The following is a 240,275-nucleotide window of genomic DNA, read 5'->3' as shown; positions in this document are numbered from 1 at the left end:
CTAGAGGTGTGGCTCCTTTAAGAGACGGCTTTCTGGCTTGATGCTAGCAGCAAAAACAGGAGGCTCTTTTAAGAGGTCCTACTACCAAACACTTACATGGTGTTTATGAGCAGCTGGCAGCATGCTACTGGGTGGCAGCATGGACCTAGAAACTTCTTAGAGTTGGGGTAGTAAACATAGCTCCCAGATCTGATGGTAAACATACCTCCACCATGAGACTAGACTCTCAGGGGACCGAGGAGGAGGAGCCAACACCAACATGCCATGAACTAAGTTACACAGTAGTTCTTTTTTGCTCATGTAGAAAGAAAAAGCTACAGATGCACAGTAAGGACAGATTCAAACAAAAAGAGTCTTTAAATGTATCACAGTGTATTTAAAAATATGCAGAAGCTTGGGAGAGAGAGAAAAAAGAATATATACAGTCTCAGATTTTAACATATAGTTTTAAAATAAAATAAAGTCCTTTAAAAAGGAATAAGATAATAAAGAATAATCCATGTAAAGATGGAAAATACATAGAAAGTCTGGATACTTACTGTATGTTATTGTGTTGTCTTTGAACTGTTTGACTACTAATGAGCACATGATAACTGCTATAACTGCTAAGAGACATTTGATTATAAATCTGCTGGGTTAAACCAGCCTATATATTTAAAAAATATCCTGACTTCAAAATTTAAGTCCAAACATATGTTACTTTAGGAAAGAAGTTCTTCTTTTATTTCCACAGGAAATGAGAAGTACTGAATTCATTCTGGGTTAAGAAAAATCAGGTTTGATTGAGGAAGACCCCCTGAAAAAATTGATGAGAACAAATGGCCCAGATGATCCAGTGTTTCAGAGCACCTCTGTTACAGTTTTGTCTAAGTTCTGTATCCGGAACAGCTTTAAGGCTGAGATGATACATTTTCACAGAATACTCTAGTCAGGACTTGACCATAATCCTAAATTTTCTCAGGCCCCACTGCCCCTGAGATTACTAGCACCCCCAATCAATAGGAAGTAATCTAGAGAACTATGCCCCTATTCCCAAAAATAAATTATGAATGTTTGTTATCACTTAGGGGGGTTGCTTACAAGTTGTTATGGATAATGGTCAGGAAAAATGTTAAACAAAAGTGATTAGATTCAGGGATCTTGTTCTGAAAAGAAAAAGGGGGGATATAGAAATGATAGGATAAAATAGTAGATTATTGAATCTACTTTAATCCAAAAAACAACTATTAATCTGACATTTTATATTATTATGGATTTTGGTTTATTGATAAAAATTTAAAGTTAATTTTGTTATACTGTATATATATTTCTACTCTTATAGAATATTATGTTTATGCAGTTCATTTAAAAATATAATATATAATTAAGAAATACAGATTAATAGTCATCTATAAAAACAAACTTATAGTCATGTTAGTTAGGTTCTCAGGATCATACAGAGATATATTTCAGATAGATAGGCAATCTTCAAACATTTCAAAGACCTACAAAATATGGCATTTAAAATGTTTTAAGAACTTGATCTTTTTTCAACAGTGAGATATGTCTACTCCTGGCAGTGCCAATTACTTCAAAGAGGATGATGAGCAATGAAGAAACTCCATATGGTGTTTGTTTTCTTTATGACAAAAGCTAGCCATGTGGGCAAAAAAATTGCCCTTGCCTCAGTTGCTGATAGTTACTGTCCAAACTGGACCAGTAGGACACAACAAAGGTGACTGCTGAACTTTGCCAAGACAAGGTAGGACAGTCTTTCCAAGTTCCCTGCTTCACAGGGAAGTTTGTCAGATATGCTAGGCCTGTAGACCAGAGTTGGATACAGAGGAACTTTGGGTGACTGTCTAGCCAATGAGATGTTCCTGTTATTAGGTAACATCTCTCACCCTTCTGGGGTCTCTGGTGGAGTTGAAGACTATAATTTAAATGGTTAAATTATAATTTTCTTTAGTTATTATAGAAAATAGATACAAACTTTAGACTCACCAAGATAAGATAGATAATTAAGTATTTTCTCTAATTTTGCCAAATGAAAATGGATTGGATATTATTACTGTAATTCTTACTTAATAACTATTTTTATTGTATATAGTTTTACTATATTAAGGTTAAACCCTTTTTTAATTAAAAAGGGGGAAATGCTGTGGAACAATCCTTTTCTACACTATGAATATATATTACTCTCATTGGTTAATGAAAAGCTGATAGACTGGTAGCTGGGCAGGAAGTTAGGTGGGAAAGCCACACTGAGAATGATGGGAAGAAGGAGGGCGGAGTCAGGACAGACATCAACCAGGTGCCAAACAAGCAGGGCATGTAGAAAATAAGGTAACAAGCCATGAGCCATGTGGCAAGGCATAAATAGAAATATGGGTTAATTTAAGTGTAAGGGTTAGCTAGTAACAAGCTTGAGCTATCATCCAATCATTTATATTTATATTCAGCCTCTGAGTCAGTTTTTTAGGACCAAGCAGTAGGAATAGGAAACGTCCATTTACATTTTTCTATACACAGTGGTCAGGAACTTTGAGGAGAAAGTGCTTGGAAAAGACTGAGAGTCTTGTGGAAATCAGATGTAGACACAGCAACTCTTATCCTATTCATCAGTTACTTTAAAGGATTGTGCCACATGTTCCCTCTAGCCACAGGAAGGTTGAGAAATATAGTTTAGCTCTACATCCAAGAAGAAAGGATTGAGGGAACAGGCCAACAGAAAGTGGAAACTTTGTGTGCAGACCAGCTATAGTGGACAGAGGCTGCTAGTTTCTGTAGATGATCAGGAAATTTGTTTCAGGTTAGAGCATTCAGGAAATTCTGAGCTGTATGCCCCTTTTTGGAGAATCAGAATGTGACAATAAAGATTCTAGTAAAGCCTGCAGCTAAGAGACAAAGCATTTCCTTCTGACTTTGAAAAGATGGGTTTGCAGATGATGATCCTGTGGGTCACACCCGGCAAACACTGAGCAGGCCTGAGAGTGCCTCGGGCTCAGGCAAAAATATGTTAGGACAGGAGCTTAAGTCTATTTTTTGAAAAAAGAAAAGCAAGTTATTGATGGAAAGGGAGAGATTCCCAGCACTGTAAGGGAAAGGAGATGAAGAACCAAGGCTGAAGAAGTCGGGAAGAACAGCAACCAGCTGATAGAGCAGTCATCTTTACTGGGAGGTACAGAGGAATGGACCACCCCCTTTCTGTAAGGAAGTGTAAGAGCGGAAGAAATATAGGGATTTGTAATGCCCCCCTTGGCTCACTGGGCAGGGCTCCTGAAAAGACAGTTTCTAGAACAACACTGTGTAGGATCTCTCCAAGTACTAAATGTCTAAACTCCTTTCTATTCTTATAGGAAATGGATGGAATTCTCCTGAATAGGTTTCAAAAATTAGCACACAATTAGATTTGTAAATTAGTAAATCCCGATCTCCCAAACCTGATCAAAACAGCGGTAACAGAAAAGGCAGGCCATCTTGCTCACTGATTGAACTGCAGTCAGCATCCCACTTGCTCACACTGGCTTTGCTCCCCCCACCCTCCACGCTGATTAAGCCTCCCAGCAGGTGGCAGTGCCAGTGATTGGAGCGTTCTGGGAGGCTTGCAGTTTGCATAATGCCTTTTGCTCATTCTCTCCTCAATTCTCATTCCAGCCAGAGGCTGCTGTTTCTCAGGACAATTCAGCACCCAGGGAGCTGATCACAGAAACCTCATCCTCTAGTTTTACATTTCTGTACTTCCTCCTTCATAAGCCTCTCGTTATTATTTTTCCTCTCCAGCGTTAGACGCTAATTTCAGTATTTCCCCTAACAATAGAGTTGAAAGAAGGTAGGGAGGAAGGAATAAAGAAAGGAACTTTGAGACACTGTCTTAGATTCTCTTTCCTTATTAAAAGGTTGAATTGACGTCTTAAATTTATGTGCTGGAATCCTAACTTCTGTACCTTAGAACGTGGTCTTATTTGAGATGGGGTGCACAAGGGCACTCAAGCAGACATGGAGTCCTCTGCTCTGCTTATATGGCTAATGAATGTCGGTATAGAAGGGGGAAGTTGGAGAAAGGCACACACACACACACACACACACACACACACACACACACACGAACATGAAGATGGCCCCTCTACAAACCAAAGAGAAGCTTGGGACATAATCCTCTCTTCTTGGCTCTCAGGAGCCAGTTCTGTTGACATCTTGATCTTGAACCTATAACTTCCGAACCGTGAAACAGCAGCTCCTATTGTTAAAGCCCCCACATCTGGACAGCAGCTTTGAGTAAACAATGAACTGCCAATTTTCTCTGAGGGATGTGATGCAAGCTGCTAGAAAACCCTCTCAGGTGTATTATCTTATTCACAGAGTGTTTTCAACAGCAGGGTAAAAGCTACCAAACTCAAGTTCATTCTACCTATAATAATTCCTTTATATTAAAAAAAGATAACGAGTTTAGTTTGATCTTACTTGTCTGTATTGTGTGTGTGTGTTCCTGTTGGCCTATAGAGATCCTAACAATGTTTTCTATGTGCTTGCAAACCATTTATTTGAAAATACATTCTAGATTTTTCCTAATGGTCAATTTTAGGTTCAATGACCTATCTAAAGCAATCCTCACTTTTATTTATTTATTTATTTATTTATTTATTTATTTATTTATTTATTTAGATTTTTGAGACAGGGTTTCTCTGTGTAGTTTTAGTGTGTGTCCTGGATCTCCTCTGTAGACCAGGCTGGCCTCGAACTCACAGAGATCCAGCTGGCTCTGCCTCCTGAGTGCTGGGATTAAAGGTGTGTGCCACCACCTCCTGGCCTCACTCACCTTTTATAAATTGTAACATGTAATTCCAGTTTTCTAATATTTGAGAATTGCTGTAGTTTAAACATGGTTTCCCCCGCCACAAAAGAACTCATGTTGAGATGTACTTCTTAAATCCAGCAGTGTTGGGAGGTGGGGGCTAGCAGGAAAGCTTTGTGTTGTGGGGATAGAGCCTCATGAACAGATTAATACTGTCTCAGGAGAGTTCTCTTTGAGGTGGATCAGCTGCTTCTAAGGCTGCTTGTTACAGAGCCAGGCCACATGTTGCCCACTTGCCTTCTGTGTTCTACCATGGCTTTCCCCAAATGCAGCCACTTGACCTTGGACTCTCCAGCATGCAGAAGTGTGAGTCAAATAAACTTATTTTTTTAAAAAATAGGTAGTGTGGTAGTTTGAATGTAATTGGCCCCCATAATCTCATAGGGAGTGGCACTATTAGGAGGTATGGCTTTGTTTGAGTGGGTATGGCCTTGTTGGAGGAAGTATGTCACTGTGGGGGTGGGCTTTGAGGTTTCCTATGCTCAAGATACTGCCCAGTGTCTCAGTTGAATTTATGTTGCCTTCAAGATGTAGGGCACTCAGCTATTCCTCCAGTACCATGTCTACCTTTATGCCACCATGCTCCCCACCATGATGATAATGGACTGAACCTCTGAAACTGTAAGACAGCCCCAATTAAATGTTTTTTGTTTGTAAGAGTTGCCCTAGTCACGGTGTCTGTTCACAGCAATAGAAACCCTAGCTAAGACAGAGAAACTGGACTAAAAACAAACTGGACTGTGATGTGACCCTCACGCTAGTCCCTAAATTGCTTAAGCATGTAGTCCTAGGAACAGGAATGGTCTTTTATATAGCCATGGTGTAACTGTCAACACCAGGAAGCTTAACACTGCCATCAAAACTATGATTGTGGCATGCACCTGCACAGTCCCCTGTCAGCACAGAGGCACAAGCAGTCTATGACAGAATTGTCCTAGCTCCTAAGAATCCTCCCCAGCCCAGGACTACCATTACATTTACCTGGCAGTTCTGTTTAGTCTCCTTTCATGTTGTGGAATATTTAACTATGTAAAGATGTATTACATTTGTTTATGCTGTGGAATATTACTTTAACCATGTAAAGGTGTGTTACATTTGTTTATGCTGCCTTTGTTAATGATATAAAGATGTGCTACATTTGTTTGTGTGGCATTTGTTTAATTGTGTAAAGATGGGTTACATTTGTTTCATCTTGCCTGTCTAAGGCACCTGATTGGTCTAATAAAAAGCTGAATGGCCAATAGCTAGGCAGGAAAGAGATAGATGGGGCTGGTGGGCAGAGAGACTAAATAGGAGGAAAAGTCTAGGCTTGGGAAGAATGAGAGAAAAGAAGGAGAAGAGAATGAGGGAGGAAAAAAAAGGGAGACACCTGAGGCCAGCCAGGCAGCTGCCAGGCAGACAGACATGGAAGAAGCAGGAAAAGTAAGACATACAGAAAGAAAAGGCAGAAAGCCCTGGATAAAGAGAAACAGGTTAAGTTATAAGAGCTAGCAAGAAATGAGCCTAAGCTAAGGCTGAGCATTATAACTAGTAGTAAGCCTTCATGTCATGATTTGGGAGCTGGTTGGTGGCCCAAAAGAAAAATCTGGACATTTCCTTGGCATTCCTTTGCCTGGCCTGATCTTGATGTTTTGTTTGGTGGTTTGGAGTTCAGCCTGGTTATTTTATAGGACCATTCACCTTGAGTTTGTCTGATATTTACTCCTGCTGAGATTCTGGTTGTGCTCTTTTGCCAAGAGTTTCTGTGCTAGGAGCAGAAGCATCTTTCCCAGGGATGATGCAAAACAAATCTAGCAAGCTGCACAAAGCAGTTCTGCCTTCTATTGTTAACCTGCTGGAGCAGGTCCGTCCTGCTCCAGAGCTTTTCACTTCCCTGTTCTTGTGCCAGAGAGGCTTTAAAGGTCTTCCTCCAACCTGTTAGCAGATTTCATCCCAGTTGATGCCAAGGAAGCCTCATCTTTGTGACTTAGTTCTGGAGGCGGCCAAAAGCTTCAGACAAAGGATCCCTGTCTGGGTCTTAGTTCTACTACTCATCTGCCTCCTCTTCTTGAATAAGTGTCTCTGAGGGCATTAACCTTGAGTTTCTATGGACTGACAAATGATGGATTTAAACAATCGGCTTGCAAGACTACTGAGATCAACTAGGATTACACACAGAGTGACAGGCCTGTGGTGCACAGTATGATGCAGAGTAATACTATCTCTGATTTTCTTTTCCTTCCTTCCTTTCTTGCCTGTCCCTGGTGTCACCCAATGTTGTGGCACCCACACAGACCTGGTCTGGGCAGAAGCATATTCCATCAACTGAGCAGTAGCTACTGAAGGTTTCTTACCTAGTCCCTGCCTTGAATGGCCCTAGGCAGAAAGTGGTCTTGGCTGAGGTTTTGCTTTTTCCTTGAATGCCTTGAGCATCCCATGACTGATAGTTGAGCTATCTCTTAATTGGGAGAGCTCTGAGGGGCTACCCTACCTCCAGAACCCTCTGTGAGGTCAGCAGATGCCTAGGTTGCAGTTCAACTTTTCTCTCCAGCTGTTCTGCTTCCATGACAGGTGTTGATTCCTGTACACACCCCAAGAGGTTACCTGCCCTCTCATCTCAGACTCAGAGACTGTTTCCTGGGGAGCTGACCTGTGATGCCTGATCACCTGTCTTCCTTCAGGTGTTTAGTTTGTGTGGTTCACTTAGGGGCAAAAGCTACATTGAAAAATATGTCTAATTATAAGAAGCTACTTCCTGGGCTTGGGCAAACTGCTCAGCCATTAACAGTACTTGCTGCTCTTGCAGAGTTTGGTTCTCTGCACCCACACCAAGCAGCCCACAACCAATTTGTAATCATCTCCAGGGGATCCAATGCCCTCTTTAGGCCTTGGTGGGAATACACACACACTTGAACATGATAATTCATACACACACACCACCACCACCCCAGATACACATAAATAAAAATAAAATTAATCTTTTTAAAAAGAAGGTATCTTTAATACAGAAAAATTGAAAGTAAAATGTATTTGAAATGTTCATGTTTTGTAAACACCCTCCCACACTTCCAAGGGTATGTGTGTGAGTGTGGAGATGTCTTCTATGCAGATGGGATTGATCCTATGCTACATGCTGGACTGTAACTGTGGTGAATGAAGGTGGCCAGTTCTTGATTCCTGTCTTAATAGAATCCATTCACAAATGTGACTGCCTAGAAAAAAAAAAAAAAAGACTTCCTTATAGCTGCTATTCATGACTGTGTGACCTAGTTACTGTCAGTGGCATGTGAGAGGAAGTAGTGTGCAGTGTGAGCAGCTTCAGGATCATGTCCTTGAGAGAGGGACTTGCAATGTTGTGTTCCCCAAAGTGGCACTTGGAGAGTTGCTAGAACCACTGAAAAGTGAAGTCTATTGAAAAGTCTTTGTCACTAGATGTGCCCTTGAAGTAGATTGTGGGACCCAATCCCTAACTTTTTCTTTGTTTCCTGGCCATATGATGAATGTTTTTGCCATGTTCTCTTGCAGTAGGATCAAAACAATAGGGCCAGCCAATCATGGAGCAAAACTATAAATAATCCTTTACTCTTTATAGGTTGATTACCTTGGGCATTTTGTTACAGGAATAGAACTGACAGTACAATCCTTTGTCTTTTCCACTGTTGACAATACTAACATGCTTTTAGTATAAAATAGCAGAACTAATGATTGCTTGATTTATTCATGTTAAAGGTCATATATTAACTTCCTGTATGGGTAGTTGAGGTATTATATTTCTTATACAGGGGTTAGGGTGACCAAGAATTATACTGTGCTTAGGTAAGCTTTAGATGCCCGTGAGGCACCAGGTGAGAGTTCAAGGGTGCCATTAGAATATGGGTCTGGTCCGATGTGGTAAGGGACTTTCTTTCCTTCTCTCACTCCTAAACTTGCAAGTTTTCATGAACAGTTCTGTTCTCCAATTTTTCTTTGGTATTCAAGAGGACATGAGTACTCCTAGGTATGGTGGAAGAGAAAGTTTATTATAGATATATTGAAGAGCAGAGCCAGAGTCTGGAACTTCTGGGGGAGTCTAGTGCTGCAAGCCACAAGAATATATTATAGAGATAGTAAAGCTATACCTAGAAATGTCAAGGACTCTTTCTAGAGGGAAGCCATTTATCAGGGAATTTTTGGTGTTAGTCAGCTTTTACTGTATCAGCTGTCTTCTGGTATGATTTTCTTGTGTGCTCATATACTACTAGGCCTTAAAGGCAAATGGTATAAGCTTCTCAGACCTACTGCTGATCTGTACTAGAAACACCCCTACAGAGTCTAGGAAACAGGCAGGTATATAGATGCATAGCTTTTTTTCCTGTGCTAATGAAGCTCAGACCATTCCTTTCCTTCAAGTCTAATGGCATTACAGAGCTATTGACTCAGGACAAAAGGGTTTTTGTCATAACCAGGTGAAGGCTAGGGCAGAATTCCTGGTCCGAGCATAGTCTTGTGGCCAGAGAAGGGAGAATAGGGCAGAGTTTTTGGATGAGTAGGGATTGAAGATCCTTTAGCATCAAAATAAATCAGAAATGCAGTAAACTTTAGTCCATAGACTGGGAACTTTATTGACCTTTTTATAATGTACCATTATAGAACATCATAGTTTTTTTTTTTTTTTTTTTTTTTGGTATGACTTAGTTTATTCAAATAGCTAAAGCTTACCAATGTGAACAAAGACAAAGAAGCTAGACAAATATTATTGTGAACCTGAATAGACTTTAGGAATCTTATTTATCAAATATACCTAATTTATCAAACATGTTACTTATCTAAATTTTCTAGAAGCCTGCTGTTGAACAGTTAGCAAAGACATAAGTAAGGTGTAGATCTCTAAATTAGCTTTTATTAATCTGAGTAGACTTTTATAACTTTAAAATTTTTCATCATACAAAAATCCATATCAATCCAAAATATTTTGGAGGCCTGTTGTTGTTTGCTTCGTCTAAAATAGGTAATACAATTATAAACAGAGATCTTGTAAGGGCTAAGAAGTTTTATAATTATTGCTTAGTACAAAAATCTATACCAATCCAAAATATTTTAGAGATCTGTTGTTTCCTCCAGTCCAGCCTGGGTCACCTAGTGAGACCCTGTCTCCAGCAAAACAAAAAATGTATTTAAACCTATATTTATTGTTTATTGTGGAGTAATCCTAACTATACCAAGAAGCACAACAGCAGCCATGGAACAAAGCTCTTGGCAAGTGTCCTTAGAGAACAGTGGCCTCACTCGTGAACATGCACAGTATCTCCTGGGAGTCACACCCCATTTTCCATCAGGTGTTTGAATGTCAACTTATAGATGTTTTTTTGATGTCAATAGACACAGATAATAATTTTTGGCATCTCCATCATGCCATACAGACAACACAATGATTTATTGGACTGCTTCTCATAGCCAATTTGAAATTTTTTAATTAATTAACTTATTTTCATTTATATTTGTGTTTTGCCTGCGTGTATGTCTGTGTACCATGTGTGTGCCTGATGTCTGCAAAGGCCAAAAGAGGGCAGCAGATCCCCTAAAACTAGAGTTACATATGGTTGTGAGCTGCCATGTGGGTACTGAGAAGTGAATGCAGGTTCTCTGAAATATCAGCCAGTGCTATTAACATCTGAGTTATTATTTTACTGTTATTATCCTTGTAGGTCATGCTTGTTGATCTTGGGATGATTTTTCTTATTCTCAGAGATTCCTAGGAATGGGATTTCATAGACAGAAGCCATCCATTTTTTGTCTTTAGACACTGTTTGATTATTGGCAATTCCTCCTCTTTCCTGCTGGTTTTTTCCTCAGTGGTTAATATCAATTTTTGTAAAATAGCCTCTCCTTACCATCCCATTTTTGGGCAAAACCTTCCTGTTTTTGCTACATATCTGTATGTGTGCTGTAAACACTTCTTCTATTTGAATGTTGCTTCACAGGTTGCCTTCTATGTTCAAGTCACCTTGCCTCCTCTTTCCAAGGCAGGAGGGTTCACTGAGCGGTAAAGTATCAGGTACAGACCTATGTTATCACACACTGTGTTGAAAGTTAAATATATGCACATTTGACTGCCATGTTTTAGTTAGCTCTATGCTACTGTAACAAAACACCCGAGACAATCGTTTTAAAAAGAAGAAAAGATTTGTTTTGGCCCATTGTCTTGGATGTTTCAGAATATGGTTAGTTGATTTTATTGAATTTGGGCCTGTGGTAAGGTAGCACATTATAGTGGGAGTGTGTGCTGGCCTAGATTGAAAAAAGAAAGAGGAGGAGTCAATGTCCTCATGTCTGCTTTAGGAACACAGTCCTTGATGGAAAGGCCTCCCACCAGGTTCCACCTCTACTGCCATGAGCTGTGACCAAGCTTTTAACACAAGGACCTTTGCTGGATGTGTATCCAAATCACGGCTTCTCTATGCAGGCTGTCACCCAGATGCATGGATGAAATGGCTGCAATAATCATCACATATTGCAGTGACCTGGAGGGCCAAGGAGGCAGGAGGCATTTTTCTTTTGTTTTTGTTTGCTTGGAAATACATCTAAGTTAAGTGTTGGTACAGTTGAGGGAAGGGCAATCAATCTGTCCCTTATATACATGTACCACCACACGGCATGTCACCATTGGCTCTGGGGTTCCTGCCAGTTTGCCGTCAGGTGAGCTGTGAACTTCACCTGTCTGACTTTGCTTCATTATCCATAAATCTCAATGTGGCTGCAGCTGATCTGGCTGTGAGGTGCTCGGCTTCTGAGCAAGAAGAGTTAAAGGGAGTGAGGTCCTGGCAGGCAGGCCGGCCAAAACCCAGTGTTTCTTTGCAGTGCTAACTTGGGTCCATCACTAAGTTCTAGAAAAGACCCAGTGTTGTAGGGAATAACGGCACAACTGTGGATTTTTTTAATAGACTTGTGAGCTTTTGTTCAGCCTAAGAAGTGTTTTCATTGAAATTATTTCTGACCTGTTTAGTGGCTTTCCACCCCCACTCCCTCCTGCCCCTGGCCTGGAGTCTTTCAATCCCTTCAATAAGCTATAACCATGAAAAGGTGACCAACCACTGAGATAGGCCATTTAGGGCCAGGGTGGTGAGATTTAAATGTAACTATGCAACTGACAGAATGATGCATTACCTTGTAGGTCCTTGGAAAAGATCATGGTTTCTCAAAGTGTGTTCCATGGGCTGATATGAATCATACAGATGTCCTAGGCACACAGAGTTCTCAGGGTTCCAGGCCAAGTTGGCTTAGGAAATGCTGCATATTAATACCCCCTCTCGGAGCTGTACAATGTACATTAGCATATTAAAAGTTCTGAGCAGTACGGCAGTAAAGAGTCCAGTTTCAATTCTTCCCACTGATTAAGCAAGTTTATTAGTCCCAGGAACAAATTTCTTTTAAGCCAAACAGGTTTCCCTTAACACCAATTTTGGAAAAGACTCAGGACACTTAATGGAATTTTCCCTCTTCTTTGGTCATGGAGTCCCAGCAACCCATTAGACCGTGTGTCAGTACTGAACACAGCAGCTACCTTTTAAAAGAAATGCAATCAAAATCCAATTCCCGTGCGTTTGCTTATTTGTTCAAAATGTCACTGGTGTGTTTAGATGTATTAAATACAAGAAATGGTGTGCCTTTCTACTCCCACACGCCATTTGTCAATTTCTGAAAATGACCTTCTGATGCACTCATTGATGGATTTATTTAAACAATAGGGATAAGGCTGCTCTTGGGTCTGCTGTTCTGTGCTAGGTGGGAAAATGCCATAAATATTTCAGTGTGGCATGATAGAAAAGAGAACTGAGAGAATGTGAGAAGTCCATACATACTGTGTGGCTCTGGACACTCTATGGGCATAGCTGGTCGGTGTTGTCTCAGTGTTAGGTGGCCAAGGCAGGGGGAGTTCCATCCTAGGCCCTGGAGGCTGTGGCTCCACCAGGAAGCAAGCCATCATTTCATGACAACCTCTAGTATTTTGCTAGAAACACCAAGTCAGGCCAAATCCAGCAGTGGCCGTCCACAATGGCAGCAGCACTGGTGTTGTAGCATGCCGCCTCAGAGCTCAGCTGCTTAACCCTCACCATGCACTGTGGCAGGCTGGCTGCATTAATGCCACCTGGGCTCCTCCTCAGCTCTGCTTCAGGCTGAAGAGGCTCCACCTTCACTACAGGTTGAAGGGCAGTGGGGGGACATGTCTGCATTACATGTCTCTTCTTGTATCCGTGGAGCAGCCAGGTGTGCTATGGTACCAGCAGAAGCAAAGGTGGTAGAACCAGCTACACAAGGACTCTCAGGCCTCTGCTGACATCATCATTAGCTAAAGCATATCAGAAGAAAGGACAGATAAACAACCTGGGTGCAAGGTGCATAGCAAAGGTCTGGATGTCTTCCCACTCATGACTCGGGAGCCAGTGACCCAGCTGACCCCTTTGTGTGAAGGGTCCTGTCCAGGGGCCACAGAAGGATAGTATTGCCCCCCTTTCATTGGGATGTTTGATAACTCAGCACCAGCTCGGTGAAGAAGTCCTTTCTGGCTCTGGCCCACCAGAGAATGGGCAGCTGATTTTGTCTTTTCATTTGAGGGCCTTATTCGATGGCTGAGCCATCTTTCCAGCTAGGCAGCTGATTTTTTTTGAGTAAATGCATAGCAGCCTCGGGATGAGATTAATTTAATTGTCAGTGTGGTAGAGATGTCCAGATAGCTGGTGAAACCCAGTTTTCTGTTTGTTGTTGTTGTTGTTGTCTAGGGGGCATCTAGAAGGGACCAGCATTTGAATTGGCAGACAGGGTAAGAGGATCCTCTTCACTCAAGCCATTAAAGGTCCACAGAACAAAGAGCAGAGGAAAGGAGAGCTCTCTTGCTCTTCCTGAGCAGAGCATCTATCTTCTCCTACAGCTGGACATGACAGCCCTAGTCTTCAGAGCTGATGAGGAATTACATAATTGAGTTCTCTGGCTCTCAGGCCTTTGGACCAGGATAGAACTGCACCATCAGTGGCCTGTATCTCCAACTGCAGATGACAGATTGTGGGATTTCTTGAGTACCATTGCAGTGGGGGCCAACTCCCATCATTACCCATTTCTCATTCCTCTGACTCTCTAACTCTCTGGGTCTTGCCTCCATCTCTGACTCTGTCTTTATCTCTGTCCCTGTTGTTGACTCCATCCTTGTCTTTGTCTCTATTCCTGTCTTTATCTTTCTCTGTATCTCGGTCCCTATCTTTATATCTCTATCCTATGTCTCCGACTGTCCCTATTTCTGTCTCTATCTCTCCTTTGACTCTCTCTGTCTCTGACTCTGTCTCTATCTGTGTCTCTATGTCTCTGTGTTTCTGCCTCTTTTACCAGTGAACCCTGGCTAACAGCAGGGTTGGAAGTTTGGTAGATTGTAGTGATTTGAATGAAGCTGTCCCTAAAGGCTCAACATTTGAACATTTGGTCCCCAGTTGGTAGCACTATTTGGGGAGGTTTAGGAGGTTCAGCCTTGCTGGAGAAAGTGTGTCACTGTCACTTAGACGTTGAGAATGAAGAGCCTCACCTGCTTCCAGTGTGCTCTCTGCTTCATGCTTGCAGTTGAGAACGTGAGCTCTCAGCAACCTCTTCCTGCCGCATGTCTGCCGCTTGCTGCCATGCTTTCCTGCCATGATGGACTCTTATCCCTAAGGGACCATAAGCCCAAATAAACTTTTCTGGAAGTTGCTTGTGGTCATAGTACTTTATCACAGCAACAGAAAAGTAAGAAACACACAGAAGAAGTGATCCCCAGCCTTGTGTTGTGCCTCCACCTCTGAAGCTCTGTCTCTGTCAGCTACTGGCTGACAAGATGTACAGTGCCCCTGTGTATACCAGAAGACCGTGTCCTGACCACCCCGCATCATCTTGAGCTCCTTCTGATGGAGTTCATTGGAGGATAAACACAATCAGTCAAGAGGTAACTGGCTACTTCAGGAAAGGATTAAATGTTGAAAACATTTGATAACAGACCTGAGGCAAAAACAGGAAAAAGAATAGGAAAGAGTGCAGGGAAGGTTCCTTATCAAATGGCCCTTCTCCCACTCTGGGCCTGGCTCTGTGTTTTGCTGGGTCAGGGGACAGTGGCAGATGCAAGACAAACAGAGACTAACAAAGGCCTGTGTGCCAGGTTGCCCTTTTGGCTGTGGGAAGCCTTGTGCCTCCAGGTGAGCAAGCCCAGACTCGCCTGCTGCTGATCCCAGACATATGGCCTCTGCCTCAACTGACTTCAGTGAGGCCTCTCCAGACCTCTGCTGGCCTCATAACTATTGATGTGATCATCTGGCCCACACCAGAGGAGCGGCTGAACTGGCCCAGGGCCTGTGACAGATAGTAACTGCTCACCCTGTTAAGACACTGAAGCCAGGGTTCTTTGTGAACAGAGGGAGGTAAGTGCTTCCCCACCCTGCATTTTACAGGCAAGGTTAGTGCTGTGTGTCCTGGCAATATAAGTAAGCATAATAAACTTGTGGATTATGTAGTCTTTAATGCTGGCAATCATTTTGTCAGCAGTTAAGAATGCTTAAGATTAAAAAAGATAAGCATTAAGCAAAAGCAGTGGTGATGAATCAAAGTGGGTAGGGAAAGAGAAGGGGATCAGGGAAAGAAACAGGTAATCCTATTACCTGTGCTCTGTGAACCAGTGGGGACTGGCAAGAGAAAGAGGTTAGAAGTGTTAAGTAACTGGGTGGATTTAAAGCGATACCAGTACAAAACGTCGGTCTTCCTGGTAGGAGAACTACAATGAAAGTAAGAGAAATGCTTGTTTGAATGATTACCACATAAAATGTACCCATTAATCTGTGTGTCTACTGTGAGATACATTCTGATGTCAAAGCTGTTAAAAGTGAATAAGTTCAAGAATTTTTACAAAGTTGCATCTGAAAAAAAATTATAGGACCAAGATCAAATGTGTCACACCAATAAAAATAAATTAAATAAATCACTCATTAGAAGAAAAAGATTTTCAAATGAGTCACGAAGTAAAAAAGAAAAGCTGACAATACAAGGATGGTTGAAGATCCTCCAGCCAAAAATGTGCTTATAAATGTGTGCGTACAGGTATGTTGAGTGCATGCTTATGTGTGTGCATGTATGTGCCTATGTGTGCCTGTGTGTCTATGCACGCATGTGAGCATGTGTGTGTACATGAATGTCTGCATGAGCATATGTATACATGTGTGCATACATGTGTGCACGAATGTATGTGTATGCACATATGCATGCACGCATGGTTGCCTGTGCCTTTGTGTGCATGTACACATATGTGTGCCTATATGTCATATCTATATGGATGTGCATATAATCATGCCTGTGTTTGTGTGTGTATGCATGTCTGGTGAGCATGTGAGTACATGTGTGCTTGTACATATGTGTATATAACTGAATGTGTGTGTACATCTGTGTGCATGTGTATGAACATAGGGATCATAACCTTAATATCAGGCAAAGTAAAATTCAGATAAAAAATTATTAAACAGAACAAAGTCTAGCACCTTACGTTAATAAGGAATGAAATTTATTACAATATACCTCCCCTAAATATGTAGCCATAAACATAGTAATGTCATTAAGCCCAATCAAAGAGCTGTAAGGGGAGATAGACGAGAAACATTAAGGAGACCTTAGTTCACCTATTTTAACCTAAAGCAGGTGAAGGTGACATAGTTATGGTATTAAGTCCACTAAATTGTCATGTCGACTCCTTAAGTATTCTGTAGCCGTTATAAATAAAGATGTTATAATCCTAAGGAGAACACATACAACCTTTATGGAAAAATACATCACATTATGTGACTACATGTGTGATACTTCACAAGTGTGTGTATGGTGTTTGCTTGTTTTCCAGCTGGTGGTGCTCGGGGAGGTTATGGGGGAGCAGCCATGCTAGAGGAAAGGCTTTGAGAGCTCAGAGCCTTGCCTCCCTTCCAGTTCACTCCGCTTCACGTTGGTGAATGAGGATGTGATCTCTCTGCTTCCTGCCTCTACTCCCCTCCCACCGTGACTCTTCTGACTCTAGGGACTCTCTCTCTGGAGCCATGAGCCAAAATAAGTTGTCTTGGTCATGGTGTTTTATAACAGCAAAAGAAAAACAACTAATACAACATATTTATATGCACATAAATACTGGAAAAGCCATGAAAGTATAAAAACCTGTTTAAGTAAAAGGAATTGTCAGTCCTTAGGGTTTAGCAAATTATTTTGATGATGTAAGCCCTTTTTAAAAGATGCCAATGAATTCCTTAACATAAATCTGTGTGTTCATTATAGAGCACAACAACCATGATAATCTGGGTCCTGCACAGGTCCGTGTAGGGGCATCTAAGCATGAAGTGTAGGTGTGTGTGAATTGTGATTACTTGGTGTTGTTTTCCATTACTGTAACAAAATATCTGAAGTGATCATCTTAAAAGAAGGAAAAGTCTGTTCTGACTCGCTCGCTGTTGTTGGAGTTTCAGGACATGTTTACTTGGCTCTGTGGCTGCGGGCCTACTGTGGCACAGTCCATAATGGCAGAAGCACAGAGAAGAGATCTGTTCCACTTGTGGTTGTTGTGAGGCAGGAGGACAGGAAGGATAAGTCTCAGTATCTCCTCCTAGGTCACAACTCCCCATAAGCTAACTACACCCTGCTAGGCTCCACCTCTTCAAGGTTCTCCCACCTTCCAATATCACCCCACAGTGTCAGCCAAACCTTCGGCATAGCCCCTTTGAGAGAACTCCAGATTCAGACTGTAGCACAGTGCCTGTGGCTTACATGTGAAAAGATTAGCCGGGTGATGAGAGGTTTAGCAGCCTCTGGAGCATGTGTCTGTGGACTTACTTTTTTCTTTTTTGGTTTTTCGAGACAGGGTTTCTCTGTGTAGCTTTGCGCCTTTCCTGGAACTCACTTTGTAGCCCAGGCTGGCCTCGAACTCACAGAGATCCGCCTGCCTCTGCCTCCCGAGTGCTGGGATTAAAGGCGTGCTCCACCACAACCTGGCCTCTGTGGACTTTCTTATGCTTTCAACACTAGCCTCACCATGGGAGAAATGCTCCTTACTGTTTTCACATCTAAGCTTTTGGTGCCAAGATAAAAGTATAGATGCAAACTTATCCACTCCCCAGAGAATTACATCCTTCTAAAGGGGAAAACAGGAGGACAAGATCACCAAATCCTGGTAAATTGATGGTTTCAAATAAAGAGATAAAATCTGGGGTTGTCTAAAGGACATACCTGTGGCCATACAGCTACCCAGGCTCTCGCTTTAGAATAGTGCAATCTACTGCTTTCCAGAAAGAACAATGTTAATTTCTTCTACCTCCACAATCCAAATTTCATTAGACTTGGGTCCATGGGCAGTTTAGGATGCCATATTTCATGGAATAGATTTTATATCTGTAGATTTATCTACCAGGAGCCTGTAAGATCTTGTACATACATGGTCTGAATGATGACTTCTGCAATGTCACATTGAAACAGTTGCTGACTCTTTTTTATCTGTTCTTTCTCAAAGCCACTGGTCCCTTTTTCACAGTTGCAGCTGTTTTGCTGACCTTATTTTCTCACTGGGAATGTGCTCTGTCAGCTGTGGAAAACAAAACCAAAATTGCAAAACTTAACAGTTGCATACATCTAAGAATAACAATGCACACAGTGCTTCTTATATTAAAAAATCTTCCATCCACATGTTTCAAAGCCAGAGTGCACCACATTTCCAAAATACTTGTATAAAGCTTGGGGAAACATTAGCAGGCATTCTTGAACTCAGCAAGCAGATGGTCCCCAATCCAGATGTGGGGAGAGGCAATAGTGTTTTCCAAGTTAATCAGATTTTCACAAACAGTAAACATGGTGACTGAAGGTTCTGAGTCAAGAAAAGGAGCCAGAGTCGAGTCTGATTGTGACCTAGGACTAGAAGAAGACCATTGTAGAGAAGGGTTAAAGACTTGAGTCATGCATGTGTATTTAAAAATGGCTGCATTGTGTCCAGCATTGCATATGATGGATGGTTAGTGCTGTTATTGTGTTAAACCTTCAGTCCAAATGTGACCAGCCACAGCAGGTGCCCAGAGTGTCCCTGGGAACTTTGCCTGCCCGTCTACCTGGACTATGGCTTTTTATTTTTATTTTTAACCTCCACTGGAGATTGGGAGGGCTATATGATTTATTGCCACTTTGAATGCAGGAGACTAATAGTTATAAGGAACCTGTCTGCTGGGAATTGTCATTGCTTCACCTTCATTAGGGAATGTTGTCAATGCAGTTCACACTGGCAGCTCTTCAGGGGTCTCTAATTCCTCCTGCATCTAATCTTTAATAGGGTCTATAGTTAGAAACAATTTTTATTATACTATAATCTTAGTATTTGGAGATTCCTTTGAGTTCTTTGGGGTTTTTTGTTTGTTTTGGTCCAATGGACATTTTGTAATTCTCATGTCTGATGTTCAAAATCAAAAGAAGAGGAAGATGAATAGAATGTGGCCTCAGATGAGACTGTCTCTCATACCCTGGCTGACAGGGAAAGGAGGGAGTAGGAGCCTCGGTTGTGGGACCGACTGTTTCTTGAGTAGCTCAAGGGAGATGGACAGTAATTTATCATTTTATTATTTGTATTATTTCTAATAATGTGTTGGTGCATGTGTCTGCATGTGGGTATGTACACAGATGTGCAGGTGCCGGTGGAAATAAGAGGAGTCAGTTCCCTTGGACATTACAGACAGTTGTGAGTCATCTAACATGGGTGCTGGGAATCAAGCTCAGGTCCTCTCCAAGAGTGGTAAATGTGCTTAACCGCAGAGGTATCTCTTCAGCCCTAGAAATTTAATTCTTATTATTGGCCGACTTATATTGGATAGACTTGAAATCTCATAGTGCTTGTGTGTGCATTCACACATCCAACAGACTTCCAGAAAGTCACCATAAGCAACTGCTGGTATTGGATTTAACCTCCAACACAAGTAACTAATGAGTGGACAGAACATATGAGGCAATGGGCTTCAGACACTGGGTAGTGAGTAGCTGAAGGCCGTGACCTCTGAACACAGGCAACACTCACTGTAGCCTCTATATCTATCTTGCTTTCTGCTTTGAGACTGTCTCTAATAAACTTTATCTAACGAGCAGCAGTCTCCTGGCAGAGGAAACAAATCAGTCTGTGGCTGCTACGACAGGGAAGTTTGTGTGCCAGTGCTTGAGAAGGAAAGCAGAGAACTCATCCCTTAATGCTGGATAAGAGTTCCCTTCCTGTCCTCAGCCAGGCCCTACATTGACCGTGCTCAGGACCACACACCACAGGCTCTTGGGAAACAGAGTTGGTCAGAGATTTCAGAAGTCACTCAGCCCTGTGTCAGAAACGTAGGTGGACAGGTATGACACCCAGTTAAAGACCCAGAAAGGCTACTTGTTAAGTAGGAGTAGAAATCACGCCATAGATTACAGTTGTGCTCTGTGATGAGAAACACTGAAGAAGACCTGAGGAAACCAGACCTCAGTGAATTCGAAGTGATGCAGCAAGCTTGCTGAACAGAACTCGACACTCTCCAGAGAATGACAACAGAATCCAGAATCTGTTAGAGTATTGGGGTCCACAAGGGGCCAACATACAACACAAAATGATTTCTATATGGGAAGGAGAAAAGCCTGTTTGTCATCAAAGAAGGAAAACAGGTGTTTGGTTTGGTTTTGTAAAGCAGACCCAGAAAAGAGATAGACATTGGGATCAGCATTGGAGCTTTACAAATGGGCCTAGGTTGTTCAGCCAATAAAGTGCTTGCCATGTCAACAGGAATCCTGATTTTGTTCTTCCAGAATCCACGTAACAATGCTAGGTGTGAAGATGTGTGCCTGACATAGGAGGGTTCCTGCAGCTTGCTGGCCAGCCAGTCTATCCAAATTGGTGAGCTTCGAGTTCAGTAAGAGTCACTGTCTAAAAAAAAAAAAAAAAAAAAAAAAAAATGCATGGAGAGCAATTGAGGAAGACCTCCATGTTGGCCTCTGGACTCCACATTCATGTACACACACAAGCAAATAACGTGCATGAGTGTTTTCCCTGCACGTATGTATGTGCACTACATGTGTGCCTGGTGCAACAGAGGTCAGAAGAGCATATCAGCTCCCTTGGTATTGGAGTTATGGATGGTTATGAACTACCATGTGGGTGCTGGGAACTGAATCCCGGTCATCAGCAAGTGATCTCAACCACTGAACCACCACTCCACGCCCAAGGGGAAATCTTAAATGCAGGCAAAAGATACTACATCCAGGGAAGCCATGAAAAGTAATAAAACTAATAATAATAGTAACAGATGGCCTGGGAGATTCATCAGCACAAGCTTGACCTGTGTTAAATCCCTGGAACCCACATAAAAAGCCAGTTGTGAAGGTGTGCACTTTGATGAGGAGAAGGGAGTTAGGAGGACACCAGACTTCACAGCCAACAAACCTACACAGCAGCACAGGGGCACAGGGGCACAGGGGCACAGGGGCACAGGGGCACAGGGGCACAGGGGCACAGGGGCACAGCGGCACAGCGGCACAGGGGCACAGGGGCACAGCGGCACAGCGGCACAGGGGCACAGGGGCACAGCGGCACAGGGGCACAGCGGCACAGGGGCACAGCGGCACGGCGGCACAGCGGCACAGGGGCACGGCGGCACAGGGGCACAGGGGCACAGGGGCACAGGGGCACAGGGGCACAGCGGCACAGGGGCACAGCGGCACAGCGGCACAGGGGCACAGCGGCACAGGGACTCTGCCTCAAATAAGATGGGGAGTGCTAACTGAGTGGCACACGTACTGTGGCATGCATTCTCCTTCCCCCAAAACCACCATAGTAACAGAGGCATTATTTTCAGAGAGCTAAAAGAACAATATTGGAGTGTTAGAAATAAGGCTCATCAGGAGTAATGGCTGTCTCAGGATGAAGGGATGACATCTTTAAAGTGAAAAAAATCAGAAAGTCTATTAAGATCTTTCAAGGAAGACAGGCCTAATTAGTTTTTGCTAACCCTTCGATGCACAAGAAACACTGAAGGAAAGTCCTCAGGTGCTGTGGATTAAATGTTTACGTCCCCTAATGTTTATTGGTTGAACCTGAGTCCCCAGTGTAATGGTATTTTGGGTGGAGGGGGCTGTGGGAACTTGAGGTAGATTAAGTCATGTGGATGGAGCCTTCATTGTGTGATTAATCCTCTTATAAAAGATGAAGATACGTGAGGGCTCTTCACACCCCAAGAAAGGCCATGTACGGATACAACACAGGAATAAGGGCTGCACCAGAGGCCAAATTAGGCTGGCACATGAACCTTGGACTCCCTGCCTCAGGGGCTGTGACACATCAATACTTTTTTACACCTCCCAGCCCGTTGTAGTCTGTGGTAGGTCCTGAGCTGGCCAAGACACAGATGAGGAGAAAATATCCCTTTTGGGATTTTCTGTCTCCTGGAACAACTGAGGACTCCTAGAAATATAAGTAGGTAGGGAAGAAAGACTGGTTTTTAAAAATTACTTTGAAAAGTGAGGGGCTAGTTAAAAAGGAAGAATTAAGGGGTTTGTATATATACAAGCAAACTATATAACATGTCCTGAAGGTTGGTGAGTGATTAGACAGAGACCTACTGTGAAGTCCCTGCACCCAGGCTATGTGGGAGTCATTTAAGGTAGACTGTAACAAGCTAAGGAGACATGATCCTCAGAGGGACCACCAAGCACAATATGAGGAGTTAATACTAAAAATACAGTAGAGGAGATAAAAGGGGAAAATTTAAAATGTCCTGTTCAGAAGGAGTCTGGAAAGCAAGAAAGATAAAATGGTCAGAAGGTACAATGGAAAACAACCCACAGGGTGATAAATGTAAACCCAGCCAAAAAGCAGTTAAAAAGAAATGATGGAAGCCCTCAAGGGGAAGTAAAAGTTGTTTGGATAGAAAAATGAGATCTAACTTTATGATGCACGAAGAGATTCTTCTTAACTGTAATGAAATGAGAGAAAACGAGGAAGCCAGTTGAGCGCCAGCCTTCACCCTTCTCTGCATCCCGACCGTGGTCCAGCTGCCTCAAGCTCCCACCCCCATGCCTTTCAGCCATGATGGACTGCAAACCACCAGCCAAAAACCCTTTGTGTATGTGTGTGGGGTGGTATGGGGACAGAGGGGGAGTTTAAGTGCATTGTGTACACTTCTGTCAAACATTCTGTCTGAACAACAAGAAAAGTAACCAAAACCACGGTGAGAAGACAGTTGTGCTCTTGTGTGAAGACTCTTGCTACATTGAGGCAGCTGATGTGGCTGCATCTTCAAAGACAAAAATATGGAGGAAAGAGAAATTCTTCAGTTTTTACTGTTCTGAGTGTATAAATCCACAACGTTTAAAAAATATGTGCAGCAAGAACATGTAGTGCTGGAAGAAGCAGCATCAGACCCACACTACAGGATTCCCCTCTCGGTAGCAGAGCAAGCAAATGTAAAGGAACAAGAGTGTTTGTGATTTAACGCACAGTACCAACCAGTTCACCCAAATAGACACTTTCAGAACCTTATATCCAGCAAGTGTAGAATTACATTCTTTGATACAATTATAAATGAATCACATTTGAGGTCATAAATAATTTTAATAAATATTGGCAATCTAAAATCAGAACATGTTTCTTGATCACATGAAAACTAATCTGGAAATCACCAGAAAAGAAAAAGAAATAAGACCCTTACCAATATTTGGAAATTCAAGAATACGCTTCTGTGTCATCTGTGTGTTTAGCTGGGAACTTTGCTTCGGCCCCACTCCTCCTTCTCCGACCCTGTCCTCAGAAAACCCACCAAGTGGTGGCTCCTCCCCTGGAGCTGCTCAAAGATGACTCCTACAGGGTATTTAAGGTCTCTCTCTGGGAGCAGTGGTGTGATACCCCTTCCCCCCAGGTCACCCAGGAATGCTTTGCTCATTAAACCTGATCATTTAAGTCGGCTTGGTTTGACTTATTGCATTGGTGGAGAAACCTAATATTGGGGATTTAAATACTTATCACTATGGGTTTAAGCAGAGTTTATAAAAGATACCAGAACCTGTTTTCAGCTGAGAGATAATGAAAATATGAGATATATCAAAAATGTCAAGATGCAACAAAAACAGTTCTTGAATTTATAGATTTTAAAATATATTAGAAAAGAAGAGCCAGGGATTTTATTATAGTTCAAGGATAAAGAGAAAGGAACTCCAGGAATGTTGAAAAAAGAGTATAAAAAAGACAAAAGTCAGTGAAAAGAAAAAGAATCAAACAATTGGAAGAACAAGAGTAACAGCTCTTTGACAATGGTAATAAAATTGACGACCCTAAAGAGGCTGAGGAGCTAGGAGAGGGGGAAGGGTGTGTGAGGGGGAAGAGTGTGTGAGGGAAGAGTGTGTGAGGGGGAAGAGTGTGTGAGGGAAGAGTGTGTGTGAGGGAAGAGTGTGTAAGAGAGGGGGAAGAGTGTGTGAGGGGGAAGAGTGTGTGTGAGGGGGAAGAGTGTGTGAGGGAAGAGTGTGTGTGAGGGAAGAGTGTGTGAGGGAAGAGTGTGTGAGGGAAGAGTGTGTGAGGGGGAGTGTGTGAGGGGGAAGTGTGTGTGTGAGGGGGAAGAGTGTGTGAGGGAAGAGTGTGTGAGGGGGAAGAGTGTGTGTGAGGGGGAAGAGTGTGTGAGGGAAGAGTGTGTGAGGGAAGAGTGTGTGAGGGGGAAGAGTGTGTGAGGGAAGAGTGTGTGAGGGAAGAGTGTGTGTGAGGGAAGAGTGTGTGAGGGAAGAGTGTGTGTGAGGGTGAGGGGAAGAGTGTGTGAGGGGGAAGAGTGTGTGTGAGGGGGAAGAGTGTGTGTGAGGGGGAAGAGTGTGTGTGAGGGGGAAGAGTGTGTGAGGGAAGAGTGTGTGAGGGAAGAGTGTGTGAGGGAAGAGTGTGTGAGGGAAGAGTGTGTGAGGGGGAAGAGTGTGTGAGGGGGAAGAGTGTGTGAGGGGGAAGAGTGTGTGAGGGGAAGAGTGTGTGAGGGGGAAGAGTGTGTGAGGGGAAGAGTGTGTGAGGGAAGAGTGTGTGAGGGAAGAGTGTGTGAGGGAAGAGTGTGTGAGGGAAGAGTGTGTGAGGGGGAAGAGTGTGTGAGGGGAAGAGTGTGTGAGGGAAGAGTGTGTGTGAGGGAAGAGTGTGTGAGGGGGAGTGTGTGTGAGGGGCAAGTGTGTGTGAGGGAAGAGTGTGTGTGAGGGAAGAGTGTGTAAGAGAGGGGGAAGAGTGTGTGAGGGGGAAGAGTGTGTGTGAGGGAAGAGTGTGTGAGGGAAGAGTGTGTGTGAGGGAAGAGTGTGTGAGGGAAGAGTGTGTGAGGGGGAGTGTGTGAGGGGGAAGAGTGTGTGTGAGGGGGAAGAGTGTGTGAGGGAAGAGTGTGTGAGGGGGAAGAGTGTGTGAGGGGGAAGAGTGTGTGAGGGGGAAGAGTGTGTGTGAGGGAAGAGTGTGTGTGAGGGAAGAGTGTGTGAGGGAAGCGTGTGTGAGGGGGAAGAGTGTGTGTGAGGGGGAAGAGTGTGTGAGGGGGAAGAGTGTGTGTGAGGGAAGAGTGTGTGAGGGAAGAGTGTGTGAGGGAAGAGTGTGTGAGGGGGAAGAGTGTGTGAGGGAAGAGTGTGTGAGGGAAGAGTGTGTGTGAGGGAAGAGTGTGTGAGGGGGAAGAGTGTGTGAGGGAAGAGTGTGTGAGGGAAGAGTGTGTGAGGGAAGAGTGTGTGAGGGGGAAGAGTGTGTGTGAGGGAAGAGTGTGTGTGAGGGGGAAGAGTGTGTGAGGGGGAAGAGTGTGTGAGGGAAGAGTGTGTGAGGGAAGAGTGTGTGAGGGGGAAGAGTGTGTGTGAGGGAAGAGTGTGTGAGGGAAGAGTGTGTGTGAGGGAAGAGTGTGTGAGGGGGAAGAGTGTGTGTGAGGGGGAAGAGTGTGTGAGGGAAGAGTGTGTGAGGGAAGAGTGTGTGTGAGGGGGAAGAGTGTGTGAGGGAAGAGTGTGTTCAAGAGGAGGGGCAGGGCAGGGGAAGACTGGAGAGTGAATGACAAATACAAATTTCTACCAACCACTCAGAAACAGGGTCTCACTACAGACACTGCTGAGGACATCTCATGGGCGTTTTGGAGATGAAGGTACTTTGAGGAAACATAACTTTGAATCTGACAGAAGTAAAAAAAAAAAATCTGAGCAGCAATTCTTATTAAAGAAATTAAACGTATTCAACTCTTCCCAGGCACAGATGGCTTCCTTGGTGAATTCTATCAATCTTTCAAAGAAGAGAAACATATGCCCTCTTCACAGAGACTCATAGATAAAAGAGGGAGACACGCTCCAGGCGCATTTTGGGCAACCACTGCACCTACCCCTGCATGAAAATTGATGAAAACTTTCAAAAACAAAACAAAGCAAACAACAAAATGAAAAATGAAAGCAACCTACCTACAAGAAGGAAGATGGCAAGTGTTTTTTGTCTCATGAAAAGAGATGCAAACAATACAACAAACCTTCAGCAGAACCGCAGCAGTGGCTGGGAGCGGGTTCAGCAGTTAGTGCTTACTGCTCTTCCAGAGGACCCGAGTGTGGTTCTCAGCGTCCACATGGAGGCTCACAACAATCTACACGTCCAGTCCCAGGGGATCTGGTGCCCCTTTCTGACTTCCATGGGCACTTGCTCACTCACAATACACTTAAACTCTCTCAACACACACACACACAAACACACACACACACAAATAAAAATAAAATTTAAGAAACAAAACCTAGAACAATATGAAAAGGGATTTTACACCAAGACCATATGAATTTTATTCCAGAAATAAGAATTTTAAAAGTCACTATCTTTATAACTCAATCTACCCCATTAACAAAATAAGGAAGAATCTAATTGATTATCTACATTGAGAAAGCAGCTGATAAAACTCAATCCATCGATAGCATTCACTCCTTTAAGGCCCTGTCTACAAAGTGTCAAAGCCAAGCGTCCTATCCATAGAGCTCACATGCACTTGGAGAGTGAGGTGAGATACAAGAAGACAGATTAAATAATAATGTTTCATGGGTGAGTTAGAAGTACTGTAAGCAAAGTAATTGGGGTCCGGAGAGACCAGTCACTCAGTTAGGAGCACTGGCTGCACTTGCAGAGGACCCAGATTCAGTCCCCAGCACCCACACGATGGCTCCCAGGCCTCTGCAACTCCAGTTCCATGGTATCCGGCTCCTCTTCTGGCCTCCAAGGGCACTGCCCACACACAGTGCATGTACATGTCCAGGAAACACTTACATTTTTGTGTATATGAGTGCAGGCAAACACTCATAGTTGAAAATAAATCAGAAAATTTAAAGCAAAGTAAATGAGGGAACTTCAGGTAATCTGACAGGAGGGGACCCTCTAAAGTGACATTTCACCACACACCTGGTTGATGTGAGTGCCATAGTTTCCTATTGCTGCCACAATAAATGATACACATTTGGTGGCAGAAAAAGCACATTCGAGACTTGCATGGCTCTGACCAGGAGGACATTAGGATTTTAGAGGGCTGTTTGGAACCTGTCATTGGGGTCTATTTACTGCCCCGTTGGGAGACTAGGAGAATTCAGTTCATTGAGATTGTGGGGCTCAGGGTTCCATCTCTTACTAGTTTTCAATCGTAGGCCATTCCCAGCTTGAAGGGCTGCCGTGTTCCTTGACTCCTAACTACTACCAATACCACCTTCATCCTCAGTCAGTAGCAGTGGGCTGAGACTGTTGCTCTAAATCCTTCTCCAGACTTCAGTCTCCACTTGGACTTGTTCAGAAAATGTCACTTTTCCTGCCCCTAAGGACACTGGGCCACCTTGGTGATCCAAGATCCTCTCCCTTCATCACATCTATACAGTTCCTTAGCCGTGTAAGGTAGAGTGTCCACAGCCTTGGGGACTAGGACATCTAATGTCTTTCCTCATTTTTGTGGAGGATTATTGTATTGCCCACAGTACACTAGGTAGCAGTCCTGACGGAAGCTACTGGCTGTTTGCAGAACATTTGAGGGGAAGGATACAAAACACTGTAGTGGCTGGGAGTGTTGGAGCCAGAGGTGAATTGTAGCTCTTTGGGAATCAGATTATGCAGTACACATGGCTATATGTTTGAATATCTCTACTAGGGAAGATTTATTGGTTCAGTCAACCACATTGTTTGTATGTGTTGAGTGTGATGGTCCACATGGCGCCAGGCATGGGTGACATAGACATTAAAGTGGGAAATACCATTGCAAGAACACTTGGGTGATAGGGAGGCATACCTTTGGGTGTGTCTATGAGGGTGTTTCTTGAGAGGATTGAGTTAAGGAGGAAGAGCTGCTCTGAAGGTGCATGGGACCGTCCCATGGGCTGGGCTCTTGGAATCCATAGGAAAGGAAGAGGGAGGCAGTGAGCTGAACACTGATGCTCCCTTTCTCTGCCTCCTGACAGCTGAAATGGGAGTGAACAGCCTCCTGCTCTCATGCTGTGGTGCCCCCTTTCCCTAAGTTCCTTTTGTCTTCTATTTAATTACTGCAACAAGAAAAGGAACTAACAGGTTCATTTCAAAATTATTTTCTAATTAATGAGCTTTAAGAAATTTTGGTGTGTTTTAGGTAACAGTCATTTGTCAGATATGTCTTTTGTAACATTTTTCCAAGTATGTGGCTTCTCTTTTTCTTTTTAGAGATTTCTTCTTACTTATATGTATATGTGTATGTCACATGTGTGTGGATACTCACAGTGCTTTGGGTCCTCTGCAGCTGGAATAACAGGCAGCTATGAGCTGCCTAACGTGGGTGCCGGGAACTGAACTCTTCTGTTGTCTGGCCTCTCTTTTTATTTTTTTACAGCATTTTTTGTAGAGCACAAAAAAGTGTTCATTTTCATAAAATGTAGATTGTCTATTCTTTCTTTTGCAAAGCATTTGGTGTTGTATTTAAAAAGTCATCACTAAGCTCAAAGTCATTTAAATTTTCTCCTGTGTTTTTGTCTAAGATTTACATGGTTTTGTTTTTATCCTGTTTTGGATTAATTTTTGTGAAGGAGTTATCCAGATGTCAGATTATCTTTTCTCTGTTCTATGGCTTTGTCTCTTTGTTAAAGATTAGTCGGCTGTTCTTAGGTGACTCTGGGAGGTTACATCTGGGTGTTCTCTCCTTTTGTTATCAGCACTGCGTTGTCTTGATTGCTGAGTCCTTCTGTGGGTCTTGGGGTCAGAAGCACCACTTTTGTCTTTTTCTCCTTCAACAGCAGTTGCCTGCTTGGTGTCTTTTGTTCCCAAATATGAACTTTAGACTCAGTTTGCAAATATCTACAAAATGACTTGCTGTGTGAGAGGCAAAGTTAAGTTTTAAGTTTTAATTACTATGCCTAAAAGATGGCTGAAACAAAATGCCTCTGATCTACAAGCCACTTGCCCAAGGTCAGATATTTCTTGAAATGCTGGAGGATTTGTTTATGGAGATAACAAGCCACATGTTTTCACTCCTCTAAACAAGTTTGTTTGACCCATCTGCACCAGATGTGCTTGATCACATGTGGGTGGGAGGTTCACAGGCAGGAAATACACCAGGATGGATACTTGCCCCTGATTGGACCTGAAGCCACTGCAAAATTTAATTCAGGGCCACTTTTCTAGTAAACCAGAAATAGGACTGGCTAGATCACATTCACCTGGCCAGTATTTAATTAAGGCTTGCATTAAATTTGACTTTAAACTGTGGTGGTCTTATTCTCAACCAGTGGGATTAACAGCTGGAGTTTTGATTGTGGCTGAATCAAATTTATTGTCAAGATCTCGACAGTACTGAGTCTCCCTTTCCCAGCATTGAACATGGAATAGATCTCCATTTATTTAGACCTTTAAAGTCTTTATCAGAGTTTTGTAGTTTCCTCACAGACATATTTTCTTAGACTTTTGTCTTATATTTCACTTGGGCTTACTACTACTAATATGTGTTTTTAGTTTCAAGTCTCAGGCGTTCACTGTATGCATGTGGGAAGGCAGTTGGCTTTGTCATATGGGACTTTGCTCTGAGCATTTTCTAGTTCTTAGTTTCCTTTCCTGTTGCTATGATCAAATACTCTGACACAGGGAACTTGAGGCAGGAAGGATGTATTCTAGTTCACGGTTAGTCCATCACTGTGGTGAAACCAAGTCAACAGGGGCTTGAAGCAGCCGCACATCACAGCCACCGGGGAGGGAGCAGAGAGAGGCCAATGCATGCATGCTAGCACTCGGCTCCTGTTGCTTTCCTCCATTTTATACAGTCCAGGATCCCCTGCCCAAGGAATGGTCCCACCCACAATTCAGATGGGCCTTCCCTTTTCAATGAAGATAATCAAGATAGTCCTTTACAGTCATTCCCAGAACCTAGACAGTCCCTCAGAGGTGTGCTCAGAGGCCCATCTCCCCAGGTGAATCTAGATTCTGTCACATTGACAAGTAACACTGACAACACAAGCTCCCAGGACTTTGCCTGTCAATACTGTGAGATATCCTACATAGACAATTACCTGAAATTAGAGCTTTACATGTACCTTCCCAATCTGTATACATTTTACTTGCCCTTCCTGTCTTCTATTAGGTAAAAGTTCTAGTACAAGATTAAAGAGAGTGGTGTGAGAAGGAACACCTGAGTATGGAAGCATCTAGTTTCCCATCATTGTGTGTGATGTCAGAGCTGTGGATTTTATAGATATTTTTTTCTATCTATAAAGAAGTACCTTCTATCTCACAAAGATTTTCTTTTAATCATGAATTAGACTTACCAGATTCTTTTTCAGTATTGATAGGATTTTGTGATTCTTTTTTCTGTTGATTTGATTTTTGCCTCATGGTTTTCTAAACAGACATAGCTTGGATATCCTCACCTCATATAGTTTATAAAGCTCGTAGTGTAATACACTGGAAGTAGAAAACTCCTGAGGTAACTCTGTGAAGGTAGATGGCGTGGGCTGGTGCACACTTTACTGATTGTACTTGCAGCTTCTTGCCTTGAGTCCACTTATTAACTGGATGACCTTCTACCTTAGTTCACCTTGATGAAAAACAGAGGGGTTGCTGGACTGTTTGGTTCCAAATCAAAGAAACCATGGTCAACCCATTATGTAGCCCATGCCTTTATGAATACATTTTCTCTCATAAGAGAAACTATTTCGGTCACTAGTTCTTGTGTTAATGTGTCATAATAAATAATAATAACTGTCTCATAAGGCTGATAGCCACACTGAATTAATTTATCCATGAAGTTTCCAGTGTCCCAGATACCTCCTTTCTTTTTTGTTTGTTTGTTTTTGAGACAAGGTTTTCCTGTGTAGCCCTGGCTGTCCTGGAACTCACTCTGTAGACCAAGCTGGCCTTGAGCTCACAGAGATCTGCCAGCCTCTGCCTCCTGAGTGCTGGGACTAAAGGCTGGCTGGTGGCTCTCTGTCTTAGTTTGCTTTCTACTCATTTTTTCAACTGAGATTTCTCTTCCCTGATAACTCTAGCTTTGTCAAGTTGTCAAAAACTACCCAAGACAACTGACCCCTTGTCAACTTGACATACTAATATATTACTATTAAACCATTACATTTACTTCCCTGTTTATCCCAAGATCTCATGTTAATATGGCAATATTAAACATAGTACACATTTAAAAGTTTCATGATATTTAAATTTTTCAACACTTTAAAAGTCCAAGCTTCCTTTAAAAACCCAATGTCTCTTTAAAAGTCCAAAGTCTCTCTACTGTGAGCTCCTATAAATAAAAAATAAGTTATACCTTTCTGATTGGACAGGGAAGGAACTGGGGCACAGTCACAATCAAATCAAAGCAAACCCAAAATCCAACAGTGTAAATAACACTGTTATGTCCAGCATCTGGGATTCCCTCACAATATTCTGGGCTCCAAAGGACTTGGGTGGCTCCGTTTCCCTAGTTCCGCCATTCACAGCACACATAGCTTGTCTACAGGCTCATACCAGCCCCTCGCTACAGTTATTGCTGTCCCTGGCAGTCACCCCACTGTCATGGCATCTCCAATATGCTGGAGTTTCCACAGGTTTCTCCTTCACCAGTGGCCTCCTGGCCTCTCACAGGGACTCTGACCCTGCCTTATGGTGCCTAGCTTCAGCTTCTCCCCACGATCCCTTCAGTCCTGGGACTGAGGCTGCAGCCAAGACTTCACCTTCACCAATGACCCCTCCTGGCTTGTTGAGGTGCCCAGCCCCAGATGCTCTTTATGATCCCTTCATGCCTTCAAAACCAGTACCACATGAAAGACTCTTACACATGAACTAAGTTTGGCTAGCTGCATGAGATGCAGCCTTGGTGCCCTCCAGACCACAGTTTCTGTGCGCTGACTCTCAGGAAATACTTCTGAGACTATTTTCTCAGTGACACTAGACTTTTCTTAATTCCAGCTCATTTCTCAGCCCCAGATAACCAGTATCAATTGTCCCAGTAAAGCAAAGGTTTCACTTCAGTGGTTCTGATTTTTTGTTAATCACAGCTGATTCTTCAACCCCAGCTGACCAGAAACCACATATTTTCAACTCAAAGCATCACATGAACAGTCTTAGAAGAGCTCTTAAACTTCCCTCTGAAACTTTACAAGCCAGGCCTCCGCATCTGTGCTGTTCCTTTGAGGTGCAATTTCTATTGTGAACTAGCTTCTTCTCCTCAGAAAAGTAGTTTGGTTTCTTTACACTCCATAGATTTAATGCTTTTGATCTGAGGACTATGGAATCCCTTAAGTGGCCTTGGCTTTAGCTGCTTGGGGAGTTGAGTTAGACATATAACATCCAAGACTTCATTTCCCCATGGTTTCTCCTCTCTATCAGTTTTATGGTTAGAAAGGACTCAGGTGCTAAAAGTCCTTGGAGGTGGCTTTTGCATAGGGAAAAGAAGGGAGCTCAGCATATTCCAGAAGGGAGATGAGGCAAAACAGGAAAACAATGTATCACTGATGTGCACATGCAAATGGGTAACAGCTGGGCCAGGTATTTCAGAGGACAATATGTGCCATAGCTTGGCACTGGAATGTCCCTCAAAGTCCCTGTGTCGAAGGCTTGGTCACCAGCCTGTAGCACCATTGGAAGTTGATGAACTTTTAAGAGGTGGGGCCTAGGTAGAGGAAGTGAAGTTATTAAGGATAAGCCCTGAAAGGAATCCTTGGACTTCATCCCCTCAACCCCTTGCTTCCTAGCTGCTGTGTATGAGCAGGCCCCTGTTATGCCTCCCATAACAATGGGCTGAGCTGCCACAGGTCCTCAGCAACAGGGAAAAGTGACCATGGTCGGAAACTTCTGAAACCATGAGCTGAAAGTGGGGGAGAGGTTAATGATGCAGTAAGTAACCCAGAGCCAACCTAGGCCCCACGAGGAAAATTCTACTTTGCCAAGGGCCAAGAGAAAAAGAGGGCTGTCCAACACTTGCTGCTGAAAAGCATGAGAGAGGAACAGTTCCCAGCAGTCAGTAAGAGGAGACCCAGTGGGCAAGGGAAACCTAAGTGTAAGGGCATCTTCAAGAGTATCTGGCCTGGCAGATGAATTCATCAAAACAAGGAAGCTGAGGAGATGCACATGAAGGTCTCATGGGTGAGCAACTCTGCCATGCAGACCTCTCCGGAATATGTATCAGGTGGTGCAAAGAGCACAAACTTTAGAGCCAAAGGGCTGGAAGTTCAAGTTTTTGTGATTTGATAACCTCATTGCCTGATGCAGATAACACTGTCTGTGACACAAATAATTTCTCTTCTAAGAGAAAATGTATTCATGAAGACAGAGGCTTTTCACTGGGTAACCACAGTATCTTTGATTTGGAATCAAACCGTCCTTTGTTTTTCATTAAAAGTAAGCCAAGGTAGAAGGGACACCCAGCTGGAAAGCAGACTCAAGTCAAGAAGCATAAGTCCTGCCAGAAAAGCGTGGACCAGCCCATGATGTCCACCTTCACTGTGTCGCCATAGGAATCTTCCCATGGGGTCCTCAGGGTCCAGGACTTGTTATGTTACCATGGAACCAGCTAACGAAGTGAAGATGTGTAAAATACATCCAATAAGGTAAAACATAAAGAAATAGACTGATTTACCTGAGGTTTGGAGAGGTTAAGCACTTAGTCTCTATCTCCCCAGCTTGAAAGATCACAGTACTCAACTGTCCCCAAATAGCACCACCAACTGGGCTCCAAATATCCAAACCTTCAAGCTTGGACATTGTCATTGAAACCACCACAGGTGTGTACGGTAGCATGTTTCATATTTGCGGGTCATTTTGTTATAAAACTCCCAATAGATACCTAAAACCATGACCAGCACCAAACTACCCAGACATGCTTCCTTCCCCACCTATGCACCCGTGGTAAAGTTAAATTAGGCACAGCAAGAGTGACATGATAACCTAGCATAGGACAATTACAACAGTATGCTGGGTGTGGAGATGATCTCCGCCTCTGCATCTCCCTGTCTCTCCGTATCATCTTGCACTCTATCTGCGCCTCATGATGACTGAGGGGAAAGAAAAAGACAGAACAAAACTGTATATAAGAGGAGAACAACTGTTCTTAGGATGATAAAGCAAGACTTATTTTTTGTGCACAAAACTATGAAATATGTATCAGCTAGGTACCATTGGCTGCAGCTAGCAGAAAACCTGATCTGGACTGTTAAAATTAAAAACAGATGCGACATTACCAGGATGATTGGAAGTCTGCCATATCTGCTGACTCTAGAGTGGAGCTGACCAGAGGTCCCAGCTTGTCTCTCAGCATCAGAGGAAGAGACAGTCACTTTCCAAACACTCGCCAGCACTTCCTTTTGTGCTCCATGACTGGCCTGTCACAGCCCAGGAGTTAGGGAACAGTAATTGTACCCCAGGAGAGAGAGGGTACAGAGTGCCACAGGAGCACACTGCCATTCACAGGGCCTCTTCGGAGGGCCATGCTTCCATCCAGCAAAGAGCTGCTCTGGCTGTGTGAGGTCAGTCTTCTTCGGAGTCCTCAGGCTGGATGTGGAGAGGAGGTTCTGAAGGAGTGCCATGGCCGTGGGCAGGGATGAGGTGGTACATGTGCAGAGTTGGTACTATGAGTCCTTTCCCTATGGGGAAATCAGAGTGGAGGGTAGACAGACGCCTACAAGTCTCCTAGAAATCTTCTTATTCCAGGCTGCACAGTAAACGGTTAATGGTCAATGTTCTTTTTTTGTGGTCTGGAATAAATTGAAGAGGCTACCTCATGGAGGCTTCAGAATCATTTTAGGTTGAATCTAGTCCTTGAAGCATGGTATCCATTCGTGGCACATGCTGATTGCTGGGAACATGGAGGTGGGCAGGATGAAGTTCCTGCCTTCCAGGAATCTACAGGCAAGTCAGCAGGACCCTAGTGACATAACACGTGTGTGGGATGGTTGTATCAGCTCCTGCACGGGGTGTCCTCCTTCTGTCTCTGTTTGTGGGAGGCTCTGAATACAGTGGCTCTGGAGATCAGTTGCCTGGGTGCCAAGTTGCAGACCAGAAAGAGGCTTTACCTCTCTGTGTCTTGTTGACTAGTTTCTCTGCACACACACACACACACACACACACACACACACACACACACACACCAAGAATAACACTAGCACCTTCTATCTAAGAATATTGTGGTGACTGAAGGTGTGCATCCATTTGAAACAGTAACAGTAGTTGCTCATTAAATATTCCTTATTATTGCAGTTATTGCTGTTTTGTTTCTGATAATAGCCACCCTAAAGATTATGAAGTGGTGTCTTTCTTTCTCACCATGCCATCATGCCATCACACTATTGTTACCCATTGAAAGCAATAACCTAGGTCCAGTGTCCCATCCATGATCCAAGTAGGGTGGGATGTTCCAAAGACCTTATTAAATATTAAGGAAAATAAAATAAAACCTCAAATACAAAAAAAAAAAACAACATAGAAAGCATTTGGTTCATAACAGATCCTACATTGCACACTTGGAACCCAGGCTCTGTGTCTGTTGGTCTTCTGAAGCTGAGCCACCAGAAAGGCTCTTGACAGGTTCCTACTTCCTTCTCCTGGTCTGTGTCCATGTGGAAAGCATCAGCAAGGGCCCATGCACTTGGCCTCTTAGCACTGTGTTGCTTGCTCCAGGCCAAAGACATGATTCTAACTTCCTCCCTTGCCAAAGCCTCTCCACCTGGGATTGTTTCTGAATTGACAGTTTTCCCCGTTCCCAGGGGAAATTTTTCATAGCTTATGCAATGAATTATGTTACTGTTTCAAGAAAGACCTGATCTATGAAACACAAGCCCAGTTAATGATAATATCTACTCCCACAGTGCCCACACAATAGAAATCCTGAGTCCTCAGCTAACAACTGGCTCAGATATGAGCCTATGGAATTTATTCTTTCAGGTGTTCTCTGCTGTTATCTTGCATAGAGTTTTGGTATCAGACTACTCAAAAGAATGGTTTAGATGGGGGTAGCCGTTCATTTTATCTGTGTGCCTAGGACTGTAGGTTCACCCGAGAAGCCTGTGCTTAGTCTTAGAGGCTATAAGCAGTTGGTGGTAGGGCTGTGATGCTGGCATCTCTTGAGTCACATGTCTGGCATCTTGCCTGAGAAGTGGGGGCAGCTGGGTGCCTCAGCACCTCTCTGTCTCTATTCCTGTTATGGATGATCTCTCCAGCTTGGCATCTCACTGCAGCCAAATGTGTCCTGCCACTCACCTGTTAGACAATTCACTGCTCTTCGGTACTACCGCCTGGGGTGGGGGGACTACTCACACTTAGGTTAGTAGTGTGTGAGCAAGGCTAAAGCCATTTGAAATCAGTGAAGTGTCCAGCGTGCAAAGCACAGCTAACCTTTGTAAGTCTACTGTTTTGCTACAGTTAGTCTCTGGGTTGTTTCCCAAAGGCCTATGGGACAAAGGCTTGTTTCCCAGTCCATGGAAGTATTGGGGGTCTAGTGGAAGGAAGGAAGGTCACTGGTGGCTTGCCTTTGATGGGATATTGGGTCCCTCTTTGTTTCCATGAGGTGAACAGACGCACAATCCCACCATACTACAGTGCCATGAGCCACAAAGTAATGGGCCCAGTGATTAAGACTGGAACTAGCAGCCAAAGCAAACCATGCTTTCTTGTAAGCTGCTGATCTTGGGAGTCTGGGGATCATGATGGAGAGTGGGATAATCGAGGTTTGGGATATCTGTGTGCTCCTCCCTTACCTGTATTATCTCCCTTAGGGCTGTGGCCCTCTAAGATTTGGGGACAGGCAGTGACCACAATGAAAGTAGGATGCCACAGCCACCAAGATGGCTTCTGGCTGCCTGAATTAATTCCTGATTCAACACATTTAATATAATTTCTTATAAAAATCTGCCCAGCCCTTTCAAGATTCTTCCCTTCCTTTGAAAAGCAAAAGTAATAGCGAATTCACTTTGTGGCCTTGGTGACAGTATTACCAGTGAGCCTTTAGGGTACAATTTGCCACACAATGACATCTTCTAAAATATTAGTTATTACCAGTGCTCATTCAGGATCTGAGAATTTTTACCATAAAGCAATGGAGATTTTATTGACAAGATTTTAGCCTGATGTGCTCAACTCTCAGCAAACATTGATGCTAGGACACACGAGTAGACATAAATAGAGAGGAGAATAAAAATGCTCAGATTGGTTTGACACAAAGACAATTCTCCTTTAGCAATTACAAGGCTATAAAAAGCATGAGAGCAGTGCTCATCTCAACCCAGTTCCAGACAGCATGTCCGAGGGTAAACCGCAGTACGGACAAGCACTGAGCACCACAGAGCTCCTTCGCATAGCTCCGCCAAAGTCTCAGGGACAAACGCATTGTTTTTTCCAGTGGGAGAATTCACCAGGCAGGAGTGGTCTTCTGGCAGGAGTGTTTAAAAGCAGAATTGCCAAGACGAGAACAAAAGCCACCATTTTACCATTTTAAGGCGATAGCAAGGTTGAGCTTTGCAGCTGTTGTCCTGTCTGAAAGAAAATACAGGCCCCTTGCTAGGAAAAAAATGGAACAGAATTATGTTATCATGAGCTGGGGCTGGGGGGGTAGCAAAGAAAATTTGTCATGCAAGGGATGATGGATGCTGTTTTGTCAATGGAAACTGCTGGAATGCAGCAGTATCGCCAGGCAGCATAATTAGTCTTTTTCTTCTCTTCCAATCTGGCAAGCGGAAATGCAGCAAGACACCACATCCTTTGGCTTTGTATTTTCTCTCCACATAATCATGCCAGGTTTACAGAGTGGATCATAGAGTCATCAATTATGAAGATACTCCATTTTGAAGCAAAAAGCTCTTATTCTATTGAGTAACAATTTCCTTCTGATGAAGTACATTTTGCAAATTACATAGAGGTCTTCTTCCAGGGTCATCTGCATGGTGGCCAGCTTTCAGTCCTGGGGTATGAGGCTTCCTGGTGGTGTGGGTTTTGCTTACATTGAGTCAGTGCTAATCATGTCGTAAATCATGATTTATGTTGCAGTTAGAAGCCTCAACTCAAAGCATTAAACAAGGAGACTCAATCTGATGGTGTTTGTTCTGCAAACAGTGTGGTCTGGTGGCAAGTATCAGATGATCTTCACAGAGGCAGAAGGTAGAGCCTGTTTTATGTAGGAATTTAATCTCATAGAGTTTCAAGTTAATAAGTTTATAACTAGATTAGGAATTAGAGTGGTGATTTAAATATTTTAATTTAGACAAATTATTTGGAGCATTTGCTTTTAATTTTAAGTAATAAGGAATTAAACATTGCTAACTTAATAATCATCAATAGATGGAGAATATATTTGCATGCCACAGTTAAAAAACAATTTTCCCAAGTAGTTGTGTCTAAACTGTTTTATTTAATGGAAAGGACAAAGACATGAAGTGTCTCTGTGCTTCAAATGCTACTTAGATGCATTGGCAGATGAAAGACTGAAGTGTGAGGAAAAGTTCAGTGGCCCAGGGATAGCCGAGGCCACCTGGCCTGGACAGTGGTAATAAATCTGAAGCAGTGTGACATTCTAACTGGACAGAGAGGAAAGATGCCTGGGTGACAGGAATTGAAGCGAATCTTTGGGTGTAAGAGTGGACACATTGGCCAGGCATTGGTGGTGCATGCCTTTAATCCCAGCACTCGGGAGGCAGAGGCAGGTGGATCTCTGTGAGTTTGAGGCCAGCCTGGTCTACAGAGCTAGTTCCAGGAAAGGAGCAAAGCAACACAGAGAAACTCTGTCTCAAAAAAAACAAACAACAAAACAAACAAACAAACAAACAAACAAAAAAAGAGTGGACACATTGTTTGTGTAAGACTGCAGTCCAACTAATACCTTGTTTTGCTATCATTTTCTTCACTAAGTTATCATTGCACTTGAGTTATGATTTAGAACTCAAAGGCTCTGAGTGTCCTATGATTTTCATCAACACAGTATTTACTGGAGGCCCTCTGGTGTGCTAGGTACTTATCTATCTGTTTAGAACTACAGGCTTGAGAAAATCAAATTATCATAGTTGACTACTTTTAACTTATCCACATTTCATGTGTGTAGAACGTACTTTGCATATAAAAATTTGCTTCAAGAACTTAAAGAGCAGCTGGGCAGTGGTGGCACATGCCTGTAATCCCAGCACTCGGGAGGCAGAGGCAGGTGGATCTCTGTGAGTTCGAGGCCAGCCTGGTCTACAGAGCTAGTCCAGGACAGGCTCTAAAAGCTACAGAGAACCTGCCTCGAAACACCAAAAAAAAAAAAAAAAAAAAAAAAAAAAAAAAAAGAAAAAAGAAAAAAGAACTTAAAGAGCTAAGAAATGGAACATTGACCATGATTGTAAATGGAAAGACTCTGCTCTCCTCAAATTGAGCCATAGATTTAGGACCCCACCAAAATCCCAGAAAACTCCTGTGGCAAAAATTGCTGAATGACTTCTGTAACTTACATGACATGGAAAGCTCACAGGTCCCAGAAACAACCTTGAAAATGTAGAGCTGTAGAGTCACGGTCTGACTCCAGGAACTACTATGAGGCCAAAGTAACCAGAAGACAGCATGGCGCGAGTGGTGATTGGGACAGAGCAGAGCGCAGAGACAGGCAACTTTTGCAAGCACCGTAGAGAGCTCCCCAGAACTAAGATGGCCACAGTGTCATTAGATGTCCTGTTGCAGCCACTGTCACATATCATTCACGTTACCCCAAATGGCACATCACTGGCCTGCATTAGAGTTTAAAAAAACAAAAGTCACTGGAACCTAATATCTATTAAAAGGCAAGAGACTTGCACACTTCAAAAGAACTAAAAATGGACAACGGCACAGTAAGAGGTGCCTGCCTCATTAGTCAGTCACCAGGGAAACACTGCTTAAAACCATGACGAGGTGTCATTACCGGAATAGCTTATAGAAGAATATGGACAATACTGATGGATGGCGATGAAGCGCCATAGTTCTTTCTTTCCGTTCAGAGAATAAGATAAAATAACTATTTGGGAAGAATGATGGTTTCCTGCGGCTTAAATACATACCTGCCCAGAAATTCCACATCCAGTTCTTACTCAAGTCAAATAAAAGCACATATTGCAAAGAGAACTGTTATATTATGGTTTTGGGTCCCAGCCTGTGGCATAGGAAGGTGATGGAGTGTTTAATAAGTGGGGGTCTAGTGGAGATCTTCAGGTTATTGGGGCATGCCCTTGAAGGAGACTGGGTCCAGTCTCTCCATCACTATCTTCTCAGCTGTGAGATGAGCAACTTGGCTCTACTACATGGACCCAGAACCACAGGGCCAGTCAGTCACAGACCGAATCTTCCTCAGCTGTGAACAACAAAAACCTCTTAACAATAAATTCCCTTAACTGTTTGTTGTAAAAACAAAGCTAAACAACACAAAGACACACACAAAAGAGTAAAAAACCTGAAGCAGCACAAGTCTAACAATGGAAAGGCAGAGGACATGCTCTTGGCATATCCACACAACAGTATACTGCTAGGTGATGAAAAAGAACCAAAGCACAGATATGTCTTGAACTCAAAAGAGGAACAAAAGCAGCTAGATACTAAGAGCACACGATGCAAACCCAATTCTCTCTGCAGAGGGCTCTAACACAGGCAGCAAGGTTGACCTGCCAGTCGGGAAAAGGGAACGATGGGATAATGGAAAGGTCTGACCAACTGCTTCTTAGGTGGGTGTAGATATTTGTCAAAATATACTAAGTTTCAAATTCAGGCCTGTGAATTTCACTGTTGGTAATTTTTAGCTCAATAAAATTCTCGGTTTGGTGGCTTGCATGTGGCCGAGGCAAATGGATCTCTGTGAGCTTGAGGTCATCCGTTTACAGTAGTGAGTTCCAGGCCAGCTAAGGTTACATAGTGAGATCTTATCTTAAAACAATAAAAACCTGAAAGAAACTCTCAAAATCATAAAATCTCATTAATATTTCCCTATATAAAAGTGTGTGTAAGTAGTACAATCAAAGCCACATTAATAATCTAGGAAGTGTTAGCAACTACAATTTCACAGAGTAAAACTATAAAAATGTAAATGTGACCAAAACTTTATCTCAAGGAAAAATTGTAACTTTTATTATTAAGCACGTGCAACTATGTTGGTCTGCTGTGTGTCTGTTCAACAGCTCCCCTGGTCATCTCTGACTGTGAGCCCCTTTCTCCAATGTTCCCACCTGAGTTCTTACCTTTGCTTCCTTCTCTTCACACTGCTCTTGTTCTTGGGAGAAGAGCTAAGAACCAGCACCATTTGTCAGATTCAAGTTGACTGACATTTTCAGGTAGTTTAATGTCACAGTCCAGCATATCATATGATGGAAGGCTCCCCACAGGGCTCACCTGGCTTGGGGCTCACATCTGCTGTTCACATCTGGTCATAAAGCTGAGTACTCTTTCTCTCTCAACTCATCCTTCACTTGCTAAGCTCCCCAGCTCTCCTCATTCTGTAGTTTCTGTTCCTATCAATACCACCTGGACAGTGAGGCCTAGCTTTTAACACGTCACATAGTCAACTGAGGCCGAATACTGATGGGAGTTTTAAGCTAACGTTCTCCCTTTTGGTTGCTTCTCCATGAGAGACACAGAACATTCTCATAGTGTCCTCCAATCTAAAGAAAAGTGAAAGGAGGGTGTAAACATGTAGCTTTGAGGAGGAAAGAAGGAAAATTCTCCAGGATGAAAACTTGCTCATCTCCACTAGACCCTCGAAGGGCCATTTTCTACGTGGAGAAAAATGACACAGAACCCAGCGGAGTAGAACATGCCCCCTGTGAAGGTGAGTCTCCCAGCTATCAGTTCCAAGATGAGTGTTAGGAAAACAGTAGTGTTCAGATCCCTGATAAGAGCTGATCCCTCAACCCCCAAGCTGGTTCAGTGCTGTCCTACCTAACTCCAGGCTCTCAAGCCACAGTTTGATAAAGAGCAAGAGACCCCATATCTCCACAACAGCAGAACCAATAGATATGGCTGTCACTATGAGCATGTGCAAGGTCCAGAGGAAGAATGGAGGCCGAGGATGTGGGTCAGTAGCAGAGCGCTTGCCTACTATGCACAAGGCTATGGGTTCCAGTCCCAACACACACACACACACACACACACACACACACACACACACACGACAGACAGACAGACAGACAGACAGACAGACAGACAGACAGAGGGTATGCAAATACAGGTTCACATCAGCAGGGATGCATGCAGGACTTCATGGAAACAGCTGAGAATCCCATCTAAAGGAAACATAACCCAAAGAGCAACAGAGAACTTCCAAGTATGCTGTACAATAAAGAATAACTTAAAAGAATGAACTCAGTGAAACTAGCTGCATTCCAAGGTGATAATATTCCAAATGGGTGCAAAATAAAGTTTTGGTGATATTACGGTTACATTATGTAACTTAGAGCAGGACACCAGGCAAGCATGACTGGCAATTAGATTTCTCATAGGGAAGAAAGGCCCCAGACACAACTGCAGAAGGAAAATATGAGCCTAAGGTGACCAAGTAGATGAGAACAGTGAACCAGCAGCACAAAGGTAAACAGAGTCCTTCGTGTGGAACTCAGACACTGAGCATGCACAGGTGTGGAGGAGTGAAGAACAGTCTGTGGAAGGCACATACTGAGCTCAGGAGGATTTAAACAGAGGAATTGGTATTTCCGCCTGGCTAGGTTGTGCAGGTTCTCCAGGCTTGCAGATGTGTAAGCAAGTGTTTTCCATCATCACTACTCCTGGCTTTGTGCATGCTCACTGCTGAACTGTACCCCCAGGACCCTTTCTGCATTTAGAGATAGGGTCTTGGTCTCCTGAGTACTTGGGATCACAGGCCTGCACCACCAGGCTTGTCTTAAACAAAGCCTTCCTAACAGACAAAAGCCAGCTTGGGGGTCCACAGCAGCATCTAATACCAGTCAGCATCAGAATGGAGCAATGGCCTCATGTCCTGAGGAAAGAAAGTGAGGGGCCAAGAGACTTGGGGCCAGGGAGTTCAAACAGAAAGGAAATGAAATTGATTTTGAATAAGCACAAGACACCCTGCATATGGTGCTTCTTATTAAAAAATTTTTTTGACCATAAATAGAAGCAATGATGAGATCTAACTCTCTTTTTTAATTTAGCAATGTAGAAAATGTAGTCCAAACACCAGTGTTGTGTAATATAAACAGAAATGTTGAAGTCATGTAAACACAGATCCAAAACTAAGCAACTGGGAAAAATGTTTATGAAACTAAATGTAAATGTTAAAATACTTGACAGAATGAAACTTAGAATACAACTAACACATTCTAGTCAAGGAGAGAGGTAATAAGGATACAGAATAAGCATGTAGTAGAGGGTGATTTCAATCCAAAATTGGAACATGAAGATAAAAGCCCGCAGGCAGGCGACTCTTGGTCTTAGAACTCTGAGGGAAATCTTTTAGGATCATCTCACGAGCAATTTCACACAAGTTTTTATTTTCCTCTTAAAAGCAGGTACCAAATACAAAATTAAATACAAACCCTTCAGTTTCCTTGTGTATGTATCTTGAGAAATATAATACCACCCATTCAATGTTTGAAACTTTCCTTTCTTGATTGATGTTTTGGGGTTTTTGTTTGCTTTTGCTTTCATTTAAAGTATCTTTTAAACCTTGCTTTGTTTTTCACATAATGAGAATATAAAATTCATTTCATACATACTTTAATAATTTTTAAAATAGCGTGGAAACAGCCAAGGCAATTTGAAGAGGACCACAGAGAAGAGAGGTGACTTGTGGTAGACAGGAATAGGAGCCACAGTAGCCACAGATTGATTCACAGGAACAGAATGGAGCCATGACCTGACTCTGTTCATGGGAGAACCTGGGGCATGTTAGATACAGTATCATAAATCCATGGAATTATTTAATAAATCCCGATAGAAAAAGTCTAGATATTTGAAAAGTAAACTAAAATACTGTCTTATAAATCTTTAATACTTTAATATTTAAGAGATTTAAAAGAAGGAAAGAAGAAACTATAAGTGGTTTCTGATAAGGAAAGAATTTTATATTAATTTATGATAAAATGGGTAAAATTGACTACTTGAGGGGCTGGAGAAGTAGCCCAGTGGCTCTGTGCACTCTTCCAAAGGACCTGTGTTCAGTTCTTAGCACCCACAAAGCAGCTCACTGTCATCCGTAAGCCCAGCTCCAGGAGACCTGACACCCTCTCTGGCCTCCAAGAGTATCTGTGTGCACGTGGTGCACATACAGACCAGCAGGCATGCACACATACACAAAAATAAAAAATTCAAAAAGTTGTAAAAACAATGGACTATTTGAAATTTCAAATGGAGTTACAGACAGTTGTGAGCCATCATGTAAGTGCTAGGAACCACGCCTTTGGTCTTCTGTAAGAGCGGCAAGTGCCCTTAACCTCCAATTTATTTCTCCAGTCTCTAAGAAATGTCTTTTCCCTTGATGTATATTCCATGTGAATTAAATGAAAATGACAGAAGGCCATTTTTTTTTTTGAGGAGGTGGGGGTGGGGACTAAGTTCCTTCATAGACCAGGCTAAAAATCAAACTGTAGTCACTTTTGCTGAAAGCCCTTATCACTAAACTGGAGCTAAGCTGTTTATCTGATCTTGCAGAAATCAAGATTAGAGAGAGAACAGCCAAATTTCAGAACACGCCAGTTCCAGTTGTTGGACCATGAAGTCCCTCCACCTTAACCCAAGGCAGCTCGAGTTAACTGAGCAGCTATTTTCCCCATTGTCCTCCCCTGGGTCCCTCCTTATAAGGAAAGTCACTTTGCAGAATCAAGTGCTTTTGTTCTCTGTTTCTTTTTCCCCCCCGCCTTTCTTTGTGAAACTAAACTCCTTTGCTTGGACCCTCGACACCTGTCTGTCTTACGTAATGAAGTATTGTCCAATTCTGAATTGAAAATAAAGCTGGTTCAGATATCCTCAAACTAATTACAGTTCTGTCCTTTTGACTCCTCTTGTTATTTTACTGTTGTCAATGTTTATTTGTTATTTTTATCTGTTCACTTGTAATTGTGAACAAGCTTCTTATATCTTGTTTATGTAAATATAAAACAAACAATTTTTTTTCTCCTGATGGCTAAGTGATCCCTTTAGAAGAAAAAAAAATAGCCCCCAGGCAGTGGTCTTCTGTTTTGTCATGAGTGTGGACTATAAGTCTAGAAGAGATACAGTGGCTTGGTGTATAATAAATGCTGAATAGATATTGGAATGAACACTTCTGTTAAGGGAACCTACCAATGACCCTACTGGGTCACAGAGACATAGCTAGGATGTTTGTGATCAAAACTTTGTTTCTAGGACGTGGTTAGACCCAATGTATGCCTCAAAGTGAGGCTAAAGAAGGGGAGGAATTGCATATGGAATGTGGCTTCCAGGGCTGGGGGCTTAGCTCAGTTGAGGCTCTACGTTCAACCCCCTGTACAATAAAACAAACTAAAAACTAGCAGAAAAAAACACAGCTTCCTGTTCCTAGACCTACAGACCCAGTGTCCAGAAGAACCTGCATTTATGACAGGCCTAAGCAACTCTTACCACGCTACAGACTAAGCTCCATTATTCTGCAGTATTTATTGGTTTTCATTCTTGCCTTGGCTGTTTCTCCTGGGTCACATGCTGCTGGCACGCTTGGCTATATTACCCCCCCCCCTTTTTTTTCTGAGCTTATTGCTTTGGTACAATTGCAGAGCAGATTTTTTGAATGTAGATAATGTGGGTTAATTATTTGAGTCCTTGTAACTTTAGAAATGTCTTCCTCTTACAGTCACATAGTATGACATGAGGTTGGGTCTAGAACCCTAGGACTTCAAAACTGCTCTTTTGTCTTAGAAGTTCTGGTATAGCCAGTAAATCTAGTGGTCTGATGTCTTTACTTCCTTTAGTCTGCTGCTTTTTGTTCCAACTTCATCTTTGGGTTTATTTTGTTTTATCTTTAGACATTATGTTTGAAACAACCACACACACCCCATAACAGGACTGAATCTAACAGGGCCGGTTGTTTTTGTTTTGTTTTGTCTTCCAGGGACCAGTTTGCTAAGACCTCTGCCCCATATTACCTCACCATCCTATGTTGACTCATGTCTGGCTTTAATCAGACCCTTAGGAAGTACGTCCAGTCTGGTAGCCAATCAGGGTCCTACTTGGTCACAAGCTGGAACTGTTCTTGCTATTTTCAGTCAAACAGACCTTTGACACAGCAAAAAGACGCCTAACACAGCAAAAACACCCCTGAAACTACAACCACAGTTGTTGACCAGATGTCAATGAGCCAATCATAAAATGATCCCTGTACCAGTAAGAGTCTTTACTTCAAAATATACTTAACCACAGCTGAATTACCCTAATCCTGCTTAAAAGGAGCCTGCAAACTTCTCTCAGGGTTGCCATTTGCCATTTTGTTAGATGGTTTGACCCCAGAATGATGAAATTTTTTTTAAATGTTCTTGCTGATTGCATATGTGACTGGTTTTTATGGGACTTCTCATGGACTCTAACATTATCTTACAGGTCTGAACTTTTACCAGGATATATATCTGCAAGTAAGTTTTCAGAAAAAATCCTGGTTGGCCCTTGGGCTCTTTTAGATTGAAGAACTGGTCATAAGATCACTAAGCCGAGAGAACATTACTACCATATGCCGAGGCCAGGGATCAGCAGATTGTCAGGGGGGGGAGGATTTTGGATAGTGAATATTTTTATTTTGCTTCAAGACCTCTAGAGAGTCTGTTGTGGACACTCCATGGTGGTTTGAAAGCATCCATCACAAGATGTAAGCAGAGGAGTATGTCTGTGTCCCAGTAAAACTTCAGTGACAGGCACTGATGTTTGAAGCTCCAGTGTTTTCGGGATATATTTTATGTTTTTCGGTCACTCTCCTTTTGGTTCTTCCCAACTGTAGAAGGACTGCTTGTATTTTACCAGCAATTCAGAAGCAGGTGGAGAGCAAGGTTGATCTGTGGCTTGAGCTCTGCTATCCCCACTGCAGGCTGACAAGAAGCCTCACATGCTCTTTCCAACCAAAAGCCACTCTCTAGCACACTTATTATATGTATTTTGTGTGCCCTTTCTTATCTTAGAAACAACTTCTTTCCTCCCTTTAAGCCCTTAAGTTCCTAGAAAGGAGATGGTCTTTCAAAGAAGCAGGCAAAGGCTGAAGCTGAATTTTGGTATGTTTTGGTAGCTTCCAGGAGGAAGGAGTCCTATATGACTTGTGAACTTGATCTCCAGCATAGGTGTTCATAAACAAATAAAATAAACGAGACCCAAGAGATGACTCAGCAGTTTAGAGCACATAATGCTCTTGCAGAGGACCCCAGTTCTATTCCTAGCACCCAAGTCTAGCAACTCACAATGTCATGAAACTCCAGCTCCATGGGAGCTAAGACCCTCTCATGGCCTCCATAAGCACTGCATTCATGTGTACACATTGACCCACACATACACATATGTAAGAAATGGGATTTTTTTTTTCTATCAAAGGTAGTTAGCCTGCCAAGGGCAAATATTCCATAAATCTCCTCCATCTTTATTCTCCCACATCTTGTAAAACTTTTGTGCACATCTTTTAATCTCCCTCACCTGGTAAAACTTCTGTTTGTACAAGTCTCATCTCCATTCTGAGAACGTGATGGCCCGGAGCAGCCAACTCTTTCTCCCTTTCCTTCATTTCCTTTATGCTGATTCTTTTAAAACTAGCCAATCAAGAAAGCCTCAGAGTTGGAGAGATGGCTCAATGACCCAGGTTCAATTCCCAGCACCCACATGGTAGTTCACAACCACCCCTAACCCTAGCTCCAGGGGATCTGATGCTCAATTCTGACCTCACACATGGTGCATAGTCATACATGGAGGCAGCTTGCTCAAACATAATCTAATCTAATAAAAGATTTAAAAGTTAGGGACTGTATAGTTGGACCCAGCCAATGGAGAAATAGATTGAAAATGAAGTGAGCTTTCTATGCCAGTGCACTTGCTAACACAGTCTGGGGCATGGCACCCCCCCCCTCTGAAGAAATAGCCTTGCCATGCTGCTGCTCTCCTTTGTTCTCATGCTCCTCCATGTGACATTGAGACTGTTGCTTTGTTTCTAACACATGTAATGCAAGATGAAATCCTTTTTTTAAAGCCGAAGAAAGGGACACAAAGATCCACACAGATGCTGATCTTATGTTAATTACTGTCAGAAGAACATCTCTGCAGAGCCTGTTCTAGTCACACCTTCTACTTCCAGGAGGTTACCTACAGGCCAAACAGTGAGAATGTCCCTTGATGTGGTGTTAATTTTCTTGAGGAGTCTAAGTCTGTTCACCCCAGGTAGGGAGGGTAGTTGCAGACCAGAGGAAGAAATCCACCCATCTAGCTTGGTGGCCAGTGAGTTTAAGTGGGTTGTTAACAGGAGCAGATAGTTACATGGTGAAAGAATAGTTCACACACACACACGCACACGCACACACACACACGCACACGCACACACATTCACACGCTTAAATATCCTGAGTGAAGGGCAGGTCTTGCTTCATAGACCTCCCTAGTTCTTCCAGCTTCCACAGGGACTATGAGTGGGCCCTCCTTTTAGATGACCATAGCTGTATGGTGATATTTTATTCGTGCTGAAATATGATTTTATTTGTACGTTAATAAATAAAAGTGCCTGGGAGTCAGAGAAATAAAAAGCCATTTAGCAGAAGTCTGGCAGTGGTAGCACATGCCCTTAATCTTGATCACATGACAGGCAGATCTCTGTGTGTTCAAGGACACCACCAACATGGAGACACACACCTTTTGTTTGTTTGGGTTTTTTGTTGTTGTTATTATTGTTGTTGTTGTTGTTGTTGTTGTTTTTTGGTTTCTGGAAACAGGGTTTCTCTGTGTAGTTTTGGTGCCTGTCCTGGATCTCGCTCTATAGACCAAGCTGGCCTCAAACTCATAGAGATCTGCCTAGCTCTACCTCTGGAGTTCTAGGATTAAAGGCGTGCGCCACGGCGGAGACACACACCTTTAATCTCAATACCAACCTGGAAGTCTGTATAGGCAGGCAGTGACAAGGAGGTCATGTGGATGGGTTTACAACCAATGAGAAGGCAGAACAGAAAGTCAATAAAAAGACGGACACACAGGAAGGAGGTCTCTTTCTCAGGGGAAGGATGGCAGCAGCAGAGAGGGGTAAGAAGGCAGTCTTGGTCTCAGCTCTTAGCTACTGCTCTCTGACCTCTTGGGCTTTTAACTCTGCATTTGGCTCTGTTTCTTATTTAATAAAACCATTCAGAATTCCATCTACACAGCTACTCTTACATCAAGCTGTCAATGCTGTGTCATGCCCAGAGGATGGCGTTTCACAACACTTGGCGTCTGAGGGGCGTTGGTCCAGGACTCACCATGGATAACAGAATCCACAAATGTTCATGCCTTCTATAGAGTGGTGTGGTATTTGTCCTCATACTTCAAAGCACCTCTAGACTACCTGTGATACCCATTACAACACAAAGTTTCTTTTCCTTATTGTTTAAGGGACAATGTCAAGAAATGTCAGTGCCTCTTACAGATGCAATTTCCCCTGAACCTTAACCCATGGTTAGATGACTCCTGTTATGCCAAACTCTTGAGCACAGAGGATCCACTGCACACATGTTTATAATTAATTTTTTTCTTCTTCAATGTCATTATCTCTTTTTTTTTCCTTCTGGAATTTCTATAGTTGAACACCAAAACTCTTGAAACTGTTCTCTATGCTTCTTTTTGTTTGTTTTGTTTTGTTTTGAAACAGGGTTTCTCTGTGTCGTTTTGGTGCTTGTCCTGGAACTCACTCTGTAGACCAGGCTGGCCTCGAACTCACAGAGATCCGCCTGCCTCTACCTCCTGAGTGCTGAGATTAAAGGCGTGCGCCACCACTGCCCGGCTTCTTATGCTTCTTAAAAACGTTGTTGTTGTGTGTTTTTCTCTTTGTTGTTTTTTGTTCTGCATCTTAAGGATTTACTTGATTTTACTTTCTGGATCCCCAAGTTGATATTCTCCCATGTCCATTTTATTCTGTGGCCTGTTGATAGTTTTTCTTTAGTAAGTATTTTCTTTTTCTTTCTTTTTTTTTCATTTTTCTTTTTTAAGAAATTTTCTACTCACTTCACATACCACCCACAGATCCCCCATCCTCCCTCCCTTCCCCAGCCCTCTCTCCCAAGCCACCCTGCATCCCCACATCCCCCAAATCAAGGTCTCCCATGGGGAGTCAGCAGAGCCCGGCACACTGAGCTTAGGCAGGTTCAAGCCCCTTCCCACTGCAAGGTGTCACACCACAGCCACTGGATTTGAAGAAGCCTGCCCATGCACCAGGGACAGATCCCAATCCCCCTGCCTGGGTGTCCCCCAAACAGTTCAAGCCAAACATCCATCTTCCGTATCCAGAGGGCCCAGTCCCATGGGGGTTCCACAGCCACCAGTCCACAGTTCATGGGCTTCCACTAGTGTGGCCGGTCATCTCTGCACATCCTCCCGTCATGATCTCAACATCCCTCACCTGCAGGATCTCTCCTCTCTCTCATCAACTGGATTCCCAGAGCTCAGCCTGGTGCCTGGCCATGGATCTCTGCATCTGCCTCCACCAGTCACTGGACAAAGGCTCTGTGATGACAGCTAGGTTATTTGCTAGGCTGGTCACCAGAGTAGACCAGTCCAGGCACCCTCTGGACCACTGCCAGCAGACCAAGGTGGGGTCAACCTTGTGGATTCCTGAGAGCCTCCCCAGCACCCTGCTTCTTACTATTCCCATTATGTCCTCATCTATCATGGTATCTCTCTCCCTGCCCTCCCACTCTGTCCCTGTTCCAGCTTGACCCTCCTATTTCCCTATGTTCTCATCCTCCACTCCTCGCCCTCTGGCATACTCCCACACACCCAGTCTGCTCATGTAGATCTCATCTACTTCTCCTTTGCTGGGTCAATCCATGTGTCCCTCCTAGGGTCTTTCCCTGTTAGCTAGTCTCTCTGGAGCCATGGGTTGCAGTCTGGCCATCCCTTCCCTCAAAGCTAGTATCCACTTATGAGTGAGTACATACTATGCTTGTTCTTCAGAGTCTGGGTTACCTCACTCAAGATGATATTTTCTAGTTCCATCAATTTGCCTGCAAATTTCATGATATCATTGTTTTTTACTGCTGAGTAGTACTCCATTGTGGTAAGATTGAGCATTCCTTGGGTATATGCCCAAGAGTGGTATAGCTGGGTCTTGAGGAAGATTTATTCCCAGTTTTCTGAGAAACTGCCATACTGATTTCCAGAGTGGCTGTAGAAGTTTGCATTCCCACCAGCAGTGGAGGAGAGTTCCCCTTGCTCCACATCCTCTCCAACATAAGCTGTCTTCAGTGTTTTTGATCTTTGCCATTCTGACAGGTGTAACAAGGTATCTCAGAGTTGTTTTGATTTGCATTTCCCTGATGACTAAGGATGTTGAGCAATTCCTTAAATGTCTTTCAGCCATTTGAGATTCTTCTGTTGAGAATTCTCTGTTAATAGTAAGCATTTTCTAATTCTTCATAACCTTGGAGTAGGGACTATTTGTTTTATACAGCAGTGATAGTGCTGTGCATACAAATTAGAAGAGATTATTTCCTAAGCATGGCTATACTGTCTCAAAACACCATTCCCTGAGTAAAGAAGCAGGGCTCCCTGGAGGAAAGGTGATTCTAGGTACTCACTGAGCAGGAAACGGACAAGAGATCCACAGCATTTTGCCAGAGCAAAAGCAATGGACTCCCGGTGGTGACTGAGGCTGTGCTAAAGGGTGAAGAGTCCCCGGAGCCGGGCTCCCACTGGCCAAAGGCAGGACAACAGGATCATCAATAAGGACAGTAACTATGACGGCACAACGCGCAAATGATGCAAAAGAAGATGAGTTTATACACAACGCGTGATAAAAGAAATCCTCAAGGAATCTTAAAAAGGACCAGCAACATTTTTTTAAAAGTCTTGTTTATTTTATGTGCATGAGTGTCTGCAGGCGTGTATAAATACACACCACATGCATGCAGTACCCATGGAGGCCAAAAGAGGGCATCGGATCCCTGGGATTGATGTTACAGACCGTTGTGAGATGCCATGTGGGTGCTGGGAACTGAAGCTCAGCAAATGTTTTTAACTGCCAAGCCATCTCTCCAGCTCCACCAAGCCCAGCAGTATTTTAAAAGAGGGTTGTAAAACAAAAGAATCAAACATCTATCATGCCTTTGCTGAGTGACTTACACTTCTGTGTTTCAAATAATTGATAAGTTTCTCTTCAGAGATACATTCCAGGAAATAAGTAGAGAATGAATAAGATTTGTAAAACAAATATCTGGGTTGATTTTTTGTTGTTGTTAACTTGACAAAAACTTAGACATAGCTGAGAAGAAGGAATCCTAAGTGAGAAAATGCCTCCCTCAGATTGGCCTGTAGGCAAGTCTGTGAGGCATTTTCTTGATTGATGGTTGATGTGGAAGGGGCCTGCTCACTGTGGTGTCACCCCTGAGCAGGCAGGTGGTCCTGAGTTGTATAAGAAAGCAGGCAGAGCAGGCCTTGAGGGAAAGCCAGTAAGCAATGTTTCCCCCATGGCTTCTGCTTTAGTTCCTTCCTCCAGGTTCCTGCCATGATTTTCTTCAGTGATGGAGTATGACCTAAGAGTTGCAAGCTGTAAGCTGAAATAAAGTGTTTCCTCTCATGCTTTACTCGGTGTTTTATCCCAGCAACAGAAACCCTAACTAAGAAAAGCTCCTTATGCAACAGCCAGTTTCCTGACGGAGATGGCAGATGTGGTGTGCTTTGGAGGGAGCAGCCTCATCAGCTGTGATGATGGTGTAGTCTCCAGTCAAGCTACAGCAAATGAAGCCTGTAAATCTAGCCACCAGTCCACAGAGAATTTTGAGGACAGAAGGATGTGCTGAAAACATGGTGGAGATGCATTTGACAGAATCCAGACTGGGAACCTTCCAGAGCAGGAGCCCAAGCTCTTAGAAAATAAGACTTTAAGGTCAAAAGACTTAGCGTGGATTGAAAAGAGACAGTAGTCATAGTTGTGAAGGCTTTCTCTTTGGGCTGCCAACGGCTCCCAGATAAAGACAAGGAGATTTATTATTAGTCATGAATGCTCAGCCTTATCTTATGCTTATCCCACTAGCTCTTAGAACTTAATTTAACCTGGTTCTCTTGATCTACGTTTTGCCTTGGGGCTTTTTACCTTTCATTCTGTATGTCCTAATTTCCTGTTTTCTCCATGGCTGGCTGGCAGCTGCCTGGCTGGCTGGCCCAGGTGTCTCCATCTCTTTTTCCCTTGTTCTCTCTCCAGCCTAGATTCCTCCTTCTCCTTATTCTCTCTGCCCACCATCCCCACCTATCCCTCTACTGCCTAGCTATTGGCCATTCAGCTTTTTATTAGACCAATCAGGTGCTTTAGGCAGGCGAGGTAAAACAGCAACACATCTTTACTTAGTCAAGCAAATGCAGCATAAACAAATGTAACACATCTTCACATAGTTAAACAATTATTCTGCAACAAAAACAAATGCAACACATTTTACATAGTTAAGCAAATATTCTATTCCACAACATGTTGTATATTCAGAAAATTTGAACACTGACTTATTTCCTGATGTTAAGAGATCATCATTATTTTGTGTACATGACAACAACATTGCCTTCTATCCTTTTTTAAAAAAGGGATACAAACAGATGCTGCGGGGTGGAGGGTGGTATTATACTGCAGCAGTTCTCTATGTGCTGGTAGCCACTGAGGTTGAATAGTGAGGACACAGAGTTTATGAATCATCTCTCCACTTCTGTACGTGCTTGGAAATTTCCAAAACGCAAAGTTGGAAGACAGATGATAAATCCAGGAGCATGTTTGCATCCCACATCACAGCTAATTTGATTAATGTAAGGCGTGCTTGGAAATCTAGAACAAAGTAGGGTGGCGATCAATAAAACATTGCCAGTTCTCAGAATAAAGAAGTACAAATAGAACAAAAATATGTGAAATGATGCTTAACTTTGTTAACGAGAGAAGTGAAATTCAAATGATAGGGAGAAAGCTTTTCCCACTCACCAGATCAGAAAACAACGAAATACTAGGAACTTGCTATGCTGGCAATGCTGAGGGAAAAACCAGACTTCCCACACAGTGTGACATGGTACAGCCTCGAGGACAAAGGCTGGCAATGTCTATCAACGTTTATAAACACATTTTCCCATTGACTAAGCAACCCATATGTAGTGGTGTGAATGAGAAGTCTCATTTATGGGTGTGGGAAGTTGGGGGTTCAAGCACACTGTAGCTCACCCTCTGAGGAAACAGGTATCATAGGAGGGAGAGAGTAAACACTTTGATGGGGGTGGGATCTCAGGGGCCACATTCCCCAGACAAAGCAGAAATGTGTATGGTGATAACTGTTGCACTGTATTCCCTGGACAACCATGTCAGAAATCTGGGCTCCCAGTACCTCAAAGTCCTTATTTGTGATAGGTAGCCATGTTAAAAATGAGGCCACTCAGTGAGCCAGTGTGCCTGTTAGCTTAAATAAGAGGAAGTTAGGAGAAGACACTCATATGATGAAATATGTAAAAACCACCACCATTTTCCTTTTGCAACATTCTTCAGCCTTTAGGAGCTGGTAGGCACCACCCTGCCAGACCTGCTCTTGGACTTCCAGCACCCAGAATTGTCTGAGACTATGGATTTATGTTGCTCAAGCTCTTGGTCTGTGCAATTTCACTTTGGCAGCCTCAGCCGAACTGTGGGTGCAGTACGCCATGCTTTATGTGACACAAGAAGGGAAGTGAATACATGCATCCACATTTGCTCATATTTGCACAAATAAATGTGATAAAATTCGGGGTGGGGAAGGGTGAAGTTGGGAATTATCCTTTTGTTTTTCTTTGATTTCTGAGTCATGCAAATACAAGTTTTCAAATGTGAAACTTAAGCCCTGAGCACGCTTGTGATTTTAATCTGAAGCCCTGTCTCACCTGACACACTTGGGTGAGTGAAGTGGGTAATGTGAGTTGCTCCCCTGTGCTTCTTGGCCTTTCCCTTACTTGGTGATAGCTTTGGCAAGCATCTTGCAAGATAGTCATTTTTTATAACAACTGAGGAAACTTGACCTGTTAATGTGGATGGTGGTGACAGCCACTTCTGATCGGAGCTGCCGATCACTCTGGTGTGTGCTAAGTTAAGTGTCCATCGGTATTAGGAATCACTTGTGAAGCCTGGGTCAGAGAGCTGGTGCTGTGTCCTCAGGCCATAGGTATCCAGGGGAAAAGGGATGCATCTCAGTCTAGGGCTCAGCTGGCTTTCTCTTTCCCCTTCTACCTAGTTATTTCAGTCAAGAGATAATGAATGGGAAATTCTTTCAGGGAGGGCCAGAGGTGCATAAAGGGGATAGTTCAGCTGCTCCACACTGGCTCACACCTGTAATCCCAGCACTCGGGAAAGGCAGAGGCAGGCAGATCTTTGAGTTTGAGGCCAGCCTGGTCTCCAGAGTGAGTTCCAGGACAGACAGAGCTACACAGAGAAATCCAGAAAACCTACCAAAAGAAAAAAAAAAAAAGGCGGGGGTGGGGGGGATAGCTTTTGGTACTTGGAGACCAGGGGTCCCTGCGGATGTCTCATGATGCAGTAGAGATGGAAGTCTGGAGTATTTGTGGTTGTCTCCGGATGATCCAACACTGTCGCTCAGCTGAGGCCCCCTTCACTGATGTGAACCACCTTGTCTTGCCTTGAAAGTCTCCTACTGGGAAAGTTCAGCTCAATCCAAAGTCAGGGGTTCTAGGTGGTGAAGCTTCTTGCTTCATCCACTCTCAGTCTGTAGAACAAGGAAGGGTAAGGAAAGAGACCACAAACACTGAGTGCTAGAAACAGCAGGTTTTATGTGGAATAGAGGAGGCTCTGTGGAGTGAGGGCCGTGTGGGGCGATGGCTGTGTGGGGTGATGCTCTATGGCTTTCCAAACAGCTTAGGAGACAGAAAACCTGGTTCAGTATCTGCTTCTTAGCAGTGCTAGAACTTCAGTGCCTCAATTTCCCCATGGAAAAGTGATGAATGTATACCTCATAAGGATGTTTTAAGGATAACTAAATCACTGCCTGAAACCATGCCAGGAAACAGGGCTTTTCTCAGGCTGCTCAGGAATGTGATCTCATTTTTTCATTTGATGGAGGTAGGTTGTACAGGCTGTCTTGATACCATGCCATGATGTAGTTAGCTCATGTTTCAAAGTATTATTTCAAAAATAAGTTCCCAGGAAGTCCCTCTCTGAACAGAATCACATGATGGAAAATATATGAATGAATAATATAAAAGACCTTGACATATTTATATTAATATTGAAATTCTTCTAAAGATTTTATTATTTTAAAATTGTGTGTGTGTGTGTGTGTGTGTGTGTGTGTGTGTGTGTGTGTGTGTGCACCTGACTGTGGAGGCCAGAAGAGAACATATGAACCCCAGAAAGTGGAGTTCTATGCATCTCTGTGACCTGCACCTTGTGGTTTTTGGGAACTGAATACAGGGCCACAGCAAGAGCAGTGGGCACTAATAATCACCAGCAATTCTCTTAATTAAAGTTGCATTAAAAATAAAACCACTTTTGGGCTGGAGAGATGTCTCAGAGGTTAAGAGCACTGACTCTTCTTCCAGAGGTCATGAGTTCAATTCCCAGCAACCACATGGTGGCTCACAACCATCTGTAATGAGATCTGGTGCCCTCTTCTGGCCTGCAAGCATACATGTAGGCAGAACACAGTACACATAATAAATAAATAAATCTTTTAAAAAGTAAAAATGAAAAATAAAACCACTTTTATCTGTTCTCTCAGTTTAGGAAGACAGTTGTACTCAACCCCTTTTCTTCTCTTTTTGGCTTTTAAGACAGGGCCTCACTCTGTAGCCCAGGTTGGCCTGGAACTCAGAGCATTCCTTCTAGCCCAGTGCCCAGCTATCAATCTTACCATATAAATATTTAACACCAAATTGCTTTTTTTGTTCTAAGTCTGTGTCTTAGGTGTCTGTGAGTGGGGGGTTGTGAGAGAATGTGCACGTGTGGCACTGTGTTTGGAGACCAGAGGTCAGCTGTAGGTGTTGTTCTTCAGGATAACTGTCCATCTTGTTTTTTGATACAGGCCTGTCACTCAGACCTGAGGCTTGCCCCGTGAGCTAAATTAGGGATCCACCTATCTCTGTGTACCCAGCACTGGGATTACAAGCACATACCATACCACCACGATGGCTTTCTATGTGGTTCTGGGTAGGGAACCCAGTTCTCAGTCTTGAATAATAAGCACTTTGCAGACTGAACTATCTTTTCAACCCACTTCTTAATGCAGAGTCTCAAAATAGGTCATGGTTACCTAGTACCATGATTTCAATCTAGAATGCACCCCCAACGCTGTTGTTCAAACTTATATGGTCTTATAATAAAAAAAACCCATAGTCAGATATTGGGGTGAAAGCTGAAAGATCGGAGAAGCAGAACAGCCAGCCACTAGCTTACCTCTATGAAATCCTCAGCCTCAAGAGAGTGAGTTCCTGTTTCCTCACTCCTTATATACCTTTCTGCATCCTGCTATATTACTTCCTGAGATTAAAAGCATGTGTCACCACTGCCTGGTTCTGTTTCCTTCATGTAGCCCAGTGTGACCTTGAACTCACAGAGATCCAAATGGATCTCTGCTTCCTGAGTGATAGGATTAAAGGTGTGTGCCATCACTGCCTGACCTCTATGTCTAATCCAGTGGCTCTGTCCTCTGATCCTCAGGTAAGTTTATTAGGGTACACAATATATCACTACCCAAGGCCAATGCATTAAAGAATTGGCCCTGACATTGGCCATACTGGAAGTTGGTGGAAGCTGTAGAAGGTGGTGCTTAGTGGAGGAAGGTAGGTCCTTTAGGCATGTCCCTTCCTCTCCTTCCCTTCCTAACTTTGGAGTAAAAGGTTGTGCTCTGCCACATGCTCCTTCTGTGATATACTGCACCGCCACAGGTCCAAAGCATCAGGGCCAAGTGACTGCCAATCAGCTTTATCCACATCCAAGTTTACCATTAGCCTGTAACCTGGTTTTAGTAGCGATAACAGTCTTTGCCCAGCTGTTACATGATAGTAGAAACCCTTCTTTATTTATAGGATGCCTACAAAGAAGTCTCCCCTCTGGTCGACTCCATGCCTATATATAGTGTTTCTCTGGAAAAGTTGGAGTCATTTTCTTCCCCTTTGTTGTTACCTATTTTCTAAGTAATGAACTGGTCACCAAATATCCAAAGATGAAAAATAGGAGATCTTGGATTTTAGTTTCATTTGAGGTCCATGAGTTTAGAAGGATATTTGATGATGACCAGTGTGTTGCTTATATTGTTTCTAATAATCAGGTTACTTTACATTTGGCCTCTGAGATGGTATTAAGTCTTTGTAATATGAACCTCATCATGACAAAGTGATACAGGTCCACCTTCCTTGTGTCCTGTCCCCTACCTGAGTCAGCGGATGTCAGGAGAGCACTGGTCTGTGCAGTACTTGACTTCAGAGACTACCACCTGGGAGCTAGAGGTATTCAGAGTGACTGGCTCAGTCTCTGTTCTTGGGCTTTCTTAGGAAACATGTTCTTCCCTTTGAGAGTAAACATGCTTTGAATTTATTATTGTATTTTCTATTCAAATTAAGGATGATGTATTTTTTCTTGAATTCTTAGATTTTATAGTTTGATCTTTCTTAGTAGAAAAGCTAAGTTCCTAATGATATTTGCTGAACACTTCCTTATTTAATTTATAATTTAGTATTGCAATTGATATAAATATGTCACTACTAGTATTATTACTGACCACATAGTTGCTCCTTGCCACCCATCAGGAACTGGTTCCAGGATCCTCATAGATACTCAGCTCAAGTCTCTAATATAGAGAACCTTCACATAATTACCATCTACTTTCAACCATCTCTACATGCCTGGCTCACAACACCTAATAAGCTGGACTTGTGCTGTGTGACACTATTACTAGGGAGATGTATACTGACAAAAGACCAAAGTAAAGATATAACCAAAGTCTGATTGGTGGAAATGCATTCATTAGGGTTGCTTACAGGAGTATGGATGTAGGGTAATTTCTGAAATGACTCAAAGACAGCTGCATCCCCATAAGCCCACCCCAGCATGGGTGACAGCTCACAAGCCTGCACAGCTGCATAACTCACAGGCAGCTCAACAAGTTGGAGAGTGTCTCTTCCAGGCAGCTCAACTAGCCTGAGCCTCTTCTAGGCAACTCATCTAGTCTGAGAGTGTTTTTCAGTAGTCCTTACTGCTTACATTTACTTGGGCAAAGAGGCGGTATAGTGTATCTGCTCAGTTTCAGGAACTTCCTGGATATTTTGACTTGTTTACTTCATGAATACTAATGAGTGTTCCCACAGGATGGAATGTTTCATCTCATTTTCTAATATCTTGCATCATAAAGAACTTCCCACCAAGATGGAAAGTTTTATTTTAGAGGCAATGGCTACACAACAAAATGCTATATGAATAGTTTTATGCCATCTTGTTTAGGAGATAAAAAATAAGAGAAGACTCTTCTGTGGTTGAATGAGTCTGCATTCAGAGGTCATGGTATAAGATTATAGATACACATCTGGATTTCTTCATTTCTTGTCTATCACTAGAGATGAACAACTTTTCACAGCCAAATCTCAAAGCCAAGTGTGTTGAGGGGCCTGTCCAGTTTCCAATCCTGTTCTCCTCAGCTCATTCTGACCCTAATTCACCATTAACTTTGCATTTTCACTGTGTTGATATTCTCTCTCTCTCTCTCTCTCTCTCTCTCTCTCTCTCTCTCTCTTTCTCCTAGAGAAAAGTATCTGACATGCTATACAGGGTTCCCTATCCTCCTTTTCACCTAAATGAATCCTTAAGATTGCTCTGTTGCTGCATGTAGAGAGAGGTAACTCTCCTTCATGCCTACAGCTGCATGGTGCCCTTGTTGATCTGCTCTCATTTGTGCAACTTGCCCCCTCGAGAGTAGAGTATTTGGATTACTTACAAAGAGCTGCATAAGACATACTGGTGCATATTTTCTGGACAGAGTTCTAGAACTGGCATTGCTGGTTGTAAGCCATGTGCTTTGACTCCATCTACATTACCAAGTTTCCCTCTGCAGGGACAGCAGCAGATGGTGTTCATTTCAGCAGCAGGGGACCAAGCCTGTCTCCCACCGGTCTCAGACAGGATAGATTGTCTTCACAGTGTAGCTAACTTTTGTCCCCTCATTTATGAGCAAGCCTGGGGCCTCTGGTCCTCTTTACTAAAGCTCTGCAGTGCACTTTACATTAGCAAGAGATCCAGGCCAGTACAGAGCTCACAGCGGGGTGGATGCCATCCACACGAAGGCAAACAGTACTGAGACATTCTGGATCTGAGCGGGAAAGAGTTATGGGTTTACCCACTCTGCCATGGGAGTGGAATGGAATACTTTAGCGTTTTTCTCTGTCTCTCACCATGAGCACATCCTCTATGGCTTAGCCATCACTGCATATACTGGCACTGGCCTTATTACCCTGCTCTGTCTGGGCAACTTCTATTCCAGACACTTCTCTGTCATGCTGGTGGTTCTGCTGGGCACACCTTCCCTGGTTGGCTTTTCTGGCCCTCACTGACAGTGAGTACCTGTGAGGTAGGTACACACTCTGCTTCCTCCATGTCAGCAATCAATCCCAGATGAGTATAGAGGCAGGGTTCATCTGGTTAGAGGAACCTCTCTAGTGATAGTGACTGAGAGTTGCGTGTCAGGGTGTCAGGTGGGTTTCCCTGAGAGATAAAAAAACAAAAACAAACAAACAAACAAACAAAAAAAAAAAACCCACCACCACCACAACAACAACAAAAAAACAAAACCAAAAAACGTCCCACATGGAAGCATGTGATGATTAACCTTCCAGAAAAGCACCTCAGGACCAAGTGAGGCGCTCCACAGGGAATGCCACTTGGCCTGGGGTATGAAGGAGTAGGTATGATTTGACACACTGGAGGCACAAATCTGGCCTATATGGGACACAGCAGCTCATTAGCATGTGTCAAGTACACTCCAGGAATCCTGGCCCTGTGTTGCCCCTCAAGAGTCCCTCCCCAGGGCTGCCCAGAGACTGCCCACAGCAGGCCTCCCTCCAAGGGCCCACTGGCCTGGTTGCTTTCCCAGGGCAGCGAGTGCTGTGTGACTCTGCCAGCCCTCTCTTCTCCTCCACTGTGACATGAGACCACCCCTTAGGCTCAGTTTCACAGCTTCAGTTTCTCTAGAGCCCCTGTCCTGCAAGAACATTGCTGCTTTTTACCGTTTCCCAAGCAGGCTCCCCTGCTGAGGAATAAATCTGGCAACCCGTCAGCATGAATGCAGCAGTGTACTTGGCAATTACATGTAGGTTCTTTAAAAATAGTACTTATTTTTTCAATTATAAAAATAATGCACACTTACAATAGAAAATTAAGAATATTGAAAACTAAAAAGGAAGAAATAATTATCCATGACTTCACTGCCGAGAACACCCACTGCTAACATTTTAGTAGATTTCCTCCCAGCCGTTTTCTATGAATATTTATATGACTGGGTTCATTTTCTGGGTACACTCTTGCACTTTCAACTTAACCTTGTCACACAAGCACCGCTTTTCACCGTTTTGAATAACCACAACAGATATTGACTATACAAATTCTTCATAAGTATCAGTAAGATTAAAAGCTTATGAATTATGCTGGGAGCATATCTCAATAACTGAGCACCTGCCTAGCATGCATAGAGCCCCCAGGTTCAATCACCAGTGCCTCAACAGTAAATAAAAAATGAGTAAAATTAAATGTGTGTATTCATAACAGTGGTACAATTCTCTGCAAAAAAGCAAAGCTGGCAGGAAGATGTGTCTTGGCAAGGGCAAGTGCCCGATTCTGCCTCTCCTCAGAGGTAACTGTCATCGTTGACTAAGTTCCTCTATAGACTGATAATAATTATATGCTTAAGTGCATGTATAGTTTGACTTTTATTCTTTAAACATTCCATGCGTGCATGTACTCAGCATACATTGGATGCATGCTGAATAAACTGTGGGAAGCCAGAGCCCAGTCCACACCCACCCTTTGAATGAGAGCAATTAAGGGGTCGCAGTATATTGATGGGAGATTTTTCATTCTACTGATTACTCAGACCCCTGTTACTAGATTGCTGGAAATACCACCCGTGACTATAAAACGGCAAAACTGAGGTTGTGGTCCATTCTTCTTTTCTTGCAGTTAGTAATTCTTTTGTTCTAATGTGTTTGTTTGTCTGTGTGCTGATTGTTGCCTTAATCCCAAACACCATGCCCTTCGTTGGCATTTCTTTACAACACAATGGGCCACAGGCATGGCAAGCACAGGCTGTGTGGGGTGCTTGCTGTCAGAAAGGTCCTGGATTTCACTGTTTATTTTCCCTCCAGCCATGCCTATGCACAGAGTCTAAACATGAACTTCATATATATTTCACAAGTGCCTTTCACACAGCTTGCAGGCAGCTTCATATCTTCAGTGTGTCTGTGTTTTGATTGTGACCTGCCATGATGATTGGAGGTGACATCTTCTGCTTGGAAACATTTCGGATTTTAAATTAGAGGTTCTTAACCTCTGTTATCAATTCCTTTTCCTGTGAGTGTCTTCTGGAATCTTCTACCCTGACCCAGTGACAGCCAGCAGTGTGGTAAAGGCTTGATCCTAGCCCATGTCACTTCAGAAAGGTGTGGGGCCCCGTGGGAGGAAGTTCTGATATATCCTAAACTGGAAGGAAAGAGCCTTTGCTGGGCTGCTTCTGTGGTTATATGTGGCATCTCGTCTATTCCTGCGGAGAAAGATGAGGTCTCTGCAGCTGAGGAAGATCAATGGGCACCCCATAGGGTGTCCATACTGGGGTTCAGATGCAAAGTAGTATAAAGTTTGCACCCACTTCATTTCCCTGTCTCAACTTGCCAAGAAGTCCATCCTGGGTCTTCCACCTGGGCAGTGGAAACTGCCCATGACTTGCCCAGTTTGGGCAGTGGAATATGATAGGGTTCTTAAAATGTATGCAGGCCAGTTATGGAAAGGATCTTTTAAAAGGGCTTAGAATTCTTGCTTCCCAGGCACACAAGCTCAGATCCTTATTCATTTCTTATTCTTTGACACTGAGTAACCTCTTACATCTTGAAAATTCTTATTTTGAGAAAATTTCAAATCTTTAAAAAGCACTCTATGGAATTATGGAAGACAGAAGATTCCATCAGGCTACACTGGTTTTTCTCAGTGGCCTTCTAGAAATCATCGGCCGAGTACACCAAAGCAAACCAAGGCTGAGGCTGCGGGCCTTATCTGAATTCTTCCTGCTATTGGAGACAGGACCTCTCATGTCTCACTTGGCAGATAGTGACCAGAGAAAATAAATGCTGTCCCTAGGCTTCCTCATGGCTTGATCTGCCACCAACACATCATGAGAACAACCTGAGTGATTCTCTACTTGTTCCCATAGAGATAAGAGGCTTGCTGCCCCTCCAGCTTGAGTATAGAAGGTGAGAGGAAGGTCAAAACATCCCATGAATATAGAGGTGGGTGGTGGGTATAGCATGTACTGGTGGCTTAGAGCTAAGCAGGTCCATCCCGTGAATGAGGTCCATGCTTCTGGATAGCCGAGCTCCAAGATATAAGTGGGCAGGGTCTCTAGCTGGGACTCCTCCTGCTAGCCCTGGACTGGTCCTGTTCACATTATTAAGTGAGAGAAACATATGCTTGTTTTTAAACCACTGATTTGGGGACTGTGCTGGTTAGTTTTTGTCAATTTGACACAAACTAGAGTCACTTGGGAAGAGAGTCACCTCAGTGGAGGAATTGCCCCTACCACATGGGCTGTGGGCAAGCCTATGGGCATTTTCTTGATTATGGTTTGATGTGGAATGCTGGGGGCTGGGATGGGGTGACACATACCTTTAATCCCAGTGCTCGGGAGTCAGAGGCAGGCAAATCTCTGAGTTCAAGGACAGCCTGGTCTACAGAGTGAGTTCCAGGACAGGCAGAGCTACACAGAGACACCATGACTCTAAAAACCAAATGAAAAAAAATGATTGATGTGGAGGGCCCACTCCACTGTGGGTGGTACCCAGGTAGTTCTTGCTTGTGTAAGAAAGCAGACTGAACAAGCCATGATAAGCAAGCTAGAACGTGTCTGCAGCATGTTGTCCTGTGCCTGTCACGCTTCAGGGCTGGCCTTCATGTTCCTGCCTTGAGATCCTTCCTGGGCTTCCTTCAGTGATGGATTGTAACCCAGGAGCTGAATTCAATTCTTTCTTCCCTGAGTTGGTTTTGGTGAGTGTTTTATTACAGCTCCAGAGAAGCAAACTAGAACAGTGACCTTTTTTTAGGACAGCCAAACCAATGCACAGGCTAACAACCAAGGTCTCACCCAACTTCCTCTTGTGGCCATTTTCCTCCTTCATGCTACAAGTCTGTAAATACAGCCTTTGTTTCCACTGATGTGTTGCAACAAAATATTTCCTTTTCCTGCATAACTTTCCCCCTGCCCTCGGCTACCCAGTAACCTCTCACTCACCTTTGGACTGCCCGCTTGAACATCCCAACTTAAGGAGCCTTCATTGACATGCTCTTTGCTGGGTAGGATTGGTTATTCTTTCCTCCTTGAATGCACAGTAAAGCTTCCAACTGTCTGTTCATGTTTACTATGTGCCAATCTAATATTGGCTCATGTGTTGTCGTCTCTCAGACAAGACTAGTTTTCTTACAGCCGGGGATCCTATTTTCTTCATTTCTGTAAGCCCAGCACCGACTTTGTAAGACACTAATAGACTTTCATGAACTGGATGGATGAGTGCAGATAATAAAATTATATGTGGACTCATATAAACCCTCACCCTTTAAAAATAGGTTTCTTTCTTTGCTAAGACTCCACTTGAGTCTAGCACACCCATTCCTTCTACAGAAACCCAATAATCACAATTTTGTGTTATATAATTTATAAGCCAGGGACTAATTCTACATTCACCTGGAAACTTGCACTCTGGCTTTGTCCAGTCCCCTCGGCGCCATCGTCCTGCCAGTGGGCTCCCGTGCCCTGGTACTGCACCGACTGCAGAATTTAAATTAAACCCTTTTGCTCAGGCAGCCTGCCTCCTTTCAGCTCCAAGTGGCTGCTCGGGGCTGCAGAACTAGCAGTTTCTAGAGAACGTTCAGGCATGGTCAAAACTAACAACACTGCTCTGTGGTTCTGCAGAGTTTAAGGGCTCGAGGGGAGGGTGGTCTGTTCTGGTGGGTCTCATCCTTTGCTTTTATTTTGGCCCAAATGCATACCAGCTACAGTATCTCCCTAGGGGTATCTTGTACTAATGCTGGATGGAGTCTGGTACTAAACCTTATTTCTTCCACCCTCTGAAAACAGTGTTACCATTTTCTAGGTTTGGGTGTGCAACATGTGAGTCTTGGGGCTGATTCACTTGGGAGACACGCTGTCATGCAGGGGACTCAACCCTCAGGACAAATTGCTTGCTGGAGAATCTTCACCCACTTGGCATATTTAGGGAGGGCCTCTTGAGTTACCTTTCTAGCCTGTGTCTTATTTCTGTAGAGATTTGTCCTCAATAATCATAATTCATAAACATCCTAAAATTACTCTCAGGAGAATTCCACTGCCTGCGGCGAACTGTAGGCTTTAAACCTTAATGGAGAGCAGGCACCGAGAACACAAGATAACCCTGCAGAATGGCTGTGTTGTGTGGCTCGTCTCGTCTGTGCCCAGACTCCGATACACAGACTGGTGCTCGCCCAACTGCTGGGGAAAGTGCTTGGACGGATGGTGTCTCTTCTTCGGCAGGTGTGTCTGCTGTTGCATCTGGATGCTGTGGTGGGGCGGGTCTGAGCTAATAATCAGGAGAAAATCGAGATCAGGCCTGTGGCACTCAAGCTTTCGCTCACAGATTCATCTTCACGCTGTGTTCCTGTTGTTTTGCAAGCAGTCTCTCGTTAATTGGATTAACCAGTGTGTCTACAAGATGAGTGCTATGGCCAGAAATGTTACCTGGCCCTTGTGGGTCCATGTGTTGGAGGCCTGGTCCTCACGATGGTGTTGAGGTGGTGGGAACCTTTAAGAGGTGCTGCTCTGTGGGGGTCCTTAGGTCAGCTGGGGACACTACCCCAGAAGAGATTGTGAGTTCCCCTTGTGCTCTGGCTTCCTGCTTCGAGGGGTGACCCTTCTTCCTACTCACTTTCTCACCAGGAGCCCGCAGTGTGCTGTGGCAGGAGGACCCTGGAGCTGAGCAGATAGGCGTCACTGCAAAACTGTGAGCTAATAACCGAGACCACTTGTAGCTCATTATAGCTTTGAAAGACAGACTAACACAATGGGCCACTTAAAATGCTGTAACTATTTTGGAATATAATTAAGGTTTTCAGATGACATGGCAAACATGTTTAATATCTATTGAAAAAGCATATAAGTAAAACCAATCTGAAGTAAGTTGATAAGGAAGGGTGGCAGAGTCTTAAATAACAGTGACGTCGCTGGGAAGGGAAGGAAGGAGGGAGGGAAAGAGAGACAGAGACATAGACACAGAGAGAATTTGCTAAGTTTTCAATAAAACAGAGTCCCACCTATCCTCTGTGTGCTAGCCTGCTCCATGTACCAGGCACTCTGTGTGTATGTGTATGGTGAAAGGGCGAGGGGGGAGGGAGAGAAAAGGGGGGCAAGGCAGCCACCATCCCTGCTCTGAAGGAAATCTGACCTAGATTCCCATTGTCCAGTGGAAATAGACCACAGGTGGGATTGAAAATATTCTAGGAGAGACACTATTCAAAAGAAACAAATGCAATTAATTTTAATTTTTAAAAATGTGGGGACTGGGCTGGAGAGATGGCTTAGAGGTTAAGAGCACCAACTGCTCTTCCAGAGGTCCTGGGTTCAATTCTCAGCAACCACATGGTGGCTCACAACCATCTGTAATGAGATCTGGCACCCTCTTCTGTATACATAATAAATAAATAAATCTTTAAAGAAAATGTGGGGACTAGAGAGATAGCTTGATATTTAAGATCACTGGCTGCTTGTGCAGAGGACCTAGGTTTCATTCCCAGAACCTACATGGTGGCTCATAACTATCTGTAACTCTAGTTCCAGGAACTCTGATGCCTGTTTTGGACTCCTATGGCACCATGCATGTATGTATGTGGTGCATACATGCAATGCAAGCAAAACACTCCTTCACATAAATAAAAACAAAATAGTTTTGAAACGTGTCTAGCCCAATATATAGATAAAATTTCACCAAAAGGCTGAAAGTGATATCCTTTCCAAATGTTCTCAATATGAGGATTACCAGTTTTCACACTCCTTTTTATGCTGTCTTCCAAATCCACAGCATAAATCCACAGTACTTGACACAGCATACCTCAGTGAAGACCAGCCATCTGTCAAGTTGTCCATTTGGACAGTTAACAAGTAAAGATGCTGTCTATTGTAAGTAAATAGAAACAATGTAATGTTAATATTGAGCACGTGAGGTAGTGCACAGTGCCAGAAATAGAAAAGGCATCATGAGCAAAGTGACAAGGAACCAAGTGATAAGGAAATGGGGGTCACTGATAAGGAAACGGGGTCACTGGCCAGGCCGGTCACGGCCAGTCAACTCTCTGTGCGGCTGTACTTAGCAGAGACTAGTGCGAGCGAGCGTGCCGTGCCAAGGCTGGAGAGAGGAAGAACCCCTGGAGGAGTGCCTAGCAAGAGCCAAGGTCTGCATCAGGACCCAGCACTGTTCTCAAGATGGTGTGTGGCTGGAGCAACAGGGTGAGAGTAGAGACGTGAGCTTGGACCCGGAAGCCACATGCCATGGGCCTCATAGTTCAGGCAAGGCCTCTGGCCTCGTGCCGTCACTTGCCTTCTGTCTGTTTGTATTTAAGTTCATGTTTCTTAGATGTTCTGTTTTCTTTCCTAATGGAGGAGAGAAAGTCTAAAGGCCTTTTGCTGGTGCACCAAGGATTGTAGTGCTTTGGATATAGTTTGCTACAATGTCTTTTCCATGTCTCCATTGGTGTTTATACTCTAGTGACTTCTGTGTGTCAGGGGCTTAGCAGACATTGTGCATCAAGGGCCATTCTTTTCATATGTGTGCACGTGTGTGTGTGTGTGTGTGTGTGTGTGTGTGTGTGTGTGTGCGCGCACATGTGGAGGCGTCTTTCTCAACTGCATTCCACCTTATTTCCTGAGGCATGGTCTCTCATTGCACCTATAGCTTACTGATTTAATCATACTAGCTGACCAGGGAGCTTTAGGGATCCTCTGGTCTCTGCCTCATCAATGTAAGGATTATAGGCATGCATCACCATGCCCAGCTTCTTCTGCAGATGTTGGTGATCTGAACTCAGGTTTTCACACTCACACAGCAAGCACTTTCCCTATTGGGCCATCTCCCAAGACCCCCAGTGCATTCTTTCAAAGGTATTTTCCCACCATTTGGTATCTCAAGGGTCTAGCATGGCCCTTGCATGCACAGCCAGCCTTTGGTATTTGAAAAGCATTGTTTCTAGCACCCTCCCACAAATAGCCAAATCTGTGGGTGTTCAAGTCCATTGCACGGAATGGTACATTTGCACAGAGCCTACACACATCTGCTCCATGATTCTTCACCTTTAGTGACTTACAGCGCCTAAAGCAATGGAAATATATATCTGGACTTCTCTACTGTGTTGTAGGAAATAAGAGAAACATGTTTGCACACATTAGTAGAGATGCAGTGTGTTTCCATATTTGAGACCATGGGTGAGTGGAACCACAGGATGCAGACCCACAGATATGCAAGCCTAGCTGTATTGATTTTACATGCCTTGTAGTCACATGTAATAGGTGGATGCATATATTCTTACCACCTCTGCCTGAGGATCAGGCATTCCAGAGTCTTGATCTTTCTCTGAACCAGAGAAGCCTGACTCACCCAGCCCATCTCTGCGGCTGCTGGGCTCAGGGCCCTATACTAGGAACACTCATTGGCATTTACAGTGCTACCCAACAGCAGGGACCACAAGTAGCCGCCCCCAAGGCTGTGATCAAGAGCCTTCTGTGGGTACTGTGGGCTGGAGCCTGCCTCCCCGAGAGCTGCCTTTCCCCAGCACGGTCTCCCCTCTCTCTCTACACATCTCCACTCTGTGATGGATGCTCTCCAGGCACCCCTCTCTCCTTCACCTCTCCTTCTTCTGCTTGCCACCCTTACCCAAGCTCTCCTCTTGCAGGGTCCTCTTCACTCAGCACAAGTGCCCCAAGTGACCTTGGTGTCTGCCAGTGTTGAGGTCAGGTTTTCCTGCTACCCTGGGAAGTTCTGGAATGTGTCAGCAAAGTTCTCATCATAAAGGCTTCCAAGATGTCTCCCTGTCTGAGGGATGACTCGGGTCCCCATCAATAGCAGGGATGGAGCCATGGCTACATGGATGCAACTTAGCCCCAAGAAAGAGGTAGAAATTCTCCTGCTTCTGTGGTGGCTTTGCCTGGCTGGTGCCTTCCTACCCAGGCACCTCTTTCCTTGGCATCACTTAGTTCTATTGCTTCCTTACAGTAGGGTCTGCGTGACTCTAACAAGGCTCCCTGTGTTCTGCTCCAAACAGGTGAGTGTTCTAACTTAGAAGTACAACCATGCACTATTTCCAACAGTTTTGAACTTGGGCTTTGTGATCGTCTTTAGATGCCAAGGTTCTGTCTCTCCTGGCATTTTGTTCTTATCACATGCCCAGGTCCTCCCACCCGCTCTTGCTATGTCCTCTGGAGCACTGACAGGGAGTAGTTGGATGTGGGTTGACATGCATCTACGACTTAGCTTTAAAATTTGCATGTTCTTGTGTTGATGTATCACAAATAGACTGAGGCAGGGGAGCTAAAAGATGCTAAAAGTGTTGGGAGGGTTTTCTTTTGCAGTAACAACAGTTCAAATGCCACATTAGTCAGAACAAGAAACGTTAGCTCCTGACAAAGACAGAACCCAGCTTTAATGTCTGAATCCAATAGAAGGTTATTTCACATTACTTCAGTGATGGAGAAAGAAGCATGTTTATTGGGGGTGGTGTGTGTGTGTGTGTGTGTGTGTGTGTGTGTGTGTGTGTGTGTGTGTCTGTGTGTGCCTGCCATGCAGGGGGTCCTCTGCTTTGTGTAGCCATTCGGGGACTCAGGCTGTTTTCATTGTTGGTACCTTCTAGGAGTTTTCCACTCTTAATGTGGTTGGAAGGCAAAAGGGAGAGGAGAGAGAGGATGGTGATGTTGTTTAGGTCAAGTGTAACACATTTATTTCCCACCACACTCCAGCAGAGCTTGACCCCTCAAGGACCCTCAAGTGGACTCTCCAAGCTCCCTTTCATCACTGTCAAGAGCCTTTTAGCTCCTTCTAGTGAGCCATAGAATGTAAAACAGGTTGTTAGGAGCCAGGAACACTGGAAGTTACTGCTCCCCACTAACGGTGTTTGGTTCCTGTCCTCTGGCTTCCCCTATCCTATGTCACTGCTACATGTGGAATTGTATTCTGCCAACACACTAAGACAGGTCCCGGTGCCGGCTCAGCGACCACACTTGGGTGGGCAGGAAGTGGGGGTGTGGTCTGTGGATGTCTCCAGGAGGCCTCTGGGAACCCAAGGAAACACACCTTGGCTTCCCACTTTTCTTCACCAAAGCCTGCAGTGTGCCAAGCACCAAGCAAAAGGGCAGGTCCTTGTGGTACACCAGCTGGCAGCAGTTTCCTGGAGGGCTCGCAAGTCCTGCTCTGACTGCTGGTGATGCGCCCCAACAATGATTTCTTGTAGGAACCATTGATCTCCCCCATGTGCCCCTTCCACCTCTTGGTTTTCTTGTCCCTTTCCTCCTACAGATGTCAATCACAAGAGTGGGAGGGACTGAGTTCATCTCAGCACCTGGCATAATACTCTACATATGGCTGGTACCTAATATATCCGTGCTGAGTGATGAATGACAGAAGGAATGAGTACTGGCATCTGCTGTCCAGGCTGTCCTTAGATCACCTTTACCTCTTTTTTTTGGAGGGAGGTACTGGGGATTGAACCCAGGGATTCAAGTATGCTAGGCAGCTCTGTACCAGTGGAATTGCAGCTGCAGCCCTGGTTTTATTTTTAAGGGCACTCCACAAGGGACCCTTTTGCTGAGCCCCTGGAGATTCCCTTCTCACTTTCCTGTTTCAGGAGACCCTCCTGTCCTGCTGCCCTGTGGCCCTGCCTCCTTGGAGACTTCAGTGTGCTAGCTTGGGTCTGGCATGGTTCCTGCTCCCTGTCTTTCTCATGCTGACTGGTCCAAAGGGACTCCTCAGGTTTCACCTGCCATCTGCTCAGCCTTCCTTTCCTGCAGGTGGCTCTACCTGAAACCCCTGTGTTCCCAGGAGCTTCTTGCCACCTGTAGCTGCCAGGGACTTTCACAACAGCACTAACAAGGGCAAGTAAATAGGTTAAGTCACAGACAGCCCTGACTAATTTAGCCAAAGGGACATGATGCTTGTTGACCACGTGTCAGCTACCAGAGGAAGATCAGGCTCAGAAATGACAGATTGGGATCAGAACCTGGAAATCCATGCCTTGCCAGGTCAGCATGGGGTTGATGAGCACCACACTCTGCTCAGGGAGAATCTTCAACCTTCCTGGGCTCTGGGTGGCTTTGACAGTTATCCTAAGAACACACATAGTGATGTTTCATTATTTTAGGGGAATCTGTCCACAAGATCTTCCTTCCTCTTCAAATGACTGAATCAGAGAATGCTCGGGTCACTTGTTCACAATGACAAAGCATTTTCATAGACTTTATGTGTGCTTCAAGTCACCTCTCACCCTCTCTGTCACTCACCTAACATACCACCCATGCTGAGTCATCAGCTGGTATGCTGTATTGACAGGAAACAATGACAGGAAGCCATGTATGTCTGTTCAGCATAGACAGGACACTGTTCCCACCAATACGGTTGGTACTCAGGTGGTTGAATTCTTGAGTGGAGAGCCTGGGCACAAGGCTAACTGTATGGTTTTCAGTAACTTTGCCTGCTAAACAAACTGAAGAAAATAAACATCCACATAAACCTCTTGTGTAATTGAAGGCTATGACTCAGGCCTGCGGCAAGAAACCCAAGCCCTCCAGTTCCTGGCTTCCAGCTCAGTTCACACATGGGGAACCTGTTGGCAACACAAGAGAACAATGTAAGTGGCAAGCCAGGTGTGAAAGACGGCGCCAGCTGGGCCTGGCTCTAAGCTGGATTTGCCCAGGGATTAGAACTTGCTTCACAGTCTTGAACATGTCTCCTCACTATGTCTCAGTGTGGGTACGTCTCCTCGCTGTGTCTCAGTTGCATCACCTACACAATGACAATTGTGGCCTCTATGATCTAAGGACACCTTGGGGTATAAAGTCTTCCCTGAGCTAGATGCTCAGGGCGGGGGCTGGGACATTGCATAAGGGAAGACGGTTTGTAAGACGCAGTGTAGGACAGAGGCAGCTGGTGGGAGAACTGGCACTGTGCAGATGACAGCCCCATCAATCCCACCCAGAGCATCTACTGGGCATCAATCATCCTAACAATGCTGTCTATTACTTCATAATCTCATGAAGAATTCATCACCTATGTTTTGCTGATGAGAAAATGGACACATGGAGAGGCTAAGTAACCCACTCAGTATCACAAAGCTTGGAGGTCCAAGGGCCAATTCAGACCCAGGGTCTCTGCCTCCTTCACCAGCATTCCACAGGCCTCCCTGACCCAAACCAGCCAATTAGAGAAACCCAGGGCTGGGCGTGTGGGCAGCCGTACGGTACTTACCTCATGTTCGAGGCCCTAGGTTCCATTCCCATGAGAGAGACAGACAGACAGAGACAGACAGACAGACAAACAGACACACACACACACACACACACACACACACACACACACACACACACGTGCAGTCGAGTGTGCCCTCCCTGCTCAATTGTGCCTCAGCTCTTTCCACAGTTACCCAGCCCTTCAGTGGACTTTCCCTGTCTAAACATAAGCACCCTCGTTTGCCTTCAAAGGCTACACTTTAGTGTTAAGTCAGAGGCTTTTTTTAAAAGATAAAGTGGAACAATGCAGTGTGCACCCCACCACTTTTAGTCGCTAGCACTCTATTTGCGGAGTACTTTTCAGTGTATACAACTTCTCTTCGCTTCACTAACCCGATTAGTCAGTGGAAGAATTCCTTCTTTGACGCTCAGTCTGAATCTCATTAGGGTGCCTAGGCCCAGTTACTAATTGCTGACATTCTGGACTTGCCAAATGCATTTATGGCCAGCAGCATGTGGGTAGGAACCTTCATTTCCCTCTCAGGAGATTCCATTGTACTCAATAACCTTTCCCAAGAGACCTAGCCCTTGGCCTTAAATATATAGCAAAAATAGAATTCCGGAGGCCAGAGGATCACGGGAAAACTGCTGGGTCAACCTTGATTTTTAAATTTTGTTTGTTTGCTTGCTTGTTTATTATGTGTGTGTGCATGTTGCAGGGGGCACATACCATGGCACACAGGTAGCGACTAACTTTGTGGAGTTGGTTCCTCCTTCCTTTTTCACTTTCTTGTGGGCTCTGGGCATGGAGCTCAGGTTGCCAGCCTTGTCCTTTTAGCTGGGGAACCCCATCAATAGCCCCTAGCCTTGATCTCGACCAACAGGAAACTGGAGCCTAGAATTGAACCATCAGGCTGTGAGGGACATGTTTGTTCCCAGAGTACAGCTTGTGTGTCAGAGGCCAAACACAGCCCTTCCCCCTGGGCCCCACCCTGGGTGTTCCCAACCTGCCATAGCCACAACACTGCCAGGATGCCTCTGCCACATGTTGGCACAATGGGCTTTCTTAATGTCCCTTAATTCAGCCCACATTTTAAGTTCATTATATGTGTCTTAAGAGCAAACACTTGCCATAAAATAAAGATGATGCTGCAAATAAAATCCCGGGAAGCAAGGCCACACTGGACCTCCAGCTTCACGGGGCTGCCTTTTTTAAAAGGAAGACTGCATGAGCATGCCTCATGTCAAGGAAAACTTGGCTTTTGACTAATCAGAATGAACGATGAAAGCGGCCTGTATGGGCGATTTCTCAGACTGAAGCTTGTGTTCTTCAGTTCCCTGGATGTCACAGCTAATGCCCTCTTCCACGGCAGCCTCATGTCTTCATAGGAAGGAGGGACTCTGGGAAAGAAGAGAACCAAGGACTGGCCCTGCCACGACTCCTGACATGCAGCCTTGAGCAAGCATAGGGACTTCAGCAGTCAGGTTTCATGGCGGCATCCACGTGAGGACTGCTGGGGCTGGGCAGTACTGGCCAACCTACTCATTCACCTGTTTCAGTTCTATTTGATGCTATTTTTGCAGGAACCATACTAAAAGGATTTAATTTTTTATGCTTGTTTTTCCTCTCATGGTCTTTTAAGGACAAAAGACAAGAAAGCGCCTTTGACCTCGATACTGTAATGAGGGTTCCATGTCCACAGCTTCCTGTAATGAGATTCCACCCTCCTCAGGAAGAAATGAGACCGGGCGGGTGTCCAGGAACACTCAACAGAAGAGTGAACGTTTCTGAGGAACTCGCATCCGAATCCAGGACCTAGCAGATCTTTCTTAATTATGGGTGGCAGCAGCCTGAGTCCCCCCAGGCTGGAAGAAGTTATAAAGAGCCTTAAGACAGTATGGAAAAACTGAGCAAGGGACTAAGGCAAAATGGTTTGAGGGAAAATAAGTATAAATACTCCAATAAGACACATGATCACCCTGTTCCATTAACATAAAGAGCATTTATAACCTCAGTAGTTGTAGCCTTGGGAACAGCCTATTAACAGGACTATTAAGTCATTTTATAAGTATTATCTATCTATCTATCTATCTATCTATCTATCTATCTATCTATCTATCTATCTATATGTTTGTTTGTTTTTTCCCTGTATCTTCCTATATCCAAATTTTCAATGACCTGATTTTTTTTTTTTAACTTAGAACTGTTGGATTCTATCCCCATGTCTCACAGTCTCACAGTGGTTATTGAGACAGGGTAACTCAAATGCATAGTTATCATGTGGAATGGAGAAACATGAATATGTTTCTGCTGCAGAATAAATCAGCTGCATACTTGATGGCTTAACATACCATGGCTCATTATCTTGTGGTTCTGTGGAAGAGCAGCTTGGGTTGGGCTTTGTTGGGTGATTACTGAGTCATAGCCAGGTCCCTCTCCCTATGATGACAGGTCACAGGGCGGAGCTGCCTCTGGGGATTGATTGTTGTCTTGTCTGCTGGAGAGCCTTGGTTTCCTCCATGGTTTTTCCCTCCATGTGCTGAGGCCATTGCTCCATCCAGTGAGTCCACTGAGTTCAGGCTGGCTCATAGCAGAAGGAGCAGTGGGAATATGGGTGTCAAGGGGAATGGTCCTATGTCCTCTGGACGCTCGCCAGGACTCAGCTCTGGAACAGTGACATTTGCACTACATTCTGTCGGTAAGAGGAAGTCAGAGGTCAGTGCAGCATCAAGGTGTGAGAACCAGAATCCACGCTGAAAGAGAAAAGCCTCTCCACCAGCACAGGGGCAGAGAGAAAGAAATCATACCTGCTGAGGAGACTTGTCCCAGCCTGTGCTCAGGTCACCTCACCATTGTATCTTCGACACAGACCTCTAGGGAGCCTCCCTCTCCTGCTTCCCACCACGTTGTCATCTCAATGTCAATGACCTCTAACCTCGACTTTTCTCCATTCCTCCAGGGTGTCCCAGCATGCCCCACTTTCCTCTGTGGGCAGGGCAGGAGCCAAGCACAGGGTGGGACAGAGACTCACAGGTCATCACCACTGACCTTTTGGTACTCATTTGCATGTTCAATGTGTAAACCTCTAACCTTTTTATTTCTTGTTTTTGTGTTGTGTGTAGGTATGGGTGTGTGCATAGGTGAGTGTGAGTGGGTGTGAAGGGGAATCACCTGAGAATGGATGGTGTACATACAGGTGTGTGCGTACATGTGGAGGTCAGGGGTCAATTTTAGGTGTTGTTCCTCAGGGGCTGTCCACCTTGGTTTTCTTGTGGTGGTGGTGGTGGGGGGGGGACTGTGGGGGGATTGGAGGATGGAAATGGGGGGAGACAGGGTTTCTCACTGGGACCTGGGGCTCACTGACTGGTGTTAGACTAGCTAGTAGTAAGCACCAGCAGTCCTCCTGCCCATTCGCTCCCCAGCATACACCATCATACTTGACTTTTTAGGTAGGTGGCAGGAATCAAACTCAGGTCCTCACACTTCCTAGCAAGCTCTTTAGCAACTGAATCATCTCCTCAGCCACAGCCTTTTTATTTTTGATCTTTTTTTTTTTCTGTGTATGTGTAGCGCTGGGTATGGAACTGAAGCTTTGCTTATGCTAAGTAAATGCTTTACCAATAAGCTACATACCCAGCCAACAATGTTTTTTAACTAGTATATAAAGACATAAAAATTGTCCATATTGCTAAGCTCAGTGGAACATGCCTGTAATCAGGAGGCTGAGGCAGGAGGTTTAAAGCCAGCCTGGGCTACAGACCATCTCAAAAAGCAAAACAAAAGAAAACAGAAATAACCAAATTTGCATGAATGAAACGTTTCAATCCACGTACACATTGTGCAATGTTTAAATGAGGTTAAACATACCTGTCACTGCAAACTTTCATCAGTTCTTTATCATGAGACTTACAGAGCATTCCCAGTGTTTTTAGGACATGTACAACACACATTACTTGACATCGACCCATTTTACTGCAGCTTACCAGTGTACTTCTCATTGATTTCTGATTGTACCAGCTGGCCAGCCTTCCCTGCCACTCCACTGTGCCTGTGAGCCTAATGGAGTTCTTTTCCACCTACCTACCATGCACCAGGCACAATGCTTGGTACTCAGTCTGAGTGTCCCATTTAGTTCACAAAACAGATGGAAACCACCATCGTCATCGTTGTTGCCATTGTACAGGGGCAGGAAGTGGGCCATTCACCTGTAGTTGGTTTTGTTTGCTTGTTTGTTTGTTTTTACTCTTTGGAGGCTTGCCACCCAGCTCCCAAATAAATACATGGAGACTTATTTTTACTTATGAATGCCTGGCCTTAGCTTGGCTTGTTTCTATCCAGCTTTTCTTAAATTATCCTGTTTCTCTTTAACTACGCTTTACCTCTGGGCTCTTACCTTTCTCTAGTCTTTTTACCTTTCTTTCCTTCTTGCTCCATGGCTGGCTGGGTGGCTGGGTGGCTGGCCCCTGGCGTCTTCCTCTCCTTTTCTCATCCCTCATTCTTCTTTTCTTTATTCTCTCTGCCTGGCAGCCCCGCTTATTTCTCTCTCCTACCTAGCTATTGACTATTCAGCTCGTTATTAGACCATCAGGTGTTTTAGATAGGCACAGTAACACAGCTTCACAGAGTTAAAGAAATGCAACATAAAAGAATGCAACACACCTTTGAATCATTAAACAAGTATGCCACAGTATAAACGAATGTAACACATCTTAAACTAATATTCCACATAATCTAATATTCCACAGCATTCACCTGCATGTGAGCTCAGAGTTCCAGGCCAGCAGAGCTAGGATCTTAATCCAAGTGACCAGGCTTTAGGGTCCAGTGGCCTCACACTGCCCTGTGCTACCTCTTCTTCACAGAAGACTTACTTTCTAATCACTTCATAAATAATGCAAATTGATGTCTTTCTTCATTAACCCATGAACTGGGTTCTCTCCAACTTCACAGTGTCACCAACCCCACCGTGTATCTCGATTCTTTTTGCTTGGCTTCTGAGGAATTTCAGGCTCTTTCTGGGAGCATGCAGTGACTTTGGAATGTGAATCATGCTCTCGTGGCTTCTGTCTCCATCACTTTTGCAAACTCTTTCCCCTTCCTTCCCTTCTCACAAGAAGCTCCCCAGGACCCTTTGTCCTTCCCAATCGACATCATGCCTCACAAATGGCAACTCCTAAAGCTTCACCTCCACTCTGACCTCCTACAGGAGGCCTCATCAGGGCTTCCGGGTTGGCTTCCCCCAGAGAGACCAACACTGTTTTTCAAAAGTCCACACTGAACTTGACCCTGCTTCCCAAGCCTCCTCCCTTCCTCCATGTAGGCAACTCAGGAAAGCGCCACCAAGTCAACTGACCCGGAAATCCGAGTTGATTATTTTGGAGGTGGGCTGGATGAGGGATAGGAAGTAGAGAGAGACACACTGCTTGAAATGAGTGGTCTCCCACTAGTGGTGGGTGGGCAAGATGTGCCCTGCTCTGAGGCCTCTGTCTTTAGAGGAAACCTAGCCCAACATTACTGGGTGAGACGTCATGATTGTTAGATGTTGGTTAGCAATGCAAATACTGTAAAAGTCCCCTGGGGATAGGTGCGGCTGTGTAGGCTACCAGGCCACACCTCTGCTGCTCTCCAGGCCACAGGGACTGCTTCTGGCTAAATTCAGTCCCCACCCTGAGCTCACTCCCATTCCAGACTTGCTGCCGCTTTAGCACCTCCTGCCTCAGCAGAGAGAGCCACATCCTCTTACTGTTCCAGAGCAGGAAGTCCCCATCCCCTTAACATCTTATGCCCCACATGCTCAGCATAGGAAATCTAAGTTTGCAACGTGTAATCAACAGTTTCTAAAGTTCACACTGAAAATTTCTTATGCCAAAGGTCTTCTGCTTGTGTCAGGTTTGGCAGCTCCAGTTTAATGGAGCTGAGCCACCAGCACCACAGTCACAGTGGTGGCTAGGGTATCCCCGTCTCAGGTGAGAAGGCAAGTCTACACTGTGAAGAGACTTGCCAGGAAGCGACCCAGCTAGCCAGCACTGCTGGGTTTGGAGGTCCAAATTACTCAGCTTTATTTCCCCCAACTTCACACGTGCAAAGTCTTACATTCCTTCTGTTGTTTTCTTTAAGCACAGTTTCTATTCCTGATCTCCACTTTCCTCCTAGCACAAGCGACTTACAGTGTGGGTTTACAGCAACCAAAATCCCCAAGACTGCGGGAAGTCTAAAGTTTCTCCAGAGGATCTGCCTTCTGATGTGTTCGTTCCCCCTGATCCACTGGGATTTCCAGCGTGACCACTCTCCTCAAGCCTCGGTGCATCTCAGATCACATAAGAGCTCTTGAGAGGGTAGAAAGATGCCACTTCTGGAATTGTCACCTAGTCAGTTCATGATAGTTGCAGAAGAGCCTGCCACCGAAAAAAAATTTTTTTTTGACCTGGTTTTATCTGCAGCTGTCCTGTTCTAGGGGTTTCTGTGGGCACAAGAGAGCCAAGGACCTGGGAGTGATTTCTCTGCTGCACTCCTGTTAAATATGAACACCCTGGGCCATGACTGCAAAACCAACATTATTCAGCTTTGGTTTTGCTTTCTAAATCCCTTGGTGTCAATGAATCCAGTAACCCAGAAATGCCAAAGCCACAGATAAGAACATGAAAGTTGGCCAAAAGTCACAAAAGGCTAAGAAAAGGAGAGCCAAGAAACAGGGAGACGTACACAGCGGGCGGGACTAGACGTGTATACAAAGAGATAATGCTGCGGATGGAAAAGGGTCCCAATTTGTCAAGAGACAGAAACTTTGACTTCTTCAGATTACAGAAGCTGAACACACCCCACACAGAACAAACCTGAGGAATCCATACCAAGACACACGGTAAAACTTCTGAAAACTAAAAACTCAAAACCATCTTGAAGGTAATGAGGGGGAAATGATGTTCTCTGTGAGAACAGAGGAGGTCAAGGGAAGTGAGCACCATCAGCATCAACTTTTATGGCCAGAAGTAACCAACATTTTAAAAACAAATTAACATTACATTAATTAATCATTAAATTTTGGGGAAGAACTGTCATCATAAAAATCCCAGCTTCAGTGAAAACATCTTTCGGGAATGAAAGGAGTCCCAGACATTGTCAGATGTGTGAGATAAAAACAATCCAAGATAATGTCTACAGCTGACCAATCCTTTGCTGTTGATTCCCTGGACCAAAAATAAACAGACCAATAAATAAATCCAAATACAACTACATGTTGTCTACAAGAAACTCAGTCCAAATATAATGATGGTATATGTAGAAGCACCCCAAGGAAGCTATAAACAAAATAAGACTCAAGCCCCCATATTATATCTAATAAGTAGGTTAAGCAAGGTTACAGATTACAAGTTCAGGAAACAAAAGTCAATTTTATCACCATAGACTAGAAATTAACCTAGGCACACTGAGAGAAACAACACATGACATTTACAATTACTTAAAATAAAAATAAATATAAATTTAGTGGGGCAGAGGCGGCTTACACCTTTAATCTCAGCACTCGGGATCTCTGAGTTCAAGGCCAGCCCGGTCTACGGAGTGAGTTCCAGGACAGCCAGGGCTACACAGAGAAACCCTGTCTCAAAAAAACAAACAAACAAATAGGATCAATCTAAAATATTTGTGTAAGACTTGTATGTTGTTAAAAGTACTGCCTTGTGTTGAAAGAAGGAAGTAAATAAGAGCTGTAGCCATGTGGCAAATAGATAGCCATGTTCAATGTATTTCCTGTCAAAGTCTCAACAAGATTTTTAATAAGTATAGACAACACTGATCAAAACATTATTTTAATAGGTGAAGGAACTAGAATAGCTGAACCAACCCTGTGAAATATGAAGTGAGTATCAGTATATAGGAGTCATAGGATTTTTAGAGAACTTCAACCATCAAGACCACGGTGTTGCCAATGATATTGCCAGAGAAGCTGGCACAAACCCGCAGGGTAGAATGGGGAGCCAGAAACAGACTCATACAGAAAGACCAACTGAATTTTGTGAAAAGGGGAAAAACAATTCACAGGAAGAAAAACTGTCCCCCATCTAAAGGTTCAGGAGCAACTGATATGTGGACCAAAACCAAAAACAAAATGAAAAGCTCTGAACTAAATCCCACATCCTAACAAAAATTAACTGTAAATGGGTTAAACGTAAAATATAAAAAATGTAACTCTGAATATGAATGAATTTTCTCAAATGCAGGACCAAGCAAAGACTTCTCTTAACACGAAACACATGATCCATTAAAGCAAACACTAAAAATTTGTTTGTGACCCAAATTAAAGCTTTTGCTTTGCAAATGAACCTCTGAAGAGGTTGAAGAGACAGCTATAAACCAGGGGAGAATACTACTTGCCAGTCACACCTCTGACACAGGCAGGACTGGCATCTATAATATACCAGAACATCCAGAACTCAACTGTTAAACAACACACAATAAGACAGTGGTCAGAGGGAACAATGAGACATTTTACTAGGATATAGAGAAGACAGGCACATGGAAAGGCATTCGATAACATAAGCCATCAGGTAGATGCAGATAAAAACACAAGATACACAACAGTCAGGCTTTAAAAAAAAAAAATCAGGGAGGGGAGGGTGGAGAGATGGTTCAGCAGTTAAGAGCACTGACTGCTCTTGCAGAGGATCTGTGCTTGGCTCCCAGCATCCACAATTCACAACCTCTATAGCTCCAGTTCCAGGAGGACTAATGCCCTTTTCTGACTTGCTTAGGCTCCTGCATATATGTGATACACATTACATACACCTAGGCACACATACATACATATGCATAAAATTTAAAATGTACTTAAAACATTATTTTTTTGGCAACAACAGTGGGAATGTAAACAGATACACCCACTTTGGAAAACATTTTATCAGCTGTTTAGAAAACTAAGCAAACTGTTTCCTTTTCCTTTCTTGTTTATTTGGGACAAGATCTAGCTATGTAGACCAGGCTGATCTTGAACCACAGGTGATCATGTGTCAACAATCCTGTACGCTGGGATGGAGAGCATGCTTCACTGTGCCTAGCCAGTGTTCAACAGCAGCTTTTTTCAGAATTAGCTGCAAACTGGAAACCACACAGATGAGCTGTCCTTCACCAGGTGAACTGTGTGGTACTGTGGCGCATCTAATCATGAAACATGAAGCTGGACAATCCAGTTTGTGCTAAATGACAAAAGTACTAAAGGTTGCATATCTATCTCATGATTCCACTTACAAAACAACCTGAGGACAAAACTTTTAGAAACAGAAAACAAAGCCAAGACTGCCTGAGGTTGTGGGGAAAGAGGAAAGGGAAGGGAAGGAAATGTGGCCGTGACAGGTCTCAGTGGATGGAAATACCGTTTCTTGGTTGTATAAATCCAATGTTGGGCAGGCACGGCGGCACACATCTTTGATCCCAGCACTAGGGAGGCAGAAGCAGGTAGATATCTATGAGTTCCAAGCCATCCAGGCTAGAGAGTGTGACACTGTCTCAAAAAAATAAGTAAAATAAAATATATAAAGTAAATCCAATATCACTGTGATAGTGCTCTGTAGTTTTGTAAAAAGATGTTACCATTAGAAGCACCTAGCTTAGTTTCTCCGGGTCCCACTGTGCTGGTTAAGAAAGACTCCGTTTGTCCTATGCACCCTTTATAAGTTCCTAAAAGATAAGTTCCCAGAAACTCTGACTCCTTGCCCCTCTCCAAAACTGTAAAAGTGCTGTAAGATAACTGCTTGCTCTGCCTTTTGTAAACACACTTCTCTGTGCACCAGGGAGTGAGGCTGCTCCTCAGCCACCCTTCCTTTCAGTAAACTGCAGTTGAAGTGAACAGTGGTGTGTGCTTAGCAGGCCCAGGCCAGCTTTGAGACCAGGCTCCCAGCCCCTCCTCTGAGCCTGCTGCCCCTCTTCCTGGCCTGCCAGAAAATACAAAAACAGCCCCAAGAAGTCCTTTAACAACTCCTCTGTGTCCAAGCCCTGGAGACCTGCCGAAGGCAGGTGGGCTAGGTCCCTCAGCATGGCCTGCAACCAAACTGTCTCTCAGATGACCTCCTTTTATGTTCCAAGTTAAGTTAGAGTGCAGGCCTCACGTCCATGGACACCACCACTGTGCCACCATGACAGTAGGACTATTCAGTACTGCTGTTTTGCAAAGTGGTTGGCTAAGAAGAAAGCTCTGGAAGGCCTGTGGAGGTGGGTATGGGTCAGAGTCATCCCTCCTGCTCCTCTGCAGCTGTCTTTGGAGGTGTCAGGCTTAGGACTCAGCGGACAGGCTCTAAATTTAGGGCTGGCTTCCAGACTCTCCACAGCCACATAGCCAGCTGTGCTGGTGGGACCCGACTCTGGAGGCACCTGGGGGAAGTGGTTTTAAGCAGTATTTGTGTGTGTGCAATGTGTCTGTTTCCTTCTCCAGGGTTCTAAGCACTTGTGTGGAGATGTCATGTGTCTTGGTGTGTGTGGTGTGTTGTTCACCTCTGTTGTGAACAACAGCTTTCGAAAAGAAGCTGCATCTAGCTGTGAAGGAAAACTAAAAAGGAATCTCTGTCTGCAGAGACTGGCTGATTAGAATTTCAGGTCTGTGGAGAGGTTAAAATGCGGCAGGTCCAGAGGCAAATTACCTTCTCTTGGGCTAAATTCTGGCCCTCCGGAATAGCCATACCTCCCTTGCCCATCTTTGTCGAACTAACATCTTGTGACAACAGATAAAAACCTTTTAGAATCTATTGACTTAACAGGACAACTGGCTACTGCCAATCCAAAAGCTAAGAATGCCTTCAGATAGCATCTCGAACCTGTAGAAAAGCTTCCCTCTTCTCACTGTACCTGCTTCTCTGGTGTACCCTCTAATGTATTTTAAACTTGCCTTGGCTATGACTTCTCTGTTCTGTAAAAACTATAAAAACTTCCTGAAACTGCTTCCATATTGGAACATGGAATTTGGGGTAACCTAAGTCTGTTTTCCCAGGCCATGGTCACTCAAAATGGCTCCAGAATAATCTCTTTATTTCCTTGAAAATGGGAGCTGTGGTTTTCTATACTGTGCATGTGGTGTATTGTTTTTATCTGTGTGCATATCTGTGTGTAGAGAGTGAGTCCATGCTGTTGTGTGTCTGTATTCACGTAGTAACTGTGACAGTCATGTGTGACCCTGGGTGCAGCTAGCATCTGGGGGAAGGATCCTGAGGGTGTCTCCTTATGTTCGTTTGAGTGTGCCGGCACCTGTGATATCTGAATGTGGGTTTCGCACGTGTGCATCTGTAAACATGTGCATTCAGTACTTGTGAGCATGTTTCTGCTCTGGATACCTGTGTGTGGGTCAGTGCTCTTGCCTGTGCGCCTGGTCTGGAAGAGCCCCTTAGTTCGGTTCAAGGCCTCGTGACAGTCCCCATGCGGCTGCTGCGTAGGGCCGGGAAGGGCGCGTGGCAGGTCGGCGGGCGGCGCCCCGCTCCTCCCCGGGGGCCGGGCACACGTGGGCCCCCGGCGCCGCCTCCCGCGCGTCCCCACCCAGCGGGCCGCCTCCGCCGCCGAGCGGCTGGGGATAAAGTGGCGGCGCAGACGCCGCGCCCTATCGCCGCGCAGCCGGCCGCGCGCAGTAGTCTGGCTCTAGCCCGCCGCAGACCGGGACCCGCGTGGTGCTCGGGGGACGTGACAGCGGCGCTCGTGGCCCGGGTAACTGCCTCCCGCCCCTGCCTCAGGATAGGAGCCGCCGCCAGGGGTCCCCTGCGCGCGTGTGCGTGCGCACGAGTGTGCGCGCGTGTCAGCGTGTGCACGTGAGCGCGCCCCTCGCGCCCTCGCACCAACCCCCAAACCGACTTGTGCCCGTCAACTGCATCTTCCCAGCCTGGTGTGGGGACACACTGGCCAAGTCCCCGCCGTGTGTGGTGTGCAGATGACAGCCGCTGGGCTTCCTTCCCCAAGCGGTCGCGGGCGGGCGGGCAGGAGGCAAAGTTTGTCGGAGAATCGGGGTGACTTTGCTCGGGGACCCGCATCTGCGCGAATGCGCGGTGCCGCGGAGCGCGTCTCGCAGCAGCTCCGGGCTGGGGACCGGCTGTCCCTCGCTCCCGGAACCCCTTCAGGGGTGTGTTCTGGAAAAGTGGTGACATGAGCTAGCGCTGGAGCGGCAGGAGGGAGCAGCTCGCACCCCTGCAGCCCAGGCGGGGAGGGCGCAGACCCCGCGGTGCTGCCCTGCGGCCGCGATGAGGGAACAGCCCTCGTTTGCCTGGCGCTGATAAGGCTGTGGCGGTAGTGGAATGCGAAAGCCAGGACGGAATGGAAACAGGTTTGTCATGGCATCTTTGGCATTCAGAAGGGAGAAATCGCTCGGGGCGCGTCACCTACTTATTATGCCCCCTAGAATCCACTCCGTGGAGATTTTAGGAGAGATGGGTCCTTGCAGCTGGGGCTTTGTACCCACGGAACTGACTGTAATTTCCGCTTGATTACAGCTAAAACAGTCTTTAAGATGAAGTTTCCTGAGATGATTTAAAATAAACACAGTTGGGAGGGGGCTGCAATGAGGCACTTAAAAAAAAATAAAAGTGAGCATTTTCTTAAGGACAAATGGGATTTTTTCAGTCTTGGAGAGATTTGCAAGAGATGATATGTAACTTTAAAAATAAATATCAAATTGAGGGTTTTTTTTTTTTTTTTTTAACTGCTTAGGAAAAAAAAAAGCCACAGTCCTTACTCTGAACAAGGCTTCCTTTCCTCCCCAATGGACATGAGTGTATTTCTGACTTTAGAATATGTCCACCTTTCTTCCAAGGACCAGAAGACCTCTACAGGATGCCTGAGGCAAATTCTCCCAGGCGAACTCCACAGAATGTTCCCTACCAGGACCTGCCTCACCTGGTCAACGCCGATGGACAGTACCTCTTTTGTAGGTACTGGAAGCCCAGTGGCACACCCAAGTAAGTCCTCTCCCTGCGCCGCCTCTTTCGTGGCACCCGCTTCTCTTCCTTGGTCCTTGTGGAGTCCACCCTTTCTGTGACTTACCTCCCATCCGTCGACACCCCACGCACAGTGGTGTTAGCAGAGTTGAGAGCGGTACCTAACGTATGATTTCTTAAAAACGAGGAATCCAGAGTTCTCCTTTCGCCACAACTAGGAGAGGATTCCACTGTCTTCAGAGATTTGCGTGACTTTTTTTCCTTTCTTTCTTTTTTTTTTGTACCAGAATTAATTTCCTGTTGGAAGCATTCATTTCAAAGCAAACCCAACAATTTTTTTAAAAGGCCACTGAATTCATAAGAAAACTACAATTATATGTGTGTGTATGTACCTCTTAACCTTTGCTGTCTATTCCTGCTTAAGTCTGAGTTTCAGAGATGACGCCCAGCTAGCTGGGGTGAGAGCAGTGTGGTGTTCCCTTCTGGCTCATTCCCAATCAGTCACTCTGGCCATTCCCCACTTTTCCCATCCAGGATCTGCCTTGCTGTTAGAAACAGGGGCTGGGGCTGGGCACAGCCTGACAGCTGCTCTGTCACCCTGCTCCTCCTGGGTGAAGCTGGGGGTGGGAGGTGGGGGAGAAAGCCCTGCCTTGTTTGTGTTAGTTTGTGGCAACCTTGGCCTGGTGAAGTCACTGCTTCCTGTTCCCTGTTTTAGAGGAGGCTTACCTGTTCCATGGGCCTCTAGTCTCTTAGGGGTCCTGATGGGTAGGTATTGTGTCTCCCACTGGGGCTCTGGGGTTCCCTAGTTGAGTGGCTTTCTCAACCAGGTGTGTGCAATCCAGCTGGCATCCTGTTAACAATACAGAGGTAGAGACTTAACAATACTATAACTCCGGGGTCTCTTGTGTTTCCACAGTGGGCTGGGGCGCACAGGCTGGTAAGTGTTCCTGCCTGTTCTTAGAGATGTGCTAGAGAGGAGAGTGTGCAGGTGTGTGGTGTGTGGAGCATTGCTGCCCTCATTAATCATTAGTTCTTACTCTGACTTAACCAAGACCAGCACTGCACATTCTTTTTACTTTCTAACAAGTCCTAATACAGTGAGCAGTTTAATTACTACAGGAGGGGAAACAGGGAATGAAAGCCGTTGTTAATGTCCAGCCTTGGCCTTTGGAGGCTTTGTCGGTGGAGTAGTGACAGTGCCCCAGTTCACAGTAAGACACAGAGGGCCTGCAGTCTTCAGCGGGGCGGGGGGGGGGGGGGGCGAGGGAGATGGCGGACTAAGCCGGGAATGGCCAAGTTGGCTGCCCTCGCCTTGGCTGTGGGTGGTTTTCACAATCTCTCCACTGAGGTTGCGATGCAGCAGCTCTTGGCTCACTTGCTTTTGCTCTAGTTAGAGACAGCAACCCAACATCTTGGCTTCAACTGAGCTAGCTCTTGGAAGTCAGCATCTGCCTTGTGAGGGATTTGATGGGCATAGGAACAGGCGTGGACAGCGGCAGCTACTGCGCTCACAGATTTGGAAGAGACGTGTGTCCAGGAAAAACCAAGTTCAAGGGCAGGAGGCATGAACTAGAGAGAGGCACAGAACCATCAGCATCTGTGGCTTGGCCACTTCCCATACTGTCAGCTCTGTGTGGTAAGAGAAGACAGGCAGGTCCGGGGTCCCGCCATGGTTTCACAAATAACCCAGGCGGTTGTCTCTGGAGCCCACTGTCTGCCAGGCCTCCTGCCACCTCTGAGAGAGAGAGTTCAGCTGGTAAACTACCTTTGGGGTTGGGGTCCGCCTCTGATGGAGCCAATCTTGGAAACATTTCACAACCAGCTCAGACTGAGTGGGACAAACACTGCCCTGGAAGGCTCCTTTGGAGAAGGATCTATCCTTGTAGTTGACAGGCCTTGGAGAGGTCTTACTGGTGTCGGAGAAAGTGTCAGAGCAGTCAGGGGGGTGGGATGGCAGTGGGGTTTAGGGCAGGAGACTGTGCCAGCTGGTAGCCAGGCGTCTCAATCACAGGAGGAGCTGCTTGGCAAGCTTTTGTCTCTCATGGTCTGAGAGACCCCAAAATACCATTGCCCACATAGCACCGCCCGCTTGCCAGTAGGAAGAGAGGGTACCCGAGTACACCCCTACCCCAGAGCCTTTCCCCTCCCTCATTGCAATCTGGGCCTCCCCTTGCATAACAAGCTTCCTCCCAGTCCGGAGGAGAGAGGGAAGAAAGAACAGGAGAAGAACAAGGTGCTGAATCTCCATGCCTGCCCCACTGGCCACATGGTGTGCACCTGTGTCCTGGTTGCTTTGAGCCTCAGACGACTGCCCCTGGAGCCCTGGGCCTGTCTCCCACAGGTGCCCAGACAACAGTTACAGGTGTCTGCTCGCCACCAGCTGGCGAACCGGTCCAACCTGCTCTGGACGCTAGAGCAAGGAAGAGGACTAGGCGTTCTTGGGGTAGTCACTACAGTGGACTGATTATATCTTTACAAATGGTACACTCCCCAGAACCAAGGGAGGACAGCACATTCTCGGGATAGTTGTTGCAGGGTGAACGTGCAAACATGCTGTTTTTAATACGGTAGTCTGGAATCTAGGGTTCAGTTAATCATTACTCCCTTTGGCCACATCCAGGCAGGCCTAACTCATCCAGATGTGGTTACAGTCATGAAAATACATGGTACTGACCGCAGATCTCCTTTCTGTGGAGGACCTAGTAAAGTTCCGAGATTGGACTAGGCCCTGTCCATACCTGATCTCTGTAGTGCCCACACCAATCCGAAGGGAAACAGTGTGGTTGTCGTTATGGCTGCTTTCCCAGAAAGGAGTGGAGACACAAGGTTATAGAGCGGCCAGCGGGCTGTGGAGAAGACACAGTCAATAAAGCACTTGCTGTGCAAGCGTGAGCGAAGACTTGGGTTCAAGTCCCAGAACCCATGTAAAAAACTGGGAGCAATGTAGTGGCCAATCACCTGTATTTCTAGTGCGAGGGAGACCGAGGCAGGCAAATCAGCCTCACCCTATTCACTGAACCTCAGGTCCCAGTGAGAGACCGTGTCTCAAAAATGAAGATGGACAGCTTCTGAAGTTGGCCTCTGCCCTCTCTACACATATGTGCACATGTGCATATACACCCACATTTACACACACACACACACGTACCTTGTCAGTTACTGAACACATCGCCAGTCATGTCCAACGTTGTCCTTCCAGGTAGTGTATTCTTAGTTAATTCTTACAATTTAGGATAAAGATCACTTCATAGGGCGAAAAGAAACGGGAAAGTAATTCACAATTATTTACACATCAAAAGTGGCATGTTGATTAAAGATCATGTGTCTGTTCCGGAGAAAGAGCAGAAAAAAGCGCTCCTACTGACTGCCCGGTGCCAGGCTGCCTCCCTCAGACTCCAGATGCTGGCATCTTGACTGCTGGTTCTTTGGCAAGCTCCCTTTGATGGGCAGGGTCACAGACACTGACTGGCCTGTGGGTGGGGTCAGGAGGCCCTAAGTTCTCCCGACCTGGGCACCCATGGTTTCTCTGTGCCATGGGGTTTTCCTCTTTGTTCTTTCACCAAGTGGCTCTCAGTCCTGACAAAGTTCAACTTGGAATCAGGAGTGGGAGGGAGTCCCATGGCTGTCCTCCAGAAGAGTGAGCAGGCCGGTGGGGGTTCTGCTGTTCTGAGAACAATGCCGATTTGGTGGTGGAGACGCCCCTAAAATGCGCATCTGCTTCTTGTGACTGAGGCTGGAGTGTACTCTGTAATTACAGGATTGCCCAGCTCTCCCCCGACCTGCTGGCTCCAGGCAGGAGCACCTCTCTTCAGAGCTGCCTGGAGGAGATGATAAGTGGACAGGGCTGAGCCAGACCCCAGGGCTCTCTTCTCCAGCCTCCCGGTTTCCTCCTCGTGGCCCATGCACTTGGTCTCTAGGTTTTCTGTGGCCACGCGACCCTAATTGAGAGAGCCTCCACTCTAGCCCCAGATGTCCCGAGGCACACGGGCCAGTGCATCTGGCTGGAAAGCCAAGCCTCGGGTTTTGGCAAGTGCCGAACCTTCCCATTGTTATCGGTATTTCTAGATGTCCACCACACTCAGACTCCAGAACCCAAGCCTTCCAGTGTCCTTGCTAGATGTGCCTCGTCCCACTGCCCCTGCCAGGGTGCTTCTCTAGCCCCTGAGGGAGGCCAGGCTCAGACCATGTGCTCCCCGCACCATTCTCAAGAATTTCCCATGTTGCTGTGGAGTGTAGGGTGGGGCTGTGGGGGGCGGGGCTGTGGGGGGCGGGGCCCGGGTGATGGACTGACAAGGGGGGTGTTCGCTCACCATGCTCAATGGTTGGCTCTGTGGTAAGCAGGAGCTCAATCGCTTGCTATTCTTTTCCGGCTACCCAGGGTGGGGCTCTCCTGGGGGACCTCTGTGACCCCTTTCCCAGACCACTTTGGTTCCTCCTCTCTCTGCCTCCCCTCTCTGGGATGTTGCCAGTGCCAACCTGAAACACTTCCTCCCACCTATGCAAATGTATCTGGGGAAGAAGCCACTTGCTGGAAGCTTATTCAGATGTCACAGTCCTTCCTCACGCCCGCCCCATAACACCCTCCTCACACTGGGTATGTGGATAGCAAGGATAAGGGTCCCTCCCAGCCATCTGGAGCTAGATGGGGAGATGAAGAATTGGAAGCACCACCGTGTCCGCCACGTCTGCCTTGTAGAAATTTTGTTCTCAGGAGTCAGTCTTCTCTCCCTTTGGGCTTTCCAAGAAGGGCGTAGGCCGGGTCTTCACCCCTTTCTTGCCTCCCTGTGTGCTTGTTCCGTGTTCATGGCGTCTGCCTGCAGACTGTGTCTCAGTGTCTCCATCTCCCTGCTTACACTCCTCTGAACTTGTGCCCCCTGGGGCTAGGCATTCTGCACTCCACTCTCTTTACTTAGCTGACACCTACCTGGGGGTGCCTTCACCAGGCTCTTCTGTGCTACTTCCTGGTGACTTCCACGAGAATCAAGGTTTCCATAGCTCAGCTCGGGCACATCAGTTCTGTGATGTACATCGGCTGCTCAGGCTTGCACTGGGTCTTCTCTGCTTTTCTTCTCTGCCTACCAGGCTCCCCCTCACAGGTCACTTAGCATGGACATTTCCACTCACAAGGCATATGAGCAGGAGGGGAGAGGGAGGGCAAAGGCAGGCTTTCAAACGAAGAGGAGGTTGGGTATGTGTGTGTGGAGAGCTACCATGTGGCAAAGACCAGGGACAGGGACCCTGAGAAGCCACATGCCATGGGGGCTGGCGGGTGGTGGTGGTGGTGTGTGACTTCCACTCCAAAGGCTGGTTAGCAGAGTGTGGGCCAGATCTCAGCTCTTGCCCTTTCACCCAGTATCCTCAGAGGTGTCCATCTTCCAGGAGGAAAGACAGGGCAGAGGTGTCACACGGAAAGGCAGAGCAGCAAGGCAGAGTTGGAGTCACAGGTCTGTCTTCACTACTGGCTGGCTGGAGATGGTGGTGGTGATATTAGTGAGAAGCAAGAAGGGTCACCCCAGAGGGGATGGAGACAAAGGTTGTCCCTGCCTGAAGCCCGAGGGCATGGAGGGAGGATAGGTCATCCACAGTGTCTCACCACTTGACAGGAAGAGCCTGCAAGTGTCCCCCGGCCACTTAGTCCCTGTTCAGAAAGTGTTGGGACACTGGCTGGAGCAGATCTGGAATGAACCGGTGGGAGAAATGGAGAACAGTGTGGGCCCCCATCGCCCACCATGGTTCCCACTGCCGCCTCAGCCCAGGAGCAAAGACTTAGCGCCTCTGGTTTAACACCTGTTGTCTCCCCACAGCCCTGAGAACCTGGGCCCCACTTTGCACATTCCACCAGCAAGGCCGCTATTTTTAATCCCTCACCTCCATTTAGGAGCACCTCTCTATTCTTTGGCCTATTTTAAGAATTTCCACAAGTCTCTTTCCCTCGCAGGAAGCTGTTATTTCCCTGCTGGGGTGTTTGTCTGTGCGTTAGCAAACCATCTTGCTTTTAAGTAGGCCGTCCCTTCTGGGCTGTTTTTTAAAAGACTCTTTGAATGGCAGAGATTTTTCTGGTGGGAAGAGTAGAGGCTGCTGCTGTTCTGGGGTTGGTTTTCCCAACGGCTTCGTTAAGGGATAAATTCTCCCAGTTGCTGTAAGAATGTTCTGCAGATACAAATCTGGCTTTGTTTGGTGACGGAGCCTGAGAGGGCAGATAGCAAAATAAGCCCCTTTGTAAATGGAAGCCTTGTCCTCCGTTGTCCTTCGCCACCTTTAGGTTCAGATTGCAGTCCCAGGAGCACTTTGTGCCTGCCAGCCAGGCTCTTGATGTCTTTGTGTAAAGGGGGAAATGGTCTTTAGTGGTGCAAGTTTTCACAGCTGAGATTACAAGATGACCCTTGCCCCATAGTTCAGAGTCCTCCGAGGTTCCTGTTGGGAGGTGGCCCCTTTCACTTCTCAAAGCCCTGCTACTGCGGGGGCGGGATGGGACCACATGGTGGTCATGGGTGACACTGGGGTGACACTGTGCTCTGTGTATTTGAGGGCTTCATAAGCGCCATCTGCCTCAGGCCACTCCACCTGCTGCTGTCCTAGGCTGGCATCTTCTGCCACCGGGTTCGAGTTCCATTCAACAGATCTTTGTGGGCTCGGTGATGAGAGAGCATGCCTCGCCTTCCCCAGTCAGAGCTACACCAGGTTCTTCGTTTGATCTTAGCGGTATCAGCATACTGGAAGTAACGAAGGGCAAGAAAGAAGAAGGGAAGGAGGAACGAGGAAGAAAGGGAAGGGAGAGGGAGGAAATGCAGGAGGAGGAAGGGAAAAGGGGACGTAAAGGCTGGAAGAACAACAGGTTTGAGCACTGACTGTAATCACAGGATTTCCTTAGCCATGCATAGGGACTTCCAGAGGCTTCTGGGTAGTCATAGAGTGTGCTGGTTTAGTTTGTCAATCTAACACGAACTGGGTCATCTGAGAAGAGGGAACCACAGTGGAGAGATGCCTTTAATACTGGCTTATAAGCAAGTCTGTGGTTCATGATTGGTGAGGGCCCCAGCCCACTGTAGGCGGTGCTATCCCCTGGGCAGGTGGTCCTGGAAGGTGTAAGAAGGCAAACTGAGCAAGCCATGGGGAGCAAGCCAGGGCAGCCTCCCTCCCAGGCCTCTGCTTCAGTTCCTGCCCTGACTTCCCTCAGTGATGGAGTGTGTGTTATTTATTAAGCGGCACTGTTTACTGTGTGAGAGAATCCACGAGGCACAACAGAACCCACCATAAGAGTTTAAGGGACTAGAAGGGGTGTGCATAGGCCTGTGGGATGACCGAGCAGGAGGAGAGGGAAGGAATAGGTGGAACCCACTTTTATAGCCTTCCCCCCTGCACATGCGCATATGGGCTTACGAAGCCACACCACGCATGCTCATAGAGTACGTGATCATGAAGCACATGGATAACAGGACATAGGCCCTAGGATGACTAAGCATCTTGCCTGGCTACTGGACAGTGCACGCAGGGTCATGTAGCTGGGGGAGTGGCTAGGAATTCTAACAGTGTGACCTGAGAGTTAAGATAAGATAAACCCTTTCCTCCCCAAGCTTTTGGTCGTGATGTTTATCACAGCAATAGAACGTGAATCAGGGCCTAGGGACTGTAGTTTATGGCGAGGAAGGTGGAGGAAATAAGGAAACTACGCAGCTGGCCACCTGTAGCTTCTGGCTAAAGTCTCCTTGTCAGAGCAGGTCAGTTTCCCGGGTTGTTCACACACATCACCACCTGTAGACATTTGTCCCCCATCATCCTCTGCTTCCTCCAGGGCACTGGTCACAGACCTAAAGAGACCACAGTAGTGACTAGTCTCTTGTGGGTCTTTATAAAATTGTGTGTATTGTCATGGTTTTTAGGTGCTGAAGTGCTCACTTCTCCCTGTACTCTGCTCCCTCTGCTTGCTGCTAGTGAGCCCAGTCTGCGATTTTAGGAAATACATTTCCTAGCTTCCACATGTGAGTGGGAACATTCAGAACTTGTCTGTCTGTGCCTGGCTTAGTGTCCCACAGCTCCATCCACATTGCCACAAATGATACAGTTTTATTCCTTTTCATGGTTGAATCACGTTCATGTTTATCTGTCAACTCTATTCAGTAACCAGGAGCTTGCTGTGCGTCTCTCTTTGCTGTGCTGATTTCTCCTCCTTCAGGGATATACCTAGGAGTGGTCTGTAGATGGGTGATATGGTAGTTGTATTTCTAGTGTTTTGTGAAGTCCACGTCATTTTCTATTGGCCACACTAATTTATATTCCTACCAAGAGCATGTGGCTAGCGTTTGTATTTTTGTTGATTTTTATTCATTGTTGTTATTATTATTTGTCCCATTTGTTAGGTCCAGTGTGGTCTTTCTTGCCTGAAGGAGAATGGGACAGCTCCCAGAGGACTGTACCCAGCAGTCAACTCTAGCTTTACTGAGACTGGTTTTTAGTGGTCCCAGTGTTAAACACTCTCAGTCTGCATGAGTTTCTCTCCTTCATTATTTGGAAATGCTCGGGATGCGTGGGGTGAGGCTGTCACTACAGCGCCACTCACCAGGTCTCGAGTGGGCAGGGTGTCGGCGAGCATCTTTGCTAATGTTCTGTTGCATGCTTGGGGCGAGGGGGGGGGGTTGGTCTGTGTTGCCAACCTGGCAGGTCTCTGTTGCCCTTGGCTGGACCTTGGGGTCTGTGATGGCGGCTAGAGTATGAGTATGGCAGGCTGGGAAGGTGCTTGCTGGTCACAGGTGACTTTACCCAAAGGCCCAGCAATGGGGGCCTGCAATAGGGTCACCCCAGTGCATTTCCACTTGGCCTTACCCCTCAGACTAGCTCAGATTTGTGCTTGGAATAGCAGTAGTCTGTTAGCCATTTTCCTGTTGCTGTGTCAAATATCTGAGGCCAGTAAAATTAAAAGAGGAAAAGTTTATTATGGCTTACCCTGGTTTCAATGTAGGGTTCCTTGGTCTAGCTGCTGTGGGCCTATGAGAGCCCAGAGTGTCAGGGTGAGCATCGTGATGATCACAGAGCTCATCATTGATGAGCTAGCTTCTCCAGGGAAGAATTCATCTTTCATGTTTTATTCCATCTTCTCCATTGTTCTCCCCTCCCCCACCCAACTTCTGGAACAAATAAGACACCAAAGTGTTTGTTACAACTCGTGCCCCGCCTCCCTGTGTTCTCAGTGGGAGGGCTGGGGAGGGCAATTCCCAGAGCCCCCAATGGAGTTTTAGGAAAGGAGACATTGTCCCCAGAAGGGCCTAGACCATGGGTGCCGTTTCAGGAGTGGAAACTTCCAGAAGAGCCCCACACCAGGCATCAGCACTTTGACCCTCCTTGCTATGACGTGTGTGGGAGGCTGCCAGGGAAGATGCAGGGTGTGTGGATCTGCAGATCGAAGCTGCTTTCCATTTCAGCCTGGGAGCCATATGGATGCCAGGACCTGGGGGTGGACTTCGCTTCCCTGTTTCAGTATGAGGGTGGACTCCACGTGTAACTCACAGGACAGCAGAGGGCCATCCTTCTCTATGGCACAGCTTCCTCCAGGTTCCTTGCCTGAGTCTGGTTTCTCCGTGGAGACAGACAAGAGATGCCATCTCTGCCGTGAAGATGCCCTGCATGTTGGTCAGGGAGTCAGTGCCAGGCCCCTGGGGAGTCTGCTAGGGAGAGTCAGGAATTCTGGGTTGGGTCTTGAGGGAGGAATTCAGGCAGGTTTCAACTGGGTCTTAGAGGTAGAAGGGAGCATTCTAGTCAATTGGGAGCCACTTTTGTACTGGCTGGCCTGGAGGTGGGAAAGGATACGGGGCACTCTGAAACTGAATGGGGCTTTGGAAACGAGCACGGAGTGGCTGAGCACAGAGCGGCTGATTTGGGGGCCCAGAATGGAGCGGCTGATGCATTTGTGTGCTTGGATCCCACTATCAAAATGGCTGGCTTTAAAAAAAAAAGAAAGAAATAGATTTCCTGACAGTTTTGGAGCTTGGCAGTCTAAAATCAAGGTGTGGGCAGGGCTGGCTTCTCCGAGGCCACCGGCCCGTGTACCGACGGCAGCCTTCTTGCTCTGTCCTCGCCCTGCGCAGTTGGTCAGTCCTGCTTAGTTTTCACAGCCTGTTTCATGTGTGCAGTGACTTGGGCCTGGTGTGTGGGCCCTGGTGGAAGCGATCAGAGTCTCTGGGTACTTGAGGTTGGATGCTGTGGATGGCATTGTGCATCCAAAGCAACTGGGTGGAACTTCCCAGCTCCATATGGCTGAGTTTTTAGACTTGGATGAGCAGTCTGCCTTCCCACATCTGTGCTTCTCTGGGGGACCCTGGGGGAAACCCCAGCCTGTGGGGCTGTCCCTGGCTGTGCTGTCTCAGTCCAAGACAAGGGCAGCAGCAGACAGAAGATTCCAAAAGTCAGCCCTGGACTCTAGAGAATAAGGGGCCTGACTTGGCCTTCCCGGGGTTCTTCCCCCATCCCTTCTGACTTATTTCAGCCCCAGGGCTGAGTGGGACTCTGGATTGCTCTTTTTATTTATTAAATTTTTTTTTTCATTTTACATACTAACCCCAGTTCCCCCTCCCTCCCCTTCTCCCGCCTCCTCACCTCCCTCCCCCTCTAACCCCCATCCACTCCTCAGAGAGGGTAAGGCCTCCCATGGTAGTCAACAGAGTCTGGCCCCTCCCCATTGTATCTTTCCCAGTGCCATCTGCAGCCAAGGCTGCCTCTCAGGCTCAGGGATAGCTGACAGGACATAGAAGAACCTTCTGGAGGGTTCCCAGACACATGGCCTTCCCTCTCGTCTCTGGGTTGGGCTATACCACTTGAGGCCGCAGTACCCATGTGACAGTCACAAGAGAACACGACTGATGTGCTATGTGGAGTGGGAAAAGGTCCCAGGAACCGACTGATTGACATCGCGGCCACCACTGGGTTCTGATGCTTTGTGCGAGGTATAGCCAAGTGATGGAGGTGTAGGAGAGTGTTTGAGCTGCTGGGGTTTGAAGTGTTTCAGAGGGGTCCTAACGCACCCAGGAGCATGAGCAAGGAGGAGGAAGGGCAGCCCTGGCGTGTGCTAGAGGCTGAGCACAGACAACCAGGTTGATGCCAGACACTGAGGGCATTCTCCAGCGGGTCATGCTTGACCTTGCTGTCCACTGAGCCTTCTCCCTCAACGTGCAGGACATCAAGCGGGCATCTCTTCTCCACTCCCAGCCTGCTCAGAGCTTCATCATGTAACAAAATTAGCCTTTCCTATTTTTCATTTTCTTGGCTATGGTAATTGGTTCAGGGATGGGCAAATCTCCTGTGTGAGGCAGCCATTGGTGAGACAACCCCATGGCTCTCTGCTGGAGGAGAGTCTGCCAGCCTGAAGTCTGAGAACTGGGGCTAGGAAAAGCAGGTCAGAGTCGTGTTGCACCTACGAGAGGACTGAGCTGACGGTTCCATGAGCCGGTAGGTGTGGAGAGAATCGTTATGAGGCTGTTGTTGACTTTGGTAGGGAGGTCAATGCTGAGGCCTCTACAGGGCCCTGGATGAGCCACAGGACCTGAGAGCCACCCTAACAGTTCTGTGTTCCTGTGTTCTCCTTCTCTCTCCTTGTCGCTTACAGAATCTCTAACCAGAGACTCATGGGACTGAAAGTCTGTCATAGACACTGGGCAAAGAGCAAGGCAAACCAAAGCAAGAGGAAGGGAACAGTAAGATTTGGTCAGAAAATGATAAACCGGAAGAAAAAGGTAGAAAATACATCCAAAGTTGGCTATTTGAAACCATCAACAAAACTGACAAAATTCAAGGTAAACTGATCGGAAGAGAGAGAAGACTTAAATAATGGAGTGAGGATTCAGAGAGGGGATATTACTACCCATTTCTCAAAAATGTCAGACAATTATAAAAATCAGAACTTAGGCAAAAATGGAGAAATTTATAGGAAGAGGCAAACTACTCAAACTGACTCAAAAATAAACAGGAAATCCCAGCAGACTTATAACAAGTAACAAGTATCTACCTGCAAAGAAAAGCCCAGGCCCAAATGGCTTTACTGTTGAAATCAACAGATAAGAAGTCATGCCTGCCCTTCACAAACCTTCCTAGAAAGGAACATCAAGCCACCACCAACAAAAACAGGAGAGGAAATTCTCCTAACTCATTCCCAGTAGCTGGTATTACTGCCAAAGACGTCACCTGGAAAGACCTGGGTCAACATTTCCTATGAAGATAGAAGAAAAAACGAAATGAAATCCAGAATGCAAGCTTGATGACCCAAGTTTGACCCCTGGAATCTATGTAAAAGTGCTAGGAGAGAACTAACTCTACAGAGTTAGTCTTTTGTCCTCCATACATGTGCCATAGCATGAACATATGCACACACAATTATAATAAACGAAGTAAATGTTTAAAAAAACCCAGCAAACTGAATCCAGCAACACAGAAAAACAATAAGCAGACAAAAATCTACACACTAAGTGGGATGTGTCCTGGGAATGCAAGGATGGTTTAATATCTGAAAAAAGTACAACTAAACAGATTAATCGGCAGAACAGATACTACATAGTCATCTTGATATGGAAGAGGTATTTGACAAGATCTGATAACTTTTCAATATTTAAAACACCCCAAAACCTAGGAAGAAGGGACCTGATAGCAAACAGCAGAAAACCCCACTGCTGATGTCAAACCTACCCGTGCCTTTCCCCTGAGGTGAGGAGCAAAGAGATGGCTGCCCCTCACAGCTTGTCGGCATTCTTCGGGAACGTGGCTCCTCAACCGCTGTCCTGGTGCGTCTAAGACAGTCGCTGTGCTTTAAATACAAGTGGGAAGGGCAGGGAATGCAAAGATGGTCTGCTCTGGGGTGTAGAGATTTGATAGGTAATTTTCACTCTATATTTTAGAGTTTTCTGTGTTTCTAACATTTTTGCCAAAGGACCACTATAGGGGAAGGTTTTGAAGAGCTGTACAGGAGAACCAGGTCTGAAGGATGGTAGGATCAGAGTGAAAGGGGACTGGGCGGCAGCATCAGAAGGCCTGGTTAGGGCCGAAGCAAGGGCTGGAGCCAGTGATGGGCTGGACGTGGCTTCGTGGGCCTTGTGCCGTGTTGGGAAGACCTCGGCGACTTCCAGGGAAACTGAATGCAGAGAGAAGGGCAGAGATCCCACTGTGAGAGCACAGTAGATTCAACATCCAGAGCATGTGCTGGATGAACCAAAACCAAGAGGCAGAGAGGACAGTGGCAGGAGAGAATATGATTAGGAACCAGGGGGCTAACCAAACATGGCACCCCGTGGGTTAGCAGCTGGCCTAGTTGTAGCCTCTTCTCCTTAGCTATGAAGCAGGCAGTGTGGGTTTGCTAGTGTGGCTAGCCACACACTCCTTTGGGTGACTCTTCCCAAATGATTTAGGGCCTCTCAGAGAAAGAAGGGTGTTAGATGTCAACAGGCTTCCAGCATCTGGTCCCTGAACAACACCTGGATGGCCTGCTGCCTCGTCCTAGGCAGAGATGCACACACAGGTGGTTGTCAGCATTCATCTGTGTACCTACCACCCCCCCCCCTCACTCCATCCCTCAGGCCATTTGCCTATCTGAGACAGATAAACCTACCTAACTCTCCCCAAGGGTATTTGCTTAGGAGTAAAGCATTGTTAGATACTGTCAAAACTCTGTTAATGTTAATCATTAGCCTCTGTGATGAGCCTTCCTTTGATATTTGTGTTTTCTTTGAGATAAGAGGTTGGCAGCTAGAACAGTTTGACTCCATAATTGATGAGTGTTAGACTCGTATCTGATGCCTGGATGCCTCAGCTGGAACACCACCAGCAGATAGTGGGGAGCCAGTTGTATGGATGTGGTGGAAGCCTGCTGGTCTGAACACTTCTCAGCTCTCTGCTCTCTTTCTATTTCTGCCATCCTTGGTTGATGTTGGCTCCGTTTGAATCGTTCCTGACCCAGCTGCTCTCTGGAACCCTCCAGACACCCTGTCACTGCTGCTGTTAACACTTTGAGGAAGCTGCACAGCAACCACAGCTGCTTGCTGCCTAAGTACAACCCTGGCTCTGGAAGGCAGTGCCTAATCATGACTGTTTTAGACATTTCCCACATTCTCACCAGTCTCAGTGGATTCCAGCAGCCATTTTAATGGAGGCCAGAGGTGGATGGACATATATGCTTGCCACCAACAAATTCACCGGGTTCTAACAAATATTTCTTGGTCATCCATTATATGATGAATCTTGTTCTGGGACTTAGGGATGTAGAAACCGTAAAGAGCACAGCCCTACCTTCCGAGAGCCCTCAGCTAGGAGAAAGGCAGATAGAGAAGCCACTGGTGCCTATGCCAGGATCTGGGGTCGAGACCAGCTCTCTGTCCTGAGAGGCTGGAGATCATCACAAGTGGAGGGTTCTTGGCAGCCTCTCACTCATCTCCTGCCTGCCTATCTGGTGCATTGCACACCAAAAGCGAGCATGGCTGAGCTCTCTGCACTGAGATAACAACTTCCCAGAGCCTCCACGGTTCACCTCAGCAAGGTGCAGAAGGCATGTGTTCCTTGAACATGTCTTTCTTAGGCTCCTTCTGTATCAGTTTTTATGTGAACCTGTGTTAGTTTGGGCAAAGTGACAGAAGCTAGCAGAGACCAGGGCTAGTTCTTGGGACTTGTGGCTCTGGATCTCACAGTGCCTGTTAGGTGATTAACAAAATTCTTCTATTTTATTGTTGAAGGAAGTAAGTCTCAGATGCAGGCTACTAAGTCATAGCAATGCAGCCTGAGCCTACCAGCTTTAAAAGCCCGGTTCTCTCCAACACCAGGCTGTGCCTCCTAAAAATATTCCCAGAACTATGTGTGACCCACTGTGGGTCATATTCTTCTCAAGATGGGAAATGGACACTACCGTCTCATTTAAGATTCTTACTTTTTTTTTTCTTATGTGTATGGATGTTTTGCCCACATATATGTATGTGCACCACATGTGGGTAGGGCCTGCAGAGGCTAGAAAAGGGTGTCAGATCCCCTGGGACTGGAGTTACAGATGGTTGTAAGCCACCTTGGGAGTGCTGGGAATCAAACCTAGGTCCTCTGGGAGAGCAGCCAGTGCTCTTATTTGTTAAGCCACCTCTCTAGTTGTGGTCCTCCAGCCCCCTTTTATGGAAGATTGGGGCTTGGAAAGGCTTGGTGGCTGAGGTCCCATGCTTAGGGATGGCGGGTTTGGACAACCTGTTGTCCCCACTGCCCGCCCTGAATGAGTGTCCAGATCCAGCATCTGCTCTCTTGAGGCCAGCCTACTGCAGCTGCCCATTTATGTCCCAGCTGAGCTCAGAGGCTCCATCACATGTCTAGATGGGGACATTTCCCCCACCTCTCCTGCATGCTCCATAAATTCCTAATTGCTTGCTGCCATCCGCTTGGCATTTCACCACCCAGAACTTGGAGCCATCTGCAGCCTTGGGGAGTTCATGCTGTTTTCCTTCCAGGAAAAAAAAAATTACATAAGATGAAGCCCAGCGCCGCCTTATAGGATGGCAGGGAGCCTCCTGCCGAAGAGACCTGCTCTCCTGTTGTCCTGGTTCTGAGGTGCACTGCTTCTGTGATCTGGGCCTGCCTCCCCAGCAGAACCTTCAGGCCGCATCTGTGTACTTGTCTTTGTGTCGCACAGACCCGCCCTCCCCAGCGTTCCTCTGAGCTCCGTGGTGGATGTTTTGTCCTCTCTGGGGGTGGGGGTGGCCTCCAGGGATCAATATATCCAGAGATCCCAACCCACCTCCTCCAGGGGGCCTCCTGAGGATGGCTTGGCCCAACTCCTCCACCTGCTTCTCTGGGGGCGGTTTCATTCCCCTGCGTCCAATAAAACCACCCCTGTATTTTCCGAACATTTTCATCGCACACCCTTGATAAATGGGCAGGCTCGCTGTTGGCCATGACTGCCGACACCCCGCTCCCTGAGAAGTTGGGCGGCTCTCCTAAAACGAACAAGTTCAAACCCTAGTGGGGGAGTGGTGCAGTGGGGATGGCACTTGGAGACGCATCCAGGTGACAGTGCCGGGGGGGGGGTTGTCCCCAGGGAGGGGGGGGGTTGTCCCCAGGGAGGGGGCAGCTGGCAAAGGAGAGGGTGGCTGTGAGAAGAGGGATCGGCGAGCAGAGGGAGCCAGCTGACAGCTGTGGGGGCCAGGTCGGCTTTGAGCAGGAGTGATATTGGAGCTGGCTCTGGACAGGAACCTGCTGGCCAGAGCTGAGCTAGGTCCCAAGACCTTGAAGTCCATTGGCAATGAGGCTTTTTGGCTTCTCGACCCACTGAGGTCACCGAGGCCACTTGACTCCCATCCAGCCACTTGCCTCCATCCTTTTGTCACATGGCTCCCCGTGGCTTTTGCCCTGACCTTAGCACTCACCGGCCTGTTTGCGACTTTTGCGGCAGCTGCTTTGATTCAGTGCTGGTCGTCTTTGCTTACTTTTTATATTCTCTGTCTCCCCCTACCACCACCTTTAAATCTATTTTTAAAAGGAATAATGGGGCTGGAGAGATGTCTTAGTGGTAGGAACACTTGCTGAAGAACAGAGTTCAGTTCCCAGCACCCACACTGGGTGGTGCACCACCACCTGTAACTTCAGCTTTGGGGGATCGCATGTCCTCTGCAGACAGCATGCTGGTGTGCACACATACACGTAATTTAAATCACTAAAAAGAATAAATCTTGAAAACAAACTGTGTTCTAGTGCAGGACGTGAGAGGGCTACCATAAATAGGTGACCACGGGAACAAAGGGAACCCTGGAGCTGGCTTCCAGCTCTGCACAGGGACTTGTGTGAGACTCTCCCAAGCCCGAGGCCTTTCATCTGGGAAGTGGGCAGACTGGTGGTTAGCACCTGCCTCCATCCCCTCTCGCTAAGAGCCTAGGCATTGGATGAACCTGGCCATAAACAGCATTCTTCTGCTGTGTTGCAATGCCATTGAATGTCACACCAAAGTACAACCCATTGTGGGCATCTTAAAGGCCGAGAGATGGTGTTCCGCCCACATGGATCCATTACACGGATGAGACAAAGTGGAGAGCTCAGGGGCCCTCCAAGTGATTGAGCCTCAAATTTCTTTCTGCCCTGCCTCATACAGCTCTCTCCTTTCAAAAGCTGCCCTCCGCATGAGTGTGTTGTTCTCTTCCCGTGTGGTTCATACGGGTTGGAGCATCTCAGATATGTCACACATCAACTGTGGTTTGCTACAAGGTTGGCCGGTGTCTGGGGAAAATGAGGTACAGCTGGGCCAGGACACTCCTTGTTCCTAACCTGGAGATGGGCAGCTACCGTTAGAAGCAAGGGCCACTCTCCTGCCATGCAGCAAGAAGGACACTTGGCTTGGGAAAGAGCTGTAAGGGCATTGGAGCCCATCAGTCCCATCAACACTTGGCCTCTGGCTATCCTTTTTCGGGATCCTAGGACAGCTGTGAAGCTCTTCATTAATGCACCACGTGGTTTTCCACAGCCCATTAGTGATTTCCCAGAAGGCCAGTTCCCGATATCGATCTGGATGCGGCTCTGAGGAGCCCTGTGGCATCAGGTCCTTTCTGGAACCAGCCAGGGCTCTGGTGAGCCCTCTGAAGAGACCCCACAAGCTAAGGAGGGGGCTGGTCTCCTAGCCCCGATCCGTTGCACAGCCACTTTCGATGAAGACAGACCACTTCTGGAGGTTGCATCCCCAAAACACGCGGGAATGGGCTCGAGACAGGAGACGCCTGGTACTGGAAAATGAATAATTTCCAGAGAAGTTTCTAACTCTGATTTATGGAAGGCCATTACCCATCTCCCTTCACTGGAACTGACATGTTTTTTGCACCTCTCAGAGATTACAGGAGGAAAGAAATGTGGAGAGGGTAATTAAGCTTAATGAGGGAACCCGGATGTCAGCTCCTCTCTCGGTATTGCAGCACGTGGGCCCCGGCATTCTAGGGCCACTCCTTGCCTATTGCATTTTACTACAGTGACTAGGTGGACCCTGAAGGGAGAGAAATGCCTCTGACTAACCTCTCAGACCTGGTACAGCCATGTGCTGCTTAACGAACGGAGCGTGTTTGAGAAGTTCCTGTTAACTGGCTTCATCGTGTGTACTTTCACAAAAGAGGAACGGCTGCCCTGGCACTGAGTGATGCCTTCTTGTGGGACACCATCATGTTATGTGGTCTGTCTCAGACGGACTGCTTGTAAAATGACACATGACGGAATCTCTTAATTTTTTTTTTTTTTTTTGCTGTTTTTATTTTTCTAAATTTAAAGCACTAAGGAAATTAAAACTATGCGATGTCGCATGATGCATGTATATGTTGTATAGTGTTCAACTCAAGGTGGGGACACCCTCCCCCAAAACATTTAGAGTCTCTTTGTGGGGAAATGCGTTTAAATCCTCTCTCCTAGCGCTTTTGAACCAGACAGTCCTTCCCTGCCACAGAACTCATTTCTGTGTCTTGACACCCACTGTGTCGTTTTAAATTTAAACTCCGGTGTCTCTGCTACTCTAGGAAGCAGTACTGTGTCCTGGGGGACAGGACATAATGTCCTTGTATCCTAACACACTCAGCTTGCTAGCTCTCCTCTTTCTGGCTGCGGCGTCCCACACAGTAAGATCTTTATCTAATTCAAACATGTTCTTAGAGCCTAAGCCAGTTCCTGATCAGACAAAGTCCTTAGTGGCTCATTTTTTCCCCCCTTTCAGTCACAGAAATGGATGCCGGGGCCTTGAGCATGCTAGGCAAAGGCTCCACCACGGAGCCACATCCCTAGCCCTTCAGCCAGTTTTTATTAATAAAGGCCTGAGAGCTGTAGGGCTCGGGCTGGTGACATGTATGAGTTCTCCTGCTCATAGTATCAGGTGGCAGTTGGAGTCAGAGCAGCCTTCTGGTCACTTGCCTGAGGCTTTGTTTCTGATAGGGAAAAATATACTTATACATAATGGAAAAAAATTGTTTGCCATATTATAACATATATTGCACTTAAGACGTGTTATACATGTATGTATTTTTATCGAGACATGATATATATATATATATATATGTATTTTTATCTTTTTAAGAGGAAATAGTTGCTTCAGGAAACCTTGCCTGCACTTGAACTTTACTCTGAAGCATCCCCCTTTTTAATTAACTGCGGTAGTCTGTGGCTGTGGCTAATCCGGCAGCACTGTGTGCTGCAGACCTTATTAAACAGGAGGCTTGTCTTGGCTTATGACTCCAGGCCAAGGGTCAAGGGCTGCCTCTGCTTTGGGCTTTGGGTCAGAGCCAGGGAGCATCCCTGTCTCCCGTCCCTAAGCTTTGCTCATCCCACCCCATTGGCCCTAGCTAACCTAATCCTTCCTGTAACTGAACACCGGCATCAAGCCGTGTCCACCCTCCCAGTCAGTACCTCACTATTGTGTAACAAAGCTTTTCCTGGGGAGAAGGAAAAGCATACCTTGTACACATGTCTGCTCACCCTAGATGGGGATCCCCTGACAGACCAAAGTATGGACACCACCGAAGTCCTAATTTGGAGAACCAGTGAGTTTCTATTGGGGTTGCTTATGGGAATATGGGTGAGGAGTCACTTACAGCAGCCTCACCAAGCCCACCCCAGTATGAGTGACAGCTCACAAAGCTGGGAACCTGGAGCTCACTGTAAGGCCTGCAGGCAGCTCGGAGTGTCCCAGGGTGCCTCAGTTGGCCTAAACCTCTTCCAGGCAGCTGGTCTGGTCTCAGGAATCTTTGCAGCTTTTGAGAGTCTGCAGTACAGCTCAGCCTCCTTCCGTCTGAGAGGTACTCTTGGCTTGTATTGCCTACTCTGCCAGGGAGGAGCCTAGTGAGTCTGGACAGTTTCAGGGACTTCTGAAGATTTTTTTTTTTTTTAGTTGTTTACTGCCTTCTTGCTTAAGGAGCTTACTGCAGGGTGGCATGCAGTTAGGATTCAAGGAGACAAACCGGGCTCCAAGCATAGTACCAGGGTTCCTCCCATGCCCTCCTCTTCCCTCACCTCTGCTCCTCTCTCCTCTTCATTGACTGAGGCCAGCTAGGGTCTGATGAACTCCAGTTTCTTGGGGCTTTCTTATTAGCTGCAGCTGGTCTTAACCATGGTGAAAGGAATGAACGGGTCAGAGGCGGCATGGAAGCAAGGGTTGTGGAAACCTTGCCTTTCCTCCGGCTCACAGTCCGTTGTCGGCACTTAGTCTTGAGGTCACACCTGTTCTACAAAGGAGGCTAGTGAATGGGAGAGAGGAGAAACAAGGTTTGGGGCAGGCTACCCAAAGGGCCCTCTCCTCTTCGGTGACAGGTCTGTCACCAGGAAAGTGCTGTGAATTCACTATTCTCCTGTATGCGTGTGGGCATTTCTTCACTTAATCAATACCAAAAGGCTTTCCTTTGCAGTACCTCGGGGTGGGCAGTCTGTGTGATATGGTGGGGAGGTGGGACAGCAGCCATGAAGTACGACAGAGCTGGCTTATGGATTTTGATCATTCCTTCACTCTCATTTATTTGCATATGCCTCACTGTAGGGAGGGCTTGAGCCATAGATCTGTGGACACAGACCACTGAAATAAATGCTACTTACACGTTTATATCCCTCAGACTCTCACTCACCCTAAGGATGGGAGGGCAGGTGCAGAGAGCCATGGCTGTGGGCAAGAACCAGTAAATCTCCCAGGCAGGTCATATGGCAAAGCCATCGAAGCACCAAGTCAAGGCCAGGCCGATCCAGGTTCTGGTTCCAGCTCCTGTGCCTAATGGCAGCTCAGGGTTCCTTCTTGAGCCTTGGTGTCCCCATCTGTGAGGTTGATGCTACAGTGGCTTGTGTTAGCACTGGCTGCTCTGCTAGAGGTCATGAGTTCAATCCCCAGCAACCACATGGTGGCTCACAACCATCCATAATGAGATCTGGTGCCCTCTTCTGACCTGCAGGTGTATATGCAGACAGAACACTGTATACATAATAAATAAATAAATAAATAAATAAATAAATAAATAAATAAATCTTAGAAGAAGAAGAAGAAGAAGAAGAAGAAGAAGAAGAAGAAGAAGAAGAAGAAGAAGAAGAAGACGACTACTCTGGTTGACTCTACCTACCCCAGCGGTCTGCGTGTTGAAGGCTCAGTGCCCAGGCAGTAGTGGTCGGAAGAGTTGGGCTGTGGGGGTGTGCTCTAGGATGGTAGTTCTCATGGGACTCCTTGAGTCTTCTTATGAGAGAGATGTAAAAAGAGCAAGTGTGGCTATTACCGGCCCTTGGGTTCTGGCTTGAGACACACTTTCCTCTCCCACCATCACTGGCCACCATAATGTGGTGCAGCACCACACGGTTTGATTTTTCAGACTCTAAAGCTGTGAAGTAAATAAACCCTTTTCTTCCTAAGTCGCCTCAGTCAGGCACCCCACAGTGTGTACAGTGATAGGATTGGGCACATCTACTGGGTCCTAAGTCACCTCAGTCAGGCACCCCACAGTGTGTACAGTGACAGGATTGGACACATCTACTGGGTCCTAAGTCACCTCAGTCAGGCACCCCACAGTGTGTACAGTGACAGGATTGGACACATCATCTGGATTGATGGGTTGATTTTAAGATGATGATGTTCCCTTGGTTTTCCTTTCCTTCTGGCTTTTTCAGAGCTCGTGGTCCCTGGCAATTGTACCACACATTCTATGATGTCCCAGGAATTTGCTGAATGAGTCTGTGGACTTGGGGACAGCTGGCAGGAGGCTCTGCCTGGCCCTGAGGGGCTAAGTGCGTCATGAGAATTTCTGGTCCTTCGCATCTTGCCTCCTGCCTGCTCTATCCCAAGCTTCTCTCTGGTGTGCCTCCCCCAACCCCACCCCTCCCCACCTCTCACATGCGCATGTGCGCGTGAGCAAGGACACATTGCCCACCATCTTTGCTTGTTGTGGACCACCAGCCTCCTCCCTCCCCCTTTGCAGGGTCTCAGTGGCCAAGGAACCTAGGATGGCAAGTGGCAGGACCTTCTAAGAGGGGAGGTTTCTGTGCAGGTGAGGGTGAGAAGGGCAGGCTAGTTAGGGGAGGGCTGCAGAGAAGCCAGAGCAGAGCTGAGTACTGGCCATGCCTGGCTGTCTGCTGAGTGGAGAGCTTGAGTTGTGGGAGTCTGGGATTGAGTGGGAGAAGCAGGGAAGGGTTAATTAGGAGGCTGCTGTGTGCTCAGGTGAGGAGGGATGGGGAGTAAGCACACGTATTGGTATTGAAAGAACGAATCCAGGACCTGTGAGAACTTGGGGAGGAGCTTTGTGGGGAGGAAGCTCTGAACTCAAGTGTGGGCTGTGGAAGGGCAGACCTGGGGCACAGAGGGGAGAAGAAGGCAGAGTCCAGACTGGGCACCCGGGAGCTCGGGACTTGGGTTTCAAAGTGAAGCAGAGAGCTAAAATCCCAAGACAGGATCTAAGGAGGCGTACTCTCCATTCCAGGGCAGCCCAAGAATTCATTGTGGGTATCATGCTGGGGCAGACCTGGGAAGGTGTCCAGACCTAACATTCTGTCTAATCCTCACTTCCTTCTATTTGAGCTGTTCTCTGAACCTGATGACATCAGTCAAGGAGCACTCTGAGCAGCTGCTCTCGGCCCAGTATCGTCCTGTACAGGGAAGTGGGGGATGAGGAAGAACAGGGAAATAGCCAGGGTAGCCAGGGTAGCCAGGGCAGTGGGTATGAACAAGCCCAGGAGCATGAGAACCCAGAGGCGAGAGAGTCTGGGTCTGTCTGGGAGAGATGGAAGGGAATGTTGTTACCCAGAGCCCTGGGTGTTGCTCTTTGAGTGGATGCTCATGGGCACAGGAAAGAAAGGGAACCTGAGGCCAAGATCCGGGATGCACAGGATAGTGCAATGCTAGACAGCATGGCCCAGAAGACTCCTGCAGCCCAACCTCACTGAGCATTAGGGAAATGGGACTTCAGACCACATGTGGCACTGTCCTCATGGGGGGCAACTATCGGAGCAGAATGTCTAGTGTCATTGGGTGCTGATGCTGAGTGAAGGGCATATTCCCCTCGGCAGTGCAAATTGGTGCTCTTTAGAAAGCAGTTGTCAGGACCTGGTCATGTAGACCATTCTGCTCTACCTCACCTTAAATGAAAAGCAACGAGAGGATACCGGCATTTATTTGGGAAGAAGAGAGTACTGCAGTGGGACCATGTGTGTGTTTCAGGAGGAGAGACGGGCACATTTTTAAAGCAATAATCCTTGGTCACAATGACCAATACCCATGTGGCATTGGCCCCAGGTTGAACAAACAGTTGATAGGCAGAAATCCTTGAAGAACCACTTTTTGCATGAGGCTGCCTGGCCCACTGTGCAAGCTTGTGGTTCTGGCAGAGTCTTTGGGGTGGTCATTATCAAGCATCCTTTATCAAGAAACCTTCTTTCATAACTTTGCAGCTTTACACCCCGGTTTTGACAAAGCAAGAACCCTCAGTCTCAGTCTTCCAGGTTAAGCATGTCCCAACCTTGCCCCCACCACCAGGAGGTGAAATCACACAAAACTGTCTAGAGTCACGGACCTGTATCACACCCAGCTGGACATGGTTCATGTGTCCCGAGAGAGAGAAATTGAAGACTATTCCTACAGAGTGAATACTGCCCCATGTTAAAAATGTGCTACAGTATACACAAGATCCCAAAGCATGCTAAAAGGGAGCTGGCTTCAACCTCCCTTGTGATACGTCTCTGGGTGTGAAGTTTTAAATACAGGTGGCCCTAAACATGTTATTATCTACCTACATACCTAGAGGAGACTTTGAAGAAAAGCAGAAAAATGATTGTCACAGAAGACAGACCCCGGCAGCTCCAGCTGGAGACAAGAGGCACCTGTGTGCATGGGCCTGTGTCATTCTTTAGTTGACGTGGAGGGTGGTGTTTACTGCGTCATGCTCATTCAAGCAGGATATCTGGACTGTTTGTACTTTTTTATATTCATGGCTTTTCACATTGAGAAATCACACAGGCCTGCCAGTCTGTGGGACATTGACCTGTGTGTAGTTGGAGATAAGGGTTGGGGACACATTGACTCTCCTAGGCTACATAAGGAATTTTGAGCTGGTGGTACAAACCTGTAAGCCTAGTTATCTGGGAGGCTGAGGCAGAAGGATCATGAAGTCAAGATCTGGTTGGGCTGTGGGTAGGCAAGGCCACCCTTGGCCAACTTAGTCTCAAAAAGTAAACAGAGAGCTGGAGATGTAGCTCAGTGGTAGAACACATGCCTGGCATATATAAGATCCTGGATTCATCTTGTTTGCTGTCAGAGGGAAAAAAAGAATTTTGATACCCTAATGTTGTTTTTCCTAATCTGAAATGCTTTAGGGTATTTGTAAAGTTTTAGGCATGTAGGTAAGGAATTACAGCTTTAACAAAAGCATTGTGCTAAATCTCTACCTTTTAAAAAATGTTTTGTTTAAAATGTATGAGTGTTTGCCTGCATGTATGTGTGTACCAGAGGCTAGAAGAGGGTATCAGATCCTCTAGAGCTGGAGCTACAATGATTGTTAGCCACCATGTGGGTGCTGGGAACCAAAGTCCTCTGCAAGAGCAGCCAGTGCTCTAAACCACTGAGCTGTCTCTGCAGCCCCTAAAACTCCCATCTTCTTGCCCTAGGTCTTTGCCCCTGTGTTAATCCCAAAGCTTCAATGACTGACTCAAATCATCATGGCCAAATTAATTAAAGCAAGCCTTTTATTTTTATTCGTGTACATGGGCTGCCTCCCTCTAAGGCAGGGTTCAAGAGGTCATCACTGGATGTGAGGAAGATAAGGTTTTTATAGCTCAGGGATAGGGGGGTTCCAAATGTGGGGCGCTGGCAGGCAAATAAGTGGGGTTACAGGGGCAGAACATAACAAGTTGGTCATAACAACAAATGGTTATAACGAAACAAAGGTAGGGTTGCAAGATGGTTATAACAACTTTTAGAAACAAAGACATGATTGCCATTATCTGGAATAGGCAGTGCAGAACCATTTGTAGTTAAGGTTACAGGAGCAGCATAGCTCAATCCTTGAGAAACAGACTTAATCTTAAATAGGACCAAACCTAGTTTGTCTTCACTGTAAGATGGCTTTCAAGCCTAAGATGGAGGCAGGCTGGTCCATGACCTACTGTCAACTTTTCAGCTCAGGAAGCACAGTGTGCAGAGTAATTCTGGATTGATCATGGGACAGTCAAGATAAAATACTACTTAGGAGACACAGTGCTCTTGGGCATCTTGGGGATTTCCTTTGGTTGCAGAAAGCCAGACTGGAGGCTGTACCTGGGTCTTTCCCCAGGACAGCTATGAATAATGGAGCAACTGATGAGGAGAGTCATCCAGGATCCAGATGATCCTAGTGGGTAGCCACCCGAAAGTGGTGCTCCACAAGGAAGCAGGGACCAGACTGAAATGGGTAGGGAGATGATGTTGATAGGTAACACGCAGGCAATGGTGGCAGGAATGAGTGTGACCCAGTATGTCTCCCATGCCTGGGGACTGTATGGTCTGACGTGGTCTCTGCTACCCTGCTTGCAGGCATACCAATGGACTGCAGGCCCCCTGGGGCTAGTTCTGGAGAACTGAGGGGGGGGATTGGGGGGGGGCAATCAGCTTTGCAGGACCTGCAGGCTCAGCAGGCTAGATTAGGCAGGCAAACCATGGTGGGGAGTGAGTTAATTGTTCATTGAGAGATGCTGGCAGCATGCTAGGTCATGTGGTAAAATGCATGGAGCTGCTGGGCACCTCCGGCTGCTGGATGCTGAATCTGCCTTTGCTCGTTCAAATGGAAGCACGTCCTTGCAGTGGCTTGTAATTTTCTAGCTGAATGACTTCAGGGTGGGCCTACTTTGGAATGTAATTACCCGTGTGCTGGAAGCTCTCCTGAAGTCCATGCTCAGAGGAATGGACAATGCCAGGCACTGAGACAGTCACCACAGGGCTCATTGCCTGCAGCCTGCAGTTGGTTTGAATGTAATATGATGGCATTCTTATGTTCCCAAGGCCTAGGAATTGAGAGACTGGTCCCAAATGAAACAGTGCCCTGCTGCCAGTCGTGCAGGAGGGACGGGTCTTGTCCACTGGATAGCACAAGACCTGACTTCCATGGCCCTAACCCACTTACTAGTCCATGCAGCTTTTGAGTGAAGGGCCAAGCAAAATACAAAAGACCTGACTGTGGATTCATGGTGTGCTATAAGTGGATGTTCTGAGCAATGACAACTTAGTCCTAAGGGGAGATTGTAAAGTGGAGCTGCTTAAAAGTGGCTTTTTCAAAGGTGGGCCCAGCATAGGAATACAACATGTAGCTGTCTGGAGCAAGGGGCTGAAAAAGGCTCTTGGGCTGTCTGATAGGAGTTGGACAGGAAAGGGAGATGTGGTTGCCTAGAGATATTTACTCTGAGTTTAAGAGACTGCGAGTGATTATTGATGTCTGCTCTGAGCTTAAGAGGCTGTGAGTGATTAGTGATGTCTGCTCTGAGTTCAAGAGGCTGTGGTGAGTGGTGTCTGCTCTGGTGACTCAGGTGTCACATCTTAGTAATCTAACTATTTTCTAGGCCTCCCAGGTTCCCTAATGCTGTGTTAGGGAGCCTTTCTCCAATGTTCTCTTCTTTGTCCCCAGAGGCAGCAACTCTGGAAATAAATAATGATGCTGTTTCCACAGGAAAATGTTCATGGAACGATGTGAAGGAATTGAAAGCAGGAGCCAAAAATGAAACACACAACATAATTACAATTAATTACATGATGATTTCTACTTATGACTATGTAATTGAATCGTAAAATATTATGAACAAATTTAAATATCTATAGCAAGGATGAAACTGGAAGGAAGTAGCTCTTGATGCTCACAGTGGGTAGAGTTTCTTCTCTTGGTGCTCACAGTGGGTAGAGTTTCTTCTCTTGGTGCTCACAGTGGGTAGAGTTTCTCTTCTTGGTGCTCACAGTGGGTAGAGTTTCTCTTCTTGGTGCTCACAGTGGGTAGAGTTTCTCTTCTTGGTGCTCACAGTGGGTAGAGTTTCTTCTCTTGATGTTCACAGTGGGTAGAGTTTCTCTTCTTGGTGCTCACAGTGGGTAGAGTTTCTTGATGCTCACAGTGGGTAGAGTTTCTCTTCTTGATGCTCACAGTGGGTAGAGTTTCTCTTCTTGATGCTCACAGTGGGTAGAGTTTCTCTTCTTGGTGCTCACAGTGGGTAGAGTTTCTCTTCTTGGTGCTCACAGTGGGTAGAGTTTCTCTTCTTGATGCTCACAGTGGGTAGAGTTTCTTCTCTTGGTGTTCATGGTGGGTAGAGTTTCTTCCTGGGCTCAGGTGTTTGGATGCTCAGAGTGGGTAGAGTTTCCTCTTCTTGGTGCTCACAGTGGGTAGAGTTTCTCTTCTTGGTGCTCACGGTGGGTAGAGTTTCTCTTCTTGGTTGCTCACAGTGGGTAGAGTTTCTCTTCTTGGTGCTCACAGTGGGTAGAGTTTCTCTTCTTGGTGCTCACAGTGGGTAGAGTTTCTTCTCTTGATGTTCACAGTGGGTAGAGTTTCTCTTCTTGATGTTCACAGTGGGTAGAGTTTCTTCTCTTGGTGCTCACAGTGGGTGAGTTTCTTGGTGTTCACAGTGGGTTAGAGTTTCTCTTCTGATGCTCAAGTGGGTAGAGTTTCTTCTCTTGGTGCTCACAGTGGTAGAGTTTCTCTCTTTGGTGTTCACAGTGGGTAGAGTTTCTCTTCTTGGTGCTCACAGTGGGTAGAGTTTCTTCTCTGGGTGCTCACAGGTGGGTAGAGTTTCTTCTCTTGATGCTCACCGGGTGGGTAGAGTTTCCTCTTCTTGGGTGCTCCACAGTGGGGTAGAGTTCTTTTGGTGTCACAGTGGGTAGAGTTTTCTCTTCTTGATGTTCACAGTGGGTAGAGTTTCTCTTCTTGATGCTCACAGTGGGTAGAGTTTCTCTTCTTGGTGCTCACAGTGGGTAGAGTTTCTTGATGCTCACAGTGGGTAGAGTTTCTTCTCTTGATGTTCACAGTGGGTAGAGTTTCTTCTCTTGATGCTCACAGTGGGTAGAGTTTCTCTTCTTGGTGCTCACGGTGGGTAGAGTTTCTTCTCTTGGTGCTCACAGTGGGTAGAGTTTCTTCTCTTGGTGCTCACAGTGGGTAGAGTTTCTTCTCTTGGTGCTCACAGTGGGTAGAGTTTCTTCTCTTGGTGCTCACAGTGGGTAGAGTTTCTTCTCTTGGTGCTCACAGTGGGTAGAGTTTCTCTTCTTGATGCTCACGGTGGGTAGTTTCTCTTCTTGATGCTCACAGTGGGTAGAGTTTCTTCTCTTGATGTTCACAGTGGGTAGAGTTTCTCTTCTTGGTGCTCACAGTGGGTAGAGTTTCTTCTCTTGGTGCTCACAGTGGGTAGAGTTTCTCTTCTTGATGCTCACAGTGGGTAGAGTTTCTCTTCTTGATGCTCACAGTGGGTAGAGTTTCTCTTCTTGGTGCTCACAGTGGGTAGAGTTTCTTCTCTTAGTGTTCACGGTGGGTAGAGTTTCTTCTCTTGGTGCTCAGAGTGGGTAGAGTTTCTCTTCTTGATGCTCACAGTGGGTAAGTTCTTCTCTTGGTGCTCACAGTGGGTAGAGTTTCTTCTCTTGTGCTCACAGTGGGTAGAGTTTTCTCTTCTTGGTGCTCACAGTGGGTAGAGTTTCTCTTTCTTGGTGCTTCACAGTGGGTAGAGTTCTCTCTTGATGTTCACAGTGGGTAGAGTTTCTCTCTTGTTTAGGTGCTCACAGTGGGTAGGTTTCTCTTCTTGTGTGCTCACAGGTGGTAGAGTTTCTCTTCTTGGTGCTCACAGTGGGTAGAGTTTCTTTCTTGGTGCTCACAGTGGGTAGAGTTTCTTCTTCTTGATGCTCACAGCGATGGCGTTAGAGTTTCTCTTTCCTTGGTGCTCACAGTGGGTAGAGTTTCTTCTCTTGATGTTCACAGTGGGTAGAGTTTCTCTTCTTGGTGCTCACAGTGGGTAGAGTTTCTTCTCTTGGTGCTCACAGTGGGTAGAGTTTCTCTTCTTGGTGCTCACAGTGGGTAGAGTTTCTTGATGTTCACAGTGGGTAGAGTTTCTCTTCTTGATGTTCACAGTGGGTAGAGTTTCTTCTCTTGATGTTCACAGTGGGTAGAGTTTCTTCTCTTGGTGCTCACAGTGGGTAGAGTTTCTTCTTCTTGGTGCTCTCAGTGGGTAGAGTTTCTTCTCTTGGTGCTCACAGTGGGTAGAGTTTCTTGGTGCTCACAGTGGGTAGAGTTTCTCTTCTTGGTGCTCACAGTGGGTAGAGTTTCTTCTCTTGGTGCTCACAGTGGGTAGAGTTTCTTCTCTTGATGCTCACGGTGGGTAGAGTTTCTCTTCTTGGTGCTCACAGGGGGTAGAGTTTCTTGGTGTTCACAGTGGGTAGAGTTTCTCTTCTTGATGTTCACAGTGGGTAGAGTTTCTCTTCTTGGTGCTCACAGTGGGTAGAGTTTCTTGATGCTCACAGTGGGTAGAGTTTCTTCTCTTGGTGCTCACAGTGGGTAGAGTTTCTTCTCTTGATGTTCACAGTGGGTAGAGTTTCTCTTCTTGGTGCTCACAGTGGGTAGAGTTTCTTGATGTTCACAGTGGGTAGAGTATCTCTTCTTGATGTTCACAGTGGGTAGAGTTTCTTCTCTTGATGTTCACAGTGGGTAGAGTTTCTTCTCTTGGTGCTCACAGTGGGTAGAGTTTCTCTTCTTGGTGCTCACAGTGGGTAGAGTTTCTTGGTGCTCACAGTGGGTAGAGTTTCTTCTCTTGGTGCTCACAGTGGGTAGAGTTTCTCTTCTTGATGCTCACAGTGGGTAGAGTTTCTTCTCTTGGTGCTCACAGTGGGTAGAGTTTCTCTTCTTGATGCTCACAGTGGGTAGAGTTTCTCTTCTTGATGCTCACAGTGGGTAGAGTTTCTTCTCTTGATGTTCACAGTGGGTAGAGTTTCTCTTCTTGATGCTCACAGTGGGTAGAGTTTCTCTTCTTGATGCTCACAGTGGGTAGAGTTTCTCTTCTTGGTGCTCACAGTGGGTAGAGTTTCTTCTCTTGGTGCTCACAGTGGGTAGAGTTTCTCTTCTTGATGCTCACAGTGGGTAGAGTTTCTTCTCTTGGTGCTCAGAGTGGGTAGAGTTTCTCTTCTTGATGCTCACAGTGGGTAGAGTTTCTCTTCTTGGTGCTCACAGTGGGTAGAGTTTCTCTTCTTGGTGCTCACAGTGGGTAGAGTTTCTCTTCTTGGTGCTCACAGTGGGTAGAGTTTCTCTTCTTGGTGCTCACAGTGGGTAGAGTTTCTTCTCTTGATGTTCACAGTGGGTAGAGTTTCTCTTCTTGATGTTCACAGTGGGTAGAGTTTCTTCTCTTGGTGCTCACAGTGGGTAGAGTTTCTTGGTGTTCACAGTGGGTAGAGTTTCTCTTCTTGATGCTCACAGTGGGTAGAGTTTCTTCTCTTGGTGCTCACAGTGGGTAGAGTTTCTTCTCTTGATGTTCACAGTGGGTAGAGTTTCTCTTCTTGGTGCTCACAGTGGGTAGAGTTTCTTGATGCTCACAGTGGGTAGAGTTTCTTCTCTTGGTGCTCACAGTGGGTAGAGTTTCTTCTCTTGGTGCTCACAGTGGGTAGAGTTTCTCTTCTTGATGCTCACAGTGGGTAGAGTTTCTTGATGTTCACAGTGGGTAGAGTATCTCTTCTTGATGTTCACAGTGGGTAGAGTTTCTTCTCTTGATGTTCACAGTGGGTAGAGTTTCTTCTCTTGATGCTCACAGTGGGTAGTTTCTCTTCTTGGTGCTCACAGTGGGTAGAGTTTCTCTTCTTGGTGCTCACAGTGGGTAGAGTTTCTCTTCTTGGTGCTCACAGTGGGTAGAGTTTCTTCTCTTGATGTTCACAGTGGGTAGAGTTTCTTGATGCTCACAGTGGGTAGAGTTTCTCTTCTTGATGCTCACAGTGGGTAGAGTTTCTCTTCTTGGTGCTCACAGTGGGTAGAGTTTCTTCTCTTGATGGTCACAGTGGGTAGAGTTTCTTCTCTTGGTGCTTGCCTCACATTTTCTGCAATGACCCACATTCCTTTTTCAAGCATACATAAATTAGGTGTGAGTGGGTGTGTGCATTTAAAAAAATATTACATATTTGGGGATTTGGTGACATGCTTTTTTTACTTCATAACTTCACAGGAGTTATTAATTACTCCTCCTGACTTAAATTTGAAAGAGCTGTTAAGGGCTGCTCCTAACTGCTGGTTTGTCTGGGGCTGAGAGATTTGGTCAGCAGCCTTTGCCGTCACCTCCTCCAGTTCTAAAGCCTTGATCTCAAAGAGTGAGCAAAAGGTGAGAGCTCACTGGAAGTCCACAGGCACCTGCTATGGTTTGAATCAATGTCCCCCCAGAGAAGGGAAGGCTTCCTCTGCCTTTCTCAGCCCCCTGCTGTGGGAACTGCTGGGGATGGTGGTGAGAGGGCTTCTAAGCTGAGAACATGCCCTTGAAGGGGGATAGTGTGACTCCGGCTCTCCCTTTTCCTCTGTCGTTCCATGACCATGAGGTAAATAGATGCCTTTGGTCCATTTTGCCTTCTGCCTGTGATGTACTATCACTGACTGAAAGCAGTGGGGTCCACAGCTGGTGGACAGAAATCTCCAGATGTGAGCCAAAATCAACCTTTTTTTCTTTAGAAGTGGATTACCTCAGGCATTTGTTACAGTCTCAGGAGGCTTACTCATCACCAAAGCCTCAAAGAAGGGCATCAGGCTGAAGCATTACAGCGTCTGCTTATGAAATAATCTCATTTGAGGACTATTGGTGAAATTATTAAGGCCACTCCACATAGTTAAAAGGGAGGTTTATTTTGTGGGGTAACTTACAAATGAAGGGGTAGGTTGTAGGGTCTAGCAAAGGTATGGCGCAGTGTGGCGGTGTTCTCTGGAGAACTCTGCTCAGTCTACCTCCTGCGTCCAGCGTCCTGAACCAAGAGAGCGCGCCCCTCCTCTCTATCTTGGGTCTTCCGCTTCCTCCTCTGCCCCGCCTTGTGGGCGTGACCATTACCAAAGCCTCAATGGGGGTTGGAACTTCCAGGCCAATGCTGGGATGGCTATCCACTACAGAGGACAGTTAGAAACTTCCCAGTCACTTCCAGCACAACTCAGGTGGCCTGGCTTCCATGGAATAGGAACAAGCTGTCAAAAAGCAGGGACAGAATACCTGACATCTCAAGGACCCCATGGTTCCTTAGCCTGGTTCCTGTTGCAGTGGCAGAATACCGAAGCCCTGGACATTTTGTAGTGGAAGGAGGTTTATTTCAGCTCATAGTTGCAGGGATCAAGGAGTATAGTACTAACATCTCCATGGCACTGTGGCCTCATTCAAGCATATGGAATTCCTAATGGGGAAATGAACTGTGCCCACGGAGGCCCTACCCCAGTAGCTAGTATATACTTAAGCATTTGACATGGTATCATTTTAAAATTGGAATTGTATTTGTTATATCACATACCTGGATTTCTAGTGTTTTAATAATTGTGGTTTATTAAGAGCCAAGCCACCTGCATTTTCTAATCACCCCTTAGATTCTGCCATGCCTACCTAGTCTGGTTGCCCTGTGCCTCCTAGACACCATAGGGTGCGGATAGAGGCCTAGGTAGCACTGAGGGCAGCTGGACTTTGAGTCAGGTGCAGGTCACCTGGCACACTGATTATCCCACTTCTGACACCAAGCCTCATGTTGGGCGCCAGATATTGGTGAAATTATTAAGGCCACTCCATGTAGTTAAAAGGGAGGTTTATTTTATGGGGTAACTTACAAATGAAGGGATAGGTTGCAGGGTCTGGCAAAGGTATGGCGCAGTCCGGCGGTGTTCTCTGGAGAACTCTGCTCGGTCTACCTCCAGCGTCCAGGGTCCCAGCACCAAGAGAGACCTCTCCTCTCCATCCTGGGTCTTCAGCTTCCTCCCTCAGCCCCGCCTTGTGGGCGTGACCATTACTGAAGCTTCAAGGGGGGTTGGAACTTCCAGGCCAATGCTGGGATGGCTATCCACTACAGCCTTGTTTCTTAGATGGGAGCCACCAGGGCTAGTGTGTTGCAGAGTCCCACCTGGCACATGTCCAGCCCACATAAGTGTCTGAAAGCCAGACTGACAGGTAAGGAGCTCTATGGCGAGAAACAGATGGGGCTTTAGTGAGTGGCTTCCAGGGTCTGATATAGCAAAGGTGAGAGACTCAGGCTCTTCTTTGACAAAAGCAAACCAGTTGCAGCATAAAGAATTTCTCTAAAAAGCGAGGAAGGAGACTCTACTAGTCTCGTGAGTTTCAAATTGACCCAAGTAGATGAGTATCCGTTCCCTGGTCTTGAGAGGAGTCTACAGTGATGTCATTCATCAGACTATCCTCCATCAAGGCACCTCACCCATGTGTCAGAATACCCCTTGCTGAAAGTAGAAATAATCAAGAGAGGTCCAGGAGCTTCCAGTATCGATGCAAAGCCAGCCACCTGAGGCAGTGGGGAATCACAGGGAGATGGAATGTGAACTGCAGCGAGCTGGCAGATCGCCCTGGGGACCAAGGGAAAAGGAGGCAGAGGGGAGACAAGCATTCTCTAGCACTTTAGTACCATGGATAGACTCCTCTAGAATTTCAGTGATTCCAGGGAGGCTCATGGTGTCTTGTCCAGCCCAGAAGGCAGGATGTGTGTCAACCACCCCTGTCTTCTCTTTCTGGGAGCACTTTGCTGAGGACAGTGTGTGCACATCTCAAGGAGAAGAAGGGCACCTCACTAGATGCTGAGCCACCCACTGCTGACTTAGCGGGCACTGGGCTGGAGGTACACAAGGACCTCAGCCACACTCTCCAGTGGACAAGGGACAGCCAGGAGAATGGGAGACTCACACAGCTGTTGCTGGGAACTCTAAGGTTCATCAATGCAGATGTAGGTAGAGGGGGTAATGTCTGGGGCCAGCAGGATGCACCTGTTAACACCATTGTTGGGGGTGATGGTTCAGTGTCTTCTCTAATGACACTGAACTCCCCTGCCTTGGACCCTCCTCAGCTTTCTGTGTCAGTGTTTGGTGACAGTTTGGGTGGACAGGAGTGTTAGAGGCAGAATCCTCAAGGCCAGGCTGCTGCAGGTTTCAAGTGCTGTTTTGAAAGTGTATTAGGTGGTGGAATGCTTTCAGGAAACTGGCTGCGGTTTTTGCTATCATTGCAATCTTGTTTTCTTCTTGAAAAACGCCTCTGCCTTTTAGTAAGAAAAGAAGGTTGGGTTTCAATCAGATGATTCATGTAATTCCTGTTGTGTTTGCAAAGTCTCAGGCCTCCCTGCCAGCCCCTAAGGCCTCTGCCTTTCTTTGCTCCAGCCCCCATCTCCACACAGCTCCACACTTTCCTTGAATGCCCCATGCCTGTGGGTCCCACCTGCTCACTTTCTCTGTTCAGAGTTTCATATAAGTATTTGTCTGTATGGTAAACAGGGTCATCTATGGTGACAGGAGGCATTTGTGGTAGATGGACCAAAGGGAATTGGGTGCTTTTTTGCATAGTTGAGTAAATAGCAGTAGGAGAGGCCTCCAGGACTCTAGGGGATGATCTGAGAGTTCTCTCCATCCATCCATCCATCCATCCATCCATCCATCCATCCATCCATCCATCCATCCATCATCCATCATCTATCCATCACCCATCCTCCTATCCATCTGTTCATCTTATATATCCATCATCCATCTATCCTTCCTTCTAACTGTCCTTCTGCTCGTATCTGGTCGTCCATCCATCTGTCCACCCATCCATCTATCCATCCACCCACATGGCATTTATGGCTCAGAGGCCATGCTCCTGGGTATGAGATACCAAGATGAATCTGTGCAGTGTGATCTTTCTCTTCAAGGAACAAAGGATCCGCTTACACCAGGTCCTGACAATGCTGAATGAATCAAATGAAGACAGAGGTTCTGGAGCCCCTGGAGGGAGTGATCAGCTAGTGTGGGAAGCTGCTGAGGACTTCAGTGTTCATAGGGTTAGAGGTCAGCCCACACCAGGTTGGAGGGCATAGATAGAGTTGGTGCACTGAAGAACCAATATATGTCTTGTGTGGTTGGAGGACAGGGTGGGAAAGGGGAGAGCAGGGACAGGAGGCCAGAAGAGTAGGTGGAGAGAGCGGGTTGTAGCCTCACCTGGTCACCAACTGTGACAGGACCACATGTATGATGTCGTCTTGTGATTCGTGTGCATGGTGGTCAGGAGGGCAGGCTTGCAAGCCTCTCTGGCTTGCCTATTGGCTATGTGAGCTCGGGTAAGCTGGTTAGACCTCTGAACCTCACTTCCCTCATCTGCAGAATAGAGACCAAAACCTCATGTGGTTTTTTGGAGGGCTCAATGAATTAACTCGGAATGATATTCTTAGACCAGCATCCAGCCAGACAAGAGGCGGCTGCCAGGGCTGTTTTACAGACCCATCCCTCAGCTCTGGCCATCACGCTGGGCTTTTCCCCACAGTTCCTCAATCAGTGGTTGCACACCTCGGTGAGATTGGCATTACTGATCCATATGGCAAAGGATATGTTTATCTCTATTTCCTCTAGATTGTGTGGCTCTTGGCAGGTGCCGACCTGTCCTTATCCCCTGACCTGTTTCAACTGGGAAGCTCTGCCAGAGGCAGGAAGGAGCCCAGGCCTCCTGATCCTCAAGGAGGGGATAGGAGTTAAATTTGGATTTCAACAGAAGCCAGAAGGGGTCCAGCTCACTCTCACAGACCCACTGAGGACCAGCAGATGCATCTTTTCTGTGTTTTACAGCTATAAGATTTGGCAGCTGCACTGTAAGAGGCGAATGATGAAGCAGGCAGTTAAGTGAGTGGGGTGCTAGGGACATACAAGAAGGAAGAGCACACCGCCCCTCCTCAGGAGAAGCCCTTGGGGGGCACTATGGATGGTATTCAGGGGTGTCTGCGCTTCCCCAGCCTGAGTGGCTCTCGGGTAGGAATGGGTGCTGCGTCCCTCTGCCTACACATTCCCTCCTGATGAATGAGCAGAGCATCTCTTCCAATCTACTGTATCTCCCCTTGATGTCCTGGAGCACATGTATGGGCAGGATGGAGCCCAGTCTCCCCATCCAGTGCCAGGAGGGCAGCAGGCCTGCTCCACAGATAGTCAGAGCAAATGAAGCAGGGCCCACAAGTCCAAAGTCCTATGGGGAACAGAAGGGAGAGTCCTGGTCCTCTCAGCTCTGGGCTCTGTGTCCCCAGGTGGCTGTGTTTGCTACCTGTTGCCTGACTGTCTTTGCAAGGGTCTTGCTCAGCCTCCTGGAGCAGGTGGCTGGTGTAGGAAGCTAAGAATGTGGCAGGTCTATGGTCACAGGTGGTTTTTACCACCCGAGGTAGCCGAGGCAGAGGAGACACTTCAAAGACCGAGGGCACTCAGAGCCTTTGGGCACATTTCTGGGCCTGTCTTAATTAGGGGTTACTACTGCTGTGAAAAAACACCATGATCGAAAGCAACTTGGAGAGGAAAGGGTTTATAAAGACAGACGTACATCCTGCATCACATAGTCCGTTGTAGGGAAGCCAGGACAGGAACCCAAATTGGGTAGGAACCTGGAGAGAGGTGCTGAAGCAGAAACCGTGGGGAAGGGCTGCTTAGTGGTTTGCTCACCATGGGGCTGGCTCAGCCTGCTTTCTTATGAACCTAGGACCACCAGCCTGAGGTGGCACCACCCACATTGCTCTGGGCCCTTCCACACCACATCTCTGAGAAAATGCCCTACAGGCTTGACTACATCCTGCTCTTTTTTCTTTTCTTTTTTTTTTTGGAGCTGAAGATCGAACCCAGGGCCTTGTGCTTGCTAGGCAAGTGCTCTACCACTGAGCTAAATCCCCAAGCCCTGCATCCTGCTCTTATGGAGGCAATTTCTCAGTTGAGGCGCTCTCCCCTCAGATGACCATAGATTGTATCAAGTTGACAAAAACAAACAGACAAAAACAAAAGCAAAAAAAAAAAAAAAAAAAAAAACCAAAAAAACCCCAAAACAAACAAAAAACCAAACCAAACAAAAAACAAAAACAACAACAAAAGAAACCCTAGCCAGCACAGGTTTCTCCTTATCTCCTTCCATCTCAAAAATTGTGGGACTCCCATTTCACAGGTGTAGAAGTTAAGGTCTATGGAGGTCTAGGAATGTGCTGTGGAGAGCTCTGAACTTGAACGTGGGCTTTCATACTGCGCGTGGGCTGCACATTGACATCTCATTTACCCGCAGTGTCATCTGAGGTGTGTGGTGGCGGGCTCATCTCTGTTTCACAAGCAGGCAAAACAGACTGGGCAAGACTAGACCACCTGAACCGTTAGGAATGGGCGAGTTCATTTTGCTTGGGAGGAAGAGCCATGCCACCCAGTGAGGGCTCACTCATTCTGAAAAGCTCTGAGCCTCTGCCTCCTTTATCTCAGGTTCCAAATGGTTTCCAGGGTGGCCCCTCCTCTCAGGGCTGGGTGCCAGGCAGGCCATCTGCTTCTGGGGCCGGCTGCCCCTCCCACAGCCCCTGCCTTCCCCCTGAACGCCTGGCTCCCGTCTGCCTGCAGCCATGGGGAAGTTCCGGGGAAAAGATCTGTGCAGCCTCTTCTGCAACCTAGATTTTGTTGCTGTGGGTCCCGCCTTGTCTGCACAAACAGCTCTGCTGATGCTCAGCTCTGGTCCTTTGTTGGGGATATGGGATGCCAGGGGAGGAGGGGCAGCACTGGACCGCTTCCCTTGGCACCTGTTCAGGGCTTGGCTGCATCAGCTCCCTGACAAGCATCCTCCTGGCTCCTGGCTCCTGGCTCCTGGCTCCTGGCTCCATGATGCACAGTAGCCCTGAGAGTTTAGCACAGAAGTCATATCAGGTCACCACCCTGCTTGGTACCATTTCTCCTCCCAGCTTCCCCATGTTGCCCACCTTGGAGACCTTCTTTTCTACCACCACCACCACTACCACCACCACCACCACCACCACCACCACCACCAAGCAATGCCTGGCTGCTGCCGGGCCTTCTTCCTATGCCTGGATTTGGTGCACCTGTCCCCGTAATCGGGGAGCTATCATCAGACCTAGACCTTGCTCCTCAGATACTCTGACCTAGGCCTTCCTTCAAAGGCCAATCCATCAAGACCAAGGCCTTCCTTCAAAGGCCAATCCATCAAGACCAAGTAGGATTCTCCTGCCTGCTCCGTGTGTGTGTGTGTGTGTGTGTGTGTGTGTGTCTCCCTTCTTGCTGAGCACCTTTCCTGCTAGACTAAGAATCTGTGAGCAGGCTGGGGGCAACACTGAGCTTTTATCTCAAAGTCCCCAGGGTCCAGCCCTAACAAGCTCCCAGCCATACTTCTGAGCCATATTAGGTACCATGGTGACGTCTGTCTTGTGAGCAAGAGTCCCTTCCATTCTCTATCCATGCTGAGGGTCACAGAGGACTTTTCTGTAGTGGGTAGCCATCCCAGCCTTGGCCTGGAAGTTCCGACCCCGATTGAGGCTTCAGTAATGGTCACACCTACAAGGCAAGGCTGAGAGAGGAGGCTGAAGACACAGGATCAAAAGGAGAGGCCTCTCTTGGTTCCAGGACCCTGGAGGTAGACCGAGCAGAGTTCTCCAGAGAGCACTGCCGGACTGCGCCATACCTTTCCCAGACCCTGCAACCTATCCCTTCATTTGTAAGTTACCCCACAAAATAAACCTCCCTTTTAACTACATGGAGTGGCCTTAATATCACCGATATCTGGCCCTCACGTGGGGTAAATTCCAAAGGCCTGGGCGGCTGGGGGAGACACTTTCCTGGCATCATGAGTGGTTACCAACAACCACTGGCTTTTCCTGGGGAGATGTGAACAATTATCTAAGTAGGGTATCCACAAGAGGTGGACTCCAGCTTGGAGAACCATTAAATTTATGAGAATTACAAGACCTTGTGTGAGAAGTTAAAGGTGTATAGGGGACCTTAAAACAACTGCATCACCCCAGAGTCCCAACCTACTGTGAATGACGACCTCATGGAAGCTGCGTCATGGCGTCCCCGCTTCCGGTAACCTTTCACCTCTGTACTCTGGCACTTGCCAAGACCACGTGTAGCTGGGGCAGCATTATATGTAGCCGTGTGGACGTAGCAGGAAGGACATAGGCTCTTGGGTGAGGGTCTGAAGGAAATGGCCAGAGGCCTGATCTTGTGAGGGCATCTTTCACGTAATGACATCTTCTCTGATTGCAGCACCACCCCAGTCTTGTGGGCCCAGAGGGCACTGCTCCGAAGCACTGGGCTGCTCTTATGCTGGCCTCCCAGCCTCCAGGGTGATATTAACTGTATGTCTGAGCTTCTCAAGCTGTGTCACAGATTCCATCAAGCAGAAGTTTAATTCCAGTGTTCTGTGAAACCCCAAAGGAGATGCTTCCGAGGGGTGACTGTGGATGTGCCACTAGCAATCCTGGAGCTAGGGGCTGGCCCTTTATTTCAAATGATCATACAAAAAGAAGAACCATGGGCTGGGGGCATACAACCACCAAGCTTAATGGGGCACACAGAGGGGTTCTAGGGGCACCCACAGGTGTGTGTGTAGAGGGGCAGAGAAAGCCAGATGGCAGGGGGCCACAGGTGCAGTCAATGGCTAACTCTGGGGCTTCTGGCAGGTCCTGCCTTGTCTTGCTTTCTAAACCTGAGACTGCTGTTCAGAGGAATCCAAGCCAGGCATGTTGGAGGAGTTCACTTACAAGGTGTCAGGCCCTGACTTTGCTGCCTCAGGCATTGACGTCTCAGTTGGGGAGACCACAGTAGAAAGACAGGCAGGGCCTCCGTGCCCAGAAGTGACTGAGGAGACAAAAAAAAATAAGTGACAAACAGTGGTGACAGTGCTGGAGGGGATCTCTGATTCAGAGACCTCAGGACGAGGAAGCTGAGGGGCAGGAGTCTCAGCAGGTGCAGAGGTGTAGGTGGGAGCGCACACCGCAAGAATGCACTCAAGCCAGCGCAGACCTGTTTGGGAGAGGGAACTTGGCGTTATCTTCCAAACTGAGTGTCCAGGGACACCAGCCATGGGGCGTGTTCTCATACCAAGGAGATGGCCAGACATGAGCCCTCCCCAGCTAAGCATTTGGTAGCATGTCTGGCTACCAAACATTGGCATGTCTGATTGGCATGTCTGATTGGCATGTCTGAGAACAGGAAGGAAGCTGAAGGCTCCTGAGCAGTAAAGGAGAGGAGGGAGGTGATGGTGTTTCTGAGGCTTTGTTTTGCCTCAGAGAAGATCTCTAAAGAGCTTTAAGCAGAGCAGTCTGACTTAATTTCACTTAGCCAGACAGACAGACCCAGTGAACATGTAACATATGTGCATGCATGTGTGCATGGTATGTGTGTGTATGCTAACTTATCAAAATGGGGTCCATGCCAGATCTGAAACCTGGAGCTACCAATAGCCCACTTCCTGTAACAGAGTAAGACTGAGCATGCCCACTGGGACTGTGGAGAAGCTGGTAGATGCAGAGAAGTCATTATGGGCATCCATGCAATCAGTTTCTTCCCAAGAGGTGACAGCCGTAAGCTCCTGAAGGCTTTGTGCCTTAGTGGACAGAAGCCATGGCTCAACCAGCATGCACCCCGGGAATGCTGTGACTTAGAGGTAGCTGTTGAGTGTCCACAGTGGCTGCATTTTTTACCTCTATGGAGCCTCACAGAGCCTCTGAGCAACATTGTGACCATTGACCAGAGCAGGTGTTTCTCAGCCATGGCTGTGCATGAGCCATGAGAAGTCTTTCCACTTCCAGACCAATGAAACCCAGGATCTCCAGAGGGGGACCCACATGCCAGTGGTTTCAGATACTCCTCCATTATCCTCAGACAGGGCTGAGGCCAGGAGTGGTTGGAGTGACAGGAAGCTGTGCAGAACACGTGTCACACATTGACCAGGGAGTAGATACTATCACAGGCATGGATGGAAACAGTGCCTGTTCTGTTGTTCTCTTAGACTCCAAATGGCTCCTCTGGACTCCGTCCTCTGCTGTGGCCCCTGGTAAGGAGCTGACAATTTTGCAAAACCCAGCTTGACCACTTTTCTGTTAGTAACCATGGGCTGAGTCACCATAGAAGCCCATAGTCCCAAGGATGGGCACCCCTGAGCCATCCCTTGGGAAGTGAAATCCCTATGAAGATGGAGGATGTTGGGGTCCCAGGCACACTCCCCTGCAGCTGAGAGAAATGTGGAAGAAAAAATTGTCTGCGTAGCCCAGGAATCGCAAGCAGGCAGGTATCGCTGCCCATTGATGTCCAAGTGAACACAGCAGCTTGCATATCCATGGAACACAGCAGGTCGGGGAAGCAGGTCTCATGTGTCTTTAGGGAGAGGCAGGAAACACATATACCAAAGGTGGTTTTCTCAAAGGTTAAAATATGAAGCAGGGTGAAACAGACCCACATTGTTAGCAGCCTGCAGGGCTTGGCTGGGAGGGATTGTGGAAAGAACACAGCTTTTGAGTGGGTTGGTCGCTTACCCAGCCTGTGTGTAGGGGCTGGCCCAGGGTGCAAGACTGGGGTAGCTCTGAGGTCCATGCCTCAGAGCTGAGCTCTGCTGGCAGAGAAGTCAGGAAGCAAACACATGGCCAATGCTGCCACACTCTGTGGTGAATGTGGGGGCTGGGCTGGGCAGGAGGGGCTGGGTGGGTTTTGTATTGAGGCCTGTGGCAGTACACTGGAGACCTTAAAGCCAGGAGGTGACACATTCTGACTGGGCTCTTACTAACCTGCTGCGAAGCTTAGACAGTTAACTTCTCTGAATTCCGCTGTCCTCTGTAGAAACAACACAGTAACACAACACAGTAACACTGTTATCAAAGGGACTGGCAAGCAGTAAGGCCGGGTAAAATGGCGCCTGTGGCTGTTCCCCGTCATCATCATGGGCAGGAACTCCTCACCTGAAGGGGACCTAGAAACAAATGGTCCTGGGTGCTAGCTCTCTGCCTGACCCTGCCATAGGTCAGCTCCCGTGACCTCTCAGGGACTGGCTTTCCTGGTGGGACACTGGCTGAGAGCGCATCCAGAGAGAGGGCCAGGCTGTGGGCTCTCCCCGATCAGAGTTGGGTTCTGACTCATTGCTGGCTTGGCGTGAGCTCCCCAGCTGCTCCAGCAGTCTTATCTGTGGCTTTCCTAACTGCTCCCTTCTTATCCTCCAGGGCCCTCATCTTTGTGTCCCATGGCGCTGGGGAGCACTGTGGCCGTTATGATGAGCTGGCTCAGATGTTGAAGGGGCTGGACATGCTGGTATTTGCCCATGACCATGGTGAGTACCTCTGGCGCACCACAAAGGCTGGTAGAAAGCCCCCTGGCTATTCTGTCCTATCCACCCCACCCCCACCCCACCCCTGCCATCGTCTTGTCTGAGTCTAGTCTCTGGGTTAAAATTTACATGTGGTTATATGAATGGGACAGTGTGTCTGGCCAGCAGTCACTATCAAATCAGAGTTTGCATGCAGGCTTATTGGAAGCTTGGTTGAGAAACCAAAGCTGGGCCTGTTTATCCAGGAGCCCGCCTGGGCCAAGGAGCCCTATGGTATGACTCTAAAGTGCCTCCTCTCAAGGTGGACACTGGTTCGCTCCCAAAGGACTTCAGGTGAATGCAATAAGTCAGATTAAGTCAAATCTTAATCTCATAGGAAGCAGCAGAGGTTTATAAAGTGCCTCAAGCTGGGCACGTAGGAAAAGTCTTGAGTATGTTTGCACATATGTGTATATACATACACACACACACTCACACACACACACACACACACACACACACACACGTGTATGCACAGCTGCACATACACAGCACTGTTACAGATGTGTATATACATACACACACGTGTATGCACAGCTGAGCATACACAGCACCGTTACAGATTAGGAGGAACAATTTTGGCCCATGGCTTCAGAGGTTTTTGGTCCGTGGTGGAACAGAGCAGAGCAGTGCACAGCAGGCAGGAAGCAGAGAGAGCAAGCCTGCACAGAGGACCTTCTTTTTCCTCCCCTTCTATCCTGTCAGGTTCCCAGCCTAGGGGATGGCACCGCCCACATCCCAGTGGTGTCTCCCCACTTAGTTCATCCTCTCCTGAAGTGCCCTCAGACACACCCAGAGTTGTACTGTGATCATCTCTTAGACATTTTTCAAGCCAGGCGAGTTGACGGAGAAGATCAGTGACCACAAATGGGTGTGCACGTGTAAACACATCAGCACAATGCACACTTACCAAACAAATGTGTGTGGGAGTCTTGATGTGCAAGCACACATATTTGGGTACACACATGCATGCATTCACATATGCACACATGTATGTACAGGTTATGTGCTTACACACATACAGGCATGCACAGATACCTCCAGGCTAAATAAATGTTTTGTTGTTTTTTTTTTTTTCTCGTGACAAAAACCGTACTGCCAGCACTGCTGGGCTCATTGCCCAGGTCAGTATGCACCTTCTAGTCCTTCTTGTAGTAGGATTTGAACTAGAGTCTCAAATATGCTGGGCAAGCACTCTATGGCTGAGCTATACCCCCAACCCAGTATGCAGCCCTTGAGTTATTTTTGTGGTGTTCCTGTGGCTGAAAAGTCTCCAGATTTGGTCTCTGAAACTGGGCTCCCAGTGACAGTGTGGTCATTTCCCCACAGTCCAGTGTGCTTCTAGGTCATTCTGCCCAGATCCAGAAATTCCACTTTGTCTATCTGATATGAGAGTAGATAATGAAGTGATGTCATTGAAAGGAGGAACAGGGGAGCTGTGCCAGTGGCTTGAGTCTCCTGGAGAGAGAGTTACAGCCACACACAGAGAAGCTCACGTGAGATAGACAGATTGCTAGGTGATTTTTGTCCACAAAGACCTGTGAATTTGATTTGCCAGGAGCCCCTCTTAAGCTAGATGTATGTACATGTCCCGGTAATTGCAATTATTAACTAAATTCTTCCCTATTACAGCTGCGATGTTCTCTGCTGCTCTGCAGTCAGCCCTAGTTATATTGGTGAGACTGTTGTTTGGGAGATAATATTCCAGGGTTATCCCCGAGGCCTTTGCTGTGGGGACTCTGTCATTATTAAGCCCAACACTCTCTCTGCTCACTAGAAAATCCCAAGACAGGAAGGCTTTGTCCTGCTGCATCCGTCTCCATTAAAATCAGTTGTGGCTGTCGTTATGTGCTGGGAGACATTGTGAGAGAATTGTTGCACTGAGCACCCTGAATCTCAGGCATCTGTCTTACAGCTCAGCAGCAGCCTGCTTATCAGATAAACTAGGCCAGATGAAGTCAATGGGAGGCTTTGTTTATATTGCCTGACTGAGGTGCTTAGAAAAAACATTTTTGAAGGATTCTTTTTTTTCAGAGTCCAGGGAGAAAAGAAGCAGCCCACTTTTTGATGTTGCCAGCAAAAATAAATAAATAAATCTGAAGTTGAGGCAGAGCTCTGTGATGTTCTAAATGGAGGGCGGGAGTGGCTGTGTTCACCTGTTCCAAGTTCCCAGAATGGCACATTGGAAATATCTCTGCATGTGCCAAAAATAATGAACCCAACTGAGTATGTGTGTTTATGCACATGCATGTGCTTTCTCTCCAGACACAGGGGCATAGCCCTGCACACAGTGGGTCCAATTCCCCACTGGATGGCGAGTCCAGGCTATCTGACTTGAACCTTATTGGGCCATACCCGTCCTTCACTCTTTTCACCTTCCGTGTGGGCCATGGGATACTGTTAGATTGCTGAGATAACATAGAAGAAGGACCTGCGGGGGAGCAGGGGGAACCTCTCCTCCAGGACTCTTAAAGTTGCAGGGCAGACCAGCTGCTGTGCTGCATCCCCAAATGGGCATTTTCCCAAGGCTCTGAACATAGACAGCTCAGCTGGGGGTGGGAGGTTCTTATCCTGGACCTGCTGCCTTCAGCTGGGTCATCTCAGGCCTGCAGAGGCCATGGGGAGCTAAAGTGAAGGCATAGACAGGAGACTTTCAATGGAGCAGCTGGACAGAGAACCCACAGCAGCTTCAACGCTGCCTTCCACAGTGCTAGTTACAGAAGTGCTCGTGTCTCGAAATGAAGCCATGGTTCTCTCTGCTCAGCCACTTGCTGGCTCCTCATTAGGTGCATCCCCCGCGGCCGTGCTGTGGCTATCTATCTGTCCACTTTTCTCAGCTTGCCTGCAGACAGAAATTTAGCTTTTTTTTTCTATTTTATCCTTTGGAGTTTTCCTGAATGGCCTCGTGGGTTTGGACAGATTACCAGAAGGAAAACCATGATGCTGTCCATCACTGAGTGCTACCTGCCAGCCTTGCTCTAGGCACGTTTCCTAGGATATCTCAAAATCCTCCTAAAGACTGAGGTTACCATCTCCATCTCATATGTGGAGGAACTAAGGTAGGATAACCCAGGACACTATTCCCTTTGCACTGGAACCACATATGGGTCCACTGTGTAAGACAGAAACCCCACCACAGCCTAAAGAAGAGAAGTCTGATTTTTTCTGTGCCACAGAGTCAGGCAGGGCAAGAATGGCGAGGCATTGTAAACACCCCAGACTTTGTCCAGAGGTTTGCCCCACAGATGTTTCATGGCTGTAGTATTCACCCCTATGGGCCCTGTTTCAGCCACATGTTCTCCCACAAGGAATACTGAGCAGGAAGCCAGAAAGAAGAAGGGGCTAAGCTCAGGCCTACCTCAGAGAACTGAAGCAGGTCCCAGCTGGATCCCACTGGCCAGACCTGCTTCCATGGTGGTAGCTAGCTGCAAGGGAAGCAAGAAAACGAAACTATCAACTGCTGATCCAAGCAAGGCAGGGAGCCAGAGAAAGAGAAAGGGAGAGAGTAGTCATGGCTGGCGGTTCTCTGGGCCACAGCCACACTTACAGGCATTTCCACTGTGGGTACATTCTGGGTGATCTACTAAGTCACGAGACCATCTTTCATGCTATCCATCCACATACTTTTCCATAACATCTGAGCTAACAGCTATTACAAGTATCAATAGTAATATGGGTTCAAGCTCCTAACTGCACATTTGCTCTGGATAGGGTGTTGTGCCAAGAGGGATACACTGGCACAGTAACTTATAGCCCAGGCTGCCCCTCAATCCAGCAGCCCTTCTCCAAAAGCATGTGGCACTTGTCATGCTGGGAGCAGTGGGTTCCCCCAGTTGAGGCAAGCATAGACTATTTCATCATCCTGTTCATTAGCCCCTCTCTCAACCACAGAATCTCCCCAATCATCTACATGTATCCCGGGCACTGGAAGCATCACTGGTGTTTGTTGAATGGATAGAAGAATTTGTAACTCACATTAAATGACAAAGAAATGTTTTAGATCAGAGTTTTGTAGGGCTTCCACATTGAATATCTGTAGGAGCGGGACTGACCACTCTCGGGACCCATCACTGTGGAGTGGATCTGGTGGCTAGGGGCCAGGGGAGCTTGTAAATGATGAGTGTGTGTCCTGAACAGGGGAGCCATAGAATATGATATTTGGATGCCAAGGCAATGACCAGTGTCTCTGAGGTACACAGGTATCCCCAGACCCTGCAGGGCTGGCAGGGTAGCAGGTCATACCACATGAGTAGGATCTTACTGGAAAACGACGGTGTCCTAGTTGGGGCTACTACTGCTGTCGTGAAACACTATGACCGAAAGCAAGTCAGGGAGGAAAGGATTTCATTGGCTTACACTTCTACACCACAGTCCATCAGTGAAGGAAGTCAGGGCTGGAACTCATAGCAGGAACCTGGAAGCAGGAGCTGATGCAGAGGCCATGGAAGGGTGCTTGCTGCTTACTGGATTGCTCCTCATGGCTTGCTCAGCCTGTTTTCTTACAGAACTCAGGACCACCAGCCCATAATGTTTGGGCCTTCTCCTATTAATCATTAATTAAGAAAATGCCCTACAGACCTGCCAATAGCCCGATCTTCTGAAGGCATTTTCTTAATTGAGACCCCCTCCTCTCAGATGACTCTACAGACTGTGTCAAGTAGACATAAAATTAGCTAGCACAGAAGGATATTGACCACAGGGAACCCTGCTTCTGCCTTGGCTACCACTGAAACCCCTGGAGAGCCTGGATGGAGAGTGATGTCTGCCTCCGTCATCCTCAGACTCTGCTGTCTTTGGTCTTCAGCACAGCCCAGATGTCTTAGTTACCCTAGTTAAGTCTATGGCTGTCCTGGTTGAGAGCCAGGGCAGAGGCCACAAAGTCTCTCAGATCTGCACTATCATGTATCTTCTGATTTAGCCGGACCCCAGAGTCTAAGCAGAGAGGAGAGGCAGAAGAGAAGAGCCCTGGACTGCTGAGCTCAGGCCTATAAAGAATCCCTGTGGAGCAGTATGCAGGGAAGATTGCTCATTGCTGGGAAGAGCTCTGAGCCTGGAAGCCGGGCTCCCTCCCAAGGAGAGGGGGGATCCATGACAAGGCCCAGAGAGACACAGTGCAGGCAGGCAGAGGTAGGGGGATTCCAGCCACATCTGCACAGGTAGAGGCACCAGAAGGGAGTTTCCTATGACTTCCTAAACATAGCATAAGAAAGCCATAGTGGGTGTGCATGTAGTCACTGGGTCTGCAGCTGCTCCCATGACTCACTAGAAACCCCTCGGCCCTCCACCCAGGCATCCCGGCCATCTGGCATAAGGAGGAGGGAGGTGCAGCTCCTGCCATAGAGGGGCTACAGGAATCCACCACCCATGGCACCCTAGACGGTGGTTATCATGTCTCACTCCTAAAGCATTTCGCATTTCCCAGCAATGCTGTTAAAAATAAATACATGTCGCCTGCTCACCGTGTGTGAGGCCCTAGGTTCCATCTAGCCCACCCTCAAAAAAGGGGAGGGGGAGGAAGGGCAGAGAGGGGCAAAGAAGGGGAAGGAGGTGGCAAAGAGAAAAGAAGGAAGGAATGGAGGAAAAAGGGGTAGAAAAAAGAAAGGAAATTAAGGGAGTTTGCTGGGCCCAGCTTTCTATTTACAAAATATAAAGAAAGTATCCCTGGCAAATTAACAGTGAATTAATTATCTGCAAATATTTGAGGGAAAGTGCTAAAGGAAGATTTAAAAAAAAAACAACCCACCAAGCCCTCAGCTGGGGTGTGAGAAAAGAGGAAGTTTAGAGGGAATGACCGTGGGTGTTGGTGATGACTCAGGGGTGGGCCGCGTGGATATAAACAGTACTGCGAAAATTCAGGGGCAAGCCCGAAGATGACCTGTGGTGGTTTCCGCGCAGGAGTCGGAGCTGATTTGGGGCTCTGTGAGATGTGCTCTGTTAATAAAGGAGGTGGCTGCCAGCTGCAAGTCGTACATGTCTGTCAGAAATGCTTGAGAATGTGTTGACACCGTTTCTCGCCTTAGTAAATACAAGAGTGAGAATAACAGAGGATGTTGCTTGCTGATGCTGTCGAGGCCCAGCCAACTTGGGGTGACAGGGAACAGGATGAGGTGCAGGGAACCTGATCCTGTCGTTCTCAGGGCATCAGGAGCCTCCAGCCCCCTGGCGTCTTAGCCTTCCTGCCCCGCTCCTTCATGTCTGTCTGCATTATTCAATTGCACATACCCAGACCCTCTGTTTTGTGTAGATCTCTGATGTGAATTTGTGTGAGAATGCGTTTATTTGCCCCTTCCCTGGTAGATGAAATCCTCGCCAGCCTGAGTTGGCTTATCCATAAGATGGGGACAAAACCAAGAAAAATCTCCAGTGTTGAGTCTGTGAGGAAACAGAGTGAGGCCAGCTCTGCAACTCAGGGGACACCAGCACCCCCATATTTTCAAATTCAACCAGCCTGTCATGATCTGGGCACACACATGCCAATGGACATAGGACATGGCCATGATGCCAGTGCTGCTGGCCCTGGACCCACCATGGGAACCACTGAGCCCATGAGCTCATACCAGCACATGTCCAAAGAAGAAGAAGCCGGCTGAGGGAAGCAGGGTCAGGGAGGAGCTGCAGAGAAGAGTTTGGGGCTGAATTTCAAAGAATGCGTCATGGAGGAGGTGGGTTAGGCGGGCTCAGGTGGGGATCCCAGGCTTTCATTCTATGGTAACTAACTACTTGTCCAACAGCATGCCCAGCGCCAGCTGGTGAACAGAGACAAGTTAACGGAATGTGCTAACTCTCAGTTTCCCCATCAGAGAATGGAATATTGAATGTCTTTGTCTTGAATTAGAGTGTTGATTAAGTTGTCACATAAGTGGAAGGGGCGCTGTTGTTTTTGCTTCTCTCTATATAGTACCAACTGGCCTTGAATTCATAACCCTCCTGCCTCAGCCTCCTGAGTGCGGGTGGCAGGCTCTATCTCCATTCTTAGAGCTGATAAAATTGTTAACAGAGATTCTGGTACAGTGTTTGCTATTGTTTGGTTCTAGGGTGTCCTTAAAGGCCATGTGTTGAAGGCTTGGTCCTCAGCTTGGGGGAGGTGGGAATCTTTAAGGGTGGAGCCTAGTGGGAGATCATGGGTGGGGATAAGGTTTGCCTCTCTTGAGCTGTCCAGCCAGGAGGTGAATAGCTTTGCCCCATCACACACTGCCACTGTGACATGCTACCTCCCATAGAACAAAAAACAAAGCCACATAACCAGAGACTGACTGGACCCTCCATGACCAGGAACCCAAGTAAGCCTCTCCTCTTTGTAAATTGATAAGCTCAGGGACACCGCATTCCATCCTTAGCCGTTGTTGGTACCCTCAGGGCCCCTGGTTCAGCTATTTGCCAACTGACGAATACTAAACATTGAATTGTAATATATGTGATTTTTCTGAGTCAGAGTCTTGCTATGTAGTCCAGGCTGGCCAGAACTCAGTATCTCCCTGCCTTGCCTTGCCCAGCACAGGGATTTAAGGCATTTGCCACTACATCTAGCATCAAATGCTGTTTCTTAACAGCTGAGACTTGCCTGAGCTGGCATCATCCTGAAGTTCTTAAGTTACAAATTGCTGATGTTGTTCTGTTTCTACAGCTAAACTGAGTGGCTGCAAACCTTCTTTGGGGAACCATTTTCTGTCTTAGAAAACAGAGGCCCTGACGACTTGGAAGGTCTCGAATCTCTTTAGTCGTCGGTTCATGTGCCCACTCAGGAAACCCATGAAGTGCCTTCCATGAGGGGCCGTGAGGACTAGGCCGGAGGCCCCCAGGGCCCTGCAGTCTGAGATCCCACTGCCATGTGTTTCTGAGATATGGAATTGTATGGCTGCTCTCTGGTGTGTGAATTGCTGGCTGCCCCTGCAACCTTGACCTTGCTGCTTACTGCCTGGGTGACCTCAGGACAGACTTCAGAGCCTCCCTGCTTTATCACATAAGATGGGACATTAGTGTGTGCACGGTGGCATTCGGTACGCAGAGCCTCAAGGCGGCGGACAGCATGACCACGACAGCGGTGGCGAAGGAGGAAGTCCCAGAGGCAGACAGTCCCGGCCCCAAAATAAAGCAAGCAAGGCTTTGTCTCAGAAAGAAAGGGGCTCCTTCCAAAAGTCTACCACAAGACTGCCATGCTCTGGGAGGGGACGGTGCACACTTGTAATCCTAGCACCCTAAAGGCTGAGGTGAGTGGAGCTCTGAGTTCAAGGCCAGCTGCTCTACATAGCAAGTTCCAGGCAATCCTGGCCTCCATAGTGAGACTTTGTCTAAACAACAACAACAACAAAACTACCATACATTGTTGCTGTGGCCCAGCTGACTTCCAGGACCGTCCCTGGGGTCCCCACAGAGTCACTCCTCTATCTTGTCTGCCAGGATGACCAAGAGCCCAGGACGGGCAGCTGGGGAGATCCAGAAAGTAGACTGTTGGGAGAGGGTTGATTTGGCGGGTGGGTTCCAAAGCCCAGAGGCTGGTCAGGTCTCCACAGAAAGCTTTGTGTAGGATCTGCAGTGAGTGGATATACTGTGGGGTAAAGCTGGAGGTGTCCCCAGTAGCAGGGTGTGAGACCCCAAAGCATCAGCATGACAGAAGGGACTGTCAGACTTCAGGAGGGTAGTTAGTGGCAGAGCTTGTGTTGGGCTTTGGCTAACAAAAGCGTGGAATGTGTCAGTGGGGGAGGAGTCCAGGCTGGGGAATTACAGAAATCTTCATAGGGCCTGATGATGGTGACCTCACGGGCTCCGTTCCCCTACCTGTGCCTCTGAAGTACTTGTGTGTACCTGTGAACTAAGGGATTGATTAACAGCTAGGGGAAGGCTTGTCCTCTGCCCTTCGCTCTTTCTCAGATGTTAGGCACTGCCTTTACACAGAGGAACTGTTTTTCCTATTTACAGTCTCCTCAGAGTGACAGTTTCTGTCAGTTCTAAATGCAAACCTCTTTTGTGTATTTTGAAAGTGAAGCAGGAAAGCTGCTGAAGCCTGCTGCTTCTGGCCTGGAAGGTGATCCGGCCCACCAGGAGGGGACCATTCCCGCCGGCTTTCGCTGTGTCACCAGCTTGTCCTGGTGGTGTTTGGCCTAGACCTCACTAGGTAGACCTTCCTGATCTCAAATTCACAACCTGGTGCCTCACTCTCCTGGGTCCTAGGATTACAGGTGTGTGTCACTATGCCTGGCACAAACTTTATTATTATTATTATTATTATTAATATTAATATTACTATTACTACATTTATTTGTGCTTACATATATATGCACTCATGCCAGAGCACACACATGCCACGGCATTCACGTGGAGGTCAGAGGACAACTTTGGGAGTCAGTTCTTTCCTTCCACCACTTAGTTCCCAGGGCTTGAACACCGGGCGTCAGGTTTGGTGGCAAGTGTCTTCATCCACTGTATCCACCTAACTTGGCCACGTCAACTCTGTTCGAGTGCACATGAGTAGCAAGTGATTCTGAGGAAAGGTGCAGTGTGAGCCTTGAGATGCACATGAGTCAGGTACCTGTTGCTCAGCTACACGGGAGTGACAGGACCTGCAGGGTGTGTCTGATGGCATCGATTTGGGGCTCTGACAGCTGGAGCTTGAGGTGGGGGCGCAGGCCATCTTCCCTGGAGGTTGTGAGAGCTGCCAAGTGATTTTTCTGTCTGGTAGTGTTTCAAGCAGAATTTACCCCGAAGGCATAGTCACTGGTCCAGAATTACTCATGTGGTCCCTCAGATGAAAATATTTAAGGTTTCCTGGCGAAAAGAAAACAGAATCACTCTGGGGCCCTTGAAGAGGGAGTTTCTGAAGTGTTTAAATGAGTCACTTGTTGAAGGGGGGAAAAAAGCCAGATTTCACGTGGTCCTGTGTTAAAAAGAAAGACTGAGTAGGGAGGGTGTCTGCTCCACAGATGATGTTCTCTGTGGTTCTGGAACTGAGAAAGATTTGCCTATTATGGGTTATACCCACAATACTTTTATGTATAACGGGTTATATCTATTATTGTGCATATTATGGGTTATATCCAGGTGTAAAGAAGAAACACAGACTTTGAGGTCTACAAGACTTAGGATGGGTTCCCTTAAACTACTGGCTTTGTCACCCTGAGGAGGTCACCTGGTCTCTCTAAGCCTATTTTCTCACCCTCTGCAGCAGAGGACTCCAAGTCTCTTTTAGTCCCCTGGGGTCAGTAGCAGGTTAGGAAGGAATTAAATTCACTAATTCACAGAGCATGCCCAGAACCCAGGAAACCTTTCTGATACTGGCTGTGGCCGGTGATTCCTTATTAGGATTGGATTCCCTCTTCTGGAAGCCATGTGTGTCTAGAGGAAAGTCCATTTCCCCAAAATCCTGGTAGTTAGATAAAAGCCAGCATTCCTCAGGAATGTGTGAAGCAGGTTCCTCTCTACCAAAGGAGCCATTTCCCTTACCACTGGCAGAAGGTACCAATGGCTGTCTGCAGTGCCTATTAGCAAGTGCAGACTGGCCCCCTGGCTCCCTCAGTCCTGTTACACATTTCAGAGTTCATGCTGACATGCTTGCTTTCCCAGCTCTTCTTGCCTTAAACTCCCCTAGCTCACAGGCTCTCCCCCTTATTCTCCCTGGAGCCCTGCTCTCTCAGCTAGGCTCTTTCTTCCCTTCTCCTTTGCCCACATTCTCTGTCTTCCCCATGCTCTGCCCCCTTCCTCTCTCTCTCTTCCTCACTCTCTCTTCTCGTTCTCTTACCTTCTGCTCTGCTCCTGCTTCTCCTGGCCATGTTGAGTCTCTGCTCTGGATTCTTCCAGATGCCTCTGCCTGTTTCTCCCTCACATCTACAATAAAAACCATCCCCTCAGCTGAACCATTGTCATGTCATCAGTTTAGATGACGTGGTAGTCCTTATGGTGTATGTCCTTTCAAAGTCTGTGCAAGGTTGCCTACCGCAGTGGGTACTTACATGATTCCTCAGCTGGGTGCCGTACTCCACCCACCCCAGGATGCTGAGGCAGGAGAATCATTTGAACCCTGGAGTTCGAGTTTTAATTAAAAATAAGAGCTGTCATAGCACAGATGATTTTTCTTTTTTAATGTAATTTATTTTTATTTTATATTCATTGGTGTTTTGCCTGCATGTATGTCTGTGTAAGGATGCCAGAAGCCCTGGAAATGGACTTACAGACAGGTGTGAGCCGCCATGTGGGTGCCAGGAACTGAACCCGGGTCCTCTGGAAGAGCAGCCAGTGCTCTTAACCACTGAGCCATCTCTCCAGCCCCCGATGATTTTTCTTATTAGTGGTTATGTTACTCCTGATATCTTGGCAAGGAGCCTTTCAAACCTTGCTTGATGTGACTTATGACTGCATTGGAGAAGGTCCAGTTACTGTGGCAGAGGGGCACACAGCTCATGAAATACGGGCCTACGTGCTCCACAGCAGTGCGTGGCACTTAGCTATGGCCTGGTGTGGCCCAAGCTCTTCTAGCATTTCCCATCCTTCCCATCCTTCAGTCCATGTACTCTACACATGACACCCAGGGGCCAATTGTGCAGCACAGGAAGCCATCACACAGGTGGTGGAGCAGACTGGAGAAGCCACCCCCACTCTGCTGCCCCTTTGCCGCTGTTGGGGCAGCTCCTCTGCTTCCCTTCCCCAAGGCCCTTAGGCTTTATGGAGCAATGTGCCATCCATCCATAAAAGAGAAGGGTGCTCTCTCCCCAGGGCTTGTCAAAGGTGGGTTTCTGCACTGAGTAGAGAGAGGCCTACTGGGGAGGGTTACTAACCTCTCCAAGAGTGCTGCTGTCTGGAAGGCTCACTGAGTACTGGAAGTCACAGCTAAACACAGAGTAGAAAGGTGAAGAATGAGGAGCTGCAGAGAGAGGGGTGACAGGGGTCCTCAGAAAGACAACATGAGGTCTCTCAGCCCAGAGTGGGCCCAGAGCTAGTGACAGTGCAGCAAGCCAAACACCCTAGCTATGTCTCCCATTCAAAAGCGGGAAAGTTCAGCTTGGAAGAGACAAGGCCAGGCCTCCTAAGAACGTGTGTGATGGAGGCCACTACAGGGGCGACATGCCAAAGCGTGGGCTTGACCACACAGGTGTGGCAAAAGTTTGGAGATGGCTAAACCAGCCCAGGGGGAGGAGGGTGGTGCTGATGCCAGCAGCTTGGCCAACTCCTGCCGGAGTACCCACCGGGATGTCCCAGAGAAAAGGCTTCGGGGTCAGGGAGAATGCTGGCTGCTGTCCCCGCTGTGTATTCCTGTTTTCACATCACGCAGTTGCTGGTGATGGCTGGGGTGTCCGACCAGGGTGCCCCAGCTCTTTCCCAACACACAACTTTGTGCAAGTGTCAGAACTTTTGAGAGTTGACCACTGGCCATGGCTGGGCAGCAGCCTCTCCATCTCCTGAAACAGATGTCTGTGCTCTGGCCAGCATGGTGGGGTCCAGCTCACACCTCTCTCAGTACCCCCCCCCACCACCACACACACACCTGTTCCTGACTTTCATATCCATAGTTTGCTTTAGGACGGCATTTACCAAAGGGTGTATTTTTAGTGTCCTGGCCATGTGTTCGTTTCCCAGCTAAACTTGGCTTCTCCAGTGTCTCCAATTCTCTTTTTAACTCTCTGTCTCCTCCCTCACCACTGAGATATGGCCACTGAGGCCAGGTGTGACAAGGACATCTGTGACATGACTGAGGAACACTGTCCTCAGTTTACCCTCATTTCCAACTCTCCCACAGCTGGGGTCCCGTTTCTGGATGAGTTTGAGAATGGGGGAGCAATGAGAGAGAAGGGGCCGGGGCAGGGAGGACTCTGGGGGCTGAGCTCAAAGCAGAGGCTGGGTGGACCGGTAAGAGGCACACAGCTGGACACGTACAAGCAGGTGCTGCATCCACTTGAGACACAGGATGCCACTGGATAAGAGTCAGGTGATTAGCATCCCTATGCTAATTCCCTGCGAGGTTCCACCCTCCTGAATGCTTAAGGGAAGGAAGCTCCTTGTCTGTGTATCCAGCATATTGGGTGTTAACAGCTTAGATGCAAGATTGTAAAACGTCAGAAGTGGGGAGGGAGGTTGGGATTTAGCTCAGTGGTAGAGGCTGAGCCTACAAGTGCAAGGCTCGGGGTTCGATCCTCAGCTCCAAAAATAATAATCAGGGTTCTCCATTGTGCTGTAAGCCTGATTTAAGACCTCCCTCCTTCAATAAACGGCATTCAGCATTCAAAAAAAAAAAGAAAAGAAAAGAAAAGGGGGTCAAGATAATGATGGGGAAACCCACAGAGACAGCTGACCAGTGCTAGTTGGAGCTCACTGACTCTGGACTGACAGCCCAGGAACCTGCATGGGACCGAACTAGACTTGCTGAATGTGGGTGATGGTCATGGGGCTTGATCTGTTTGTGGGGTTTCTGGCAGCAGGACCAGGACTTATCCCAGGTGCATGAATTGGCCTTTTGGAGCCCATTCCTTGCTCAGCCTTGAAACAATGGGGAGGGGCTAGGCTCTCCTTCAACTTGGTATGCCAGACTTCATTGTCTACCATGGGAGGCCTTACCCTCTCTGAGGAGTGGATGGGGGCAGAGTGGGAAGAAGATGAGGAGGCGGGAGAAGGGGAGGGAGGGGGAACTGGAGTTGGTATGTAAAATGAAAAAAAAAATTAATAAATAAATATATTTTTAAAAAAAGAAAAAAAGAGTCAGGTGATTAGTCAGGTGACGAGGCCTTTGTCAGTGGTTGAGAACAGACTCATCCCAGAAAGAGCTCTACCCAGGAGAGAGGGAGGACAGGGTTCCTAAAGCCAAAAGCATGATTACATCACACCAGAGGCAGGCCAGGGGCAGACGTTTTAGTTCAGTTGATTAAAACAATTTGTTTTATGTTATAAAACAACGGACCTCCCAGAGCTGCAGGCGCGGCTGCATGAAAGTGTTCTCCTCTGCAGGATGTGCTTAGCCGGGGCTGGGGAGCAGTTGTGTGGAGCACAAGATGGAGTTGGCCAAAAAAGCTAGGCAAAATGGAGTCACTCTGGGCATTCTCCGCTGGCCCCAGGGAGAATCAGATCGTTGACTCATTAGACACGGGGTTACACTGGGCCCTTGGGTCCATTTAACAAATGCTGTTCATTGTTTGACAGAGTCTAGCAGCCAGTTAAATAAGGAGGGGCCGGTCCTTAGACATGGGGGAGAAGGACCAGAGGACCTGCGAGACCCCTAAGGTGTTCAGCCATGATTCCTATCAAGCCAGCTATGGAATCAGCAATGGTTGGCCTCTCCTCAGCAGCTGGTAGATTCAAGCCTTTTGCAGAGTTGTAAGGCTCTGTTTATTTTTAGGAAAATATTTATGTCATCTACAAGGACCGGCTGTTATCTGGATGCATAGCCAGGCATAATTCATTAAAGAAATGAGGTGGGTTTTTTTTTTTTTTTTTTTTTTTTTTTTAACAGACCTATTATTCCCAGATAGAGCAGAGCTAGTAACAATTCTTGAGTCAGAGTCCAGGCCTGGGGAACCGGCGTGACTAACCCCACAGGAAGCAGTATCAGGCTTCATGCATGCATAGACCTGTTGGCTTCCAGGTTTGCAAGGGGAGCAGGGCTGATGCACTGGCCCCCATTATCTTTGAAAAGTGACTTGGAGAGGCTGGTCTGGGTGGATTCACAGTCCAGGCCTCCCCCTCGGATGGTATTGCTCTGCCGGGACTGGGACGTGGTAGAGCCACAGGATAACAACTGTAACACAGTGTTAAGTGAGAGCCCACAGTTCAGCCTGCTGTGCCCACCAGCCCTGTGGCAAAGCCTCTTGTCTTTTCTTTCAACCTCCCCTGGGGGCTCTTTATAAAACCAGGTGTTGACTTTTCAGCCCTGGGATTAGCTCTGCTAAGAGGAGGAGAATTGAAAGCCAGGGTCAAGGGCACGGCCGATTGAACTATAGATCTCCCGTAGCAGTGGGGCGGCCGGCTTGGACACAGGTTCCCCTGTTCACAGCAGCCTCATGTTCAGGAGATAGAGAGTAAAGAGTAACTGCTCTCCACCTCTCTGCTGTTAAGACATTAGGATGTGGATGCAGACCCTCCACCCCACACCTCCACCCTACCCATGTCATGTGAGACATGGGGAGTCATTTATATTCCCCGTAGATAAAGAGGAGGCTTCCTACCCAGGCCTACACAGCCAGAGACAGCAGATTCTGGCAAGTCTTCGCTCCCTTGCCTCCCTGTCCTGAAAGGAGGCAAGCATGCCCTTTACTCTGATGAGGCCTGTGTCCCAAACTAGGAAGATGGTACTTCTTGAGCCTGGGGATGGCCTGTCATGTAAGTGTATTATAAAATTTACCCATTTTACTCACGTATTAAAATTTCCATAACCGGTTCTTAAAATACACTTGATTTTAAATACTATTTTATATTAAACAAACTTTAAGTTTATTTTTAAATTTGTTTTGAGTTACCTGCTTTAGGCTTAACTGTGATAGCATATGCAGAAGATAAAGAGTAGGAGATATAAATTGGTGTCTCTTTCCAATTTTGAGCCTGTAAATGAGTTACATTTTTACTTCACTTGGTGATAAACACAATGCTAGGCATATTAAGGGCATTTAGTCATTTATAGGGTGAGTGATAATTAACTTGTAGTTTCTATTTGTTTTAATGGTTTACGATAAATTAGTAACTCTCACAGGATAGGATTTTTTATACACTACTTATCCTTTATACAGTCCATGGAGCAACTGGGAATTTCATTTTCCTGATCCTCTCATAGTACACTTAAAAAATCTAACTCAGTTTAACAGATCTTTACTATTAAGTAGCTCATCTTATCACAAAGAATGTAATTACAGGAGAGAACGGGAAGGAGACGTTTCTAAGAATGAAAAGATGTACACTTAACCACAGTTGCTGTTATGACTCAGCACCTACAAATGGTTAAAGTTTAACAAAGTTAGCAGACATAAGTGACCAGGCCTTTTCAAGTCAGTTTTTATTACATAAATATATCATTATAACGTTGGGAACATTAACAGATTTTAACCATTAAGCATTTTAACCTTAAATCGCATCTCCAATAAACCCTGAACCTTTTGTGACTTGGCTTCAAGCTTTTATGGTTTTGTCTTTATCTTTATTTACATGATTTATCTTATCTAAAATAATTTAACATTTTTTTAAGGTCTCACTGATCCGGAGATAGAAGTTTACGTTTCAGTAAGAGATTTAGCAATATCAATGACCTTGAATGAGAGGTCGTTTCTGTAAACAAGAGTTTGGGGTCACTCAAAGAGCTAAACATCTGAAATCACATCTTTTTTTTTTTTTTTTTTTTGAGCTGAGGATCGAACCCAGGGCCTTGCGCTTGTTAGGCAAGCACTCTACCACTGAGCTAAATCCCCAACCCTTTAATCACATCTTAACCGTTACATATAAAGCCCCCTTGATTAAACAATTAAAAATAAATAAATACCACGAGGCATAATAACATTAACAACTACCATTTGCTCTAAGACATTTCCCCTAAAGTGGGGAGGAATTTAGGTAATGTCTGTTTTGGAGGCCTTTACCCAGTATGTTTAGCAGCTTTCCCACAGCTGCATAGGTGGACACACCCACTCTGTTCTTAGTTTTTTAGCCTGTAAACCCTACTTTCTCTAGAAAACCTTGGGGCTTTGTGTATTTAGGGCCACATTACATTAGCTGGGAGGTGTGACAGGACACTCAGGTGAGGGTCCAGTGACCTTGCCTACCTCCTCCTTTCCTAAAGGAATATTAACATTTAATAAGCCCAGTTGTGATTATGTTGCACAGGCACAGCAGGAGTTAGAAAGAGGACAGTTGTGCAGCTTAGAAATTTCTAGGCAATATCATCTTAATAATAAAAGGCTGAATCCAGATTCTGAAATAGGGTAATTCAATACATTAGTATTACCCACGTATACACCACTAAACCATTGGCCTTGTAAGTTTCTGGATAAACCTTATAGAAAACACTAAGACAGGCTTCATGACTTATGCAGCATACGGATGGTTATCACAGCCATCATTGATGTTGACAGCATCTCACAGAATTTGGCTGACTATTACACTGGAGTTATTGAGAGGTTTTAGACATGGGGCCCCTTTTATCCGTTCTCTGTATGAGCCTCTCATTAGCTGGTTTTGTTATAGGCATCTTTATACCATGAGATGAGCAACAGTAGCCTCATAGCTGTTCCCAAATGCACAATGCTCCCCCCACCCCACCTTGGGCTGTTCTGTTCTCCTTTTTCTTGTCACAGAGTCGGGGCCAGCAGGACAAAGGCCTTTGGAGGACACTAAGACCAATGTACTTGGTCTGAAGCAGGCAGGTCCAATCCTGTCTGCAGAGCCAGCTCCTCAGTGATCTGAATCAGCATGTGACAGTTTTTCAGTATCATCCACACCTGAAAGGCATTTATTTCTCTGTAAGACTGAACCCAGTGATCTACATATCCATGACCAATTTTATGTGTGTTTGCCCATGTGTAGTAACTTTTCTCCCTCTTAAAAAAATATCAAGTTGCAGGATAACATAATGATTCTGTAAAGCAGTGAGATCTTGGCTCTTCAGTGGGTCAAACCTCATTCCCGCTTTGGCCCTTTTAAAGGCCAAAGTACCTGTATATCTATACCTAGGTTATAAGTGCCTGTAACCTAGGCCATTAAACAGAAAATCCTAAAAACAGTCATCCAAGGACCCCAGAAAGTGGTAAGAACAAAAGCAAGAGAACCCAGGCTTGATGGGGCCGAAACAGAGGCAGGCAGCGGGCAGAGGCAAAGGTGAGCCAAGAACAGAAAGAACATCCAAACTCAAAGGAAGCCTGGCTGGAGACCCAGGAGAAAGGACCCAGCACAGCTTTTATCTCCAGTCTCCTGCCAAAGCCATGCAGCCAAGAGACTCCCGCTCTCCCCGGAAAAACTGGCCACACACCCTTGGCCACTCTGAGGTGGGGCCCTATACTCACCAGCTGGCAGGACTGCCAGGATGTCTGGGGTCTCCCCAGGGGTAGAGAAAGGGGAAAGGATTGTTTTGCAGCTGTTCCCGCTGGAGCTTCTGCCCCAGTACCTTCCACAGCCACCATGTGCCCTGCATACCAGGTTGTCCTGCCCTGGTTGGGACCTTACCATACAGGGCTCAGCCTCAAGACTGTATGGCCCACTCCCAGATGGCTGGAGAAGCCCTTGGGAGAATGGGGTGGGAGTTGACTAGGTTTGGGCTCTAGGCAGGACTGTAGGCCAGAGTTGAGTGGCAGGGATAAGAGGTTGAGATCAGGGAGGTGTGTGGACAATGAAAAGGGGGAGGAGCCAAGTGAGACGGGCAGGGGGAGACTTGGAGTTTACCAGACTCGCTAACACAATGTCAGAAAAGAGGCTGGCACCACTCATGGAGTATAGGCCACAAGGGCAGGGGAACCCTTCCCAAAGAAGAGAGGAGACCATGGGTCGGCTTCCAGTTGCTTTTAAGCCAAAGTGAATTCAGAGAGTGAGTTGGTTCTCTGGTCCCCAAGGGAAATTAGGGAAAGGGACTGTGATGGCTATTATTGGTTGTAAACTTGATTACATTTGGAATTAACTAAAACTCAAATGGCTGAGCACACTTGCGAGGGATTTTTTTTTCTTCTTAATTAAATCATTTGAAGTGGGATGACCCACTTCTTTTTTTTTTTTTTTTTTTTTTTTTGCACCTTTCTTGGAACTCACTCTGTAGCCCTGGCTGGCCTCATACTCACGGAGATCCGCCTGCCTCTACCTCCCAAGTGCTGGGATTAAAGGTGTGTGCCACCACTGCCTGGCTGGGATGACCCTGTAGATGAATTTCTAAATGGTCTTAAATAAAAAACATGGAGCCAGATATTGGGGTGAAAGCCTGGGAGAGATCATGGAAATAGGGAAAGCCACCAGCCAACCTCACCTCACCAACTTGGCAGCCTCCAAATTTGAGTGACTTCCTGTCTATCCATGCCTCTATGCCTTGCTGTTCTGCCATCTGATTTGCTCTCTGTGTCCAGCTACATCACTTCCTCTTCCTGTCCAGCTCGGTCACTTCCTGTCTGTCTGTACAGACCTTCAGACCTCTGGTTTACTAGTGTTGGAATTTAAGGCATGTGCCACCACACCTGGCTCTGTATCCAGTGTGACCTTGAACTCACAGAGATCCAGACAGATTCCTGCCTGCTAAGTGATAGGATTAAAGGCATGTGCTACCATTGCTTGACTTCTTTGTATCCTTATAGTGGATGTTCCTATTCTGATCTCCAGGCAAGCTGGCAAGCTTTACTTATTAAAGCACAAATAAAATATCACCACATTTCAGCACAAATAAAATATCACCACATGGCCCACTTCTAATCTGACTGGATCTTTGAAGTGGGAAGACACATCTTTAATCCAAATTTTTTGAGGTGAGAAGATCCACCTTTAATCTGGACCACACCTTCTTCTGGCAGCCTGTATGCAGGACATGGAAGAAGGAAGCTTGCTCTCTGCCTGCTTGCTCTCACATTGCTAGCAAGTCCTTCACTGGCATTAGAGTCTACTTCTTTGGGATTTGGGCATTTACTGAGTGAAGACCAGCTGAGACATCCAGCCTTGTGGACTGAACACTACTGGATTCTTGGACCTTCCATTCATAGGCAACCATTGTTGGACTAGTTGGTCCATAGCCTGTAAGCCATTCTAATAAATCCTGTGTGTGTGTGTGTGTGTGTGTGTGTGTGTGTGTGTGTGTGTGTGTGTGTGTGTGTGTGTGTGTGTGTGTGTGTGTGTGTGTGTGTGTTATATGCATGTATATATATGATGGATTTATTAGAGAGAGATTTGTTCTATAAGTTCTGTTCTCTAGAAAACTGACAAAATACAATGACAAGAGGAAAGACACAGAACAATAGCTGAGAGAGAATAAACAGGCTGGACTGTGTAATCACTCACTCAGGCATCCAAGGAGACAGATGTAAGAAAAGGATTTAAGCAAGAGTTTGCCGCCAGGACTTCTTCAGTGTCTTGACTCCTAGAGGAAGGTGCTGGAAGGGGTCCCTGTCAGTACTCACTCCCGAACTAGAGACTAACCCAGATAAAAATGTCAAAACCTATTTCCTATGAGGCCCAGAGAACTTGGTCCGTTTTGGTGTTAGGAAACACAGTGGTCATTCTGGAAATGTCTGGCCCTGGTATGAGAGTTACAGGTCTCAGGGGTCACCTTCTCTGTAACATTTCACCAACCCAGAGAGATGCAGAGTGAGGCCCACCCCCTTGAGTGGCAGAAATCTCACTCAGCCTCCAAATGTGTCCACACAAGACACAGAGAATGTTGTTAGATAAAGTAAGGTGGAAAGAGCTGGCTCATCCCAGAAAGACCTCTCAACTCCAGAGAGGAGGAGGGGAGGGCTTATAAAGCTAAAACCACAATTGCATCACACCAGAGGCAGACCAGGGGCAGAAGTTTAAAAAGTTTCAGTTCAGTTGACTAAAACAATTTATTTTATGTTGTAAAACAATGGACCTCTTAAAAACTTCAAGTACAGATGTATGAGAATGCTCTGCTCAGCAGGATGTGGTTGGCAGAGACTGGGGAGCAATTGGCAAAGTACAAGATGAAATTAGCTGAAACTTGAACAAAATGGAGTCACTCTGGAAGTCCATAGGTCTCTAGAGGAGACCCCACCCATCAGACAGTCTGACTACAGGGAGCCTTAGGAAGCAGAGGTTGTGTTCTTGGGTATGTCTCTGGGCCCACCAGTTCTAACCAGGTCTGAGCTAACCTTGTTCTGGAGGAGGCTGGGCCATAGCAGTGGGACACTGGTCAGATGCTTCGTGTTGAGGGAGTGAGGTGGTGAAGCATGGAGCTGGGCTTCAGCTTTCTTGTAGTAGCCTAGTGGTGCACACCTACAACCTAGGTACTCAGGAGGCCAAAGCGAAGTGTTCAGGAGTTCAAAGCCAGCCTGGTCCAGTCTACAGAGTGAGACCCTGTCTTAAAATACAAATTAAAAGCAGGCAACACACACACACATACTCTGGAGGCCCCATGCCCCACGGAGCCCTTTCCTGCAGCACTCTACTGTCCCCTGGCTGCTGGGGTGGCTCAGAAGATCCTCTGGGTGTGTCTACACGTGTACCACAGCAGCGCCATAGAGCTGGCTCCTCACCATGCACAGACACTGTCTAAATTTAAATCCCCTGCATCCTGGTTAGGTAACGAGGACCTGGACTCTCGGCTGCTGCTTTCTGAATTCTGAATATTTTCCTAAAGACAGTCACAGAAGGTGGAGCATGTGTCTGTCCTCAGTCACCAATCAGTGGGGCACAATGTGATCTTCCAGCACTGCTGGGGAGGAGGTGGGAGTGGGGTGGGGAGGAGGGAAGCTGTGGAGGTGATGGGGGGTGGGCAGCTTCCCAGGCCAAAACTGGGAGAAAATCCCAAATCCCACTGTTCCTGTCAGCAGGCCAAGGCCTGGCCCTGTGTCCCTACTTCTGGTATGTCAGGGGGAGTTTCTGTGGACAGCTCCCTCCCCAGAGTGGATCCACCAGGAACACCCCCTACTTCTCATCCTGTGGGGTGAGGATGGTCTTCAAGTAAGTCCCTAACAACTAAAGCCACAGGTCTGGCCCTGGGTGCGAGCACCAGGCTCTGTGCTTTTCAGCAGCTGCCTTCCCCTTTGGTGAGTGAAGGTTTTAGCAAGTTTCTGCTGCAGATGGCCCTGAGCCTCTCAAAGGAACTTTGAAAGAACACGTTGAGTCTGGTTCTGTTCAGACACACCCCTGAAGAGCCCACATGGTTGTGTGGGGTGCACACTGAAGACCCGCTGGGGGACAGGGTGTATGCAAGCCAAGCCTTTCTATGGCAAGGCTCGAACTGCGACATGTGACCAGGAAGTGGCCAGCCCATCAACAACTAAAAATAAATAGTTGGGCCTCTGCCAACACTCAGGACAAGCAGGAGCGCGTGGAGGGTTGGGGAGAGGGGGTGGGGTGGTACCCAGCTGATCCTCCAGGGGAACAGCCTGGCCATCTGGGCAGGCGGGGTGCTTCCTAGGCCTCTGGTGATAATGTCACCAACTTGGAGGTAGCACTGTTGTGACGTGTGCTCTGCAGGTCTTCAGAGCGTTCGTTTGATTTCCGTTCCACAAGTTGATTGGGGGCCCGGTGGAGGATCTTTGTCTCCACCTGATGAGGAGAGAAGAGCCAGCAGGTCAAGGCCGGAGCAGCTGTCAGTGCGGCTGTTGGCTCCCATTGTGAGAAGAGGACCCTAGACTCATGTGTGATACTCTGTGGTGCCAACAGCCCTGAGTGCCTGACTGGACATCTGAGAGAGAAGCTACATGCCCGGATTTCACTCAAGGTCTGCAGAGAGCTTGACCCCAGAGGTCCCTATCAGAGATGTGATTGAGAAGGACATATGGGGGCCGTGGACAGTACAGGCTGGCATGAGCTGCCTCTCCCTGCTCAGTGTGAATGCAGACATGCCTGTAGAAAGTTTAAGAAGCAGCTTGCTAACTCTGGCCTGAGTCAGTCAATTTTGAGGCAGCTGCCCAAGCAACCTGAGTGGCTGTTTTCCTGGCTGCACAGCTCCTATGTGGGCTCTGGCACCATAGAGGATGGTACAGCAGAAGCCTGGAGAGACCTTCACCCCACTACAAGCACCTCACCCCCAGTGCAGGCCAGCACCCCAGTCAGTGCTCGAGGAAACAGAGCCTGTGGGAGAAGCCAGCTGCCCAGTGGGCTCAGGATAGCCTGGAAGTCAGTCACCAGTCTCCAGGGTGCCTCCCACACGCTGCAGCTGCTCTCTCAGTGTTGGTGGGCCTCAGAGCCACCTCCTCCACTTCCAAGGACACCGCCGTGCTGGGAACAGTGACCAAGGCCTACTGGCCTCTGCCTTCCAGGCCCCCAGCACTAAATAGCTGTTGGAGCTGAGGGTTCTCCCAGGCTGTGGTGAAAGTCAGGCTTGTGAACCAAACACCTGTGAGTATAAATTGGGGTCAGAGATGGCCTGTGTTTAAAGAAACCCGAACAACTGTTTCCTGACTGGAAATTCCATCATATGGTACAAGTTACTCTTTCCCCCAAATCAGCCTGTTTATTCCTATTCAGGAAGCATGCTCGGAGACATTAAGTAGCTTGTCCCAGGAGACACAGCCACAGTGTGGCAAATCCAGATTCAAATCTCCACACTGCTTCACCTTGCTGTAATTCACTTCTGGAAGCTGCTTTGTGGTGTAGAAGCCACAACTCCCCCGCTAAGGGCTTGCCTCTGAGAAGCCCGGCTTGGGTGCAGTCCTCAAGCAAGTGGCCTTGGGTTTCTGCACCATGTGACAGAACTCCAGGAATAGCTCATGACAGGCAGTCTGGTGAGGTGTGGTGCCAGCTCCCCATCTTCTGCCAAGGCTCTGTAGATGTTCCAACTCTCTGAGGTGGCACCTGAGCCCAGCTGGAGGGCAGAGACAGAGGCGGGGCCCATCTCCAGAAAGAAAAGATAGTCCTCGACCCAGCTCCTCAGCGCCTTTGTATCCCATGGCAGTTGCATGGCCTGCACCCCAGAGGGACCAGTTGTCTATTGACACTCAGGCTCTCTGGTATCTGATTCTGCTGGGGGGGGGGGGGGGGCATCAGGGCCTCTGTGCCCTAGTGGCCGTCTGTGTGACGGGGCCTGACACTTCCTCCCGAGACTCTTAACAGCACAACACAAACCCAGCAGGGCAGATGTGAAGTCTGCCAGGGACTCTGCTTTGCTTCCAAAGCCCATGTCCCAGCCTGGCTGTGGCTTTCAGGCATGACCTGGTGTCTAGGGTGAAGCCTGTCACAGTGGTGACCCACAGTGGTGAGCCACAGGGGTGATCAGCTCCTGGATCCCCATCAGAGAAACACAGGGCCACTTAGCACTATTCTAGCAATTACTTGTCTGGGCAGATTGGGAGAAGCTAAGGGTGTTTATTCAGTAGAAACTTTCCTTTACCAAAAAAGGAGAGGAATCCTTTGCTGTGTTTTCTCAGGAGGCAGAGGGAGAGATTCTGCAGCCCTGAGTCAAATGGAGAAGCAGGATGGGCTGCAGAGTCTGTGGGGTTCTCAGACGGCACTGATTGATGCTCCCGGCCCACCCAGAACCAAGGGCCGTCAGTCCCCTGGAGCGAAGCGTCTCCTTGGAGAGCTGCTGCTTCTGTGACCTCAGTTATTCCTGGGAATGCCACCCCTGCCTGCCAGCCAGCAGGGGACCCTGGGTGCCAGTGACAGTCACTGATGCCCATGACACGTGGTCTAGAAGGAGGCATGCCAGCTCTGCAGAGTACTGTGTGTGGTATACAGTCTGGGAGGTTTGGCCACATCTGTGAGGGGCAAGGGAGAGATGTGGATGGTTCTGAGCTCCCCAGACACTGCATCTTGGGACCATAAACAGGGCTGGTTCATTACAATGGGGGTTGTGAAGAGCCTCAAGGACTGCGCCCCTCCCCCCACAGACCTCCAGGGTGATGTTGCCCTCACGGACAGAGCATTTTTGCGCTTTTTCAAACAAATGCTTGTCATTGACTTGACATGGCAGGCTGACTGGTTCTCCCATTGTTTTGCTATAATATATATCTGACTTTTTTTTTTTTTTATGACGGTCTTTTGAAAGAGCAAGAGAAAATTGTCGGTGACTCCCCCATCCTCCTCGCTCCCTACAACGGAGCTATTAAGATGAGATTGACATGGTGTCTTTCAGCTCAGAGCGCCAGCAGAGAGAAGCGGGGCTGCTAGTTAATTACAGGTGCAGGCAGGCTGCTGCCAGAGGCTGGGCCCACAGGCTCCACCTCATGCTGACCAGGGCTCGCTGTGACTCTGCAGGTTCCTGCAACATCTCTGAGCCTCCTTCATTCTCTAATTTACCGGGCGCCTGCCATGGCTACACTCGGCCTTAGGCTCCGTAGCAGGCTTCTCCGGCCTCCTGACAGGAGCGAAGCCCGGCCCTTACCACGGCTGGAAGATGTGACTTCAGAGTCCTCCCCACTGAGATAGGAGCCAGGAAGGAGAACATCAGAAGGGGCAACAAGCCTTTGGGGTACCGTTCTTCATTCTGGCCCCTCTGAGAAAAGGTGGCAGTTGAGCAAAGCCCAGAAGGAGATGAGAGGAACCAGCAGCCAGTGCAATGGTCCTGAGGTTGATGGGGTGGGGAGGTGGGGATGTGGGGGGAGGTGGGGATGCGTGAGTCGGGGGTCGGGGGTGCCTGGCTCAGGAAAGGAACAATCCAGATATTGCAGACAGGGTGAGAAAAGGAGAAAGTGGTAGGAGATGGGATGGGGTGATGGGAAACTGAACCACCCCGGGCCCAACAAACCTCATTTTTCCCGTCTATAAAATAGGAACAGGGGGCCTCAGGCCAGTGTCACACACATGGACTAACACAGGCCAGGTACACACGTGTGCGGGTGGTGCTCAGCCAGCTCTCTGCTGACACAGCTTGACTAGGTGACCTTGCACTTCGACTCAGGTCTACCCTGGCTCTGTCAGAGAATGATGCTCTGGGTAGCAAGTGACTCAAGAGTGCTCAAAAGCTGCTCGAAGAGGGGTCTGGGTGGCAGTCCTGTGTCTGTGTCACAGAGGCTCCCCGACTTACAGCGGCTCTCCCTGAGTTTTGTTTTGTTTTGTTTTGTTTTGTTTTGTTCAGCTCTGTGTTGACGGTGGGAAAGCAGTGTGCACCCAATAGGAGCTACAGTTCCGAGTGTGGATTGTGATTTGTGTGTCAGATAATGGCAGGGCTGAGGGAGTGAGCTTCAGCCCCCAGGGAAGGCCCTAGCTTGCTGCTCTGGACGCCCAGTGACACTATGCATGCTGTACGGCACAGCTGAGACATGCCTAGCAGTTTCTAATAAATAAGGGAACCCTAGGTAGATAATGAAGCAATTAGAGACGAGTCGGTATTTGTCGATGGCTCTATGCTGACTGGCTCAGTCAGGTACGACCAGGATGACGCTGTGTAACAAATTCCTCTTGTAACAACAGGTATTGTCTTACTGACTTAGTCACTCGCCTGGGCTCAGCTCTGAGTCTTTGTAGGTCCTGCTTCCCCTGTGTCCCACATTTGGCTTGGACCAGTGGGGGCTCGAGTCATGCTCTTTCTGGGACAATGGCAAAAGCCACTAAGGGGGACGGACTCAAGTGGTGCTTCTCCGAGCCGAGCCGAGGCTCAGACTGTATTGTTTCTGCTCACATCCCACTGAAACCAAGTCACATGGCCAATGGGCCATGTTAATGGGGGAGGGGCAGGGAGGACCTGTGGTGGCGGAAAAGAGTGTGCATGAAGGAGACGGGAGGGCCTGCCCCGCTGCTGAGCTTGGCCTCCCTCTGTCATCGTCGAGGGGTTGCATTGCTTGCTTTTTGTTGTTGCAAACTCACCCCCACCCGGGTGATGGGCTTCTTCGGGAAAGCCGCGCCGCATAACTACTAACAGGCACTCCCTAAAGGTCCCATGACCTCCACAAGCAGCATCACCCACCGAGTGAGGACCAAGTGTTCAGATAGCTGAGCCTACGGAGAACGGATGGTCTTACTCAGACCGCCACAGGTAACGTCCTGCCAGACAGCTGCTCTTGTATGTAACTGTGAGTTGAACCAGAAGAAAGTTGGTTTCTGTCACTGGAGAGAATCCAGGAGCTTGATTGCTTAGGCGTGGCAAGGCCAGGGGGTCAGAGACAAGCACAATGCAGGGCAGTTTGGTACACAATTCCCGAGGAGGGACGTATCACACAGGACCTCTGAGAGCACTGTGTGGGTCGGGAGTCCGGAGGAACAGAGGGCGCTCATGCAGGAGGCTGTCTGTGGTCTCCCTGAGAGAGACTGAAGGGGCAGGGCCAGCAGGCATGGGCTCCTGCCCTGCCGTGACACTTTGCCAGTGTTCATAGACCCTAGACATTCAAAAGAGACTAAGAAGACCTGTGTCCCCCAGCCTAGGACCATGCCTCCACAGCATCATCAGGGAGATAGTCTCTTCCTCTGCTCAGCCACCTGAGAGCATCCAGCCCCCTGTTTCCATCTTGGCCAAAGACCATACAGGAGTTCAGGCCGTTAAGTCACCTTCGCTTTTCAAACTAGAAGTGATGTCCCTCTGCTTAATTAAGATGCCTTTCTGAAAATTTTCTCAGTTGACCCCCTTTTCTCTGCCAACAGTAGGACTTAGTGTCTTGGTGACCTTGAGTACAGGGTGGTGAGGGCTGCCATTGTGGACATACCCTCCCTGCATGGCTAGGCCTCCACTTGCTTGTCCATGCCTCTACCCTAGTGGCTGAGCCCCCACTCCCAGGGGAGAGCTTCCACCCTGTGGCCATGCCTCCACCTACATATATTCCAAAGCAGCTGTAGTACTTAGAGCTCGTTCAAAAGCCCGTTGACAGCCATAGCTGTTGTGGTAATGGGACACACGCCTTCAGTCCCAGCACTGGAGGCAGAGGCAGGCGGATCTCTGTGAGTTCGAGGCCAGCTTCGTCTACATAGGGCGTTCCAGGCCAGCTATGGCTACATATGAGACCCTATCTAAAAACAAACCAACAAACAAGAAACCCTATAGCATACGCCTGTCATTCCTTGTCCCTCCTGGGCATGGGAGGCCACCAAGTGGGTTGGTGAGGAAGAAGTGTCTGTCCCACTCTTGGGAGAGCCATGCATGAGTTCTGAAACCTTCCCTGTATACCCTCTCCCCTCCCAGAGACACCGCACTGTGAATGCAGTCTTGGTCTGGTCTGGCCCTCCCCTGGATGTTTTTGTTGTGTTTTTCTCTCTGAGGTTGCGCACTACAGGTAACTGTAAACCAGTTCTTCCCTAAGGCCTGGGGTGCAGGAAAATGCCACAGGGTGAGCCTGGGGAGGGCAGAAGAGATGACTCAAGTACAAGTTTGCTTGGCGAGCCCGAGCCCCAGCAACCATATGAAAAAGCTGGGCACGGTGGTGATGCCTCCCTTTAAAGCTGGCACTGAGGAGGCAGACCCAGCAGGTCCCTGGGGCTCACTAGCCTGCTCTGCCGTGGTTTCTATAAATACAGGCAGATTCCATGAACTCAGGGTCCCAGGTCTCTTTTCCTATCCTGGAACCACCAGAGGTGACAGCATCCTCCATCTCCAGTGCCTGCAGACCCTGGCTTGCCCTGACGTGTGTCCTTATCCAGATGTGGAGCAGAGGACTCGCCTGTCCTCTGTGTGATACCTGAAAACACAAGGAGACCTGTGTCCTAGGTACTTTTCAGTTTCTGTGTGAAGACCAAAAGCAATTTAGGGAGTTTATCTCGGCTTGCATGTTCCATTAGAGGGCAGCCAGGGCAGGAGCTGAAGGCAGGAACCTCGAGGTAGGAACTGGAGCAGAGCCCATCAGGGAATGTTGCTTACTGGCTTGCTCTGTCTGGCTTATGCTCAGTTACCTTCCTTACACAGTTCAGACCCACCAGCCCAGGGTACGGAACTGGCTGGACCCTCCCCCATTAGTTAGCAATCCAGAAGATGCCCCGCAGACACGATGCCCCACCGGCCAATCTGATGGAGGCAGATTCCTCTTTCAAGACATGTGGAGTTGGCCCCCAGGGTCGGCCATGAAGATGTGCTCCCTGGCTCCCCTCCTCTGTGGCTCTCTTTCTGAGTATGCGCTTCCCTTTCTGTTACAACCACTCACTTATCTTCCTCCCACAGGCACGTGCTGTTCATTGTGTGACACGGCAGTGGAAATTCCTAGCCTTTTGCAATACAAGAGCCTTGGGTCAAAACAAACAAACAAACAAAAAAATCAATCATGGACAGAGCAAGGCCAAGAGCAGCCGCTGGAGCCAGGCATGGCGGGGCACACCTGTGACCCCAGCACTCAGGAGGCGGAGGCTGAAGGACTTCAGTAAGCTCAAAGGCCAGCCCGGGCTACACAGGGAACTCCAGCCTCCGGGCCTCCACATCAAATCTTAAAACACGAAGCAGGGCTGGTCAGTTTTGGCTCAGTAGGTAAAGGTGCTTGCTGTGGAGGTCTGAATTCAATCCCTGGGACCCGTGTGAAAATGGAAAGAGAAAAATGGTTCCACAGAGTTGTCCTCTGTCCTGAACACACATGACATATGCCCACCTCCCCCAACATGTCATGTACACATACATAATACTAATAAAAATTTAACAAACTAGGAAAAAGGTAGCCACGGGTTATGTATTCCTCTTAGATTAAAGCTGGAAAGAGCAGTCTTCCTTGATAAGCCATGCTACCCAAGGCTGGCTCTCTCTTTGATAAGCCGTGCTACCCAAGGCTGGCTCTCTCTTTGATAAGCCGTGCTACCCAAGGCTGGCTCTCTCCTTGATAAGCCGTGCTACCCAAGGCTGGTGGAGGTGGGTGCAGAAAGGCAGGATGAGCCCAGAGGGAAGTGGGAGTCAAGAGACAAACCCATTAAACACGAATATTCAGTCGGTTTGGAGTGGATGCCTCTGTTCATTGATCCATGCATTTGGGGGAGGCATGTCTGTCAGGCTCCCTTCAAAACATCCCCCAGCTACTGATGGAGACATTTCTGCTCTGGAGAGCTCCTCTGTTACTGAACCTTTGGAAATGGCTCACATGCTGACCAGCTGAGGAACCCGGCCATACCAAGGCAAGCTCACATCTCCCCATGATTCAAAACAAGGAGTTGAGACAGGGTCTTCTTGTGGAGCTCTGGCTGACCTCAAACACACAGCAGTCCCCCTGCCTCCACCACCTGAGGGCTAGGACTACAGGTGTACACCACCATGTCTGGCCCAATTGTGAACTGACTATAAATAGGTGTCCAAGACATATTGCTAAGGGGGAAAATAGATCTGCTTATGGAAGGCAGCAGCAGACCACTTAGTAGAATTACATGGAGGTCAGAGAGGGGTATGAGTGTGTACAGAAACATCTGAGAAAGTAACAGGGTCAGTCTCCAGAGAGGTAGCCAGATCCCATCCAGGTATTTTGTCTTTTAAAAGGCATACCAATTTTATATCAGTAGGCAACAGTGCCTGTTTGCTACTTGTCACGTACCGTCCTTTGCACTTGACTTCTGAAAGGCTTCACTGCAGATCAGAAACCCCAGACATCTGTCACAGGAAGATAGTCTATTGGCCAGACTGTCATATTCCAGAATGAAATTCTCCAGAATGAGATGTTGCATGGTATATTTGTGCAACAGTAAGCTAATGAGTTAGCTGTGTAACATGCTACCCCTGAAGTTTAGTAGCTGGAGACTAGTTATCTAGCCCTCGATGCCATGAGTGAGTGAGTGTATCAGGATTTGGATGGATAATTTGGGGGTCTCAGCCAGGCCCTCACATGTGTGTTGTCAGCTGCAGCTGGGCGGGACAGCTCTGTGTTCTGGGGTGCCTGGGTTTGCTGACAGGGTAGTTAGTGCCAATGGGGCACCTGTAATCACCAGAGAGGTCCCGGGCTGGCATGCTTACATGGCTGTAAGGAAATAACAGTGTCTTGGGAACCCACACAAGAGTTTCAAGTCCTTCTCAGTTGAGGCTTGAACATGCTACATTCCCTGCGGTCCTCAACCTGTGGGTCCTGTCCCCTTTGGGGGCATCAAATGACCCTTTCACGGGGGTCACCTAAGACCATCCTGCATATCAGATACTTATATTATGATTCATAACAGTAGCAAGATTACAGTTAGGGAGTAGCAATGAAAATAATTTATGGTTGGGGGTCACCACAGCATGAGGACCTGTATTAAAAGGTCACAGCATTGGGAAGGTTCAGAACCACTGGCTTAGGCTAAAATTGCAAGCTCCAATCTAGCCTTGCTGGAGCACATTGCAGAGAAGTGTGTATGGGGGGGGGGGGGAGTCAAAGCCTGAGCCATTTCTGCAGTCAGCCCACCAAATGCCCGATGATGCATTTGCTGGGGTGGCTGAGATCACAAGAGATGTCTCTTGAAACTCTTCCTGATAATTGCCTTTTCTGTCCCAGACATGCCTCTGTGGCAGTTGGGGAATTGTCTTGATAGCTTCAATCCAGGCCAGCAGCAGCAGCAGCAGCAGCAGCCTGCCTCTATTAAGGGGCTCTTGATGCTGATTGCCATTCCCCTGCCCTCCCCATCCCCTCACATTCACTTAGCTGGCTCATTTTCATATGCTCAACACCTCACCCCAGCCTGCACCTCAGTGCAATGCACAAATGATCGGACTCCAGTGACAGCCACCCAGCAGCTCTGATTGCAGGCTGATGGCCTCTCAGGTTCATGCCCTGTTAGACATACACATCCCCACTCTAACGAGAAACTGCCACTTCATATTAAAATAGAAAAATATGGGGTGGGGGGGTGACCAAAAAATAAGATAGTTTTAATCGTCCAATTTGCCATGGTGTGTGTGTGTGTGTGTGTGTGTGTGTGTGTGTGTGTATGAGAGAGAGAGAGAGAGAGAGAGAGAGAGAGAGAGAGAGAGAGAGAGAATATGGACAGATGGCCCCTTATGAGGCCCTGGGGTCCAGCCTCCACTTGCTGTTTGGGGCATTCTCCTTCATGTTTGCATTACCTCTAGTTTTTTGAATGTTCTGGGATTAGAAGATGGGAATGCGTCTTGATAGGAGTGGTTTGGAGACCACCAGCTGACAGAGAAAACTGAAGCAGGGACTCTGCTGCCCTGGGGACCCCCACCCAGTGTGAATTTGTCTCACATTACTCTTCACACTTGTCAGGGACAGTAGTGCTTCTGTGTGAGGCCAGGCGTTTGATCTCCAAAGCACGGAGGACACCCTGCCTGTTCTTGTGGGTTACTTTTAACTCCACTCAAAGTGGTTGACCCAGGGCCCCTCCCCTGTGGAGTTCAAGTGTCTCTACAAGATAAGAGCTCCAGCTGGTTTTCAGGATCAGGTCCCAGGGCTCCAGGGTTGTGACCAAAGCCTTGTTTGTTTGGGTTCAGTTGGCTCAGCTGCTCAGGGACCACAGAGCGGGCAGAGGCTGTAGCCCTGATGTGGTGTCTGGAGTCTTCAGTGAGACGTGATGGAACGGACTGAGATGGGTGTGCATAGGAGTGGACCTGGACAGCCTTTCTCTGGTCTTGGGACAGTCACCTGGTGGAACATTCTGTGACTGTCTGCTCTGGGGAATCGGGCTGGACTTGAGGCCCGTAGCTCCTGGAGCGAACCTCTTGTCTGGTGACCGCTGCCTCATTTTCTCTGGCTTAATTCCTGGTGCTTTCTATACACTGGGAATAGTCAAGTGAGACTCGGTGTCATGGAACCAGAGGCAGCATCGTGCTCTGGTGGGATGACACTAGGTTTGTGTCCTCTAGGTGCCCAGAGAACAGTGTGGGGGAAGGACGAGGGGACGCAGGTTGTTTGAAAATGGCAAGAAGAGGTTCAGCCAGGGCAGAATACCCGAACGGCCGTGCATGTGTGCCTAGTGGGGCAGTGCCTGGAGCCTAGGGTGCTAGCGCAGTGTTAGGATGAGTGGTTGGAGTAACTTCTAGAAAAATAGGAAAGATGTGTATGTAGTGTCCATGCTAGAAACAGTGCTTATGGTTACAGCTGTGGTTTGTGTTTTCCACAGAAGGAATGTCAAGGGGATTCGATCGCCCGTCTGGATTCAGCTTCACCTCCGCCATACAGAGTCCCCCATCTCATCTGGTTCTGTCAGCCCTGGTGGGCTGCTAGCTTCTGGCTTCCTACTGTTCTTGTTCTAGTCTTGGGCTGCCTCTTCTCTCAGCTCCTGGCTCCTGAGTCTCTGTCCCTTACTCTCGAAAAGTCAAAATGATTTCATTGACGTGATATGCAAACGTTTACATTTCCCATCCAATCTTGTAAGGGTTAGAAGCACCCCTCCCCTTCCATCCTCTCCTGTTCTGCCTGTGCCTGCACACAGGGTGGGTTGCCATAGAAACGGTGCCCTGAGGCTGGGCTTTGCTCTGGGTCCAGACCTCGTTGAAAGCCTGCTTTGGCCCAAGCAGTGAGATTGCATTTTGGATTATGTATGTCCACCACACCCGGAACTCAGAAGTACTCAGCCAGGCTTCCTTAGTTTACTTGCCTGCAGGAAGTAAACGCTGAGGTGGGTTCGCAGGGTGCTCTGTGGAGGGGGCTTTCTCATTTAACCCTTTGAACAAATACAGTCACCCTTGATGTCAGTTGTCACTGGTGGAAAGAAATATCAAGGATCTTAGTGGCAAAGAAATGTGTCAAGTAACACAGCTAAAAGGCGGCCATGCAGATGGAACCCGCATCTCACAGCAAATCCTATATTCTTTCTACGGCCTGTCCAGTAGCTGCCAGGCAGTGGCTTCACAGCATAGGGGCAGATATTCAAAGCATAGTCTCTAGCTGGTCCCCTGACACAAATAACCGTCATCGAGAAACCACTTTAAAAGAAGCACCCTGCAAATGTGAGTCTCCTCAGGGTCATGCTAAGTTGCCTGCCTGTTCCTCTGACACCCCTATTCAGTTCTGTTTGTGATAGATAGATAGATAGATAGATAGATAGATAGATAGATAGATAATTAAATATATTCCTGAATTTTTAAAAGCCGCTGGGATTGCTCACAGTCAGTAAATGTTGCCGTTGGCCTCCAGTCCCACTTGGGGTTTTCAAGCATCCTGTTATTCTGTTGCAGACTTCATTCCTTGGTGTGTCGCATCCTGGAAGTTTCTAGTGGTACACGCCTCTCCACCTCCCAGCTGCTGCTGGCTCAGAAGCCAGAGCCACTCCCATTGGGAGATGTGAGCCAAAGGGATAACTTTCTGGGGGTGATTCTGGCCAGTCCACACAGTTTCCCAGAGCTTCACCATTCCATGAAAGAGAGGCCTAACGGGAGAGAGGCCTGGACGCGCACGGCACGTGGGGATGCGACTGCCCATCCTACAGATCCTGTCTCCCTTGTTCTCCAAACTGCCATCCCATAGCACGACACAAAAGGGAGCTGGTCCTGCTAGACACCAAGCATGGCAGTTATGACGCTTTTTTGTCATGTTGTTTCCTCTTATTTATACAGTGGAGTGTAGGATGTTTTCAAATAAATCCTCTAAATAAGAAATTCTGAGAATGCACGACTCTGAAAATGCGCACCGATAACAGCCTTTTAGTTGGTTACATTATAAAGCATGTTGTAACAGCTTAAAAAAAAAAAATCTAAGTCGAGATGTGTTTCCATAGCCCATATGCTGAATTCTGGCATCTTTATACCTTTCCCAAGCTGTTGTCAATTAGTAAAGAAATTAATTTCTGCCTTGATCTCTGTTGTAAATCCGAGCTTGTGTTGGGATGCTGTGAGGAGAAGCCCAAGGCCACACAGTTTTCTCCCAGCAAAGGCACCTCAGTCGGTGGATGGAGAGACCGAAGCGGGCTGTGCTGAGTGCCCCAGGACAGAAACTTGGACCATCAGCAGACAGAGAGGAGGAAATGGCTTTTGTTGAGGGAAACAAATCCTTTTCCAGGCCGACAAGCTGTGGCCTTGGTCTTTCTGCCATCTGTGTGTTTTTCAGCCAGAGAGAGAGAAGCAACCTGCCTGCTTAAGCAACATCCCTTGCCCTGGCAAGAAGGATGACCACACACGGGCACGTAGTTCTTGCCTTCTGTATACCAACCCCTTCTCTTAATCCCTTTGACCTGTGATTTTGAGTCACACCCTGCTCTTGGAACCTGACAGGATGTTGGTTGTAGTATTGTTTGAATGTGCCCTCTGATGACTGCCTCTCTCTCTCTCTCTCTCTCTCTCTCTCTCTCTCTCTCTCTCTCTCTGTGTGTGTGTGTGTGTGTGTGTGTGTGTGTGTGTGTAAAAAGGAATATATGGCACCCCTTGCATTTTGATTTGTTCCTGATTTTAGTGGCTCATATATTGGTGGGTAACCAACCCCCTGTGCTCCTGGAACCTCTACTTTTGAATGTTGCAGAAGGTCAGAAGACACCCCAAACCTTAATGGAAAACTTAGTTGGAAACTGTGACGTCTGATGTTTTGAAAGCTTAGTACTAAGTCACCACAGAAAGAAAAAAGGACACACAGGATGTGTCCTGGTTCCTATAAAGCACTGAGATTAAAGGCTGGAGTCAGAAATCAAAACAGTCACCGGGCCATGCCTGGAGCTGGAAGGCGCGTGGGCAGGATTTTCTGTCAAAACACTCTTGGGGACATTTGATGTGGCTCAGGCAGGCAGTCCTGTGGATCTGCCTGCGTCAGGACTTCAGGTCAGATGGCCCAAAGGTGGGGGTATTCCATGCCCATTATTTATTCTACGGCTCTCTTGCCACACTAATGGCAAAGAAATAGGTTGCCTTTTATAAAAAAAAAAGAGGTGGGGCTTGGGCTGTGGCTCAGTGTAATAGGGTACAAGGCATCACAGAAAAGAAGGGGAGGAGGGAAGAAGGGGTGAAGGGGAAGGAGGAGGCATGGAGCACCAGACTCGGTACTGTACAGCTGTACTCCTGGCACTCCAGAGGCTGAAACAGGACAGTCACAACCTCAAGTCCTGCTTAGGCGACAGAGTGACTTCAAGGCCAGGCTGGGCAAGTAACTGAGACCCTGTCTCAAAATAAAACAGTTGGTTTGTTTGGTTTGTTTTATATCTGGGGTATAACCCAAAAGTAGCTCACTTGCCTGAGTAGTTGAGGTCCTAGGCTTAATCTCCAGTTCAAAGTGGGAGTGGGGGGAGGGTCACCTCTATGACTGTTAAGAACAAACTTCTTGAGCCTTTGGTGTTGTGTGTGATACACAATCTATATGAGCCCACTGAAAATGGATGCTTTTCCCCCACTGTGGGTTTTAAAATCGTAAGTAGTCAGAGGTCAGGCAACTTGAACTCCTTCCCCCCACAGTGGAGTCCTGCCTAGGCCATGGATGTTACCCAGCCTTATGGAGGACAGGAGTAGTTTACTTTTAGTTTAGTTTAGTGCAGAACGTGCAGGGCTTGTCTGAGCCCCACGTCTTCACAGGAACCCTTAGGAGGGTGGTGACTGTACTGAGCTTTTACTGTGAGCTATACACCATAATGACCACCTCACATTCACTTGCTTGTTAATCTCACAGCATCCATGACATGGCTTTGTGAGTCACCTGCCCAAGGCCCCATAGAGACCTCTAACCTTAATCCCAATCCTCTGTTTTCCATCATGCCCTGGCTGTGGTCTCACACTTGGTCTCATGTGAGAGTCCTTTGAGTCTCTATGACTGAAAAAGTAATAGCCCTGACTTCACTGGGTTTAGCTGCCAGCATTTCCTAGGCCTTCTGAAAGTTCTACTAAACTGCTAAAGCTATGATGTCTCCCATCCTGGACTGCCAGATCAAATCTGCATTTCTTCCTAAAGCAATTTGCTTTGCTATGTGAAATCTTCCTCCCTCCTCCCCCTTTTTAAGTAATTATTTTATAGAAGCCAAAAGTCATGTGCCCTCTTTGAAAGTGAACTTGGTTAATAGGATTAGTTGAAGTAGTGTTTTGGGATGCTGGGCATGGAACCCAGGGCCTGACGCCTGCAAGGCAAGTGCTCCACTACGAAATACAAGCTCTTTGTTAATATATTTAAATATTTATCCTATGTTTAATTGTGTGTGTGTGTGTGTCACTGTGTGTGGCTATGTATGTCTGAATGCAGGTGAGCTTGGAGGCCAGAAGAGGCCATCAGATCTCTAGAAGCAGGAATTACAGGCAGTTGTGTGTACCGCGAACCAAACTCAGGTCTTCTTTAAGAGCAGTACACACTTGAAACTGCTGAACCGTCTCTCCAGCCCCATCCTCTATGAATACTCCCTATTAGCATGTAGTGATTGTCCATAGTGGTGCAGATTATGGGTATAGGGCATAATAATCGGAGCAGAGACACTAGTACCTCAGATAAATATAATTTCTTTGTGTTGAGAACATTCAAGCCTGCCATATTTTCTCCAATGCCACATTTACTACAGTTTCAACAGGGGTTAAACTTGGGTTTCTGTACTTTTATTTACTTGGTTGTTTGAGACAGGATCTCACATTGTAGCTCAGGCTGGTTTGAACTCATAGAAATCCTCCTGTCTCCACCTTCCAAGTACTGTGATTACAGGTGTTCAACACTATATCCAGTCCCAGTTGCTGTGTCCTTGTTGTTGTTGTTAATGACAGCAAGATTTCACTATGTAGACCTGGCTGGCTTGAAACTAACTAATAGACTGGCCTGGCCTTGAACTCACAGAGATCTGCCTCTGCCTCCCCAGTGCTGGGAATAAAGGTGTGCGCTAACATGCCCTGGTCTAGCTTCTGTGTTCTTATTTTCTCATTTGTGTATTCATGTTTTACCAATCCTAAGCTTGAGCCACGTTAGCACTAGTTAGGAATTTCTGCAATCTCATGGACAATACAGCTCATCTAGTATTATTTATGAAGGAAAACCCCCGCAAAGATCTGTTCTGCGATCCATCGGGTACTTTTCTTGTGAGGGAACAGAGCAGATAGGTGGATCTGAGAAGGCTGCTAGGGTGACCATGGACTCAGATAGGGGCCATGGCTCTCTTCTGTTTGGAGAGCTGATCAAGTGGGAAATACTTGATGTGTTTGAAATGCAAGCCAGAGAAAGGAGACTATTGACCAGGGAGAAGGCCATCCACTAACATGACTCATGAATGGAAGCAGTGTGAAGGGGCCAAAAGCTGTCAATGTTGGAGACCTGCTCTATGCCAGCCAGGCTGGGCACTTTCCCTTACTGCTTCACAGACTGTATCTGTTTATATGGAGCCCAGGCTAGCCTCAGAACTGGGAGCACAGGTGTGTACCACCATGCCTTGTTCCCTGGTGACTCTATGACATATGTAGACATCTCCCCATTTACAGACAAGGAAGTATTCTGGATTTATTTTATTTATTTATTTATTTATTTATTTATTTATTTATTTATTTATTTATTTATTTTGTCAACTTGATGTAAGCTTTGGTCATCTGGGAAGTGAGAAGCTCAACTGAGATCTTGCCTCTATCAGATTGAACCATAAGGCGAGTCTGTGGGGCATTTTCTTGGTGGTGATTTGGGAAGGTCCAGCCTGTTGTGGATGGTACCACTCCTGGGCAGATGGTCCAGGACTATATAAGAAAGCAGGCTGAGCAAGCTAGAAAGCAGTGCTTCTCCATGGCCTCTGCTTCAGTTCCTGCCTTGAGTTCCCTCTCTGACTTCCCTTCATAGTGGATTCTAAGCTATGAGATGACACAAACCCTCGGTTTTCATAACAGAAAACAGACGAATATAGGAAGTGACCAGAGGTTCACGGCTGGCTCCTTTGCCTTCTGTTCCAAGCTTCCTCAGAGGAGTGGGTCTGAGCCACAAGCTTTAGCTTCTCTAACGTGGTGAACAACACCTGCAGTTCTCTCTGATGGCTTTTTACCTGCTTATGGTTTGTTTCTGAGATTTTCCCTGTGCATCTTTCCTTTATCTTTCCTGACTGTCGTCTAGTAATGATTTTGCTGTGCTGTCTAAATGCCCCAGGGACAACTGCAGCCTGCGAGGTATTCTCAGTCCTGGAAGCCAATGCCCAGGAAGTTCCCTTGGATGAATATCTCAGGGTGGGGGCGAAGTGCCAGGTTAGACATCAGGTTTACAAGATACCCTGCATTTGTGGAGTGGGTACGTCCCTGGGACACTCAGGAGTCTGTGGCAACCCTTAGATTTAGAAGCAGGGACACACTCAAGTCTTCCCTGTGCTCCTCAAACACTGTAATATTCATAGACAAAGGACTTCACTGTCCTTTGGGGTTGAAGGCGTCAAGGCTCCCACACCCATCTCTCCTAGGTCCCCCTTGAAGTTCTCAAGACCAGTTCGCTGGCTTGGTCTTATGTCCTGCAGCATCCCATCCTCTGGTGGCTGCTATTCTTGTGGGACGTCTGGGAATGCAGACTGTAGGGGCAGGAAATGCCTGTCATCTTGACAACCAGATGGTCTCTGGAAGCCAAGGCCAGCTAGTTATAGTGTTACCCCAGCCCTGTGGACTTCATCACAATAAACCCAGACAGGAGGCCTGGGCCTGGGTGAAGCACACAGACATGACAGCCTGGTAAGGGAGCCCGTGGCACATGGCTCTCTCCATTCTGAGTTGTCCAGTTGGGACAAGGCCAAACCCAGAGCCTGTTCCTCCATCAGCCCTTCCATCTGTCCGTGGCACTGGCTTTGGTGGCAGATGGAGACAGGCCACTTTGCCGAGGTCCAGTGGGACCCTTTAGAAGAACAGAGGTGAGAGATGAGGAGACACTGGTTCGTGCAGATGCCTGGCAGAGGAGCTGTGTCAGGGAAAGGAGGTAGGTCCACTGCAGAGCCCTAGAGACAGCGGATGAGGCCTTCACTGTGAAGACAGTGGATTTTAAGTAAGGTAGGTATTCTGACACCTAGGGACCCTTCTCCTTGCTCCAGCCTTGCCTCGGGAGGTGGGAGAGCCTACTAGAATACCTACATTTTCCACCAAACACACACACACACACACACACACACACACACACACACACACACACACACTGTCTCTGTTCTGGCTTGTATAAGCAAGGCAAGGTCAATGTTGGTTTTGGGGAAAAGAGTCAGAGCAACCACCAAGTCAAACAGCCAACTCCAGAGTGAGATCTGGGTAGTCTCCCAAACCCAGGGAGGCCTCACACAGGAATTTCAGTAATTTCAGGTATGTCTGGCCTCTTGTCTTCCTTCTCCCCCATCTTTCCTATCTGTCATCTCTCCACCTCTCATGGTGGAGGTCAGTGATCCACCCTTTCCCATAATACTCTTCCTCACCCTCCTCCCACCAAATGGTCCTCCAGCTCAGTCAGACATCTGAAAGCTCTGATACCCTGTCCTCAAGGTCCCATACACGCCCCAGGGGCACTTGGCCAGCAGCTCAGTGCCCCAGAGCTCATCATTATCGGGTGTACAGTGAGTCTCTGTTGTCATTTGCTATAGCTTGTTCCAGGGGCCGTCTCTGCTCATCCCCTCTGCCCTCATGGTGACCCACGGAAATGTACAAAAGCTTACAGGGTATTCCCAGTCTGCACATCTGCAGGCTCTAGAGAGCAAGACCACATGGTAGTGGACTGGCCCTGCACGAGGTGACTGGCCAGCTCCCTTGAGTGATGTAGCCTCTGGCTACCTGCACAGTTCCAGGTACTGCCCCATGACTGGAGACTGGGCCATCAGTGTGCTTCCACAGCAGATTTTTACTGCTAAGAGAGACTTTGTTATTGAGGAGGAGGAGGAGGAGGAAGAGGAAGAGGAGGAGGAGAAAGGGGAGGAGGAGGAGGAACCTGGCTAGTGGTACAGGCTAGTAGTGCCAGCTCCTCAGGAGCTGAGGCAAGAGGACAGAAAGTTCAAGGTCACCTGGGCAATGGAGTAAATTTTCATTTTGAGAATGAAAATGAAAAAAACAAAAGGCAGTGGTCTAATCCGTGCCTAGCACGTGCAAGGTCCTGTTCCATCCTCAGTGCTGCCCATCTCCCAGTTTCTTACTTCCTGCCTGGTTTGGCCCTGAGCTGTGACAGTAGAGACCTGAGCTTGGGAGACCAAGGCCTGCTCCCAGGTTTCTGCCAACCAATAGCTGCAGCTCCATACTGAGCCTCCCAGGTCAGTTTTCTCAGCTGCCAAATGTAAGGATCCCTGACATACAAATTTACAAGGATTGAGTAGCATGAACTTTAAGAAATCTGTGAATCCTAGACTCCCCAACACATCTCAGGTGCTTCTGTGGAGGTCGGGTCTTCCTTCCCACGCTGAGGCTGTCTTTACCAGGTTTTCCTTCTGGGAGAAATTGGATGCTAGGTAGAATTGGCTCTCTGAGTAGACGGAGATAAGGCAATGTGTCTTCCTACTCTGGCACTAACAGGATGATTGGCTTTCTGGTTATGTCCTGAGCTGGTGAACTTTTTTTGCACACAGGCATATGGAAAGGAGTTCGGAATCCCAGCACACAGACCTAACACGGGCGTGTGCTATGTAGGGTCCCACAGGAAACCAAGAGGCAGAGGGAGCAAGGAGAAGCCACAGGGAGCTCCCTCTGTGGCTTCCACAGAAAGGGCTGGGCCAGGGTGAGCAGGGTTCAGATGGGCTGGGTGGGATAACTTCAAGGCTGCCAGGTGTGGGGCTGTCCCTAACTGACGCTTTGCCTACAGACGATTACAGGAAGGAGATCCCCAAGTAAGGACCTGATAAGGGTGGTGGCTGTGGGTGTGGTTTCCTGCAGGCTGGTGCATTTTAAAGGCTAGCTCACAAGCAACAGTAACAGCCAGTCCTGGAAGGGGCAGGGCCAAGCCCTCCAGGATAAGCAAAGCCTGCAAATACAGAAATGAAAAATGAAAATGGCAAGCAGGGTCGAGCTGGGTGTGGTGGTTGCACGTGGGATCCTGGAGGATGGCTGCAGCTTAGAGCTACACTCCTAGCCAGGAGTTCTCATTGCAGCCGTTCAGAGGCTGCTGCTCAGAGGATCCTGTTACAGGTCAGTTAGGGAAACACACCAGCGAGTCTCTCTGGCAAGGGCGACTCATCCTACAGTACTTTGAATGTCCATCACACACCTGTCCTCTGCCAGGCCGGTGCAGACCCTGAGCAATGGATAGGTAGACAGTGTGTGTTCCTTCCCCTTAAGAAGGGTTCCAGCAAATACAGCCTTGAAGGGCTCAAGCTCTGGCCTGGATGACAAGACCAATGGGTTGCCTGATCAGAGGGGCGGGGGCAGGAAAGTGTGGACATGTCTCAGAACTGTGGAGAGGTGGCTTGGAATGTGCTGGCTAGCAGGCCACAGGGCCAGTGAGAGCCTTCGGCAGGGTCAGGAATGCTGGGCTGGAACATGAGGGCTGTGTTCTGAAACAAAGGAAGAGATGAGAGCACAGGAGCCCCCACTCTGAAGCTGGTCAGGGAAAGGCGGGGACAGGCGTGGGTAGCCTAGAACAACCCTTCGAGTCATGTGGAGGCTGATGTCCAATAAGCAAGGGGTAGGGGAAGATGGGCTGGGTGGAGGCACAAAGCTAAAGCCAGCCTTATTTGGAGATGAATGATTTAGAGGGTTGTGGGATGTGAGCTCTGCTGGGTAACAGGGCAGAGATAAGATACCAGTAAGGGTCAATGACAGGGTAGCTCATGAACTCATCAGGGGAACTGAGTAGAAATCTGGAAGCAGTGTACACACTGAGTGTGGTGGTACAGGCTTGCAGTCCCAACTACTGGGGTGGGGATGGAGGGTGGGATAAAGCAGGAGGACTGAGTTCAACTCCAGCCTGGGCATCTTAGTGAGGACTGCCTTAAAAAGAATTTTTTTTTTTTTAAAGAAATTGGGGGCTATGAGAGGGGTAGCAGTTTTAGATTTGTTTATTTATTATGTATACAGTGTTCTGCCTGCATGTACACCCACAGACCAGAAGAGGGAGTCAGATCTCATTACAGATGGTTATGAGCCGCCATGTGCATACTGGGAATTGAACTCAGGACCCCTGGAAGAGCAGTTGGTGCTCTTAACCTCTGAGCCATCCCTCCAGCCCTAAAAAAATTCTTTTAATCAGTGAGGGAAGTGTGGGGAGATGGCTCAGTTGTGAAGAACACTGGCTACTCTTGATGAGGACCTGGATTCTGTTCCCAGCACCCACATGGTGGCTCACAACCATTGGTAACCACGGTTCCAGGAATCTGATGCCCTCTTCTGGCCTCCACTGGCACCAGGCACTTACTTGGTGCACAGATATACATGCAGGCAAATACTCATGTGTACAAAATAAAAAGTAATGATAAATTTAAATGTTTAAAAGCATTTTAAAGGGGGGTCGGGGGTGCTGGAGGGCTGGAGAGGCAGCTTCTTGCAGAAGACCTGGGTTCAGTTCCCAGCACCCATGTCAGACAGCTCACAACTGCCCGTGACTGAGGTCCAGGGAACCCGATGCCTCTAACCTCTTCAGGCACCCGAAATTCATGTGCACATATCCCACCAATCTTTGAAATAAGTGGGGCACTGAGGCGTGGAGCTGTGGGAGAGCAATGCCCTCCTGGGTTCATCCCTCACCACTGAAAACAAATAAAATGGAGAAATAGGCTGGATTCAAATGGAACGGGAACTGTCAAGTCAGGGCAGCATCCCAGTCCAGGGTGTGAGAGAAGTTGCTCCTGGGCCTTCTGCTAGCACGACTGAGAAGTGGGTGTTAGGACTCGGAGTTGTTGACTGTACCCTAGAGAATGCCGCACTTACGTAGACACTGCTGAGCTGGGTGAGTTCCCGTGAAAGGAATACCAACCCCAATAGGTCAAAGATGGAAAACCTCAGGGCTCGAGGCCATGTCTGAAGGTCAGGGGTGTTGATGTCATTATCCAGATTTCCCAGCTGTTAAAATCTGTGACTTAATTTTGGATGACTCAACTGTCCTTCACTTAAAGTTTTTGCCTCAGCTTCTTTTCCTGTTGTTGTGATAAATCAACGTGAGGAAGAAAGGCTTTCTGTGGGCTCCCAGTTCCAGGTTACAGTTCCTCATGGTGGGGAAGGAAAGGGAGCAGGAAGCTGAAGAGCTGGCCGCGTCCCATCTGCAGCCAGACGCTGAGAGCAGTGGACACCGTCGTCAGCTGCCCAGCTTGCTTCCTCCATTTAATTCAGTCCAGAATCCCATGCCCAGGGAACATCTCACCCACAGTTAAGATGGGTCTTCCCACCTCAATGAATGGAACCAAGACAACTCCCGACAGCCACACAGGAGGCCCCTCTCCAAAGTGATTCTAGATTCTGCCAAATTGACATTAGTGTTAATCATCGCATGTATACAGGCAGGAAGTAAAATGGCAATGACTTTTGGGTAAAGATTGTAGGAATGTGGATATTTATGGAAATATTCTTCCCAAGTTTTTATACATTTGAGCTTTGACATTTGACAGAAAGGTTGAGGAAAAGGTTGGGTAGGGGCTTGATCTCAAGGCCGACTTCCTGCAGGGAGCTGCAGGTGGGCTCCTCATGCTGCCCCAGAGTAGGACAAGGCTTTAGACCAGGCTCACGTCCGCAGAGGTTTGCAAAGAGGCAGAAACGCTAAAATTTAGGGGAAGATGGGGGGATGGGCAGAAGAAGGTGGGGCTGGGAGGAACCCCGCTCCATGTTCACAGCTTTATGCGGCTTTAATTTATGAATCATGAGACTGATCTTTTGAAGGGCCACTGTTTGCCTTAAAAATGAATCAATGGGGTGCATTACCTAAGGAATGGACATGGAAACACAGCAAAGACTGGACTCGGAGGTTCATGCCTCTGCTTCCAGCTGCTTGGGAGGTCAAGGTGGGAACATCACACGTTCGAGGACTGCTTAGGCTACAGAGTAGGTTCAAGGCCAGCGATTTGGTGAGTCTGCCTCAAAATAAAAACCAAGGAGAGGTAGCTTATTGACTGAGAACACTGGCTGCTCTTGCAGAGGACCTAGGTTTAGTCTCCAGCACCCATATTGGGTGGCTCACAACTGCCTGTAACTCCAACTCTGAGGTGATCTGATAACCTCTTCTGAAGTCCAAGGGCACTTGTATGCAAATGTACACTACACACACACACACACACACACACAAATAATTCTTAAAAATAAAAATCTTTGTAAAAAAAAAAAAAAAAAGCACTCCTTTTTCCATGCTGCTAGAAATTCAAGGTGAAGAAGGTGTGGGCTCCCCTGGGCCTTCCTCCTCAGCTCGCTGTCATGGCTGTCCCTCTGTGTGTCAACATCCACATTTTCTCTTCCAATGAGGACATCAGCCACACCAGGTCACATCATTTTAATTTGAATCACCTTTTAAAGTCCTCATCTGCAAACACAGGACCACTCTTAGCATTAGAACTTAAGCACGGGAGGAAGGAAGGATGGAGACTATGCAAAGGCCACTGGGAAGATGGTGATGACCTGGTGGTAGATAGTAGACTCAAAATGCCACCAACACCCTCAGCGCCAGCGAGCTGGTTAGAAATGGTTGGTGTGGTGCAGTTTCTGTGACACACATCTACTGAAAATGTAATACATTTCACAAGGGGGACACCCTAGACAGGCATGAAACTTGGAGGCTTTCCTCTGAAGGTGGTAAGGCTGCTGTCCAGGCACACTGATAGAAATGTAGCTGGGAGGCCAGGGACCTCAGCGGCAAATAGGGGTCTGAGTTTGGGTCTGGAAAGTCAGTTGGTTCTAGGCTTGCTAGCCTCTCCCCACTTGTGCTGTGGAAAGGGTGGTTTTGCTCCCCAGTTGCCAAGTCCCTTTGAAGAGGTAGCCCAGGCTCTGTGAGCAATACTGCCAGCTCCTGGCAGCCTGGCACGGCCACGGCCTCCTGTGCTGGCGCCTTCTCTGTAAGCTGGTCCATCTTACAGTTTCCAAACTTTTCCCAATGCTGCCAGCAACTGTTTCTATAGCAACTGATGCCCTTCACAACCAGGGCGGGGTGGAGGGGGGAGTGCAATGACCCTAAGCAGAGGAGAAAGGGGAGATGAGCTGCCCGGATAGGGAACAGATTGACAAGCCCAAAAGGGAGAGGTTGGGGCCTAGTTTTATTGCTGCTGTGTTGAGGTCCTTGTCAAGCACCCTTAACCATCTTGTTTGATTTGATGTGTGATCTCCTGATGCCACAGACAGGAGACAGAACACACCTGGCCAAAGGCCACCAGCGAGACACAGCTCTAAGGGCCAAGGAGCTGGGGACGCAGGAAAATAGCTGAGCCCCCTTAAGGCTTATTCTGTATATGCCTCCTGTCCCCCCTTCTTCCTTGAAAAACTGCCTCCAAGGGCCTCCACAGTGGTGGCGCACGCCTTTAATCCCAGCACTCGGGAGGCAGAGGCAGGTGGATCTCTGTAAGTTCGAGGCCAGCCTGGTTTATAGAGCGAGTTCCAGGTCAGGCTCTAAAGCTACAGAGAGAAACCCTGTCTCGAACCCCCCCCCCCAAAAAAAAAAAAAAAACAAGACAAAACCAAAACTGCCTCCAAGGGTGGTGCTCCTAGCTGTGCACTATGAGGCAAGCTCCTTACGCTGTCTGTGTCTACAGGAGAGGACACGGTTAAATGGGATGCACATGTGGTGTTGGAGGGCGACACTAAAACTCCCCTGCTGTTCCTTTCCAGTTGGCCATGGGCAGAGCGAGGGCGAGAGGATGGTGGTCTCGGACTTCCAGGTTTTTGTCAGAGATGTGCTGCAGCATGTGGACGCCGTTCAGAAGGACTACCCTGGGGCCCCCGTCTTCCTCCTGGGCCACTCCATGGTAAGCAGGCCACAAAGAGAGAAGTTCAAAGCAAGCCTGGTCCCCAGAAGGCCACCTGACCCCCTGCTCTCCCGCCTCTGGCCGCTGCCTGGATGGAATGTCCTTTCCACTCTGCCTGTGGAGACCCCTGCACTCCAGCACTTGGGGATTGAACGGGGTCCTGGAATCCATCCCTCAGGCTGGAGGGATAGTAGTGAGTGGGAACATCCCATGAAGCATTCCCGAAAGCAGTTTGAGACCCTTTCCTGTTGAGATCTCCTAGCTCCAAGAACCAACCAAGTTTAATCTCAGATTTCCCCCTGCCCCCAGCATCCTCCAGGCCATTCCTTCCAGGCAGGAAAGCTAGCTGGTTAGCAGCAGAGGGCTGAGAGCCGCTTAGACCCAGGGGACTGCTCTGCAGGGCACCTCCTCACTGCCTGGCTCTGTCTACCATCGCTTGCCTGCCGGCCCCTGTAAATGTTGGAGATTGCACGTCTGGCTGTCAGTTTCCTCGGGGCTTCAAACAGACGAGACTGACCACCTCTGCTGCCTCCTCATCCTGCACCATCCACATTCACTCAGTACTGGAAACTTGAATTTTGGAATCATTACTGAACACACACACACACACACACACACACACACACACACACACACACTCATTACTATAATTGGATTCTCCCCTGAAAAAAAAGGAAATAACTCATTTGAAGTTTGTCTGAATAGATGAATTGTGGGTCTGCTAGCTTTGGGCTTGAGACTAGAAAGCAATGTGTTGTTCCGTTTGTGACCCACAAGCAGGAACCTTCTTTGTGTCTGTCTGAAATGTTTGCCCTTGAAAAACCCAGGGAAGAGAACTGTGCAACACAAACCCCACAGAGCCAGGTGCAGTGGCTCACTCCTGTAATCTCAGCACTCAGGAGGCTGAGGCAGGAGGATTGTCATGAACCTCTGGCTGTCCTGGGCTAGAGAATAAGACCCTGTCTCGATAATAATAATAATAATAATAATAATAATAATAATAATAATAATAATAAAGTAAAGAGAAGGGGTAAGGGATAGGGAGAGAGAAGAAAAGAGAGGAAGGAGGGAAGGAGGGATAGAGAAAAAGGAAGAGAAGGAAGGGAGGGAAGGAGCAAGGGAGTGGAAGAGAAGAAGAAACAGGAAGGAAAAGGAGGAAGGAAGGAGCAATGTGCCAGTGGATGGAGCCTGCTCCAGGTCCCCGCTGGGGTTCTTGGCCAGCATGGGGTTGGGGTCACGCCGGTTAGAAGCCGGTGCCACTCTGTGCACTTTGCCTTGCAGGGTGGTGCCATCTCCATCCTCGCGGCTGCAGAGAGACCGACCCACTTCTCTGGCATGGTTCTGATCTCACCTCTGGTTCTTGCCAATCCAGAATCTGCATCAACTTTCAAGGTAAGAGGATGTTTCGGTCTTTATGGACCCAGAAGCTTCCGGAACATGGTGCATCCCTTTACAGTCTGTGTCAAAGGGCCCACTGCCGTTCCTGAACTTCAGACACTATTGTGTGAGGGTTTGACGTCAGGGCCTTAAATTGAAGTCAGGTGTGTCTTTTCCCCCGCAAACACAAAAGAAGAGGCTTCCTGTTTGTGCATGTTGCACGGGCCAAAGTTAAGAGAAGGAAAGGTTACAGGCGTCCTCAGGCTAGCAAAGTCACGTTTGCTGACAAGTCCCACGCAAGTGTGAGCTTCTGTCCCTGAACGTTTGCCAACCTCAGCAGAAGACGAATTCAGAGTGGAGCTGCAGCTGAGGATCCTGCTCCCGGCTGCTCCATTCCATCCCTGAGCTCCCCCAGCCTCGACCTGATGGGTGGATGGATGCATGCTTCATTTTGGGTTGTGGGTGTGATGTGTCTCATGACCAGTGTCTGCTGATGTTGCCAGCGCTCTGACTCCCTTGGACAAGGTGAAGGAGGCAGTGAGGCACCTAGAACTGAATCTACCCCCACCCCCAGAGAGGAGCCAAAGCCAGTAGCCCTGGGGGACTATTGAAGTGGCCTCAGTGCAGATCTGCCCTCAGGAGGCTTGAGAACCCCAAAGAGAGTGGAGCACCCAAGGAGTGCCCCAGCCCTGGCAGAGGCTGCTGTGGCCCGAGCCAGCTCTCAGGAGGCTTGGAGGGAAGTGAAGGTGAGGGGATGTGTCCCTGGGTCCAGGCAGGGACCCTGGCTTCAGGCAGTCTGTTCTCTTACCACCAAATGATGGCGGCGGGAGGGGGGGGGGTATTTAAATACCAGCGCCCCTTGTTCCCCTATCTCTCGGGACCCAGTTGGTGGAATGTGGCACTTGTCTGTGGTCCCTGGCAGCACACAAGGCACTGAGTGCAATGGCATCACAAAGGCTGTGGCCTTCTCCACATCTGCCCTAGTGACTGTGATTCTTTTTTTGGGGGGGGGCATTTCGAGACAGGGTTTCTCTGTGTAGCTTTGCGCCTTTCCTGGAACTTACTCTGTAGCCCAGGCTGGCCTGGAACTCACAAAGAGCCTGGTTCTGCCTCCTGAGTGCTGGGATTAAAGGCGTGCACCACCACTGCCCGGCCTTTTTTTTTTTTTTTTTTTTTTTTTTTAAGATTTATTTAATGATGTATCAGCATGTGTGACTGCAGGCCAGAAGAGGGCACCAGATCTCATTACAGATGGTTGTGAGCCACCATGTGGTTGCTGGGAATTGAACTCAGGACCTCTGGAAGAGCAGTCAGTGCTCTTCACCTCTGAGCCATCTCTCCAGCCCATGACTGTGGTTCTTGAACAAGTTAGTTCAAGGCACTTTTCCAAATAGAGTAAGCAAGACAGAGGTTAGAGGGGAAGGCTCTACCGTGTCCTACCGGCCTCATTCTGGAGACCTGTGGCCAGTGTGTCAAGAAGTCTCCAAACTGTGTCAGGAGTTGCCAAGTGGGAGCTGGGTGTTCACCCACTCAGTTCTAGACTAGGGAAGAGGCAAGACCAGCATGCTAGGGGTAGGGAGGGACACTGAGGCTTGGGAAGGGGTAGTTTAGCCAGGATTAGCCGTTGAGTAGTGGCTGCCCCACTCAGAGAAGAAAATGGATGTTTTCCCTTAGAGACAATCCACAGAGCCTTTTAAATAAACTATACCACAGCAGCTGTGCCCAGAGGAGGGCCGCCAAGGTTTCCTCCCAGGGTCTCCTGGGGCTCCATCTAGGACCAACAGTGGCCTCACTTCTGAGCTGGTGACCTTTCAGGCTTGGTACTAATAGATCACCTTGTCAAATCAGGAGCCAGAGTCCCTAGGGAAACACAGGTCTCCTCTGATTAACTAAGACAAATTAGATTTCCTTTGGCCTGCTGAGGGCCAACCCCGTCCGTCCGCATCTGTTGCTGCCTCCAGGCTTCAGCCTGTGTTGTCTTTGCCTGACAGAGTCAGAGTGTGACTCTCCTGCTGGGGGCATGCGGCTACTCTCCACACATGGCCTTGTCCTCATCTTTATTATTTTTTTCATTGTAATTTTAAATAGTGAAGAATAATTCATGGAGTTCAAATGCTAAAAGACAGGAGTAAAGTATGGAAAAAAGCCTGCCTTGGGGATTGGGTCAGCAGTCATGCCTGTCGGAGCAAGCTTCTGGGGTACAGTTGGTGTGCACACATGCCGTTTGTTCTTCCACGTATCTTGGGGAATATTATTAGGTGTTCCCTCTGTTGGTCTGCTTGTTCTTTGAGGGGTTTGGTTTGGTTTGGTCATTTTTATTATATGTCTTGGTGGTCTTTCCCCATCAAAATCTGAACAGGGTCTCCCATGGGGACAGATCCTAGCTTAGAGTTCCCCCGAAAAGCAAACGTCAGGAGCTAGAGAGATGGCCAGAAGTCAAGAGCACCGGCTGCTCTTCCAGAGTTCTTTAGTTCAATTCCCAGCAAACACATGGTGGCTCACAACCATCTGTAATGAGATCTGGTGCCCTCTTCTGGTCTGCAGTGACACATGCAGACAGAACACTGTATACATAATAAACAAATAAATCTTTTTAAAAAGAAAAACAGGGTTGGGGATTTAGCTCAGTGGTAGAGCGCTTGCCCAGCAAGCGCAAGGCCCTGGGTTCAATCCTCAGTTCAAAAAAAAAAAGAAAGAAAAGAAAAAGAAAAGCAAACATCAGCCCATTTCCAGTCATTTGCTCCTGTGAGCCTCAATGACTGGCTGCTTGCCACCTCGTTCTCTCCCGTGCTCTGGAAAATGAAGTGGATGTGGTTCATGGGAAGGGATTCTGAGGGGTGGAGGAGGTGGGGGCCCAGAGTTAAAGGATGGGGTGGAGAGGACTTCCCCACTAATGTCCTGTGGATGGTCCCAGAGCCACATGGATCTCTAGGCTTATTTATTGGCTCTGGCATGCAGCTTGGTGGTGGCCACTGGCCCCCGGTGCATGGATGTGGGACCCACACAATGAAGCCCAAGCCAGGAAGAGAAATCATGTGTCCTCAGACTGCATCCTCCAGCCAGTACCCTAACCTCAGCTGGTCCCCAGTTAGTACATCAGCCTTCATATGCACACGGGTGTGCGAAGGTGACCAGCTTCACCCCTGGGATGATGGGAGGATGCCCAGTCACCACCATCTGCTTTTTACACTGAGGCTGTGTTCGAACAAGCTGGGATATATTTAGCCCGAGGAAGAGACTGAGGACAAAGACAGCAGCGGCCAGCACTCTCTGCCGAGGAAGTGCTTTCACAGGGAAAACAGCAGCAGCAGAAATTTAAAGAGCAAAATTGCAGAGAACGAGTTTCAGCTCCTGCCGCCCTGGCTCTCCCGACAGTCTCTGTGTCTTCTAGGATCCCTTCTTTCCTTAGGCACCTCAAGGAAGGCAAAACTCCCAGGCAGAGCTGGGCTGGGGCTGCCAGGACCATAATCAGTGGGAACCATCTCCCCCTGCCTGAGGTCCCTGGAGTCCAGGGCTTTGGGGTGCCCTATTTTCTGGCTCTGCAGGGCCTCTAGCCAAAGTATGGAGAGGGGCTACCTCCAGGAGACCTGTCTCAGAGCCCTGCTGCTCCCACACCACCTGTAAGGACAGGAAATGACTCCTAATTCACAGGTGAGGGAGTGAGGCCATTGTCTTCCTCAAGGTCAGCTTGATGTCTGCTGAACCAGGGAGCCCCTTCCACCCTAAAATATGACCGAGGTCATCTTCCTGGGACTGGATTCTACTTCCCATCGGAACACACCAAGCATGTTTTTGTCACTGGACTCCAGGGGACTGGAAGGAATATGGGGGGAGGGGGTGCTGCAGGGGAGTAGCCTTGCGTGGGCCAGTGGGGCAGCCACCATAAGCTCTAGGTGTGACTCCCCCTCAGTCCCATGGGCACCTGCTCTCTCAGAGTTGGGGGCTCAGATTTCCAGACCTGTGTCTTGAAAGCAAGCTCTCTACCCTGGAATCATCGGAGCATGCCCCAAATCACTGGAAAAGCACAAGATGTTTTTATTTCTGTTGCACGGCTGCCTAGAGAGAGAGATGCATTCCTGCCCAGGACAATCCGAAGTGACCCTAGAGAGCCTTGCCAGATCACAGATGTGCCATCCTATGGCCTCCTGAATGCAGGACAGCTTTCAGGAACCACGTCAGAACGAAGGGGCAGTAATTACCTCACACAGCAAGTTCTTCACAGGCAGGAGCTGTTAAGACCTTTTGGATCAATAAAGGCATTTATGCACATCTCTACTGTTTACGGTGATGGGCACTGCAGTTGATTCAGAACTGTCCCCTGGGTGTGACAGGGACTCAGGCCACCACCACCACCCCCACCCCCCCCCCCCCCCCCCGCCTCATCAGGAGAGCAGCCTCAGTTGTGGGGGTGTACACCTGTTTATAAGGGGCTGCATGGTGGGTTCAGAGCTTCAGCCACAGTTGTGGGGGTGTACACCTGCCACCCCTGTTCTCCGAAAGTGGAGACAGAGGGTGGTGAGTTCAAGGCTTGCCTGAGCTACTGTGTAAGATCCTGACTCAAAAGAGCACAGAAGTTGCAGGTCCCACACTTCTCCAGAGTCTCCACTAGGGGTGCTGTTTGCTTCTCATTCAATTGACCAGCAAGGATCAAGGGACAAGCTCTGCAGGGGTCCGTCTTGAGAAACACCCCAGGAATCTTTAAGGTGGGCTTTACTGTCCACATATTTGACATATGAAGAAACAGGCTACCACGCGAACCAGACATCACCCCTCCTGGGAACTTACCCAAAGGAATCCGAGTCAGCTTATCACAGAGACTTCTGCATACCCAAGTCCACCCACTGGCCAAGTCAGCCAGTGGCCAGATATGAAACCGGCCTAGCTGCCTGTCAACAGATGACTGAATAAAGGAAATATGGTGTGTTCACACAATGGCGTTTACTTGGCCACAAAGAACAAAATTATGTCACTCACAGGAAAGTGGATGGACCTGGAAATCACTATGTAAAATGAAATAAACCAGACCCAGAAAGACAAATGTCACATTTCCTCTCATATATGAGACCTGCATCTCTCTCTCTCTGTCTCTCTCTCTCTGTCTCTGTCTCTCTCTCTCTCTCTCTCTCTCTCACACACACACACACACACACACACACACACACACACACACGCATGTGTGCAACAACATATGCATACTCACGTAACACACACATACACATGCAACATAAACACACATGCACATATGCATGCATACATACACACAGGCATGCATGTACCACACATACACATGTGGATGCAAACACATATAATGTGAAAGTGGAAAGGGCATTATTGGGGATAAGGAATGGGTTCAGCAAGAAAAGGGAATGTGGGGGGTGGAGTGAGTGCAAGAGAGAAAAATGGGGTAAATATGGACAAAATACATGGTAAATCTGAATGGAATGTCTGCAAAATCCAACAGGTCGTATATGACTATATGTTAATATATGCTAATGAAAGTTGTTAGAGATTTTCTCAAGGATTCAGCCCCAGAGTTTACACCCAAGTTGACCTGTTGGGATTGTGGGGAGGGTGGGCAGCTCATAGTCTCCTCTTCCTGAGCTGGGCCCACAGCTGTGTCCATGCCTGCAGAGCAGCTTGAAGATCATGAAGCGCCCTGTTGAAAAGACAGCGGAAGTGACGATGGCTTGGATACCATATGCATTCCACCTGTGGGTGAGCACGACCCCACCCTCCATCTCCTGGGGGAATCAGGAGCCTGGCCTGCTACTGTATCCGAGGCTTAGGGATGTGATCACAGCTGCTTCTAGGAGCCATCTGGGAACCTTGACCCCTTGCTCCTCGGGTGTGGGATCTGCTAGCATGCCTTCTTTCTCGACGCCTCCTGGTCATTTGGTCTCTGTCTGCAGCTCAGCCCTCTTGTCCTTCATCCAGTCAGGTGGGGAAGGGCTTCTTGCAGATGCTTAATGCCCTGTGTCTCAGGAACAGCCCTCTTGCCTTGAGTCCTTGGTGGAAGCAGCTACTATAGTACCTACATCTCTTTAAAGCCATGTGGTGGTGGTTGTCCAAAGACACTCTCTCCTCTGAATGGTGCCTATTAGGAACGTTACTTAGAACTTACTGTGCAGGGTTAGAAAGCTGGTGACCAGAGCCGGGCTAGCATGGGAGCCTGCCCAGCAGGAGGGCCTGGACTATGACTCCTCTGCCTGTGCACTGGGGTCAGTGAGGAGATTTCAGGAGATTCAGGCGGGATCTGCTGGGCCCTACCTGGAGCCGGGCAGGTCAGAGCTCTTAGGGTGGCCTGGGTATCTGTGGACAGTGGTCCTCAGACATGACTGCCCTTCGTATCTTTTCCTGTTGCTGTGGTAAAACATCCTGACAAAAAGCAGCTTAAGGGAAGGGGGTTTACCTACTGCTCAGATCTAGGTTATTGTCCATTATGGTGAGGAAGAAAGACACAGCAGCAGGAGCCTGAGGGAGCTGCTTACGCTGCATCTGTAGTCACGGAGCAGAGCATCAAGTGAAACCTGCTTGCCAGTGCTTAGTAGTGCTCAGCTCCCTTTCTCCATTTTATGCAGTCCCTGGATCCTAGAAAGGGAATGTCCCCACCCACAGTAGACAGGTCTTCCCTCTGCAATTACAACAACCAAGACGATCCCTATCAGACACCCCCGGGGCCCATCTCATAGGTGATTCTAGATTCTGTCCAATGGACAACTAACACTGTCACCTCACCATACATGCGAACCCCTCTTTCATACTTTTCCCTTCCATGCTCGTTCAGGAATGGGGCATCTGCCCTGGGCAGATATCGTCATTCTCTGCCCGGGGTTGGCTTGTACCCAGGTCTCCCACAGCCACTGATATACTGAGACACTTCTGTTCTCTGGGTGGCATCCCGTGGGGCAGACCCTGACAAAAGGCTGCGTCCCTGTAGGCGATGGCCCTCATCCATGTCTCTGAGTGGGCAGCCAGTCCTGTTGCTAGGACACCAGCATCTTCATCTGCAGGGCCAGCACTGGACATCCATTGTTAGGAGCTGGTGCTTACACAGTGCACTCCCCCATCCTGAGGGCTAGCACAGGAACTCCAGGGGGCAGGAGCAACTGTGTTTCAGTGACTACTCTGGCACCACCTCCCCAATACAAGCCAGCCAAGGCCGGGTGTGTTCCCACCACATCTCCCCACTGGGCTTTAGGCTGCTGGGGAAATAAAGAGGTCGCCAGGACACAGCCTCTATGTTGGGAAGGGAGGTGAGACCACGGTCCACTGTTCATCTCTGTGGGGAACAGCCCATTTGAAAGCAACACATCACAGAAAGTAGTGACCTCTCCCTCAACCCCTCAGTTTTCCTGAAAAGCTTTCTTTAGCTGCCCAAATGTTCCTCGTTAATGGAGGAAGAAGCCTGCTGACTGGCAAAGAATTATTTTCACTGTAATTCTCCCCTGGAGGCAGATTCCCTGGCACCAGAGCCCCTCCTCCACAACCCCCTGTGGAACTAGAAATGGCCCCAGCCATCCCAGTCCTTGTCTCCATCTTGAACCTCAGTGTCTGCTTGAGAGCCCAGGGTAGAGGCCTCAGCATCTCGAGGCATCACTACTTTGGTTTGGGAGAGGCCGGCAGCAGGTTGGGGTGTCTCTGTGTATTGAGCAATCCCTGTGCCCAGGGCCACGTGGAATCAGGTATCATGGCAGCAAGAGAGGGGTCTGGTGGTGGATCTGTCGAAGGGCAAATGGGACTGTACGGTCTTCCTCTGTTGCAGGGCCAGTGCTGAGGCAGTCAGTCTCTGGCCCTCTTCTGCTGTCCCTCTTAACTGGTCCTCTCTCGCTGTCTCCCCATGAGAGCACCGAGCTGTACCAAAAACAGTCAGCAACTGCAGCTGCGGATGCTCCCTGCAGTGACAGGCTGGATGATCAAGTGATCTGTCAATTGATTCATCCATTCTGCAGGAAAGATTCTGCAGTGGGTAGCCAGTTGACCCTGACTTGTGGCTGTGGCATTGAGGGTGGGCAAAAAGCCATTTGGATCAAGAAGGGGACAGTGCCTGGGACCTTGCTGCAACCTCTGAGAATACCAGGGATAGAGTGGGCCAACCATCTGCCCTGGATTCCGGGAGAACAGCAACGTGTCTGGACGCGAGTTCCACGATACTTTCTGGTAGTGCAAAGATTTGCCCCATAGCAATACTGCTGCTGGACTCCAGTGCTCAAGGAGGCTGTGGCCCTGAACTGAACCTTGGCTGCAGTCTGAGTCCAGTGGAGGCCACAGGGCCACAGCCCACAGCTTCCTTGCACTTCCTGTTTTCACTTCATCCCTAGATTTTGTCACTTTTGAAAAGCACAGCTCCCAGCTTCAGAAGTCAGGCTCCCAAGAAAGCCCTTGCTTCTTGGCTTTTACAGATGTTTCCTCCAAGTGTTTGTCAGCATTTCCAGTTCCTAAGCCCTTCCCTGTCATCTTAAGTGCTGAGCTGCTGCATAAAACCCAGCTTACACACACTCATACAAATACACTAACACACACACACACACCTCCTCCACCCCAGGTGGCCTCACAGAGTGAAACCTGTTAACACCCCACATGGTGTTCAGGTAAGAGTCCTCTTGTGTCTACACTGGGCTATCCAGCATTGGAGTCCAGGGCTCGGGCACCCTGACACCCTGACAGTAGGAGCAGCAGCAATCAACACCAGTGAGCTTTGTTGGCCTGGATACCAAGGTGCATTCAGAGTGCAGTTAGCTAGGATATTCTCAGAGGTCACCCTCTAGGCACAGTCAAGATGATGATAGGTTGTTCTGAGTACCTTCCAACACAGTGTCCTTTAGGGGCAAAGCAGGCCTTGCTCTGCCTAGCCCTTGTGGCTGACTGAGTACAGAGAAGGCAGGTTGGCTGACTGAGCCTGGGGGAGGCCTGGCTACAGCATCATCTGCAGAACGTCAGTGGCTGCCGTGGACATCAGAAAGAAGAACCAGAGCTCTCAGGTGCTATCTCGGAGAGAGAGACAGGCAGGCAAAGGGAGGGGCAGTCCAAGCCACAGGACGAAAAGGACAGATGTGTCTTCACTCAGCCCTGCTGACCACAGGGAGCCAAGCCTCCCTTGTCCCAATATCCTAAGGTCCCAATAATATATATATATATATATTACAAATTCTGGATGACTGTTAAGCCCTCCTCACAAGATCTAGTAAAGATCAAAAGGCAGGGCCACCTAGCACAGAGGCTCCCCATGCACAAGCAGTTCACCCACTATCAAGAGATCAATTTGTGTGCCAAGTGCCCTCCACACTTCCTAAGAACTCACCCTTTGCCAGCTCCCACGGTTCTGATTTCAGCATTTCACAGCTCACTTTTGAAATATCTTCTTTCACCCCAAGTGTCTGCACTTGCTGTAGACGTGCAATTAAACAGCCTCTCTCAGAAGGCAGACTTGCAAGATTGGGTCTTCTGCCCTCCTGGGAATATCTGAGATCCAAAATGGGGCTGGGCTGAGGCCAGAGTCAGGCTCACTGTGTTCACTGGGCATGTACAGAATGCCAGGCTGTATCACACAGAGTGTTATTAACCTCCCCTATGGTTCGTTTGGGGGAATGACAGGGTCCGCATTGGTAGCTGTGGCAACAGAGCTCGGTATTGAGGTCCCAGCCTGTGTTCTTGGCTCATGGAGCTGGGAACCATACAAGGGGCTCCTTCCCTCTGCCACAGGACTTCCTGTTCAGGCTGGTGGTGACTTGTTTTCCATGTGGTAGAATGTAACATACAAGTGATTCTGATCCAAGCTGCTCTGCTTCCTTCGCCTGCTGACAACTGATCCAATGATTCTGACTCTGCTGTATCATTTTGGTGCCTTGGGGGAAGGGGTGCATTCAAGGGCACAGTCCCATCAGTGGCTCTCAAAAGTAATTCACAATTACATCTGATGTGTGGTTATATCTGCGCAGGATCCAAAGCCGGAAAACAGACCCGGTGGTCGCACCAGTAGGAAAGCAACCCTGTGTCAGGGCCCTGCATCAAGCAGCATCCCTGAGTCCTGAGCATCAAGGCCACCGCACTCAGCCTGGGTGTCAGCTCCTTGCCCAGGTGGTACCCTAGCCCTCCAGTATGGATGGCCTGCACTCATGACTTGTTTTGCCTCCCTGCCCAGGTCCTTGCTGCCAAAGTGCTCAACCTTGTCCTACCAAACATGTCCTTGGGGCGCATCGACTCCAGTGTGCTGTCTCGGAACAAGTCAGAGGTGGGTGCGGCTGGACATAGAGGGAACAATAAGCAGGTGAAGGCGGGGCTCAGTGAGACCTGACCTCAGCTGTCTCCTAGTCAATCTGCTCCCATTTCTGGGTGGTGGGGAGATGGAGACATAGTGCAATGAGAAGTTTTGTCCCTGCCTTAGGGGTTAGGGGACGGTGGAGAATCTGAGCACCACTTCAGACAACCGGAGAACTTGATGGAGGACATGGTTAGGTCTCTCTTGGTTGCAAGTGACAGAAACCTAAGTCAAAGAGACTCAAGGAGCCAGAGGATGGCCCAGCGATTACGAGAGCTTCCTGCTCTTATAGAGGACCCCAGTTAGGTTCCCAGAACCCCACACTGGCGGCTCACAACTGCCTATAACTCCAACTCCAGGGGATTTGGCACCCTCTTCTGACCTCCACCAGCTCCCACACATACATAATATACACAGAAAAATAAAAAATAAATGATGGCATTTAAGCACAAGAGGGCATCTACTGGTAACAGGAACTGAAGGCTTCAGGCGGAGTTAGATCAGGGATCAAAACCTCTATAAGAATCTGCCCTTTCTCTCTGTCTCCCCCCAGCCAGCACCTCTGCTTGGCTTTGTCCTCATCCAGGCTGCCCCCTAGTTAAGGCAAAGAAACCATTAGCCTTATTACCTGAGCAACCCAAGTGCAAAGGCAATGCCACTCCCTTAGACATCCCAGGCTGACTCTGTCTGCTGGGTAAAACCTGCAGGGTCTGTCCAGGAAGTGGGTAGGGCTAGCCCCACCTAGACTCTGGGCTCAGAGGAAGGAAGGCAGGTGCTGAATCATGAAGACAGTAAGGACAGACCCCTCTCATAGGTGTGAGAAGACCTGCCTGAGGTTCCCACTGCTGGGCTAGCCTATGAACCTGCCTGGGGTTCCCACTGCTAGGCTAGCCTGAGAACCTGCTGGGAGTTCCCACTGCTGGGCTAGCCTGAGAAGCTGCCTGGGGTTCCCACTGATAGGCTAGCCTGAGAACCTGCTGGGAGTTCCCACTGCTGGGCTAGCCTGAGAACTTGCTGGGAGTTCGCACTGGTGGATTGAGCCTGAAAACCTGAAGGCTTGAAGGAGCAACCCTGGACATGGGGAAGATACCAGAATTTCCCTGACAACTAAGCAAATCGGTTGCCACTCTTCTGCCTCAGTTTCATTTCTTGCCTTAGGAGCTTGACTCATAGCTCCCGGAGACCCTGGACCCCTACCCCAGGGCGGGGGCTCTGACAGCCCGGTGGCCTAGCTTCTTTCCTAGGCAGTCAGACTCTGGCTTCCTGGTCAGGTTCCACCCAGGAGTACAGGCAGGGCTAGGGGTATATAATGCCATTATCCTGTGGGAGGATGGAGAGCCCCTAGGCTATGAGGCCAGCTGGTGTAAGAGACAGGTCTAAGAGGCTGTGGTGTTACTCAGTGTTGCTGAGCTTGGATGGGCGCTGCCTGGTGAGCCCAACCGAAGAGAGACAGAGGGGCTTCCCTTGGAAATCTGCACCGAACAGCCAGGTTATCTATCTTCCTACCCAAAAGGCAAAGAGGAAGAAAGGAAAATGAAGTCATTCCAGCCCCTCTCTTGAACATCAACTCATTTCTCAGGTCTTATGGAGAATGGAGGTTACTGTGAAGGACCGCTCTCCGGTTCCACATCTCCCAATTGCCACCTACGTCCTTTGGGCCAGCTAGAGAGCTTAAGATGTCTCCCTCAGGGCACATAGAACTGGAGGTACTGGGCAGCCTGAAGATCTCAGCCTTCAAGGGGCTAGAGCCACCTTCATTCTCCAGTAGAGTCTCTGCCTCCCTGCTGTCTTTGAACCTGTGCTGTGCATTAAAAATAGCCACTCCACCCACCCAAGGGAAATTGTGAGAAGAGGCACCACCCTGCAGCATACAGCGGGAGTCTCGAGGCTCATCCTTAGATGGCACCTTGCCCATGGTGCCCTACAGCTAGAAAAGCCTCAAGGCACCAAACAACAGTGCTCCCCAGACTAGCCAGTGCAGGATGGTGGAGGACTAGAGAGAGGATTTTGCAGCCAGGCGCTAGGGGCTAGCACAGCGGGAAGGCCAGAAGGTGGGGTCGGGGGAAGCAGGTGGCTCCCTTGGCCAGAAGACCACAGATGTTTACCTGGGTTTGCTGTGGCACAGTCCTCTGGGCCACCCAACGCTGTTAGTGCCGCTTTACAATGCCCAGCCCTGAGTCTCATTCTCCGTGGAGCTTCCTGAAGCAATAACTTTATTTCCACACCTTCTGGACACCATAGCCTTCTGTCCCCCTGTAACCTTGGAAGTTATGGAAGCCTGAGTCAAAAGAGAAGAAAACATTCACCCACCAGCAGTTCGTGAAGCCAGAATTTGAACTCAGGCTCGTCTCTGGGTCAAGTGCATTTGACACTAACACACTGGGAACAAAACCATAGCTGTCCACAGACACACACACACACACACACACACACACACACACACACACACACCACACAAAGAGGTCTTTTATTAAAATCACTGTGCGCCGCAGACAGCTGTGAGAGATACACAGATGTTTCATGGACCCTACTTCCCACAACAGGAAGGAAAGTATCCAGCCAGGTGTTGACCCTATATAAATGCTATATGGCTAGTCACTCCCCGCCCATGCTCATCCCATCCTTAGCCCTGACAACCATGAATATCTCCAAAATGCTAGCTGAGCTGACTCAGTGCAGCTCTTTTGAGACATGCCTGCAGTCCTTACCCCCACCCTTGGAGCCACAAAAGAGAAAAAAGCAAACAGTGACCAGACTAAAGGACTTGGCGCTTCCCTTGATTCTCCCTGAATGGCACATGTATCTCCTTCCCTTCCTGCCTCCCTCCCTCCTGTCCTTGATACAGTTCTGTCTGGGATCTGCCTTTCCTTGGCAGGGCTGGTGCTCCTTCCCTAGAAGGTGCCATTGTGTAAACAATGTCTGTGTGACCAGGAAATAGAAACAAAGCCAAGATCAGGAAGTGGCTGGGGCTGTGAAGCAGTTAAACTCAGGAGTAGACTCCTCTGGGACCTAGCATATTGGAACACTCCAGGGAGCAGGATGAAGCCTCTAGAAGGATATTAATAGTGGACTTTGTACAGCAGGTGGGCTGGAGCCCCCAAGGCTATCATCTCCAGATCCTGGAGGAGACTAGCATAGATGCAGCATGAACATATTCACAAGTAGCAGTATGGTTCCTTCCTCTGCCCCATGCCTTTCAGAGTCAACACACCCTTTCTTTTTCTTTTTTTCTTTTTTTTTTTTTTTTTTGAGCTGAGGATCAAACCCAGGGCCTTGTGCTTGCTAGGCAAGTGCTCTACCACTGAGCTAAATCCCCAGCCCAACACACCCTTTCTATTGCCGAACACTTCTGGGGTGACCCTTGCCTTAGTAGTTCCTCTCACTCCTTAGAGAATAAAGCAAATCCTTGACCCAAAGCACATGGCTAGTTCCTTTACTTGCTTCTTATTGGCCAGGATCTGGTCACATGACCACGCCTAGCTGCAAGAGAGGCTGGGATGTATACCCTGTCCAATACCAAGGGCTCTATAAGGAGAACAGGAGCTGAGGTACTAATACCAGTGGGCCTCTGGACCTCTCAGTGCCTTAGTTTCCTCTCCTGTATCATGTGGGTAATAAGAGCCTTGATTCCATTGTGAGGCACTGCACCTGTAGAAGGAGCTCAGATGGCAACTGTTGTTCTGCTACACATGGGGTCCTGAATGGTACCCCCAACACCAGGTTATGCCCAAGGCATGTCTTTGATAGGTGGCACAGCCCTTGCTGCCACTCTGTTACCGTCAAGACATGGCTGACCTCAAGCCTAGGGCTCTTCTGGTGGCCCCATAACTCTTTTCCAAGTTTCCCTGGAGACCCTGAAAGAGACCTATGGTGGCCTGGGTTCATGGCCCGCTCTCTCCCCACACTGCCCCTGCACTGCTCTGTCAGACTCGAGTCCTCTCTTAGTCTGCCAAGCAGATGGCCTGGCTCTGTGGGGTTCTCGCCAGCTCAGCTGCAAGAGGTGTTTAATCTGTCTCGTGCAGCTCATCACAAATGGTCAGCTTGGAGGGGCTCAGGTCCAGATGACGGGGTGACTGCAGGACAGCCTGTCCCTCCTTACAGGCCAAGCCCTTGGAGGGGTGGGGGTGCCATTCAGGCCGCAGAAGTAGGTGATCTTAAGTCGGGGCTCAGAGACCCCCTGCTGTATCAGGCCCAGCAGCCTTCAGTTCTCACTTTGGTCCCTCCATCTGGTTGTCTCCAAGTCTATCTGCTCAGAGTCTACCTGCAAGGAGAAAAGCAAGCAGTGGGTGTCACGGCTTCACACCTATTCTGGGGAGCCTAAGAGACTTGTAAGGCGAAGGGCTTCCTGCTCCGGCCCCTGCTTTCCAGCCCTTCTACCTGCATGCCCATCACTGCACGTAGAGACATCCCAGGGAATGAGGAGGACAAAAGCCCTGCCATAGCATCTCAGCACCTTCAGAGCTGCTCGTGCCAAATAGCCTGAGTAGATGACACAGGGCTCTTGTACTTTGTTTGGGGTTTTGTATGTATATTTTGAGACAAGGTCAACATGACCTTGAAATTAAGCTCCTCCTGCTTTGGCCTCCCAAGGGCTGGGATTATAAGCATGTGTCACCAGGCATGGCTGTGTTGCTGCTTATATTTGTAAAAATCCACCTTAGTATTAGACATTTTCTACAGACTGTTATGTGGACAGCCAGCCTTCCCCCCATTTCCTTGGACTCCACATGGGAGAATCCAAACAACTGTTTCTTCTCTGTCCTGCATAGCCTAGCATTTCTATAGCACCGACCTTGGCCTACATCTGATAAGCATCTAGAGATGATTGAAGCACAGGGAAGGGTGTGGGGGGGGGGCTCTACACAAGCAATATATCAAGCTCCAGGAGGTACCTGAGCATCTCAGACTCTGGGGTTCCTGGACCCACTCCCCAGTGTGTGCTGAGTCAGAGCTGTGTGTGAAACATGTTCAGACCCACGTTCTAGGAGCTGAACACATTGCCAATCTCCACAACCCTTGGGCAAGCGGGACACCCTCTCAGGAGCCCACAAGCTGACAGAATCTCCTCCTCTCAGGTCGACCTGTATGACTCCGACCCACTCATCTGCCGTGCAGGGGTGAAGGTGTGCTTTGGCATACAGCTGCTGAACGCCGTCTCCAGGGTGGAACGCGCGATGCCCAAGCTGACGCTGCCATTCCTGCTGCTGCAGGGCTCTGCTGACCGGCTGTGTGACAGCAAAGGTGCCTACCTGCTCATGGAATCGTCCCGGAGTCAGGACAAGACGCTCAAGGTAAGGGGCAGGAGGCTATGTCCCAAAGGGTCTTGGGGGCCTGGCTGCAAAGTAATGGCGAGAGGTTAGAGGCAGATGAACTTTGTGACAGCACCTGAGTCCCCAGCCCGTCGCGTCACAAAGATGAACCTCAGAGAGGAGGAAACCAATCGGAGGGTGTGGGCAGAAGAAAGCTGCAGCTGGGCACAGGAGACAATGTCTTATCCAAGCTGCAGGAGTCCCTGCCGTGCCCCAATGCCCTCTGCACCTGCCAAGGCTCAGAGTCCACGGGTCCTGGGGCCTCAGGACACACAGGGACCGTGGGGTCAGGGAATTCAGGTTCTGGGGGGCACTTGGACGAGTCTGGTCTGCAAGGGCATCTGCAGGAGTTGGCTCTGTGGTTGGAGCCCCTGAGGACAGGCCACAACTTGATGATGTGACATGTTTGACACAGGGAACAGAGTACCACTCAGCAGCTTTCAAGACAGATGCTATCTGGGTCCAGATAGGCTTACCTTTTGTCCCACCAACTGAGGTGGTGAGGCCCTGCTGGGTACTAGTCAGTATGGAACCCTGAAACTGAAGCATACCCACCCCCTTGCCCACATTGTTGGGCTCCTGGCCTGGGCAGATGTGAGGGTGCCTCAGAATCTGGGCTATATCCTCACTGTGTTACAAAGACAGCTAGGTGACGCTTCAAAAGTGGCGGAGTCAGTATTTGAACTGACGACGTCCTTGGACTTGAGTCCACAGTCCCTCCCAACCCTGCAGCACTCTGGCAGAGACTCGTATCTTTGCAAATTGTCAAGGGCTTCTCAGTGGTGGAGCTCTTGCTGCATCAGAGGACCCAGGGTTCCACCCTAGCTCCGGACTCGCAGGAGAACCAGCTTTTTATTCACTCAGCAGTCATCCATCGCTTCTGCAACTCGTGTTTATTGAGTTCTGACTTTGTGGCGGTCCTGAGGACAGTCTGACAAAGGCTCCCCCACTTCTGGAGCCTGTACCCCAGTAGGTGAGCAAAGAGAAAATGGATGCTCAGAATGGCTGTGGATAGGGTTCAGGGTCTATAAGACAGAGGGATGCTGGGGCACTCCCCTCCCATGAAGCAGGCAATCCAAACACTTACAGGGAGAGTAGCCACAGAAGAACATTCCAGACCAATGGGGGGATGGCAGGCTCTTGATTTTGGCACAGGGAGCAACTGTGAGAACAAGGCTGGCGTGGGGGGGAGGAGCTCATGAGAAACAGTGTTCACAGCCAAGGTGAAGAAGCAAGCATGTCGCCTTCAGATGCAAGATGCCTGAGCACAATCCCACCTCAGGAGCGAATGCCTACACCACATGGAGGCTTCTGGAGGATGGTAACTTTATTGAAAAACAAAATGAGCCAGGCTCAGAAAGCTAAGCGTGGCATGCTCTTATGGACGTGCATGAACTAAATCCCTAAGCCTGCACTATAAACATTCAAATTATGATTCCCAAGGCTGGGAGAGTGAGGAGGGAGAGGCAAGAGGACAGGCAGGCTAGGGGCAAATGCAGTTAGGTGGCGGTGTCCTGGTGTTCTGTAGGCCATCGAATAGTTGAAGATAGAAGAGGCATGTAGAGTCCTCTTAGACAGAGAAGTAAGGGACCCGGGGCAATGGCTCTGTGGATTGCTCCACACAGTTCTGAAGGATGCTTGCTCCTGGGGTTTGGCCCTGTCAAAGCAAGGAGGCTGCAGTGCCCCTCTGAGTCTGGTGACCCCAGCAGACAGCAGAGAGAAATCCTAAGGCAAATGGAAGTATATAGGTCTCACTTCTGAAGAGGGCTGGCTGGAGGGACATCCTCGTCAGCCACGTAATAGGCGTTTCTAAGCCATGAGAGGTCACCAGACTGTTGGAGCTGTAGGAGCCACCAGAAAGGGAGGGGCTGACCAAGACAGAACAGAGCTTGTGTGTTTGAGGGCCGCTGATCTGCCTCTGGACACTGCTGGTAAGTCCAGAGTCATCCAAACATCCAGTGTCTCTGGGTAGGGCAAGTGAGATCCCTGGAGACCTGGCCGAGGGCCACTGCGATGGGCTGTGGGGAGGAGGGGAGTAAAGAGGGGGGGGGTGATGGAAGTGATGGGGGCGTGAAGATGGACAGAGCTTCCTGGCAGGATGGTTCTGGGGCATCTAAGCTGTACCAACACCTGGAGAGCCCCGGGAACAGCATGGAATGCCCAGACTGTTGCAAAATTGTAATTTGTGATTAGAGGCGACCCATACCTGCCTTCTCAGCTACCAGGAGCCTGAGAGGGGAGGATGGCTTAGCGCTAGACATTTAAGGCTAGCCTAAGCAACATGGCAATGTACCATCTGAAAATGAACTAGGGGGAACATTGGGAATGATTGCCGAGTGAGCTCATAAGTATGACCTTGTGCACTCCTGTGCTCTGCCTGCCCCACACCCCAGGTCTAACTCCCTGGCTCTTCTGATTGCAGATGTATGAAGGTGCCTACCACGTTCTCCACAAGGAGCTTCCAGAAGTGACCAACTCTGTCCTCCATGAAATAAATACGTGGGTCTCTCACAGGACAGCAGCAACAGGAGCCGGGTGCCCACCCTGAACATGCTGGCCAGGCAACCAGCTTGTGGTCTGGGGGAAGCAGGCAGAGTCGGGGCAGTGCCGGCTGGCTTGAAAAACAGAATCACAAATTGGTGGGGGGACCCCTAGTGCAATTTACTCTGAAAAAGAAAAAGATAATTTGTCATATATAAGGCTACTGGCCACTGACTCTACTACCCTAGGGGGTAGGCACTTTATGAAAGAGGGAGTATATTTTCCACACAGAGACTGTGTTGGAATGTCCTTTGACTAAAAAAGCCGTAGCCTCTGCCCACCTCTCCCAGCTCCCGTGGGATTCAGGGACTCTCTTGCAGTCCCATGTCCCAGCCTGCAATAATCAGAGGTCTCTTTCCTCCTGTCCCAAGCCCTCTCTGACTGGCTGTTCTCTGGCATGTGATGAGGTGGCCTGTGTCCCCAGAGCTAGCCCCTTAGTAGGCTCACGTGCCCTTCCAAGGCACTTCCTCAAAATGGGCAGCCACCCTATGACCTGGTCAGCGACTTCTCAGATGAAAGCCAGGCTGTCGGGAGGGAGGGTGGCCCTGAAGCTCTTCTCCTCACACAGGTCTCCCCCTGGTGGGAGTCTGGTTACCCACGGCATGTTGTATGTATTTAGAAAGGTCCCTTCTCTCAGGTCACTAAGTACTCCGTGCTGAAGAGGGTAGCTTTGAAGATAGGTGTTTAATATATACGATATATGCTAAAGTAAAGACTATATAAAGCTTGGACAGCTTTGGAAAAACTGGTACCCCACATAGGGCCAGTCTGCTGAGGGCCCCAGTCCCCTGACTGAGGACTAGCTGGCTCTCCTTGCAGAGAAAACACAGGGGATGGAGGACTGTGGCCTGGGCTGTCCCTCTGTCCAGAGCCACTAGGAGTGTTCCCTGCTAGTAGCACCGCTACCTCTGGTGGCCTGGGAGACTCTCATGAAGCCATGGTGCTGGCTGCCTGCCCAGGGCAGCAAGAGCACCCAGTGACCACCCGCAGACAAGGGCCACAGCGGTCTGCACCCCATCGCAGGTCACAGCAGGATGGCCCACATGGCCTCATAGAGGCTGCCCTGGAGCAGTGAAGCCCGAGCCCCCTGACCTCTCAGGTCCCCGCCCAGAGGCCTGCCCCAGGCCTCACTTAGTGCCAGCAATAACTGGGGCTTACTGCCCTCTTGGAGCACTTTCATCTTTACAGAGGGGCTTGCTGTTACCTCAGGAGTCTTGTTAGTGCACAGAGGACCCTGGGAAGGGGCGCTGATGCCAGGGAGAACTGCTTGGCTGCAGGGAGGGGGGAGTGGGACCTCGATCCTCCAGGAAGCTGCAATCCAGGGCCCCCGTGGTTTCGGAGGAGGCACCTGTCAACCTAGGCCCTGTCCTTTCTGGAGTTTATCCTGGGACCCAGGGAGGGCCCTCTGCCCTCTCCAGTGGCCCTGACCATGCATAGCAGTCAGAAGCTGGCCACCAATGCAGGCCATAAGGTCACCATCCCCTCAGCAGGCATGAGCCCTGCATGCAGGGAAGGCAGGGCTCAGGAGCTGTCCAGTGCCCCCTCTTAGCTTCAGAAAATAAAAAGTGGGCTAAGAGGAGCAGCCAGCACTCCCGGCTGCTCAGGGAGCCCTGGACAGCAGCAGACCGGCATGGGGTATTTCTCTTCTCCATCAAGAAAAAAAAAAAAAAAAGGACCCCACTCCAGACTACTATGCCTCGGGCCCAGATCTGTGACTCTTACAGGAACCACCCAGGGCTGCTCCCAGAAGCACATGCTGACAATGCCATTTTCCAAACCACATGCCAGCACCCGGGCTGGTGGCTTTCGTGCGTGACTTCATTTACAGCAATGCATGTGTGTCTGGTTAAAGAATCTCTAACACTAAAGGGGTGGGTACAATATCTGAAATTGGGACTGTCCTGTTAAACCTGAAAGAGGGGACAGGGACAATGAATGCATCATGTCCTGCATGACAAAATCAGGGCCAGCGCAGAGCTGTCTGTAGAGAGCTGGGTCAGCCTTGTTCAGACTCTGCCCTTGGCACTGGAAGCCCGACAAGCAGGCTTCGAAGTCACCCCATCACCAGGATGCAGAGGGACTGGGGTGTGGGAGGAATGCTAAGACACACCAGGCTTGGTCTGAAGAAGGTGGAAGCCAGCAGAGGGCCTTGAGAGCCCTCCCAGGTGACTGAGGGGGTAACCAGACCCAAGCACCTTTAAGAACTTAGCACCTTCTCCAACAAGGATGGACTTAGCGCCTGAAAAGCTTTTTAGGAAAGAGTGCCACCTGCAGGTAGTGGGGCATCTCAACCACTCAGCTCCAGTTCCTTGGCAGATAGGTAGGGGAACAGCCTCCCTCCACCATGGGCCCCTCAGCTTCCACGTGTCCTGGGGACCACCATGAGAGCAGTTGGGGTGCTCTAATACCACAGGGCTCTGCTCGTCTCCCACCCCTAGGCCACCTCACACTCCCCTTTCTCTCCTGATTGCTAATGTAACTATCTAGGGATCACAGTGGCTCACTGGTTTGTTACCCTCACCGCGCTCCATCACACTGGCTTAGAACTACTAAAGAAACGGATGTGCACTACAGCTCACAATAATAAACCACGTGCTTTTGGAGAGACCCTTGTCTGTCTGCCTCTCATTCTACGTGTCAGCCCTTCTTGCTAAGAGAAGCACAGGCCTGTGCTGGAAGCAATGAAGTGCCATGTGCAGTCACCTGGTATGAACTCAACAGCCCTTCCAGGGCTAAATGCCACCTGAATGCGTGGTGGATTTTATCTTCTCCCATCCGTTCTTGGGGAGGTCGTGCGCACCCCCACCCCCACTGCCCCCAGTGCTCAGGCAGCCGTCACTGCTTGCTGCTCTGCTGCTGTCATGGTGGGTGCCCAGCATGGCCAAGCCCCATCTTCAACCCATGTCTGCTCCCTGACCAAGGATAATCCAGAACATCTGTTGCTGGCGTCCTGGGCACCTCCCCTGGCTCCCCATAATCTCCTGCCTTCAGGGTGTCACCAAAATTGGACTGTCTGACTTTCCCCAAAACTATCACCATGACTGCTAGGGAACAGCAGCCCCCTCAGGGGTCCCCGCCAAGCCAGTCACTGACAGCATCCCCATGCCCTGTCCCTGCCCTGTGCCTCTGGATATGATAGATTATGCGTCCTCTGGGCAGCCCTCTGTCTCCTACATGGGTTGTGAAGTGAGAAGCGCATGTTCCATCTTGTCCAGAGTGTCCCCGGAAATACTTCGTCATGGGGCTGTAGATGGGGAGAGGGGATGAATGAGTGGGGGTGGGGCAGAGGGAAAGGAAGTAAACAAAGGAGCATGGGAGTGAGAGAACTGTGAGAATAAATGCAGGGGTGGGGCTGGAAAGGGATGAATGAAAAATGGGAGGGAAGAGGGAGTGGCAAAGTAAAACATACAGCAGTTCTCCCCTCAAAGAGGATAAAGTTTTATAGCAACCGAACTAAGTCATGAATCAAGGCACTTGTCAAGTACACTGACGTTAGGAAACATTAGGGACACAGGTGTAGTGGTTTGTATAAGAAAATAGGCTCTGGTATTTGAATACCTGGTCCCCTGTTGGTGGCTCTGTTTGGAGAGGCTACAGAACCTTTAGGAGGTGGAGTCTTGCTGGAGGAAGGGCATCACTATGAATGGACCAAGTCACTGCTGGTCATGGTGCTTTATCACAGCAACAGAAAGTAACTAATACAGCAAGTGAGAGCAAATCAGGGAAGTCTGCTGCAGCTTTGTACTTACTCTGCCATCCGGCTCCTGAATTAATGCACGGAGACTTATTCTTACTTATGAGTGCCAGGCCTGAGCTTGGCTTTCTTCTATTTAACTTTTCTTAAATTATTCCATCTACCTTTTGCCTCTAGGCTTTTACCTTTCTCTAGTATAGTCTATATACCTTTCTTTCCTTCTTTACTCCGTGGCTGGTTGTGGGGCTGAGTGGCTAACCCATGGCGTCAGCCTCTCCTCCTTTTCTCCCTTCTCTCATTTATTCTCTCTGCCTGCCAGCCCCACCTATTTCTCTCTCCTGCCTAGCTACTGGCCGTTCAGCTCTTTATTAGACCATTGGGTGTTTTAGACAGGCCCAAAATAACCCAGCTTCACAGAGTGAAACAAATGCAACATAAAGAATGCAACCCATCTTTGCATCATTCAACAAATATTCCAGAGCATAAACAAATGTAACACACCTTAAAATATTTCTCCACAACACGCTGCTATCGACCTCAGGTGCTATCTGACGACACTCTTAGTTCTTGGTGGATGGAAGCGGTTGGTCTGTTAGATTAACACATTTCAAAGGGTTTTCCTATTAATCATAAGGATGTTTGGTCAGACACAGAGGTGGGCAAGGAATGGCTATAAAGAGGCTGGAGATAGCCCGTGATAAATTGTAATTAGGTTCTGGCCCTGCACGGTTTCAGCCTCTCTAGAGCGTGCAGCATGGAGGCCTGTAGAGAGAGAAGACAGAACGGTGGGGCAGGGCCCAGCTGGCAGTGTCTGACAGATGGGACAAAGCTGCTCAAGAGGTAGGTGACAGGGGTATCAGGGTCCAGGAGAGAAGAGAATGCCCACCTCTCTGACCACTGGAGGGAAGGAGACTGCCAGTCAGCCCTTGATGCTCACTGTCTGTTTTCTGGAGTTCTGGTTCTGCTTCCCAGGGAGGCAGGGCTCACATGACGAATGACTGGTTGAGCCCCATCATGGACCCGTGGGTGGTGGGGTTCTGTGGTTGGTTGGAAACCCAAGGGTGCAGTGATTTACTACAACCACAGCGGAGGCAGAGCCACACATTTCTCTGCCCTACAGCAAGGCCTAAAGGCCAGCATCGTGGAAAACTACTGAGGCCTAAGGACCTCCACCCTTCTCCCAGACCTGGACAAATGTTCCCTCCCCAAGGACCCAAAAAAGCCCATCATAGGTATTTTAACAGTGTACCCACAAACCCTGCATAGAGGGAGCAACCTGCTCAGCCAGTCAACTTTCAGAGGCCCATTCATGTCCGACCAGAGAAACTAGCCACTTTCCCCAGACCACACAGGCCTTAAAACTGTTCAGTACATAACCAAAGGGCTATGTATGACTTGGGAGAGGAGTGCAGACCCTGGGTTCCAACACACTGAAATATAAAATATAAACTGTCAGGTGAGAGACAGGTATGTTTTCCTCATTCTAAAACCCCATTATAGATGCTATACAGCTCCATCCCCTCAGATCTAAAAAGGCTGTGGCGCCTCATCTGGTCCCACAGAGAAGCAGCAAGATGACAGTCTGGCACCTCTGCCTTCATTTTTTAAAAGTATTTTTGTTGTTGTTTTGTTTTGTTTTACGAGACAGGGTTTCTCTGTGTAGCTTTGCGCCTTTTCCTGGGACTCACTTGGTAGCCCAAGCTGGCCTTGAACTCACAGAAATCCACCTGGCTCTGCCTCCCGAGTGCTGGGATTAAAGGCATGTGCCACCACCGCCTGGTGTCTGCCTTCATTTTATGACTGTTCCTTTGGGTCAGCTGCTCACCTCTGTACCCCAGCATATTAATCACATCCCACTTCAAATTCAAAGGCATAGAAATAGTCATTGTCCCAAAACTGCACTGACTTTGGAATCCAGGAACTGCAGAGCCCAGGAGGATAGAATGACCCTCCATGTCAGGCCAACCCTCAGGACAGGACAGCCTCCCAGATGAAGCCTTGAGGGAGGGGCTGTACCCTGGAGCAAAAATATTTGTCCTATAGATCCAGGTTGGTCCCCTCAAAAGAAACATTGCTCACAGAATCAGAGCTGAGACCCTATCTTGACCAGGGCTGCTGAATGGTACACCATCAGCTGAGGTCTTGGTGGCTGCTTTCAGCAGGTTACATGGCAAATGGACCTCAGGGACGCGTTCACCAGATGTGCGCCCCCTGGTGGTTGACAGGAAGCTGTGATTGACTCTCCAAATGGAAGGATGGCCAAAGTGTGGCCCTGATTGGTGCAAATGTCCCTTTCTACATCTATAAGCAGGAGTGCACACTGTGCTGGGAGTGGTATTGGGTTTACAAGGTCTCAGACTCTGGACCTGAGCTGTAACACTAGCTGAGGAGCTAAGTTCCCCACTCAGGAGGTGCAGCCCTGGGACAGATGAGGGAGCCCACATTATCTTCCTGGAACCCTGGGTAGCTGTTAAAATTGCTAGGCACAGTACTGTGTGCTTCTGATTCTAGCAAGAGAATCATAAGTTCAGGGTTGTTGTAGACTACATGACTAGTTTTGAAGTCACTCTAGGTGTGTGTCCCATACTCAAAAGAAACCAGTCTTTAAAAAAAAAAAAAATCACTATTAGTGGTGATAAGTTCCAATGTTCATTTTCCTATAAACAGAACCTAAAGACACTTTGAAATGAAAAGCAATGTGACACCCTAACTAGCTAGTTTGCTTCTGAAGTATGCCTGGCTGCTCTGAACAACAAAAAACAAAAAACAAACAAACAAACAAACAAAAAAAACAACAACAAAAAACTGTTAGCTCCACTACCTTCTGCTGGCACCAGCCATCTGGAACATTCCACAGACACTTTAAGACAACCCTGCAAGTTCTCTCCCAATCAGGCACATACGAGTGTCCCAGCTCCTGAAGGCATGGTCTGTCACCATTTCCACTTAAGCCAGAGGAGGAAGGGGCACATGCCCTGGTGGTCTACCAGACGGATTGTAGTGCCTGGTGCTAAGAGGCAAGGCTGTGGTTGGCCCAAATAGCTCTCCTCCAGCTGTATAAGCAGGCTGCTCAGGCTCCCTCATGAATGGCAGGGAGATATCCTCCTGTGCTCCCTCCCCTGCTCGGATAACATTAGTCCCCCTTAAAGGGCTTCTTTAAAGTGGTGCTGTGCTCAGTAGTGTGGGCCGAGGTGGTAACAGAGAAATCAGCAGAGAGAAGGCAGAGGCACCAGCAGCATCTGTGACAAGTGAGTGGTCAACAGGCTACCATGCAAAGCAGACACAGCAGAAGCAGCAGCTGATCAGTTAGTTCAAGAGCTGCCAGGGCAGGAAGAGGAGGACTAGACACTCTGGAGAGTGGAGACTGAGGTGTACCAAAAGCTGGAAGGAACCAGGAAAGAGAAACTGCAGGCCCAGGTCACTGGACGAGTTCCCAAGAACTGGCTTCAGTACTAAGAGTCCCAAATCTTGAGCCAAGACTGTGTTAAGCACAAAGTACTAGATTTGCCAGGCTACACACTGGCTGCTGCCAACAGCGGAGGAGTCAGATTTCTAAGGTGCACACAGAGCTGTACCACTCACAGGGTTACAGGTCCTGATAGCCAAGGCTGCATGCATAGTGGGCACCACCTGCTGCTGCCTGCTGCCTGCTGCTGTCCAACACAGAGGAAGAAGAGCAACCAAGACCAATGCTTGAAGAGCATCTCCTTTCCTATGGTTTCCATCTAGGTAGACTCAGCAAAAGGGCCCTGGCCAGCTGATGGACAGCAACACTAACAGAACCTTCATGCTATCCAGGCCACTGTAGGTTAAAGCCCAGAGTGATGAATCCTCAGCCTAAACACCTGGACTCCTGACCCTCTAGTTTCTACAGCCTGAAGCAATCAGACTCCAGCTCTCTGCAGCCCCTGGCTCTGCCAGTCTAGCCCCTTGGGACAGCCCACTGGAGAACATGTCACTTGCTCACAATTGCTATCTGGGCAGAGCAGGAAGGATCCCATTGCCTAACAGTAGCAAGGCTGGTGTCTCTGAAAGGATCAAGCAGCCATAACAGACTGCTCAGTCTTCTCTCAGAGACAGGCCTCAATTTGCTGTGGATATCACTCTGTGTAAATAAAGTTCTGATTGGCCAGTGGCCAGGCAGGAAGTATAGGCGGGACAAGAGAGAAGAGAATTCTGGGAAGTAGAAGGCTGGAGAGACACCGCCAGCTGCTGCCATGAGAAGCAACATGTAAAGACACTGGTAAGCCACAAGCCATGTGGCAAAGTATAGGCTAACAGAAATGGGTTAATTTAAGATAGAAAGAGTAGATAACAAAAAGCCTGCCACAGCCATACAGTTTCTAAACAATGTAAGTTTCTGTGTGCTTTCTTGGTTGGGTCTGAGTGACTGTGGGACTGGCGGGTAAGAGAGATTTGTCCTGACTGGGCCAGGCAGGAAAACTCTAACTACAAATGGCGCCCAACGTGGGGCAAGAATTTCCACCTAAAACCTGAGAAAAAAGATTCTAAAACAGAGCTAAAAAGAACTTCCTAGTTTTCTCTCTCAAGTTAGCGGCAGCCTGCCGGTTTGAGCTACTGTGGTGGGTTTCTGGCGTGTGCATCTGACCTGAAGTATGGCAGAAATGAGGAATCTATAAGCAACACTTTACTCTGCTGCGTGGTGGATTTAGCCTTTGCTAGTTAAAAAAAAAAAAAAAAAGATTTCTGGGCTATGCGCTGCTTTAATAGAACTGCTTCTGATAGTTGATGGTACACATGGCTCCAGACACAGAGCTGGTGGTAAACTAAACCACCTTCATGTTGGGAAGCTGAGGTGGGTGGAGCCAGCAGCCACAGAGGCGTTTCAATCTTACAAAGATGGATATTACACAGAGAATCTGGTTTGTCTTGTCTTTGGGACTTTTAACTGCAGAAAAAGATTTGATCATAAAAGCTGTTGAGTTAAATAAATATGTAAATTTTAAAGGTACCTTGACTTCAAAATTTGGATATAAGGACATGTTGCTTTGGAAAAGAGTCTCTGCTTTTGTTTCCACAGAAAGCCAGAGGCTGTGGATTTGTTCCAGATTAAGATACATCAGGTTTGATCAGCCAAGACCACCTGAAAGGTCTCCGATGACACCATGGCCCAGATGATCCAACATCCAAAATGGTTTCAAGGCAACTGGCTCAGAGGTTCACCCTAATGGACTACTCCATAATCCTAAAATTTTCTTTGTGTCCCCATAAGATACAGCGCCCTCCTCCAGCAGGAAGTAGTAAGAAAAACTATGCCCACATTCCCAAAATTATCAAGCTGGCTTTGGAGATGGAATTGGCTCACTCCTTCTCTAAACCCAGACATATTGCTAAAAGAAAAGGTTAAGAGATTCTTATGTCCCAAATCAGAAGAGCCCTCTGGTGTGGGACAGAGAAAAACCAATATTTTTCTTTAAAGCAGTTTGATTATAAATGAGATCTCTTTCTAAAGAAGAAAAGGGGATATGATACAGATATAATAGGATGAAAGGGTAGATTAAGGAACTTACTTCTAAAGAGCAACAACTTGTTTAAAATGTTTTACATTGGTATAGATTTTAGTCTATTGATACAAACTTAAAGTTAATTTTGTTATACTGTGTGTATATTTCTAATTGTGTTTAAGGTATTATGTTTATATAGCTCATTTTAAATTGAAATGGATAATTAAAAATAGATTAATAATTAGTCATCTGTGATAATCATACTCATAGCCATGTTAGTTAAGTCTTCTAGATATACATAGACATATTTCAGATAGATAGGTAATCTTCAAATACTTCAAAGACCTACAGAATATGGCATTTAAAATACTTTTAAAATTTAGACTTTCTGGACAGTGAGACATGTCTGCTCCTGGCAGCACCGATTTACTTCAGAGAGGAGGATGGGCATAGAAGACACTTCATATGGAGTTTATCTTCACCTTGGCAAAAATAGCCATTTGGGCAAGAAACTGTTCTTGCTGCCTGGACTTCTCGATCACCTAGACATGCAGGACCCATAGAAAGGTGACCACTGAACTTTGCTTTCAAAATGGTCCTTCAGGTTCCTGCTTCACAGAGGAAACTGCCAGACATTCTACAGGACACTGAGAGAAGTGACCGAGAGACTCTAGCCCTGTGGGCTGAAGACAAATGCTCCAACTTTACAAAGGAACATTAGGTGACTGTTCAGGCTGCCAGCTGTCTCTGTCTACCCTGCAAGACTCCTGAAAGTTACTTGCATCCTTCTCCCGGTTCTAAGGTAATATTGTATCCTTCTGAGGTCTTTGATATGGTTGAAGACTAGATAGTTATAATTTCCTCAGTTATGATAAAAGATACTTTAGATATAAAACCTTAGACTCATAAATATAAGATAGATAGGATATCTTCTTTAATATTGTAACTGTAATTCTTGCTTGATAATTGTTTTGTTATATGTAATTGTACTATGTAAAAGTTAAAACCTTCCTTAAAAAAAAAGAAAAGGGGAAGTGCTGTGGATATCGCTCTGTGTAAATAAAGTTCTGATTGGCCAGTGGCCAGGCAGGAAGTATAGGTGGGACAAGAGAGAAGAGAATTCTGGGAAGTAGAAGGCTGGAGAGACACCGCCAGCTGCTGCCATGAGAAGCAACATGTAAAGACACTGGTAAGCCACAAGCCATGTGGCAAAGTATAGATAAGCAGAAATGGGTTAATTTAGGATAGAAAAAGTAGATAACAAAAAGCCTGCCACAGCCATACAGTTTCTAAACAATGTAAGTTTCTGTGTGCTTTCTTGGTTGGGTCTGAGTGACTGTGGGACTGGCGGGTAAGAGAGATTTGTCCTGACTGGGCCAGGCAGGAAAACTCTAACTACATCAATTTCAGTTTCCTGAGACTTGAGCAAGCAGTTTCTGGGAGGGCCATGAACAAAAGACAGTCCTTGCAGTAGCTCCCTTTCTGCATGTACTCTGACTGTTCAAGGTTCAGCTGATTGTTTACTGTCTGGGACCCCTCACCAACTTAGAGCTATGTGCATGGGTCAGTGTAAATGTGTGAGGACACTTACACTCAAGGACAGAACCTGGGCCACTGAGTCAGTCCCCACAGTCAGTACATGCTAGGCCAGCCAGCCCCCATGGCAGCTCAATGACAAAGCAAGGGACTTGTTCAGGCCTACCCCCAAGATGATAACTGTAACCCCTAACCAGTAAATTCAAAGGTTACACAACCTCACCCAATCACATGATGCCAAGGCTTGTACCATCCTGCTTGCAGTTTTTCCCTTTAAAAACCACTCATCCTAAGAGCTCAGGGCCATCCTCCTTCACCCGGCTAGCCAGTGTGCTGGATGAGGACCAAGCCAGAGCTTGCTTGTTATCAATAAACCCCTGTGTGTTTTTCACCGGATATCGGCTCTGTGGAGGTCTTGCTCAGGGGTCTCACAACACAGGCACAACACCCTCAGCTACTCATTTTCCTTATAACCCTGATATTTTGCCCCCTCTCTGTCTCCCTCTTCCTCCTCTCTGCTTTCTCACACTCTCCCTCCATGGTTTTTCTTTTCTCTCTCTCCTGCTTCTGGACAGGTCCTGTCTGCTGGCCATCTTCAATCTACTACTTTCTCCTTCTGCTCTGGACTTTTCCAGATGCCTCTGGCTGTTCTCTCTCTCATATGTACAATAAACACCTTCCCCTTAACCATACCATAGAGTGATAATGTTGTCAGTTTACATATGAGTGTTTTACCTACATGAATGTATGTCTACCATGTGTATGCCTGGTGCCTCTGAAGGCCAGAAGAGGGCACCAGATTTCCTAGGAACTGGAGTTACACAGATGATTGTGAACCATCATGTGGATTCTGCGAATTGGGCCTAGGTCCTCTTCAAGGACAGCAAGTATATTTAACTGCTGAGCCATCTCTCCAGTTCTATAGCACTGGATATTTCAGCACAAGTTTTGGGGCCTCCCAGTACCCAGTCACTTACTGTTCTTAAATACTGTTCTTAAATTCTTTTCAGGTTTAATAGAGAAGCATTAAGATGGATTTCAGATGAAATATCCTGTATCCAACTTTTAAAGGAAGGAATCTCTGAGCTCAGCAGTTTAGTGATGGTTCAAGATATGATATCAAGTTACAGCTAGAGTTATTTTATACCTGATTGTCAGCCGATCTGATTGTACGGCCCTACCTTAGCGCTACCACGTACAGGAGTTTATCTGCTTAGTGAAGTCACAAGGTGGATTGTAAGTCTCTACTTGCCTTAAGCCAGGGATGGGAGAAGCTGTGGAGGAGCATGGCCAGTCCCCTCTGTAGCTGCAAACATTGCACTTATCCAGGAATTTTCATGTGTTCAGCATCTGACTGCTCCCATAATAAGCTGTCCTGTTGGGTTTTTAATGGAAGCTTTGTTACATTGGTATGATTTACTCAATCATGATTTGCTAAAGATCAAGTTGACCTTAGACCTTTGTCTGCTCCCCTGGGACTGGCTGAAAGTCCCAACTCTGATTTACCTTGAGCAGCCCCATCCTGAAGCTAATGGGGCTGCCAGCCCTCAGTCAGCTGATAAGCAGACCAAAAGACATGCCTCTGCAGGTTCTAGAACACTGAGCAGTGATTAGAGCAGAGAAATATGACAATATTATAAAGCACTTTGAATCTCCAGCATGAAACAGGGACAGCCTTGCAAAGGTCAGATAACTGAAAGATATCCACAATGGGCTGGGCCCTCCCACACCAATCACTAAGAAAATGACCTACAGGCTTGCCTACAGCCCAGTCTTAGGGAGGCATTTTCTCAACTGAGGCTTCCTCCTCTCAGGTGACTTTAGCTTGTGTCACCTGGGACACAAAACTGGCTAGCACATCCAGTTTTTGCCATCCGTCCTTTATACAGCCCTTAAAGCAGTAAACTGATTGTGCCCTGTTCCCCAAGACCCTCCTGCTATACTGCAGCTCTGGGTGTGTTTTCTGTCTCCTCTCTTCCTATATCTCCCATTTAAGTGACTACCCATAAAACTATAACAAACTTCTATATCAAACCCATCCTCTGTGGTCTGTGAATTTCATTATTTGAATTCTTGAGACAAGAATCTGAAAGTACTGACTCAGAGTTGTTTGGGTAGCTGTTGAGTTTCTGAAATCCAGAGAAAGTTTCCATCATTCTCTAAGATACCCCAATATGCCTGTATCAACATGCTTGTAACCCCAGCATTGGAGGCAGAGACCATAGAGTTGGTTGTTAAAACCATCCTTGGATGTACATCGAGTCTGAGGCCATCAGGGCTACATTTGACCTTGTCTAAAATACATGTCCGGGCGATGGTGGCGCACACCTTTAATCCCAGCACTCTGGAGGCAGAGCCAGGTAGATCTCTGTGAGTTCAAGGCCATACTGATCTACAAAGCGAGTTCCAGGAAAGGCGCAAAACTACACAGAAAAACCCTGTCTCAAAAAACCAAAAATAAATAAATAAATAAATAAATAAATAAATAAATAAATAAATAAATAAATAAATAAAATAAATGTCAATAGGGGCTAGACAGCCCAGTTAAGGGCATGTACTGCTCTTTCAGAGGACCCAAGTTCAGTTTCCAGTGTCCAAGTTGGACATGTCACAGCTGCCTGTAATTTCCTCTCCAGGGTGAAGAATGGAATTGAGAGAAGGATGAAGAAGCGATGGGATGGGGCTTGTAGGCTTGTAGTTAAGTTTAGTTATTCCAAGTTATTGAGTCACTTAGAAACCCTTTGCTAAAGTGTTAGAGCCAAGCAGGTGAATAATAATATTAAGATCAACATTTTTTTCTTAAGTACTTTGCTTCTACTGATCAGTTTACCCCTATGAGGTGGACACCATTATCAACTTCATAAAATGGGCGAGGAAGCTCTATAGAGATTAACAATTACCCAATCACAGGACCAGAACCATGACAGCTAGTATTGTCAACTGGACACCTAAGAGGTGAGCCTTGAGGATGCCCGTGAAAGGTTGTCTAGATTAGGGTTAGCCTCTGGGAATATCTGTGAGGGATTGTCTTGTTAGGTTGACTGATGTGGGAAGACCAATTAATTGTGGGTGGGACCACTTATCCTGGACTGTATACAATGGAGAGGGCAAGTGGAGCCTGAGCAAGCACATGCTAATTCATTGCTCTCTTCTTCTAATTGCAGGTGTCACGTGACCAGTCATTGTAAACCCATTGCCTTGACTCCCCTCTCCACATCCCAAATCCTCTGCTGTGATGACCTAACCTGGAACTGTGAGCTGGAACAATCCCGTTCTCCCTTAAGCTGCTCTTGGCAGTATATTTTGCCACAGCAACTGAGGAACAAGACAAGGACCTTGCAGACTTGATAAAATCTAGACTGCTGACACCAGCCTCTGTGCTCTCAGCTCCTCTGTGGTAAAGGACAGCGCTGACCTAAGAGTGGAGACAGCAAAAATGTCACCCAGAGCTTCTGGGTGTACACAGGAGGCTGAGCCAAGGGGGAAATTAGATCATAGGAAAAGACACCCAGAGGAGAGGGTGGCTCTGGAGAGGAGTCTCACAGAATGAAGAGGGAATGAGCAGTAGCAAACAATGTCAAGAACTGAGGCTGAGGCTGGAGAGATGGCTCAGTGGTTAAGAACATATACTGCTCTTGCAGAGGACCCAAGCTGATTTCCAACACCCACATTGCATGGCTCGCCACTGGCTGTAATTTCAACTCCAGGGGATGAAGACGGGGAACATGGCTTTGGATGAACACTTGGAAAATTTAAGATCATCTTTGCCAAGTTGTTTCGTGGGAGTGATTTTTTTCTTCCTCCTGGATATTGAACACAGTACCTTGGTGTGTTAAATGCACTGTACCATTGAGTTATGTCTTCCATAACTCAGTGATTTTAATTCACAAGTCACTATTTCTAGTTCTTAATACCCAAGCTATTGATGGAGGTTTTTGAGAATGATGACACTTTTCTCAACTCAGATGTGCAAGACTTAGGATGCTAGACACTGACTGGTCACTGTTAGGTCTCAGAGAACCCAGGGACAAATGCTAACTGAGATGCCTATTTAACATATCAGAGTGGAAGGTGGCCACCAGTCTCAGCATCACAAGTACCTACTACAGAGTCCTGGCTCCTGTCAGCACTTCTCACCACCCCCGACTTAAACCTCTCCAGCCCCTGATCTCTACCCCCAAACACACACCTTCTGGTCCCTATGGAACAGCCATTTTGGGTATGCACACTCTCAGTTCCCCTCTTGGTCCTTGGCTCCTCTCTTTGTCCTCTTTCTTCTTCCCCCTCTCTTCTCTTCCTCTCTCCATCTCTCCCCTACCCTCCCAGTTCAGTCTGCTGGCCATATTCAGTCTGGACCCTTCCAGATGCTTCTGGTTGTTCTCCCTTGTATCTACAATGAAAACCTCTCCTCAACCATACCAAAGAGCAGTCATATCTGCATTTTCATTCAGTCACCAGAGGTGAACCTGAGACAGTGATGCCTGAGCTCATCATTTCTGATGGAGATTAAAAACATGACATGGAGTTAAGCAAAGTGAGTGCAAAGCCTTATAAGGAGCATTAAGGGAAAAGTGAAACCCCTGCCTGACCATGGGAGGGGTTCCAAGGAGGGAAACCCACAGAGCTGCTTTCCAAGGGCTTTTTACAGGACTTATGACAGAAATTAAACAAAGATGCAGGTGATTTTGGTAGAGACTGGTTAATTCTCTGGGCTTATCATAAGTCTAACCAATGGAGGGCCCAAGGCTCTGTGCATGTTTTCCTGACCCAGCCAGGGGGATGATCACACGATGCTCAACCAATAAGGGAGGTGGTCACACTTTGAAGCCCCCCTGCCCTTCTCTGACTTATTTTGTTCATCTTGGTTTTCTGCTGACCGTCTACCCTGGGGGGTGTTTTACTCTCTGACCTGGCAGGTGCTGCCGGTCTTAGCCCTTAGATGGAGTAATGTTGTGGAAGGTTTCTTTTTTCTTTTTTTCTTTCTTTCTTTTCTTTTTCGTTTTCTTTTTGGAGCTGAGGATCAAACCCAGGGCCTTGCACTTGCTAGGCAAGCGCTCTACCACTGAGCTAAATCCCCAACCCCAGAAGGTTTCTTGGGTCCCACCTGGCCCATGGACCTGCAGCCACTTATAAAATAATCAGTCAGAGGCTTAATATTATTTATAACTGCTCAGCCATTAGCTCAGGCTTATTACTGACTAACACTCACACTTAAATTAACCCCTAATTCTTATCTATATTTAGCCACATGGCTTGGTACCTTTTCTCAGTTCTGTCTTGTCATCTTTTTGTTTGTTTGTTTGTTTTTCAAGACAGGATTTCTCTGTAGCTTTGCGCCTTTCCTGGAACTCACTCTGCAGCCCAGGCTGGCCTTGAACTCAGAGAGATCTGCCTGGCTCTGCCTCCCAGGTGCTGGGATTAAAGGCCTGCCTTGTCATCTTGCTTCCTCTGTATCTGCCTCTGCCTTTCTTCTTCCTGTCTCTCTCTTGGATTTTCCTGCCTGGCTCCATCCTGCCCTGGTATAGGTCAATGCAGCTTTATTTACTAGCCAATGAGAGTAACACATATTCACAGCATACAGAAAGACATCCTACAGCACTTCCCTTTTTCTATATAATCAACAAGGAAGGTTTTAACTTTAACATAGTAAAATTACATATAATAGAACAGTTATCATGCAAGAATTATAGTTACTGGCCAGGCAGTGGTGGCACATGCCTTTAATCCTAGCACTCGGGAGGCAGAGACAGGGGATCTCTGTGAGTTCGAGGCCAGCCTGGTGTACAAGGTGAGTTCCAGGAAAGGTGCAAAGCTACACAGAGAAACCCTGTCTCAAAAAACAAACAAAAAAAAATTATGTTACAATTTTAAATGAGTTGCATAAACACAATACCTTAAACAGGAGTAGAAATATACATACAGTATAACAAAATTAACTTTAAATTTGTATCAATAAACTAAAATCTATAACAATGTAAAACATTTTAAACAAGTTGTTTCGCTTTAAAAGTAGATTCAATAATCTACCCTTTCATCCTATTATATCTATAATATTCCCTTTTTTCAGAAAGAGATTGTATTTATAATCAATCCCTTTTAAATAAAAATAAACATTTATAAACAATATTTTGGGAATTTGGGCATAGCTTCTCACACTACTGGCACTGGCAATCTTATGGGAATCCTGAGAAAATTAAGAATTATGGTCAAGTCCTGACTGCAGTAGTCTATGAGGCTGCATTGTCTGAGCCAGTTGTTTTGAAACTGTTCTGGACGTTGGAACATCTGAAGACCTCTCAGGGTGTCTTCCTTGATCAAACCATGCTAGCTTGGAATCAATCTCATCTCCTGTGGAACCTTTTCCAAAGCAACATATCCTTAGACATAAATTTTGAAGTCAAGATATCTTTAAAATATATATAATGGTTTAACTTAGCAGCCTTTCCAATCAAATATCTTTCTCCAGTTAAAAATGCCAAAGACAATATAATCCAGACTCTGTGTGTGATTTCTATCTTTATATGGCTTAATTTTCATATGATTTTTACTGTCTCTTTAAAGACTTTATTTATTTTTTCTTTTTTGAGCTGAGGACTGAACTCAGGGCCTTTAGGCAAGTGCTCTACCACTGAACTAAATCTCCAACCCAAGACTTTATTTTTTCAAATGATCTATTTCTTTATATAACTGTCTATCATTTTCCTCTTTCTTCCAAACCTATATACATTTTTACACACACTGTAATGTTTAGAGTTTTATTCCATCTGAATCTGTCTTATTGTGAATCTATAATCCTTTTCTGGCCAGGAGAGATTTTAGACTGTTAAGCTCTTTGACTAGGATGAAAGCTGCAGCCCTGGCTACTGACTCAGCCCCCCTCAGCTTTCCAGCATGGCAATGGTTCATTTACCGCCAGCTCTGTGAGCCATGCACACCACCAACTCTCAGAAGCAGTGGGTCTATGCCTCCAAAGCATAGTCCAGAAGCTTTTTTTTTTTTTTTTTTTTGGTTTGCTCTAGCAAAAGTTAAATCTGCACAGCATGCTTCATGGCTTGGAGACTTGGAGATACCTCTGTGTACTGTGGCGAGAATCTGCCATGCTGTAGGTTAAGCCCACACACCATGAACCTGCCACAGCCAGGGGACATCACTGTACCTTGGCCCACATGAGCAACATGAAATAGGAAGGTGCTCTTAGCTATATTTGTAATCTCTTCTTAAGCTGTCTCAGATTTTAGGCCACCACGTCTGGGCGCCTTTTGTAGTTGGAAGGTTTCTGCAGACCTGCAGCCAATTATAAAATAATCACTTAGAGGCTTAATATTATTTATAACTGCTCAGCCACTAGCTCAGGCTTATTAATGAATAGTGCTCACACTTAAATTAACCCCTAATTCTTACCTACGTTTAGCCACGTGGCCTGGTACCTTTTCCCAGTTCTGCCTTGTCATCTTGCTTCCTCTGTGTCTGGCTGGTGACTCTCTTTCTGCCTCTGCCTTTCTTCCTCCTCTCTCTCTCTCTCTTGAATTTTCCCACCTGACTCCACCCTGCTCTCTGCATAGGTCAATGCAGCTTTATTAGCCAATGGGAGTAACACATATTCACAGCATACAGAAAGACATCCCACAGCAGAGTAATTAGACTAACCTCTCTTTATTCTCAAGTTTACATGACCAGCTTGTAGTTTGTCAAGGAGCTAACTCCTGTCACAGCTACCAAGCTGCAATCTTTTCTTGGTTCCTTCATCTTCTGCTCCTAATCCACAATGCAGTTTGGGTGGTCTTTTTTCAGGAAGTGTTTTGTTAGAAGCTATTATTACTTATCATTTAGTCTATTGAAATTAGATACACCAGAAATAAGAATATGTAAAAAGGCAGAGGTCCCTCATATATATTCTCCAGGAAAGGAGGCTTTAGGAGAACCAGCTGGCTTGCTGACACTGGCTCTGTCCCTGGAGCCCCATTCTTTCTCTTCTCTGGTCAACTTGACAATCTCATACTAGTGTGAATTCTAATTGGTCTTAATTAAAATCCTGGAGTCAGATATAGGGGTAAATGCTGAAAGATCAGAGAGACGAAAAGAGCAAGCCACAGCCACTTCTTACTTCACCAACTCCTCAGCCTGAAAGGGGCCGAGTTCCTGTCTCAGGCTGCCTTGTATTTCTCTCACTATCCAGTCTTATCATTTCCTGTTTCCTCCTTCCTAGTGCTGGGATTAGAGTCGGGTGCCTCCTAAGTACTGGGATTAAAGGCATGAAGTCCCAAGTGCTGGGATTAAAGGTGTATGTCACCACTGCCTGGCTTCTATGGTTAACTAGTGTCTAGCTCCACACTCTGATTTATTAGAGCACAAATAAAATATCACCACATATACTCAGCTGCAAACCCTTTTATTTTTCATCTCCAGAGTTCCAATATCACTCTTCTAACTCCAACATTCCTTTTAATGCTAATATCTGTTCATATTGCATCAGTATAGATTTTAATCCTATTTTACATAAGAGAATATGGCTGCCATGACTTAACCAAACTCATCTAGTGATTAGTGGAGGACCATGATGACAGAAGGAAAACTTTTCTAGATGCCATAGAAATTGGGGGAAGGACAGAATTAAAATGCAGATTCCATAGCGAGTAGACAGAGGTAAAGGTAGACAGAGGAGAATCAGAAATTAGGGACTTAACAGTTTTGTATTCCTGTGGGTAGATGTTTATGGCTTTTTTTTTTTTTTTTCGAGCTGAGGATTGAACCCAGGGCCTTGCACTTGCTAGGCAAGCGCTCTACCACTTAGCTAAATCCCCAACCCTGGCTTTTTTTTTAATGTTGGGAGTATGTATGGTTAATAAGGTGAAAAGTCTGGCCTTGAATACACTGAGTATCCAGCACAAGCACCTGGTCAAGGCAGAAGGGATCCATGCAGGTTTTTGTTTGGTTTTGCACTTGACATAAGCTTGAATCATCTGGGAAGAGGGGTAGTGTATATGTAACAATCTTATTAAATAAGAAACACCAAGCCAAATGCAGAGTTAAAGCTCAAGAGGTCAGAGCAGTAGCTAAAACCTTTCTTACCCTTCACTGCCACTGTCGTCCTTCCCCTCCAAAAGAGACCTACTTCCTGTGTATCTGTCTTTTTATTGACTTTCTGTTCTGTTTTCTCATTGGTTGTAAACCCAACCACATGACCTTCTTGTCACTGCCTGTCTGTACAGACCTCCAGGTCTTCTATGGTTGGTATTGAGATTAAAGGTGTGTGTCTCCATGCTGGCTGTGTCCTTGAACACACAGAGATCTGCCTGTCATGTGATCGGGATTAAAGGTGTGCGCCGCCTATCCTCTATGTTTAATACTGTGGCTGTTCTGTTCTCTGACTCCAGATAAGTTTATTAGGGTGCACAATATTTTGGGGAACACAACACCACCACATTTCCCCCTTTTTTGTCTAAAATTTTAAAAAGTTTAACTAATACAAGAAAAACTATATCCAATAAGTATATATAATATATATACAGTCAAGAATTACATTAATGATGTCTAGTCCATTAACATTTGACAGATTCAGATAAAAACTCCATTATATATATTAACAATGTCCAGTCCAGAAATATTTGATAAACTCAGACAAAAAAATTTTCATTACTTATCCTATTTAAAACAAGTAGTTCCTTCTTTAAAGTATATTCTTTTCATAATAGATTCAGCAATCTATCTTTTGTCATTTTTTATATCTTCCCCTTTTTCTTTTTAGAGTAGATTCAATTATCTACTCATTTATATTATTATTTCTTTATCTTTTTTCTCAAAGTAGATTCAATGATCTAACTCATATCTATATTCTCTTTTTTTCCTTTTTCTTTCTTTTTTTTAAACAACAACTCTGAATCTAATCTTGTTCAGCTTTTTTCCTGACCATTAACAATTAACAACTTGTAACCAACCTTCATAAACAGTAACAATATCCATAACTCATTAAACAACCAAAAACCTCCCACCCCACTCTTGGGAATGTGGGCATCGTTTTTCTTAAAATTACTTCCTGCTTTCTGGGGGTGAAGGCATCTTTAGGGGATCCTGAAAAGAAAATTTTGGGGTTAGTTGTCAAGTCCTGTATCATTTGTCCAGTCTTTGCATAATGGGAAAGTGCAGGGCTTGTCACAAGTCCTTGTTCGATTAGTCTGTCAGGCTGGATCATCTTAGCTAGCCATCTCAAAATTGTAGTTTGTAGTTCAAAGCTGATCTTTGAACTGGTATTAATCAGCTTAATGGCTTTATCATAGTCCATGTGGAATTGTCATTGTAGGATACTGTCATCTTTTTGGAAATTTCAAAGTTGCTGTTACACATGGTCCTGGTTCCCTGCAGATTTTTTTTTTTTTGCCTCTTCTGTGGTTTGAAGAAATCACAGTCTGATAAATGTCTGTCTCTCAGAACCACGAAATGTTCTTCCCTAGAAGAGAAAATCTTCAAAGCAATTTCTCCCCACCATTTGTCTTGCCAAACTTTTCCAAACTGACCTTTGCCAATGCTTTCTTATAACATGATGGTCCCAGCAATTCTTCTCTGAACAAGCAGTAGTAAACCCTTCATCTCAAGTAGCAGCATCACCACAGTCATCAACATGATGAAAAGCAGCTTATAGCTCAGAGCAGAAGCCACTACCTCCATGGTCCTCCTGCCACTGTTTTTGGCTTGGCCCTGACCACAGCTTCTCCTTAGCAAGCCTCTCCTAGGCTGGCCTCAAACTCGGGATCTTCTTGCCTCTGCCCACTTCAGTAAATCCAACTGGCAACATGTAGCTTGGTTCTGAGCTGGGGCCCGAAAGACCACAGGCAAGCGGCTTTTTCATGAATGCGTACCACGAACGTTGGGCATCTGATTTAGCATGAATCTTAAATGGTCTTATTAATAAAATCAAACCTGAGGCCAGTTATTGGGGTGAATACTGGAAGATCAGAGATGCAGAACAAGTCACAACCACCTCACCTTGCTAATTCCTCAGCTGATTCTGTTTCCTCAGACTGGAAGCCTCTGAGTTCTCATCCAAATGGATCTCAGCTGAACTGCTTCTTGAAAGCCTGAAGCTCAACCTGTCTAAAAAGCTTTTAGTTCCTGGTTTTCATGCCTTATATATCTTTCTGCTTTCTGCCATCACTCCCTGGGATTTGTAGTTAGAGTTTTCCTGCCTGGCCCAGTCAGGACAAATCTCTCTCACCCGCCAGTCCCACAGTCGCTCAGACCCAACCAAGAAAGCACACAGAAACTTACATTGTTTACAAACTGTATGGCCGTGGCAGGCTGCTTGTTATCTACCTTTTCTATCTTAAATTAACCCATTTCTGTTAATCTATACTTTGCCACATGGCATGTGGCTTACCAGTGTCTTTACATGTTGCTTCTCATGGCGGTGGCTGGCGGTGTCTCTCTCCAGCCTTCTACTTCCCAGAATCCTCTTCTCTCTTGTCCCGCCTATACTTCCTGCCTAGCCACTGGCCAATCAGAACTTTATTTACACAGAGCGATATCCACAACACTTACCCTTTTCTTTTTTTTAAAGGAAGGTTTTAACTTTTACATAGTACAATTACATATAACAAAACAATTATCTAGCAAGAATTACAGTTACAATATTAAAGAAGATATCCTATCTATCTTATATTTGTGAGTCTAAGGTTTTATATCTAACTTATCTTGTATCATATACAACTGAGAAAATTATAACTATCTAGTCTTCAACCACATCAAAGACCTCAGAAGGATATAATATTATCTGAGAAGGATGCAAGCAACTTTCGGGAGTCCTGCAAGAGTAGACAGAGACAGCTGGCAGCCTGGACAGTCACCTAATGTTCCTTTGTAAAGTTGGGGCATTTGTCTTCAGCCCACAGGGCTAGAGTCTCTCGGTCACTTCTCTCAGTGTCCTGTAGAATGTCTGGCAGTTTCCTCTGCGAAGCAGGAACCTGAAGGACCATTTTGTCAAGCAAAGTTTAGTGGTCATCTTTCTATGGGTCCTGCATGTCCAGTCGATCAAGCAGTCCAGGCAAGAACAGTTTCTAGCCCAAATGGCTATTTTTGCCAAGGTGAAGATAAGATATGAAGTGTTTTCAATGCCCATCCTCCTCTCTGAAGCAAATCGGTGCTGCCAGGAGCAGACATGTCTCACTGTCCAGAAAGAATAAATTTTAAAAATATTTTAAATGCCATATTCTGAAGGTCTTTGGAGTATTTGAAGATTACCTATCTATCTGAAATATCTCTATGTATACCTAGAAGACTTAACTAACATGGCTACGAGTATGATTATCACAGATGATTAATTATTAATCTATTTTTAATTATCCATTACAATTTTAAATGAGCTATACAAACACAATACCTTAAACACGAGTAGAAATATATACATAGTATAACAAAATTAACTTTAAGTTTGTATCAATAGACTAAAATCTGTACCAATGTAAAACATTTTAAATGAGTTGTTGCTCTTTAGAAGTAAGTTCCTTAATCTACCCTTTCATCCTATCATATCTATATCATATCCCCTTTTTATCTTTAGAAAGACATTGCATTTATAATCAACCTGTTTTAAATAAAATAGTGGTTTTTCTCTGTCCCACACCAGAGGGCTCTTCTGATTTGGGATACAAGAATCTCTTAACCTTTTCTTTTAGCAATATGTCTGGGTTTAGAGAAGGAGAGAGCCAATTCTATCTCCAAAGCCAGCTTGTTAATTTTGGGAATGTGGATGTAGTTTCTCTTACTACTTCCTGCTGGAGGGGGGCGCTGCATCTTATGGAGACACAAAGAAAATTTTAGGATTATGGAGTAGTCCATTAGGGTGAACCTCTGAGCTAGTTGCCTTGAAACCATTCTGGATGTTGGATCATCTGGGCCATGGTGTCATCGGAGACCTTTCAGGTGGTCTTGGCTGATCAAACCTGATGTATCTTAATCTGGAACAAATCCACAGCCTCTGGCTTTCTGTGGAAACAAAAGCAGAGACTCCTTTCCAAAGCAACATATCCTTATATCCAAATTTTGAAGTCAAGGTACCTTTAAAATTTACATATTTGTTTAACTCAACAGCTTTTACGATCAAATCTTTTTCTGCAGTTAAAAGTCCCAAAGACAAGACAAACCAGATTCTCTGTGTAATATCCATCTTTGTAAGACTGAAACGCCGCTGTGGCTGCTGGCTCCACCCACCTCAGCTTCCCAACATGGTGGTGGTACAGTTTAACGCCAGCTCTGGGTCTAGAAGCAGTTCTATCAAAGCAGTACATAGCCCAGAAACTTTTTTTTTAACTAGCAAAGGCTAATTCCACCATGCAGCAGAGTAAAGTGTCGCTTGTAGACTCCTCATTCCCTCCACATTGCAGGTCAGACGCACACGCCAGGAACCCACCATAGTAGCTCAAACCGGCAGGCTGCCACTAACTTGAGAGACACAACTAGGAAGCTGTTTTTAGCTCCGTTTTAGAATCTTTTTTTCTCAGGTTTTAGGTGGAAACTCTTGCAAACACATTGGGCGCCATTTGTAGTTAGAGTTTTCCTGCCTGGCCCAGTCAGGACAAATCTCTCTTACCCGCCAGTCCCACAGTCGCTCAGACCCAACCAAGAAAGCACACAGAGACTTACATTGTTTACAAACTGTATGGCCGTGGCAGGCTGCTTGTTATCTACCTTTTCTATCTTAAATTAACCCATTTCTGTTAATCTATACTTTGCCACATGGCGTGTGGCTTACCAGTGTCTTTACATGTTGCTTCTCATGGCGGTGGCTGGTGGTGTCTCTCTCCAGCCTTCTACTTCCCAGAATCCTCTTCTCTCTTGTCCCGCCTATACTTCCTGCCTAGCCACTGGCCAATCAGAACTTTATTTACACAGAGCGATATCCACAGCAGGGATTAAAGGCGTGAGTCACCATGCTTGGCTGTATCCTTGAACACACAGAGATCCAGGTAGATCTCTGCCTCTGGAATGCTAGGATTAAAGGCGTGTGCTACCACTGCCTAACCTCTATGTTTAATATTGTGGCTGTTCTGTTCTCTGACCCCAGATAAGTTTATTAGCATGCACAATATTTCGGGGAACACAATACCACCACAGGGTAGGCTTGCATCGCTGTACCCATCTAACATGATTTTGTCTGTCCTTCTTTCATTCCTTTTCCCCATCATCATAATAAAGGAACACAATACCTTTCATAGCTCTGCTGACCAGGAGAAGGCCTTGAAGAAATTTTATAGACACACACTGCTATTCCTGGCTCTGTTGTTTATAAGGCTAGACGACTGGGCAGCGAGTCAAGAGTATGAAATCAATACCCTGGGCAAAATTCAGAAGCACAAGAGGACTGGGACAGTGACTGTATTATTTTATATTGCCTGCTTCCCTTGTGAGATCAGAATTCATTCCCTAGCATGCAAGAAAAAGGGTGAGCAGGCTTGCTGAAGCTTGTCACCCTGGCACTTGGAGATGGAGACAGGTACATCTTTTTTCTTTTGTTTTGCTGTTGAGATTTGTGTTTGGGGTTTGTTTGGGTTTTTTTCTCCCCAAGACAGGGTTTCTCTGTTTGGCCCTGGCTCTGTACTCACAAAGATGTGTTTGCTTCTGCCTCCCGAGAGCTGGAGTCAAAGGCATGCACCACCACCACCTCCAATTGATGCAGGTGCATCAATCTTGCTGGCCTTGGGAAAGCCTCTGTGAAAATGAAAGCTCACATACATAAAGCTACACAGAGATACATACACTAGATACACAGATTTCTAGTGAAGTAAAATGGCTTAATGCACATATATGTGAACATATTATACATATATCATGTTTTTTCTAGCTTTCTGTGATCAATCCCCAAATGCCCTGTCGAGAAGAGATGAAGAGCAGCCATTTGAGACAGAATCCCCATCATAGCCGAGGCCAACCAGGGGCTCACTATGTAGACCAGGCCGGGCACGAACTCTCTGGTCTTCCTGCTTCAGCCTCCAGAGTGCAGGGATTATAGGCATGAGCTTCTTTACCCAGCTAGGAAACAGTCTACTTGAGGACACCACCACAGGGATGAAATGAGACTGGGCGTGGTGTGACCATGCAGTGTGTGTGAAGTTCTGTCTTCAATTCCAGTGAATTGTGGAATCTAGTTTCTGACCGAGTTTCATCACAGAGACACCTTCTTCTTTTTCTTTTGAGAGATTTCACTCTCTAGTCCTGGCTTGCCTAGAACTCGTCATGTGGTCAAGGCTGTTCTCACAGAGATCCTCCTGCCTGGCTACTTTTCCTATTTTTTTATGAGGGAGAAGGGTGTGCTGTGGTGGGTACGTCTGGCAGGAGTCTGTTCTCACCTCCCACCACTCGGGTCCTGTCAGGTCTTCAGGCTTGACATATTTCCAGCCCACTCCCCACCCCCACCTTTTATAAAAGAGTTGTGCTTGTGTGTGTTTGTGTGTACATGAATGTGCACACACCAGTGCCTGCGAAGAGCAAAGGAGGGCTTCTCCCCCTGGAGATTGTGAAGGTAACAACGGTGAAGATACACTCACAAACACAGAACCAGCCATCTGGTTCAAGTTCAATTGTGAACAGCCGTCGTCCATTCTGCCGGGAGCAAATGGATCCAGCCATTTGAATCCACCCCAAAGAAATGTCAGCTCTGCTTAGACGAGACAGTGTGTAGCTTGACTTGCTTAAGGGGCCCCTTGGCAGTGGGATCAGGATGCTTCCCTGGTGCACGTGCGGGCTCTTTGGAGCCCAGTGCCTGGGGTGGGACACCTCACACAGCCCTGGTGCAGGGGGAGAGCTTGGACCTGCCTCAGGTGAATGAATGTCAGGCTCTGCTGACTCCCCATGGGAGGCCTTGCCTTGTAAGAGGTGGGAATGGGGGGGTGTTGCAGGGGAAGGCTGGGGGATGGGAGGAGGGAGGAGAGGGGGAGATTGGTGGTTGGTATGTAAAAATGAATAGAAATTTTCTTAATGAAAAAAAAAATGGGCAGGATACACCCTTTCCCCTTAAGCAATCATTTACGTGGATCAGAAGCCATGCCCATCACCTCAAAGCTAATTGGTGGAATGAATTTCCACTACATATTTATCACACCATGATGGATGAGGTACTAACACTTGACAGACAAGGCCCATTGAGCCTTAACGGTGGCATACACAGTATCACACAGCTATCCAACACTGAGCTGCCTATAAAGGAGACATGAATGGCACCACCTACACTGGAATAATCATTCTGCTATACTCTCCTATGCTGACATTTTTAAATCAGCCATATTATTTTCAAAAGATAGTAGTCCAAACAGAGAACTGTCAAAAGTTGAAGAAAAGGGAGCATATATAGGTTGAAGATGTGGATTAGTGTGAAGAGTGCACATCTAGGGTGCACACACCCTGGTTTGATCCCCAGTGATACATAAAACTAGTGTGACTGAGTGCTGGAGTCAGGAGGCTCAGGATTCAAGGGAACCTCTTGCTACATCACTAATTCAATGATGACTTGGGGTATATGATACACTGGTTGAGACAGGAGACAGAGACACATACACAGAAACAAAGAGGAAGGAGTGTGTATTGAAGAGGCAGTGATGAGGCACACCTGCGATCCTAGCCACTCTGGAAGCCGAGGCACACGGCCTCAAATTTAAGGCCAGTACAGGCCACATAGTATGAGGTCAGGCAGAGCAACATAAAGACCCTGTCTCAAAACAACCAAAAGCTCATTTAACAATGCCATTTTATTTCCAACGTAGAAAACATATTGCAATGGTTTGAGTGATGGGAGTTAATGCCAGTAGAATTGACCAAGGTGGCCTTTGCTCTGAGTGCAGGGCCATCCTCCTCGGCTTCTGAGAGGCACCTCGCCTCATGCTGCAGAGAGGTGAGACATCCAGGTGACCCACAGTGCTGACAAAGCTGGGATCGCCTTGTCAGCCCACCAACTGGAACCTACTCAGCAGTAATAAGAGTCCTCAAAGCTTGGCTTGCTGGGCTCTGTCAACCATAGAGCATCCCGAGAGGACCTACCCAGTGTTCTCAGCAGCATCACCCTGTCTCATTCTCCTAGGTCTTGCTGACTAGGATGCTCCTGCATAGAAGGCCAGGTCTTCCAAAAAGCTACCTGGTTCTTCAAGTAACTGTGTGCTTCTTTATCACTATTTTTACTTCAATGTGTGTGCAGATCACTCACACATTATATGTTTGCACTTGTGTGATTGTACATGTGTGTCCTTGAATACATACACATATATGCTCAAACTTGTATGTATGTAGCACATGTATTCCCTCAAATGTCAATTCACAGATGATGTACACTTTGTGTTTTGGACACAGGCTTTCTCAAGGCCAGCAAGATTGAGGCATCTGAATCAAATGGGGGTGGTGGTGGAGCATGTCTTGGGGGAAAAAAACAAACCCAAAACACAAATCACAACAGCAAAACAAAACAAAAAAGGAGATGCACCTGTCTCCATCTCCAAGTGCTGGGGTGACAAGCTTCAGCAAGCCTGCTCACCCTTTTTCTTGCATCCTGGGGAACGAATTCCTCTCTCACAGGAAAGCAGGCAATATAAAATAATACAGTCACTGTCCCAGTCCTCTTGTGCTTCTGAATATCGCCCAGGGTGTCCATTTCACACTCTTGACGCTGCCCAGTCGTCTAGCCTTATAAACAACAGAGCCAGGCACAGCAGTGTGTGTCTATGCAGTTTCTTCAGGACCATCCACTGGTCAGCAGAGCTATGAAAGGTATTGTGTTCCTGTATTATGATGATGGGGAAAAGGAATGAAAGACGGAAGGACAAAATCATGTTAGATGGGTACAGCGGTGCAAGCCTACCCCCACCCTACCCACCAACCCACCCACCCACCCCAATTGTTGGGACCAGGTGAAGCAGGGGCCTCAGCCAACCAGGCACACCAACACGGAACTGGTGTGGAAGTGCCACAAGGGGGCAGCACAACACGAGAGTTTCTGACAGGTTGCAGGGCCAGCAGCCTTCCTGCCTTTCTTATGCTCTCCAAACCTTCCTCCAGACTGTCCCCCACTGGATCAACAGGGAGCACTACTCACATAGCTCCCCAGTGCCCCCCACAGGATCAACAGGGAGCACTACTCACACAGCTCCCCAGTGCCCCCCACAGGGCCAGCAAGAAGTGCTTGTTGAACAGCTCCCTGGTGCCCTGAACAGGGGATGAACTCAATGCTCAGGCCAATTCCAGATGTGAGTCACAGGGAAAAAGATTACTGCACTGCACATCTAGATGCCCGACTTTCTTCTCTCTATCAGAAAGGTCTGATTCACAGGGAGTAGGTTGTTGTTATGGGCTGCCATGTCACTGTTTTCTCAGATTTGGGCATTAAGATTTGTGGGTAGGGGTTGTTTGCTTTTTCTTTTTTCTTTTTTTCTTTTTTTTTTTTTTTTCCTCAAGACAGGGTTTCTCTCTGTAGCTTTGGAGCCTGTCCTGGAACTCGCTTTGTAGACCAGGCTGTCCTCAAACTCACAGAGATCCGCCTGCCTCTGCCTCCCAAGTGCTGGGATTACAGGCATGTGCCACCACCGCCCAGCATTGTTTGCTTTTAAAATAGTGTGTCATTCCTCCTGGACTGGCCTCCAACTCTCCAAGTTGGAAGATGACCTTGACCACCTGATCCTCTTGTCTCCACCCTCCAATACTGGGATTCTCAGCATGCTCAACCTGGTTTTATTTTTCACTGGACAAGAACCCAGGGACAAGAACCAGTGTGCATGCAAGGCACACGGAACAATACTCCTGTTGTTCACTTTCTGTGTTTTAGAGAGAGAGATCTCACAGGGTCACCAAAGCTAGATGGACCACTGCTCCTTATATAGCCCAGGCTGGCCTTGAGTTTATGGCTCGGCTCCTGTCAGAATCCTGGGATTATAGGCATACACCTTCACACTAGCTCTAGCAACTAGTCTTAAGAAAAATGCACAAACTCCCTGGAAATGGCTAAATGTGAGGGTATGAGATCCCCCGAGGGGTAAGGGGACCAAACCTTCAAGCAGTGGGGGTGAGGCTCCATCCCATAGTGTCCTCAGATGCAGGTCTGGACATGGGCTGGTTGAGGCTTGTGTCTTCCATCCTGTCCCTCGGAGCTGCATAGAGGGTTAGATGAGACCAACTTGAGGGCTGCTAGTCAGAACAGTCCTTCAAAGCTGCCTGGCTACACAGGTGACAGTCCAGGGACTGCTGCATACTGACCTGAGTGACCTTGGGACTGGGACAACCTCCTTTCCCTCCCTCCTGCCCAGATCACAGCTCACCAGCTACAGAAGAGCAGCTTCCGGATACTGCTCATGTTTGTGGCACTCCAAAAGACTCTCAATATAAAGACTGGGCCATCTAGAAAGGTTAAAAGAAAAAAAGAGAGAAGAGAAAATTCAGGGTCAATGGTATAGATCTGTAATTCCATCAGGAGGTCTTCCTCAGCTACATAGTGAGTCCCAGGCTAGCCTGAGCTACAGGTGTGACTCAGTTGGGACAGCTCTTGCCAGGCATGCAGGGGGCCCTGGGTTTGGTCCCCACAACCAAATAAACCAGGCATGGTGGGGAATTCCAGTACTAGATACATTTGGTGGGTGGAGGCAGAGGATTAAAAGTTCAAGGTCATCCACCAGTACATAGATAATTTAAAAACAAAACCCCTCAAACACACTAAGACCAGGTGCACACCTGTATCCCCTCCAATCAGTTGGCTGAGGGCAGGAGGGTGGCCAGTCCTTGGCAACCCAGACTACAGACAGAAAACCAGAGTCAAGAGGAGAGAAAAAAATGAGAGGATTCCTCATTAGAGGGGACTGAGAGTTATGCCACCGTGGGGCTTAAGAGTCACGTGCTTTGGCAAAGAGAAGGAAAGGCCATGAGTATAAGGAATGGACAGCAGTGAGGGGTATGGGAAAGGACAGGGCTGGAGAATTCTGCACAAAGAGTGCTTTCCCAGAGTTGTTGTCGGGGGGTTGGGAAGCATGGGATCTGGGGTGCTCTTCTCACCCCAGAGTGGAATAAGATTCCCTGTTTTCAGATTGAGCACATTACAGTGTCTGTCCTAAGAGCTCAGTGTTGCTCAGAGGACCGAGCAGATAGACAGATGTGTTCTCCTAGTGCTGGAACACTGTCTAGACACGCTGTTGGACACAGAAGCCAGCGGAGCATGATTATCATTCCAGGACCCTTGTTTTCATGTCGCACAGACTTTTCTGTGTCTCATGCTGTGGCATGTTGGCACCGTCTAAGGAGAAAGAACACACAAGATGAGACCTTATCAATGTGAGTGTGGAATGGGTAAGGGAGGCTTCCTGGAAGCTTGCCCAAAGGATGGGAAAAAGGCTGCTTACCTGTGCAAGAACAAGCGACCTTACAGATATGCCCCTCTGAGTGCAGACTTGGGCTGGCACGAGGCAGAGCCCACAGCAAGTTGCTGCCACCTCAAAAGGGTTTCTGGTTCCATCCATATCATGGTACCTATCACTCCCTCACAATGTGGCACGTGGTGGTGAGTGTGGAATCCAGTTCCCAATGGGAATGGTGGCCTTGAAGGAGCAAGCATGGAAAGGAAGCAGGTGAGTAACTAGAGGGCAGAATTGGTGGAGGGAGAAGACTCAGCCGGCCCTGGAGTCACTCCCCAGTAGAGATTGTTCCAAGCTTTGCTCTGAGTCGGGTCTGAGGACTCAAGCAATGTAACTTGCTGTGATGACTTTTGGGGGTTCTTGCAAAAGGTTTACAGGAGGCTACCCTCTAGAGGAGTCCTACAGGGCTGCTTGCAGGCCACATCCTCAACCTGGGAACCCATCTTGGGGCAGATGGGACAGCCTGACTAGAAATACTCTCCCTGGGGAGAGAAGTCTTACCTCATGGAGAAGACCATGTTCTCTGCCCAGAAACAGGGAGCAAAGGACAGTCACTACCCAGAGGGCAATCTCTGATGTTTAGCCAGGCAGGGGGAGAGGACAAGGGGCTAATGTTCCACAAGACAGCTGAGGGCCCTTTTGCATCTCAACCCTCCCCTCTGAGCAAGACCCTGAGGATAGTTTGTCCTTCCTGCCTGCCATTTTACCTGGAGAGATCCACACTGGGATGGACAGCTCTTCCTCTGCAGGAGGGGCCTGTGTCCACACTGCCTCCTGGACATCTGGTCTGGCTCCCAGTGGGGCTGTCCGATTCTCAGCCAGACCGGTCCCCAACCCGTGGCTCACAAGCCATTGAGCTGGGGCTTGACCTCTTCAGGACTTCAAAGCAGAAAGACACAGGAAGGAGACTCTTAGTGGCTTTGGAACACACAGGACTTACTGTGCTGGCCTGCAGTGCCTAAGTCCCCCACTGGTCCTCCATGGGATCTTTGCCTTCTGTGGTCTTGCCCCGCCCCTGCTCTCCCTGCTCTCATCAGCATCTCTGCTGTCCACTTGTAGCTCAACAAGCCTGAGGTCACACTTGAGGGGATTCTCTGGGATTGGTCTCTCTGAAGTGGCAGGTTGTTAAGTTCACAAGTGTGCCACAAGTGGGCACAGGCATCATTTATCACGAAGGACAGGAGAAGAAGCACAAATAAAATGAATAAGTGCACCCACCTGGTTCTAGGGGTGACTCCGTGATTCCTTTTCTTTGGAGCCAGGTTTTTGCAGGAGGTGCGGCCTCTGTTTGCAGGTGGCAGGCAGCAGCAACACAGCTGTCTGAGGCAGTTCATGATTGTTTTCTTGACAACCTTCCAGCTGTGGCGCCTCTGGGTTCGGGAAGAAGCTGGACCTGCATCCTGGGGCTGGCCATGGGTGATGGTCACTTCCTGGGTCATGGCCATATCCAGAGTGATAGCCTCTTCCTGCCTGATGGTTGCTTCCTGGGTCATGGTGGCTTCTGGGGTGATAGTTGCATCCTGAATGACATCCTCATCCTGGGTCATGGTCTGTTCCTGGGTCTTTGTGGCTTCATGGATGATGGCCTCATCCTGGGTCATGGTCCCTTCCTGGGTCTTGGTGGCTTCATGGATGATGGCCTTATCCTGTGTCATGGTCCCTTCCTGGGTCTTGGTGGCTTCATGGATGATGGCCTCATCCTGGGTCATGGTCCCTTCCTGGGTCTTGGTGGCTTCATGGGTGATGGCCTCATCCTGGGTCATGGTCCCTTCCTGGGTCTTGGTGGCTTCATGGGTGATGGCCTCATCCTGGGTCATGGTCCCTTCCTGGGTCATGGTCGCTGAATGGGGAATGGCCTCATCCTGGGTTTTGGTGGCTTCATGGATGATGGCCTCATCCTGGGTCATGGTCCCTTCCTGGGTCTTGGTGGCTTCATGGATGATGGCCTCCTCATCCTGGGTCATGGTCCCTTCCTGGGTCTTGGTGGCTTCATGGATGATGGCCTCATCCTGGGTCATGGTCCCTTCCTGGGTCGTGGTCGCTGCATGGGTGATGGCCTCATCCTGGGTCATGGTCCCTTCCTGGGTCTTGGTGGCTTCATGGATGATGGCCTCATCCTGGGTCATGGTCCCTTCCTGGGTCTTGGTGACTTCATGGGTGATGGTCTCATCCTGGGTTATGGTCCCTTCCTGGGTCTTAGTGGCTTCATGGGTGATGGCCTCATCCTGGTTCATGTTCTCTTCCTGCAATGTATCCCAAGGGGAGGAGCCTGTGGGGGTGAAATACTGAGATGCCTCCTGGGAGCTGCAGAGTTCCTCTTGGGGACTGCAGGAGGACACGTTGTTGTCTGTGTCACCTGTACTCTCACTCTGGTGTGGCCTAGGAGAGGAGGTGTCCAGAAAGAGAGGTGGCTGGACACTGGCCATGTGGCTGCTGAGTGACCCGATCTCAGTCTGTGTGAAATACTCGGTGATTTCCAGGTTGCTGCCCACGAGGGAATCAGCCACAGGACAGCCCAGATCGGGTAGGTCGGGAGGGTGGGTCTTCTTTGGCTGGCAGCACAAGGCGGCAGACATGCTGTGCCTTGTGCCACCCTGCCTGGCACTCTTCTCCTCTTTCTCAATGGTCTTGGGTGGCAAGGTGAAGGTGGGCAGAGCAGGCTTGGTAGCTCTCCCTAAGCACACAGGGAAAGTGTGAAGATCTGCCAGGTTGAGGACAAGTCCTGACTGCATGGCTCTCAAGGGTTTCTCCTGGTGATGGAAGCAGTCTCCCCCGGGTGACTGGTGCTGTAGAATTAGGTAAGTGGCCATCACCTGGTTGTATTTTTGGTCTCTCAGAGACTCAGTGATTTCCTCAGATTTGTACCCCATGATTGTCATGGCCCTGACAATGCCAGGGCTCGGGGTGCCTGGTAGAGAATGTGGGGAAGTAGGTGGTAAACAAGCCTCACTGTTCCTGACCATGGGGTGCCTCATGATTTGGCCTATGGTGAGCCTCCTGTAAGGGTTTATAATCAGCAGTTTCAAGATGAGATCTCGAATATCAACGGAAACATGGGGAGGCACCCTGAAGTTTGCAGTTAGGATCTGCTGTATCACCCTCACAGCAGAGTAAGCTTTGAAGGGAAAGCGCCCAGTCACCATGAAGAAGAGGAGCACACCTAAACTCCAAATATCAGTGGTGCGGCCATCATATGCCTCCTTTCCAAAGAGTTCCGGAGCACAGTAATTTAGAGTGCCACAAAACCCACTAAGCTTCTGCCCAGGGATGACCTTAGCAGAGATCCCGAAATCACAGAGCTTGGCATTACCCCTGTGGTCGAGGAGGATGTTATCGGCCTTTATGTCTCTGTGGATGATAAATTTATCATGGCAATACTGCACTGCATGCAGTATCTGAGTAAACAGCCTTCGAGCCTCGCTCTCCTCTAAGGACCCCAGTTCCAGGACGTGATGCAGCAGGTCTCCCTCTGACGCATGCTCCATCACCAGGTAGGTGGTCTCTCTGGTCTGGACCACATGAAACAATTTAATTATGTTGGGATGGGCAAGGGATTTCATGATGTTGATTTCACTCTTGATAAGCGAGGCGTACTTCTGATTTCTACAAATTTTTACAGCCACACAGGATACAGTGGGGATATGAAAGGCCAGTTTGACTTCTGAAAACTGTCCTTGGCCCAGGGTCATCATCATCTTATACTCAGCAGTGAAGGTCTCCTCAGTAGAGCAGTGGGCCTCCCTGCCCTGCTCCATGGTCAGGTCCTCGTTGATGTGGCTAGAACCAAACTCTCAACGGGAAATTTAAACAGTCCCAATCAAGCCCATGAGACTGTTTATCAATATGAATTCCTACATCGAAAAGGAAAAGAAAGTCAGAGATACTTCAGACAACCTAACAGGGACTCAATGCTCAGGAAGAGAAGAAAGCACCTTCCAAAGCAGCAGACAGCACAAGAAGACAGAGATCCAGTGGAAGGAATCAGCCAGAAACAGAATAAAAAAAGGGTCACAGAAGCTAAGAGCTGCTTCTTGGGAAGGATAATCAGCCTCTTACCCGAGCTCAGCACTCACTGAGAGAGAAGGCACTAATAAAATCAGAGGCAAGAGCAGTTGATAAGACAACAGACACCCCCAAACCTGAGTGCCTGGGTGGGGAGATGGCTCAGGAGTTCATAAGACCTGTATGTGGTCCTCAGGACCCAGGTCAGGTGGCTCACAACTGTCCTAACTCTAGATCCTACACCTCTGGCCTCTGAAGGCATCCATAAATATGTGTGCATGTGCTCATGTGAGGACACATGAACACTCACAGGCACTATAGATAAAATAGTGATAAAAGTCTTTTTGTATTATTTCTTTTCTATGACCTAGAAGGTCAGAAGAGGGCATCAGATGCCCTAGAAGTGGAGTTTCAGGCAGTTATGATGTGTCATGGGAGTGCTAGGAGGCAAACCTAGGTCTTCTGCAAGAACAGTACATGCTCCTACCTGCTGGGCCATCTCTCTAACCTACCCCACCCCCAAATTAATCTGTTTTTTGTTTTTTTTTTAAGATTTATTTATTTACTATATGTATACAGTGAGTGTTCAGCCTGCAGGCCAGAAGAGGGCACCAGAACTCTTATTGTAGATGGTTGTGTGTCACCATCTCACAGTTCCAGTCACCATCTCAGGACCTCTGGAAGAACAGCCAGTGCTCTTAACCTCTGAGCCATCTCTCCAGCCCCCAATTAATCTGTTTTTTAAACCCACAGGGTCATTCTTGTTGATTGGAAAATGTGCACGAAATTTAGAAACTTCTAGATACAAATTCAACTTGAGATGAGATGGTAAACAACAAGATTGAAATATTTATGAAAAAAGATTGCACAGAAAAGCCCAGGACCAGGCACTTGCTCAGGAGTCATTCCAGCCCCTAAAGAATAAATGTCACAAAATAGAAAGGACTAAACAGTTCCAAATCCATTCATGCCAAAGCCAGAAAAGGACACTATTAACGAAAAAAAAAGGCTGTTTCCATAATGAACATGGATGTGAAAGTCCTTAATAATAGTACTAACACTTCTCACCAAATTCCACAACACATTAATAAGGCCATACTTGATGGTTAAAACACACTCACAAGGATCCGTGCAAGGATTGCTCTGCATGCTTAGAGGACAAACAACACAATATAGAAACAGAATGAAGGGCAAGAGTGCCACAGTCAACCCATGGGAAGCCATACAGGATGCAACTGGGGCTCTCAACAAGGACAGACTGGAGCAGATGCTTTACAGGGAAAGCCAGTCCTTCAAATGTGCCAATTGTTTCCTCTCCTCTGTGGGATTGGGGAGCAGGAGGGGATTGTCAACTTAAAAAGGGGCCATTAGGAAAGAGGAGGAGGAAGAGGGAGAAGAAAGCATAACAGCACAGGTTAATAACATGATTAATGTGATCAAAATACATTACGGGTGTTCCTGTGATTGTCATAACTAAATTGCTTATGTGTGCCATATTCCGTACCAAGAAAAGGCTTTAAACAGGAGAAATAAACCAAGGAAAACATGATGAAAATAAGTGCAGAGGTAAAGAGAAACACAGAAGGGCTGGAGAGATGATTTAGTCTCAGAGCACCTCCTGCTCTTTCATAGAACCCCAGTTAGGTACCCAACAGCCACATGGTGGCTCACAACCACCTGTTTGGGTTTCAGCTAATCTGTCTCCCTCTTGTGACCTCCACAGGTACCAGGCTAGTGGTGCACAGACATACATGGAGACAAAATACTCATACCCATAAAATAAAAATATCAAAATATTCTTCCTCAGTAAACATAGCCTAAAAATGAATAAAAACTGGTGGACAGTGGTGGTACATGCCTTTATTCCCAGCACTCAGGAGGCAGAGGCAGAGGCAGGCAGATCTCTGAGTTCAAGGAGAGTCTGGTTTACAGATTGAGTTCCAGGAAGGCCAGAGCTACACAGAGAAACCCTGTCTTGAATTACCCACACACACCAAAAACTATAGAAATTTAAATAAAAGATAATAACATGAAAAAGTAAGTGCAAAAGTAAAGAAAGCCAATAGACAAATTCACTGAGAACAAGAAACCAAATAAAGTCAACAAACTTGGAGAGAAACTCACAATATCGGGGTTCAACAGCTCCCGAAAATCTAAGTAGACTGTTTCTTTCACCAACGCAGAAGACCACCTCTCTCCAACCAACCAACAGCTCCTGCACTGGAAGGACAGGAGGCAGTCTCAGCCAGAGCTGTGAGTGCACAGGTGTCTCTCATTGTGACATCACAGCAAGACATGGACCAATGAGGGCTCGGCACAGCTCACTGGTCTGGCCAGTGGGGCAGTAGGGGGCCTGAGGAGCCTGGTTACACTCAAATAACTGTCCCCAATGTTGCCCAGTGACCCACCTCTTCCTGCTAGGCCCACTTTTGGAGGTCCAAAATTTCCCCAAATGGTGTCACCTGGTGGGACCAGTGTCCAAACACTCGATTGTATGTGGGGCATTGACACCCAAACCTTAACAAGGACCCTTCCACTTTAATAATCAAGCAAGGAGTCATAAGAAAGACAGCGGCTCCAGAGCACTGGCCCTGCCTCGGTTACAGACTGATATTGTCCCCTAGTAGGTGGAGAGTGTTTTGCTCTTCATTTGGACCCTAGCCTTCCGTGACAAGTTTGTAATATCTCATCATGTCACACTCAAAGAATTCAACTTATTCTCTTTAAACTCAGATTTATGGGTCTTATAGGATGACAGCTCCTGACTACATTGGGATGTTGTGATAAAATACTGTGTTCCATGGCACCCCAGGACCTAGGACTAACATCTGTGGGGCTGAAAGTTGACACCATTTGTCACATGGTCCCCACTGTTCCTGAGATTTCTCGCCAAAGTCCACGATCCCAGAAGACAGTGACCTGATATGTTCAAAATGACCAAGAAAGTGCTTGTCATCCAGAACCCTAGAGACAACATGAGAAGGAGATGGAGGCCTATCCTGGCATCCGAAAGCCTTCTGCTCTCCAACAAAATGCCTTAGTTTGTCCCTTATAAACAACGGAAATCGGTTGCCTGTGTATCTGGACATTGACAAAGATCAAGATACCAACAGACTGACTGTGTAACAGGGCTGCTTCTAACTCTAATTGGTACTTTGTTTGTATTCCCACTTGGTCAAGGAAAAGCATGAGCCCAGTCTCTCAAGCCCCTTTCTAGAGGCCACATGTTCTGCTGTGTGGCAAGTCTTTAGTGCTTGTGAGTCCCCAAATCTTAATACTGATGTTTTATGATTGACGTTTCAACAGAGAACTGGCAGGTCACAGACACAGACTCACACTTACACACACACACACACACACACACACACACACACACACACACCTCACAATTAGACATGATACAACCAGCTGTGTCCATCCTGAGAGGAGTCCTTCATGGCAACTCATGAACATTATATACGAGCTCAATGGGAAAGGCAGGGAATTCTGTTATGGGATATTTGATGGCACTGAGAAACTCAGAGACTGATAATAAAATTAACGTTGGGTCAGGTGGTGGAGCCAGCAACTAGTTGACAGGAATTAGCCATAAAGATAAAGGAGGAACCAGGAATATGGATAGAGAGATGCACAGGAAGGAGGGGGGAGGGACTTAGAGATTTGGGTCTTTATGGTTTGGGATGAGTGTAGAGACACTTTTCTCCATGGGTCTCTGGCCAAAAAGAAAGGTCTTCTGGTTGCTTCTCGGCCTCTTTCATCTTGCAGGTTTTCTCACCAACATCTGATTCCCAAGTCCTTATTGGTAAATAGAACAATAGAGTCTTAGTTAAAACTTACATTTTGGACAGGTCTGTGATGGGGCATGGCTTTAATCCCTGCACTCAGGAGGCAGAGGTAGGCAGAACTCTGTGGGTTCCAGGCTAGCCTAGGCTACAGAATGAGTTTCAGGACAGGCTCCAAAGATACACAGAGAAACCCTGTCTCAAAAAACCAAAAAAAAATTTAAAAAAAAATTATGGGACTGGGGATTTAGCTCAATGTTAGAGCGTTTGCCTAGCTGTGGCCCTGTTGATACAGGTAGAACCAGAAATCCCTCTAGGCCTCCAGCTGTATGGTGGGGTGCTGCCTCTGGGGCCTCGGGATGCTGGTGGCAGTTAAAATATCAGTAGATTGAGGCGAGGCCACTAAACTGACAGAGAAACAACCAAAGTCTCATAAAGGTGAGCACATGGCAATTATTAAAGCTAGGAGAGTGGAGGCAGGGGAAACAGCAGTTCAAGTCATCTTTGGCTCCACAGTGGTCTTGAGGCTAGCCTGTGCTACAGGAGACCCTGTCTCACCAAACCAGAAATCAAAAGCAAAGAGAAGAGCAGGGACTGCTTTTGTTTTGTACATGGTCGAGGTTCCCAATGCTTCAGAAATACCGTTTGCTGTGAGACACAGGGCATGGACACAGTGAGTGTGACATCAACAACTGAGGGGGAGGGCTGTGGGCAGCCTCTTCCATGTTCTTGAAGCTACACTGCTGTCACCTCCCACCAGAAGTCATTGGTTTTACACGTTAGATGGTCCTCAAAGGACCCACCCAGAACCAGCTATGTGACATGAGCCAAAGAAACTGGATGGAAGTTTGCAAGAGGTCAAGAAGGATGTTTTCTGTCAAGAAAATGTTCACAGTGCCTGAAGGCATCACATGTCTACACATTCCACACTTAAGCACTGGCTAGCAATTCTAGCAAACCAAATCATCACACGATGAAAGGGAGACATGGGTACTGTCCAACAATGGGAACCGAAGTCCTACTTGCCAGTTCTCTATCAGGTATTAGATTTCTGAAAGTCACAGAGGATAGGCCCTCCCTCATCATCCACACCCGGGAATACCTGGAAGGAGACTGAAGGGCTTTGGTGTTGGTTGAAACCATGAAGGTTCTGCTACACACGACCTCTCCTGAAAGATGAAAAGATTAAGATTGGAGGTTGTGGCTCATGCTTTTAATGCCAGTACTTGGGAGGCAGAGGCAGGCAGACTTCTGTGAGATCTAGGCCAGCCTGGTCTACAGAGAGAATTCCAGGACACCCAGGGTCACACACAGAGAAACCCTGTCTGGATAAACAAACAAAGAAAAGAGTAAAGTTTTCTTTTTTTAAGATTTATTTATTTATTATGTATACAGAAGAGGGTATCAGATCTCATTACAGATGGTTGTGAGCCATCATGTGGTTGCTGGGAATTGAACTCACGACCTCTGGAAGAGCAAGCAGTTGGTGCTCCTAACCTCTGAGCCATCTCTCCAGCCCAAGAGTAAAGTTTTATTCAAGGCCAGGTTTTGGAAGCTTAGGGAAAGACTGCCCTTGTCAATGAATTGTCCCCTCTTTTTCCAAAGGGACAGGTGTTTGGGGTGGGTCTGTGGAGTGCGGACCATGATTCCAGCACTAGGAAGTTTTGTTCCTGGACATGTTCTTTGAGCTCTTTGGCCAGCAGACCTGATCCTTTGCTTCAAAACCATTATTGTCTACACCCTCTGTGCACACAGCTTTAGACCAATGATCACCCCCCACTTAGGTTAGAAAATGAAAATGACCCATGAAAGGGCAGCTTCCATCAGACAGAAGGACAGAAGATGGTGGAGGGACAAGGTGTGGTAAGTCCCCCCAAGGAAAGTTCTTTTCTTCCTCAAAAAACGGGCTCTTTTTAGACTTTCATTTTTTTTTCTCCTCTAGAATTATTTGCAGCTGCCTTGTTTCATACTTGAAAGGAACGGAATCTCATCTCTGACCTGTTTGGCGCCATGACTTTTGACCTGCCAGACTAAGTTAATCACCTAGGAGGAGACTTTTCCTAAAGCACAGACACAGTGGATGTCCTTCCTCAAATGCCTTCTACCTAGGCAGGGGTGATGCCCGCCTTTAACCCAGCACTAGGGAGGCAGAGCCACTCTGATTTCTGAATTTGTGGTTAACCTGGTCTACAGAATGAGTTCCAGGACACCAATGCTACACAGTGAAATCATGTTTTGGGAAAAACACTCCTGCTCCCCCCAAAAAAACAAAATAGAAAAAAGAAAGACCATCCAATGTGGCCTCTCTGTCCTTGGACTAGGAGTCCACAAAACATAGAAAGGAAGAGCCTGACACAAAAAGGAAACACTAGAGACTTGAATCAATGGGCGGAGTTAGTGAGATGAGAGGAATGTGTTCCAAGTTCATGTATATGTATGGGAAGGTCACTGTGAGATTACACACTCAAGATGACGGCTAATATAAACTAATGCATGTTTTTTAATTGTGGAAAAGGATAAATCAAAGTGAAAATGACATAGATCAAGAAGGAATACAAAAATAAAAGTGGGAGATTATCAAGAAAAATAAGAGTAAGGACAATCATTCCTGAAACCAATAAGTTGTGGTGGTACTGTGTTCCCCAAAATATTATGTACCCTAATAAACTTATCTGGGGTCAGAGGCAGAAGAACAGTCACGATATTAAACATAGAGGATAGGCAGTGGTAGCACCTGCCTTTAATCCTAGCATTCCAGAGGCAGAGATCCATCTGTTCAAGGATACAGCCAAGCGTGGGGACTCATGCCTTTAATCCCAGGGAGTGATGGTAGAAAGCAAAAAGATATAGGAGGTGTGAAGACCAGAAACTAGAAGCATTTGGCTGGTTAAGCTTTTTTGGCTGGTTAAGCATTCAGGCTCTGGAGCAGCAGTTCAGCTGAGATTCATTTGGATAAGGACTCAGAGGCTTCCAGTCTGAGGAAACAGGATCAGCTGAGGAACTGGCAAGGTGAGCTAGCTGTGGCTTGTTCTGCTTCTCTGGTCTTGCAGCATTCACGCCAACATCTGGACTCATGTTTGCTTTTATTAATAAGAAGTTTTAAGATTCCTGGGACAATAAATGAATAAACAGAAAAGCCACAAAAGCCATGACCTAAGAAGGGAACTCACTCTGCTGAGGTTCAACTGCTGTGCAGAGTCCTCCTGGTGCTCACCAGTGTGGAGACCCACCAACCAACAGCTGTATTGGGTAGCCATTCCTGCCTTGGCCTGGAAGTTCCAACCCCCACTGAGGCTTCGCTAATGGTCACACCTACAAGGCAGGGCTGAAAGAGGACACTGAAGACACAGGATCAAGAGGAGAGGCCTCTCTTGGTTCCAGGACCCTGGATGATGGAGGTAGAACAAGCAGAGTTTTCCAGAGTACACCTCCAGACTGCGCCATCCCTTTCCCAGACCCTGAAACCTATTCCTTCATGTATAAGCTACCTCACAAAATAAACCTCCTTTTTAACTACATGGAGTGGCCTTAATAATTTCACCAACCAACAGCTACCACACTGTATGGATACAAACCAGCCCTAGTGTGTTCTGTATATGGCCAGATGTCTGTCATTCCTCACAATGGCTCCTTGTGACATTGTAGCAAAAGATGCACTAACCATGTCTGGGAACAAATCATGCTGATTTCCTCAGTTTCTGCACTCCAGAACAGGGAAGACATGGAAACAGGAAAGGCAGGTACCTAGGGCAGTAGGGACCTGAGGAGGCCGGTTACATCCAGTTCTCTCCTGTTGCCAGTGACCAAATTCTTCTGGCAAGGCCCCCATTCCTAAGGTCCACACCTTCCCCAAACAGTGACTCCTGTTCAAACACATGATTCTTTGTGGGACATCTGCCATTGAAACCATAGGAAGGAGACTTTCCACTTTAGTATACTAGAAGGAATGGTGGTCATGCCAGCAACAGGCTCCAGAGTGTTGTCCTTCAGTGGGTTGTGGACACTGATATTCAGCTATCAGTGGACAGGCAGCATGGTTCCTCTTCTACTTGCTCCCTAACACTTTAAAAACTATCCGCTTATAAAGCTCTTCATATACACGCTCCAGAAAGTCAATCCCTTCTCATTAGAGTCAGATTATTCAGAAATGGATGGTGGTCTCTGGTTGATGTTGGGAGGCTGTGATGGCTAATCTTGTCAAGTTGAGTATTTGAGGAATTAACTGAAACCCAGGCAGTTGGGCACACCTGAGAGGGATTTTCCTTGGCTGAATGATTTGAGGTGGAGACTCTTCCTAATTCCGGATCACTTGAGTAAGTAGATCCACCCTACATCTGGGCCACACCTTCAGCTGGCAGAAGGAAGCTTGTACTTTTTCTGTCTGCTTGCCCTCACTCTCACTGGCAAGTTCATCTAGTCTGAGCCCTTTCTTGCAAGTTTTAGAACCTACATCTTCTGGATTCTTTGTGGACTGAAAACTGGAAGCTCTTTAGGATCTTCCTGGGACTCCAGCTCCAGATTGGGTCTGCTAAGTCAGCCAGTAATTTAGTTATTGTTCTATTGCTGTGAAGAGACACTATGACCAAGGCAGTTTATAAAAGAAAAGCATTTAACTGGGGACTTGCTTACAGTTTCAGAGGGTTGGCCCATGACTCTCATGGCAGGGAACATGACAGCAAGCAGGCATGGCACTAAGGCAGTAGTTAAGAGCTAACTTACATCCTGATCTGCAGGACAGGGAGGAGAGAGAGAGGGGGGAGAGAGAGAGAGGGGAGAGAGAGAGAGAGAGAGAGAGAGAGAGAGAGAGAGAGAGAGAGAGACTGTTCCTGGCCTGCACTTTTGAATCTCAAAGCCCATCATCCCCAGTGATATACCTCCTCGACCAATGCCACACCTCCTAATCCTTACTAAACAATATCTTGGAACCCAATTCAAAAACTCAAACATATGAGTCCCTCATGGGCACCTGCACTTTCATCCAAATAATCATTCTTAGTATCCCAGTGAGTTGATAGTTGATATATTGCTGAGTGGTGGTGGTCTTCCCCTCTCTGCCTCTACCCCATTTAATCCTAGCACTTGGGAAGCAGAGGCTGGAGGATCTCTGAGTTCAAGGACAGTCTGGTCTACAGAGATAGTTTCAGGACAGCCAGGGCTACACAGAGACCCTGTCTTGAAAAACAAAAACAAACAAAAAAGTCAACCAGATATATCTATACAGCAAATCATCTTTCCCATAGCTGTGGGTGATGGAGCCATATCCAGGCATTATGTTTTCTTCCTGATCTCCAAAAATTCTTGAGTTTTGGTAAGTTATTAAAAAATAGAAATTGATTACTTGTGCTTTTGGAAGTCGGCCAGTCTAGATTAAGGTACCAGCAGATTGTGGGTGGAGTGAGGGCCGTTTTCTCCATCTACTGTGGTTCTGGGGTGTGTTTTCCCACATGGCTGAGAGAGGAATTGGCAGGTACCAGAGCCTCACAAGTGTGGTTTTGTTAGAAAGTGTCTACTTGAGGCTAATGACACTTAGCCCCTTTTTGTATCTGTTTTAAATAAATACTTTGGAATAAACATGGAATCTAAAAAAGAGAGGAATTGAATTCAGTCCTTCACGATCTTTTTAAAGACTGCATATTCTAACTCTTCAAAAAATAGGCTCCTGTGAATGTGATGTTTCCCCCTCTAAAGCCCAAATCTCCCTCAAAAGGTCCAGTTCCTTCTCTCTCTCTCTCTCTCTCTCTCTCTCTCTCTCTCTCTCTCTCTCTCTCTCTCTCGACCGGGTTTTTCTGTGTAGCTTTGTGCCTTTCTTGGAACTTGCTTTGTAGACCAGGCTGGTCTGAACTCACTGATATCAGCTTGGCTCTGCCTCCTGACTTTTGGGATTAAAGGCTTGCGCCACCAACGCCCGGCCAATACCTATGTCTTAATGCTAACCCCAAGCATAGGGAGCCTCTCTAGTCACTATGCAAGGATGTTCCTTATCTTGGAAACCTATCCATAAAACAGCAACCGAGGGAATTCTCAGTCATGGAGGAACTTCTGGAATCTAGATTTCCCAGCATAGTATGGTAGGTAAATTCCTATGTAAGGCCAGAAACTGACACAGGCCATAAACCTCCTAAAACAAGCATATCCCTGCACCTGGTGTTGGCAACCCTGACTCTACTAACCCCTTTCTAGCACTGGGAATCTATTGTTTTGAAAGACCCCCCGGCACCCCTATAGTAATGCTATGTTTGCAAGGCTTATAAGGGAACAAAAGACAGTTCCAGGAAATAGAATGGCCTCACCGCAGCCCAGATAGCCGATAGATAAGCAGGATGTCAGGGGCAGACTGCCTGGCGTCAGTGCGGGAGGGCCAGAGCAGCTGGAATTCTAGATAGGGGTTGAGCCAACACACATATCTGGTTACCAAGGGAAAAACCCACAAACCGCCCTGAGCCTGAGTTCACGCCCCATTTGATTTATGCTCATATATTCGCGCCTCACTTTGACAGAGCTTTGTCCAATTAGAACCCTTTGACTATTCGCGCCTCACTTGAATTGTCCAATCAGAGCTTTGTAACCATTCGCGCCTTGTTTAAATTATCCAATCAGAACCCTTTGACTAATGCTTTCCCGCGCTTCTTGCTATAAAAACCCATCTTACCAACCCAGAGGCGCGCAAGTTTTCCAATTTATTTTTATTTTATGTATGTGGTTTGTCAGGTTCAAGGGACACTCCATCTTCCCAAATTCCAGAAGGAACAGCTGGCTCTCTGCAGAGCTGGAGATATGGTGAAAGAGCAGTGCGCACTCTCCACCACCGAGGCACCCTGCAATACCACGAGACACATTTTCTGCATCAAAACGGTGAAAATGGAGTCCAAGTCAAGTAGCCTCTAACGCTGTGCCCTACACAAGCACTGGAAAAGGACCAGCCTGGTGTTCCTGTGCATCCAACATTAATCATCCATGAACACAGAGCACTAAAGACAGAAAAAAGTGCAGAGTTTTATTATGAAAAATCAATGTGAGTCTGTTTAAGAGGGTAACAAGGAATTGTGAAGGTAACAACGGGGAAGATACACTCACAAACACAGAACCAAGTGAACAGCCGTCATCCATTCTTGTGTGAGGGAAATCAAGTAAAGGAAGAACTTGGCAGTTGCCACAGGGAAAGGCATGATTAGGTAAATGATGGTCTAGTACAATGAGTTGAGGAGCAGCAATGAGACCCAGGAGGGAGCCATGCCTGAAATACTGGATACAGCTGTCAAGAAAGCATGCTAGGGGCCTGTGAGACGGCTCAGGAGGTAAAGATACTTGCTGCATAGCCTGAAGACCTGAGTTTGATCCCTAGGACCCACACGGTGGAAGGAGAGACCCCTCAAGTCATCCTCTTACCTCCTAATGGTCCTCATTTCCGACAGCCGCAGCCTCCACAGCTTTGGTGGCGTTTTCGCCATATGAGACTGGAACCTTCAGAGTCTTCCTGCTCTTGAGAAACTTGAGTTTCCGTCTGGACTTGACTTTGAACTATAAGCACAGACAATTATCACGGAGAGAGGGTTATCCTAATTAGGTTTCTACTGCTGTGACAAAACACCATGACCAAAAGCAGTTTGGGGAGGAAAGGGTTTATCTGGCTTACATTTCCACATCACAGCCCATCATGAAGGAAGT

The 240,275-nt window shown here is 47.3% G+C and overlaps 3 protein-coding genes across 4 annotated transcripts; 1 reads left to right on the top strand and 2 right to left on the bottom strand.

The window, feature by feature from the left end:
* Positions 1–21,257: 21,257 nt before the first annotated feature.
* Positions 21,258–83,755, bottom strand: LOC118580108 (sperm mitochondrial-associated cysteine-rich protein-like). The gene is made up of 2 exons (XM_036181906.1): positions 83,702–83,755; positions 21,258–21,566 (listed from the first exon to the last, which is right to left on the bottom strand). Exons 1-2 carry the CDS (start codon positions 83,753–83,755, stop codon positions 21,258–21,260), a joined length of 363 nt encoding a protein of 120 aa, XP_036037799.1.
* Positions 83,756–84,577: 822 nt separating this feature from the next.
* Positions 84,578–196,375, top strand: Mgll (monoglyceride lipase). Of its 2 annotated transcripts, none has more exons than XM_036181008.1 (8): positions 84,578–84,752; positions 85,849–85,993; positions 128,055–128,161; positions 174,150–174,286; positions 175,568–175,678; positions 185,802–185,891; positions 190,994–191,209; positions 193,650–196,375. In XM_036181008.1, exons 2-8 carry the CDS (start codon positions 85,869–85,871, stop codon positions 193,773–193,775), a joined length of 912 nt encoding a protein of 303 aa, XP_036036901.1. In that variant the 5' UTR covers positions 84,578–84,752; positions 85,849–85,868; the 3' UTR covers positions 193,776–196,375. The 2 variants fall into 2 exon arrangements, with proteins under 2 accessions (XP_036036901.1, XP_036036900.1); XM_036181007.1 differs by lacking the exon at positions 84,578–84,752 and adding an exon at positions 84,856–85,362.
* A 31,326-nt stretch (positions 196,376–227,701) lies between these two features.
* LOC118580107 (sperm motility kinase X-like) lies at positions 227,702–228,581 on the bottom strand. The gene is given in 2 exon segments (XM_036181905.1): positions 227,702–227,743; positions 227,745–228,581. Coding segments are annotated over 2 exon segments (879 nt in total).
* Between the last annotated feature and the right edge of the window lie 11,694 nt (positions 228,582–240,275).

The sequence above is a fragment of the Onychomys torridus genome, chromosome 3 (assembly GCF_903995425.1).
Source record: "Onychomys torridus chromosome 3, mOncTor1.1, whole genome shotgun sequence".
Taxonomy (NCBI): domain Eukaryota; kingdom Metazoa; phylum Chordata; class Mammalia; order Rodentia; family Cricetidae; genus Onychomys; species Onychomys torridus.
This window is presented reverse-complemented; position numbering and strand designations above follow the sequence as displayed.

Excerpts from the sequence above, each read along its gene's own strand:
- LOC118580108 (XM_036181906.1), bottom strand. The coding sequence starts at position 83,755 with ATGGGCAAGGGAGGTATGGCTATTCCGGAGGGCCAGAATTTAGCCCAA. Across the intron at positions 21,567-83,701 it reads AGAATTTAGCCCAAGAGAAG|AGTCCCTGTGCCGCTGTGCC; the intron begins GTAATTTGCCTC and ends TATTTGAGGCAG.
- Mgll (XM_036181007.1), top strand. Across the intron at positions 128,162-174,149 it reads GGTATTTGCCCATGACCATG|TTGGCCATGGGCAGAGCGAG; the intron begins GTGAGTACCTCT and ends GTTCCTTTCCAG. Across the intron at positions 191,210-193,649 it reads GTCAGGACAAGACGCTCAAG|ATGTATGAAGGTGCCTACCA; the intron begins GTAAGGGGCAGG and ends TTCTGATTGCAG.